This window comes from Scatophagus argus, chromosome 20, assembly GCF_020382885.2.
Source record: "Scatophagus argus isolate fScaArg1 chromosome 20, fScaArg1.pri, whole genome shotgun sequence".
Lineage (NCBI taxonomy): Eukaryota > Metazoa > Chordata > Actinopteri > Scatophagidae > Scatophagus > Scatophagus argus.
In genome coordinates, this window is record NC_058512.1 from 3,732,107 (window position 1) to 4,020,464 (window position 288,358).

General features: G+C 42.0%; 7 protein-coding genes, 1 long non-coding RNA gene and 1 other non-coding gene across 30 annotated transcripts; 3 read left to right on the forward strand and 6 right to left on the reverse strand.

Annotated features, from left to right (window-relative positions):
• The first annotated feature begins 3,420 nt into the window (after positions 1-3,420).
• On the forward strand, positions 3,421-123,767 carry dab2ipb (DAB2 interacting protein b). 16 transcript variants are annotated; one of them, XM_046375945.1, is made up of 19 exons: positions 3,457-3,513; positions 5,045-5,084; positions 6,610-6,734; positions 10,674-10,800; positions 55,355-55,476; positions 61,860-61,978; positions 90,364-90,517; positions 91,958-92,056; positions 94,300-94,854; positions 105,016-105,160; positions 106,485-106,629; positions 107,337-107,573; positions 107,679-107,880; positions 108,784-108,971; positions 110,889-111,771; positions 113,410-113,547; positions 118,149-118,351; positions 118,433-118,520; positions 120,140-123,767. In XM_046375945.1, exons 3-19 carry the CDS (start codon positions 6,636-6,638, stop codon positions 120,305-120,307), a joined length of 3,672 nt encoding a protein of 1,223 aa, XP_046231901.1. In that variant the 5' UTR covers positions 3,457-3,513; positions 5,045-5,084; positions 6,610-6,635; the 3' UTR covers positions 120,308-123,767. The 16 variants fall into 16 exon arrangements, with proteins under 16 accessions (XP_046231902.1, XP_046231915.1, XP_046231904.1 ...); XM_046375944.1 differs by lacking the exon at positions 3,457-3,513 and adding an exon at positions 3,857-3,972; XM_046375946.1 differs by lacking the exon at positions 5,045-5,084 and having other exon boundaries at positions 3,421-3,513.
• Positions 123,768-125,140: 1,373 nt separating this feature from the next.
• On the reverse strand, positions 125,141-142,145 carry ttll11 (tubulin tyrosine ligase-like family, member 11). Of its 3 annotated transcripts, none has more exons than XM_046375984.1 (10): positions 140,937-142,145; positions 136,625-136,724; positions 135,966-136,099; positions 133,946-134,236; positions 133,557-133,841; positions 132,992-133,087; positions 132,779-132,891; positions 128,568-128,810; positions 127,824-127,930; positions 125,141-126,723 (listed from the first exon to the last, which is right to left on the reverse strand). In XM_046375984.1, the coding sequence occupies exons 1-10, from the start codon at positions 141,474-141,476 to the stop codon at positions 126,410-126,412; spliced, it is 2,223 nt and encodes a 740-aa protein (XP_046231940.1). In that variant the 5' UTR covers positions 141,477-142,145; the 3' UTR covers positions 125,141-126,409. The 3 variants fall into 3 exon arrangements, with proteins under 3 accessions (XP_046231940.1, XP_046231941.1, XP_046231942.1); XM_046375985.1 differs by having other exon boundaries at positions 141,968-142,143; XM_046375986.1 differs by having other exon boundaries at positions 141,991-142,142.
• Positions 142,146-142,235: 90 nt separating this feature from the next.
• On the forward strand, positions 142,236-144,689 carry LOC124052079. Its single transcript, XM_046375987.1, has 2 exons — positions 142,236-143,305; positions 143,598-144,689. Exons 1-2 carry the CDS (start codon positions 142,963-142,965, stop codon positions 144,665-144,667), a joined length of 1,413 nt encoding a protein of 470 aa, XP_046231943.1. The 5' UTR covers positions 142,236-142,962; the 3' UTR covers positions 144,668-144,689.
• Positions 144,690-145,222: 533 nt separating this feature from the next.
• On the forward strand, positions 145,223-150,514 carry dipk1b (divergent protein kinase domain 1B). Of its 2 annotated transcripts, XM_046375989.1 has the most exons (5): positions 145,227-145,950; positions 147,030-147,164; positions 147,732-147,839; positions 148,055-148,231; positions 148,399-150,514. In XM_046375989.1, the coding sequence occupies exons 1-5, from the start codon at positions 145,882-145,884 to the stop codon at positions 149,209-149,211; spliced, it is 1,302 nt and encodes a 433-aa protein (XP_046231945.1). In that variant the 5' UTR covers positions 145,227-145,881; the 3' UTR covers positions 149,212-150,514. The 2 variants fall into 2 exon arrangements, with proteins under 2 accessions (XP_046231944.1, XP_046231945.1); XM_046375988.1 differs by having other exon boundaries at positions 145,223-147,164.
• A 133-nt stretch (positions 150,515-150,647) lies between these two features.
• Positions 150,648-151,988, reverse strand: LOC124052082. The gene is made up of 2 exons (XR_006841926.1): positions 151,550-151,988; positions 150,648-151,260 (listed from the first exon to the last, which is right to left on the reverse strand). It is a non-coding gene; the product is annotated as an uncharacterized LOC124052082 (long non-coding RNA).
• Positions 151,353-151,490, reverse strand: LOC124052180. The gene has a single exon (XR_006841958.1). It is a non-coding gene; the product is annotated as a small nucleolar RNA SNORA17 (small nucleolar RNA).
• A 1,910-nt stretch (positions 151,989-153,898) lies between the features above and the next one.
• mrps2 (mitochondrial ribosomal protein S2) lies at positions 153,899-155,800 on the reverse strand. Its single transcript, XM_046375991.1, has 4 exons — positions 155,653-155,800; positions 155,300-155,419; positions 155,098-155,218; positions 153,899-154,841 (listed from the first exon to the last, which is right to left on the reverse strand). The coding sequence occupies exons 1-4, from the start codon at positions 155,675-155,677 to the stop codon at positions 154,295-154,297; spliced, it is 813 nt and encodes a 270-aa protein (XP_046231947.1). The 5' UTR covers positions 155,678-155,800; the 3' UTR covers positions 153,899-154,294.
• A 204-nt stretch (positions 155,801-156,004) lies between these two features.
• On the reverse strand, positions 156,005-165,964 carry ppp1r26 (protein phosphatase 1, regulatory subunit 26). Of its 2 annotated transcripts, XM_046375983.1 has the most exons (6): positions 165,731-165,964; positions 164,749-164,957; positions 158,967-162,270; positions 156,836-156,950; positions 156,547-156,632; positions 156,005-156,425 (listed from the first exon to the last, which is right to left on the reverse strand). In XM_046375983.1, exons 3-6 carry the CDS (start codon positions 162,197-162,199, stop codon positions 156,386-156,388), a joined length of 3,474 nt encoding a protein of 1,157 aa, XP_046231939.1. In that variant the 5' UTR covers positions 162,200-162,270; positions 164,749-164,957; positions 165,731-165,964; the 3' UTR covers positions 156,005-156,385. The 2 variants fall into 2 exon arrangements, with proteins under 2 accessions (XP_046231939.1, XP_046231938.1); XM_046375982.1 differs by lacking the exon at positions 164,749-164,957.
• An 89,892-nt stretch (positions 165,965-255,856) lies between these two features.
• olfm1b (olfactomedin 1b) lies at positions 255,857-273,053 on the reverse strand. Of its 3 annotated transcripts, none has more exons than XM_046375605.1 (6): positions 272,478-273,053; positions 266,027-266,176; positions 265,138-265,293; positions 263,091-263,310; positions 259,388-259,494; positions 255,857-257,342 (listed from the first exon to the last, which is right to left on the reverse strand). In XM_046375605.1, the coding sequence occupies exons 1-6, from the start codon at positions 272,541-272,543 to the stop codon at positions 256,668-256,670; spliced, it is 1,374 nt and encodes a 457-aa protein (XP_046231561.1). In that variant the 5' UTR covers positions 272,544-273,053; the 3' UTR covers positions 255,857-256,667. The 3 variants fall into 3 exon arrangements, with proteins under 3 accessions (XP_046231561.1, XP_046231560.1, XP_046231563.1); XM_046375604.1 differs by lacking the exon at positions 272,478-273,053 and adding an exon at positions 267,509-268,556; XM_046375607.1 differs by lacking the exon at positions 272,478-273,053 and adding an exon at positions 266,391-267,469.
• Positions 273,054-288,358: the final 15,305 nt, after the last annotated feature.

Below are 288,358 nucleotides of genomic sequence, written 5' to 3' on the forward strand. Positions count from 1 at the left end.
TGAAGGTCAGCACGTCTGACTTAACTTGAACACATTCATAAAACACTGATCTTTGATTACTTCCTCACCTGACTGAAGGCTTACAGATTAAATTTTAATCGATGACCGGGAGGTGCAAAACTGCTCAAGCTTCAGCAGCAACTGCAGAGACATGATGTTCTTTTTCCGCCTTGCTCCATTGGTTGCTGTCGACTGGTTGACACAGCATTTCTGGAATCATTCCAGCAGCATTCTCATGCTCCTACAGCATATTTTATATTAATACTCCTGTGTCTTTGAGCGTAAATGAGGGCTGTCAGCAGCAGATTGACTTCCTCTATGGCTAAAAATGCTGATCGTGGAATCATAACTCGGCCCAGTTGGACCAAAGATGTTGTTTATTTGTGCATTTGCATCCTATTTGTCTCTGTGTTACCTGCACCTTAGGTTGCCACTGCATGGTGGCAGTGGACAGCTACAAGTGGCAGGCGAGCTCAAGGCATTGGCTTGCTTACATGTAATTTCCGGAAAGTTTTGAGAGGAAGTTCAATCACTGACCCTGCATGTGTTCTTACCTTGTGGGCTTTGCGGAGTTACTTTGTATGAGCAGAAAACAAGATGAAGCTCCCTATCAGCAGCGAAGCAAATCCAGGGACTCTAAATCTGTCAAAGCTGCTTCAGAGCAGGCTGGTGGAGCCAGCAGCATGTAGACGGGCAGGATTTATAAGTTACTATTTAAAAAAATGCACTGCATCCTAAGTGCATCTTCAGTGGGTTACGATGAGCGTACGCCACTCTGTTACCGTTCCCAATTCACTCTGAGAGTTTACATTTTTTTCTGCAATATTGCTTGTGTCACATGAATCAGAGGCAAATAATTCAACAACCGTGATTTCTTATATTGAGACAAAAAGGGCAGTTGTATGCTGTATTCAAAGTTATTTTGCTGATCAGTTGGCGTATCACCTGTAACCAATGGTACGCACTGAACAAGAACTAGGGAAAGTGAGAATGATGCTTTAGATCTCACAAGATCCAATCAGGTTTTGGACCATGACATCATATTATCCCGAGCTTGGTTTCAAGTCAGCACTCTGTCTATGATGTCCACCCAATCTACTGTAATACACCTTTTGTGGTGTGTAGTAGGAATAGCAAAGGGTACAACTCATAAAATAAATCATGGCTGCAATCCCATTTTTGGTGTCAGAAGCCGTTCCAATTTGCCAGCATGCACAATAGGACGGTCCTGGAACTGATACACTTACATGTAATGTAGCCAAAATTAATGTGATTAGTTTCACCTGAGAAAGGTCTCTTCATCATCTTATGCTTGTGCAAGGTGAAAGTAAATAAAAAGAGATACAGCATCAGCAGGAAGACACAAATCTTATCTGCTTAGGGGGGATTCTCTTCAGTAACTTATACATTATTTTAAACATGACTAAATTCAGGTCACGTGCACAAAATATGTGAATGTTACAAATTTTGATTTGCAATATAAACTGAACCAGCCAGATATTACAGAAAGTGTCACTAAAATTGAATCTTCACTTGATATTCCAAACCTCTAAATAAGAGGTTAGAATCCATATTCCGTGGGAGTCTGAGATGCAGGGACTTCTGTGAAGGCAAGTCAATATTCACCTCAGTATTTTCACAGCATCTTTGTGTTACCCTCTTGTTCAGATTGCGCTCCATAACACAGTCATCCTGATGGATCAATGAGGCAGCCTACATACATCTTCTGTGTTTGAGTTTCAGTCTAAAACAAATGTTGGATCACATCCTCTCTCCCCTTTTGGTTTCTGTCACTCACTACATTGTATCCCACTGCTGGAAAGAGGAAATCTCAAACTAAATTGATCTAATACCTTTAGCTTTTAGCCTCTTTATATTTGCTCTGTCAATACCTGACCGGAGGACTCTGTAGCAGCTGGTGAAAGGTGAGGTTTATTGTCATATTGCGGACCACAGCTATCGATGCAGAGGGAGGAATAAAGTGCTAATATTGTGCACCTATTGATCCTAGCCAGCCACTAATATGTAAAACACACGAGGGAGCCGCACAGCAGGGCTTTATGCAAATACAATGAGGCCAGGATTGTCGTCTGAGTTAGATTAGAGCATCAGATGCTATCTGATGGGAACGCTCCTTATCTTTTACACACTTTCATGGTCACAAACGTCAGTGCACACATACATAAGCCCAATGAATGGATGGTCTATTGTCTCTTTTCCCTGCTATTCATTTGGGCTTGAGTGAAATGTGCTTGATTATATAACTGCCCTACAATTAAAGGTAATAATGCAACGCGAGCAGGCTAATGTGGAACCAAGTAATCAAGCCCTCTTATTTTTTAAAAAGATAAAAGGATTTTGACGATTCAAGATAAAAACACTCAACAAACACAAACATGTGGAGTGCAAAATGAAAGGTTGTATTTACATACATTTAAAGCATGTGCAGTGTTGTAATCGTGATTGTTCACGTTTTTCAACAGAGGTTAATTTCAAAACATTTTCACTTTTGGCAACAACCAGCTCTCTCAGTTTTGAAAAATAATCCTCTCTCACAGCCAAAGATGTTTGTGCACTGAGCAGCAACTTTAAGCATGAACGAGTAGATGGCTTTGCAGGTGACCCGGTAATCCAGCCCTCTGACCCTCTGCAAGCACGTGTTTTAATACCTACTCACAGAGATTATTTGTCCCGTTGGGAATCTTGTCATTCAGTTAAATGACAATGTTGTCTTTTAGCTGGAGCCACCGCCTCTTGAGTGGCTGCCCTGCAGTGCCTTTCTTGTCGGCTTTTTTCTGTAGCTGTCTTAGCATCACAAAAATTCAGCTTCTTTAAATCTGGGCTCGAACATAGCTGCCACAACTTGGCCTGTGCATTAAATCTGCAGATGTTTTAAATAGCACCATTCCTGTGGCTCATTTATGCACACTGTCCTGAGTGGGATCACCATATGGCAGGACACCATTTTGTTTCTGAAATGTTCACAGATGGCTCTGTGGGATGGTCTTAATATTTAATAGCCTCTGTAAGGTAGTCCTCTCTATTCAAAAAGCCTCTGCGACATGTAGTGGCCTCCTTACCACCAGGTGTTGGCCTCAGCCTGGTCCTGTGAAGCAGGTGTCTTGGCCGTTCAAGGCTCCTAACCCATACAGCTCCTCCTAACATATAACAAGCGATTAAATCGGAGTATGATGCAAAAAACTCTCCAGATATACTTTGAGCAATGTTGGAGTGTGAGGAGGAGATGCGATTTTATTTTGGCCCTGCTTATGATTTTAGTGTGTTGCAATTACATGAGAACAGCCTTGCGAATATCAGCATGCTATCTACTGGCTGGAGGTCAGCACCGATGACACCTGAGCGCTGCTCGTGACTGGTTCAGACAGGTGTATGGGCGGGAACTCGAGCCCGCGCCTCAAAAGTATGATCACTACTGCGCAGTCGCGGAAAGCAAACCGGAACTCGCTTATAATGAATTAACTTGGCAATTCTGCCTAAACCCCTGTTTGTACGGTGAGTACAAAGATCTGTCTCAGCCATTAGAAACCCATAGTGGGCGTAGCGTCCATGAAAAACAAGAGACTAATAAGTGTCAGCATAATAAGTGAAAACTATTGTGTCGCTTTACCACTCCGGCTTAGGGAGTTAAACATAATTTGTAATAGAAGTTTAAATTCTACTGTACACGTTTGAATGATGGATGTAACTTTTTGTTTTTACTATACCATAACTTTTGCTGTGGCACCATGAATGTTCAGACATGTTATCGTGTTAGTTTAATTCCTATGAAATAGAAATGAAATACGGTTGAAGGCTCTAATGTAATCTCATTTATGGCCAGTAGATGTCAGTGTCGCTATGAAAGGTCTAACGGGTGCTGTTGCTAAATTGAGGGAAGTGAAGCATGTCTGAACCTGGCTCTGTTACAGCAATGGAGGAAAGTTTTACTTTATCATTTGACTCCGTTTGTGGGTAAGAAGATGTACACAAACCTCCAATAACATTGTTAGTTTTATGTTAACTTACACATGTTACCTATTACACCATTACCTATGTTGGGAAATTGAGGTACTAAGTTAAGCTAACCTATTTAGAAGGTTAGCTTAACTAGTTTTCTGTTAAAGCTCGACACGTTAGCATTGTTGCAAAGTTTTTACTATTGAATGGCCTCCAGGTTTTGTCTTGGTTCTCAGTTCAGAGTGTTCTGTGTTTGGTTGCATATATTCTGTACGTAATTTACTTTCTGTGGTGTGAGACCATGGTTGCATCTTGTACTTTTCGCAGAGGTAATGTCGGTTACAAAGACTGCGTAACGGTCATGTATTAGTGTTTATGTAACAGCAACGTAGGAGCAAACTGCAGCTGTATGAGGGTAAATTTCTAATCACAGCTTCTGTATTAAACAATTGTCCTCCTCTTACGTGAATAGCTATCATCCATGAGTGTCCCAGATTCTCCATGAAGCTCCAGAAAACATTTATTAGCTTGAAATGTTTCTGCTAATCTCTGTTCCATGTGATGCTCGGATGTGGAACAAAAAAAATGTATTTCACAAAAATAATTTTGCTATTTGTTGTACAGAGAACAAATTCTGTGAATGACATATACATTGTAAACATTCAAAAACTGGTTTCCAGAAAGACTAACAAAATAAACGGTATTCCTATTATGTTACACAGTCAAACAGTTGGTTATACTTAAGACTTGTCTTAATTGTGATCATTGAGTTTGTGTTGTTGCCTTACATCTTGGAAAATTACTGCAGTATCTGTCCATGGGATGAACTTTGTATTTTGTGTACTACTTCTGACAGCAGTGCTGCAAAATATTGACTGACATAAGAACATATAAGCTACCTGTCATAAGCCTGATCAATAAATCAGCAAGGCCGTGAGAAAAGAATCGATGAGATATATACCACATCAGCAAGCCGTCCTTGGGTCTGTTAACCGGAGTCGCTGAGAAATGTAATTTATGGCAAAATTTTAGCTGCTTTTTTAAGGCACTGGTGTAGTTACTTTTTCCTTACTTTCTATAGTTGTAGATGCTGTAGAGCTGTTGGTGAAGAGATTTCCATCATGAGGGTAAAAGACACAGAGCTCATCTGCTTCACAGATGAATCTCACCCCCCACTGCTTTATTGATGGAAATGAAGCTAGACATACCAAGCAGAACTGCACCAGTCAAAAGACTTCCACCATTTCTGTCTTTCTTGACTTTCTGTCTCTTGCTGCTTTTGACTCCCCCCCCCCCGTCTCTCGTGATTCTGAAGCTTGTGGATTTCATAATTTAATAATCAGCACAAGGATGAAAAACCTGTCTGTAAAGAAGCTCAGTTGAATGGAGAAGTCTGTGTGCTTGACCTGCTCCTGTCCACAGCATGACTATAAGCTGATCAGACAGATGCTGTATGCAGTAGTGCAGTAGCACAGACTGTGTTTGTGCTTTAATGTGTCTGTGCGCTTGTGACTTGAGTCTGTGATGAGGCTACCTGGAATACGAAGCAGCCAGTCACTAAGACGAAATGATCAAAGAGACAGGATTGTGACAACCTTAAACTTCATGTGCATGTTACATACACTTTGCACACTCATGTCCAGCATGCAGGAGCTCACTATATTATAAATTAAATTGTTAAAAGTATGCAGTGTATGAATTATAGACATCTCATATCAGTGAATATTTGCAGTGAAACAAATGAACAGTCAGTGTACTGAAGCTCCATGACATTTGCATATTCTGTTTTGCAAGATGAGATGAAAACATTCAGTTTTAAAGTTGCTCTCAGAAGCACCAACACATTGGAACAAACTGCATAAAATAAGCAGGAACTTTTCTACGTGAATCATTTTCTAAAATATATCTTTCAGTGCTCTTAGCAGCACTGTACCAGTGAAACAGCGCATTCTGACCCACATACTCATTAGCCTCAAGCTGAGCTACATACAAACAACACATCTCACAAGAACTGAAACATTTATTCTGGTTATTCTTGTTATAGTGGATGATCAGAAATGTATTTTCTCACTGTGAAAAGCGTAAAGAAGAGAGACAGACCCGAGATGTTAGTGGCCTTTAGTTTCATGAAACAGATCTGTAATGAAGCTCTTGGATTATGCTTGGTGTTGATTGATGTAGTGTCTGTGCAACAGTGTGAGAACTGATGGATTGCATTTCCCATGTGAAAATGCATATGTATTGCTTTTCTGAGATTTATGTCACCTCATCTTTGGAGATGCAGGAGAATCCAATTTATACCTGTCTCGGTTGTTTTATATTTATTCTTTCTTCGACACATCCACAGAATAATTGAGGTGAAATGAAGGTGGAGAGTCATTAACTCTCCAGAGGCATTTTTAATTAAGACAGGGTTTTTTTTGCATTTGCTTTAGCAAAAACATTTATGTTATTTGCATGAGTTTAGAAGCAATTCTCTTCACATATTTAAGGTTCCACTTCAACAAAAATCCTCATTGTCCATGCTTTTCTACCTCCTCCTTCCCCAGGATATCCCCATTGAATTGAATTGAATTTCTAGGTTGCCGTTTGTCTTTTCTCTACCTTCATCTTTCTTTGTGTGTGTGTGTTTTGTTTTTTTTCCCTTTCTAGATGTGCGGTGTCCATCAAGACACTGGATGTCACGTGGTCACTCCTGTGAAGAGCGAACTGTGTGGAACCCAAAGTACTTTGTGGCTGCTGACTGTCAGATGCTGCTTCTGAACGAGGAGGAGGTGGTGAGCGCAGACAGCACAGTCTCTTGTCTGTCATGTCCTTCTGTGTCACCATTGTCTTTCTCATCTGTGCATGTTCTGTCCTTGTCAGTTTCATTTTATTTGAGTCTACTGTTCAGTTTTTCTCCATTCACCCATTTTTCCACATAGCTATATATTTTTATAAAGCATAAAGGAATGATCATTAGAGCTAAGCAGAATAGAAGGTCAATATTTTAACTTATTGTGGATCTGGTATCAGTGTATGTTTGTGTGTAAGTAATAAGAAATCACAGATGAGAAATGCTGGAGTAGGTATGAAATAATTACAATAGCAGCAGTGTCAACATTACACAGTTTGTCCACAAGAGAGCACTGACAAGTTTATTTTTACACTGAACAAAGTCCAACCTGGTATGTATTTTGGTCACATTTCTCTACAGAAAACATGTATTTATATATAAGTATCGTGGTCTGATATTTTAAACTCCCAAGTATCTGTTTTAATAAAGACCATAAACATGCAGTATTAGTTGGGCTATGATAATGGATAATAAGGAGAAACACAAACTCCTGAGTGAATCATGTGGTCTCTGAGAATACATTCAGCATTTAAATTCATCCCACAGCGACGACCACCTGTAGTGAGGTTATGTAGGACAAGCTGAGTCTGGCTCTTTGCCTCCATTGTTTTGATTAGTGTCACACTAGATTATGCAAGTTTCTGTGAGACTAGAGGTCTCGTTGTTAAGGACAAATCAGGAGTCAGCGGGGTAATCTAAATTACATTCTTTGCTGTTCAGGAGTACTCTGGCCAAAGCACTGACTTATTGAAATATTTAATACACAAGTCAAACTTGTTCAGTTGGGTAGAATAGAAAGTTTAAAAAAGATTTTTCAATGAATTTGGACAACAGAAATGAGCAGAAATGCAGGACTTACTCTAACTTATTGAATGTGTGTCTGTGGCTGAGTCTGTCCAACTGCATATGTTACATGTTGCAAAAGTCACCTCTTAATGTAAAAACTAATAGTAGAACCATCAGCAACAGATTGATTTATAACTGCCTCGGGGGATTTTTCACGCACTCATCAGCACAGCAACAGGAACACGGGAACCAGCTAAGTTGGTCACACTGGTGCTCAGACATGAATGCACTGTCTCGCAGAAGGAATGGTGACTGGATTTGCTCCAACATTTTTACATGGCTGTTGGGACTGGGGAGAAAAAGACTTCAGTTTTTCTTGATCTCCACATTATTGAGGTTGTGTTTTGCGTTGGCTTTTCATTGGTTGTGTTGTTGTGTAAGGTTAGACAGAGGAAAAAATCGCTGTGCACAGAAAGACTTTAAGAGTCCCCACACAAAGGACCGTGAAGAACCTTTTGCTGTAGAAGTTTTAGTAAACACTCTTTTTCTTTATTCCTTTGTCTCTGCCTTTTTGTTTTGATCCTTTTTGTCTCTTTGAGTCTTACTTTTTGTCAGATGATTTTACTTTCTCCTTCTTCAATCAGTTTTTCTCTTCAGTTTCAGTTCTCTTGTACTCTCTTGTACACTACTTGTAAAATTATGAAAACCATAGCATTGAAGCTCAGTATCAATGTGAGCAGCTGTTGTTTTTTGCAGTAGTGATGTAATATAAAGTATACACTTCATAAATGATTGTCTAGTTTACCCACTGGTAATTAGGCCCTTAGCCATTTGTACAACAAATATGACCTTTTCCTGATTCTAAGACAAACGAGGCTTCCACAAGAAAAGGAGAAAAAAAAGGAGAGTTCAGAGAGTGAATGCCAGACTGTGTGAGAAGGGAAAGCAATTTCAGCATTCAGTGTGAGGCACTTCTTGAGGCCTGCAATATAAAGGTAATAAAACTGAAAGAAAGATTTGATTCCAGAGGGCTTTCTAGAATTTGGACTTTTCTCATTTTCACCTTCAACTTGTTGTGAAGCCTTCGGTTGTTCCTCGGGCCTAAAAGCACACTGTGTCATATGAATGATCAAGATTAGGTAGTCTATTGCTATTCCTCATGCTTATTCTTACTACTTGTTATTCTTTTTCCGTGTGAATTTTCACTCCTCTGCTCCTCCTGCACCACTGCCAGTATATATGCTAAAAAATGCATCAGTCAGGCTGATTGATTGGTATTGAATTGCTATGACTTTTCTCAAAGGTCAGCCAGACTGTATGACTCACAAGTCATGAAGGAATGCATACAGTTTGTACATAAGGAATAATTAGAACTTCACTTTGAGCAAAGCTCGGACCCAACCATCTTTGGTTCTGCATCATCATAATTTGACGTGTAAATAATGAGACCTAGGACTTCATTGCTGTAAAGAGGCCTTTTGATAACTTTGATTTGATAATTTTGACGTCTTTAAATAGACTGAAGTTCCAAGCAACTTGGTCCATTGACTGACTACAAAGTGAGAGCAAAGTTTCTGGACGAAAGCATGAAGTATTATGAAGTACTGCCCTGCTCCAATTTTCACATTTTTGAGAGAAAATGCTCAGATTTCACTTTGTGTGTTCACAAGGGTCTCCTGGTTCTGATGATATGTGTGTTTTGGTGATTTTTGGATTAGTCTCAGAACTGTAAACAATGAAAGCAGTTTGGGAGGTTGATTGTCCTTTGAGTGGACTGATTGCAATGTGGTGCATAGAAATTTTCATAAGAATTTTTTCTAGTTCTCATCTACATTTCTAAAGCTTTGCGTGACTGCCATTAGAGGGGATTCATGATTATGGACAAAGAAGTTTTTTTTGTGCTAATGGCATTGAGGATAGTTGAAGAGGCAACTGACCAGCTTTTAAATTTAGCCTCAATTCAAATGGACTTTGCCATTGCCTTGACTGTTATAATCAAATCAGTGCTTACATCCATGGCAAAAGCAATTACCTTAATTGAATTAGAAGAGTGGCAAGATGCGTCACTGTTTCCTGTTTACTGTATTTGTCCTTTGTTAAGTCTTTCACAGAAAAGTAGAAACTGTATTGCATTGTTTTGTTGACCTCTCGATTAATATGATTAAGTGTCTTAATACAGTAAATGCTCACCCTGCAAACACATTGTGTCTTAGTCACTGAGTATTATGGATAAGTGAGTGAACAAACACATTATGAAATGGTTAATGACTATAAAAAAGCCATAGATTATATTCAAATCCCTGTTCAAGACCAGTGGTCTGGGAAGCCAAGTACCATAGCCCTTAAAACACTATTCTGTATATATCCCAGACAGAATAGGTGCAGTCAGTAGTGGGACTCAAATTACAGCTTGCATTGCTTGGTCATTATGGCTCAGACCACCAGACACTGCCTCTACGTCACAGGTGTTAGTGAGGGCTGTCCTTAAACACAAGTCCCATGAGGCCTGTAAAGAGGTGACTCGCAGAGACAATCAAGACACACAGAGAGATAAACAGACAGACGTGGATAACAGAGGGATAGAGAAAGCAAGACGGACAGGGCGCCGCATTGAGTTGAGAGGTGTGAGGATGTTCGATAAGCCATTATCACCCCACTTGGAGGACATCAGGCCCTTTCACTTATTTCTTTCAGCCACCAGTTTCTCACCACGACCATCCCTTTTCCTTTGTCTCTTTAATCTTTTTGAGCCAAACGTTTGGTATGCAAGCTATAGGGGAGATATGGGCTGACACAGACTGATGCGCTGCTAATATGTACTCGTCTTTATTCAATGGCTCCTCATTTATCAGCAGCTCTACAGCTATTGTGCGCAATTGGCCCAATGCAGTACTAAACACGGTGACCAGAATAACCATAACAACATAGATAAGGAGCTTCTGTGACTATTGTACTCCTAGCAGACACCATTTTTCTTCTCGTTAGCTTTCATTCTTGTCCTGTATGCTGTCCACTCTATGTGCCGGCTTTCTGCCTTTGCCTATCTGTCTTGAACTTCTTCCATGTCTCTATGTCCTTCTTCTCCCTCTTTCAGAGCCGTCCCTTATTTCTGCAAGAGAGGCGCTCTGCGTCATGCAAGGTCCACCTTCTGAGACGTACCATCAGCGTTCCAGTGGAAACACAGTTTCCAGAATTCCACGGCCAGATGTCGCCTGAGAGCGGTGAGTAGCTTGAGGACATAACTCTGCAGTAATCAAGGTGTGCACACACACACAGGCACTGGAAAATACTTTAATTACTCTCTTGAAACGTTTTAATTAAATTATAATGATAACTTAAAATAACCCGTTTTATTATTAAGACACTGGAGATTGTGGAGAAGTTTGTGCTTTTTCTTTTTGGTCAGCTCTGGCCTTTCTACAGTCTTCTATGCCCAGGGCTGCTAGATATCTGCTTAAATTCAATGTTAAGCATTCATGTGCAGATGTCTGCTCAATCCAAAGGTCAAATGGGCTTGGCAACTTAAGAGAAGCACTTCTTTCTGCTCTGCGGTAACATTACCAGTCAGACACGTGCAAGTGAGCCTCACATTGCTCACATGGCTGAGAGCCTTTTTAACTTGCGGATACTCTTCTCTTCTGCCTCATATCCACTAGGTGGAGAGCTTGCTGCTTTGTAGCACTTCAGTGCACTGATTCTTCCAATAAACTGCAGACAGACAGACTCTGAAAAATGTTCTGGACTTGTTCAAACAGCAGGTGTCATGCTGCCTTTTGAACAATGAAATTCTTGTAATGTAATACCATTACTTTCTAGATTTGCTGGTGTATGCATCCATGTCTGTGAACAAGATAGAGCAGCTCAGTGAAAGCAGGTGAAGTATGTGGATGTGTCTGTTTAGAGGAACACAAAGGACGAGACAAAATGAGACACCAGGTGGCACTGAGGTTTGACATTCAAGCATTTGTATCCCACAGTTACTGTTGCTGGGTTGTGAGCTGGCATCCGATCTATTATTAGCCACCTTTAAATCAGCGTGTGCAGTGGTTGTTTAATTGAAGTGCTTTTTCATGATGTAATTACATTATCTTGCTGTCCTGTACAGAACATTAAGTTTAGGGTTTTATTAAGTTTAGTAATTTCCTGACGTGTTCTTGCCCTCTGTGCCTTATTGGGCAGTGTTATTGTATAATTTCCAGCATTACTGTGTTGTGTGAACATTGTTTAACCTTTCATGGTTCTTTTGGACCACTGTGGTTTTAGTGATGCCTTGGGCTGGGATAAAAGTCATACATTAGTCATACACTCACAAATTTATTTCTTTATTGCTCAGTTGACATGATGAAATGTAGACTATATAGACAAAAGTATTGGGACATACCTCTTTATTACTGAATTCAGGTGTGTTATGGGGCTGCTTTGCTCGGCCGCTGACTTCCACTGAAGGGAAATCTTAATGCTTCAGCATACCAAGACATTTTGGACAATGCTATGCTTCCAACTTTGTGGCAACAGTTTATTGAAGGCCCTTTTCTATTCCAGCATGACTGTGTCCCAGTGCACAAAGCAAAGCTCCATAAAGACATGGTTGGATGAGTTTAGGTTGGAAGAACTTGATTGGTCCACACAGAGCCCTGACCTCAACCCCATCCAACACCTTTGGGATGAACTGGAATGGAGATTGTGAGCCAGGCCTTTTGTCAGTGTCTGACCTCTCAAATGCTCCACTGCATGAATGGACAAACATTCCCACAGAAACCCTCCATAATCCTGTGGAAAGCCTTCCCAGAAGAGTGGAAGCGGTTATTTTTGCAAAGCTGTCTGTGTGTAGAATGTGATGTTATTAAAGTCCCTGTTGGTGTAATGGTCAGATGTCCTGATACTTTTGACTCTATAGTGTATTCAGAAGAATATTCTTTCCTCAGGTAAGGTTTTCTTTTAGTTAAAGCCATTAGGTCACTTGTATTTTTCTATCATGGACTGTCTCTCCCAAGGAAGGTCATATTCTTGTTAAGAGTATGATGGAGATGAGATGATGAGACGAGCAGCAGCTTCTGGCTCCTCAGACTTACAACAGTTACTCAGCATTGTCTGCATAGCAGGGACAATTTTTGGTTCTGATTGTTCAGTGCTAAAACACACACACGCAGAGTTGAAATAACAGCATCCAGTTTTGTCACATTCACTGATAGAAGTGATGGAATGATGATGAAAAAAAGAGTGTAAGACGTGTCATTACACTGGATCTGTGATTAGGTTGATTTTGTTTACCAGAGAGGAGACAGGCTAAAATAAAGAAAACACAGTCTGCCAGCTACCTACTAATTACAGGGTACCTTTGTAACTCCGCCAATAACATTTTAAACTTTTCCATGGTGATGGGAGACAAAAGTCAGGCTACACTTTTCTGCATGTTAGCTAGAATACATATTAATATGCATTTAATATTGTGTGTGTAAATATTATAGATGCATAATAATTTTACATTAAGATGTTCTGTTACTGTAATTAAATAACTAAGAGTTATTTAAAGTAAAATAATATTCACAAGGCATGAAACCTTTCAGTTTTATTGCTTAACCTTGGCTGCATTTGGATTTAAGTAGTCACCAGCAGTGAAAAATAACATGTAAGAGCCTTTACAGATCGGAAGCAGCATTGAGTGAACTACTAATTGCATAAAAATGCACAAAAGTGAAGCCAAAATATCACAGATACCATTGCTGTCATGTGCTGGTGACATCGTTTGCAGCCAAAGTCTGTGCAGTGGTGATTGGGTGTTGGCTCCACGGTGTTGATTTCCCATATAGGTGTGCATTATTGTTAGCATTAGTGCCAGAGTAAAATGCTACTGGAGATTCATTAAAACGGCAAAATTTGTTAAGAAAAACAAGTGTTTATTGACGCAAGGGTTGTTGTTAAATCTTTCAAAACCAAACAGTAATGCACGTTCTAGTCCTGTCTTCTCTTCTAACCTTTAAAATTGCATTTGCAAGTGAGTGTGTGTGTGTTTGTTTTTGAATCACGTTCTTCATCACAACACTACAAACACTCACACAGTCTCTGTTTTGCTAAATTATTCATTGGTGTAGGCCCCACCTGCTCTTGTCCTTGTGTGACATGGGCTCCAAATAAGCAGTGCGATGAATAAAAACTACACATAGATGAATAGGAATCCACACCAAATCAGAGAGCGCTCTCATCTCGTCTCATCCTCCGACTGAATAGTGAGTGGCTGCTTCCTCTGTTCTTTTGAACCTGTCGAGGTTTTGGCACAAACGGAGAGAGTGCTGCTACCCTCCCACCCGAACGACGCTTAATTTTACCAAGGTGAAAGTTTTCTTCTTTGGATGCTGCTTTGGGAAATTTGTCATCTCTTGCTTCTTTAAAGACATTGGGGCATGTGCTGCCCTATTTTCCTGTTTTTTGCTTCCATAAATATTTTCACTGAAGCTGTAACACTTCAGATAGGATTAAATCGAACTGGATAACTGACCAAAGGCTGTGGAGTGATTTTTACATGCCTTGTAGCCAAAACACTGCCTCACGTGGATATTAAGTATCTTAACATTCCCTGTGATGTTTAATTTGACAAAGTCCATCTTTCCCCGCTGAGATTATACTCACAATTAGCCATCATTAGGCAGGATAATATTGTATATATCTCTATATATATGCTGTGTATATATATATATAGATATATAGAGATATATAGATATCTATATATATAGAGCGCAGTTTGAAACGTCCAGTTGAAGGCATTCACATTCAGTCGAAAGCGTCAACATTTGTTAGTCAAGTGCAGTTTACCTGAAATATTATACCTCATGTTTTAGGTTGCTGGGTTTAGCACACATTACATGGAGATGTGATTGGGAATGTGTTTTGTCAGTGGAGTCTGAGATGGTGGCAGTCTCAAATGTAAGAAATTCTTCATTTTGTGTTATTGTAGATGAAATTTCTTTGGGTTTGGGGGTATTTTGGACAAAACAAGCAATTTCGAGACACTAGTTTGAGCTCGTAGAAACGGTTAAGAACATTTTTTCCACAGTATTTTACATTTCCTACCCTAAACAGTGCTTAATGAAAATAATCATTAGTTGCAGTCCTGGTGTTCTTGTTGCACAAGCTGTTAATTCAAGATGGCTTAAGCAGCATTTCCTATTTTGTGTGCCAAATTGAAATGAGAGTAAGAAATAAGCCGACACAACCTGGTCAGATTTTTTAGTCCACCCTTTGTTAACATCCAGGCTGGCGTATTGTAAGTTTCTTAATTCTTCTGACATGCTAATGTTTTCCAAAGTGATGTTACTAAGTTCACTTTATGATGAGAAAAAAATATGCTGAGAGTGTAAAATTGATCAAAGTGGAAACATTCAGCAGTGCCACAACTCTCCACCCATATCTCTCTCTCTCCCTCTCTCTCTCTCTCTCTCTCTCCACACCACAATGTGGAAAATGCTCCCCTCTCTCTCCTCCCTCCCGTTCTGTGCTCTCTTATGCTCTCTCACTCTCTCTCCACTCTCCAGAGAGGGGCTCATTCAGACAGATGTAACACAGCGGTAGAAGCCTGAGCTGAGCTGGCAGGCTGCAGGGGCCAGACCAGAGCCAGCAGCTCTGACTGGAGAGAACAGCAGTAATAGAGCAGACGGCAGCAGTAGCAGGAATAAAACAGTAGTTGTTTTAATAGTTTCAGTGGTTAGCATTTCAGTTACAGAGCCAACTTTGCCTCAGGATATGGGTGTGTTGAACTGGGCGCTTTTCACCCTCTGAACGTAACATGGACCCCGACAGCACCAGTACCCATCCAGAGGCTCAGCATGGTGAGTGTGAGATCTGAAGCATTGGGTTGGGAGGAAAAGATGAGATGGGAGCGATACTGTGGAAAGTTGAAGAGCATGTTGGTGAACAAGGGAGTCAAGTCACATGGTTTTCCTGTTAGCCTGCTACTATGACTAGGATCTCCATTTGGCTCTTCAAGTGTTGACTGGGGCCTCTGTGGTCAGATGAATAGGACTTCAGTCTGTTCTGTCGGGTAGGGGGTTAAGGGATAAGGGGTGTTACATAGCAATGTGATGAAATCAGCAGCCTGCTAATGACATTTTGTTCTAATGACTTTTCTCTGATTACTTTAGCAGTATTATAAGGTTTACAGATTTGTTGCCACTAAGAAATTGTGTGCTGAATGATGTCTCTCTGGAATTTGCCTTGTCTTCTGTCCGTCTCGCATCTGGCTTCGTGGAGCAGGAAGCTCTCCTCTCGTCCTGCCGAATGGAATAATTAACTGTGGCACATGTGAGAGCCGTGGGTGTACCATTTCTGCTCAAAAGCAGCAGGATAATTTGATGGTTATGTGAGTCTGTATATTTGTCTGCTGTGTAGTGGCTGCAGCATGTGGGTGTTTGTGTTAGAGACACATGCAGAAAGAATGAAAGTGGGAGAGGGAAAGAGAAGGGGAGAGACAGAAAGAGAAAGAGTTATGTACACAAATAAATCCAGGGGGATCTGGACTGCACTGTAGGCCAATGAGAGTTCTCTCTCTTTTTCTTCTCCCTCATTTTCCGCTGCCTCCTATTTTTTTTCTCCATTGCTCTAAATGTTAGAGCCTAAACTAGGTAGTTAAAAGACAGAAAAAGTGGTGTATTATTAACTGGGTCAGAAAAGATGGTGTTTTGTCTTCATGGCCGATGGGAAGGACTCCGCTGTGCTGCTGATGAAGAATGTGGTTAACAGAATGAGTCAACAGAGAACATATTTCCAAGAGACCATAGTTTCTTTTTGCCAGTGTCTAAGCCACATTGCTTTATGCACTGGGCTTTCTGCCATGATGGAGAGACAAAGAAAAGGGGGAAAGAAAACTGCTAAAGACAAAACTTCACCGCTTTTATCCATCTCTCGAGACGTGAAACTTCTGTTAACAATCTAAACCAAATAAGTGAGAACAGTTGAGCATTATCTCACCTCAGCAGAAAGGTTTCCCAGCATACAAATGTCAGCTTCGTACAGTGATTGACTGTCTCCTCTCAGCGACTCTCAGTGCACACAGCCTCGGAAATCATAAGAGGGAATATAAATAAAAACGTGAGTGTAGAAAGGGCAATAATCTGATATCATCCCATTACTGTCTCACCTCAGTATTGCAGGGGTTCAGCTTCCTAAGGCTCATGGGCATCAATTTACACTCCCTCTGTCACACAAACCTGTGCATGCACACAGACAACGCATGCTGTTGTACCAAATCTGAGTGCAAATCCTTGCTGTGCATTTTTATATGCATTCTTTTTATAATATATATTACACATTGCTTTTTGTATTTTACATATAAATTAGATGCTGATCCTCTGTCTGCATCCAGCTGACTGTTGTAGCACAGGCACTGTAACTGATTAGACCTGTTTCCTGTATATAAGCACAGCAAAGCAAACACAAACAAATGGTTGTACATGCTGCATATCCTTTCCTACTGTACAGTACTTTAGATAATAGAGTGGTATTGCTACCAGACTAAAAGTGGTCACTTGAATAATTCAGACAGTAGTCAGATATATGAACGTGGTCCACATCTTTAGTTTTATTGCACAAGTCTGGAGTTGGGGTTTATCAGGGCATCAAAATGAGCACATCTACTTACAGGAACACACAGAGATGAGAGGAGGTTTTAGGGCAGAGGAAAGTCCTTATCCATGGCCTTCATTGACATGTAAATAGGTCTGCATGTTTCGTCCTAGTTGAAAAAGGTTGAATGCCTGCTCATGTACTGGAGGAGAAAACACAGGGACATTTTTTGTGCAAGTGTGTGTGTGTTTGTACAAAACTTGTATGAGAAGGGGAGATTAAACCAGTTAAGATTTCTTCTCTTTTGCTATGGGCATTTTTGTGGATAACAAGGGCCTTTTCTTTCATTTTCCATTTTGAGGTGAATTAGGGTTTCTGACTACACTTTTAAAATTCCCAGATTTTATCCAGATGAAAGTGTGGTCTTGTGGGTTGAAAGTGCTGCAGGGCTTTGTCTTGAAGAATGTTCAGCTTTCAATAAAAGATTTATTCTTACTTGTGTTGTCATGTGCTAAAATTTAGCCAGACGTTGCAGTTGGGTGGTACCGGGTGTGTAAATTTAGCAACTGGGCTGTCAGCTTGCAAGTTTTAATCTAGCTTTGAGAGAGGAATCACTAGTTTGCATTAGGCCTGACATGGTTAAGTTCGTTTTTTGCTCTATGACACTGCAGCCCTGGCAGAAGAGTGTTGTCTAAAGGGTTTAGGGACTGATAAAAAAAACATGATGTTTAGTTTAGATCTTTTGGGAAGCAAACCTAGATTTTAAACCTATGCTGGAAAGACATTCTACTAAATTGAGGTTGATCGCGCTCCTTCTGTTTTAGGGCTACTTGGTTTTGAAGTTAGAGTTTAGACTGGCCACACACTCCTGAGGAAAATATATGGGTTTTAAACTCGCTAGATGTTTGACTTTCATGACCAGTTGGTCTCTAACTCTGTCTGTCTGCTGTTTGCTTCTGTGTAGGTAGCGTACAGTAGCTACGTCTTTTGCTGCCCAATAGATGTGTGGGCTGTCAAACTATAACACTGAGCTAAAAGAAGATAAAGAAAAATATTGCTGCAGAAGTTGTAAGCCAACAGTTGCTTTTAGAAGTTACAGAGCAACATTATGTTAAATTTGGAGATGTGTTTCTAGCCCACTGGTGAATGTAAGTCCACTGTTCACTTTCTTTGAGTCCATCTTTGTTCTCCATTTTAGCTGCTGAAGGAAATATATGCCTCTTTAGCTGAGCAACACATCCCACCTGCAATAATTGAGTTACAGAAATTTGTTCTAAATTATTATTGTTATGTTGTCATTGACTAATCGTTGTCAACATCTCCACAGTCTGTAAAAACAAAGCATATATGTCAGATTGTGTGTTAACTGTGTGCTAATGTCAGCTCTGATCTATTTGGGGGCAGCCCACCTGTCCGTTTTGAGGTAATAGTCCACATGGTCACTCTTTTCTCTTAGGCTTCTGACCCCACTGCTCTTGTCAAGCTCCTCCAGAGGTCAAGGCAAGTAGTGCAGGATTATTTGGGCCGAAAAAGAACATCAGGAATAATTTTAAATGACAGACTGCGTGGAGGCACAGGCTTTTCTTCTCTAAACAGGCTATAATAGACTTCTGGTATGTGTGTTAATTATTACTTTGAAATGAAAATCAAACATTTACAAACGTTTACTTTTACTTACATTAGGTGGTTCTCCAGCTCTCATCAATATCAGACCACAGGTTTATTAGCGTATCCGCTAATTGTAGTTTGTTACTCTTGGCATCTTGCATGAAAGAATTCAGATTGTGTCTGCAGCATCCTGTTGAAACTGATTGCACTTTCCAGTTAGTTTTAAAATTCTTCTCAGATGCTTCTTCAGTGGCTGCTTGCTTTTTGATTTTACCTCCATCCTTACATTTGACTTTACCTGTGAAGAAAACTGTAAATGTTTCTGAAGACAGAGTGGAAAAGAAAACACAAATCACACACATTTGTGCTTGGCCATGCAGCCACAGGAGAGGATCGTTGTAGTTATTTGCATAAGGAATAGTACAACACACAAAAAACTCGAATGGGAAAGGAAGAATAAAGCTGGAAGCAAAAGCGGCATGAAAATGTAGAGGAACAAAGAGACAGAGAAGACCTCAGTGGTCGGGCTTTGGTATGGTAACCTTGTTTAGCCGTGTATATTTACTACAAACTCGACTAGGTGGTCCTTCAAGGAGTTCAAGGACACATGTGTTGACACTACGCTACATATTTGGTTAAATATGTCCCTGTATCCAAATGTAGATGGAACTATCAGGTCCCCTTGTGTCCTCATTACATTTTGGGATGTCTTCACTCCTGTATTTAGACCTGCCCTAATCGGCGTGTTTGTCAGCTTCTGATAATTTTGTATTAGGATGATGAAACTATTCAGAAAGCATTGTGTGCTCTTATACAGAGTGCCTCTTGTTCATGCTGTCCCAGGAACTGAGGAGCCTCAAGAACTCTACTCACTAAAGTAAATTTTCTTTGGTGCAGTTGTCCTTGTACTTTCCAAAGCAAATCAGATCAATTCCAGATTACAAGTGACTGCTTGGTTTGGGTCATTGTATGATTTATGATTGCGTGATTTTGTGATAGATATTGGAAAAGAGACACACCAAGATGTCTGTCTCCAGAGTGGCAGTCTGCTGAGTGTGATGTTCGGTCTTTGTCTGTTGTAGTATGTAATTTTGTCTGTTTATGCTACTTAATCACAATGAAGCAATTGGCAAAAACAGTAAAAATGGTTATCCCCGTTTCTCTTCACCACAATCTCTTTTAGACTGTCAATAAAAAAATAAAACAAAATTCTATCCCTATTCCTAAAAGAGATACCACAGTGTGTGTGATCTCAACTTCTTTTGCTTGATCAAACAGTGACTTTCATTACAACACAGGCTGTACTTTGATAGTTACTGCCATACTTACCTGAGAAGCAGAAACTGAAACTTGAACTAGCTTCCCCTGATTGGAGTGGAGTAAAAGATCCTGAAAAGATTCCTGCGCTCAATAAAGGCCATTACTGACTAATACTCTCACACGTACTTCCTGACCAACTCTTTTTTTGGATTTACACAGTAGTAAAACAAGTAATAAAAGTGATTTATCCTAAAAGTGCAAAAACATCTCTTCACTTTTGTTTTTCTCAGTTTGAACACGTGAAGTCTTGTCAAGTCATAACAAATTCAGAAACACAAGAAATGCAGAACTTTCTCATTGTGTTGCAATGCTAAACACTGCATTTTTTGCAAAACCAAATGTAAAAAAACAAACATAGTAGATCGCTAGCCAAATTACCCCACAGCTGTGAGGTCCACACAGGAGATGACACATGAAAAGTTCATCAAACACTCAAAACTAGCCGGGTGATGGTGGATATAAATAACACTGTAAGAGCAGAGCTAAGCAATAACCTCAGAGAGCTGACTTGCGGCCAGCAGCAACAGTGGCACGACTCCATTTGGCCCCATTTGTCAGAAAGCCTCCCTGATGAGAGACTGTCAGTCAACGGAGCGCCGCCGAGGAGGGACGGAGGGAGGGACGAAGAACAGAGAAACCAGAGTGGAGTGTACAGACAATGGAGAGCTGAGGAAGATTTGGATGCACGTACAAATGTTAAACTGCTTTTGGTGTTTGTCATGTAGATGTTAAGCGTGTTACTGTGGTTTGTGTGCGTGGGGGATGCTAGTGTGTGCATCTGTGTGGCAGTGTGCATCCGTGGTATGTTTTGCTGTCGAAGTGTGTCTAAGTTGAAGTGACTCCAAGGGGGCAGAAACTGAGCCAAACACAGCCATGAGCTTGTTACACGCTCACAACAAATTTATGTTGGGAATGTGCTTTTCATACGTCTGTAAATCTTATGTGCCGGTCCCACACTGAGCAAAGAGTGCCAGAGAGGGTTAGAGCGGTGTGGGAATGAGCTGAGGAGAGAGAGCTGGAAAATATTGACTGTGTGAGAGGAAGCTGGTAAAGTCAGAGAGAACATGAACATTAGCAGACTTAAGCGCTTTCCTGAGAGATTCTAGTCAAAGTGGGGATGCTTGAGTGGCAGAGTAAAGTGATCTTAATCAGTGTTTTGTTTATCCTACCTCTTTGTTTATGAGGTTTATCCAGTTACAGATCTGTGATGGTTTCAGGTCAGCCACTGGTGGGAAAGTGCAGTAATCTGAGCCTGAAGTGGGAGAACAGGAGAAGCAGCGGGTGTGTTCGTTCTTCTTTGGCTGAAAAGACTGCTTTCTGAGGGGGAGATCTCAAAGAATCTGAGCAGCATATATCCATACGTGATCAGATCCATGTAAAGTGTGTGATAAAGGTTTTGGAGGGAGTTACAAGTAAGCACCAAACAGCAGTTGAATGAATGAATGAATGCTCTGGGTATGAAAAGGCACTCAGAGTTTTACTCTATGTTGGGGGGATTCAGATTTTGCCTTTGACAGTAAAGAGTGATAGAAAACATATGGATAAAGACGTGTGAATGATATGTGATAAAGGTCCTTGTGAATCCTGGTGCCTTTGCAGCTGTGTGGTATGCATGGAAGACTGCAGGGCCCCAGGATGGCCCGGTTTTCACCTTTTGTAAATTGAATTCCCTTTGGAATCCTTTCACAAAAAGCACTCGCTGGCATGGTAGGCATGGCAGCAGCCTGACCCCACGTGCCGCGCACAGACGCATTTGTCTCCAAAATGGCAGTTGTTGGCATTCCTGATTGTCCCAACTCTTCCTACAACTGAAATACACATTTCTTTATTTCTCAGCTTGTACTGGTAAGAGGAAACGAGATGAATCATAAGCTGATTTGATTGTTTGATAGTTAAATGTGTAAATCTTTTTCCAGAGTGCCATGTCATTTTGTTATGCATTAAGTTGTGTCTTAGCATTACCCCAGGCACGTGACAGAGTATGTAATGACTGAATTACCTTTAGAGGCAGATAGTTGCTCTGTTCTTTATGTCTTTATGTTTATGTTTATGTTTCTTTTTTTTTTTTTAACCATTTTTACTGTCAAGCTCCCAAGTACCTGCTCATAGTCTGAACAAACAGCAAGGTTAAATGTCCTTAATTTTTCACGCTTTCTTGGACATGAACACACACAAATCAAGTCAGGAAAATAAACAGAGTGACAGGGCTGTGAGGGATTTAATGCCAGAGAAAGGGAGACAGACGGAGAGGAAGATTAAAGGGAAGGCGTGTCAGAGTCGTCTATAGGAGCGCAGTTCATCGCTTCACTTTTGTGTCCCTGTGTAACTCTATAGCCCACATACCAAAGTACTCGCTCACTGTGTCACTTCAGCCTTTGGGTTTCTGTCATTTTTAGTCTCACTTTTGTCTTTTTCGTTGAAGGTCGAATTAGACTTTAAACAAACATTGTAGTCTTACTGGTTAAATCTCTGTCAACTCTAAAACCACCAGACCACCACATGCTAATACAAACAGCATGTGGTCCGACTAATTACTGCGCGTGTGATGAATAATATGTAACTGTAGGGATAGACGAGAATCAGAAAACTTTAGGATCCACAGGAGCCAAGATGGAGAGTGACTATAACTAGAAGCACATGAGTCTCCTTAAGCGGTTTAAAGCATTAACATTAAAGTGACCTCAAAGGTTAAATGCAACCACAGCTTCTGTAACAAAAGTACAAACTAAAAAAAAATGGTGAAAACAAATAAGCCCTGTGCTTTTATTCAGGTTAACTCTATTGTTAGTGCCACAAACTTGAGCTCTTTTTTTTTTTCTTTCTTTCGTTTTTAGTTTTGGAAAGGTAGTCTGACCCTGGAGATGTAAGGTGTACAGTTTGGTTTCACCCCCGAAGTAAGTTTGGAATATGTGAGTGTTTCTTGGTTTCCTGCAGGCAGCAGGCCTTGCATCCTGTTGGCTCGGGCTCACCATCCAGTCCTAGAAAAGTTCTCTGACATTTCTGCTGAAATCTCCTGATATTTCTGGCACACTAGAAAAAATAACAACAAATAAAATAAATTTCTGAAAGTAGAATTACTCACATAGCTTATATTTACAGTAATAACTCAGTGATAACTACAAAAAAAGAGTATCCTCATGCCAAAATGTGTCAAATGACACTGATCACCAAGCTTCGGTGCACAGCAAACAAAGACAACCTGAAAACACGATGTTTAACTTCAGAGTTTTATGGTTGCGCTGGATGTGTCAGAAGCAAGAAACATATGAAAGTCATAAATCAACATATTTGTCCAATCCTCAGCGATGTCACACTGTCTCTGCATCAGAACAATTTGTATCATTTCGCATTTGCTGGATGTGTGTGGAAACAGGTCTGTTTCCATTTTGGTTTTGGAAGGCAGCACTCGCTAAATGTGGGGAGGAGGAAGCGTGGAGCTGCTGTCATCAGTTTATTCTAACCTGCCGGCTTTCTTAATGCTCTGTTGCTGTAATTGTAATTAGCTTAATTGCGGATATGAAAGATGTTAAATAAAGGAAACATCTTGTCACCGCAATGTTTGTCAGATCAGTCGGTGGAAATTTGTTTACCTTAAACACAAACTTCTCATCAAAGAACTAATTGGTCTATTAGGGGCTAAGTAGTCAAACAGTAGAACCACACGCAGTTTGAAAACAGGATTCTTTCTACTGTTTTTATCTGTGTGTTCACTGTGTTCTGGTGACAGTGTTGCCTACTGAACTCATACCTACAGTGTTTCATGTGAACATTTTTTGCATTTTTCTGCATCATTAGCGACAACATGGACGGTAATGCTGATCTGTTGTTCGCTTTGTTGCCCCCTCCCCTTTGCTCCGGATTGAAATATGTGAACAATTTTTCTTCCTGTGCAACCAGCAAAGTTGACATTTTAGTGGAATGCTTTGATCGAAATTGAGAATTGATAGCAGTGCCTGACATTGGTGATCCCTTCACTTTCCATATAGCACAATTAGGTCAAAATTTAAATTTGCTTGGCCCATTTCAGTTTCAGTTGTTTGATTTAGAACTAAAATCTCTCAAAAATTTCTCATCATATACAGCTCTACTTTGTGTTTGGTGCTAATCAGCACAGAACACTACTATACCTGTTTAACACCAGCATGTTAGCACTGGCACTGTTAGCATGCTAACTTTTTGATGTTAGCATTTTGTGTTGGTATGGCAATGTACAGACTTGCAAAATTGTCCATGTGACAATAAGGAATTCACAAATAATTACACTCAGGAGCAAAAATTAAACAAGTTGTAGTGATGAATAATAACATAATGAGTAAAAACCAACCAACAGTTTAGTAGATTCAAAAGAGATCATCACTTGATATTTTTCTGATTTCACAGCCCCGAGGCTTCAGTGTGAGTGGGACAAGATGTGGTGAGAAGGTGAGAGAAGGAAAGGGAAAAGCTGAAGTAGTCAGAAGTAAACTGGTGTGAACAGCAGGAGGAGGCCTGGGGGGTGGGGGGGGCTGCTGTCTTCTGTGGACAAATGTCTTGCTTGACAAATGTCTGGCCAAGGACAGCAGCCGAAACATGAGAGTACTGTTCTTTGGCAGGAAGGTGGGAGGGACGTGAGAAGACCCAAGGAAACATCACATTACCTTATGGCACAGTGGTGATTAAGTCTGTCGCAAACTAAACCAAAACTAGAAAATTGACTAGTTTATCTCTTAGAGAAAGGAAAAAACAAGTGATGCTTATTTGTTCTGTACAATCTTACTATTTATAGACGTTCTGTACATCAGCCATTTGTGTTTTAAATGTCTTTGGGAGTTTTTGAGTATTTTATGAACTTTGTAACACTTTTAATGCCATTTTGGATTAAATAATTCATACATTTTTAAGGAATGGCATTGTGTAAAAATACAGCAGTGCTTGCCCGTGCTGCAGACTGTAGCCTAAGAACACAGCAAACTTCACCTAATGCTTTAAAGCTGGAGTGTGGTAGTGAGGCCCGGCCTGGCCCCGCGGTTTTGGTCAACCGCAACACAGACTCCGATTGGTTGGATGTGAGGTAGGAATTTGGCTCTCTGAGGTTTGAACCCCGCCTCCTTCTCCTCCTCCTCCTCCTCCCGGCCCCAGGCGCTGAAACAGGACGGTGTTCCCTGTGCACGACCATGTGTATACACACACACACACATACTCAGTCTTGCTTTCTCATGGGCTGTGGAGTTACAGAGATTTGAAGACACGGAGCAAGGAAGTGAGAGAAAGCAACAAAAGACAAAGAGATTACTCTCCTGCCCTCTGTTTGTGTGTGTGAGTGAGCTTCTCTCTCTCTCTCTCTCTCTCTCTCTCTCTCACTCTCTCTCTCTCACTCTCTCACTGTGAAGGGGGAGGACCTGAACCCTGCTAAGAGTCAATATCCCTGCAGGAGTCCACAGGACCATACACACTCACACCCTCACGTGCACGCACACACACACACACATACACACGCATACTTGCTCAGTCCACTGCAGCTACTGCAGCCTGAATGAGTGCAGAAGGAGAAACAGAGCAAGGAAGCAGGAGTGCGAGAGAGGGGAGGAGAAATCACTGGACTTACTACTTGTTGCTCTTGGTTTTCCGTGTGGATTGAGGATGATATTTCTTCTGCTTTCCTTGCAGCGGTGGGATCTTGTCTGAGGTGAGCACTGGCATTCTGCTCCTGTTTTTCTTTTGTTGATTTGCGAGAGGGAAAAAATGGAGGGGGGGTCTTAGTTAGAATTTTTGTGAGCTTTTCTGCGGCATTGCTCTCTTGTTGGAAGGGTGGTGGGGAGGGTTGAAAAGAGAGGAGGAGGAGGTGTGGAGGGAAGCTTTTCACGTGTCAGGGAAGCAACATTATCATGCTGATCTGTCAGAGAAAGAGGCAAAATGTGGGTAGAAAGTGGCAAACTATCTTTTATGGAAGAAATGAGGAGGAAAAAATAGGGTTGCTGAAGAAATGTCAGCCTCAAAGACACAAAGAGCTCTGAACATGTGATTCGGAGCTTTGCTTCTGTAAGTGGGACAGCAGAAGATGAGAAAAGAAAACTCAGTCCAGCTCTCACTCTCTCCAGACTCTTTTCTGATTGGTGCCTCCCTTTCTTCGGTGTTTATATGTGCAGCTTGGGGCTGTTTGTGCTGACACGACCACGCACCATAAATGTGACATTTATTCATAACCTGTTTTCTCTCTCTGCGTGTGTGTGTGTGTGCGTGTCCTCGAGCAGTCGTCCCATTCCAACACACTGTGGCAAAGGCACAAGCTAGTGTTTAACTACTTTAGGAGTGTGTAGCCTTCATTTATCAGCTGCTGCATTATTACAGTGTCGTCTCTGACTCCACCACAGATTGTAGCTCACTTGAGAGTGTAGCCTCGTCATCATTCCTCCACCAACGTGTGTTTACATGTTGCAGTCTGTTACCACACACAGAAGTACTAAACGTCAACAATTTAGAAAGTTGCTGCGTTGGAGTTTGAGGGTAGTAATTGTAGGGACATTAGACATTTACGTTAATTAACCTTTTTGCTTTAAAATGTACCTGGTATAAACTTGTGTGGGAAACCCTTTGAAATATTTCACATTCCATCCACAGAGTTTGTAAGATTTATTCTTTTCACTAGTAATGCTGTGTATCCGGGCGTAAGGCGGGCATTGTTGTCCTATTATTAGAGCAAGTTGGGCCGGCCAGCAGCTGTGGGGAAGGAAGTAGGCTCAGGACAGACGGAGAAGAGGGATTACTGGGAACACTGAGCGGGAATTATGGACTGACTGGGATGAAATTCCTAAGGTGGCAGAGTCACTGGAGGGGAAGATGAGTTAGCCAGAGCTGACTGGGATCAGTGTGGATCACAAGAGAAGACATAGAGGATGGAGGTCACAAGTCATCTGGACTAATGCGCTGTGCTGTAACTGCAGATTACAGCTGTTGTACAGCTGGATAACCTGGTTTTTGATTTATTGACACTCATTTGTTAAGATTTCACAGTGTAATGGTTATAGAATTAAAAACAACAACAGCATTTAGATTACTTCTCTATAAACCTTGCATTCACTGATTCATGCCCATTTCCGAGGGCATGAAATCCCCTGGGAAATCGAAGGCTGACTGACGATCTAGTCGGGTTGGTGACCATTTCTATCTACTCTCATGCATTCATTATAGGGTGATTAAATTAATAAAATCACATTTGTGTTGTTGGTAGCCACTACAGTGAGGTAAGACAGAGCAATCCTGTTGTCTTTGCAACAGCAGTGCCAGCAATAATGCCGCTTAGAAATGCTAGGGTGAGAAAGTTGTATTTTTCCACCTTAAATTAACATGTTGGTTGTTTTCATTGATTGATAAATCTTTCCCTTTACCCAGCGGTAATGAAAATGTCAGTCAGAACTGAAGTTGCTACTCAAGTTGCTTGGTTTTGTTCAGTGAACACTCTAAAACTCAAATGTGCTCAGGTTTCAGTCACATTAAACAAAGAAAAGGAGCAAACTTTCCCATCTGAGACACTGAAACCAGTAAATGGTTTGTATTTTGCTCGACAGATGACTGATTTTGTGATTCAGCAATTATCCAAATAGACCAACATACGTTTTGATCAACCAACTAATCAGCTAATTGCTCTGGCACTTCTTTAAATAAACACCTCACTGTAATAGCCATAATGTGTTACAGACTGCACTATGATTGTAATAGATGATAATTTTAGTTTGAACAGCAGTTGACAAATAAAATGCAACCTAATATAATCTGTCGTTGAGTCTGCTCGCTCATTCTTGGGAGCATCTTTATCTGTGGCAGTCCAGGCAGGGGAAGCTGACCAAATGTTCTCAGGCAGTGAAAGTGGAAGGAGTTCTTTACAGATAGTGAGTGCTTGGTGATTGACTGCCGTGATAAACTGCTGCCACACTGGCTAAAGAGATAATAGCATCCCAGTATTGCTCACATATCTCTGCTATCTCTGCCTCGCTTCCACTGTAAATCTCTGCTGTGTATTCAAGTGAAATACACTTGCTCAATGCCATTAGATAAGTACAGCAACGAGGGCTTTGATTTCAGGAACGTTTGACCTTTTCTTCCACTTCTTATTTAACATGGTTAAATTTAATACATATGGCTGCTGCTGAGGTGTCTGTTTGTTTATAGCTGTCTATCACTTCCTCTACATCTCTAGTTTTTAATGCACGCTGTGATGCGTTTAACATTTTAACATTGAACTTTTTCATGTAAAAACAACCAACATGATGATGCATATGATGATGTGAAATGACTCATCTGAAAAAACAAAAACTGTGTAATTAAGAAAAGACTGAAGATCAACATCTCTTGTCTTGAACGCACATGCTGAGATATTTTTTTTTTATTGATTGTGAAATCAAAGATCACATGCCAGCTGGCTAAAGTGATGATTGAGGCTGTTTGAAGCTTATTTGGTTATAAGCTTGCTGTTTATCAAAATTAGACGTACATATGCAAACACCACATAACGGGAAAAACAGTGCCTTGAACTTTTCTGAATTTTAAACTAAATAGTCCACTTAGAAAGAATATTTAATTCTATAACATCCTTCTCTTTATTTTAATATCAAAGTCTTTTAGTTTGCCCGTGGTATCTCCTCCTCACAGACACCTTCATGTGGCTTACTGACTTTGAGTTACACAGGCCCTGCCATCATTTCCCCCACTCCCTTCCCAGCGTTCCTCTCCCCCTCCCGCCCCAGCTTTCTGAAGAACAGCTATGTAATTAGATAGAGGCACAAATCATAGACAACAGAAGAGATTTTAATACATGTTTGGCAGCTATGTACAGAGGGGGTTTCACTGTGTATGCGGATTTTGGGTTTGGGGAGTGGAAGAGGGTGTGTGTGTGTGTGTGTGTGTGTGTGTGTGTGTGGGGCGGGGGGGGGGGGGTGTTTGTTGGCAAACTGCACAGTTGTGTACATGTGTTTCTCAGGTTGCATTCTGTGCATCTCATCACATGCTCTGTGTGTGATCATAGTGAGATAAGTGATCCGTTTAGTGTTTCTCAATTTCTTTTAGATTGCGTGTTTGGACGTGCAGCCGCAGCCGTAGCCTTTGTCTCTGCACTGGCGCTTTCTGCTCATTAATATCAAAATCAGTTAGCCGTCTCATTGTTTTCTGTCCTGCCAACCACTAATGTGGAAAATGATTCGTTATGTATTTGTTATAGCAATAAAGTGCTTAACATCTGAATGTAGGGCCAAAAGAATGTAGGCTTTTCATGGATCTTCTGGAGATTCTTCATTTTGCTTCCGTAAAACACTCATTAACCAACAAATTACTCCTGCTGCTCAAGAATGTGGGAAGATACACTCACAGAGATGTACAGTAAACATGGAGGTCTGTGTTTCAGATTTCACAGGGAACAAATTAAATTAATAAAATTACAGCATTCAGTGTGTAAGTTCTTCATTGCAATTGTGATATGTTTGAATAAAGAACCTTTTCTGCAAAGGGGTCGAGGTTGTGATCATCTTCATCCATTGCCTCTCCCAGATATCTTCATATCTGATTTGTGCGAGACACAGAGACGAAGACAACTTATTAACATTGGACCTTTTTCCTGATGCCACCATCGATGTTGATATGTTTGTTGTAAACGCGCAGTAATATAGCGCACGTATTAGCTCCCTTTCATGCTATGTGTTTGTGCGTAGGTGTATATGTGAGTGCAGGCCATAAGGTGTAGGAGGCTGCTGCGCACGTCTCATAATGAGATTATAACATATGTGTTAATATACTGACTCATTATTAATCCAGCTAGAGTGTATATAGTTGTTAGTAATTAAATTCTGGGGCCCCTCTCAGCAGTCCTGAATGACTGAACCTTTTTTTAACTTGCGCACCATCCGCTGAAGCTGCCAGATAAACAGATGTATCTGCTCGCCGTGCTTGTATTCATGCCGGCTTAGAATTTGACAAGGCACTTCGCATTGTCAGCATATATGCCACCACACTGCGCACAGATGTAGTTACAGTAGTTGCCTCTACGTTCTCAGTACAATTATGGTGGAACTAAAGCCTCGCTAGGAAAGTCAGTAAATATCAAGATCAGTAAACAGAGAAAAATGTCTACAGTTCGTTTGTAACTGGCAGGCTGTCGTTGACATGATGATCCGGTTTCACGTCAAAGATTCTTTCTTTGACATACTTAATTCAAATTAGTGAAAGAGCATTTATCTCAGTACAACTGCCATGACAACTTCATTCGTTGTCCCAGGAGTCCCACTATTTACTGCCTGCTCAGCAGCTCTGGCATTTTTTCCTTTGGATGACAACATTGCTACTGTCTGTCTCTGGTAACACTTTAAGAGCACAAATTATATACTGAAGTAATGCATGACTCGTTGTGATTTGTTGGTTGAATTAATGCACAACGTACGGTTTTACAAAGTGTTCCTAAACCCATGTAGTAAAATCCTTTATAATCAAAGGGGTGAACGTCACCTGAGCTTTTCAAGAATGCCCCTTTCATACCCGGATAGCTGTGATACCATCACCTGCTTACCTGTGGAATGTTCCAGACAGGTGTTTTCTGAGCATTCCTCAACTTTCCCAGTCTTTCACTGACCCGGTCTCTACTTGTTCTAAACTTGTCTGTGGCTTCAAATTCAGAATAAAAACATATATTTACAGATTGAACAAATCAATTAAGTTGGTGAAGTCAATCATTAAATATACTGTATTTGTACTGTCTTCCTTTAAATATATGCCAAAAATACTAACAAATGATCACATTCTGTTTTTTTCATGTTATACACAGCGTCCTGACCTTTTTGAAGCCGCGGTTTGTTTCATACATCAACATGTGACCCGTTGGCTGGATTTCAGTGACATTAAAGTTTATTTTAAGTAACTGTATTGTATTTATATGTGTTTATGATGTGAATGTCTGCCTTTGACCACCTGTTTGATTGCTTCATATTTCTGTTAACACTGGTGCTGTTCCGCTCTCAGGGAAGCTGAGCGAACGTGGGTCATGGGTCTGAAATAGAGTTTTATGTAAATGAAATCCTGCTAATTGGGTAGTATATCAATTCATGTATGAAGTTAGCTGGGAATTAACATTCTTTAACTGTTGATCGTGTAGGGGTGACCTAATCACATAAAGTTACAGTGACTTAATTATCTGTGAATACTGAGCAATAGGATTTAATGATACACCCTGCATTAATTCAGACATTAAATCATCATGAGTCATGCATATGTTAAGAATAGAATCTGTACTCTAATTATCAAGGGTTACTTTGTCTCGCTTTTAAGTGCTGTTTCCGAAATAATGATGGTATGGTAATGCGGTGACATTTTAGTAAATGATGTATAAATAGATAGCTAAGCCATATCCACTTTCACATTATGTGGGCTTAAACAGCACTGCATGTTGTTGTGCTAGTGTTACTGAAAAGACATCTCTGGGATGTAAATGTCTCACAAGGAGATGATGTTCTATGAGATTGCTTGCATTGATTTGCATCTGTGATGGAAGTGTTTGTGTTGTGTATATGTAAAAGTGTGACAGTGTGTGGTTGTGTGTAGCATATACTGTAACAAAGCCTTGTTGTGTTGATTCACAAGAAGCTAGACCACCCATTGAGTTTTCAATGAGCCAAGAGATACCAGAGCAAGTATTTCAGGTCTTTTGCCTGCAGGTCTCCAGCAGCAGTTCACTGTTTAGTTTAACAGTTTAGTGGCTCTGTTGCACACATTCTCTTCGCATTGAAATTTATTTCAGGTGTTACTATGTGTGTGTGTTTGTTTTTGTGTGTGTACAAATGCCTTGTTTTTGACTGTTTTTTTGTCACCTCAAAGTAATGCAGAGTGGCACAGGAGCAGCAGGTGTCTGTGTTTATATGACCTTTTTCTGAATGACTCACAGCACGGTGCCAAACAGCACTGTAGTGTTTGCATATCCAGAAACACATAAAAGCAAACAAATAGACCTGAAGTACTTGGTGTCAAGTAATGCTGTAGGAAAATGCATGTATATATACTGCATGTATATGTAAAATAGCAGGTTTCTAGCAGAATTCTGGTTTGTTTTTGGAGTACTGGTCATTATTTCTGTGAGTTTTGATATGGAGGAACATAGTCACTTTGTGCAAGTCTGATTGGGCAAGAAAAAGCCAGTTGTAAATAAGCCATTATGTTACATGGTGACACGGTGGTGCAGTGGCCAGCGCTGTCGCATCACAGCAAAGGGGTTTCAGGTTTGAATCCCGGTCTGGGCCCTTGTGTGTGGAGTTTGCATGTTCTCCCTGTGCCTTTATGGATTTTCTCTGAGTACTGGCTGGTTAAGAGTTCAACAGACACTGTTGCCTTCCTGAATCTTAGTAGGTAAATTGATGAATTCAGTGGATGCAATAAAACTGCAATATTCCTCTAGAATGTGTTTCAAATGATGAATCTTTGCCTTCGGGTGTCTTGCTTTTTCATATTTTTTTTTCCTTTTAGAATCTGCCTTGACTTTGATGTACAGATAAACAGTCTTTCATCACAGAGCTCCAGACAGACTGGTAACCAATAAATAAATCTGTGGAGACAAGAGCCCGTCACTGAACCAGGCCTCTGGCTGTCACAACAAAATGAAACTGGAGTGCAGAAAAGAGTATGGCCTCATCCTTCTACTGCGTGCCCTGACAATATGCAGGTTAACCCCTGAGAAACCCAGTGTGGACAGTATATTTACATGTGGCCTGACAAACTTGTTCCTCTACAATACTGTAGTGCACCTTTGACTGTTTTCTAATTCATGAGGCATCACAGATGACAAGCTCCTTGAACTCAAGATTAAAGTTTTGCTAAGTTGTCTCATGTCACTGAGCTTTCAGAGAGGCTGCGAAACGACTATCAGACTTATAAATATTCATTCAAAGCTGGTCGGGCAGTGAGGGTTCATCTGAATGGATGTGAGGCCTGCACTGTTTTCCCAAAGCAATAAAGCAATGAATTATTAAAGAAAGTTGAGGAGATGGGGAATAATGCCGAGTTCACACTGCAGGACTGTAGCCCTGATTTTTCCCTCACAATTGTTTTTGGAAATCGTTGAAGAAAGCCCCAGATCAGAGGCAAATCAATGCTTGCTCCCATGAGCAATGATTGATATGTGGGAGAGTTTACCAGCGTCTGCAGATATCAAAAGATATCAAGCTGCAAGGTAAATATAAGCCCAGTCTCGTTCCCAGTGCGTCAATTACCAATGTCAGGATGAAATGCACTGGGCTTTAACGTACAGTGTACAGACAAAAGTATTGGGATGGGGCTGTTTTTCAGTGAAGGGAAATCTTAATGCTTCAGCATACCAAGACATTTTGGACAATGCTATGCTTCCAACTTTGTGGCAACAGTTTGTTGAAGGCCCTTTTCTATTCCAGCATGACTGTGCCCCAGTGCACAAAGCAAAGCTCCATAAAGACATGGTTGGATGAGTTTGGTGTGGAAGAACTTGACTGGCCCACACTGAGCCCTGACACCTTTGGGATGAACTGGAATGGAAATTGCAGACCTTTTGGTCCAACATCAGTGTCTGACCTCACAAAATGCTGTACTGCGTGAATGGACAAACATTCCCACAGAAACACAAAATTTTGTGGAAACCCTTCCCAGAAGAGTGGAAGCTGTTATAGCCGCAAGGCTGTCTGTGTATTTAGAATCCAGTGTCATTAAAGTCCCTGTTGGAATAATGGTCAGATGTCCTGATACTTTTGTCCATGTAGTATATTTTCAGTGGAAATGCATCCCATCAATATCAGGCAAATAAAGCAACATCACAACGCAGTGTGTCTTCTCAAGAGGGGAGGAGGTTGGAGTTGAGTGGTGGGTCACACACACATCCTTCAGAGACCTGAGCTCATGTCCTGTGTGAAAGCCTCCTTTTATTTATCTGTGAGGCAGGGACATCTGTGATAGCAGCCGGGTTATTTAAGATCCACCCGTGACACTTTTTGAACACACCTTCCATGATGGATTATAGTACTTACAAAGGAAAACATTTAAGTTCTCTGTTTATGAGTTCTCTTTCTCGGTTTATCTTCCAATGTTCTCTCAGTTTATTGCACACACACACACACACACATATAAACCGTGGGAGGGAGAGAACTCATGATGATGTAAGAAGGTGTCTGAACGTGCTGAGACAAAACAGAAAACAGGAAAGAAAATGAGCTGCACTCCCAAAGCTTCCCCACTTCCTGTCACATAACTCTCCACCTCCCACTTTAAACCGTCACACACACACACACATGCAACAAAACCATTTTTAGGACAAATCCCTGACTATTCCACATTTTGTGTTGAAGTTTGTAGGGAGGTATGCAGACCACAGTGTAAAAGGAGAGTAGCTGAAGTTGAACTGAGTTGCTTTTCAGTGACTTTGTAGAACCAACTAGTGGAGACTGCACTGTCCCAGATTGTTGTGCTCCTCCTGTGTCCTGCCCTTGATCTCTCTGAATAGGCAAACATACAGTGGCACTGCGTACATGCACACACACACACACACTCACAAATAGGGCCGGAAGTCGTAGTGACTGGTATGTACCACTTTGAGGAAAAGGTGCAGCTTCTGAGCGTGCGTGAATGTGGAATTCTAAACTTGCTTTTGTTTCCTCCCTCTGCCAGTTACAATCTCATCTGCGGAAGGACACAGACATGTGTGTGTGTGTGTGTGTGTGTGTGTGTAAAGAAACGGTGAGATTGCTGTTTATAGCTCAGATGTGGATTCCCACGCTAGATAAAATGTTGCTGATCAGAGGGATGACTGGCCACCTTCATTTGCAAACAGAATTCACACAAAGTGCCTATTCTGTTGTTTATCATTGCTTCATGTTTGAGTATGTCTGTGTGTGGACTTGTTAGGAGATTTCCGTCGACTGAGTAACCGGACATGTCCCAAGCTGAGAGCACCTGAAATCAGGAGACTTGTTGCCAACTCTATCTTCACATAACAGGCAACTGAATCGTGTAACTTAACTCACCTTTAAAGCTTTAAAGTTTTCTTTAAAGCATCCCTTTGTCTTTCCAGTTCACATGTTCCTCTTCGGAGGTTGCTATTACTGCCAGTTTAACTGAAAGCAGGAATGGTTTTTGGCCGTAACTGGTGTTAGAGTGAGACAAACTTTTATGGTGCAAGGAATTACTTAAGTCTCAGTGGACAAGAGGGATAACAAAGTCAACACTTCCTGCTTTTACTTCACCTTAAATCCCTCCTGCAGTTCTGATATTTCAGTGGAGATGGATGGAAGTGAGTTTGAAGTAAAGCGTTCTAAAAATGACATTTAGAAAATTTAACAGCAACATCGTATGGCACAACACGAGTGTATGCTTGCCTTTGTTTTGAGGGGAGCTCCTCCATAAGATCCGGGCTCTGTGTTTTTGTTCATTTGTGCGTGCATGCATAGCGATGTTTGCAGTGCATTGACTCACTTTAGCCGATACGGTTAGAGAGATGGAAGCGGGTGCTTGTATGCCAGAGTGTGTACATGCAGGTGAGAGCTCAATTAACAGTCAGCACATTTCCACTTACCAGAAGTCAGTGGTTGATGGTTAGAGGAATTTTACAGTAGCATTATTTGCCAGCCTCAGTATTGCCTGTATTGCTGCCAAATCCTTGGTCACCCCTCCTTAACCTCACTCTTTAGGCCACTTAAATTTCACATGGTCATTTAACAAATTGTACCTATTGTTCATGTGACAATGGAGTCTCTGTGGCTGAATGGGAAGTAGCGACCCTTAGTTGGGCTGTGACTGAATGCCATACATTCCAACATAAAGAACTGTTATATTTCTAAATATAAGAGGAAACAAGTGCAGATATTGTTAGATATGCATGCATTTAATTTATTGTCTTTATATAATGCCACGTCAACACATCAGCACAGACGCGGTTTGTTTTTTCCCACGTCGGAGTTTGGCTTTGTGTGTGAGTGTGCAAAGAAGAGAAAGTGAGCAATTCAAGGAAAGAATGGAAAATGGTTATTCTTGGTCACATGTACAAAGAGGAGGGGTATGTTATAAAGAGCAGCAATAAAAAGCTTAGGAATGAACTAAGAGGAGGATAATTGAAGCGCTGCAGTCCCACTTCTGTAATGACATGTTTCGTTACCTATAAACTCGGCTTCCTGCCTCTCTCGGTCCTCTAATTTTTTTTTTTTTCTAACTTTAAAGACTGTCCTGTCAGAGCAAAGACGATCACAGATGCCTTACAAAAGAGAATTTGGATTAATTATGTGTGCGATATTTCGGCATCTTGTATAAACTGTAATAATTTGCTGGGAGTAAACTGCCATGAAGCAGATTTGGTTGACAAAAAAAGCAACCAAAAAGAAAAGTTTTAAGCGCATCATATTGAAACAACAATTAAATTATATTACTGTTCACAATAACAGATGCAAGTTTTATTTTGACTTGCAGCCAAAACCCCCAGTCTTGCAACAACAGACTTTTTGGGGGTTTTGACATCCTGGAAAGTTTCTGAAAAGCCTGCCAACACAGTACTACACTGCTTTTATTCTTCCATCCCTCTCCCACAGCGTGATGTTTGACCCAGGATTTAAAGGGGACTTGCCATGCAGATTAAATAAGAATGGGATTACTGAACGGAGATGGACAGTGAAAACTTGTAGAGAGCTTATGCACGTGTTTGTGTGTGTGTTTGTACACACGTGCATGTATGAATATGTCCGGAGCCTCTTGCTCCCCTGTGGGGATCAGTGAAGCTTCAGTGTGTTTGTCTTATGTCGAGATGAGTGTGCTGACGTAAATGTGGCCCTCCATGCAGTCTGTGATCCTTTCTCCTGTGGGTTGTTTTGTGTTTCCCAGCATGTTTGCAAGCCAGAAAGTCTTTCTTTTTGATCTACAGAGAATTGATTTGACAGATATCCAAGCGCTCCCTTAAATGTCAGCAGCAGAATGTGGGCTGTTCACACTGTAATCCTGACATTGTCCCTGTGAGCATCAATCATGGCCCCACTGTGTACTTCTGTCCCATGTCACTGAGTGTTTGTGTGTGTGTTACTGTGCGAGAGTGTGAGTAATATTTCCTCTGGTTTCTCATCTGTTGTTGAAGTGTAATCAGCTGTCTCCTCTGGGATTCAGAATTGTGGACCTTTTGTAATGTACAGCATCAGGTGACGATCCGTGTTGTTCATTTAAAGAGTTAACACGCAGCTTTTACTTTTCCCTGTCTTGCTGTAACCAGCTGAATCAGAATCAAAATCAGAAATCTAAATGACTGAAGTTTGTTATTATAAGAGATTGATTAATAAGTTTGTGAAGTAGATGGACATGAGTTATAAAGCTCTTCCGTATATTCGCAGTTCAGTTCCCTGAGTGATTATGCAGAAAGTTTTAAGTTCATAACTTTTGTGGTATTTCTGTTTTGTGTAATTGAAATTCCGGCACTGTCTGAGAAAGTGGAAAACATCAGCCAACAAAACCACATCTGCGATTCTGCGGGGAAGGTGATGGCCTCCATTTTCTGGGATGCAAAATGAGTGCTACTAGTGGGCTACTTGGAAGAGGGTCTGGCTGTTACACAGCTGATGATACCTGGAAAAGCTTCAGCTCACAAGTCCACTGTGGTGATGGCTGCCATCCAGAAATGACAATATGAATCCAAAACCATCAATATTCACCTAATTTGGCCCCCGTCAGACTGCTGCCTCTTCCCCAAGATGAGGAAGAAGCTCAGTGGTCGCCACTTTGACAGGGATGATGACATTACTGTTGCTGTGGACCACTCTTTGGAGGAACCAAAACACTGACTTCTTCAAAGAAGGGATCCATATGCTCCATGGACTGAGTGTATAAATACAGAAGCCGACTGAAAAATACATGCTTTAGTTTTGAACTGGACTACCTCAGGCCATGAACTTAAATGAATAAAAGTTTCTTGCGACAGAGCATGATGGTGCGTGCATGTGTGTGTGTACGCCTTTGTGGCACATTTGAAAACAGCATTGGCAGAAGTCTGTCTGTGCCAGTCTCAAGTGGTGGCTTCATTAGCGAGACCTCTCTCATCTCTTCCTCCCTCTCACCCTTCTTATTTGTGCTCTTTATTCCTTTTAATGATTGCAAAAAAGAATTCGCAAAAAGAACGCACCCCCCCCCACTCTGCGAATCTGTTTGTCTCTGGCCAGCAGAGTCACACAGACTCCTCTGTTCTCTGTCTGTCTCCAGTCTTGTATAATGAGTTCTGCTTGGGACAGGACATTCTGCAATTTGGCCTTTACTCTGAGGCCAAGAGGGGAGTAGATGAGGGTGATGAGGCGGCATGGATAGATGGCACCAGTCTGTCACTATAGCAGCAGGAGTATTAGTGTGGTCAGACTTTGTGCTCTCAGAGAAATTTATTTTATGCTGGAGAGCCTTAATGACGGGCTCTCAGGGTTTGGGAGTGGTGGTCTTTAAAAGTAGCTACAGATACAGGCACTGATAACTGACAGATACACTCCGACGTTAATATCTTACCTTGGAGTACAAATGTGAGATGTGAAAATGTACCTTTCAGATATGACAGATATGTTTCATCAAAACCATATTGCAGTCATTGAATGATTTTAAGTGGTTCATCGTGTGACATAATGAGGATATTTCATATTATGACGAACAACAACATGCTACTCTTGATTTTCTTGGTTTAAGGTTTAGTGTTAGTGCAGTATTTTGTCTGAAAAATCAAGCTCATCTCTGCATGCAGTGTGTGTATTTGTTAAATGTCACTTCAGATGGCCAGAGATTTTAGATAGGCTTTGATCTTCTTAACGGGCATCCCTTTAATCCACTCAGACACTTTCTTTGTGATGAAAACATTTGCTCTGAGCAGAGTGAGAGCAGACGCCCTCCTCTTTTATCTGTTATTAGAGAGGGGTCGTTGATTTCTCTGTCCGTCTGTTTGTCCTGTCTGCCAAATTTTTGTGGATTCATTTAGATTAGGAGTTGACTTGACGGTACTACTAAAATGTGAAGATGTTGGAGTGAACATTTATGATATTTTAACGTGAGCCACAGTAATATATGTGCTATAAAACCGTCTGATGTTTGACTTTCTTATTGTGTAGCTGTATAACCACACCAACTACAACAAGAAAACTGAATTCGAGTAAATATCCCAGTGCACTGTAACTGTAGTCATTTTGATTTTATGGAGGACTTACAATGTGGCGCACTATGTTTCAGTAACTTCTCCTCCTAATGTATAACGATCCATAGACATTCCCACTGTGCATTTTATGTGTCTGCATCTGTTAAAGCCATTAAGCTACTTCAAGGCAGTTTGAGAGAGTGAGAGCTGTTGCCATCAGTTGCACATTACAGTGTTCTCCAGAAGGGGTCAGTATTGATTCAGCTTTTATCTGCCATCATTTCATTCCCTGCAGGATTACATGTAATTGTAGATGAGTTCCGTCTAATAAAAGTCCGTTCTTGAGTTATAAAATAACGACTCTGGTACGTTAGGTAAATACTTTGTACTGTCTGTGGCTACAACAGTTTCTTTGTCACCCTGGAAATGGTAGTGGCTATACATACACAGTATAAACTAAATGATTAATTTAGGTAATTAAACTATTAATTATTTGCAGCCCTGTTTATAGTATATCCCATTTGTAACACATACACTTAGTTGCCAGATTATTAGGTAAAACTAGCTGAAACTATTGCACTCTAATACAACAGTCCTGCATTAAATCCTGCCTTCATGAATGTCACAATGTTCAGTTTTTGTCCACACAGCCGTGGTCATTTTGGAGGCAGCAGTTTGCGGTGCTGTTGAATTGTATTGCATTATGCTGACAGACTGACAGTTGTTGTTTGTCCACCCCATTTAATTTGATATCTCTGTATAATTTAGTCCAGTTCAACAGAACCACCAGTTCAGTGTGAGGATGAGCCACAGAGAAAAAGAAAAAAATATTGCTCACTCTCATCGTTTGGCATCTGCAAGGGTTTTCCTTCTGTTTATACCAAAGCAGTGGAGACTTTATTATATGCAATAAAGTCGAGTTGTCTTTTTGAGGGTAAACTATTATCTGCTCAAGGAGATTCAAGCAGTAGTAGCTATCAATTTTGTCTTATCTGCAGCTCGCAGTCCATACTAATGTAGTAGTTTTGTCACTTCCAGATGAACAAGTTTTGCCCAGACTCGCAGCCCTTGAATCTTAAGGGTTTGTTATCACATGCTGGTTTGCCTCTGTCTTTTCACAGCAGTCTAATCCCGGTGACTCCATCCAAGGTGTTTTGCTCTAATGACTGGCTGTATTTCAGTGGTAATAGCCAGTATGTGTCACTTTCTGTGTGAGACCCACTATGCGTTTGGAAAAAATAGTGAGCTTTGTTAAGAATCGATACCTCTCTGAAAGTGGAATTGGTTCCATTACTCCATCAGCTGGATACTTCACTGACATTTCTAGGCAGTGTCTTAGAGCGAAAAAGGTTTGGTGACTTTATTTGTTTTTGGACATTTTCACTCACACTAATATTATTAATTCATTAATTAATTCATTTCATTCTCTTGAGGCTTTCTGTTATCTTAATCGTGTTTTGATTTGAGTGTGATCTGCAGAACTTGTGCTGAGTTTTAGTTTTATGTCTCCTGTGCATTGCAGAAGCTGTACACCTTGAAATTTTCAATCAGCAGTTCTCTTTCAAGTCAGCCTTGGAAACATTTTATGCAGAGAAATGAATACTATAACGCTAACTCTTATTTTTCTGTTTTCGTTCTCGTTTGCTGCCGTGTGGTTTTGATTCTTTGCTCCATTGGTCTTCTCAACAGGTAAGACCTCTCTACTTCACTACAGTTTCTATCTCTGAGGTCTTTCTTGTCTCAAGCAGACATATTCTGTCCTCCCAATTTCTAAAGTTGTTGTTGTGTTTGAGTAGCATAGAATCATTTCTCCCCAAACGTTCCAACTCACCTCAACATTGGACCTTTGTTGTTGAATCATCTGTTTTGTTCATACAAAGGAACAAGAAATAAGGAAGTAGACTGCACACAAGTTCAGTTGCTGCACTTTGTGGGTTGTGCAGATCATAACAATAAAGGTTATTGTATACCTATTGGTGACGCCTGATTTTGGAGTAAGGTCATCAGAGCGTAAGGAAACTTGCAGATTATCATTATTATTATTATTCTCCTCTAGAAACCTGACTTATAACTGTAATGGTGGTCTGATCTCTGACTTGTTCACATTTTAAGCTGCAGTAAGAGCATTTGTCTTCCTCCTCGGTGGCCAGTATTCAGCATTACAGACCAGTGTGGGGAACCATCCATGATGCTCTTCTGGGCCGTGTCCTACACAACAAGTCTTCACATTAAAACAAAAGCCGGTGGTTTATTTCAGCTTTTTTCTTGACTTTTTATTGGTCCTTTCAGCCATCACTGGTGCAGCATACGAACTCTGCACGACCCTGATTCACTGCACTGCCTGTCTAAAGGCCCCTGGCCTGTCTAACAAGAATCCATTGTAGGTACCTATTCCCACAGTGACTATTGCGCAGGCAAGACAAATCAGCCTGCTTTGTAATGAAAAAAGTAGCCTGGCCTCACACGTGTCTCTTTTAGTGTGTGTGTGAATTGGAGTTACTTTTAGCCATATGAGTTCAGTTGTAACCCTAAACTGTGTGAAATTACGTGACATTAAGTCTTAAAACCTAAGCACACTGTTTGTATATCACTGGTTGCTCCATGAGAGTGAGAGGACATGTTAACAGTGTCTTCAGGGTGTTTCATGAGCCCTGTGGCAGCAGTGTGAAGCCTGAAGGCCTTTACATTCCCTCTGCTACCCGGCACGAGGCTCTGGCTCATTCCTGAGTGATATAGACCCACTAATGGTCCAACTAACTACTCTCTGCGGGACCAGGACATACAGAGACACACACACGCACACACACTGCTGCATTCAGTGGTTGTTAGTTTATGGGCTGAGGTAATGACAAAAACTCAATATGGTCCACACTGCTCTCACTAGCAACAAGAAGCATCACATTGAACAGAAGACGAGTCTGATTAGGGGCCATCGGCAGATAATTTCATCTGTCTTGGGACTCGTGGAGATGTTAAAAAGTGGTTGATGTTTGCACTTTTTTCTCAGGCTTTTGTTTGCAACCATACATGTTTGACATTGTTTTGAATATTTTGCTCATGTATCATATCATGTTTTATTCTGTGATTGTGAGTCGTAGTATGACAAAGTGTGTGGGGCTGGCTGACTGTGGACTCAAACGTTACAGCTGTGTAAAGTAGCACATACATTCATCCTTGTAATTGTGTGTGTGTGTGTGTGTGTGTGTGAGAGAGTGAGACAGAGAGTGTCATTATGTCTAGTTGTGGACTATGGTCCATCTGCCTGACCTCTTCCTTTAGAGCACACTCTGATTGGCTGCTCATTTACATCTGCTTCTGATAGGCTGTCACTCCCTGCCATGCCTTTCTTGCCTCGGGAGGCAAATTAAAGTGGATGTGTTGTAAAATCAGGAACATGGCTGAGACCCTACTGGATCAGGAGTCACTAAAAGTTGATATTTTTTTTCTTAGTCAAACTTGTTTACAGCACCAGATGTTGTCTTATCTGTGAGTCTGGAACACATTAGTTTAGTTGATGGGAGGAAGTTAAACATTGTGTTATTGAGCTGCCTTGTTGTCTTGTTAACTCCATTCCACTGAAGGTCTTGTCTATGCTTGTTTTCTGTGCAGCCCAAACTTTTCTCCTGTTGTTCTCAAGCACAAAGCATACCCCCTCTCTCTGTCTGTTTAAACACACTCAGGGCAGAGTTGAAGTTACAGGCTTTGGATGTATATAACTGAGTTATAAGAGACTTTTTTGCCATTTTATAAAACAGAAGGACTGGCTTTCTGACTGCCTATAAAATTCCTTTAGTGCACTCGTGCACTGGCAACAGGAACAGCTTTCCTGTCATTCAGGATACACACTCACACAGTATTCCGGACATCATGCCTCTGGGATCTCGCTGTGGGAAACTTTGAGGGGGAGTGTTCAAAGGTGCAGGAGAAGTCTGAGCCTGTGGGACAGGACACAAGTATTGAACAGAAGTGGATACTGATGGTTTCACAGTGGAGTGGGCTTGATCACGACACACTCCATGAGGACTTAAACTTAAGCAGATGTGAGTGTGTGCTAGAGGACTCTTAAGAGAAGGTGCCAGTGAACACAGCTGAACTCCAAGAGAACTTTGCCGGGAGTTTATCTGCACTGATACCAGCTTCAAGTGGGCTTGCTTTCAGTGCTGCTGAGATATCTTGTTGTCAGAGGGTTTCAGTGTGGAAACCAGCACCATGGCTGGGGTCACCAGGAAGGGCTCTGGGAGACCCTCGTACTACTACAGATTCCTGGGCAAGTCCCGACTGCAGCGTCAGCGAAGCCGGTCCCGCAGCCGCACCAGGCCGGCTGCCAGCAGGGGTAATAAATACAACTACGACTGCTAAAAAAAAAGTTTACCATGCAGCAGTTTTAACCTCGTGTACAACACAGGACTTAAGTGAAGTCTTGTGACTTTGTTTCTACCACACAGTGGACCTGTAGATGACAAAACTCAGGAGAGACACATCAAGTGGCTCAATAATAGAACAATAATCTTTGTGACGTGGTATGTGTCTGTATTAGCAAGTGCATTTGGTTTTTAAAAAGTGTTTACTTTGCACATATAGACAGCATCGTGAAAGCAGCTCAAGGAGACTGTTGACATTTTTAAATGATTTTGTTTTATTGCCTGTATGACAACAACTTTTATGGTCCCATTATTTTTTAGAACCCATGGCAACACATTTTGCTTGCTTGTGTGTGTGTGTGTGTGTGTGTGTGTGTGTGTGTGTGTGTGTGTGTGAAATAGCAGTTTGGCGTCACTATTCACAAGGTGATTCCACTCTCAAATTGTACCACCAACACTTGACGGCTTGCAGCTCAGTGTCAAGCTGTTCCACCCTGTTCAAGCCTGCAAATATTTTTATTCTTAGCAACCCAGAAACAGTTTAAGTCAATTAGCTCGTTTTCTGCTCTGCAGAACTACTTCTTTTCTGCTAGTCCTTGCCCTCAAGCGCTCTGTTACTTCACTTTGCTGCTTTTGTGTCTCTTAGTACTCCTGTACTTTCTGCTGGAGGCAGTGTTTGAACTGCAAGGTTATAGTGATAAGTTTGCCCCCGAGGCTTAACTCGAGTCACCTGAATTGAGAGAAAAGAAGAATCTGAAATCTTTAGCCTGCCGATTTTATTCCAAGTGAACTGCTGTCACTCACCAACCAACATATTATGTGAAAGGCTGTTGTTAATCTGTTGCTGTGGATATGATGCAAACTTTCTGGAGACCAGTAGCTCAGGGACAATAACACCAGGGTCACTTTGTCTAACTTGTGCTGAAACTGAACCTTACTTGATCTCTCTTAAAATGAACTTGTGTCATGAGCAAGTGTAGTTAGTCCTGTATACTAAGAGGCTGACAAAGGCAAGCATAGTCATGAGAGTGGGACAAACAGAGTGTGTAGGAGACTGGTTTGTATGTCTTCACTTTGCTTCACTCAGTGATGAAAGGTGCTTTGAAGTCTGCCCCCCCCTGTCATTCAGTCCTCAAAAGAACACACACACGTGCATTTTACTCTTGCACAAAGACACATGCAAACACACTCTGCCTTGATCTCTGTGGCTATGTGCACGGTCCCCTCACAAAAACCTTTACGCACAACACGTTAACACAGTGACACACAGACAGGGTGGAGGTTGAGGTTGTTCCCAGATGCAGCCAAAAGACCACTAGCAGCTCTTAAGGGCAGTACACACTTTGATTTTTTTTTGTAGCTATGGTAATGAAATAGTTGAAAGAAATTGTGGTTCTGCTTTGCACGACCTTAAACTGGCTACTGTGTGTCAGTGTATTTCAGTGCAATCCAGAGGCTACAATGTGAGTCCTAATCTTAGTAGGCAGAAAGACCTTTTAGAGTTATTTTTTACATATACAAAAAGTAACATTTTATGCCACAAGTGATTCGTTCCAGAGTTGTATTCCTCATCTGCTTTGCCTTCTTAGAACAACAATAATCAATATAATTGTTTTACAAAGAATTATTACACAATGATGCAGTTCCACGGAGCCCTACAGAGCTTCAATAGCATCTTTCAAATAAAAGTTTAGATTTTACAGCCCTTAACTTGGCTGTTTTGGTTGTCTCACTCTCACTGCCCTTATCAGTCTTGTTTCCAGCAGCAAGCAGCTGTCTTCTGCCAGTCCCACCTGTCCTTCTCCAGTCTCCACAGATGTACTCTTTCATGACTATTGCAGTACTGAGTTATATAAACAGTGATATTTTATTAACAACCTTCACAGAATGTGCATGTGTCCTCTAATTCATTGAAATAAAGTTTGTGAGGAGAAAAAGAAATTTCTCAGTAAACAGTTCAGTCTGCCTGGAGCAAGATAATGTGATATTGCTGAAATGTGTCTCATTTGAGAGTCCAGCAGCACAGTATGAAAACGGCATTTTTGTTCACATCGCGGCCATGAATAGCAGTGTGATTTTTATCTTGAGGAAGTTGTCCCTGTTGCCCCTGTGTCACTGGGACCATCACTTCGCTGCTGCATGAGCTCATGTGTTATTGTTTTCACAGCATGTGCACATGCATGTTGGCATGTGATTATCAGTTAATGGAAAATCTTATATCAGTTCGCTTCATGCCGTTTCCCCTTCGTTCTCCCGGGTTGATGACATTTACATACAAAATTAGTGCTTATCTCAAAGGGAGAACAGCAGAGAGACGGGCAGATGAAGATAAAGCGTTATTGTTTGATCTGACTTGCTCATGCTCTGTGTTCTGTTGTGTAAGACATAACAGCTTTGAATAGTTGACATGTTTCCACAGAAAAGTTGTTGGAGCTCTGGTGATCTTGTCTGTCTCATTAGAGAGACTTTGATGGAACAAGTCAGACTTTCTGAAAAAGTGGATGGTTTCATGAAAGTTAAGTTTATGTCCCTTATTTCTTGCCTCCTGCTGGGGAGATTCCCTGCTTGGCACGGTTGAGTTGTTATTGTGTGACATTGTTTTGTATGCTAACAGATAGACTGCCATCAGGAGTCATCTTTCTTTGGTGTCTCACCCAACCTCGCTGGTTTTTCCCTTGCAGAAATAACCTGCCATTCTTCCTTTGTTGCCATTGCTCTCGCTCTGTTTTTGCTGACCCATGTTTTCACAGCCAACATAAACACCAGCTGGCAACTGTCTTACAGATGTGTTAACGTGCACTCAAACACAGACTCTTCTTAAAGTCCGTAGATTTCATTCATTCCCTTTCTCCCATCCCATCTCTCAGTCTTAAACACTGTATGATAGTTAAACTTAACTATTGTAACTCTTACCTAACCCAACTATATTAATTATTCTGTTGTTCATGGAATTGTTCAAGATTTTATATTTATTCCCTTTGTTTAGAGTTAGATGGGAGGATCCCATATCTAAATGTTCTATCTGAAGCTTGAGCCAAAAGCTACTTAATTTAGCTTATCTTAGGTTAGCTTAGCTTAGCATAGCATAAAGACGGCAGACGTGGGTAAGACAGCTAGCCTGACTATATCAGAAGGTTTTTATACAGAACTACAAGGCAGATTAAATGTGCAACATTTCTTCACTATGCTAAAAGACATTTGTCTCCAGCTTATGAAAAGACAAACATCTGAGTCATATTGATCTCTTTGTGTAGCTTTCTTATTAATAAACATATTATACACATAACATATCTGTTTCTTCAAAAGTGCAATTCTCTGCTGCTCAACATTTTTCACATGAATAAAACATCAAAATAAAATGCATGAGGATGAGACGAGCAGCTGCAGCTTGAGGCAGATCAAGTCTAACTATTTGTGGTAGCTTAATATCACACACTGTCTGTCGCAAAAGGATCTGGAGAACCACATTAACAATGGTTGCAATCAAGGAAGAACTAAACAAAACAGAAAGAAGGACAAAAATTTTCAGGAAAGGGAAGGAAAAACTGAAAGAAACTTTAACAGAGGAAGTTTAATGGTGATAGGAACTAGAAAAAGACAATTGCAAAGCAAATATTTCTAACAATTCGAGCACACAGTCCAACACAAGCACTGGTATAGTAAGTCCAGTTCAATATGAATGTAAGTGCATGGAAAGGTTTTTGCTAAAAATTTGTGACAAGTGTGTGAAACCACGAAATGTCACAATGATGAAGAAAGAGTCAGTGCGAGCAGCTTGGAAGAAAGTGTTTGAACTACTCAATAACAACTCAATAATGCATCAGCACTGACAGTTATTACACGTAATCGGATTCTCAGTGGGTCATTACCAAAAATCCACTTTTGATCTGTGCTACTGCATCATGCTTGGATTTTGTCAGGTTGTTTATGATGTAGCCAGATTCCCGTCTGAGTGTGTGTGTCTGCTGATGGGAAGTGAGGCTGATAGATGGAAACATGGCTTAAACAATACAGACGATCGTAATGACTCAGTTTCCAATGGCTAAGTCATATTTATGTATGAACACAGGAAGGCTGGAAACAAGTGTGTATCGGGGACTTGCATCTCCAAGTGTCAGTCTACTTTAAATGTAAAAATTTTGAGCTAAGAGGTGACAGGTCTTAGAACCTTAACTTCAACAGCCAGTTGAATTATTTTGCCTGGTTTCTGTAAAAAGAGATTAGTCCTTTGATCTGTTTTTGCAGTTTGTGGCTGAGCATCCTCACTAAGATTAAGGTCATGTTTTAGTAAAATAAAGGCTTCCCTAATCAACTAAGGCAACCTCGTTCTTTGATCATTCTGTAATAATATCCAGCATACAATCAGACCAAGGACCAGGATAATATATGAGATAAAAGTGTAGTAATTATCTCAGATACCACAACATAAAACTATTTCCCATCTGCTTTGTCAGTTCTATGTTACAGGATGAGAAGTGGAACTGTTATCAATTTGCCTCTGAGATCATATAATGAGAAGTGGCGACACAAGACAGACGGCAGGGTCAGTTAATATAATGATCAAGCAATGAAGTGAAACTGCCAGACCTCTCCACATCATCTCAGTGTTTAACCCTGGATTACTTTGTGATCTTAGTCTCATCCTTGGAGTCTGTCCTTGTCTACCCTCTCTTTCCTCAGCCTGGTGAATCATGGAGATGGGCCAGCTGACGCAGTGCTTCTGAACACCCAAAAGAGTCCAATAACAGGCAGACAGGTGCAGGCTAATCCCCCTTAATCCATAGAAATCAACTTAGATTACAAGACAGAGCCGGTTTTGGGGAAATTGCTTTCGAGCTATAGAGGATCATTTTCATTGCTCAGCCTGAAAACGGCGTGTCAGAGTACGGCAGACAGTATGGCGCAAGTAAGCAGTTAGTTTCTCATGCACTCGTGACGGTTCTCATGCACGGTCAAGGTTAGAACATGAGTTAAGTCTTGATGTTTTATTAACATGTATTTGGGTGGTTTAGCCATTTTCATCCTGGTCTTTTCCAGAGCTCACCAAAATGTCTGCGGTAAGAATTCCAGGATGTGGATGCAATATAACCAGAACATGCAATAGAAAAATAAGGAACGAGAACAAATAATGCACAAACATGATGCATCTCTAGCTTTTCAAACCCAAACCATAACACTAAACTTCAGTAATCATGCAAAGATAGATGATATGTTTGTCAGTCAAGATTTGTAGAATATAAATTTTTCGGAAGGGGGGAATATTTCAAACAGCTGGCATATGTCATTTGATTACCTTATGAACTGACTCTGAGCCTGCACAGGGTGTTTGTTTCATATCTGTGTGTGTCTGCTGGTGGATGTTGTTGAAGTTAGTTGGATCTCGGTTGGCAATCGCAAGAATGTTGCTGCCGTGTCGCCCTCTGCACAAACACAAACTTCCTCCTTCGGCACCCCACTCCTCTCCTGCGACGACCCCTCCTCCTCCCCTTCTCTCCTCTGCCTTCCCATAACACACTGCAGACAAAAGCATGCATGTGCCAAACTAAACATGAAGCAGAGTCCCTCTCTCCCTCTCTCTCTCTGGATATCACTTGAACATGGTTGAATATGGAATTCTTGTGTTTGAGGAAAGAAGTCCTGTTTAAGTGAGTTGTAATGCTGCTTGATGCTTCTATTAAGTGTAGGTTTACACTGTTCATTGGCTGAATAGGATCTTAATACTGAATTCTGGTGTAAATTCAGACTCCTGTGATCTTTGTGGATAAGTGTAAGCAGAAAGTTAAGTGAAGTGTTGACCGTATCTGTGGCTGTTGTGGCTTGGAGTGATTCTCTTTCAATCTCTCGTGTCCACAGAGTCGCTCCAAGGAGACGGAGCAGCACCTCTTTATCACCCCATCATCTCTGCGCTGAGTAAATACTGCATCTCGGAGGTCAAAAGTCCAGCGCTGCACTCACAGTTCAGTGTTAGCACATTATAGTAAACCCACACAAGGAAACACTCTCACCCCCCCCCCCCCCCCCCCCATTCACTCTCATACACCAACCCATGTTTTTAAACTAAGCCATAAAGCTTGACGAGTCAAAGCTGTGCCTGTAGTACAGTATGGGCCTGGGTGGGCCTCCACTGTGACCTCCATTTCATGGTTCACTGTCCAGCTTTAACTAATGAGACTATGCCTTCTAACAAAATAAATTTAAAAAAATCATCTGTCTGGCAGATTGCTCCTTGATTGACATTGATTCACAGTTTATATTCCAGAGACAGACGGGGCTTTTTTACAGCGCCATCAGCCAGTCAAGACAAGCTCTGGCTGTCTTGTAGTTGAGGGTAAAAACAGAAAAGAGATGTATTTGTGAAGAGAGGCAAAACGGACCAAGAGAAGATGGTCCTCCAGGTAGAGAGAACGCCGTAAACACAGTTTGACAGCCTGTGATTTTTGCTGCACATTTCACTGGCCCACAGAGGATGTGTGTGTGTGTGTGTGTGTGTGTGTGTGTGTGTGTGTGTTTGAATTCTCCTCTGCTTTTCCCTCCTGTCATAACACAAGAATGCTGCATTCTCTTTGGAGGCTGTTTTTTAGCCCTGAGGGTGTAGACTTCTTGAAATGTAGACACGTGCTGCTAATGATAACAGGATCCTGTATTCCAACTCTCTGTTCATTAGCTTGGCGAGCACAGTTAGGATTAAATATCTGCTTTGTTCAAATACAGCTGTAATAAATATTTTGATATTCGTAATGGATCAAATCACTACGTGTATGCAAAGTTGGTTGCTTGTTGTGACAAACCCACCAATACTTTTCACCGAAGTCTGCAGTCCCCTTCTGCTCGACAAGCTGATCCTCACTATATATTTGTGTTGATCTGCATCGGCTTTCTTTCAATCCACCTTGCATGGTTTCATATTTTAGTCAGCACTGACTGAAGTATAAAAAAACCCCAAAATGAAACACATAGCTAATGGCAGGTCATATCCCCTGTTGCTAATTAATGTTAAGTCTCATTCTCCTGTTTATTATTTTATTTATGTCGTATCAGTAGGTATAATTTAAGTTTATAGTTGTAATGTTTTGGAATCAGGGCTTCCAGTGTTTAGCTGTACTGTGGTATGTGAACAATGAAAAATGAAGTATGCCAATTTTTAGTGCAGGCAGCTGTTGATATTTTATGTGTCAGACACGTGTTTAATCAATATTTTAAATATTTTTTAAGCATCCGATCAAGCAATATTATTATAATTAACAGGATTATGCCAAGAATGCACGGTTTCATGCTATTCCAGTGATCAAGAGTATTTAGTGATAATTCATCAAAAAAATGTAGCATCACATCCAGAAGCCCAAAAGAAGACTGCCAGCTAGCAAACTCTGGCGTATTGTATTGTACAAATCCCAAACATTTCACGGAGTACCTTTAATTACTTAAGTCAACCACATCGGTCACCACAGGAAGGTTGTAAATGTTTGTCATTTGTTAAAGAAGCAAAAAGAAATAATACACAAAAAACCTTGACACGGTGATTACTTGTGTAACACCAGCAGTGCAGTGTAGATACTGAATGTTCTTTTCAAGTTGCTATCATTTGTGGGCAGATTAAATACCCTGTACGACAACAACTTGCTTACAACAACCTTTGTGAGTTTCCTCTTTCATCACAGAGCCACTTAGCACAGCCAGCTCCTCGAGCGATAAACCATCATAAAGCGCATCCCTCCAGGCAAAAGAACAATGTGTGTGTACAAAGTCAACCATTATTGCTATGTCAGTACAGCGCTTTGTCACAGCAACACCAAGTCTTTATGCAGAATGTTCATCATGTTCATTAATGTTCTCCCCCTTAAATGATTTACTAGATGCTATCAGATGCCAGTCGGTTTTCTAACAGTTTTTGTGACACATTGCCACTGGCCTTCTCACCATGCTGTTTCCCTGCACACCTCAAACATGAATCAGTCATACTATATTCATCCTGTTTGTCTCGCCTTAGTAGCAACACAGAACATTTCAGAATATTGAAAATCACAGTTTGTTTTCAGAGGTAGGAGAGGCTTTTCCTCTCCCACCTTTATCTACAGTCATTTTGCAAGCTGGAATATCCTGTGCTGGTGAGGTCTGAGAGGAAAGGAAGCTTACTGGCACTGGTCATTGGATAGACAACGCCTGGTTGGGAAACACTAAGGAAATATGCAGTCTGACCTGTGTTAATGGGAGAAAGAACTAAGGAAGGAAGGAGAGAGATAGATAGAACTGAATATCAATAGATAGAATGATAGCTAGGTGGATGACAAGATACGTAGTCTTAATAAGTGAGCTTTAGAGGTGCTGCTTGGTGCTTTCTATACTTTTTGACAGTCAAGCCAGCTATTTGCCCCACTTGGACTCTTCATGCTAACCATCTGAGCTTAGTGGTATCAATCTTCTCATGTTACTATGGACAGCAAAATGATTATTTTTATCTCTGTTGGCCAGACCAGCACACACACACATACAGTGTGCAGGTGACTATCATCTAGTCTGTGCAGCCTCAGCACCCCACCCCCCAGGGCTCTCGCTGCCACTTTCAGGGTCTCATTAACCAACTGCAAGGAGGCCAGGAGGTGGGTGGAATCAAGACAGAGAGGTGGCTCTATTTGTGGGTACATGGCGAGGGAGGAGGGAGAGGTGGTGTCTTTGAGGGGATGTGAAAGGATAGAGAATAAAGGGAAGATCGGTGCAGTGAGGAGGTAACAGCGGATGACGAAGATGACGAAGCTGATGTAGAAGATGAAGATGTAATGATGCAGATTGTGATAAGGAAAAGAAAGTGGAGGATAAGGGAAATAAGAAAATGATATTCAGGAATAAATTGGGAGGAAGCTTAGTACATTAAATAGATGGCCTTGAGGACTCCAGACCTCAGTTCAAAAATACCTCACCTTTAGGCACAACAGCTGTTGTCTGTCTGCCCTCTGACCCTTTGCTTGACCTTACAAATAGAGTCTTGCATTCTAGATGCTCCCAAAGACATACACTCATTCACACAAGAAAATATCTTAATCAACAGCTTCTCAACACACGCCTCTAAGCAGGAGTGTTAACTGAAACCGGCCGCCACACGCAGTACGAAACTGCTCTTTGATGATTTACGTCAGTTGGCAAATTGTGTTCTAATTGAAGTTTTATTGAACACAAATGTCTGTTTACTGTTTGCTGCCATTTATGGGCTTAGAGTCAGAAACAGAAGCAGAGTTAAAGCGAGGGGAATTTTCCATGCATTTGTAGAGATACATTACATGCAGATGGCGATAACATGTGGAAGCACACGCTGCAATTTCACACAGCAATTAGTTTGCAACTAAATGATGTTTGTGTGCGGAGCTTTCCTCTGAGCGCTGTAGCAGCCAGCTGTGTACAAGTGGGGAGATTTCCGTTAAGGAATCAACAGGAATAGAGGGGCAAAGTTGAGCACAGGAATAATTTGCAGAATTCACACTTCTGCTTTAATTCACTCCATTGTTCATGATTACCTTATCAGCCCTATTTGCCCATGAATTCTGATGATTCTCTTGACTAATTAGCGTTTTTGTCATGAGGACCGATATTTGAATATTGCTTTTGCCTTTGAAGTGTTCTGTTAGTATACCAGTTTGTATTAATGTTACACAGTGTCAGTGGATTGAGCAGGTTTTTCTCACCTCATTCGTTTCCTCACATCATTGAGATGACAGAGCCGCCACTCACTGGGACAGCTGAAGTCAAGGAGACAAAGTGTCAGGCGTTTGAAAAACTCCAGACAAACATCAGTGATATTTATTTATGCTGGGATAGGACCAGCTCTGTCAACCTGCTGTAAATACAGAAATCACATTTGACATGTGGCCATGGCTTTTTGGACCTACAGCAACAGCTGTAGACTCATAGACTTAAAAAGGAAGACTTGACAGTTGACTTGGATTTGAACTGCTCTAAGATTGAAGCTGTCTGAGACTTGACACCCTAAAGAACACGACTTGATATTCTGGAATACAAAAACCAAGACAGGCTCAGTGTGCACCTTTAATACAGAAACTAAACTAGTTTATACTCAAATCCTCCTGACCTCCACAGAGTGATAGACCACTACTCAGAGGATCCAGATGGTTCCATTCTTCAATTATGGAGATTTAATTTAGCAACAGAGGATGTCTGCTCTGTGTCAGAGCATGTTGTGTTTGTCTGCCGTTTGTTGTTGTGGACTGTGTTTATGTTAATGTTTGTTTGAGAAATATATGAGTCGGGATGTGAGCCAGCGCTCTGCACGGCTGGGCTTCCTCTTCCTCCATTCTTTCTTCAATTACAGCTTGCGCTAATTCAGTCAGCTGGCTTGTTAAACGGCAGACAGCTAATTTAGCACAGCTCAGCTTGACAAGCTAATAGAAAGTGTAACGCTGACAAACACGACAAACTCTGAGTGTCTGTTCTTATATACGTGTGACTTATTAGAGATGCTTCATACGCAAATATTTGGCACAGATCACTTTTTTGCTAATATCGTCGCATGTGATCACTATAGTCCTCATTTAGTTTAGTTGAGTTGATCCATTCCATGCAGTGGAAACACAGCATTATGTACTACAGAGTTGTGTGTGTGTGTGTGTGTATGAGGGAGAGAGGAAGAGGGAGAAGGATTTGCTTCATAACGCAGTTTCATCCGTATTAGAGTCATGACTGCCACGCACACTTAACATTAATTTCATTAGTTTCCAATGTTGCACAGAATCACAGATCCCATTTAAATAATCTAACACGGCCTCAGTGAGTCAATGACGCCATGTGTTTCAAAAGATTGGATCAGCATATCTGACCTAGTTACGCACAATTTCAGTTTTTTGTAAAAATGTCTCCCACTTAAGTCAAAACTGATGTATATAACAGAATGGTCTAAATAACCTTGTCATTTGGGCTTATACAAGTTCAACAGGTGGACCTATGAGTTTGTTCTGCACCTATGCGGTAGCTGTTAGCAGTCATGGCTAGCCGAAATCTGTGGGGACATGCACGCTCAGCATCATTCGCATTCCTCTTGGACATGTCCAGATCTGCTGCTTCCACACACCTGCACAGTCTTTGACTCCAGAACTCTTTCACCACACTTGATCTACTGATACTATGCTGATCTGATACTGTGCTGTACTGTGCGTACAGAATAAGAGAGCAAAGCAAAGAGAGAAAGACATAAGATTTAAAAAAGATAACGCTGAATAGGGAAAGGATTGGGAAATCAAGACTGGAAAACAACAGTATGGATGTCGGTTGGTCGGGTTATTTGGGAATTTTACGAGCGATGAACACACTGACAATCAATCACACGGGATGTGTTTTAGAAGACTGAAAATGCAAGGCCTCACTGACGTTGTGCACAGTGTTTCGACTTGAAGGAGTAGTTTCGACATTTTGGGAAATCCACTAGAGGATTATGAGCAGATTCGATACCTCTCATGTCTGTGTACCAAATATGAAGCTTGAGTCAGCATGCGATTAACTTAGCTTAGCCTACACAAAGATTAGATGCAAGGGGAAAACAGCTAGCCTAGCTTTGTCCACAGCTCAAATATACACCTCTAAAGTTCACTAATCAACACATATTTGTTTGTTTAATCCGGTTTGTTAATTGATGAGGGCCAAACTGTCCCCTTGCTTGACAGTTTTTACATTTAAAACAATCTAGATTAAACTAAGATAGTCAGGTCCAGGCTTTAGTTCCTCATTTAACAGACAGAAGTAGGAGCGGTATTGATCTTCTTCTGAACTCTTTAAACATATAGTTTTTACAATTTATAATAATAATAATAATAATAGATCTCTCTCTGTTTCCAGAGTCTCCTCCAGAGAGGACCGGGCGTCGGCGCAGTATGCCAGGGAGCTCCTCGGACAAGGCTACACCCACCATGGAGGCTACGTCCACTGCTGCCACACCTTTCAGAGTCACCGTGAGTACTGTGAGTTTGTTTTTTCTGTATTGTCTCTTTGTTTGTTTGTTATTTGTTTTAGCCTCTGGCTTTCTCTCAGTCTCCAGCCTAGTTTGCCTTCGGGGGCCTCTTAGTTGTAGATCAACATCTTCATAGGGCTGATCTGGTGTCCAGATGGACCCATGCCAGTCTGAAAATTGTTTACATCAAATGTTGGTACGGGGCCTTTGATGTTTGACATCTACACATCACACATCTACGCATCGTGAGTTTACGGTCAGCACATCATCCTTCACAGCCATTTTACATCGCGTGCAATTTTCCATAGCGTTTTGCTGAATCATTTGAACACAGTTTATGTAAGCCGACACACACACACACACTCCCACACCTGTGTACGCACAACTCAGTCACCCACTCACTTATAAGCAGACTGTCTCCCCTCCTCTCTGTCAAGCACACACACACACACATACACTGAACGGTCTTTTGTCTGTCATCTTGCTCTAATTCAAATCCGTTATGCTTTCTGCCATGTTTAATTCAATAGATAAACAGCCAGTTAATGAAGCAAAAATTCCGCTATGAGTCATCAATTTAAAGCTAATTAGCAATTAGCAGCGCATATTTCCATTGATAAATAATGAGAGGGGAGATGACGACCTGGAGGTGAACTGTAAACAGTAGATGTTAGGACAGCAGGGCCGCAAGCACTCAGCACTCAGTCTCTCATAAACAACCTTTGCTATGCTAACTTTCAGCCTTTGTTAAAGCATAGCAGGCACAATAATGGACCAAGATAATGGCTTAAAGATGTTGTATGCTTTCTGAAAACAGAAAAGATATCTTTTGTTTTCTCATTATTATTATTATTCTCACTTTCAACCATCTTCAGTAGGGTTCAGTCTCTGCAGAAACCACACTGGGATCCCTCTAAGGCTTAGTGAAAGCCTGCACTAAATAAAATAGGCTAGACTCGCTGGTGTTGGACCACCTAGAGGGTGAGAATAAAGTGTTCCATGAACTTTTTAGGAGTTGCACATTTAAAATTACCACAGCTTGATGACCCAGAGATTGCCAATCTGATCCTGTAAAAAACTGCAAATGATGTTTCCAGATTGTGAGTTGTTACCTGCTGCATGCGTTTGTTTCTTTTTCGATTTCACAGAATGTGAATTGAGTCATTGGGAATTGAATCAGTGAGTGGATATTCAGAGATATAAAATGCAAGAATGTAGGAGAGAAGAATTGTAGGAGACAGAAAAGGTCAGTTGGAGAGGCTAAATATTGATTAAGCATCTCTTGAGCAGCTCCTTGTACTCTCCAGGGAAGACAGGGAGAAGATGACTACTGCAGCAAAGTCATCCTGTCTCAATCACATGACCACTTAACTTACTTCTGCAGTCTTATTGCCAAGCAGCAGTGACGTTGTCCTTAGAGAAAGCTTCCCAAGACAATGTTTGACCCTTTTCCTTCACTTTCTCTTATACTGCCCCCTTCTGGCCTTTAACTGTAGCACCGCCACCAAAATTCCATGCTTTTACATCAGCTATTGATGGATGCAAACCAATAAACAAATATAGTTTGACTTGAATTTTGTTCATCATCAGATTTTACTGATATTTCAAATACTAATAGATCAAATGCGTACACTTTCAGTATTGGAAGACACAATACACAGACTTTGTAGACTTATTGACTGGAAACAGGAAGATGTGTAGGCGGGAGGTCATATTCTCCTCCTTCTCTCCTGCATCTCCACCACTTTTAAGCGATGACAAACTACCACTCACTTTTCTCCCTCCTGTGAAAAGAGAGTTGTGGTGACATCTAAAGTACCCCTCCTAGGCCTTGAGCTAAATCTGTCAAAATGTTTTTCTCTCATGTTCTTTGCAGAGACTGGGTTCAATCTCTGCACACACAAATAGATGCCACACTCACACTCACACACACACACAAGCATATCCTCCAGCACTCCTCAAAAACAATTTCTCACCAGTAGGCAGAGGAGAAAAATAAAATCTCCCCAAAGCCTAATCTTTGGCAGTCAATTCAGAAATACTAGAAGACTGCATGCCTTAAATGCAAGTTACAGCTTGGTAGTTTCTCTTATTCAGTGAGTGTTTAAAAAGCAGACAAACAGACCTTATCTAAGTCTGTCACGTCCGTGTCCCGCTGATTGCACTAGCTGGCTGGCTTGATTCACCATTTGTGACTTAGCTCCTTATCCAATCTGTCCCTGACTCCATCCTCCCTACCTCTCCTCTCCTCTCAGATAATAGCAGGGGGTCTAATTGGACAGGTACATCTCTTGTTTTCATCAGGTTGTGCTAGAGGGGGACAGGAGAGGTTGACGTGGAAGCAGGGAACACCCTGCTGATTGTCCAGGCACCGATTCTATCAGCACCCATTAGGGAAGCCTGGAATTGCAGAGCCGAGGGAATAGAATTAACTTGTTACAAGCATTTACTTTAATTTCTTGAAAAAAAAAGAACGAGCAAAAAAATGCAGAGATAAAATTGAGCTGTACTCTTAGTGCTGATTTAATGGGCTTGGACAGGCTGAGATTAGAATCAAGTATGCAAGCTTATTATGCAGTCTCTTTTACACACACACACCCGCACACGCAATAAGGTAAGCGAAGACACATTTGCACTGTAAACAAGGTAATATAGTAAGCATGGACAAACACATTCTTCATCCAATTCCCGCATGAAGCTGGTACAGTAAAGCAGATTGGAAGGTTTGAGTAAACCAGCCTCTCCTCCCCTTCAAGGATGCACGTTGAATCAGATTATTCCATCCTCTCCTCCCAGTAATTAGCTGTCAGCCGTAGAAATGTGGAATAATTAAAGAGCCAATAGAAATTCACGCTAACATGCGACACTGTAATGCCCCCTGTCAGGATACTCTGGCTTTAATGGCCTTATCATGTTTCTGTGTGTAAGTCGGTGTTTGCAAAATGAAACGTAAAGGGCCAGACGGTACAGTAGGGCCAATAATATTCCTGAAATTAATTAATGAAGGGATCTCAACATTATGAATGTCTTATTTTCAGTCTCTTTTTCATTCATGCCTTGATATTTATTCATCAGTCTCCCATGGGATAATTTACGCGTTTCTGTACCACACAATAGAACAATGACATGATGTATGAATCTCATTAGGTGTCACTTTTTGTTGCTTGCGCAGGAGGCACTGAATGTTATGCTTTTACAAACCGAAGCTTTCGACATTCATGTTTTCCAGATGTCAAAAAATGTCAGGCATCAGTTCCCTGATATGTAAGGACTGGAGCCATATGTAAACATATGCAAAGACAAGGGCTGATCAGAATATAAACGACAGGGACTGACATGTTCAGTTCTTCTGTATTTGCCTTTCTTTCAGCTCAAGCTTCAGTCATTCTGTGGTTGATGCTTTGCTCTGCCAGGCCCTGGTCCGCGGCTGGCGACCTTGTCACTCATTTTCTGTACTTTTTTCCTCACTTTACCCCTCATTTAGTTTCATTCTATTGCTTTTTCTATCAACTCATGCTCTGCTTTCCATTGTGCTCTACCTTTTTTTCCATTTATCCTGCACCTACAGCTCCTCCTGTCTAGCAGGCACTCATTGTCATTTTCAACATTTTTTGACCAGTTTCTGTACTTTTTCTTTTATCACCGTGTGCCTCAGCCTCCCTTCCTGTATATTGTTTTTTCTTGTGCTCTTTCGGTCATGTTTTATGAGCAGGGAATTAAATGCTCATTTTTGCAGTGCGACTTGCCTCCTCCGGAGTTTAATCCGGTGTTAATACAGGCATCATCTATCAGTAGGGAAAACAGGTTGTTCGTATCTGCTGACCTTTAACCTGGGGCACGTCCCTGCAAAAGCTTCGACATGCAGACTGGAGCAGTGTTTCTTAATGTCACATTGCTGCAGGCAAGGTTAAAGGCAGAACAAGTGACACAAAATAGAAATTGCAGGTCTGTGAGTCTTCCTGGCTTCTCTCTCTTTTCCGCTCGTTTCTGTGTCTCTTTCTCCCTCTGTTCTTCAGAGTCCATCCATCAGGGGAAGGAGCGAAGTAAAAACAGAACAAGGAGCCGCTAATCAATCCTCGTCGCCTACAGGGACTGGTTTCTATTCACTGACTTTTTTCTGCGGATGGTAAAAAAGGGTAGCATTTTAATTTGTTAGCTGTGAATATGCCAACAGCAGCAGGCGAAGTCGCTCTCAAGGGGCTGCAGGGAAGAGGCATGGAATTACTCCGAATTGGGAGGTGGTTGTGAATGATATCCAGAAATGACAATTTTCTGCCGCACTGCCATCTTTGCCTTGCCGCGTTGTTGAAGAAGCTGCTCTGAGATGCTAAATGCAGTCAAAGAAAACAATATTCCTACTGCACAGAGTCTGACTCATGCTTGTCATTGTTTATAACGGTGCCTATGCTAATCTAAACACATGCCCACACACTCACATACGCATACGGAGTGAATGATCTATTTTTACGGGAAAAACTTGAGACAAGGAGTGAGCGTTTGATTCAGAAAGCATCATAGCAGCAGCAGTGACTCAGCCCTGTTCATTTATCTAATAGCCCCTGAGCGGTTCACTGGTGGCAGGTAGTAATAGCAAGCCATTTTCTGCCCACATAGGCTTGCATATACCATGTCAGATTCGGCTGAATCAAGAGTTACATAACCACAAAGTCTAATCATTATTGGGTATGCACACAGTAGCCATTGCTGAAGATGTTAAATAACAAACGTTTGATTTGCTATGTTTCAAGTGACAATGTGTAAGATTCACGCACAACCTTTAAAAATCTGCGGTATCTGCACATCCATTCTAATGTGTGGTGTATGCTCATTTTCATAGTATGCTGTTTTTGCCAGTAGACATCAATCAAAATGCGACTATGGAATGTAAATTTGACTTCACCGGGAGAAAGCAAACCTTGTTCTAGGACCGTGAAAGCTTGTGTTACAAAGGCGCTATATGTTGTATGAAGTTCCTTTCATGTTGTCTTCACGTTTAAATTGAAGAAGATACAAGACACAAGACTTATTTTACTCAATTAACTACCCCCACCCCCCTACGTAGAAACCCAAAACTTAGGTGTCCCGGCATGAACGAACTAAAAATAAAGTCAGTATGTAGTGTGGATTTTGACAGCTGTTGTTTTTGGCCACATACACCCCTCACTAATGAAACTGAGACACTGCTGTGAATGGCACACTCTTAAATATACTGACATTAGCAAGTCTTTGCTTTTACTCATGTCCGTTAGAATGCTGCAGCTCCTCTGTGATCAGCTGGCGTGCTGTCTGGAAGTCACTCTCTAATTATCCCTATATTGCCCCAGACGACCTTTTCACATGGTAGGTGGTAATTATACAGGTGTGTTAGTGGCCTGACTGGAATGGAGGGTGTTTTAACTCTGCATTTCCTGTCGTGGTCTTGTGAATTCTTGTGAACATGTATGAGAACAACATGAGTACTGGGACTGTGTCTCTGAGGTTATATGAGTTTGGCGTATTATGTGTGGTCGTATTGAAATAAAATGCTACACCTGAGCCTAAACTGATTTAGTGCTTTCTGGAATACTGGCTGACTTGTTAAGTTTTGTCTTCAACACTCTGCCCTCCTAAAGTTGCTCTGTCATCTGTCCTATACACCCTCTAATCACAGTTCTTTTTCATCCTCTTCTTTGTCCTCCCCTTCTTGATCTTCTTCCCTGCAGTGAAATCTAAAAAAAAAAAAAAACAAAAAAAAACATGAAAAAGAAAAGATTTTCTTTTGTCTTTCAAAACTTACAACAGCCTGCCATGTCTGCAGCACATCTCATTTGTTCATATTCTCTCGCCCTTAATGCCAGCTAACAGTTGCCATGGAGACGGCGAGGTGCTTGGGGGAGTGTGATTGCAGATGTTAGAAGAAGTAAACACACAGACTCAGACAAAGGGGAGAAAGAAAAAACTAATAAAGGGGCGTATCCGTTGAATTAGCTTGCGAAGGTGATTAGAAAACGCAAGACGTTTGTACAAACACTCACATAATTACCGCTGTGAGGAAGAATCTAGAATTTTTACATACATATTTCCTACCAGCTTATTATGTCTGCACTCTTTGAGAATCGTATGAATGTGTTGGCCGTTTTATGCCTCTTTGTATTCAGGTAATAGTTTGTCTTTGACCTTGTGTTCACTTTTCCCCGACTGAACAGCCTCTCTCTGATATGAGGATCTCATTTATTACCCTTTAACTATTCATGGTGTTCTGTGACACAGAATTTAGCACTTGGATTGTAAATGTAGATGTCAATATGTTCTGTCCCGCTGACAAACTCGGCTTAATGATTGACATGTCGCAGAATTCCCTCACAAACTAGCGGCGACGCTGCTTTATCGACTTTCTCTGCGTCTCTCCGTCAGGGCTTCCTAAGTCGCCGGCTGAAGGGCTCCATAAAACGCACCAAGAGTCAACCCAAACTTGACCGCAACTCCAGCTTCAGGCATATCCTTCCTGGCTTCAGGAGCGTTGACAATGACAGGTAGGTGTTTTGTTGGTTCTGGTGATTCTTGTGTGTGTTTGTGTATGCTGGATTTGTTGATGTTTATGTTCTGGTGTCTCGCTGCCTGATCGCTGGTTTTTCAGGTCACTGTTGACATTTATGTGTTGTGTTGTCAGTGTATTGTGAAAACTAGTGAATTCCCTGTCTTTCCCTTCCAATATGTCTTGCTCTTGCTCTTTCTCACTGTTATCTATAATGTGTTTGATTTTTAGTTGAGTTGTGGCATTCACAAAAGGCTGTATTTGCCCTGAAATATGTTTTTTTTTTTGTTTTTTTAATCCCCTTTCTCGCCATTAGGGCTGGGCAGTAGGAACACTGATTGAAATAGCATTGTTGTGGGTAAACAAAGACGAAACAAGACGTCAGATACTTTGGCTTCTTGAAGCTCAGTTTTGGATTGTAGGACACTGTCCCGAACAGAACATGGAAGCATGAAGTAAAACGTCAGACAGTCATAAACCTGTGCTGGCAGGGACGGGAAACTGGAAAGTTCATCACCTAAAGTCTCACCACATAATGAAGCACCCAGAGTCCAAGCATAGCAACAAACTGTTATTTTACTGCATACCTACCACCTTTTAGTAGACACAGTGCACATATAATATAATTAATTTCTTGCATCATTCCATTTATGTTTGTAAAAATATGTGGCTACTGTTGTCAGAGTCTAAACTATACGACTGTCAAATCTTCTGTCCACGGTGCCACCCATGTGATGGTGTTTCACTTCAGGCTGTGATAATTGCTGGTTTAACTTTCCTCATAATTTCCTGAGGAGCTCAGCCACTTGGCAAACATTTGCCCTCGCCTAACGATGTCAATTAGGATTCCAGACCAGGCCATGTTGACCTGCAAACGCACTCCTCTGCTCGCTCTGAATTTTTGATGCTCCTTCCATGCATGCATGAGTAACAGCTATAATTCCCAGCACCTATCTTTGCTGTGTCTGGAGAAAAGCCAAGGTGTCCATCTGTGGAGTTTAATTAATGGGGGTGCTGCTTTTGAAGAGATGTTCCACGGCTTTCGGCTTCAAAACTTGGAGCCGAGTTGCCGCTGATCTTCATACTTTTAATGAGGCATTAACATCACTGTCAAACTATCACAAGGGAGCACCACCAATTGTTCAGTGTGGAACATGGTGAACGGACAAATCGAGCTCATACCTCCTCTTCTTGGTCCCACTGTCTTTTCTCATTCTCTTTCCCACTTCTGCCCATTTTTTTTTATTGCGTCTGTCTTTCTGTCCTCTCTCCCTTCTATCTATTTCAAACTCATCGTTCTCCAGTTTCATCCTCGCCCCCTGCACCCCCATCCCCCATCATCCTCTTTCTCTGTTTTTCAAACAGTAGTAAGGTTTCCTAACTTATCAGCATTTATGTGTTTGGCTCTGATAAAGAGCTCAGCGACGAAAGGCAAATATCAGATGGGTAATTGGAGGTGTCTTATCTGGTTTAACACAGAAACACACACATTACATGTACCTCCCCTGCAAATGCACACATTGACTCATATACCATATCATGATAGGTTTCTATATGCTTATCCTGATGTAGCAGAAGAAGAGGAGAGACATGCCCCTCTTTCACTCTTCAAGGATGTTGTGTGGGCAAGGGGTGGATGTAGTAGCACGTGTGTGTGTGTGTGTGTGTGTGTGTTTTGGTGTGTTTGTGTTGAAAAAAGGGGTAGAAAGCATGAAAAAGAGTAATGTGCTGTGAGAGGAGTCAGTGACACTCCCTGTCAGCCTGGGAGCAGCCTCCCCGCAGGGCAGAAAACACTGCAGAAGAAGACAGGCTCGGGAACTGGCAGAGGAGGGAAGGGAGATGATGAGACGGTGGAGAGATGGGGGGAGGAGGAGGGAGGGAATCTGTACCCCGAAAACTCCCTGGTGTGCAGATGTGCAGCCTTGAATGTGAGAGATGCACTGTATGCAGGCAACATTAAGTATTCACTCTGCATCTCAAACATTGTATGTACCACATAAGGTTGCAGAAATCATGTGCTGCATGCAGTTTATCATGTACTGTAAGGTTACTTACGGCAGGCATTTATTTTGCATCTGTGTTTCCACATGTATTTTACAATGATTGTTTTGTGAAACTAAATGCACAGCGTCACACGGACACTAACATTTTCAGTGTGTGTGTGTGTGTGTGTGTGTTAGCTGGGATGACACTGTTAGACCGTACAGCCTGAGGCGGTCTCAGGAGAGTGACCTGCAGATGAGGAGCAGCTGGACCTCTAAAATGAAATATTCATCCGTGTTAATCAGAGGCAACACACAGCGAGCACTCCTGCCTTAAGTGGAGCAGAAACACAGCATATGGGTGTGGGTACATACACAAATTACAAAACAAATTATGGGATTATTGTATTCATATCTACACTTCATTTCACTGAATCCATCTTTAAATTATAGTCGGGTTATTATTCTCAGCTCCACAAGTGTGTCATGTATTGTATCATGTGCAGATGGTGACAGGGTGCACAATTTCCGCTATTATTAAGGCAACAGGAAACCCAGTGAGAGTGACTGTATGATGGTGGTTGAAGTGAATGTTGTCCTCTCCAGACTCACAGTCCTCACATGGATCCCCATCTACATGTACTTTGTCAATCAAATTGATGGCTTAATCTGCACCTTTTCCTGATGATACACCTGTAAGCTTTGTGTTGTTCTCTGCTGCTCTGATCTGCTCTACCTGTTTTGCTTGTATCTGAGAGATTATCTCACCCTTACTGGCCTCTGCTCCACTATCTGATCTACTTTAACCTTGCTTGGACCCTGTAGACTTACTGATGAATATCATAGTGTTTGCAACTCTTTAGTGACAGCTAAGTGTCTTGGTTGAACAGCACTGGAAATGGGTGGGTTGATTGTATCATATTTTATCAATAAGCAAGTGGCAGATGATATTTCACAGTGATTCATCAAATGCAGCAGTTACTCTAAAACGGTGCATGTAGAGCTGCAGCAATTAGTTCTTAAAGTTTGATTTTGACCACCAGTGGTGCTGTAGAGCTGTTTTTAATGATTGTGTCCACATTTTTGATTATTTTTTTTTTTAAATTACGGTGCTTTTTGGCAGTAAACACAGGATGTCATAATGAGTTTTTATGTGTTTACAAGAAACCTTAACAGGGCATCTTTGATGTTCATCCAGTCCTATCTGTCTCTAATTAATAAAAATAATAAACACTATCCATGTCTTTGTTTCCCTCAGTCACATCCCCTCTCTCTGTTGCTGCTTTGCTGCTTGGTGCATCATGCCAGATATCGCTGGTCAGTGTAACTCACTGCCACTTACGTATTGTCTGACTCATTAACCACACAAGCAGCATGCATACATGTTTGCATGCGCACACACATTTTGTTTACTGTAGTGTCTCTCCTCATCTTCCGTAAGTGCACCAGAATCATTGCTGACATCACTGCTGTCAACAGCACCTCCTCCTCCTCCTCCTCCTTTTTCCTATCCTAGTCCTTCTCTCTAAAATGGAAATACTTGTCTGCATGGGTCCTGTGGCCACAATAGTGGTTGGGTGGAACTGACTAATTGTGATTATGTGTTTGTGTCTGTAATTGCATGCATATCTGTGTGTGTGTTTGGGAAACGGCAGTTTCCAGCACTGTGGACTCCAGTGACTCATGCATTTTTGTGGAAAGACTGCCTCTGTAACACAGCGGGAAGGCTTTTGTTGCCATCACCCACAGCTCTGGATATTATGGATGGTTAAAAACATTTTTTTGTTGTTGTTTTTTTTTTTCTAGGGTGAGGGTTAGTATTAGATTTGAGGTTATGTCTATTCTATACTCAGATTATTCAGCCATCTCTATAAACAGATGTCTCCATATGAATGCAGAATTTGTAGGCAAGGGACAAGGTTTTGGCATTGGAAGCATTCTGGTTTGCATTTGCAGTTTGTTTGTAGCCTGAGTAGTATTAACCCACATTTGAGTGGGCTTTGGTTGCATGTAGGTACCACTGTACTGACTGGATCTGACTGTGGTAGCAATTTATCAGTCACATGGTAGAAATGTGCTGTAAAGCATACCCAGCTTTATCTTCTATTTTACTCTAAATTGGAACATAATTTACAAGTGAACCAGCAATTGAGACCACAAGCTCATTAGGAAACTGTTTTAGTGAATGTTTTTCCTCATAAGCTTACATAAAGTCTGATTTCTTTTTTAAACCAATAGAGTTTCCCCCTACTGGCTATTAGAAAGAATGCAGGTTTTACCTCACTTTTCAGATCTGGAATCTGCATCCACCATTTATACAGTCTGTGGTTCAGTATTGCAGTTTCAGTGATGATATAAGGTAACGAAGCAACACTGTTACCGTGTGTGTTGTAGGAAGATTTGGCCTGTTACCCTGAATGGCTGCCTGTAACAGGAGCCCTTGATGCAAACCCCTTATCATTTCCCGTAAAGCCGGGGTGCCATGGGTGCCATGGGTGCCATGGTAATTGCAGGTGGGGGTGTTGGAGCGTATGTATGAGGAAGATGGAAGGAGAGCAGCACAGTGAGGGAGTGAAAGACATCCATCCATAAATCCAATAAAATGATGCCATTTAAAGTTATGAAATTCTGTAAACATTCCCCAGGTGGTTCGACTGTAATATCCAACCTTTCTCTATTGCTCCCTCCCTTCTTCCCTCCTTGCCTCCTCCAGCCACATCTCACTCACTCACTTACTTACTGACATGCACTTTTTTTCTTCCAATCCAATCATCTATAAACCCTTCATGTTACACACCCTGGCCTTGTTTCCCATTTGACTTTCTCCTCTTGTTCTTCCATTTATTTCTTCTGTCTCCCTGCTTTGCTGTCATTTGTCAGTTTGCTGCTCTTATATCTGTCTGCCCCGTCCATGCTAATAGCTGTGTTTGGAGCTGCGGTTCGTTTATGGATTTCTGCCACATTAAACCCAATGCAGCACACTCAGCCTTGTCCGTGGATCCTCTTCTTTGCTCTGTCTGCCTTCTCTTCTTCCTCTCAACAACCTCCTCCTCCCTACATTGTGTTCTTTCTCACTGGAAACCCTGATATCGCTCCTCATTTGTGCAGGAAAATGTCTTGTTCAACAACTCCCCCCCCCACATCGTTCCTTCAGTTCCACTGCCCAGATGTTGAAGGTCACATGCTAGTTGATGACATGTGCACTCAAGCCCCTACAACATGTGCACCCACACAGACACGCTCTCTCAAGTGATCCTCTGTATTATTGATTCATTCTGGCATCATTCATTCCCTACATGATCTTCTCAAATGTTGAGTTTATGGGTGATGATTATGAGCACAGTGTATGTGCACACAGTAAGGGTGTGGGACACTGCCCAAGTATTGCACTTAGGAGGGACAATAACCAAAAATACAGTTACAGCTTTTGGGGAAATTTGGAGGAAAAACAACAGCAGTGCTTTCATTCTCTTTGTTGCAGCAGTATAATTAGGCAGAGGAAGAGAGCATCGTTCTCCCTTTGCCGTCCTTCGCCTCTCACCATCTCATTTGCAATGCATCAGCATGATTTGGTGTGGATGAAACAGAGCTCTCAGGGTAATAATGTGTTGTACCGAGCAGGTTTCACCTACCACTGTGTGTGATTAAGCTCTATCCCATACAGACAGGATGGATTCAGTGAAGCCATCAATATCATCTCGATACTTAATGCCTCTAATTTGGTGATGATTATAAGGCTTCATGGCATTATCTCTTTCTGTTCGAGATTATAATGAGGATTTTGTTAATTCAAGAGTATTGCGGTGTTGTTTAGATACTCAGGCAGAGGTGGATGTTTTGAAAAGGTTGATTTGCCTGGCTTTCATTACCAGAGTGCTCTTCATTTGCTTCAAGGACAGATATGACTATTCAGTTTTCATGTTCTAGCAACCATGCTAAGTGTGTTTATTTTTCTCCAGTTATCTGTGAGTCAAAGTGAAATCCAAGGTTAGGCCTTAAGGTAAAGTACTTTAACTAAATAAACTTCTGTCCATAAAACTGGTAATTGTTTCTGCTTTTTCTGCTTTCTGCTTTTGTTTTCTAGTTGTGTTTCTCTTGCAGGCCCTGTCTGCAGATTTCACTTTATGATGATGTTACAGATTTGAAAATCACTTTTTCTTGGCTTGAGGTAAATTTGAAAAGTATAAAACCTCCATAGGTCAAAAAGAATCATAATAGAAAGAGTCATAATTTTCTTCTTTACAGATGTCTCTTTTATTTTTCTTTTTGGAACGTATTTTTTCATACAAAACCACAACTGGTCATAAGGAAAAATTAGAAGCGCTAGGCTTAACAGCGCTGTCTTATCCAGGTCTAAATACTTCAGACAGGAAGGAGACGTGTGTGAGTGTTTAAGGGGTTTTCAGATGAAAATGTCTGAAAAAACATCTATCTATTTAAATTCTAGGCAAGTGTTGTGAGTGTTGTCTATCTATCTAAAATATTTAATTCAGTAACGATTCTGTGGACACCTGGTGTAGGTGAGAAGTCTGAAGGTCATGCACTGGCAGCTCATTAACATCATTATGCAACTGAAATAAAGTCTTGTTTGTAAACTGATCAAATTAAGTGATGAACAAACTGTACCCTCGAAAATATTTTTTCCAGATTCAGAAAACAGCTGTAACCTCAGTCCCTCAAACAAGTTTTGCAATTTGAGACTCCATTATGATATGATAATGTACAAATAGATGCCTTATTGTCTTGTTTTCACTAATCAGTTTAGTGCTGTTCGTTAGTGCTTTTGCTTGTTACTTGTTTCCCTTAATATGCATGTTATGCATCCCTAAAGGGACATAATATGTGATTTACATTGTATCAAATTGATCAGGGCTAAGGTTCAGTAAATTCTATGGAGCTGTGCTGTATATTGCCTCTCTGATCACTTTACCGTCTGCATAATTTGTTGCAGAATCATCCCTGGAGCAATGGCAATGGTGCTGACACCTGCCCAGCTGGTAGGTTTTGGTGGCTTGGTTGATGTTTAACCCTGCTGGGCCTTCTTTGAGCCCGGGCGAGCGTGGCCAAGGGTCTCCTCTCTTTCATTCTCTCCCCGGGTAATGAGCTGTAATGGATAGGGCCTTGGGCGTGACAGGAATACCGAGGGCCCCATCAAAGCAGCACCCCACGCATCCCTTTAAAGGACCGCTCAGTAGGCATGCAAACACTCATTTACTCATTCATTCCTCTCTTTAAATTACACCTGTCACTGGCTTTTCGGCTATTTATCTCGCACAAGGGTAAACAGTCACCCACCCGTGTTTTCAGTGTGTGGACCATTGATTTGGGTGGTGTCACATGCTGATGGGAACTGACATATCCAACACTTGGCACCAGAACAGTATTGAATAGAAGATTTAACATAATTTTTCATCAAGCTCCACTTTTGAATACTTTGTGCATAAATAGAAAAATAAAAATAGTTTAAAACGTTTCGGCCAGCTGCCCAAATAAATTGTATATATGACTACACGCACACTCACGCACACAAAAGAGTTCAGTGGCACTGACAGTCCAGATGGTACTCAGTGACTCTTACAGACCCACTAAATTACCATGATGATGACTCTAGATGGTTTTTCACCACTTCTCTAACAGGCCTCTCTGCCACTGTGCTGCTCATCCCCCTTTTCGCTTATTTTTGGAGTCCTTGTGTGTGTGTGTGTGGTGTGTAATCTTTGTGACAGGAGTCTGCCAGGGCTTTTATTCTGCCATGTACTAATAAAAGCTCATATATTGCAAAAGTCAGGCTCTTCTGCCTGTGTGCATCTGACATACCGTGAATTTTGCTGCACTTTATTCAACCTAACTTACAGGGAGAGAAAGTGTGAAAAAGCTTCAGTTTCACCATTTAGATCAGTGTCATTACAATTAACTGATGGTAATGAACCATCGCACTATGAAAATATCCACATGGCTTATTATGGCTGACGAGAGGTTTTTGATTTTTAATCTGTTTTGTTTTTTGCTGATAAAAAATCAACGTGTAGCAAAGCAGATGTGATTGAGTGCAGAGGTGGTGATGTCAGACGCTTCCTGAAGGTATTTCAGCTGAGAGGAGGTATATAGTTTCACTCTGATGACTGTGCATGTGATAACAGATGAAATGACGAGTAAGGTGAAATTTGCACTGCGTCTTAACTTACAGAAGTTCAAACACTTGGAGCCGGGAAGTTTTTATTTACATTGCCAGTTACCATCTGTCTTTGCAGTATGTTTGGATGATTTGCAAAAGGCAAACCTGTTTTTAAGTTTCAGCAGTCTGATCAGCATCATCCTCACTTCTGCTTCTGTTTGTGATGCAAGCCAACAGTGATCTGACAAGCTGGCTGTCCATCCACATTTCTGAGGGGTCTGTCTGACTGTGCATGGACTGATTCAAAACGCAGGTGGCTCGCAGCACCGGCAACTAAACCAGAATTCACTGCTCTCTATGTAGTATTGCACAGGGGTTACTTCACAAAAAGGTCTCGGTGGCTTTTGCAGCTGCTGAACCTGCACAGAAGAGACAAAAAGAAAAAGCTGCCAAGCGAATAGCTTCTCTTGTCCTGATTGAAGTGAAGGCTAACGTAAGTTCAGTGAGGAAGACTGTTTCTGTGTTACTTGTTCAGTCTCTTTCCTCCCTCTGTTGCATCAGCTGATGACGTGTGTACTCTTTTGTCACAATCTCTATCTTATCTGTTGCTGTCAGTGTTTGTGTTATTATATGTTGTGCTTGTTACTTTATACATAGATAATTGCACTCAGCCACAAAACTTTATGGCTGTGTTTGCACTGTTATAACATTAGCTCCATATCCTCTGTGAATCGGACCTTGAGACAGGGCTGGTCATCGTTTTATGTGATGCACAACTAACAGTGCTTACAGAGTGTTGAGTAGTCAAATGTGGGTGCAAGATCCACTATATGTAAGCAATACTGCATCACTGGAAGCCTTCAAGACGTAATAATCAATACCTTATGACCCGCCTTCTTATATCATCCTCTGTGGCCATATCTTAACTTCACTGAATCGTACTTTACTGCTGCGATTTCCCTTTTCCATTTTTACAAATTATCTGTTAGATTATTAAGTGTGTTGTGAAACCTTGGTGTGCTGAAACACTTTAACCTTTGATTTGGCGGTGATGAAGCTTCCCTCTCCACCACACTCTCTGCCACCTGTAGACGCTGCCCCATCAAGGCCAGACTGTCATGGTGGACGGCTGCGTCTGTATGAAGGCTCGACCACCGTGACCCACGTCTTTATTGAGTACAAGCACTGATAGAGAGGAGCTGCTGGCAGGGATAAACTAAAGCTCCTGTTTGTCTCTACATTCAATCTGTTACATTTTGGCATTTTATATTCTTTCATTTTGAACGCTTTATTCTTAACTCCGAAGTAAATGTGTCAGCCTGAACTTCTTCTATGTGCGTGAGTGAGAAGATCACACATTTACATGGTAGATCAGCTCACTTTCACTTTCACTGTTATTCATCATTCTTTTTCATACTCGCTTTTATGCTCGGTTAATAAAATACTGTTGCTGTAATATTAATATCATAATGCTCGAACTCGAAGTGAGAAAGAGAAGAGAGAGACTGGAATATGTGGTGTAACAGCAGCATAGCTCAGCTGGTGCAGTCTGACCTAGTTAGGAACAAACACTTAAGGTGCCGAGCCGCCTGTTTACCTCTCCTGCCTGGCCGGCTTTGGGCACAGGGATGGGCAACCGCTAAGTCCAAAGTGCATTGTGTTTCACACCATGCTCTCCGCTCGCCCTCATTTGATTTCACAAGAGCAGCCATTGTAAAATTTAGGGGTATGTTTTTTTGTCCCTAACTGGAATTAATCACAATCTATTAGACTGATTCCTGGAGGCTGATTCTTGCTTTCTTTACTGATGGCTGCCATTGTACTGCATTGCAAGTTTGCTACATGGAGAATTGGAAAATAAAGGGGCAGATGCTGAAGTGGAGGCGCCAGTCTGATCTCAATAACCCTTAAAAAAAGGGGCTTATGTTCTCTGAGTGCTGTCATTGTTGGCTGGATTATGTCTGGATCAGACATTCACCATTTCATTGTGCATTTACAAACCCTCTCAAGTAGCTCCCTGCTCTCAGACTGCACTCTTGTCCTTTCTATGAGAAAATGCAGCCTTTCTTTGAAGTGACATATTCACAGTTTTGAGCATATCATTGTTTTCACAGTCCTGCACGACATATTTTAAGTTGTATAAGTTTTATCGCAGAATTCTCTGTTTAAGGATGCCAAAGGTTTGTTTTGTTTATATCATAATTTCAGCTGTGCAGAATTAGAACGTGATGTCAGACTGCTGTTGTATGTAGTATTACCTTTAAAGGAGTTTGGAAACTAGTGATACTTAATAATTAAAAGGTTTCGCCATTGTCAAAAAACCACTGTGTTTGTATGTAATTTGAGGGCAGCAGCTTAGATATAAGACACCAACAATGAGAGCAAAAGATGTCTAGACAAGTTTTCAAAGTGGGTTTGAAATTTCATAAACATGAACAAATTATATAGTTAATCAACAATAAATCTGCTTCCATCTTGTGTTTATTTTGGGATAATCTCAGCCCAGTCTCCAGAATAAAATGCTGTTTTACGTTTCTGCACACCACGAATACCTTAAATTTATTCATTTCATACATGTCACGTCAACATTTCTACTGTATCATCGCTGTCCAACTGTCCACTTTTTACATTTTTAACATTTTGCATTGTACGGCATGTCCGCGTTCCTCCCTAGCAACTGATGTGTTTGGTATTTTTACGACCATCAGTCAAACTGATGTGTGCACATCAATATCAGATTACTATTTGCCCATGATTTATCTTGATTTCAATATACAATGCAAACCAAAGCTTTTGTTAGCATAATGTGTTAACTGGAAATGTAGAATAGCCTGCAATTAGGTTTGGTGGGACATAAAAATGAGACTGGAGGATCGTAAATAACCGCATGTCATTGGAGCATATAGTAAAAAAAAAAAAATGCTCTTGGAAAAAGTGAATTATGGAGATACATATGCATCATATTACGTTTGCATTGTGTGTGTATATGAGCTGACTTTCATGTCACCAGGAGGATGTGACTCAGCAAGATCACTGGTGGAGGTCACCTCAACACCACACTATGACCAACACTTTTAAAGAGACGTGAGAACATTTAGCAGCTGTGTTTGGAATTTTATTAACTCTAACCAAGCGGTTTTTATGCCTCAACCTAACCAGACCCTAAACACATTGTTTTCACAACGTAAAACTGAAAATTGAAACGTAAAGTACAACATTCGTAAATATTCGTAAGAAATGTATTGCAGAAATGCTGATAGGTTTTATTCTGGCCATTTGTTTGAGTAAGTGAATCAAAGAAAGACCTTCTGACAGAATGCAATGAAAAAGCACAGCAAACTTTGCTATTAAGGACTCAAAGACTCAAGGTAATAATTTGTCCTTTAAGAATGTACCATAGTGTTCAGTCACCCTGTTTGCATTGCACTGGATTCCACCTGACATCACTCTCACTGTAAGAGTAAGTAATTCATCTGTAACTGGCTAAAATCAAGTGTAATTATAAGATGAGATAAACCTTTTTTAGTCCTGCAGTGGGGAAATTCTCAAACAGTTGTCACTCAAAATGTTGAAGACAGAACTGTTTGTCAGCGTCCGGAGGAAACAGGTAGCCAGCAGTGAGCAGCTGAGGTACTTTTCCTGCTCGGATCATTTTGCACCCTGTGACCAGTCCTTTTGTTTCGAATGGGTGTGCACTCAGGGCTCAGCATTTGTACCATCCTCCACACTCTATTGTGTGGTCATTTGTGTGTGTGTGTGTGTGTCCGGTGTTGGGGTGATGTCATGTTTGATGACATCATTGCAGACGTGCAGGGAGTGCAGATTAGCGGACGTGGCTCGTGTGCACCAGCTCTCCACAGCTGTCCTGCCTTATCGGTGTGTCCCACCCCAGCCCTTTATCCCTCTGTGTCAGCTCTGCCAGAGTGTGAGCTCTGGAAATACCCTCAAACTCACCCTTATCTCCTCTGCCAGTCTACCAATAACGGCTCAAATTGAGCATGACAAAACCCTCCCTCCCTCCCACATTCCAGTCTCCCTACTACCAGCCCTTTGGCCGGCCCCATCAACCAAGTCACTTTGCCAAGGTTGAGCTCCAGGCTCACATGTACAGTGTTTTTTTTGTTTGTTTTGTTTTTAGTCTGAGCCCCAGCATGAACCATGGTCCCTTAACTGAAATGAGTCCATGCCAACCTCCCCCAACCCCCCCACCCCCAACATCCAGTCCCACCAACAGCAGCAGCAGCCACAGCAGCAGTGACTGAAAGGGAAGGTAGCACACCACCTCGCAGCAGAGTTGACAGGACAAAGAGCACACACACACACTCCCACTAGAAAGCACACAGGGGGGCAGGGCCAAGCTAGGCTGCGCCACACACATGTACATGTGACACCCCCCCCAGACCCACCCCTGCACACCAAATGCAGGCTCCTCCCTGCGCAAGGCGACAGAAATGGGAGGTGCAGTCAATCACTGACAGTGTGAGGGAGATGGTTTAGCTGGAGTTAGTAAGAGTGGAGAGAGGAGGAAAGGGGGACAAACCTTCATCATTCCCAAATCAGAGTCAAGTGTCAGGGTACCCTTAAATTCATTCATGCGGAGTGAAAGAAAACAAACAGAAGAGAGTGTGTCCCATTTCAGAGACAACACAGGAAGTAGGGCATGCTCTGTACAGGGCGAGCAAGAGACGGTGGGAGAGAGAAAGGAGGCGAGGGAGCAGCAAGAGAGGGAGAGCACTGTGGTACTTATTCTCCACCCCTTGTCTTAAAGCAGCAGCCAGAGGACAGAGAGAGGGAGTGAGGGCGAGAAGGAGGAAGAGAATCACAAGTAAGGAAGCGAAGAGGTGAGCGGCGGTCTGCATCGGCAGCAGGAGGGGGGAAAATGGAGCTTTGAAATCGCCTCTGCCCTCATCCATACCCCGTCTCTCTTTTTTTCCTCCTCCCCCCTCTTGTTCTGGCTCAGCCTCGGTCTCTCTCTCCAACCGCCTTTGATTGTTCTGTGGAATTCTGACAATGCCTGGTGAGTGTTAGCCTGCTTTTCACATGTCACTCCCCTTCCTTTGTGCATTGGTTTGCTTGCGTTCATGCAGTAGGAGATTATTTTGTGTGTGTTAGTGTTTGGCTGTGAATTGAAATGTGGACTTGTAGCGTGTAGAGGATGCTTCACTGAGACTCTTCTGCTCCTCTGTCTCTGTGTGCTGTTTATACTCCAGCTGTGCTGTCCACTGCTTTCCTTGCTTGTCTCTCTCAGTGACAATGCAAGGGAGGCTGTTCTCCTGAGCACACACACACACACACACACACACACGCACTCAACTACATCATGCGTACATCCAGCATACTCTGTCAGAATTATACGATTGCTTTAAACTCCCACCGGGTTTTCATTGAGGGCAGTGCATTCATTCCCAGAGATATCACATACAACACCAGGGATAATAATGCAGAGATGAGGCTTCGGTTGTGAGCGGTGACCACAACCTAAATGTAGCAACATCACACAAAGCTGGCCTGTGTGACGGAGGGCAGCCAGCTAACACAAATCAGATGACTGGGCCACGCTGTGAGGTCAGCCGCCGGTTTTGGCCAGCATTCTCAGTCCGAGTCGTATGTTGGAGGCTATTAGCAGTTGAAAAACAGCTGTGTGTCCCAAGGATGGACAGTTTGGGAGTCCCAAAGAGCAACAGCTCATTTCATTGTGGAAACAAGATGAGTTCAAGGGCTCTTCTTGGTGTTTAGTCATCATTTCATCCTGACATTTGGCACTTTGTAAGCTGTTACACACACTTTCATTATTATAATAATTTTGCAAGATGGAAGTCAGCTGTCCCAGATATATTTACATTTTACTTTTGATTAATTAGACTTTTACACAAATGTGAAAATCCACGGCCCGAGTAGTGCACCATGCAGTTTTACAGCTGCAACAGAAATCACACGGGTGTAAAACAAACAGCAGGACACGCTGCTTACATGGATGGAATGAGTCCACAGCCACACGTCAAGTTTAATCAACTTTTACTAGTCGTTCCAGTCAGTTGAGTTTTTCCATTTTGGTCTGTCTCACTAAGAAGACGGATAAAACACACAAGCTGTCAGTGACTGCTCTACACACCCAAACCTCCCTGCCACATTATGCAGGAAGTGTTTAGTTTCTGGAGAACAACATTCACCCAAACATTTATTTTCCTCCGAGGTGGCTTCACGGGAGGAAGCCATCTTCGGTTTAGTAAACACATAAATGGTAGCTTGATGGGTCTGTCGTTTGCTTACTGCAGTATGCAGATACTTCTCAGTGCGAGAGCCCAGCTGGTGGTCCTCTTGATTGTAGCCTGCTGTTGAGCCCTGCAGAATAAACTGAGCTTGACTTCTACATATTATGCTCTAAGCATTTGTGTCAGTTTGTGTTTGCATGCAGTAACAGCATGACTCTTTTCTTTTTTTTTTTCTCCCAGCCTGGGGTACTGTATCCGCCCGTATGCATAAGCAAATGTTTGTGCACATATTCATACATACCGTATGCAGATATGCATATGTTTTGAGCATGCCTGCCTTGGTGTGTTCCAGCAGTCCTATTTTAGGTCAGAGCTTTCTAACCAGTAACCTAAACTAGAGATGGCAGAGTGAGAAAATAGAGGTGTTAGTCATTTTCACAGTCTTAAATGTGCAGTTGGAGCAAGAGGGAGAGCTGGATAGAGCGAATGTGAAATGAAACAAACAAATAAGATGACTGAAATGAAGACAAAGAAAGCCGACAGTCTGCTGTTGTTAATATTGCGATATTGTCTTATTCTATAACCTGCCGTGGACCTTCCAGGATGTCGTTTTTAACTCCCGTTCACCCTTGCTCAATGTTATGAAATTAAATCCAGCTGAATTATAATAATGTTGTCACATCCTTTATATATCTACGTTGCGGAAAGATAGATGAGAATTAAAAGGGAATAAATGCAGAGATTAGCTTTGTACAGTATCTCCTCGCTTCTCCTTTGCATCATTCTCCGATTGTTCTGTCTCTGTGTAATTAGTCTGTCACAGATCATCTCTGTGCTGTCCATTGATTTACTGAGAGTTGATGAAGTGGAGCAGAGCATTCGATCAGACACGTTCGCAGGGAGGGAGGAGTGGGTCAGTGCCGCACCCAGGGGCCACTCGACTGGGGGTCAAGAGGTCTGAGCTGCCACGGTTTAACACTTAATCAACAACACTTTATCGTGACCGCACAACCATGAACATCTGAGCAAGCACAGGGTGTGCTGAGGACCACTCTCTTCTTTTTTTATAAATAGTTGTTTAATTCAGTCAAACCATATATCTCCAATTTTGTTCATTTTTCAGAAAATTATGGATAAGTTCCTTAATGAATGCAAAAAAAAATCTGATTCTTAGATTGATTGAAGAGAAACTTTTTTTTTTTTTACAGGACATGAACAATATGTAGATTTGAGACAGAATATTCATATCAGTGTTTTACATTTTCAGTAGAAAGCAGTTTCTTGCCAGTGCCCCCTACTTCCTGTTTGTTAATTCATTTATTTTGAGGAGGAGGAAGCTGACGCTGGCATCAAGATGGTCCAACACTTTTTGAAGCCTTTATTCAGTCGCAGCAGTTGCATCCAAGTATACTGGATCCAAACATCTTCAAGGCTTGTCTTAGTTAAAATGATCAATCAGAAAAGCATTTAGAACATGAATGGTAGAGCAAATGACACAGAATCGTCTCACATTCACTTATTTTATTGCTTTGAAATTTGCAATTCACGCCGGCAAATTAGATGTAAGAATATCTGAAGACGACGTCTTTGCCATTGTGAATGAAATACGGTTGGAGCAGGCTGTGCTAAAGACATTCACTAATGCTATTTTGGATCTCCTCAGCCCTGCCTGGGAGAGGATGGAAGAGGAGCATATGCTCATGATGGGGCAGCGTTGTACGCTGTCAATAATTGAATCACTCATTCGGTCTCTCCTGCCCTGAAGGCCACAATGCAGAGTCAATAGGAGCAACATGAGAGGAAGGCTTTCAGGCATCAGTCTTACAGTACAGATTTCTTTCTGCCCTTCCGCTCTCTTCTTTAGGTCTTTTTTTTGTTTTGTTACACAAACAAACCCAGAAAAGGGCTGATGTCACTGCCCCATCTCTGGCTTATCTGTGTGCCTGTCTTTGTACAGTAAGCTGCTTTAGAGAAAAGAAATGGAGGGTAGGCTATAGAGGGATGAGTGAAGGGATGGAGGGAGGGATCTCTAATGCCTCTGTGCCTTTTACCATTTCCTCTAACTTCTCTTCCTGTACCTACTTCTGGAGGAGAAGACAGGGAGATGCTGTGGATGGATTAAGCTGATCTTTCAATTTAACTAGCAGTCCAGATTCAGCGCAGTGGCATTAACAACCCTTTTTCTTGATCTTACTGTCCTCTTTATTCTCCCTGTCTGAGTCACTGGGATGCTGATGTGACTTTGCTCTTTTCTCGGTCTGTTCGACTCTTTCTCCCTCTGCCGTCCTCTTCCCTGCCCTCTATCAACACCTACTTGTCCAACATGCCTCACCTTCTTTCCATCCGCCACCCACCTCTCTGTGATGCAGACTTGTGGAAGCTTGCCTGGAACATACTGTATCCAGCCATCTTTTTTCTTTCCTCTCCTTCCTCTCTTTACCTCTGTGCAGACAGGTGCTGCTCTACTAAACAGGTTAGTGGCAGGGGAGTAACTTCCCATCGGCGAGGGCTCCGAGGGACTGCCTACAGAGAGACAGTTAGCCAAGAGAGGTCTCATCTCTCCCACTCTCTCTCCTGACCCCATCCTATTACAGTCTGCTGGTGTGCGCTTGGCTCATGACCCCACCCACACATTCCTTTGCACGATTAGACAAGGCATTTTGTCCGAAAATCACAAAATACATTTTCTGTTTGTTCACGTGTGTGCACGCACAGGCTAAGGCGCATATGCATATGCAAAGTACAAGAACCCACTTGACTTACTGAGCACAGAAGACTGTTGTTCAGCGTACCTGTTCCTGTGAATAATGAAAATTTTGAGATAGTTTTTTGCATTCCCGTCCTGCTACAGTGATTACAAATAAACTTCCACAGATAGAACAGCCTTGCCCCGTTCTACACTGGGAACAGTCTCACTCTAGACAAACCTATGAGGTATGATATTATCGTGAGCCAGACCAGAAGAATGAGGAAATCCCCCCGAGTGTTTATTCTCCAGGCTTTGCTTTGGCTTTGTAGTTAACCTTTACCCAGCAAAACAGCAAGGCATGCAGGTCTGTTTACTTGTGATAAGAGCAAGCAATTCTAATCCATTGCATCGTGAGGAACAAGTACATTAAACCTCCCCCACTGTCACCTCTCAAATGATACTTAAATCGTTTTGGACCTGGAGAACCGGTCCACCTATAATGGGGTGCAAAGACCTTTTCCGCTGCATAGTTCACAATGAATTTTATTGTTGGGGTAGAAAAATGCTACTGGCTCCTGTAGAGTTTCACTCAAGTTTTTTAACGTGATGACATTTCTGCGGACTGTTGAATGATTGAGCTGAAATTTTCTCCTGTCATTCAGAAAGCTTTTTAATAAGAAATACTGAAACTGGTCCATGCCAAACTGGACCTGTTTCCAAGTAATTATTTCACACGAGATGACTGACGTTTCTGGGGCTTTTGCTTTATTCTGAGCTCAGACATCAGTTTGAATGGAAGCATCTCTTGACAGCATGTCTTAGCTGTGACATCGGTCTTCCCTCACTGGGTCGCCAGCTGTGTGAAAGCAAGCATACAATACATCTGGCAGTGTGTCGCCACCTGGCTGGTCTCATTTTTCTCCTTCCTTCTCTTGCTCTGTCTCTCCCTTTTTTTGTGCCTTTTTTTCTTTTTCTCTCTCTTTTCCTGGAGTCCCCCTCTCCGGGCCAAGGACCCAGCATTTTCCCACAGAGCGTCGTGCTGAAGGCTGAGCCATTGTTTCCTGCTACAGCGAGGGAGGGAGGGAGGAGGGAGGAGGCAGGCTGACTTCCTGGCTGCCAACTTGGGGTCTATGTTAGTGTGAGAAAAAGCAGGGGAGACAGATGTAATGATGACAAAGGAGCTGTGTATCCTAGGGACTGACTTCAGCTAGAAAAATGTAGCTTTTGTCATATTTCTCAGACAGTAGCACCTACATAACCGACTGTCGGCTTTTTCATCCCTTTTTTGGGTTTAATTTGTTGTTTCCCCTCTAATAAGAACAGTGACAGTAAAAGTCAATGCTCACCTTTCCAGCACCCATAGATGTAAATATTTTGGCAATGTTTTGAGCTAAAACGAAGTTGTACATTATTGTTATGGAAATATGTGACCTAAAATTTAACAGTGAACTAATTTGCTATAAGTTACATTGAACAGGATACTTAATCAGCTTTACAATAAAGTAAACACCATTTCCACCCCTTCAACTCTGAACTTTGTGTCCTGAACTCGATGTTTATTGCATTGCTTCATCACAATATAATGTTTCACTAGACTATGGGCAGTCTTGTCCTGAATAGGAACACTGTCTTTTTAAATGGGATGTGGAGAGGGGTGTGTTAGTAGCAACAGACATCCTTTGGGAGCGGTGTGGTGTAACTCAGAGGGCAGAGACTCCAGCCACGTTCCCAGGGACTCAAAAATAGTCGGGAAAACACGGAGACCAGCCGCGAGTGAGGAATGCAACCAAAAGTGAAGTCGTGCGTTTTGTGCATCCAGTTTGGAGAGATTCTGCTGGACAATGTTTCACATATTCAGTAGATCGTAAGTGTCATTTCGTTTTAATACTCGATTCCTGGTTGTGCTTGTAGGTGTGGATGGTTCCAGCACAGCTGCATGCTGTGGTTTTTGGAAACCTCTATCCCTCTCATCCACCCACGGTTCACTCAGGACTGTACGCTGTGGCTTCAGTTCACTATTTTTTGCTGCTGTACTTTATACCATAAAGTACTTTTTGTATTAATTACAGAGGAAAAGAAAGGTCAGTGTAGTTAATAAAAAGGGGGAAAAGCGCTGCACATGAGAATAGTTGGAGAGGAGGGCATTGAGAGAAAAACAAGGACACGTTTAGACTTGAACATGAAAACTATTCAGCGCCGGAGGCAAGTCATGGCTTTAAAGTGCATTGACAGCACTTTACAATTTAAAGCCAATTATGTGCTCAGATTTCTTCACCTGTCTGAATCTAATGTTAATAAGTAATATCACATTAACAATGAAAGCCTAACAAAGTAGGGAAAGTATTGTTTTCATAAGTCATATGCTGGGTATTGTTTTTCCCAACAGAGTTTTGCCAGGTTGTGTGGGAGGAAACTCTCTGCCCTCTTTTTCTCCATGTGAACTTGAGTGTTTGCCTGTTTCTTTGTCCAATGCCACAGGGATGTTTGAATATTCAGGTCAAGAAGTGAACTGCACACTTCCTCATCTCCTCACTACTCCTTTGCACATGGTGTTAGCAGTTCCCCAAGCACTTGGCAGTTATGCAAGAGTTCAAGAGAAAAGAGCTTTTTTGTAACTAATTTATATTTTCCTGGGTTTGTGCTAGAGGATAATTATGCATTTTGGCATGCCGTTTGGTCTGTCTTTGCTTTGAAAACATGCATGAATAAGTGGTAGCATGTATCCCCATACACACAGGAACTTCAGCACATGAGCACAGATGCACACATCATTTCCATGACCTTGGCGTGCCTTTAGTATTTTCAGCCTCCTGGTCCAGGCTGAATCATGCCCACAGTCTTGTCTAACTGTCTTGACCCTAATAGTCTATTATTGTCACAATGGAGGTTTGAGGTTAAAACATAATTATATTTCCACCATTAAATGACAAATCAATAATGGCTAATGAGGAATAAAAAAGAGGCAATGTTAAACTCAAAGAGGGAAACATGTTTTTCTGTGAGTGTTTGTGCCAGCAGAGGCGCTAATTAATAATGACAACAATTTCAGGATCAATAAAGTATTTCTGATTCTGATTTTCTGTACAACCAGTAATGTCATTTTCTGACCTAATACTTGACTGATTCGTGACAGGAATCATCTTTTCTGCTGCTCTTCTCTAGTAAAGTCAGATTATAATATTGAAAGACGGTTTCTCGAACCACACTGACGCCTCACTGCCCTTCAGGGTTCAGCAGTAAGGATTGCTGAATGGCCTGAAACATGATAATATGTCAGTTAATTGGGCAGACATTTGCCCGATTAAGCCAGTGGTTTCCCTATCCCCTGTCTTATTATGGTGATGACTTTATTATCTGTACTCTGTCTTCTGCCAGCACCCCTACTTCTCTCTGTGCTGTGGTATTTTAGTGCAGGATTAATGAATGTGTTAGGTGGAAACTGTGGTCACAGGAGCTTTGTTGTGAACATTGTTTTCTTAGGTTTAAAATAAAGAATCGGCCGTGACCTGTAAAGGTTATTTATTGGCAGTTTCAGGGTGGACTCAGTAAGTTCACAAACACTCAACAGGAACCAGCCATCATCAAGCCCATATTTCATCAGATACCTCATTCATTTAGAGCTGATTCATTTCCTCCTGTTTTAGATGAATGCAAGGATGTACCATAATGCCGGTTATTATATGTTTTTAAAATAATGGTTTTATCACTTAATTCTAAGTACAACAGCATATATAAAATACTACTACAAGAGTGCTGTGACTGCTTGGGAAATACCACATGTCTGTAAATGTGTGTGGGTGATGGCTGACACCAGGCCAAGGACGTGAAGTCATGAGACAGATTCTTCCACAGGCTGTATGACTAAAACAATTGTGTGTATTCAAGTACAGCAATACTCAGTCATGAGCTTTTCCCTCCATGTCCCCTAAAGTGCATTATTTAAATCAATATACCAATCATAGTCAGTTGGTGACTACCCGGAAGGCCATTAGTCATTAGTATGACATTTGACTTTTACCCTTTGACCATCGCTGCTAGTTAAGGAGTCACTCATTAGTGCGACCTTTGACCTCATTATAAACAATCCTTGCGATGTTTTGTCTGTCATTTTTGACTGCCTGCCCCAAACTGCTGTAATTGCTGCGAACAGAGCTATGGACACACACTCACACGTATTTGTTCCTTCTAGCGTAACAAAGTCCTTTGTTCTGTAGAAGCTACATGACATGTTCTGATGACCCTTTGACCTTTGGCTCCTAAAACTCTCCTGGGAAGAGAAATCAGATGACTGAGAAGAGCTCACCACATGTGTCACATCCTGCCAAACTTGGAACAAATGAATGAATTCTCTCATGATCACCACACGTGTTAGGAAAAAAAAACAAAAAAACTAAACAGTCCTCACAGATCATCACAGGTAATAGGCATGCTGTGTGTTTGCAGCTGCTGGTGTGATCTACAGTGTCCAGCAGTTGTACTTCGCAGCCAGCTGTTCTGTTCTCTCATGACCTCAGAGCCAAACTCCTGCCGGAGCAGCTCCTCATCGCTCCATGTTGGTCTTGTGTCCTAGCAGATGTTACACTGAATTACCTCCCAGCCTAGCAGGGAAGCTACGCTCTCACTGTAATCAAGCTGTGTGTGTGTGTGTGTGTGTGTGTGTGTGTGTTATGAGACAGCCTAACTCGGAGGCTGCATTAGCTGTTAGCTCCAGCCACCTCATTTACGAGCCAACCTTTACCACAATGTAGTGTGTGTGCCAGTGCTCTGAGTCAGGCATCCCTGCAGACTCCTAAACATGGGTCTGGAAGAGCTGATCTTTTAGGTGATACTAAATGCTAAAGCTAACTCCCGCCTTTCCTGTGTGAGTGTGCTTAGTGGGAAGGGGCGTGTGTTTGCGTGTGTCTCATTCTTGCCTTTAAAAGCTTCCTTCCTCCCTGTAAATGAAAGGCTGTCTTTGTGCGCAGCTCTCCCTTCTATACTTTTTGATGATGTGCTCTCCCATCTATAGCGCTTAACCGATTCTTCTTCTGTAAAAAAAAAAAAGGTGGTCACAGCATAGCTTCGGTTTTTATTCCCTCTTGTTTGGCGCAGCGATGCCTGGGGCACCGTCTCTCTTCCCTCTCCCCAGCATAATCTCTCTTTTGTCTTGTGTGCATTAGACCACTGGCGGTTTAAGAGCCTAAAGAGCCGGTGCCGTCAAGCAGCACAGGTGCTGCAAAGCGCTAATGCACTGGTTATGGACCAGCACAGACTTCACTGTGCCCACTCATCTGTGTTACCATCTGGTTAAATGTACATTTTTGTATTTTCCTTTTCACCGTCATTGTTATCGTCTTCACAGCCATCTACGAAGCAGACAATCAGGACTCAAAGTGGTCACGGGTGGATGAGCAGGAAGAGTGTTTTTGATTGAGAGCGTCGGACCAAATGTGTGAAAATTTTCCTCTAAGGGTTATTGGCAGAGGGAATTAGAGTGGGGGCTGTCACATTAGCTGCTGCATCTCCAGCTCACTTCACTCGCTCATAACCTCAGTCCCTGTTTCCATCTCCCGAGATCTTTTTTTTTCTTTCCTCTGCAGTCCAACTTTGACAGTGAATGAGCGTTGCTCTGCTGTTCTGTTGACTGGCTCTCCTTGCCAGCCTGATTGGTGTCTGGGCTCCAAGGCGTGTAGCCACATGTCAGTGGTTCAGCTCACACGTCCACCGTTCTGCACCAGCAGCATCTGACAGGACCCTTTTCGTCTCGTTCCCCTTCCTCCTCTTGACTGCTCTTCTTTGTCTCTCTCGCTGTGGGCCAGACGTTTGCATTGTTGTCTTTATTCTCCTGCTACCCATCGCCCAACTGTTCACTCCAGTGGAGATGACAATTGACAGATGGCAGGTTGATGCGCGGCAGCATACATTTTCACAACCACAAATGCTATTGTATTGCTAAAAAAACGACGCAAAACAGAAACATGAATCATCATAAAATTGTGATGCTGACTGGGGCAGGAGTTTAACTCTCTCCCTTTGAACTGCTAGTGCCTCATTATTCCCAGCAAGCACTGAGAGAGACTAACCACATCTGGTTGGATCAAATGAGCGATCAGGCCCGTGACAGAGTACTCTGCAATGTGACAGACATGTAATTGTTTCATCACGGCCTGTGGTCCTTTCCACTGAGCCAGCGCCAAAGCGGTGGGAATAATGGACACTTTATTGTGAGATACTTGATGCAGGAATAATGGCTTATTTGTCCTGTTGTCTGTCTCTGCAGTGCATGTGTTTCATAATCAACCTCGAACAATTACTTTGTGGTAACTGTGATGTTTTTCCGCTTTGATGTTTGGAGTTAGAGTCCGGGTGCTTGCAGAGTGGTCGATGTTGTTGACAGGCTTGAGATTTTTTTTGGTTTGAGCCCCATCTACAAGCCGAGGCTGCTGTGAGAAGCAGCTCATAAATATGATGAAATTTCTGTGTGTAGCAACTTCACCTTAAGGACATTATTACAAACCACTTGTCTAGCCACTGTGCTACTGTTCTTACCAAGCCATCTCATGTGGTTTCACAACTAGAGATGGCCAAAGTCATGCTTATACTGCAGATTTCTACTTTTTCTCCTATTCTGTCATACAACTTTGTGGTTGTACTTCACTTCACCTTCCACAAAGACTGCATCTGGAGTCAGCAGTCATGCCCTGTATGGGAGCATAATCTCTTAAAACTTTGTCCTTTAATTTTACATTATTTTAACTTTTAATTTACACTGATATTTATATAGCTGAGAAGATAAGTTCATCTAACCTGCATAGGACAAAGATGTCGTCCAAAGCTGAGGTTTGCTGTAATTTGTCACTCTGGATGCATTTGTCTGGCTCTGCTTGTTGATATGCATGCCTGCTGGCATGCTGACCTCATGTGTTTGTTTGGTAGAGAGAATTCTTAACAAGTAATTGTTGTGCCAGTCTACAAGTGAAAAGCGTATTGATTGCTGTTAAATGCTGGTTGAACAGCAAAGCAAAATGCTGTGTAAACACCACACAGGGCGGTAACCACAGTAAACACTGTTTGCAAGAAGACTTGGAATCAGAGCGCTTAACGGTAGCATTAAGTGCAGGCCTCTCCTGAGAAAAGTATTTGTTGCTTTAGGTTATGTCAGAAGCATTAGCTTTGCTCTTCGGGGCCATTTTGCATGCTGGTTATTACAGTAACAAGAGTGGAAGCACAAAGAGGGTCTTATTTCCCAGGCGAAGATTAACTTCACATGTGCTATAACGTGCTGTTGTTGCAGTTTATGCAGTTAGAGTAAAACAATGGATAATGTTGTAGCAAGCAGGTAGGATTTTTCAAAGCAGTGTTACTTGGTGTCGCGGCGCGTTAATTCAGCTTATCTTGAGCTATCAGTAAAAAACTAGTCCCTTGTGGTGCAGCCAGCAAGTCAGTGCGTTAGAAGTCTGAGTGCACTGACGTCTATATGGGCCTGAGTTTTCAGACTATATCAGATCCCAGACAGGCTATCAGATGAACTCTTTTTACAGGATGCAGAGACAAAGCACACTGGGTGCAGCCCAGACACACTCAGAGTCCATTACTCTGCTCTCCCCAGTACTTACACTTAACTGAGTTTCTATTGAACCACAGATCTTAGACTGCGCTGATGGGATGTTGGCCTGATGCACTGGAATAAATTCCTAAATAGTGAATGTATATCTACATCACCAGCCAACTTGGTGCTGGAATGATAAAAAATCTGAATGTAACAGATAAGTCAGCCACAACTGATGCACGAGCAAAAATATGCACTTTATCATCGGAGTGTTAACTGATGCCTGGTCATCCCTCCTTTTGCCATTCTTACAGTTAAAGCAGTTTTCAAAACAAATATTTCTGGAAATATCCTAAAGAAGTTTCTACATTTGACTGAGGTAGAAAAGTTGGCACAATGAAAGAAAAGAAAAGCTGCAATGAAGACAACCAGTCAGACCATATGTTTTCGAGCACACCTCGGTGTTGTGGGGCCTGCTTCTTCTGCAGATGAAGCTCTCAAGCCATGTTGCCGCCTGCTGTTTCATGTAGCCAATGGAACAAAAGGCCAAAAAATAAAGAACAACATGGGTGTGTGGAACCACATATCCCCAGGTTGAAGCTAGACAGGGGGCTTTGTTTCATCTCCTCCCTCCTCTCTGTGACTATAGCACCCGATAAAAACACCACAGAGTACATGATGATCAGAAAACACAAATTCATTCATTAAAAAAGCAAGTGCATGTTCAGAGCTGCTGGTGCCTGGTTATTAGTATGATCCCCTCACATCACGTGCCTTGATTCACATTCAATTAAAACTTCCCCTAAACCTGTGCAATGTTTTAATAGACAAGACAAAACAAGGCAACTTTATTTGTGTCACCCAGGACGGGTAGATGTGCAATGGATGTTGTATAGGCAGGAAAGCAGTTAACGACATGAGATATGGGATAGATGGGGAATGTTCAGGCAGGGGAGAGCTGATGGAGGCAATGGCAGCAGTTATACGAGTCGGTGTGTCTCTTGAAGTGCACAGTACAGTACACAATGCTCTCATACAAGAAGTTCATCCAGCTATGTATCCAAACATAAGGTGTCACAGACACACTATGAACTGTGTTCTTTGTAACATCTGCTGTAATTCTGACAAGGTCTTTACAAAGGCAGCTCTTTATGCCTTAACCTTTTCAATTATGTATTTTACTCCAGGGCTTTATATGGTCCTGTCTGTGTGTAGAAGCCACTGGAAGTTTCTGAACTGTCAGGACTACATCCTGTGTATCTCCTGCTTGCTGTCTAAAATATTTAGGTGGCCTGAATGAAACCCAGAAGACGAAGAGAGCTAGACTGATTGGTGGCCAAGAGAGGAGAAGGCAGATAAACCTGATGAGACACATAAACAGAAGAGAGTGGGATGGAAAGATGTGTACCAGAGAGTCTGAAAGTATTCTCCGAACATAAACCATGCTCCACCACCTCAGGTAAACAATGAATGAGGAAAGGCCAGGACAGGAGAGAAATGGAAGCAGTGAAATGAAGGATTGTCAAGGACAAAGAAGGACGTTTGCTGAGAATAGACAGTGTAGGGGGAAGGGAAAGAGTCGAGAAATGAGACGAGGACAGCAGGACTTGCTTTTTATACCAGCTGTTATTTGCAGAGGCTGACGCGAACAGTGTGTCAAACTGGGTGATACAGAAGTCATAAGCAGATTTCACACTCCAGACAGTCTTTCGTTGTCATTATTCCAAAGCGGGTGACAATAGACTGTAAATTACACGTTACAGTACAGTACAACACAGTGCCATACAGACAGGCTGCATTATTATTCATCATTTCATGTACAGTCTTCCACCATTTCCACTGATGCCAAAGCTCTGATCAGATATGCTGAGAGAAAAAGAAAATGTTTCTTTTTGGAGACTGCTTACGTGCCTGTTAGCTGTGGTGTTCTTAAATATGTACATGCTCCCGGTCTGTTAAAATGTTTTATAGTGTTAGGTCTGTTTGTGAGACATAAAAAAAAGAGAAAACATCGCTGTGCAGGTTTTTGGGCCATGGTTCAAACATGAAGTTCCCATCCCTTCCTGTCTCTGAAAGCTCAACCCACTAGAAAATCCTCTTTTCCCCTCCTCTCCACTTACTTGACTCGCTCCGTGTTCTGCCCAGTACCCAGTCAGCCAATCACAAAGCAGAGCTAGGTGCAAACACACACTTCCCCCTGCAGCTGTGCTTTGGAAAAAGCTAGAAGCTCCTAAAACTGGATTTCATATGCAAAGCAATTCTCGAGGTGGATGCACATGTATTTATTTTCTTTTATTTCAAAGGATTAAATTTGCCTGTGTGTGTGTGTGTGTGTGTGTGTTTGTGTGATGGACAAAAAGGAGAGAGAGCCCAGATCATTATCCAATTCACACTGGACAGTGGATTTGACAACAAAGCTGTCTGATCGTACAAAGGACTCCATGCGGCTGCTAATCTGTAATTACGCGTGCTGTGTTTTTCCTGAAATGCTCTTCTTTCAGTCCACAAAAACAGACATGCACACACAGGCCTGCTCACACGTGGGCTTAGCATGTAAGCCGTCCACGGAGGGCACTATTACCAGAGTGCTCTCACTCATTACACCACCAATTGACCCACTGTCTTCATCGTCCTGCCAGTGTCTGAGTGTCAGCGGTTTGTGTAGCTCGTCTGCCGCTGTTTATATCCCCGCTAGCATATTTAGCTTTTCATCCTCTTTCCGCTGTGAGGCTGGCTGTGACATGAATAAGGTTATTAGAAATGCACAAGCACCAAGGCCTGCTGCTGGACTCTGTATATGTGACTTGAAGGTGCTAATATGTAAGAAACCTGTTGAATTTAAACTCCTGTGAGTTCAGCATCGAACTTCATCCTTTTCCTCGTCTATAGCTGCCTTCAGCGGTGGAGAGCAGTCTGTTGACCCTTGTTCTTTTTCTGTCATTTCTTTTCTTAACCACTGATGGTGGTTTCTTGCCAGGAGTGGGTGGTTAGAATGCGCCCTCAGGGTAGCACTACTTCTTCATCCTTATCCCTCATTTGGATTGAGGGCAGACTGGATGTTACTACCACCTCTTGACGTATTCAGATAGCGTTTGTTGAAGCTAGTGTTTTTGCCTGGTAACTTCAGCACTTCAATATAACATGACTGTTTACATGACAACATCAGTTTCTGTAATGTGGATCATATGCGCTCAAATAAACACGGATGGAGACGTATTTGATTTTGACAACAAAGACAACAAACTGCTGTTGTCAGCAGGGTTCTCTGGCTGAACTGTTTCGGTGAGCAGGGCTTCAAGGCTGCCTTTGTCAGAATATTGAACTTGCCAAAGTGCATTGTGAGCCTCTCTCATAAAGCAAAGGAGAAGAGTTGACTGGGTCATGAGTCTGTGTGGTGTGAGTTTGTTAATGGAGCCCCACAAAATGGATATGAAGTGGTTTTTCACTGCAAAGCATTATGTCATCATGGAAATTATCTAAGCCTGACCATTAGCGATAATCAATGATGTGAACTGCTTCCTATTTATAGCGGCCCTACTGCATCGGTTTGCAGCACAGCTTGACTCAGTTCGTTCATGCTTTTTCAGTCATTCACTGATGTTCCTGGTTGTAAATGAGAAGTTGCAAAGCATCCATTAGCAAGTGAGGTCAGAAGTGTGCAAGCTTGTCACGCTGAGGACTTGCTGACTTTGAAGCTAGTGGAGCATCCTCTCGTCGTCATCCTCACACTCTGTTGCTTCACACTCTCCATGGATGCTCACTAATACGTGCCGTGCATATGCTCCCTCTCTCTCCCTCACTTCCTCTGCTCAGACGCAGCGCGGGTGACTCAGTTCTCTCTCTTATTCCACTCTTAGATCTCATCTGATGCCAAGGCTGAAGGAGTCTCGCTCCCATGAGTCATTGCTCAGCCCCAGTAGTGCTGTGGAAGCCTTGGACCTAAGTATGGAGGACGAGGTTGTCATCAAGCCCGTTCACAGCAGCATCCTCGGGCAGGACTACTGCTTTGAGGTGAGGAGGCACACACACATAAAACACAACAATACACAAAGATATACTGTGCGTCACCACAGTTCTACAAAACATTCCCACTGCTGGCCCTGCCTAATTAAACTGTCCTCAGACAGCCATACTTATGGTTTTCCAAAGCAAGAGGAGTTATTTCAGGCATCCAAGGCCTCATAACTAAAGGTCATGTTGTGCATAGACAGCGCTTGGTGAGTGGCATTTGGAGCATTTCCAAATTATCAGTAACTATATTAGAATGTTTTTATATTTTTGTTTTTTTGGCCAAATTATATCATTATTATTATTACTTTTTAGTCAAATGACTATGAGTAATGTGTAAGACATCCTTCATAGTGATGGACCCACAGAGGATTCTCACCACATTCTCATCAGCTCTACAAAGATGTTTAACGTCTTTTAGCTCGATGTTTTGTTTTTACAGTTTTATTGATTTGGTTCACTCTCACGACAAAGCTCTGATAAACCCACCACCAGTCAGTAGACAAACAAGGTTAGCAACTAGCTAGTCAACAAAGTGGAGCATATGAGCCACAAATGAGACGCATGAGGAGAGTGAATATTGGACTTAGATTAATCAGATGACCAGAAACATGACTTCTAATTAATGTTAATGTTGCTCTCTTTGTGCTGGATTTTCTGATTTCAACCTCTGAGTGACCTTTTTCCACAATAACTACTACTTATTATTGCTTATTATTTTTCCACCTAATTCTTTGATCTAAAAAAAATCTCAGAAAATGCTTATTACTGTCGTTAAAAGAAAACTTAAATGTGAACGAACAGCTGGGAACAGTGCTTTTGGAGCCAGCAGCTGCTCTCACTTCACATCTCACATCTTGATTACCTGCTGATAGCCAATTATAGCCAAATATTCAGATACAGGCTGCTCGTCTGTGTGAAGGTTACATCCTTATGATCATTGGTGTACTGGCGTAATTTCCAACAAGCCTCTAATTACTGTGAGATTCACGTCTGTATGATATGTGTCCACAAACGCATGTTTGCAGCTGTAGCCTTTCGTCACAGTGAGAGAAACTAATGAGTACTTTCTGTCCTACAGTGTCTATTGCAGAGACCAGAAGTCTCTACTAATCTTTATTACCCCGCTCATTACATCACTCTCTTCTCCCTCTCTGTCTTTCTGTCCCACTGTGCATTTTCTAATCATCCAGTTATCACCCATCCTGCCAATCTGTCTCCTCCTTCCATTCACACCTTTCAGTCATTCCTCAACACTTGCCGAGTCATCTTGAGTTTCCTCGTGCCCACTAGTTTGTATGTGTGTGTTCCTGAGAGGCTTCTTTGCTGTCAGAGATACGGTGGTATTTATAAACTAAGTTGACTAAAAATGTCTTTGTCATTGTTATGCATGAGGTTTGATCATTAAGGTTTTTCTTCTCTCTCTCTCTCTCTCTGCGGTAGGTCACCACCTCCTCGGGAAGCAAGTGTTTTTCCTGCCGCTCATCAGCCGAGAGAGACAAATGGATGGAGAATCTGAGGAGGGCTGTACAACCCAACAAGGTAGATACACGCACCTACTCAGTAGGTGGGACGAGACTGTGTGGAGTAATCAACACTAATAAGCTGATGTACAAGTGTCGCAATGCCAAACCGCACTTTGCAACATTGATGTTGTTGATTAGTGTAAAGACAGTAAGATACGTGGTGTTGACATTATGTCACATCTGTACACAACTCTGCAACTATGCAGTCTCATATGTGGACACCCTGCTGTGCTCTTCCTGCACTCGCGAGCAGAGGACACAAAGGTCGCAGGGAGGAACACCAGCGGTCCCATCGTGTTTTTGTCTTGATGCCGTCTGGACTCTTGACGAACGCAGCTGTGGCAGAGGGAGAGGAGCAGGCGTATCGAGCCAAGAAAAGAGTCTTAATCTCACAGCGTCTTCAGTCCTTCATCTGTCATTTAGTAAATTACTCACCAATTTAAAAAGTTCCCTAATAGAATTGAAGCCTTCATTCTCCTCAGCTCTTTTGGCAGTGATGTGTAATGTCTGCCTCTTGTTTTTAATTATTCTTTGATTTTGAGGGATTAAATGCGACGCTGGGCTTTTTTTTGGAGAAACACAAAAACTGGAAACAGAAATTCTTTGAAATTGGATCGGCAATTCTCAGGAGTTGTATTCAATAGGATGAACAGATGTCACACAAACTGCTAGCTCTACTACCACCAGTGCCTTTATTACTGCAATACTACTTTTGCTACTCACAGGCTAGACCCATGATTAAGTAACACATTAGTCTGAACAAACACGTATTTATAGCAAAATTTATTGAGCATTTAGGGGACAAACAGAAGCATCAAGTTACATTTTAGTAAATAAAAGAATTGCAGGCTATTAATTTTATTTACTGAAAACATGTTTTGCTCTTAGCTTAATTTAAATCTTGTGGTTTACAGGTCTGTATGTGCACCTGTTAACTCACCCTGAAGTTTATTTTCTGCTGATTGTGTTGATTTTGTCCTACAGTAAAAAACAAGAAATAATAAAGGAAATATAAATACATTCAATCATTTTCAATACCTGTGTGCCAGAGATTAAATGAACTTAAATGAAACAAGATGGTCGATAGTTAAGCCTGCACAGTTCAGCTCCTGTGTGAGAGGTTAATTATGAATAATTATAATAATAGGCAATTTACAGACGCATCTTCTTTGTGAGCTGGTGTTTGATAGAAAATACATTCCTGTGTGCATGGTGAGACTCAACTCGAAGTTTAATTCCTAATTGACAGTGCAGAGCAGGGAGTAATTTTGCTGTGTCAACATGGGGAAATTATAGGGAAATTTGGAAAATTGATAACCCTGCTGACAAGGCATTACTTGACACCAAAACTAAAACCCAAACCCTCAGTGTTGCGGGAAGAGCACATGCTGTACAGGAATCAGTAGAAGTTTTCTCACCGCTGAAAACTCTTTCTGCAAGAAGGTGATGTGTGAGATGAATGAACTCATCTCCCATTATGTTTGAAAGATTGTCCTCTGTGTCGTCTTCTAGTTCCCGCCTAACGCAGATGCACCTTGAATGAACCACAGACACAGAAAGGACGAGAATAAATGTTTTTCAGGGCTCAAAAACACTCGATATTCTGATGAATGTAATGATAAGAGTCATAGAAACTTAAGTCAAATCCAATTTTGTTACACAGAAAAGTGTTATTGTCTGATGCGCAAAAAGCATTCAGCTACCATTTGAACTTTCTTAACCATAGCCACCAGTATTTCAAAAATCCTTGTGATTATGATAGACTCTTTCTGATTACATAATTATTATCTCCTCGCTTTTTCTCTTCATTGTCAGAGGTAGTTTTCAAGGCGATCTGAATAATAGCCCAAAGATAAACCCTGCTCTTGGAAAAATCAGTTGATGACATAAGAATGGGTTAGCACTCTGTGAAATAACTCTGATTTCTTTGCCTTTTTTATAGCAAAGGGGAATTGATTCAAAATTGCCACTGTGAAATGACTGAAGTTCTGTCTGAAATGTTTTTCTCATTCGCTGTGGTGAAAAATCAAGAAAATCAAGGTTTGACGCAGATTCTCATTTGAATGAGATCAGATTACTTGTGCTGTCATTTGAGTTATTTTGTATATTGACGAACTAGATTAGATTTACGTTGGTTACATTCGTCCAGTTCACATCCTCTGACTGAAATCAAGTCATTTCCAGTCTCCAGTAATGATGTCAGTGTACAAGTTGTTCTGAAAGACCTAACCAAGCCACCTCCTTTTATCTGTTCTCCAGGACAACAGTCGTCGGGTGGAGAACATGCTGAAGTTGTGGGTCATCGAGGCAAAGGACCTGCCAGCCAAAAAGAAATACTTCTGCGAGCTTTGTCTGGATGACTCACTGTACGCCCGCACCACCTGCAAACTCAAGACTGACAATGTCTTCTGGGGAGAGCACTTCGAGTTCAACAACCTGCCTCCTGTCAAGAGCATCACGGCCCACCTCTACAAAGACACGGACAAGAAGAAAAAGAAAGACAAAAACAACTTCATTGGATTTGTCAGCATCCCTGTTGTGGCTGTTACTGGACGCCAGTTTATGGAGAAGTGGTATCCCGTCAGCATGCCCAACCCCCCCAAGGGCAAGACATCTGGGCCTATGATTAGAATCAAAGCACGCTATCAGAGTATGAACATCCTTCCCATGGAGATGTACAAGGAGTTTGCAGAGTACACCACCAATAACTACATGCTGCTATGCTCGGTGCTGGAACCCGGGATTAGCGTCAAGAACAAGGAGGAGATGGCCTGTGCACTTGTCCACATTCTACAGAGCACCGGCAAGGCCAAGGTTTGTAGAAGTCATGTGATTTATCTCCATTTGCACTCTCCTTGGAGAAATAATGGATAACAAAAGCAGAATATCAGACCGTTATCTTACTGATGGAGGAGGTTAGCTGTTCCTCTGCTACCTGTTCATCTCATGAACTGTTGACCCCCAGCAGCTGTAATGCAGAGCAGACAAAGACCAGACAGACAGGTGATTTCCTCTTGCTGCACCAGCCTGTCTTACATTTTTAACTCAAGCTAATTCCTTACATGTATCCCCTGCAGTGTTTGACAGCATACCAATGCTGGACAGAAGCACAATATATCCACTGATGTCTGTAGAACTGCAAGCGTTGGGAGATTAGTCTACCACAGAAGGAGCTAAGTCTCCTGTGACAGCAGGCCACTGGACTCTGATAATCTGTCCAACATGGCTGTATTTGACTTTACTCTGAAAGTGAAGTGTTAGTCTTTCCAGCACGGTGAAACAAACGTTGGCATTTGATAACATTTTGCAGCAACATGTTAGTCATTTACGTGATCTAAATGGCAAAAGTTCAAGGCTTCCACCGGCTCAGATATAAAGATTTGCTGCTTTTTGTCTACTGGTCGGACAAATCAAGACATTTAAAGATGTGAGACTGTGTTCAGGGAGATATTTTTCACTATTTTCTGCTATTTTAAAGACCAAATGATTAAAAGTGATTAATTATTTGCAGATTAATAATCAGTATAATAATAATAATCATTACTGTAAGTGTATTAAAGGATTTAACTCAGATCCAGAGCATTTCTAATCAACAAAAGTCTGTTTTGAGTCACAGAAAAAAGCATCTTGTCATCCCTGTAGTGTCTAAAATAACTGTCTTTTTTTAGTGGGATGTTGCTTCAGGCTGCTTTCTTCACTGCAGCATAAACTTTGTTGTCTTTTCTGCCTCGTCAGTTGCCAGTTGACAACTTCTACCTCACTTTCTCAGTTTCTTTGACAGTATCTCATCAGCAGAGCTTTGAAAAACTTTCTTTGACTTTATCACGGCTCAGCGGAATGATGAATGATCAGCGCTTAAGAAGTGATGTCTATCCACACTGTAGCGCCAGTCTGCCGGTTTAGGGGCTGATAGCTGGTGATTGATGGGGGAGAAGGGCTCCACTGGTCCCCGGAGGGACGGTCACGTCCTTAATTACTTTCAATTAATCCCCACCTTCCGAGCAAAGCACTAAAACTTTTACTTCTTTCTCACCTCTCAGTCTTCCTTCCCAGCTGGTTCTCTGCCTGCTTTGGGTGAGCTGCTTGTGATGCGGCACCTGAAATGCTATTTTCAAGGTTGCTCGTCACCACCAGACCCTCAAATGTTTTCCTCGCTAAATCTTTCTTTTCAATTTGATCTTTGTGGGGCTGTTAACACAGAGAAAAGCTGCTGTTGGCTTCAGAAAAACAGAAGCATTTGGAGTGACGTAAAATGGAAGAATTAATGAAAGCCGCAGTTGAAATGTAGAGTGTCAGTGCTGTTCGCTATCGCAGCTTCCTGTCTGAAAAGACTTTCATCATTCAAGACATCGTGATATGGTCTGACATATTTAGGCAGCACACACACTTGCTCTTCAGTGTGTGTTTTTCTTGTTGCCTTGATGGATATAGCAGTCATGTCATGCCAGACATAGCACACAGCAGTACCAACAAACTACTTATCCTAAAATATTCCCAAGGCCTAATTAGGATTTCCTCGGCTGCACTTCTTGGCCAGTGTTGCACGGTTTGTTCCTTTTCAATCCAGTGATGAAGTTTATTTTGCATTTTTTTATGTATTGCCAACTTTGGTGTGGCCTTTGTCAACACTGGTGAGCTACATTTAGGAATGGAACAATTTAGTTAAGCAAAGATAAACTCTGGAAAATCCTGTAAACCTGGTTTCATTGTTTTTCTGCAAATGTTTAATAGAGACTTTGGTTATTTAGCCCTCTGCTTGGTATTATTGTGCTCGTCTTCCAACTATCAAGGCTGAGGTCAAAATCCATGAGTCAGTATCTAATTCTGTCAGCGCCACAGTGGATTTCTACAGTTCAGACAGAGACTGCACGTTGCTCATTCGAGAGTCACAAAGGAGAAACCCCCTCTTGACACCCAGCGGAGGTGAACGAGAGGTGAGCAGTTTTGAGGGTGCAGCAGTAACTCTGAAGTTCTGCTGATGTGCGTCATGTTTTATCAGCTGTGCACAGGTGGGAAACAGCTTCTAATTGCAGCTGGCTGATGGTAAGAAATGCAGATTGCAGGTTGTAATGGGCATTAGCATGCAACACCTCCAGACTTCTGTTTCTTCCCGTGTCACTTTATCACCCTTCACCGAATAATTATGCCCCGAATATTCTGCTCCGTCGCACACTCGCTCCTTCTCTCTCGTTCTCTCCCTACTTTCCGTCTTTGTCTCCCTTCATCTCTCTTTCATGCTTCGTTGCGCCCTGAGGCCAAAGCTCTCTGGAGAGATGTCATTACTGATGCCGTATTGATGTCTGGATGCATTGGTGAACACGACGGCCACGCCCCGCTTCGCTGCACAGATGCTAACTTGACACACACACACCTATGTATAATCACATTGGCAGGTGGTTGCAGGTAATTTATTCGATTTTTCGGCATGAGCAAGTAGGCCTGCACGCGTATTAAGATATATGAGGTTTTCGATAGCACACAATTAGGTCAGAGGAATGCAATGCGACTGTAGGTTGAAGTAGGAATGAATGTCTCAATAGTCTACTCTCATCTGATTGTATTTGAAGTCAGAGCTGTGGATCCGGCTGAAATCAAAAATGAGAAATCCAATTGTAACATTTTCTGCTGAGTCCCCACGCTGTAAGGTCATAGCCCAGTCCGTCTCCTTCCCAGTGGAACATGTCATTATGTCCGTACACCCAAACAGCACTCCTCGAAGCTCCACAGCGACAATAACAAGCCCTCTGCCGAGTAGGAATTGTCTGGAGAAGTTCACCTTTCTTTCATCTGAAAATATCCACTCCTGGCCCGAACCCTCTGCGTTATTGATCTTGTCTTGTCGACAGCTCGGCCCTCAGGAAGATTATGTTCTTATTTTGCTGCTGTTCTTCTCAGCCGAGCCGGCTGCTGGAAGTGACGATAAGGAGGATTTATCCTTGTGATAACTGGCTGGAGGAGGGTGGTGCTCTGGTTATTATGCCATTGCGTTTTTATGTAACACTCCTCAAGGTAAACTAAAAGCCCTGCTTAAGAGGGCGAAATGTGTGAGTATTTCCTCTCTACATCGTCTGTGGTAAATTTTCCATGCACAACTCTACGTTAGGAACAAGCATCTTATTAATGCATTCAGTGCTGCATTCAGTGCTGCCTTCAGTGGGCAGGGATGCTCACCACCACAGCTGGGGCCCACAAGCACAGTTTGTCACACCTACATAATATGGTGTGACAGGGGATGTACTAACATGACATGAAGGGCTCTGATAGTTCTCTGTTCCTCTGGACTTTTTTAAAATGTGGCTTTGAATCAGTCAGTTGTCGCATGAGAAGGCCAGCATGTGATCGTCACACCACACCCCCACCATTAACAGGGAAGTTGTTGGGATTACTTTTGATTTTGTCAGGAACCTGTGAATGTTTTTATGTAGCTGCTTCTCCAATATATGCTTCCATATATTGTGCTGGGTCACAATTGAGCATTGTGACCCTCCTGTGTGTTTGAGGGGGAGAAAGAGGGCACACTGAGCAGTAGATACGAGCTAGCATGGAGCCATAGATCTTCTGTATAGGCCATGCTAGGAACAGGAAATAAACACCAAGCACTCGCTCTCCTCAGACACTCGTGCACCACAAAGGCAGTGCATCATATCCTCAGACTGCTTAATAATTCCGGCGTGATTTTTATTGACCGTCTCCCGACAGCGTGGTGTGATGGAGAAGAAGTGAAAAGATCCAAGCAGAGAGAGGCGAAGATGAAGACGAAGGCACCGCCAACAAGGAGAGGAAAGGAAAAGAAAGGGGTGGAAAAACCAGAGCAATGTAGTTTCAGTTCATGGCAACACAGTTTCTGGCTTCCAAACAGGTTGCACGGAAAACGTTCAGCTCTACAATGATGCTCAACACATCCATCTGGAACATCTGTGTTGGCACTCAGATTACATAGACTCTGTCTCTCCTGTCACCATCAGTCTCTCAACATGCGTGTGCGCAGCAAATAAATAATACCAATATAACAGAATACACAGATTAATAAATCAGTATGCTCTTCACATGAATAAAATACGACCTGTGAATAATAGCTTATGATCAGAAAAGTTTGAAAACCTTAATGGAAGCACAGTTCAATCTACCAGCCTAGTTCACCGCACTAGCTGCATGCTAACACTGTGGGTGAACCACAACTATTGTCATTGAAATTTGTACAGGCATTCATGGTAACCAAAGTTTGAATTTAGCTGACTTTGGTTATCAGCCCACTTTTAGTGCTACGGTGTTGTTAGCATGTAGCTCAGCCAGGCGTGCACAGCCTCACAGAAGTCTATAAGCATATCTTTGAAAAAATTTAGGTGGGATAATGGCACTTTATTCTTAATGTATTCTGCCTTGTTTTACAATATTTATGCTTGTCTGAGTGGGAATATCTCAGCCAGTTGGAAGGCTTTTTTTAAAAACTCATTTAAAGAGCCGATATGAACCTAAATGCCGCATTAAAGTGGGCAGAATTTCTATTTAATAATAAAATATACATTGCAGAGCCTCATGGATTTCGCTTAAGACTTTGAAGAAATGCAAGACAGAAACACACACAGGGAATATAAAGAGTAAATCAGCAAACGTCATGATTGGATGCTGATGACACTTGCTGTAAGACCCCCTCCAGTCAAACCCATCTTCATAATGATCATGTGCACTAGCAGCTAAATCGGGAGAGCTGCAGCCCTTCCTGTTTTTGTGTTGAATGATAAGCCTCCGTGCCTACGGGAGAAACCGCTTCCATTTCCATTCGGCCTCGGGTCGTCTCCGTCAACCCAATGTGACCCTCACAGGAAGAGCTGCAGGCGATAGCACTGTAATACTAGCCTCCAGTCTCCAGGGAGAGAGAGAGAGACCAGGGCCAGGCAGAAGGAGATGGAAAGCTGAGGAGAGCAAAGGATGGAGTGGCTGGAGTGGTTCCTGTTTTCTCTCCCCTGGGTCTCTTCTCGGCCCTTTCCTCGGGCTGGAAAACCAGGCTCATCGATCAGTCAGCTGTTCATGTTATAGGGTTGATATTTTCCCCTCACATGCAGTTCTTTTTTCTTTCCTACGTGTTACAATAGGCCACTGACTGCACAAAACTTTGTCATTTCGTGTTTTCTCCCTTGTGATATAGTCTGTACACAAGCTTTATATCAGTACTTGAAGCATCGACAGGTAATTTCCATTTTGTTTGTTTTCCAATGAATCCCATTATTCCCTCAGTCCATGACGTCTCCAATAATGGTGTTTCACAGCTGCTCACAAGATAAAATACAAAGTAAAACCATTCATGCCAAAATAAAAATCTTTATTCAGGCTGTTGGATATCATTGAAATACAGTACATGCAAAAACAGATTATTTTCTCACACCGACATACTACCTAATAGCAGGACACTCTGAACGAAACTAAGGTATGAATGTGTTTAAATATTTTGTTTTACATCAGACAAGATTGTCTTCATTCAGTCATTATGTACGCTTCATCATTTTTTATGTCAGCCTGAAAAGTGCCTGATTCCCATCCACATTATGCAGAACACAGCTGGGTGAAGTGATCTGTCAGTGATATTTGAACCCACTTGAGTCATCCACATATTCTCCAGGTGGAGGCAGTTTTAAAGAGGCTGAATTTCACAGAAAATGTTCTCTTACGTTACCTCTTTCTTTCTCCTGCTTCAGTATTATCCTTTTAAGGCATTTTATTGCTCTCACACTTGTATTTCTCTTCTTTGTATTACCATAGAAACACTAAAAACAGCAGGTACAATGCAGGAACCTTTATTTTTCTCTCTGCTTTCTTTCCCAGACTCAGTGTTCCAGCTTTATAAGGCACAGCAATTTTGGGAGCATGTAATTTAAAACGCCGCTCTCCTGGTCTGTGTTCAGGTTTGTCTGACAGCGTGTTAGAAACTTTTAGGTCTGATCGTGATCTCGGGTTATAACGTCTCTTCAGTAGGAGCCCTGCGTATTTATATTTCAATTTGAAATCTTGTTTCTGTGGTGGATTATAGCCAAATAGAGGTGTGGGCACTGGTGGTGATTAGATTGTTGTGTGTACAGCAGTGCAATGGACAAGATTTTATGAGTTTTTGCTGGCAAGTAACCCCATCTACAGGGAGCTTCTCATCTTTTTCAACAGGGCTTTGTTCCCTACTATTTATTGGATCTGATCAGCCGTGCTGCTCTGTCTACCCTCCACTCAGACCCTATCTTCATATCATCCTTCTTTCTCTGCGCACTGTGTGTTGGGGCTTTTTTGAGGCATGGTTTGGCTGATGAGATGTGGCAGCGATACAGGGAGCGTTCTACTTCTCCTTATTAGCACTGAAGCACAGGGGAGGAGGGGGCAGGCTGCAGGATTGAGGGCGTCAGAGAAAAGGCTGGGGGATGAAGGAGCTCCACTCTCTTTTTGGGATATGATCGCTCAAACTTTTACAATACTTGATGTTCTTCATGACTTGCAACAAATCACATGTAGTTAAGATTGCAGCCATTGGTCTCTATGAACTTCCCTGCAGTATAAATGCCACCTGAAGAGATTTGAAAGTTATTTGAAAGAGGTAATTCACTCCAGTGAATAACATTCTGGCTTTAGATTTGACATTTGCGTCGAGGCATTTAGCTAACTACAAAGCTAGAAAATACTAGAAAATGTTCTAGAAAATGTGTGTGGGCACACACACACACACACACACACACACAGAATGTATCCTTCACCTTTAAGTTAGTGGGTTCAACAAATGTCTGCTAAGGTGCAACGTTTCATTGTTTCCATTGGTTGGATCCAGTTTTTTCAGGGTACCAGCAGAAATTATCCTGTCTTTCTTTTGATGTCTCCCTCTCAGCTCCCCTCTTCCTCTCTGTCTCTCTCCTCCTCCATTTCATCTGACCATCCTCTCTAATCAGGCCTGGGCTTTCCTCGCCTCAGTGGCCACATAAGGAGTGCAGAGCAGAGAGGAAGGAGGAGAGGAGGGAGGTGCACAGCCACAGAGGGTTAGAGGTTACAGGGACGATCATAACTGAAATGACATTTTCTTCCGATAAAAAAAAAAAATAAATAAAAAACAAGGCCACTGGTCCACTGGTCTAATGATGGGATGGGTGACTACACACCACAAAAGGTCATGTTTCCTCAGTGTTGTGTATGTGCCGTTTTCTGCCTTATTTATAATAACCGCAAACTCCTTGCTGTCCAGTGGGCCCTTGACAAAGTATGACGTGGAAATGACAAGATATAGAATATTTATTGTGATATTTAGATGTACCTTTTTGACACTGATCAAGAGAAAAACACCCTGTAATGTTTTAAGAGAACGAATCCACCTGAATTGCTTTATGCTTGGGAGGGGGTCGTTGTCTTTCTGGAAAACCAAGTCACAGATTTCTTGCAGCCTGCATTGGATTTCTCTCCAGGATTTCCCTGCATATTTCTGCATATATTTCATCTTCTGCTCTCACAAGCCTTCTGGGGCGTTTAGCATGATGCAACCGCCTCCGTGCTTCATGGTGGGAGATGCAATTTTGCTCTCATCAGACCATGTAAACTGGTTCCAGCTGACCTCAGTCTCCCTGTGTTGCTTCTGGGAATCTGCAGCCGAGATGTCATGTGAGGTGGCGAAGCACCTGGCCAAGTCACTTTAAATCCCCTTTGATTTAGTTTCGTGTAACAGTAAAACAGTAAACTTTAACTTTTTATAAGCACTGTGTTATTTGTCTCGTTAACGGTCTGTCTAAACAGCCAACCAGCTACAGACTCACACACAAAAACACACCTCTAAAGCCACATTCTGGATTTGATTAAAGTGTATATTGATATGCGCATTTGTTAAACTTAAGTTTGGATTGTATCCTCTGTAGATTTGTGTGTGTGTGTGTGTGGGGGGGGCTTGTGGATGTGTGGAATGTGCAAATGCAGTAACCAAAAAGGCTGCTTTCGCTGCACATCAGTGGGTGATTGGCTCCCTGTGGTGCATCTTTGATTAGCCGGATAACAGGCTTGTGCTGCAGCTATAGAAACCGTCTGAGTGGCTCTGTCGCTTTCTTTCCGCCTCCTCCTCTGTTCTTTAAAGACCACCGCTCTGTCTCTTCTTCCTCTCCTTCTCGGTTTCTCTCTTTACATCTGTCACTTGCCTCTCTTCTCCCTCGCTGCGATGCTGGTTCCCCTAGTTTAACAAGCTGCCAGGGGACTTGCATGAGAGTACACCCAGAAATTTGTTGAAGGGATCTAAACAAGGGATGATTCATCCCCAGATGGCTTCATTTCTATCTCTCCCTTTCAGACTTTGTATTTTGAGGGCTTTAATGCCTGCCTTCAACTGTTATTTTTCGTCACCTGATGAATGCCATATTGTCCTTATGGAGATCACTGTTAAACTAGTTTTAAAGATAAATAAAAGAGCATTCGATCACAGTAATGCGTGCTGTCAATTAAAAAGAAAGATTTGGATTTGACGTGTCCTTTCAAAGTGATGATGAGTTTGGTGGAAACTTTGTTGGCTATAAACTACCTCCACATTATGTCAGTTTCCTTTATTATTTGCTATTCTCCACTTGTATGAGTGGGAGACGAGCGTTTCTTCTGTTGTCATTGGCTCACTGCACAGTAAAACAGGTGTCGCAGTCGCTCCTTTGAACATGTGAATGAAAGTGAAGAGAATGAGGAGAATAGGAGAATGAGTCCTGTCACGTCTCTTCGGTGAGGTTGTTTCCCTCTGCATGCTGATTTTCAGCTCTGGGTTATGCCACATTCAAAGGATGATATGAACAGAGTTATTTTGTTTCCCTCCGTTTACTGTAACCAGCTTTGTTCAGATTCACTGGTCATAAAAATGTGATAATCTGTCGCACCACAGCAGTGTAGTAAATTGAGAGACAATGTAAGGATAGTTGGACTTTGCCCCCCTGTTGGACTTTCCCTGAGCTTTAGTGTCTTTCAGGGGATTGTTTTGATTTTCTGCCCTGCAGCTTTACTCTTTGCTTTACTCTCTTTGCTCTCATCGATAAGCTCTGCTGCTGGGCAGGTTATGTACACTGGGCTACTGTACATGACCTGTCCAGCAGCAGATGGCGGACAAAGTCTGCAACTAGCTGGTGAATGTATCTTATAATTTAATTGCTAAAACGACAGATAGATCCCTGAGGATTTGGTGGAGGGCAAACCCGAGCTGGAAAGAGAAAATATTGGATTTACATTCATCAGGTGGCCTAAAAAGTCTAAAAATGCTGGTGCTTACTTTTCTATTTACATGGTGGTGTAGTGGTTCGCACTGTCACCTCATAGAAAGAGGGTTCCAGGTTCGAATCCCGGTCTGGGCCCTTCTATGTGGAGTTTGCATGTTCTCCCTGTGACTGTGTGGGTTTTCTCCGGGTACTCCGGCTTCCTCCCACAATACCAAAAACATGCACATTAGGTTAATTAGCTACTCTACATTGCCCCTAGGTGTGAGTGTGAGAGTGTGTGATTGTATGTCTTTGTGTGTCAGCCCTGCGATTGACTGGCGACCAGTCCAGGGTGAACCCCGCCTCTCGCCCGTAGTCGGCTGGGATAGGCTCCACCGACCCTGGTGGATAAGCGGTATAGAAAATGGATGGATGGCTGTATTTGGCTTGTATTAACTTGTTTTCCTCAGGTATGTTTTTGTTAGGTGGGGCAAAGTTGTACACACGTGTGCACATTTAATTGCTATCCTTTTACACAAACCCACAGTGAGACAGAACTAAGGAATCAGGCAATCAGTTGTGGGGGCCAAAGGGAGAATGGTATACGAAATGACAGATAAATATCACAGGTTAAACAGAGGACGTGGAATCTGTCTTATTTTCCACATTGCAAATCTCTCACGTCAAATGCAGCATTCACGCTAAATGGACATCTCCAACAACTAGTTCCTGCATATTGCGTTGTGTGACTTTCAGTCATTAACCCCGGCCTCGTCTTGTCTCGTTTTGTTTTCTCCTGCAGGATTTCCTCACAGACTTGATGATGTCCGAGGTGGATCGCTGCGGGGAGAACGAGCACCTCATCTTCAGAGAGAACACGCTAGCAACAAAGGCCATAGAGGAATACCTCAAGCTGGTGGGACAGAAGTACCTGCAGGACGCGCTGGGTGAGTGCTGTTCGTCCGGGAGAAGGCTGAATAGTGTTGACAGCAAAAAGAAAAGATGCTTGAAGTTCCTCTTTTTCTGTTTTTATCCGTTTGTCCAGTTAGAGCTTTTTTTCCTCTTTTTTTTCAGAGAGACATTCAGTCTCTCTCTGCTGGCTCTTTGTCCTCACATCCACCTCTAAGCTTCTTAAATAACTCAGTCATGGAAAAAGTTAAATGAAATAGAGTGGCTACAGCACAGTTAAACAAAACACAAACGGCATCGTAGAATAAACGCATCTCCTCTCCAAGAATTGTTTCGACAGCGAGGCAACTGAAGCAACGGAGTCGTCACCCCAGTTTTTGTTTTGGTGGCTCGTCGTGGACAACACAGTTCAGACTGTGACAGGAAATGTGTTTCTGTCTGGCTTTGACGGGTGTTGTTGGAATTCTAGACCACTTACGGATCAGCTCTGTAGATTATGGAGGCGACTGTCCCTCTTCTCCCACTTCTCCAGTGTTAGTTAGTCCAAGGTTAGATTGACTGTGTTTGTCTGCAGACTGCAGTCCCAGCAGCCAGCATTTTGTATGCAACGTGTGCTTTTCTCACTCCCTGATTCAGAACTGTTCACAGTAGGAGTTTAATCTACGAATGGCACACATCCTTCCTGGCACTCGTCACATCTTTCTGCGTACGCTGCTAACACTAATGCTGGATGCATGTGTTTGTTCTGTTGTGTCTGTATGAGTCTCCTTTTTGGCTTTGCAGCTACAGACGCTGCCTGTTTCCTAGCGTGTGTCTCTCAGGCTTGTTTCAGAGAAATACTGAGGGGTGGTAAATAAAGCATCACTGTTTATGGTGGAGTTTTTACTGTTTAATGTCTGTCTAAACTGTTGGGATCATTGAAACTGCAACCGGGACGACACAAGGACAGCCATGGGCTCCCTTTACGGGTTTTTGACTCTTTGCGATGGTAGCAGTAATGGTGCGTCTTTTACCCGGATGGAGGCAACAAAAAGGACGTTATTTTTTCCACTATTTTGTGTGTTTAACTTTGTTTGGCTTAGAATAACCCTCTAGGTCTGTCAGTCTTTGTGCTTACCATCACAGGTCAGACTAGAGAGTGATGAAGGACAAAATCAAACTCTGTTCCCTGCAGCTTTGGGGTCATATACTTCCTCTGTGACAGCTCAGCTCAGCACTTTGCAACCACTTCAAATCACAAACAAAAAAGCACTGCCACACATCCTTTTTCCTGCTGTGTTTGTCTCACAGATAGGACAAAGGGTCTGCAGAAGCATGTCTGTCCTCAGTTACTCTCTTCTAATAATGTTCTGTTTTCTTCAGGTGAGTTCATCAAGGCTCTGTACGAATCAGATGAGAACTGTGAGGTGGATCCGTCCAAGTGTTCGTCTGGCGACCTGCCGGAGCACCAGAGTAACCTGAAGATGTGCTGCGAGCTGGCCTTTTGCAAAATCATCAACTCATACTGGTGAATACTGGGACACAGCCTTCATCTGTCTAATGGCACATCCTGTATATATCCAGACTTCACCGTAATTCATGTCCATTCGGTTTTGTTACATGTGATACAATGCAAACAAGAAGGAAGAAATTTCAGCAGCAAGATCTCTTTATTTCATGTTTTGTCTCCTGAAAACAGACTTGCATTCCCAAGGATCTTAATCATAAAAACAAGGCTACTGCAGGGGCTTTTAATTAGGTTGCATACCAGTCAGCAGTCATTTGTAAAAGACATCTGCTTTGAGTTTTTAAAGCAGCTCTGAAAACCAAAAGTGCTTTAAGGAAACTAAAACTTCTCTTAAGTTAATTAACATGTCAAATTAACATGTGAAATATGAATTATAGTGTGTTGGCAGTATATAAATAGGGATTAATATTAAATAAAATTAATAAAAAAATGATGCTGAAATGGAAATAAAATTTGAGTTATCCAGAAGTTTTGAACAATGAGAATTTTACAGTGCAGTGACAAATGAAAACAGTAGATACTGATGGAAAGTGATTGCAATCAGAACTGCACCAGCTTTAGTCTTGTTGTTTGCACCCTTGACAAATGAAAAAACAGAAGGAAAAGCGGTATAACATTCTGCCAGTTGTTCAAATCAAATGCGAATAATACACCAACATGCCACCCTGTTCTGATTTATACATTTTATTATTCATCATCCCTTGCAGTGTCTTTCCACGAGAGCTGAAAGAGGTCTTTGCGTCGTGGCGACAGGAATGCAGCAACCGGGGTCGACCAGACATCAGCGAGCGTTTGATCAGCGCGTCCTTGTTCCTGCGGTTTCTCTGTCCAGCCATCATGTCGCCGTCACTCTTCAATTTGATGCAGGAGTATCCCGATGACCGCACAGCGCGAACGCTCACGCTCATCGCTAAAGTCACCCAAAACCTGGCAAACTTCACAAAGTGAGTGTGTTTTTTCTTTTTTCTTTTTTTTTCTTTTTTACATATCCTTTTGGATCAAACACCTAATTGTGGATTGTTTTCTTATTGGTCTTCCGCGTGACTCAGATTTGGTAACAAGGAAGAGTACATGTCCTTCATGAACCAGTTCCTGGAGCACGAGTGGACCAACATGCAGCGCTTCCTGCTCGAAATCTCAAACCCAGAGACAATCTCCAACACTGCAGGCTTTGAAGGGTACATCGACCTTGGCAGGGAACTCTCCACCCTGCACTCCCTCCTCTCTGAGGTGGTGTCCCAGATGGACCAGGTACAGAAGAGGCATACTGCACTTTTCTCACGCTCAGCTTGTATAGTCGTGTAAATGCAGACCCACTTTATTCTCTTTGATCCACATGCGCTTGAGGAGATGAAGCTGAAAATTTTCATGAAATGTTTTTGCAAGTCACGCTTGCAAACAATATGGATATGAGGAAATAAAGTTATTCTAATATTTTAAATGGCGTTTAGCATTAGATAAGGACACTGATATTAAATTGAAACTTGCTGCAAGAGTGATGGCAACTGACGACACTGCTGGTAAGCTATGAATACTGAACACTGTGTTGAAAATGGTGCTGAAAATTTGATTGCATTTGTTTCTAGCAAAGTTATTTAGAGATGCGTAGATGTTCTGTAGATTTCACAAAGCAGAAGATTCAGTTGTTTACATGAAGGTCTTCACTGCCTCCTCACAAGCTTCAGGATTTGAATCATGTTTGGACTACATTTAGATGTTCATTGTACATCAATCAATAATTTATTGCTGCATTACATAAACAAGAGGAGAACACTGCAAAGCCTCAGAAGCTGGGTGAGGCATATTAATGGATTTACAAGGACATTTACATTAGATCTGGTAGCAGATGGGAAGCTGGTAATAATTAGGTAAAGGGCAGATTCATTAGATTCATGTTTTGTTTTTTTTCCTTTTCTTCCAGCTCTTTAAAACCCTTTCTTTCAATAATTGAGAAATCACACTGAGTCTAGTTGATAGTGCAGTCCATCAGACTGGCCGACCTATTTAATTATTCAGCATGTTGTCTGAATAAGAGAGTTGATTGCATGGCATTGGAAAAATATCTTTAAAAATATGCAAATAGAGATATATTAATCAGAACAGCATGAAAATAAAATCCAGTCGATGCCCTGATTTCTCATTACTTATTCACAGAGTGCAGCCTCCAAGCTGGGTCCCCTGCCCAGGATCCTGCGGGAGGTAAACACCGCTCTGTCTAACCCGTCCAGTGTCCAGATGACACCCGGACAGTCCTCGGAGCACTTGGGCTCACCTCCCGCTGAGGCAGGCTGCAGCATCTCCACCGGCCTGCAAAAGATGGTCATAGACAATGACCTTTCAGGGTAAGAAAGACTAAAGTCCTCATTCGCCTGCACCGACTTTCCTTTATGCAGATGACACTGGTTGTTATATTACTTTTGCATTTGGAAGGAAACCATTGTTTTCTGTTAAGCACATTTTGCTACTGTTAAAGTGAGCAGCAGAGAAAAGGTAACTGACTGTGATCTGACAGCTGACATACATTGGTGCTGCAGCTGCTGTTACACTCCCAACTGCGTATTTAAAAAACGGCTCATTTAAGTTATAAAAGTGCAATAAATATAAATTACTTAATGTAGAAAAAATATCCATTCCATTCCATTGGGGAAAGTAACAGGTCTTAAACAGACCTTTTATCGCTAAACATACATAAAAAATGAGCGTCTATTCACCAAATGAACAGCTCACATCAGTTCCCATAAAATCCCAGTGCCATTGAAAAGGGGTTTTTGCCTCCACAATCTACACAAACGCCTGTGTGTATTTACACATCCACATTGTGCTTTCGTCACTGTTTGTGACTGTTACTTCGTGCCCCAAGCTTTTGCCTTTTCTGCCCACTGCAGCAGGCAGCTCTGGCATATTTGATTACAGGTCGGGCCTGGACGTGATCAAGAGATGAGAGGCTAACTGCAGAACAGGTCGATTGTGAAACCAAAACTGGTCCTACAACCCCGTTGTTGTTCTTCAAAGTCAGCCAGAGTGTGTTCTCAAACCTCCAGTTAAGCTGAGTGTTAATGTTTGTCAGCCGATGCCGTGGCACAGCGATGAGAGCGTCACCTCTCGCTTGTTTACATCAGCCAGATGAAACCTCGTTTACTCTCCTGTGGATGATTACATACTCAGACAACACCTTATCTCGCTTATCTCTTGTGCTCCTGCTCCCTGGCAGAACAAAGGCAAGGTCACACTCAGAAAGATTAACGTAAAATCACAGGGACCAACAGGAGGAGAGATTTATGATTAATAGCCCGACAGACTGTGTCTCATGCACAGCAGTAGACACAACACCAGAGCACAGGAAGGCAGATGAGATCATACTGTATATAACAGGAATCAGAGACAACCGGAGAAACAGGAAGAGAGTCAGACGGATGATATCATTATGCTCACCATGGACTCAAGATCAATAGAACTAATTAGGTGATGTCCCTTTATGACCTGATGCCAGAGCCTGCCCCCTTTACTTCATCACAATAACTGTTTACTCATATATTGATGTATGTGCGTCTGTCCGTCTTTGTGTGTGTGTGTGTGTGTGTGGCGTATTCTCATCAGCAAGCTGTGAGGCTGAAACAGGGTTCGAATGAGCCCGCAGTTCCCACCTAATTGCTCCTCATCCACCAACCGGTGACATGTAAAGTGGGAGAAAGAAAGGGAGACGTTGCCGTGTTTGAGGAAGGGAAGAAATTGAGCAGAATTAAGAGAGAAAGAAAAGAAGTTGGACTGGAAGGGTAATGGAAGAGAAGGAGAAGGACACAGAAAGAGGGAGGAGGAGAGCGTGATGTGAATGATAGAGATTATTGGAAGATAAATCACGTCTGTCAAGGTAATCGTCTTCTGGCAATAAAGCCTCCATCTGCCGGCTGAAGGGAAGGAAGAGAGGGAAGGTGAGGGGACGGGGGATAAAGCGAATGAGAGCAGTGGCCACACGTCCTCAGAAATTTAGCTATTACAGTAGTATTATTACAGTAAACTAAAATTTCCTCTTCACTTGTGCTTCTGTTACAGCACTTTAGTGTTTTAGTTTTGAACAGTTAGTATGAAGTGGCCATTGTTAGACAGTCACAAAGTGAAAACTACGGAATATTTTCCCTTTTTTGTGGGTCCGCTTCTCAAGGTTATCAGTTAATTTCTGACTGATCTTCATTGGCTGAGGTTTTAAATGCCTGCCACACTGACTTTATTATATTTATTTGTTTTTTTGTTTCCTTTTTCAGATTAGTTGACTTCACCAGGTTACCCTCCCCTACCCCAGAAAACAAGGACCTGTTCTTTGTGACAAGGAGCTCAGGGATCCAGCCTTCCCCAGCACGCAGTTCAAGCTACTCTGAGACCAATGAACCTGACCTGGGGATGTCCAATGGCAGCAAGAGTCTGTCCATGGTGGACCTCCAGGACCCTCGCAGTTTGGAAGGTGGCCCAGGTCCCAGCTCCTCAGACGCTATGGGTGAGGGCCCAGCTTCTGGTGTAGGCTGGTCAGCCAGGGCGCCACACAGCAACATCCCGGGAGGTCCCACCATGAGGAGGCAAGGCCAGACACCCACCGCTCTGGGCACAGAAAGCATGCCAGGCCGACCCGCCCAACTGTTAGCCCCCCTGTCCTTCCAGAACCCAGTCTACCAGATGGCGGCCTGCCTGCCCGTGTCGCCTCGCGGAATGACCGACTCAGGCTCAGAGTGCCACAGTTCTGTCAGTTCCCATAGCAACAACGAAGACGGACCTGCAGGAGGGAAGATCACTTTCTTGAACCACAGTGGAGGAGGAGGCGGGGGTGGGGGGAGCAGCGGGGACGAGTACACCAGGCGTTCAGGGGAGTTCAACCGCCGACAGCTGTCCCTCACAGAGACACAGCACCAGCCCACCGTCCCCAGACAAAACAGCGCCGGCCCTCAGCGGAGGATAGACCAACCTCCACCTCAGAATATTACTCGGGGACGCACACCCCCGAATCTGGCCAGTGGACCCTACCCCCGGCCCTCATCTGGCAACATGATGACATCATCACCCGACTGGCCCTGCAGCAGCGCTCGATTACGACAGCAGTCCTCTTCCTCCAAAGGGGACAGTCCTGAGACCAAGCAGAGGGCTCAGCACAAACAGGTACGGAACTTAAACGAAGCCCCCACCATAGCGTGCACATTAACTTACAATAACTGAGGCTGGTATTCATTATGTGAGAGCCAACTATACCTGTATTGGTCTATAATCACCTGAAATTACGGTGATGGATTAGGATCCCATTGCAAAACAGCCATTTGTCTCATAGCATGTCAGAAAAGGTTGCGTGGGTGGACTCAGCACAGACACTCTGCACGTTGTGCCCTAATGAACTACAGCCATTGTGCGTGTAATAACGGTAATTTGCATACGGGCAGCTCATCACTTCACCGCTGTTTTACTGGTCAAGTTTAATGGGCTGAGGACGAGGGTGGTGGAGCCACAATTAGCATCTTATTAATTCGCGACATGCTGTATGTGCTCGCACATGCACGCAAGACAGCAGACCTCGTGGATTCAAACAGATACCAGCATAGTCCTGGCTTTAGTGTGTTCATGCAGCGTGTGTGTCGGCGTGCGGGCTCACGGTGGGAGGTCTCCACTCAAAATCTGCACTATCTTCAGTCCTCGCCGGTAAGTCGATTATTGGCAGGTTAGGACTGTAGGGGGTAAATGAAAACACTGATCAATGGTTGTCCTTGGTGAGTGGCTGAAGGGGGAGGGCATCAGCATATTAACCACAATGCCTTGCTCCTCTGTTGGATGGGATTGCCTTTAAATTGGCCCTTAGCCTAATTAAATTTGCATGACAGGGGAATTCAAGCACACTCATTTATTCTTAGTGGTTAAAGCAGCAAAGCTTCCACTACATGTAGACGCTGAGCTTACATACAATCTTATTTTTTCAAGTTGTGCACACGTCTCACTTATCTAACGTCCTCGTTTGAAGCTTTCATATATAATAATAAAACTTCAACCCAAACTGCCAAGTTTTAAGTTTTCTTCCCATCATGGGTGACATAAAAGATAACATTGTTTATTTTCCGTCAAAACAGCTGGATTTGTATTAAATAAGTAATTTAATATGTTAATCAGCCTGGATTAACTAACAGGTTTGCTAATGAGGCTACTAAAGCCGACAACATAGTAAACTGCATTTTATCTGCAGGCTGGCAGAAAACTTCCTTTCTTCTTTTCTCAGCTTTGCCCAGTTGCCAATATTCACATTCAGATCCTGATTTTTAAAAAGCCCTTAATGCTAGTGAGTGTGTTGGACTATAAAAACATGTTAGCTTTCCTCTCATGGTCAGTAACAGCCCACGGCCACACACACGCACACACACACACACACACACACACACACACACACACACACACACACACACACACACACACACACCATCACTGCGAGTGTCTGCCTGGTATCTATAAGTGTTTATCCTTCTTGCACTGTAAGTGTGCACACTCACACGTGTTTCAATCAGTGTGTTGGAGGTGTGCACTCCGGTGTGTGCGTGAGCTTGAAGGCAGAAGTGTGTCTCCATTCCACCTGCTGCTTTCGATCCAAATGAGTTGGTGCATTTCAAGCTTTATTTCTGTTGTTTCTGTGCTGTTTTATGCAACCTGCCTTCCCGTCCCCTGCCTGTCACTTGCACTCAGCTCATGTGTGTGTGTGTGTGTGTGTGTGTGTGTGTGTGTGTGTTTGTGTGTGTGTGTGTGTTGTTGTGTTGGTTTTACTAGGCCCCCTCCCCAGTGAACCCCAGTGCGCTGGACCGCACAGCAGCCTGGCTATTGAATATGAATGTGCAGTATTTAGACCATGAGGGGATGGAGCTCGAGTCACTGAGAAACAGGGAGGATCTGACTCAGGTGGAGAAGGTAACCTCCCTCCTCATCCAACCTCTGACCTTTACCAACCCCTCCTTTCACAAACCGCCTCGACCTTCAGCCCTGATACTCCCACTTAACTGTCTTTCCTTTCTTTACCTCTCATTAGTTCCCACATTCACCTCCCTTCTTAAACCCCCTTTCTGCACTTAATGATCTGCTGTATTTTATCACTTTGCCCAGGCCTTCCCCCGAAGCCAGAGGTCTCTGAGAAGACCCAAACTGCCACTCATGATGTGTACATTTATAACACAAAACTGCAGAAAATAGGGTATATAGTGCATCAGTCTGGCTCTGCATGTGACCTCGTAATGCTTCAGTCTGTTATTTTCCTAAAATTGACTTTTCAGTGATCTTGAGACAGTTTTTTTTGGGGTTTTTTTCTGCGTTTTTGCCATTTCCGCAGCTGGCCGTGAGCTCAATTATGGTCATCAACTACAGGAAAAGTCATAGCAATAGCAACAGACTGTGGTTATTACAGTCCAGATAACCGAAAGGCTAAATATAGCAAATGAAAATGTCAGTGTGGCAGCCAGCAGGTGCCAGCACTAAAAATCAGAGCGGCAAGGATTATTTTTGTTTTGTGTTAATGTGCGTTGATTAGATTAATTGTCTGGTCTATAAAATGGTGAAAAAAATATTTGTAAATTGTTTCCCGCGACTCAAGAAAATACGCTTAGATATCTTGTTTGACCGCAAGTTCAAATCCCAACAACATTTAGTTAATGTTATATTTGACCTGACAAGCATGAAATGGTCACGTTTGAAAAGCTGGGATCTTGCAGTCTTATCAATAAAGATGCATGCATTTTAACTTTCTGTTGACCAATTAACGGATGAGGTAAATTGCATGTGGTGCTAACCAGAGACCCATAAAAATGAAGAATAACTTCCAGAACAACCAACACAACCTAGACAGTGCTGGATGTTGTAGCTTTAACTTTCTCGTCCTTCCACCAAACTCACAACTTCCCCCCACCTCTTTTTCTTACCGTCTTTGAAATGAACTTAATAGCCCAAAGCAGTGTGTGTGTGTGTGTGTGTGTGTGTGTGTGTGTGTGTGTGTGTGTGTGCGTGTGTGTGTGTGTGTGTGCGTGTGTGTGTGTGTGCACATGCAGTACATGCACTTGTTGGTGCTTGTGTGCGCTTGCATCTCTGTGAAAGACGGAGACAGAAAGATTCTTTCTGCTGCTTCCTCTGCCTACGTTCCCTGCTTTTCTTCTCTGCAACCTTTACAACCATTCACCCTCAGCTTCGCTTCCATGCTTTGATTGGCTGCCACATTCTCCCCCCCTTTTTTTTTTCATCCATAATGAATACAAACCTGTCATCCTAGCATAGCTCATACTTTATGGAAGCCAGCAGCCCAGGCAGGGAGAGCAACCAAAGAAGGCAATAACTTCAGTCTTAACAAAGAAGCCGCAGCCGCCTTAAAATAGCCGAGAAGCAACAAGAGAAGGATTGGAAAGCAGGAGCTTAGACTCAGGCTGCAGCTAATGGTCCATACAGTCTGGAGGCTCTCCGGTAGCCATGTTAAGCTGTCACAGCCATTTGCATACAATATATATATATATATATTCAGTGGTCTAAAACAAATTAGGGTGTTGTAGGGAGGACACCAGGACATAGAACAGAAGTTCTAATACATCAGATAATTTGCTCGTTTAGACGGACACAAATAAGTGCAACAACAAGATGCCATTAACATTTAGTTTTACATAAAAACAGCTGCTGTTTAAAACGTAATTTTCCAGTCGAATACCACTGGATGTGTAAGAGGAAGTGTTTTATTGCAGCATGGCATATGTGAGACAGCAAGGTTTAAATTTTGTGCTGTGCCTTTTGGTAGATGATGAAAGGTAAACATATCGTGCCGATGCCAAAAAGAAGACACTCACTGATTAAATACTTCAGCTGTGTTATGATGAATACGCTGAATGGAATCAATGCAATCCTGTTATGTTATTGAAGCCGTTCTTTATGTTAGCCTCATAATAGTATGTTGAAAAGTATGGGCTAGACGCTGTATAGATAAGTTCAGTTTAATTGATTTGAAGTATTTGTATGATCACATTTGCATCTATTTAACTTAATTTGGGTAGGCTCTGTGTTATTTATGAATATTATTTATTTGACCATAACAACTCCCACCAGTATTTTGAGTTTGTTTTATGGACTGCGTGTTCGTACATTTTCCTAATCCACCAACAGTCCTTCTCACTCTGAATTCCTTTTTGACTCTTTGATGCGCGTTTGCCACAAACATCATCGGACGTAACAGCAGGTGCAGAGATGCTTCTGTTCAGGCAACGTTTGTTTCTCCAACGCTCTTTTGTCTTGCTCTGCGCTGTTCCATGTTCAGATGTGTTCCTGTTAGCCTTCAGTTAATTGAACTTGAAATGGACAAAATCATATGTCTGTCACTGTGACAGCAAGAGCCACACGACAGGAAAACACTCACATCTCCTTTCTTAGAAGATAGGCGAGTATTTATGAAAGGTCAGTGCTGCAAAAGTGTGGGGTTATACTTCAGCAGACCTTTTCTGACACTACTAAATATTGAAAAGAGCCAACAGCCGACATGTTGAGGCTTTTCTCGGGGCTTCGGTGCAGCAGTTAAACAGAATGAGCAGTGAACATCTGATTCATTGTGTGTTTTTTGTTTATTTTGAAGAGAAAAGATTGGACAGCTCCTACAGGAGTTTGATTTCCTGTCAGTTGACCTACGCCCTGTGCTTCAGATAGCTGCAGAGGGTGCAGGGCAGGGGTCAGCAGTAAGGTTAAACCATGGGCCAGCATTGTTCATGTGGAGTGGAAACATGGGCCTGCTTTTTTCTTTTCAATAGTTTGTTCATTTTTTTTTAAAATTTCATATCAGAATAAATATGAGTTATAACTTTAAAACTGTTTCTACGATGTGAGGGCCCTACTTCAGCACCGTGCGCTGGCATAATATTAGGTGTAATGAGCTCACATTGACTGGGATTTTTACATGAGTCTTGTATGTAGATGTTAATGTGTGCTAGATTGTATTTTAAAATAATGTGAAAATTTTAATGCAAACTATAAAAGAGACTTTTGTCGCAGGGCCAAATGCTTCTGTTGGACGGCCGTATTTGGCCCACGGGCCACCACTTGCCTGCCGCTGGCGCAGGGGCACAGAGTAGATGTAGTGTGGGATTGAGGAGCAGGACGAAGGCAGATGCATCCACAGTAGATGTCATTCAATCTCGGGGGATTCGGGGACGAGCGCAGGAGTGGAGAAAGCGGAGAGGAGCCGATAAGATAAATTTATTTGAGGTCACTATTCCACCTGGGAAGAGGAGGACGGCGAGGAGTGGGGGATGATGGGTAAAATGTACCAGCAGTAGACGAGAGGGTGACTTGTGAAAGATAAATGATCCCAGCAGCATCCTCACTGTGTGATCATTCACGGTGCTCTCGTGGCTCCAAAGCGTTCTGTCAGGTATTGTTGAGTAATGAGCTGCATCGTGTTCAGATATAATACACACATTAAATGCTGTGTGAATACTATTGATAAAATGATGATAGTTTTATTTGAAATTCTTTTAGGGAATGTTTTACTTCCAGGCTCAGATTGATAATATCAGCCAGAAAGACCAAGAAACGGGAGGTTGAATTGTACTAAATTAAGCAGTGCTTGAACTTTTCCTTTAGCGCCCTCATCAGGTTAAAATTGGAACTTGTCCAAAACCTTGGCTTATGAATACATGCAAAGCCAACAGCATCCCGTCTGTGTCAGTTTCACTTTGTTTGCTGCCAGTTAGCAAGAGTTCCCACTGTACTTCACTGCTCACACTGTACAGAAAGGCAGAGAAGACGCTGAACAGCAGCATGTTCACGTTGTTATTGTTAGCCTGCTGAAGTACACTCATGGTCTTGTTTTGTTGTCTGTAGTTTCACTCTCACTGGTCTTCCAGTGACACGCTGATGATTGACCTCAGCGTCCCTCACTGTTATCCACAGGAGGAGGAAATCTGATTCCTCCATTCGTTTTCCCTCCCTCGCTGAAGAAATCTCTCTCAAAAGCCTCTCCGAGGTCCAGCGAGAGGTCAGGGAGAGCTTTGCAGGACTTAAAATCTCTTACACTTTACTGCTAGCATCCCATCCCGTTCTCGCCTCCTCTTTGTCTTCATCTGTCCTAAACTTCCCTTATTTTCTCTTTGTCTCTTTGTGCCAGTTTAACCTCTCAGCAGGTTACTGGAAGAAAACAGCTGAATTCTGATTTGTTTATGAAGGCTTCTCCGTCTTAGTAGGGGTGTTTGATTGGAAAGAAAATGATCATTTGATTTAAAGGTGAAAAGATTTGTATGGAAACTTTTGCGAGGCAGCTGTACAGGTGTAGTATGACAGTGGAATAATAAAAATGTAAATGAAGTCTCACCTTTTCTTGACATAAATTAACACCACGATATGATCTCAGGCCTCACTGAGAGATTTCTGTTCTGTCCTTGTCGTGTGAGGTAATGAAGAAGGGGGCCCCGCTGATAGGGTTGACGATGATGATTAGCATGGTGACAATGGCGACGAGAAAACCTCCTCACATCTCATCTCTGTGCTTCTTTGTTCAGTACCAGCAGGAGATTGCGGTGCTACAGGAGAAGCTGCGGGCGTCGGTGCAGAAGCTGGAAGAGTACGAGGCCCGTCTGAAGGGTCAGGACGAACAGGCCCAGAAGGTGCTGATGGAGTACCAGGCCAGGCTGGAGGAGTCGGAGGAGCGCCTGCGCCGACAGCAGGACGACAAGGACCTCCAGATGAAGGGCATCATCAGCAGGTAGAGAGGAGGATGAAGGCCAGGTTCAGCCTTACGCATGCCTTCTGATCTCGTCTTTACTCAGATGCGTCCTCTCTCCAGGTTAATGTCGGTGGAGGAGGAGCTGAAGAAGGACCACTCAGACATGCAGGCGGTGGTCGACTCCAAACAGAAGATCATCGACGCGCAGGTCAGTTTGCGGTTTTACACCTCGCTGACCTACTGGGAATATCCAACGGCCACAGCTCGGGGTTGCACACGGTTCTGTAGGTCCCTTCTGTCGCCGGGTTTAAAATGTGTACGTGCCGTCACTTGTGTCGTGTGCTCGGGGAAACAAATGGTCAGTGAAATACGACGAGATGTTTAATTCATAGCCGTCTCGGCTCCAACATTGACAAGCTTGAATGGCCGAGCAGAATTTCACAGCTCCCTCCCACTCTCTCTTATAAAACATACATTTACACGTCTTATCTAGTTTTCTGTCAACATGGAGCTCGTCTATAATCCTTGTAGCTCTTATTCATATAAAACTGTGTTTAAAATCTGTCTTGGCTGCAAGGAATTTAGTGTGTTGATTGGAATATAATTATAAATAAAGTAGAGAATGACTGCGTGGGCATAGCTGTTGCCGGAAAGGATAAAACACTTTGTCATAGTCCCGTGTGGACGGCACGTCTTCCATACACTGGAGAAAGTGTACAATATTTGCATGCACAAACACACAATACAAACACAAATGCTCATCTTCGGAGACTTTTGTCAGTGATTCTTACGACAGACTGTGGGGCAGATGCTGCAACGTGACATTTACACAAAGTCAGACACAGACATGCATTGGTGATTAATCTCCTCCGCGCTGAAAGTAATGAGAGTTTGCATCTGCAAGCAATCACGTAGTCACAGTATGGCAATGAACTGTCTGCCTCCGCAAACAGGCAGACAGAATGAAATTAGGGGGAAAAAAGGGGAGGGAAGTTTGCTTTTGTGGCTCAGCCCGGCACACACAGTGAGCTAACGAAAATCTGTGAAACGTGCCGTGTACAAAACGTAAAGCATAAAACACTAAAGCATAGTCGTCTGAATTCATTTGGAGCCTAAATGTGTTACACAAGTCAGTTAAAAGAAATCGAACCAGTTTACTATGTTTCTGTTCTTGCACAGTAAGAACGGTTCGTTTTGCAGGGAGCAGATTTCCTTTGCAAGTTAAGCATTGTGGGTGGTGTTTATTAATTATCCGCTCCAGCTTTTCCGTTTTTGCTGTACACAGATATGACAAAACAATGTTGGTCGAAGACGCAAAAGTTTTATGGATGAGGAAACCCAAAAACCCAGCCAAACGTGCACCAGAGTGTCCAGCTGAGTGCACCGTCACCTCCTCAGCACTGTGCTGTAGATGCCTCTTTGGCTTTTAACATCTTCCTTCTCTCTTTATATTTGTTTATGGCATCTGTAACATTTTCTCCGGGTTCAGGTCCCCTAATACCGAACAAACACTCCAAAATCAGTTACGTTTTCTTACATTGATTTCCTTAAGCGGGATTTGAAGTTCAATTCTTCTTTTTTTTTTATTTTTGTGAACGAAACTCGGAAATGGAGCCAAACTGGCAATTTGAAGTTTCACATAACCGGAGAGGAGTTCCGGTTGAGACGAGCCGTGTCAGTTTAGTTTATGTTACTTGTAAGGCTCACAGAAAAATAAAAAAGTAAAGAGAGGATCGAGCTGAGGAGGAACAGAACACTGTGGCTTGTCTGTCAGCACAGACGTTTCTCTAACTGTGTGTGTGTGTGTGTGTGTGTGTGTGCGTGCAGGAGAAGCGCATAGCGTCGCTGGATGCAGCCAACGCCCGCCTGATGAGCGCTCTGACCCAGCTGAAGGAGCGCTACAGCATGCAGACCCGCAACGGCATCTCCCCCACCAACCCCACCAAACTGCAGATTACAGAAAACGGGGAGTTCAGGAACAGCAGCAACTGCTAGACGGACGGAGCGAGTGTGTACAGATATCCAATGAGAGGTGGTCTACATGCATGCACGGACGCACGCCCGTTGGGAGAGACTGGGCGCACGTGTGTTTTTTAAAAGCCGACACAGTACTTCTGGAAAACATTTTTGGACCCCGGTGTAGGAGTGAGGTCATCACTCCGGGCCTGGAAGAGGCGGGACTTTGGAAAGATCACCAAGGAAACGAGATCACCAGATGGCCTTCGTTGAGAGGTTGACGGCCAGAGGAGGTGAGGCAGAGCTTGTACATATGGAACTCAAAGCTGTCCACGAGTCAAACACTTCATCAAACATCTGCGGTCTGTGGGACAATTCACGGCCCTGCCGAAGCCTGGGACGAACCACTATTTAACCACACACACACACACACACACACACAGTGACGACCGGCAGACACGGTCAGCCTGCTGTAGCAACCCTCCTCTCCTCCTCCCTCTCTCTCTCTCTCTCTCATCCTCCTCCCTCTTGACAACCACACGGACGCATCGAGGATCATCACTTTAGTTGTCTCGAGGGGATTACTTTCCAGCGCTTTATTTTAAAGTCGTTTATAAAGAACCAAATAGGAGCTAAATAGAAAACGATATTTTTAAGTCCAAAACAGTCTTCTCTGTGTCCCCTTTCCACTCCTTGGGTGTGTTCCTGAACGTCCCGCAGACCCCCGGCCTCCCCCACCACCACCTCCCCTGTAGTGCACTTTGTGAAAAGCTATTGGTACATGAAACGCCTTAAGTGTGGAACACACCTCGACTTTATCCCTCAGCTCCCCTATTTCTGCAAAAAAAAGAGAAAAAAAAACAAAAAGTAAAGGCACAACTTATACTGTGGATTTGTAAAGGAGACAAAAAAAATTGTACACACTTAAATGTATTATGAACACTAAAGTAAATGAATTCTATGTGATTCTATATTAATGAAATTTAATAGAGATGTATGCATTTCTTTTTTTCTTCTATAGAGTATACACACATATCTATATCTATATTTGATAATCTCAAATATAAAAGCAGCCCTTTATTTAGGAGTGAGATGGAGGTTTTATTTTTCTTCTCCTACGATGAAAGACTGTAGTGTGTAGCTTGCTTTAGCGCCCTGGAGGAGGAGGCCACACGGAGCGGCGAGCGACGCCGCCGCCTCACAGCTCCATGACGGTCCAACCTTTTGCGCCACATTCGAGGGAAAATGTTCTCCTCCAGCGTAGCGATTCTTCTTCTTCTTCTTCTTCTTCTGGTGCGCAGATCAGCTAAACCCAGATTTCGGTTCTGGTTTGATCTTGCGGTCGCACGTTGTGGTCTTCTCACTTGGGCAGCACAAGAGCTTTTGAGAGACATGTGTTCAGACACGCTCGCTCATACTATACACTGGACTGGTGAGCCATTGGGGTAATGGCCTCCTTGGGACATTTTCCTCTCTACCTGCTTTGTGTTTGTCAGTGGTGATGAAGTATGCTGCATCCAAACTGTGACTCTGTTAATCCTAGTGGCATCACCTCTCTCTACTCTTCTCTTACTCCTACTCCTCGCCCTCCTTCATCCCTTGTTCTTCTGAATGTGAAGATGCTAACAGGCGGTGGGTGTTGACGCGGGATCCGGTCCTTATAATCTCCCCTGGCACTGCTCTCATCGCTCCATAACAACCTTGGCATCTGTATTTTGTATATTTTTGTATTTTTATTTTATTTTTTTTATCCGTAACAGACTGCATACATCCAAGCGTGGGGCTCTGCATGCTTCATCAAGGGTAGGGTCAGTATCACCATTTGTTTTCTTTTGTTGCCAGTTGGAAGGTGGTGGTGGTGGTGATGAACGGCTCGCTGCAGACATATACAGTGAATATATGATAACTGAGTGTATCAAGAGGCTGGATAGCCTGGGAAAGTGTAAATAAAATGCTCATATTATTTTTACCTAATGTTAACAGAGCTTTTTGTAAATGTATCTCGTGCTCAAACTCTGCTGTATCATTTATGGATATTGTAAATACAGAATAGCTCAGTCGGTCATCTATCCTCAGTGGGTAGAGCTATACGATTAAATTAACCTGTCAGTGTTCTCCCTCTTAAAGCTATTGTTTTGTTTTTGTTTTAGAGTATAATATCATTAGCCAAAAAAAACTGATTAGGTAGGAGTTCGACTCTCGGGAAGTCGCGGGTTTCAGGCCAAGCTGAGTCCAGTCTCGATGAGATTCACAAGCACAATCCTGTATTTCTCATCAGTCCAGCTCTATGCACTTTTACGGTCAATGGTTGGTGTTTAGAATTAGCTTCTTTTTTTTTTTAGCACGGCACCTGTTTTAGGTGTTCAAAAATGTGGCAAAGTTCAAAGCCGAAGAAAGGGATTTTTGGTATCGCTCATTCACAAAGCATCATATCAGATAAACTGAAGTATTCGGTTTGTTCGAATAAAACATCTCAGAAGAATCCTGTGTTAGCAAAACACCTGAGATCTTCCTCGCCGTCATATTTTTAGCATTCAGTCACTAGAAGCGAAACTACGTTACTTTTCACCAACTTGTTAGTCAGAGTTAGCTCATGCTAGCCAGTTTTAGGCTATCATGAGCTATCATGAGCTCGTTTCTGATTCGGTTCACCGGCTCGTGCTGTTGCAGCAGCTCAGCATTTTAGCTAAATGCTAAACGCGTGGCGTCATTCAGCCAAACTGTGAACAACGAGTTTAGCATTTAGCTAAAACGAGTTTAGCATTTAGCTAAAACGAGTTTGGCATTTAGCTAAAACGAGTTCGGCATTTAGCTAAAACGAGTTTAGCATTTAGCTAAAACGAGTTTGGCATTTAGCTAAAACGAGTTTAGCATTTAGCTAAAACGAGTTTAGCATTTAGCTAAAACGAGTTCGGCATTTAGCTAAAACGAGTTCGGCATTTAGCTAAAACGAGTTTAGCATTTGGCTAAAACGAGTTTAGCATAACAGTAGTTTAGCAATTAGCAGCGGCAGTTGTTTCGGTAAAAATCACCACGGTCTCGCTTTAAACAGCAGAGTTCGAGAATAAAAACGAACTTATATAAAGCCGTCACGTCTGCCGTATCAGTACAACTAAAGATAAAAGAAAGAAGGAGAGAAAAGAGCGGAGAAAACGCGCTCTGTTTGGTGTCTGATTCGACTTCTCAGCTTATCAATTCACTTATTCCATCCTGTTCCCCAACTCTTTTCACGCCATTCAGACAGTCTGACAGAAGATCAATCAAAATATAAAGCTATAAATAAAGTAAAAGATGTTGTATGTTTTCTATTATCTTGTAGAAAATACTTTTGTAAGTATGTTGAAAGTATAAAGTATTTGCTGGATTTCTGCTTCCTTTGACGACAGTGACAAAACAATAATGTACAGAGAAAATTTGTGTTGACGAAACGTGGCTGTGCAATTTATGTACATTTGCAACTAGACCTATTAAAGTTTTATTTAGCTATTTTAAAATCTCACACTCTTGTGTCCGCCCCTCTTGTGTTCGTGTCGCCTTCAGTGACTCTTTTTGTCGCGATGAAATGTAAATAAAGCTTAACTCGAGTGCGCGCGAGAACAATCACGTGCTCATTAAATACTCAAGCAGCTAGCGAGAACATATGCTCTGAGTCCGGCTCCAAAGGCAGAGTGGAGGGGGGTGATGGAGGGACGTGGCAGACTGGTTTCCGTGAGCCTGACCTACATACTGGATGACTGTTAGTCCCCATAGTGGGTTGAGGAAACCTGAAATGGGCTCAACAACAAATACGAGGGGGGATTTTGTCGCAGTTTGCGTCTCTCTCTCTAATAGCTGTAAATGAAGCTTACTGGTATAAAAATGCTTCACATTTTCTTTCCAAGTACAACTCAAAGGCAGACAAGCTGCAAAACTTTTTGTAAATCTAAATGTATTATCATTATCATTATCATTATAAGCATACAGTAGGCCTGTGTGACCGACTGGGGAAAGTGGACCTCGTTAACAGCAGATCCTCATTAGGTGTTTTAAAGGAAAGCTCCCCGTGTTGTTAATTGCTCCCTGTGAGGCAGGCTTACTTCTCAGGCCAAACAGAACAGGCTCCCCCGGGGGCAAAGGCTTGCATTTAGGACATCAGACTAATAAAAACAAGCCACTACTCTTATCTTTCTCCAGTGCCTCCACACAACTCGAAAAGCGTTAAAGGATAGGAAAGGGCCACATATGAAGCCACTTGTTGACTTCAATTCACGTTTGTCTATTTTATACATAAACGTTTTATCAAATCAAACTCATCTCTTAAAAGCCGTCCCAGACATGCCTGCCTATAAAAAAATGTATGATTTAAAAACAAAAAAAAATGGGAGGGAACTGTGGAACAAATGCATGCAAAGGTGGTTCATTGGTTCAGACTTTCTAAACCCTACTGGTCCCAGTGGTTTCTGTGCGTTCGGGGCTTCAAGGTAGCAACACACACAGAAAAAAGGCTCTAAGACTGAAGACACCAAAGCTACAGCGTGAACTGACAGCCTGCACAACAGAAGGTCGAGGACCCGCTGGCAGATGGTTGTGCTGTGAAACATATCTAAGGTCTTAAAACATAAAGGAAGAGGAGCTATTTCAGGACGCAGATGTAAATAGTACAAAGTGTGAACAGCGCTGCCATTATGTGACATATCATCCCCTAATGATGTGACAAATAGTGCTCTTTAATGAGGCCGTAGGGGAAGATCACCGCGATGAAGGACAGTAATGATGCAATGGCGAGTTGTACAGAATGTTAGCCTTTGCATATAAAAACACATAAGATATTTAAAAAAAAAAAAAATTGTCACATCATCAGTGGCCACATGAACACACACACACATCTTCAGCTGAAAGAACAAACTGAATTTTATTTTTTGCAGCGCTATCAGTTCATTTCATCCGCACGACCGGTCACTGTTGATGACCTCAGCAAGCTACTTCAAGTCACCAGACGCACAGTCAGTAAATAAGTGAATCCTACAGTGTGTGCACAAGAAATCGTTCATTTGTTCAGTTCAGTCTATGTGCTAAACAGCTGCCAACGTTGCACAAGTTTAATAAGTTAGTGTTCTTCTGTGTAACATGTCATACTTAATTGCTGCACGTGACAAAACAGATTATCAAGTTATTAAATAATGTTAATGTAACATAAAAACAATAACAACAAACAATATGGTCAGTAGACAATAATCTGAAGTGACAGCGACGATCTACAACCTTCCTGACTGGCGTCCACCGGTGCACACTGGTCACACATTGGTGAAGGTTTTCTTACAAAGGCTGTCTATTTTACGCCACGCTATTGCTGCTGAAACTATTAATTCCCAATAGCATTTGCGTTCCTATGAAGTAATCAGGCTAAAAACACGCTCGCTGAGGGTCTGAGGCCCCCTCAGTCAAACAGCAGCTGAACTGAGAGAGGATAAGTGGCGGCTTGGCCTTTTCCTTTTGAATACTTATTCACTTAACTCATCGCTAATGGGCTCACGGAGTTAGGATGCACAGCTGAGCCACTGGCTCTAAATAGGCTTTCACCACCGAGCTGAACACAAATAAATACAGCATAGCGCGCACACACACACACACACACACACACTGACATCCACATGATGCCCACACAAATGCTCAGCCAATCCTCCCAAATCCATTTCTGTGCAAATATAATAGTTAAGAAAGAGTTGTTGTGCAAATTCAAGAATGTAACACACATACTAAGGACACTCCCTCACACCCATTTCTTTATGTGTAACGTTACGTGTGAATGCACTGAATGTGACGCTGGATCATCTAATGTTATCCCTGAAAAGGCAGTTTGTTTCGCTGTACGTGCTGCCAGACACAGGTGAAGGCAAGCAAATAGCTGCCCTGTATGATCAGTGAGTCCTCCTGACTGGACCACACTGTTCATCATGTGATCACATCAGGAGGTGGAGGAGGAAATGCACCACAGACATCCTCCGCCTCTGGGGGGGGGTCCTCCTGCGAGCCAGCCAGCAGGGGTCAAGCTAGTCCTTCTCTCAGCTCCCCCTCAGAGAGGAGATGGATACCTAATTCTCCCGTGGAGAAGGCTAACGGCAGTGTTTGGGACTTGGAGGAGTGCTTGATGCCCTCGTCTCATCAGTTCTCCACGTTGGCCCTGAGTGTGCGAGGTTTGAGTCTCTGATGCAGCCGGTAGTCCTGGCTGGCCGCCCTTCGCAGGGGGGCCGGCGAGCTGAGCTGAGGGTTGGCGAGGCCCGGCGTCTGAGTCTTGCCAGCCCGCGGCAGCGCCCTGCTGCAGCTCACCGAACGTCTGTCTTCGGTGCTCGACTGGGACTGCAGCTGGGCCTCGCACAGCTCCAGCAGGGACGCGACCTGCTCCCTCATCACCAGGGATTTGAACCTTCGACCCGCCAGGTAGAAAAATGCCTCCACAAAGGCTTGTAATCCCATACCTGAAATACAGAAAGTTTGGCTGAGTTAAAGCTGTTTGGAAGCTAAATATGAAGATGAAAAACAACTCTGGCCCTCTATGTCAACAGACTCAGACTTCTACCAGTTCACAAAAGGAAAAGTTTTTCCACTTCCTGTGTGAAAGGCCTGTAGGTGTGAACAGAAACACCAAGTTGTCTCACGGCTAAACAACTCGTACAGCAACTATATCTAAATAATAACTTACAATAACTTTGTACTCCAGTCTCTCATGAAATGTAAGGCTCTTTATACACCACAAATGTAACCACTGAAGTGCGGTAAAGTCAGATCATGTCATCAGATTTCTTTAACAATTTTTCAGACAGGAGCAGGAGGCCAAATTCAGAGCACATGAAGGTCAGAGAAGGAGTGACAAAACAATTAACAGTTCAGAAAAACACGAGCAGAACAAGCGATGATTTTTTACGCCTCATATTTCCCAGTGCCGCCTCTACTATCCACCCAGAAGACGAAGACGGAGGAGTAAAAAAAAAACCAACAAATCCGTGGAGTGAAAAAAACAAAAGGTTCCAACTCACACCTGACTAACACAGAGTTGGTAGATCATTTGCTGTGAAATTATTGAAAGTCTTGTGCTGAATGTGTACTGTGAAAACTTTACATCATATCCCAAACAAAACTGCCAAACAGTAAAATACGAGCCTTTCTTCAGTTCCCAACAAATCCTCCAATGCGCGCACACACACACACACACACACAGAAAGAACAGACTGACTTCCTTCTCCCCGCATACGTATGAGCTCATTCTAAATTCAGCCCACAGTCTCCTCTGTACAGGCCTTTCCATCCTGGTCCATGTGATCTCCATCCACCCGCTTCGCCTCGCAAACATTCCTCACACGGTGCAACGTCTGAATAATTCATGTCGGATACTCTCCTCGCTGTCACATTGTGATCTCAGCTCATTTCAATTACGGCAGCACAGTGTCAGAGGGAATCTGACAAAGAATGACACGCAATTATCTCCGAGCACATTATTTGCTCCGAGTCTCAAGGATACCCTGCTCGCTGTCCTCGACTTTGTGGGAGTTTTGTTTTCATATGTGTGTGAGTGTGTTACCTGCTTCTCTCGAGTCGGGCACGGCTCCTGACCAACGACGTGTGATGTCTATGTAGAGGATGTCCACTGAAGCCATGGTGAAATTACTGTTGCTCAGCTTGCAGGTCCTAAAAACAATCAAATCAAAACAATGTTATGACGGTTCACGTTTAGTTGTTTCTTTTTGCAGTTTTTCCTTTTTAATTCCTGAAGACACAGCAGCATCTAAACGGACCGACGTGTCATTTGCAGGTAAGCTGCTTTGCTGTCTAACACGCTGAAGCTGATCAGCTATCCAGCCTGCGAACTGCTCAAAGTTAGCAGCAACTTCAGTTCAGTTTGATTCTGAGTCTGAGTATTGTTCAGTCACATGCTCAGCTGCTTATGGAAAAGATCATGATGAACCCAATTAGCCCAAAATTATTAAAATTAGCCCTGTTGTTCATGTTTCATTCTGCAGTTACTCATAAACTTCAAACTGTCCTTTTAAACCACACAGCTGTGCAGATGTTCTTCTTGCAGAGCGTATGACTGAACAGGCACGTTTCTATCTGATGCCGTCCGAGATTTCCGCATGCTCGAGTGTGGCTGTGCTGTCGTTAGCATTAGCCGTTATTTGTCTGTGCTTGTTTTACGGGCTCTTACAGGTTTTTGAATCCGCGCACTGTTCAGGCAAACTTAGCACATACGCTTGGACGATTAGCAACAGCTTTGGCAGAAGCTAATGCAGATTCTGTGCAATGAACAAACAAATGAAATTCGTACCTGATGAAGGTTCGGAAGGCTGTGGGGCCCAGACGCATGTTGCCCTTGACCCCCAGGAAGCGTATGAACAGAGCTGCGATTCGCTCCACCAGCCGCAGGTAGTTGAACTGTTTGGCGTACTTGGGGTAGACCTGCTTCAGACACAGCGAGGGCAGAGATGCTTCATCCGGGCTCCTGTCTTGTATGTCCGCCTCCACGGGAACTTCCTCCCCGCGTTCACACCCACCAGTCTTTGGATGGGAACTGACAGGACGCAAAGAAAGAAAAGAGATCATTATAAACACATTTTAATGCATTGTATTTCAATTAATTTTTTAAAATTAATTAGCAAGTTCACCAGGCATTTAACCATCAGCTCTGGATGTTTAAACACAACAAAGGTCCCTACAGTAATCAGTACAGTAAGCCGGCTGAAGCAGAAGACCATGAGAACCCAGAGAGCTTTAGCCAACCACCTGCGGAGGATAAACGCACCGACCTTTTCACTGGAGGGAAAATGGGAAGAATAATGTTGAACGAAGGACAAATAACTCTCGCCTCACAGCCTCCATACAGCATTTTTTGCTGTCTGTGCTTCCATCAACAACCCTGAACTGAATCAGAAGCAAGATGCATCCACATGCATTCAGACTTTCAAAATCCGCTTTGAATTCTCATGAAGAGAAGGTCGATACTTCTCACGATGTCTGGATACTTTAAAACAAAGGGGCATAAATGAAGGGGACTTTTGATGGGAAGCAGCACAGTGACTCAAAAGACTGTACACCCTGACTTGAAAAACCGCTGACGATCTGTGCAGTCATTTTATTCTCTGCAGAACATTAGTCAATGAAAGCCTGCTCTTGAACAAAAAGCCATGCTGCCAATTCCATGGCAACGGCTGACAGTCGATGGAATAGTTGTGTTTGAGAGGTAAATTACTCACATTGCATTTGTTGCTTTGAATGCTGATGAGGGAGCATAAACATGCTTGTCAGTTTACCTCCGTTAGCCAAAAGAAGTCCAGTGTGATTTCCCAAGTATTTTGTTTGTTTTGTTTTTGGTTTATTAACAGTTAACATCCCACAGGATACCTTAAAGGACTGCAGGTCTGCTGGGCCAAAATGACTTTTCCCACCATTTGCAATCATTACAAAAGGAATAGCCATGAAAAGGGTGACTAAATTTTTCTGAAACACCCTGAAGGGAGTTTTGGTAATGTCAAAACTTGGTCCATTTGATCCAACAGAAATAAAAATTACCCTCACAAGTTTTCCTGCAAAGTCCTGCTTAGATCACCGAAACACACTGTGTCTATGGTCACAGCATTACAAATGTGTCGCAAATATTTTCTTCTTCCTAAAACATTTGCAAAGCCATTTAAAAGAAAAAAAATGAACTCTAATTGTTCATCTTTGCTTGCTAGTTTGCAGCCTTTGACTTCCCTGCATTTTTTCTGGCATGTTGTTTCTCAGCACTACTGCCACCTGTCGATGAGGTGAACAGTGTAAAACCGAAAGCGCACGTCTTACCTGTACAACAGGTAAAAACAAGTCTCAGACTGTTTTATCAAAACCCAAGTCAACCCAAAAGCAGTTTCCTGCTGTTTCCACTGTTGAAGCCGTTTCAGCCAACATCGGCACAGATCTGCACAGGATCCCTGACTGCGCTGTTATTTCAGTAATAAAATAATGATGTGAAAATGACATTTATTCACAGTAAATAAACGAAGGGTGTCAGTACATTCGGGTCCTCGCTCATGTGTTGGCTGTTTCTGGCCACCAGCCAGCCAACTGTGCTTTTCCTGAGGAGGCTGCTGCCTTTCTGATAGGAAATAAATAAAAGTCAGGCACACTGTGTTTTTTTACGCTCGTGAATGTGTGCACACTCCGCTTTATCGACGTCTCCCTCCCCCTCCTGTTAGCTATGCCGCCCCGTTGCTGTGGCTCAGCACCAATCCCGACTTTTATCGTTCTTATTAGTTCACGGAGTCCGTTGACCTCAAATAATTCCCAACGTAGCAACATGAGGATGAGGTCTCATCAGCCAGACGGAGTGAAAACACCTGTGTGGGTGTGAAGGGCCTTTAAGGACACCTCCTGTGGCCAACACTTGTCCATGCAAACAAACACAAGCAACAAAGAGAAGCACACAAAGGCATAAGGGGATACAGTAGTGCTGACTTTAATGAGGCGGTTTCTTCCTCCATGAATTAGTAAACAGTGTGAATGGCACTGAGAGAGCGCTGCTGAATGTTTAATGGAATCAATCATCCCTCAGCAGCCAGAGGGACACCACCCACGTCTATTTAGACAGGACAGTCTCGGCTAAAAATGGACACTCCTTCAAGAGAAGCTGACAGCCGGGCAGACAGTGAAGGGAACGTCTCCAAGCATTCCCACCAGACGGAGAAAGAAAATGATGGCGGCGAAGCGAGAGGGTAAAAGGTTAAGAATCGCAAGTTATTAAAAAGACATCCAGGAGGCCCGGTGCCAAATGTTAGCTGAGTGTATGTGTGTGTCATTACCCCGCATAAATGCTATTTCTGGCCTCCTGGTGAATAAATCTACAGAGCTTTTCCACGCTGTCCAAAGTCTTAAAAGGTGCCAGATGTGTTAACAAAAAGAAAGCAAGAGTGACACAAACACACACAGAGTAATCTCCCACAGGTGGCGACAAAGCTTTTGTGTGTGTAATTGATTTAACCTCCTACCCCCTTTCTCACTCGGTTTCTCTGCAACCACAAGAATTAACTATAATCAATATTTTGGGAGCAGACAGAGACCGTAGGAATCTGTAGGCAGTTACAGCTCATCACTGCAATTTGACTGTCTTGGATCACTCGTAGTGCCATTATGAAGAGAAAGATATTTTCCTGAGGAGATGGCAGCCAAACTATGACTTAGATTCATCAGGTGGCCATCATCTGGAGTCTGTATGAATGTAAGTGCCAAGAATTTTGCCATGTCTTCTTCAAGGTGTCCATTAGCTGCCCCCAAGTGGCCAGTGTCTCTTGCACCCTATTTTAAGGTATATGTGCCCATGACTTTCAGGCTTTTCTTCTCACCCACACTCATCTCTCATAGTGGCTCAGCCTTAGAAAAATCATACACAGGATTAATAACACCCTCCTCCTCATAATTTCCCATGTATCTCCTCTCCCTTTCTCTCCAACATGTCATTCATCCCCCTCTTTTCTGCCATTTTACATTTACTTATCTCTCTCTTACATAAGCTCCCACTCCATCTCTGTTAAACAGCAACACCATTTTAGGACTCTGCTGTATGTTTGCATTGTATGCCTGGTCAGCTCTCAGCTCCCTTTCACTGCATCTTGACAAGTCAAATTCATACAGGAGGGGGTGACTTCAGTCTAAACTGTGTGCTCTGACTGACTGAATCTCATCCAACCCACTGCTGAACAGCTGTCAGCGACCACAACACAAGTATTTTTACTTGCTGGTAGACCATCTGTGTCATCAAAGCATTACTTAACCTCCTGTAATGATGTTGGGAACATTTTGTTCGTGCTGCCAAAGACTGTGTGTTAATGGTTTTGAAAGTTTGCAGAGGAAAAAGAAATTAAACCAATCCCTCCCCATTAAAATAAAACTGTGGATCTAAGAAAATCTAAATCTGTGCATGTGACTGTTATACAGCTGGATAAGAATATGAAAACGAAGGAGACACAAAAACTACTGGCACTATATCAACATGTTACTGGTCATGGTTATGATAGGAGGGAAAGACTCTCACTTGTAGAAAAAAGCAGATGAAATATCTGATATAGAAGATAACCTGGGCAGAGCGAGAGAAGGAGGGGAAAAGAGGGAGAGAAAGTGGGAGAGAGGCAAGAAATAGAGATGCTGGTAGAATAGAAACAGTAAATCTTCTTGTCACAGAAGAAAAACAGATTGAGACGGGGAGGGAAACACAAACCCTAATGGTGGAGGAGATTTATTGCCAGGCACCACGCAGGGCCAGTCAGCCAGAGGGACTGAGCCACCAGACTTACAGCAATGTGTGAATTTCCAGCCGGCCTCAGCCCAATGTCATTTTTCCATTTAACAGGCTTATGGGGAGCTGTTGAGGTTTGGGCAGAGTAAGATATCACGCCTTCAGAAGTGGACTTTGAAGACCGGCAGGGAAACGAGCAGAGAATGTAAGAACTACCAACTTCAAACTGTGTGTTCAATGTGCATATACATGTGTGCAAGTGTGTGTGTATTTACATGGAGGGCTTCTTGTGGCCAGGGTCCATAAGGCGCAGAGTGTCCCTGATCACGCCCACTTTGACCTCTTTGTCGACTGGACTGGGGACATATTCAAAAACTCCTGGTGCCACCTGAAACAGGCAACAGCAAAGTGAAAAATAATGATTTACAAAAACAAACAAACAAAAAAAAAAACAACAACACAATAACAGTGATGAGATTCCCTCCCACCTCTTGTTCATGTTCTATTCTCATGCTGGGGTTGGAATTGACCTCCAGTAACACTGGCTTCAGGTTCTTCATCAGCAGGATGTCAAACCCTAATATCTGAGACACAAACACATCCGTAAAGACATTCTTTGTACTTGATTCATACCAGGAGTTATATGCTTGATCAAACAATAACACACGAGTTGCATTTGAACCCCACCTTCAAAACAAGAAATAATGCGACCCTAAACTGAGTCTGTAACCGTTATTGGTCCGGGCAGGGATCGATAGAACACGAGGTTGCTCATCGGGTCATTTTTCTTTTTTTAAAAAGCCAGTTACAAATGCATCAGGAGAATACTTTTGTGTTGGTTTTAAACTCTGGGTTGTTTGTTTACATTCTAGCAAATCTACATCAAATTTTGCTGCATTGGCTACAATCACCCCATAAAAAAAAATACTGATTCTGATTATTATGAGAGAAGATCTGAAGTCACAAGGAGCACTTTATGAGTTTTTATCTTCAAGGGTCTTCACAGATCCCAATGCCACCACAAAGAGAGCCTTAACAGTACACTCCACCCACCTGGAAGCAAGTGGGTCCTGGTTTGCCAGGCGGTATATCAGCGTGATAGTACACTTTAAGTTCAGGCACCACGGCGATGACAGTTTTGATGACGAGAGCGATGATGTCCGACCACACCTTCTTGATGTCTACGCCTTTAGCTGCCAGCCTGTACAGGACGCTGGACAGAGTGCGCTTGCTGCCGGTGCTCTGGCTGTCTGAGTGCACAAAGTTTCCGCTGTGGACGTTGAGGGAGTAGTTTGTCAGATGCATGAAGACATGGCTGAGATTCTTCTGGCTTGGTTCCTGCACATTCGAAAAGAGTGACCTAAATCATCTGCATATAAAGCATGTGATACCAAAGCACATCAGCAGCTTCAAAGTAGCATCAGTAGCACCGTCAAGGCTACCTGGTAGGGCTCCGTGCAAAAACGTGTCAGGCCTTCCTTGGCAATGTAGATCTCCATTGGCTCCAGGGACTTAATTAGAACGTAGAGGCGGATATCAAACTTGAGCTTGTCAATGAGTAACGGCTTATGGATGTACTCCTGGACTACGGCCTGTTTGGCCTGTGACCCCGCCATGAGCTTTAGGTCACTGGGGTCACGGATGAGGTAGATGCCGTCCCCCTGAGAGCCCCCATCTGGCTTCACAATGAAGGTGAGGTTCAATGTGGTATCGTTCTCCTTCACCAAGCGAATCTACAGCAGAGGTGAGAAAGGAGAAGGTGAATAAAAATATATTTAAATTTAAAAAAGTAACATCCTTATAATGCAGTTCACTGCTGATTTATAGAACATAAATGATTCAACATTCAAATAAAGTCACTGTTCTTGTTCTGAACTTAGAAATTATAGTTACTGAGTACTGCATCAACTCAAACCGATTAGAAATCGATTATGAAAACAGGAAGTTGGGCTTTATTTCTTCCCACAAAATAAAGCCCCACCCATTTTTCCATTATTTCTTTGAGTCAACTGTTATTTTTTTGGTCAAAACCTGAGATTTGTTTAAAACTCTTTACAGAGGGAAGTGATTTTGTCAGCTCTAAACTGCACTGAAATAAAAATAGTGATGTTCTAGTGCCCCCTGCTGGAAATAATGCATTGTTGCTACATATCATTTCACTGAACTAGAACTGTTGACCCATCATCAAATGTAACCCATCTTCATCAATGTTACTACTGATAACAAGAAGTGAAATTTAACTGGCACCTGCCAAAATCAGGTGGAAACTGAATTTCTCTGAGTATAAGTGAGTGTTGCAAAAGAAGTACCCGCCAATGACTAATACAGATCCTTTTCCACTTGCCACAAAATTTTAATTTTAAACAATTTTGCCCTTGTCTCATCAACTTTTCTCCTACACTGAATAACATAAATACGCAAAGCTGGACAAATGTTGTCAGTGTCAGTTCAATTATGGCTGGTTGGATGAGTGGCACACTTGGCAACTGGTTGTGACAGCCTTGAACACTGTAGTAAACCAGAGAAAAGCAGCTGATGGATCACTCATTCTACCCCTACAGTCTTCACAGCTCTTTACTCCCTGTCGTGTGTGCCTTCAACCACTCAATACCACATCTCCTTCACAGGACAGTCGTACTGGATTAAACCAGGTGTTAAGATGTGTCAGACGACCATAAAGGCTAATATTCCTAACTGTGTTACAGTCTGCCCACCCTCAAGGAAAGTGAGCAGTGGTGGGCGAGCGCATGATGAGAATTAAACAGGTCACGTTATTAAAAGCACTACTGTTATAGAGTCACACAGATCACATTCACATGGCAACCATTTCCCTCTGACGTCAAGTTGTATAAACATGGGGAATCTGCAAAATCGTAGTTATTTCTCTGCTTCCTCATGGATCATGTCACATCAGAATGTCTGGTTTAAATTAAGGAAATTAAATTCAAGTATTTGATATCTCTGGCTGAATTCTACACTATGGTATATTCTATGTGAAACGGCTCTGTTGCACATTGTGTCCATCTGAGCTTAGTCCTCTTAGTATTAACTAAGAACTTGTTTACTGTTGTTCTGGTAGGCTGCCATATTGGCAAGTCTTCCCTTATTAAAGAGATTGTCGACCTCAGTTTATCAGAGGTCTTTATGTTTGATTAGTCTTACGATTCCTAACAATGAGTTTACATTCACAGAGATGCTGGACATAAACAAATAAACACACTTTTAATTGGTAATTCCTATCAAACTGTTCATAAAGTTCATGCACATTTCACCACAGGCTTACAGATGCACATCCCAAACTGCAGCAAGTCATAATTTATTTGAAAGTATTTTTTCATTCTTGTACTGCAGAATACAGTATCCACGTTTTCACGGCACAGAATTGCAACATTTGTTCCTGTTCATCCAAAGAAAATCACATCCAGCATGTTAACGTCTTGGTTTGACGTCAAGCGATTTTACCTGCGTGGAAAACTGCTGGTACTCGTCAGGCAGGATCCAGGAGCGGGGATAGAAGTCGTACTCTTCTGGAAACAACTCCTGCATAGTCCTCACTGCACGACTCATGTTGATCTTCCTCAGCATTTCAATCATTCCTGCAATGCACAAAACACTTTACAGGTGTACAACAGAAACTGGCATGCAAAACATCAATAAACATACATGTGGAAAGCAGCCTTGAAAAGAAATGATCAGCAAATCTACAGAAGTTTGCATAGACTTCTCAGCATCAAGAAAGAGTTTCCTCGTTGAAACGACATGTACTTAAGACTTGTAAGCAGATGTAACTCAATAAGACATAAGTATCATACAGTGTAAGATAAATGCAAGCCAGGAGTCTCCAGTGATGTACTTGTGCATGTACACATTTCTTACCAATACAATCATCTCTTGAGTCTCTAAAGTAATGACTTTTGCCATGGCATGAAAAGGTTAGGGGATCAGTAAGGTTTTAAGTAAATCCCTCCTCCTGTGATTACAGAATACTGACTACAGATGAGGGAAAGCGAGCTGATACGAAGCCGTCACTCCACCGACAGGCAGTGCAGGAGTCTTACTGCATGGTGCTTCGACACCAGCTTAAAGTCAGAGGAGAGGAGAGCGGCAGCACAGCAAAGTACCTGGGAACTTGTTCACCTGCCCTGAGACGATATTTTCATTGTCATGGAAGGAAACGCCGTGCCAGTAGATATCACAGGCTGCTCGTCTTCCCAGAGGAAACTGAACAAAGGGAGAGAGAGCAGACGATGGACAGAAACAATGAGTGATAACGTTATTGAGAGTAAAAATCATCTGTACATGAGAAAGGTTTAATCTGTTGGCATGACTCAGGACATTGGTGAGGTGGTTGTCCTTCTGGTGAACCCAGGGATAATCTTGCCTAAAGATGGAAGGTAATGCGTGTTCTGTTGTGATGAGCTGGGAAAGAAGAGGAGGAGTGATGCTATAAAAGGATTTAGCGAGCTAGTAAATCCTACTGGCACAAAGCACAGCTTTTGTCTTCTACTCCTGCCCACACACTCCAAACCACATATAATACACCAAAAAGTGTTGTTACAATGAAGTCAAAAGGATATAACACTGATGTATAGATGACCAAACTGCACAAAGATTCGTCCTTTAAGTTTCCATTTAATTTCCGCTTCACATATCAAAAGAAAACAGAATTATCTCATCAACAACTCAAGAACTGTGGAGACTCTTAGATCGACACCAAACATTTGGGTTTCATTTAAATCCCATGCTTTGTTGATGTGTCAGAAAATCCTCTCTGAGTGAACGTGGTCGTTATACGGGTCCTTAGCATGGGAAGATTAACCCTTTTCCAATATGGAAGCTTTGTTTCCTGTGATTACATGTGGCAAAGAAAATCAACCAACAAAACAGCTTGTGACTGATTGTGTTTGCCCCTAAAATCACATGGGAGCACTACAGTCTGCGGGCTTCTAATCAGCTGAAACTGATCTGACTAATGTATTTTAAAGACACATTCCCTGATTTCCATCCAGCTGGTGGTCAAGGCAACTTCACACAGCTCACTTCATAAACATTGAGCTGGGAAGAATTTTGTCATGGAGTCTATCTTTAGTGTTTTATCATCAGGACTCTTTGAGCTGTACTTGAAGGTCAGCAACGTATCGTCACCACTCCTAAATTCTACTCTCACATGACCCACCCCGTTGTGCAGCTCCAGAACAGATCTCTGAGTGGCATCTCATTAATGAGTTAGCATGTGAGCGTGTGAAACAGGGAAACCCTGCTGGACAGCCAAGGCCTGCTATAAATACCACCACAGTGAAGTCAACGTACAACAAAGGAGGTGAAGTTAATCTGAGAACTTTCTAGGGATCAGACTCAAAAAAAGCTATGCTGTACATGTACGGTTTGATAAACACAGGACTGAGGTTATCGAAGGTATCGACTATCCAATACTTTTTTGATAACGTGTGTTTAAAACAACAAGATATTTGCATTTGATAGTATCAAAGGTAGCCAAGCTATAAAAAACACAACTGCAGTCAGATTCTCAACCCAAGGCTACACAGGTATTAACATCACTGCAAATGTGTTGGTATGCGTGCAATGATTCTTCTCTTCTAGGATTATTGTATTGTTTTCTTCTTGCCATAGTATCCAAAGAGGTGCTGAGCATCATTTTTTTATACTAATATTAAATCAAAGTTTAATTATGGTACCTTGACAGCCTTACATAGGCTCATCCAATGGCTGGCCAAGTTTTCTGGACCATTTTGTGAACAAAAATGTGTTGTAAAAGGACCCCCTCAAAACAAAGTACAATGTTTTCCATTTTAGCTATAAAATGCAGCCATACACAGGACAGCTTATTTGCCATGCATCCAGGAATAGCACACGATTGCCTCTCAGTTGGAGGCTTTGTGAAATGAACATGCTTTAATTCTGTAGGATCCTAATCAAAATACCAAGCCCATGATTAAATACAAGGCTATTAGTCTCATTTTCTGAAGATCCTCAGGCTTGCCATTCTCCCTCTCTCTCTCTCTCTCTCTCCCTCCCTCTCTCTGCCTCAAAGAGGACTAACTGCCTATTGGATTAGAGGAGCTTTAGACTAATCATTTCCCACCGTTTAAGAGAATGCCATATGCTGAAAATCAGTTGACAGCTGTCTCTCAGGCCAGGACATACTGCAGATGCAGAGAAGTGGTACTCTGGATGTTAAATGAGCCTTGAAGCCAAATGCCAAAGCCAAACTCATCTAAAATATGTAGTATAACCAACTAAATCGCTATCTCCGTTAAAACTTAATAAAGGGATTTTCACCAATCAACATTCATTTCATAACTGACAAACCAACAGAGCAAAGCTACTGGAGTTTGAGCTCCTTCAAAGAAGCTGACACATGCTGTCAAAATGGCACAGGACCCACAGCGCCTTTGACTTTGCTGGGGGTGGGCTGTGAGGACAAAGAGAGGTAATGAATAGGCCTTCTGTCTACTGTTTCAGCCACCAGACCTGGCAGGGTTTAAATGCCACTGGGTGGTTACCGGTGATAAGCAGAGTCTTGACTTCACCTGTCTCATGGTACTGCCCTCCGTTACTCCTCATGCATAATGGAGACCACGGTAATAATAGCCGATTGTGGGTATTAATTGCATCACATTCAAGCAGTCGTGGATCAGCGGTTAGGGTGTCGGACCCGTAACCGGTGGATCGCTGGTTCGATTCCCCGTCCCGGTGTCCATGGCTGAGGTACCCTTGAGCAAGGTACCTAACCCCCACTGCTCCCCGGGCGCTGCACGCGGTCGCCCACTGCCCCGGGTTTGCTGTGTGTGTGTGCACGTCACTTGGGTGGGTTAAATGCAGAGCACGAATTTCGTTGGAGTGAGTTCCCTCCAATGACAAAATATGTCACTTTCTTTCTTTCTTTCTTCTTCTTTTTCTAACCAGATGGTATGCGTGGCTTGGAGTACGAAAGGTTGGATCAATTAGCCCTCTCATAAATCTTTTAAAGTTGTTGCTTTTCATTTAGGACGACTTTCATCCACATCCATCCTCTGTAATCTTATACATTAGAGGCATGCAAACTGACATTGTCAGGCTGTAGCTGGGTCAAAGTCATTGATGTGCCAGGTTTTTGATCAATGACTTCCCAAAAATCTGATAGGGATGTTGGAAATTATAATCAATATGAAAGGAAAAGAGTACACATATTCCACATCCCTGATTCCAAAAAAATCAATTCTCTAAGTAGAACACCATTTGTGAACATATGCAGGATATGTTCATATTAATAGAACAGTTCTGGCACATGAAGTCACAACACTTAGATGAAGCCTTAATGTGCTAATGATTAGCTTGACTTTTCGCTTGCCAAATGACTGACCAACTTCTCTGTTCCTACGTCCTTAACAAAAATTCAAAAGTAATAATGTGAAAATGGTGCCAGCTCTTACTTTATGGTTATTAAATCTCTTTCAATACTAGACTATATATGAAAGGGATGGCTTTTAAAGGGCTGTCTAAATTTTTAATTATAAAAATCTTTATGTTTATGTATGTTTCTTTAACCTATTTTCATAGATGATATGGATAAAAAATTAACTTAAACACATGGATCTTTTAAGTAAACTAAAACTGAACTTACAACATCTTAAAATGTAGCTTTGTGATTCACACTGAGTCAGAGACACTGTCTCTCCTAAAATTAAATTGGGGAAGAAACACACAGATACACTATTACATAATTAGTTTAAAGGTTAGTTAATGTAATTATTACCATACGTATTTACTTAATTGTCCATTACAGTAATGTTTATATAATGCATTTTACATGACAGCAGTGCAACGCAGGCTGTTATGCCTGAAAACTGCAGGAGATGTGCACTGCTGGCTTTTCCTTCTAGTTCCCTCTAAGCACAGAGAGACTCAAGGCAGCCTTTCTTATGCATGAACTCTACAAACCAAATTCAGATCATCACACCCACTTGTCTGCCTCAACATCTAGAAGACACATAGGAAGACAAAGCAAGAAAATTTGCATCAGTCAAAAGAAGACAGCCATGTGAAGAGCAATAATGTCTACAGTAGCTTACAGCCGACATACATGAAGCTTGGCCACATCACAGGAAGGACTGTGCCATCGAGAACATATGTAGGTTTTCATTCCACTGAAAAGGCCCGCAAGCAATGTGCTTTGTAATAACACACGTAGAACAGCAAGACAGAGGTTTTCATCCATGCGCATTCGTGACCAACAGCTAAGCGGGTTGTCATCCGAATGAAACACTGGTGCACTAAGCAGCAGATGTCAGGGATCCTCTCTGGATCAAGCTGTGAGCTGCTGCATAGATAAACCAGATTTCACAGGAATGAAACCCGCACAGCAAATGGGTGAACAGCATTGCTCCAAAACAAACAGCGAAAGAGCAGTTGAGAAACTCTCATGTGGCACACCTCTTTCCATTTCAGCTGCTTAATGCTTAACTTCAATGCCTCCAATGAGGTTTTCGCTTTTGCAGTATCCACCGTCACTGGTCTTCTCTTCCTGGCAAGTTTGAATCCTTCCTCGTGGCGTGCTTCTTGAGTGTTTTTGGTTGGATGGATGGTTACATAGTTCCCATTAGTCTCCGACTTGCCTTGCAGGATCTTTCCAGTCCCTTTCACATGAAGTGTCTGCTCATGGTCCAGTCTGTTCAGGTTTCTCCCAACATGAGCAGAAACCACAGACCCATGTACTAACACATCTGAGTCGCCACAAGAGTTCTTGCCATCTTTCCCCAGCTTGCTACGACTTTTACCCCTGTGTTTAAAGGGGGTGGAGGTGTTGACCGCATCACCGCCAGCTATGGTGATGCTGGAAGGGTCCGGTGAAGCACCAGGAGAGGACACTGGACCCTGCTCTTCTTCATTGTCCACACCCTCCTTCTCGGCATCCTCACCAAAGGCTTTCATTTGCTCGAGCTGAACCTTAACTTTTACATAATGATCACTCATTATGCGAAATGCTACGAGTGACGCTGCTGGGTAGGGCACTATCGCACCACAGAGTGCAATAATCAGACGCCAGCAAGCTAACGTTGTTCTGAAATAATGTAGTGCGCATCGCTGTCTTCAATGGCTAATTACATACCATTATGCTTCTGTCAGGATGTTTCCCAAACAGACTGAGGGAACAGACCGCGGGGGTATCCCCACAGCCTTCAGCGTTATCTAGCCACTAGCCTGTGGGCAGTTAGGGCTAAAGAAATAACGCTAGCTAACGACGTTTGCCAGCCGGCCGCATTAAATGAACAACTTCAGAAGGCTAGCGGCTCTGACAAGCTTCTGCTCACTTAACCCGTGCTAGCTGCTAGTAACCGCTCCCACAGGCTAGCTACTTGAAGGTAGCTAACCCGATGCTAGCACGCCAAACTTCAATTAGCTAACCTAACATATGGTTCTGTGCCTCTGGGCGAAATCACCCTTTAACTCATGACACATTTTACCTTGATGGCTAACCGTTATCTACCTCCCTAGTCGTCAGTGACAGGCGCTGTGTTGATCCCCGCGGTGATCTGCTCTGCGTGCTATCGTCCCTCTGTTATTAAGAAGCATAGCTCAGCAACAGCAGAAGGCAGACCAGCCCGTTGTCCAGCCTCCACCTGGTTTGCGCCCAGCTGATGTTGCCTTTTGAGCTCCTCGTAACCTCCAACTTTCGGGAGGCATTTAGCGGCTACATGACTTAATGCCCATTAACTATGAATAGAATTATTGTTATTATTATTGTTGTTGTTCCGTTTAGCGGACGTAAACGTAAATCACAGTTTGATTTTTCTACGCCAGTGTGTTTTCAATCGTGTGCTTTTATTGCAGAAAACAAAAACTGCAGTAGTCGTGTCATAAATTGAAATAACCACCGCGATACCACATGAACGTGTAAATGTTTATCTCTTGGCTTTAGAATTGGATTATGACAGTGGAAATCACGCGATTCTCTATAATTTGCCTTTTTAACTGAGATCTAATTATAAGTAGTACTTATTTCCGACAGCACCTGAAGGCAATAAGGGGATGCTATGCTTCAGTGTTCCCCTGTTGGAGACAAAAATAATTTGACATCCTCACCAAATGTTCACCTTAATGAGAGCTATAGGGCTATCAAGGGCTGCTCTGTGTACACGATGAAAACAAATAATTTATATTCACTGGGTAAACGTGTTTTTAATGTCCTTTTTGAATGTTTCCCACTTGAATTAGCCTAGCAGTGCTTTCAACAGGCTAAGTCTGGGACCCACACATCATTAGACAAGAAAGAAGTCATTCATCAAGAGATGAATTACAGTCTGTAATGACATTTATTCATTATATGGAATATGTGTGCTCTAGCACTTCAAGGTAATTCATACACCTGCAGAAAAGGAGGAAACAGATGCAAAATTAATTGGCTGGTGTCAGCCAATCAGAGAGGTCAGAGTATTTAGTATTTAGGTAATTGTGAAAAATGTGTGTGTGTGTGTGTGTGTGTGCTTGTGTGTGGAATGCTGACCGTTATGACATCACTGCGTTCCTGCTTGAGGTAAAAGCAGACATTCCACACACACTTCCATTCCAGATTTCCACAAGGAGTCTTCTGGGGAGGACGTTTTCATGTCGATCAGAGATGAGTAATTCAACGCCATATGGAGTTAAAAGCTTACTGGAGTGCATGTCCAGGGCAACACTCCTGGCACAGCCAGATGACGTCCCGAAATTTCTGTCCACACACGTGGACGAAATGATACATTTCAGGGATGAGGAATCAAGAGATACCAAGGAGGTTGCCTTTCAGTTTCAAGACCAATGGGGTGAGTCAGAGTGCTGTTCATACATTTTAACGCATCTATCCATTGTAAAGTACTTTGTTGTTGTTAGTATTAATTGAGCTATGCATTGATATATAGAAAACAAGTCGTTTCTCACCTTTATAAGGACTCTTAAATTGAAATTAACTAGAGTCAGCAGTTATCTCTTATGGTTTGAACTGAGGATCAGCTGCCAGATCAAAGATTATCTGTGTTCAAATCCATTTTCTGAAATACATGTCTCACATCCAGCTTTGATTCTTTTTTCTCAATTGACCCTTCTTGACTTTTACAGAGAACAAGTTTTTTGGTAAAGAGAAAAAAAGGACAAAGACCCCCAAAACAGCCCCAGAGGATTCTCCTTCGCCTACACCCAGTGTGTCCAGTACATCCTCTGGGTCTTTTGTGGTGTCACCTCCCTGTGAAGTGAGACAAAGGTCACGTAGAGTGTCTTCAGTCAGGGTTCCCGGTCAAGACGAAAGTGTGGGTCTAACTGCTGTAGGCAAATCTACAGCTAGTAGACTAAGACCAGTACCACCAACCTTTAAGTGGAGCATTGAGGCACGTCAAGCATCATCAGCTCGGGTTCCCAGTCGACACAACAGTATTGGTCTTTCTGTTGTAAAGACATGTCCCTCTACTACACCAAGACCAGTACTAGCACCATGTAAGGAGCAAGTGAAGACTCGCCCTGGACTGTCAGTCAAAGATCCCAGTGAAAAAGAAACAAAATGGGCTCTTCCATCTGCACAGGCAGAACTGCCGCCTATCCCGCAGAAAGCCTCTCCACAACAGGTCCAGGGACGAAAATCAACCAAGAAGCGTGGCAGCCGTACATTTATCTGCCGTCTGAATGACTGCCCTTACCACAAGAAACCCCAAGAAGAGGGTGCAGTTGACAGAGATCTGGAGACAGCTGAGATCAGCACAAAGCCCACAGCTAAAAGCGAAGCGGGCCAGCAAAAGTCGCTGGCTGTGTCTAAAACATTTGATCTACAGCTTCCGTACAGACCCAAAGGAGGGTTTATCATAGATCCAGAACTAGCACCAAAGCCAACCAAACGGGTGACACACAAGACAACTGGTGCAGAGAGCTCCTTGTCAAAGGACACCAACAGCACAGATCTGTCACAAGTGTCCCTTGAGTGTTACATGCATGCTTCCCATACAAGCACGTCTAATGTGGCACGTTCTGTGCACACCATGAGATACAGGTGTGGGTATGCACAGGGCGGCGAACTTCAGCCTCACTCTGTTGGGTTTTGTGACATCACCTTGCAAGCTGAGTCCCAGCATCAGTACCCAGCAAAGAACAGCGCAGCCGGTGATCCCATAACAAAGTCTTCAGCTATGGGCTCAAATTAATTATTCTGTTCTTTTGCACTAATAAAGTGCTTAAAATGGATGACACAGCTGTTATCATATTTCATTCTCCTCACAGATACTCCTCAAAACAGACTGAACTCTCAACTGGCAGAGTTTTGCTTGAACTTCAGACAAATGCACAAATGTCCACTTAAGATTAGTAGCATTAGGATTAATCAGCACCAACAAATAAAATGTATTTTTTTTAAACACACTTTATGCTGCGTGTGCGAAGGATCCACCTTTTACAATTTGAAGAATGAACTTTGTCGTCCAAGCATGTGAGCCCACATTCTACAGGAACTTGAGTGTTTTTTCCTTTCAGTGAACTTACACACTGACAGACACACAGCAGCAGTCCACTACATGTGCACGGCTTGTGCTGATATTGGTGAGCATATTAAACGTGTAATTACACTGGGATTTCACCATCATTGATGTAATAAAAACATAAAAACAGGATGATGTTCTACTGCATCGCACTATGAGTTGAAGTCTTAACAGGTTATTAAGTTATTAGGCTGCTTATATGATTGTATAAGAAATGTTTTGTGTGTGTAAATATTCTCTGTACTGTTTAGGCCTCCATTCACTGGTGATAAATATGCAGGGTGTTTGCCGATGACCTGATTTTATTTCCCCGCAAGGAGAAAAGGACAGGAAGCGCGGATGAGATTTATGTCGGCGGAATAAAAACATCTCGCGGCTGAGATCCCCGCATCTTCCCCTTTAACGAAGCGCAGTGATGAGACGCTGGGCAGCAGCGGCTGTGTGCTCATCGGGTGATCTGTGTCACAATGTTGTCCAGCCTCGTCTGATGAGATAACGAAGATGCTTCTTTTACATTAATCGGATTTGCTGTTGACTCCGCGGAGGAGGATAAGGAGGAGGAAGAGGAGGAGGAGGAGGAGATCTTTCATTCTGGGCAGATTTTCTGGCCCACATGCAGCCGAAATCTGAAATTGTTCATTTTCAAGGACGCGCTCGTCATCATTTTTCTTTTCCACCGGCGAATGATTTGTGCTGGAAAATTAGATCACGAAAGCTTTTGTCTCAGTTGTGCTGAGAAGCTGAAGAAAATGACCGCATATGCTGCGATTAATAATTAGACGCTGGTTGTGGGTATTTGCGACGCATGGCGTAGGTTTTGCTTTAAGGATGTGACCAGACAGGAAACACTGGTTCCTCGCTCCGCTGCCTCCCAACAGTCGCTCATGATGCCAAGGGCTTTGCGGAGACTGGTTCACTTGGTGCTGTTCTGCCCTCTGTCCAAAGGTCTGCAGGTATGCGTGGACAGCGTCATGTCAGTCTGCTGTCCTGTGTTGCTATGACAGGGTCCTCTCGGTCCTCTAATTACCTGCATGCATGTCAAACTATCAGGGCAGCATCTGCGTGGAAGGCATCTGAGTCCAGCTCACATGGATCCAAAATAATGTCGTGAATCTGAAAAAAAAAAAAGAAAAATGATAAACTAGTCGGTATCTTAGCTGTCCTGTCAGGTTCCTCAGGCCTCCCTGGTTCAAAGTTTCATTTTATTCACGTACAGATATTTAAGTGCAATTTGGCTTCATTCAAGTACCGTATTTCACTTACTACATTAGGCCCTACTTTCACTTCTTCACGTCCAAATAGACATATTATTGATTACCATTCACCACACAACATTTATTTAACAGCTTTATGAGTTGCTTGTCACATTTTTAAAGATTTTCAGAAATTCTCATTCAAAAAACGATAAGGAATTGGAATTTTAATTTGTGGTTGCCAACCTTATTCTCGTTTGTCTTGGCTTATGGCCCTTTATTTAAGAGTCTAGTTTTAAAATGAACACAACTTTGTGCAGCTGAACTTTGTTGTGTTTTTTTACTTGTGTCCTCCTCTCATTAATAATCACACGAGCCTTCAGATTTTTGTTTGTATGTTGTGCCCCCCTCGTTTGGAACCAGCAGTCTAACTGTGTACAAAGTGATTAAAACCAGTTCCACTGTGACCAGCTGTAAAATGCTGTTTATGCATCATCACTAACAATCTTAATTAATGTTATATGTAATGATATGTCAGACACGTCAGCCATTTTTCGCCTCCTGTAGTCTACTTTTACCTTTAATACTTTAAAATATATTTTGCTTTTAATCTTGAGTATTTTTACTTAAGTGGGGTTTTGAAAGGAAAAGGAAGGCATCGATTTTTAATATGACATCACATTAATGCATTGATTTCATCACTGCATTTCATCCTGGTTTTATCCTGAGTTCAAATGAGCAGCTGTTCTTTCAGTCACTGTGGTTTAGTTTTATTTTTTACCGTCGGTTCTCACGTCTCTTTGGTTTACTGTGTTTTCTTTTCTCTCACCCTCCTAAAGACTCGGCTCCCGGCCATTAAGGTGAAGTACCTTCTGCTGGCGTGGCTGGGCATCCTCATCGCCAGCTGGGTCATCTACATGCAGTATGCTTCTTACTCTGAACTCTGCCGCGGCCACGTCTGCCATATGGTCATTGTGAGTATATTTTCTAAATACTGTCACGGTTTCATGACTTCATCTATGTGACGGGGGTTAGGAGTGCTGCTGGTCCTAACCAACGATGAAAGACTTTTTAGAATTTCTGGGTAAAAAGAAATGTAATTTGTGTAAGATGGGACAGGGATACAGTGCAAATCAATGCAGACTGGATTTGTGTTGAACCAGGAAAAAAGAAGGTGCAATGCCAAACATTTTACGAGTCACTGGGTGAAAAATAAATCCGTTTGGGTCAGCGTTCTTGAACATTTACTGATAATTTTCACCGTGTTTGAATTGACCGAGACGATCCTGTTGCAGGTGCTGCACTGAAGATGCTTATCATATAACATGCAAGATTTCAAAACAACAAAGAACATAGCAGGAAAAGTGAATGAGAGGACTGTGTTTGAGGAAGAGGATTGACTGTTGGGGATCGCTTGAGTTGGCCTCCTCATTCATGCATGAGCTTTTGATTTTGGGTTAAGATAGAGAAACCTGTTTGTCAGTCCCTCCTTCTTAAAGGACGGGACATTTAGGCAATCTGTTTCCTGTTTTCTTTTGCAGTGTGATCACTATAGAAGGGGCATAATATCAGGCTCATCCTGCAAAGCATTGTGCGATCAGAGGACTCTTACGCTGCAGCGCTGCATGTCCACCTCCTCCACACATCAGGTAAGATAAACACACACGCAGTATTACTTTCAAACCATCCACACTCACGCACACTGAAAGATTCTAATGGTCTAACCAGGAAAAGGTTTTTTTCTTTTCATTTATAGAAAGTTAACGGTTCCGCGCACTTTCTCAGCTTGTATTAAATTGAAGCCTGACAGGCATTCACGCATTTTCTCTCGTGTCTAACTGCTCTCACATCTCTGGACATGCAGGTTTACAGTGGACTGTGGAAGGAGAGACCTGTTGTGATCAAGTGCGGTATCGAGGATCCAGTCAGGACTGATGGGGCTCCAGATTCTGTACTGCGACAGGAGATGAGCTTATTTGACAAACCCACTCGTGGAACCTCCATGGATGAATTTAAAGAGATGCTGCACAGTTTCCTCAAGGTCATTTTCTCTCTGCATTTACACCATCTAAGATATACTGTATAGAGAACAGAACTTATCAACTCAAAAACTTTGTTTTAACCACATTTAAATATTCCTTGTGCAACCTGTTTTTATACCAAATTTCATTATGTAATGACCAGACTGTTTCAACCTCTTTCTTGTAGGCTAACCTTGGGGAGCAGTCATCTTTGAGCACCTTGGTGGATCGGGTCATCAACCTGGCTGATGTCAACCAGGATGGCAAAGTGTCTCTGGCAGAGGCCAAGTCCATCTGGGCTCTTCTCCAGATCAATGAGTTCCTCCTGATGGTGGCGCTGCAGGAGAAGGAGCACACCCCCAAGCTGCTGGGCTTCTGTGGAGACCTGTATGTGACAGAACGTGTAGGCCACAGCTCCCTCTACAGGCTAGAGGTGCCTCACTACCTGCAGGCTCTGGTCCCAGAGGCCCTGAGCTCCAGCCTGAACCACTGGCTCGCACCAGCCTGGCCCCGCAGGGCTCGCATCACCATCGGCCTGCTAGAGTTTGTGGAAGAAGTCTTCCACGGGTCCTATGGGAGTTTCCTAATATGTGATGCCAGCCCTCGCCATGTGGGCTACAATGCAAAGTACGACTGTAAGATGGCCAACCTGCGCAGTGTGGCCTCTGAGGCAGTTGTCCGAGGATTTTTGAGGGGGCGGCGATGTGAGACAAATGCAGACTGTACTTATGGCCGGGACTGCACAGCCACCTGTGATCGACTGGTGAAGCAGTGTAACACTGAGGTTGTACAGCCCAATCTTGCAAAGGTGTGTGTGCTGTTGCAGGATTTTCTGCTTTTTGGAGCACCCTCAGACCTCCGGGGGGATCTTGAAAAGCAGCTACGGACCTGCGTGACACTCAGCGGTCTGGCAAGCCAGATGGAGGTGCATCACTCACTAGTCCTTAACAATCTGAAGACATTACTGTGGAAGAAAATTTCTAACACTCAGTACTCTTGAAAACAGAAAGATTATCTAACTTGTACCTCTACACAATGAGTGAATTATTACATGAATATTAGTAGTTTCTGCTTATGAAGATTCGCCAAACGTTGTAGAGGCCGGTGGTTAATAATAAACACTTAACGCTTTTGCCTCTCAGTCCTGGGTTCAGTTCCTGGCTTGTGCAGGGCCTCTCTGTGCGCAGTTTGCATGTTCTTCCCAAGTCTGCGTGGGTCTCCTACGGGTGCTTTGGTTTCACCCACCATCAAAAACGTGTATGTTAGTTCAATTCTCCAGTCAGTGCCTTGGTCAAGGGCACTGACTGGAGTTGGTTCGCACGCCTTGTACAATGACTGCCTTCTTCTCCTAATCCTTAGGATGGGTTAAATGTAGAGGTTCAATTTCACTATACATTGTACTGTGTATGATTGTGTATGTGACATAAACCTGGCCTTGGCCATTTTCCCTCTGCGCTGACTGTGAAGAGCAGAAAACTGTGAAATGATAGCTGGACAGCAGGAAACAGCAGCTGATTCAGACTTACTTTTATAAAACCTCACACAAGCCCCACCGTGCTTTTATTTTACAGAGCATTATTTGTTCCATCGGTTCACAGCTGGGACACACTGGCTGCCTGAGTCGCAGGTCCTGCCTATTTATCCCGCACCATGCATACTCCTAGCAAAAATAGACCTGAAAATGATTCGCGGACATCACGCCGGCGTTACAGCAACAGACGTGACAAAATCATCAGGTGACAGCCAATATTTTTCCGTTGTGCTCACTCTCTCTGAAGGACAGTTAACAGAAATGTCATCAGCATCATTACCGATCCTTATTAAAATCAGACTTTGTGTAGAAAGATCAACCGTTGCAACGCTGCAGCGAAAACGCTTTGCAGCAGTTCAGTGACGCCGCCGTCACGCTCTGCTCGCACAGCCTGCGTGGCCCGGGCAGACATTATCCTCAGGGCACTGCCAGTGACTATATCTGTAAAATCTGTGAGTAAATAATCAGGTTTTTTTTAAATAGTTTAATAGAATATTTGTCCCTAGTAGAGGCAGGAAGTTTGACATGCTGTGATAGTTTATGTGCAAATGTAAACAGTATTGGAACATGTCTTGTGTAAAAATGCATTTCCATCTGAAGCAGTGATAAGATACGAATAATAGAAGGAATAATGCATACATAGAGTAGCACTGAAACGTCACTCCCAGTATTGATCTGATATTGATAACGTATTGAGATTGACCTGAACATACTGGACTTGTAAAGGACAATCAGACGCAATTAAACTTGAATGAACTTTTAATTCATGAATAAGATGGTTCAAGACGACTGATTTTCAACATATTGTGACTTAAATTGCATTCATCCACACTTGGTAAGCTGGTATCAGAGCAAAAAGAAGTGAAAAGTTGGAGAAGTCAGCCAGATTTTCTCATACAATTCCATCATCTTGATGTGTTTATTCATTTTACTTGTAAAATGTACAATATTAAACATTAAATGCTACAGTCTGATGTAGCCTATCTACCATTTAAGCCCACTAGTTGCCAAAGTGTATGGTTGTATTTTCTGCTCATGAATAAGTTTCTAAATGTTATAGACAGTTTATATATTTTAACTGCCTTCCTGAGGACATGGTGAAGACAAAGGCTCCCAAGATCAGATCATTTTCATATAATAATAATAATAATAATGTTTATTTTTTGAAAGTCTCTGGAATCACCCAAATAACAAAAGTAGTTAAGTGAATGTGCAGCTTTTGTGTATGGAATCCAAGCAGCAACTGAATGACTCCAAATGCCTTGTAAGCAATTATGTCTGTGACCCTCTTGGCAGGATTGCTCATTTTTAATGCTGATTTAATTTAATGATGGCTCATATAAATCAAGGGATGTCAGCATGTCGGTGTTCAAAGGCAAAGTTCACAAAGTTTTACTCTCTTGAATGTGGTGACGCATTTGTTTCAAGGTGTAGGGATGAAAAACGCTCACTTTCCAGCATTTCTTCAAAGCTTACGTACCTGCAGATGTCTTCAAATGTCAAGCCTGGGGTGCTTAACTGTGAAGACAAACCAGAATGAAGACATCTGGTTAACGTTAGAGTCCAAATTCAACAATCATTCAGTCTTTTACAAACTTTCACTAAAGTGATCTGTAGGTAAACTACCATCACTTCAAATCCCCACTTGCTGGAGGTAATGAACGCACATGATAACATAGACCTTTTATTCTCTGCCACCTTATGACAGCCTCGACACAATATCGGACCGCAACGCCTCAAGGGGCATGTTGGACGAGAGCAAAGGAAACACAGGAGTGAAAAGTGTCAAGTCAGTATGGATGCTCACCTTCGCCGGGCTACTCTGCTGCTGCACAGGTTCACCTGCTCCATCAAAGGTAGATCGCAGACGTCTATGTGATGAAGACCTTCATTAGCAGAGAAGAATCAGATGCTCAGTGTTTACTTCTAATTAACTGCATTGTCGTCCTCCCTCCTGTCTCACTTAATGATGTATTACACACTAGAATAATAGCACATGTTTGAAAATGACGATTCAAATGACATAAATGGCAGCAGTTTGCCAAATTTGGGCAAACTGAGTCCAAGTATCTGGCCCGGTTCCATACCCAAAGCCCACTAAACAGTGGCAACTGAGCTATCGTGAGCCAGTTACTTACTGTCTGCCCACTCATTGCACAACAGAGACAATGCAGTCAGAGTTGCGTCTCAAAGGGCAATTTTTAATACTCATGAATATACTTAGAGAGTACGCTTTGAACAAGACCAGTTACCATGCCCTGATCAACCAGGATCAGCCGTCCTCGTGAGGGCAAAGCCGTGCATCTTCTCGCTGTGCGCTGACCTGCATGACCAAGAGCAATCCATGAGGAGACAGGGGAGACAAGCATCCCAACGCAACATCATGAACACGGAAATATTTTTACATCCATAACATCACTACATTTGGTATCCACGAGGCACAGCTGATGGACACATGTATAAATCAGAAATGAATTCAGCCACATTACAGCCATACGCCGTGGAAACGGACCTGCTCCTTCAATTTTCTTATACTTTCATGATAATTTTGTTTGAAAATATTTGAGTTTTGAACCATTGAGAAAATAAAACAATATTCAACACTATGGGCTTTGGTTTTAACTAGTTACTCATTTTTTATTGACCAAATAACTGAATGACAAAGGATGTCTTCACCAGATGGAACAAATAGTTATATTTTTAATTTAGTTTGAAATAGTGTATGTATTTAACTGTCCCTGTTATGTAAGTTACTGCTGTGTCCCAATCATAGATTCGTAATTCAGTATATTATAGGTTACACTCATATGTCCCAGTGCCTGCAGGTAATTTTGTTTTTCCCCCATTGCTGGAAACCCCATCAAAAGTTGGCAAGAAGAATTTATTTTACTAAAACTGCAGACACGTTTAAGCAACAGTCAAAAGACCGGACTGTCAGGCTTTAAAATGCACGACAAGCCGCCCCACCAGAAAGTCTGCTAAAAGTCGGCAGGTTTGCTCAGGGTTAAGTCCGTGGTAAGATATAAAAATTAAAGAAAGTTGAAGTGAAAATTGTGATGTCATCAGCGTGAATTTGATTATACTCCAAAAGTTAAAATAGCCTGTTGCTCACCACGTGACGGGCAGCCCAACCAGACGAAAGAGTAACGTTAAATTATTTACCAAACACGGTACACAACACCTGGTATGAGGATTTATCTGTAAATAAGCAGACCGTGAAAAACACTAACAATAATACTCTAAACGTGAAGTTATCTGAACGGAAATTTCCGCGTTTATGCAGCTAAATCATGAAACGCGCGAAACTGCTGTTTCACGAGTGCCGTGACGCTCCCACAGTAACACACGACGGTTATGCACTTATGCAGTTTACAGTCACACACTCCTGCTCACCATTTTGTCCTCGCAGCAGGTTCCCTGGTGCTCAGGAGAAGATCGAGGCCGAGACGGGAAAACCTGTTGCACAACTACGGAACCCGAGAGTGGCCAAAACTCTTATGCTTCGCCAACAGCCCGAAGTGGAGTATTGGGCTTTATACCGCAGCATTTTTTAGTAGAATCACATAATATATATAACAAAAATATGTCCTTAATGAAAATTAACTAAACGTTTCATATTATATCAAATCAAGACACCAACAACTGTTTACATAACAGAAAATGACGCGAATTCCTACGACCAGCAACAGCAGCTTGAGCTAAATCGTTTGCCAGATGAACAGAAATGACTACATTGAGTCAGAATGCATATTTTGAGTCCATACTTGATTCACATAAACTGCAATACTCACATTACAGCTGCAACAATCAGTCAATTAATCCCCTGATAGAAAATCCATCAGCATCTATTTTTTTTTAAGTTGACTAACTGGTTTCAATCATCTGCTGGTCAGATGAATCAGGCAATTTGAAGATGTCACTCTGGGCTTTCATTAATTTGGTCAGATTATTACATACACTTTTTTCACAACTGTCATGTGACATGCTGCAGCACATTCAGCAATCAAACAGATGAACACTGAACTGCTGTGTCTGAATCTACTCCCACGTACTGCCATGAGCAGCGTTTTGTTAAATCTGTATCAACCACAAGGGTGCAGCATGATGGGAAGACATCAAAACAATTGGATTTAGAGTTAAAAATGTGACACAGTGATTGTATTTGAGGGGCTTTAGTTATTATGTTCTACAAACAAGTGAGCATGAATGTGAATACAAGAGTAACAAGTGCTGACAGAGAATCCATATAAATGACTGTTATATCAGTGGTGCACAACAGTTAAACTTGGATGAACCTGCTGCAACAGATTCATCTTTGACGATCTACTGTAAAAAAACAAACAAACAAAACAAAAAAAATTTAAATTAAAACCAGGCAGTTATAAGTCATAGAAACAAGATTCATTCTTAAGTCGTAACACACATACACTGTACTGTGGCGTATTTAACTCAGTCCCAAACACAAGCTTCAGAGCTTTTCCAAATGCAGATGCATGACGAAGGGGAGCAGCAGACTGTCTATTTATCAATGCATTTTTCAGAATATCTTAAGTCATGAGCTTGGGGTGGAGGGTGCTGATAGGCTGTACATTAGCTCCATCTGTCTCCTTTTGTCCTTGGCACGGTTGATAGTCATCTTGAATAAGCGACAGTAAAGCTCCACGGCAGCTGGAGTGTCATCGTTCCCGGGCACAGGGTACGTCACCAGGCTGGGGTTGCAGTTTGAGTCCACCACACCCACAGTGGGAATGTTCATCTTTGCCGCATCTCTGATTGCTACGTGCTGTTGAAACGCGTTGTTGAGAGTGGAAAGGAAGACGATGAGGTCTGGTAAGCGGACTCCTGGGCTGTACTGGATGTTGGCATTGGTAAGCAGGCCACCTTGCCAATACCGCGTGTGGGCATACTCCCCACAATCCTTCGCAGTCTTCTCCACCAGATGGCAAAACTGACGCCGGCGACTGATAAACAGTATGATGCCACCACGATATGCTATATGGGCAGTGAAATTCAGAGCAAGCTGAAGATGCTCCACAGTCTGGTCGAGATCAATTATATCATGATCCAAACGGCAGCCGTAGAGGTAAGGCTCCATAAGCCTAAGAGAAGGAGGATTAAAAACGTTAGGGTAAACAAAGTCATAAATTAAAACGAGAAATGTATTGTACATATCTGTGAGTGGGATGTTTATTTTATCCTATGCGATCACAGCAGCCTACTTCATCCCTTGTGCTGAATATTGCTTTAACGATTTGTGAACAGTTATTCAAGTGTCTAATTGTTAAGAGGCATGTAAAGAGTATGTGACCGACCTAACAATTCCCTTACAGTGGAAATTGCTTAGAAATTACCAACCTGTGCCTGCAACCCTTTTTATGGCCAAGATGGACTCTGGCGTCGAACAGATCTTTCAGTGAGAAGAGCTCCGACACACGGAAAAAGTCCGGCTTCTCGAGAGGCACGTTTAATATTTTTTCTGCAAAATGCAAAGAAAATCAGTACTGACTAAGGTGGTCTCTGATACACATGCTAGTCTTGTGTTAGTCAATTAGCTCACCTGTAAAATCCTGAACTTGGGGCAGAGGTGGTTTGACGGACTCTGCAGTAGCATAATGATGTCCACCAACACAGGAGTATCCGATTGTAACAGCCCGTGAGTGTCGTAGCCCCAGAAGGCCTGCGCATAACACACAGCTAACGGTCAAAACCTCAGACATAAACTCATCACAAGCGAGTACTGCTAGCTAACTTCTGACGTTAGCTGTAAGCTAAGTTGCTCGTTTGCCTGTTAAAATTACAAACATTAAATAAAACACTGCCACGAATATTCTACAGAGCTTTAAGATTATAACACACTGAAAATATTCTGAGTCTAACGTTACGCTACAGATGAAAAATAATTGCAGATACCTTTCATCAGCGCCCGGTTTGCCATGCTTGCTCGAGAACCACGGAAGGTCAGCCGACTGCGTCTGCGCTCGCAGTTCACGGCATGCCGTAAAGCCGTCTGTCGTAAATGTTTTCTATAAGCCTACAATACCCAGAGTATGCCCTCCCCCAATAACTTTTCATTTCCTTTGACATTTTGACTGTCATGATACTTGGCGTTTGGTATAATAAACGAAAAGAACATCAACCCACATTAATGTTATGTGTAATGTTATATGGAACAAATGTTTGGCAATAAATAGATGAAACTGGCAAAAGTCATCACTTCACCTATCTGGTCCAGGACCCTGGGTTTTAATGGATGGCAACCAACTAACGCTTTGAACAGTTAGCTTTATTCACTAGTAACACTGGGGAGAAAAATCAATAGGAAAATGTAGCAAAGTCAAATAACAGGATAACTGAGAGTTCCCAGGGTTTAGGATTTACTTCTTGGTCCAAGTCTGAAAAATGAAAAAAATGCATATAACTCTTATATGTTTTAGAGGATCTCCTTAAAAAATTAACTTAAAAAATTACAAAGGTTATTTTTTTTTTCAAATTCCAACTCAAAAAATTAAAGCCTAAACAGAAAACTGTCACCAGCTTGCATAAACAAAACAGCAAACCTGATGTAAACAAGCACTCAAAGTGCAGAGAATTATTCAGACATTCAACATTATCTACATGCATGTTTCATATCCAGAATGAAGTTTTATTCTGTTGTGTTATGGTTGATGGGTGCTTCATTTCTCCTGAAAAAACAAACAAACAACAAAAAAAACAAAACTAAAAACATTAAAGATGAACAGTGTTTTACTTTACTTGTATCATCTCTCAATGTGGAGGCAAAACCATTTGGGTCCAATCACATACCTGCTGACGGGAATGAACTGAAGCTTTCTTTTGACATGTTGCACAGACTTGTTCCGCACAGGAACACAACTGAGAGAAGGTAAATCCTGCAAGCAATGTGCAATACATATTTAATACCCTCGTGATCTGGACAACCATTCACAGACAGAAAAATATATATTCTTAGCTTTCCCTGTCATTGATGGGGTGAGAGAGATTAGCTAAAATACTACTTAATATCTGGTTTCATCTTAAATGATTCCAAATAACGAGGCAAAGCCCAACATTTCACATTTCTACATAACAGTACCTTTGGGCATTTTTTTATCTGGTACCTCCTGCTGAACATTGTGCTTCTCTCCTCTGTGGTAAGAGCTATGCAAGGTCTGAAGGTGATGCCTGGGTCAATGGCACTGGACAAAGACCTGGACAAGGCAGAGCAGGGCAGACATCAGACCAAGTCCCAGGAATTAACACCCTAAGAATTAATCCCAAAATCCATCTTCAAACCGGTCAACCTGTAAAGTGGCATGCTAGGTATTCATCCATAGGGAGGGTTACCATGATGCAAATTACTATACATTAATAAGAAAGACCCACTGTTGCCCGGATTCCACTCTTTATTACACAGACGAACTTAAAAGACACAGCAAAAGTTTTGTTTTTTTTTCTTAAAGAGTAAAAGAAAAAAAAGAAACACTTCTTACAAAATATTTACAAAACCTGGCAATGCACAGCATGTTCAGTAACCTTTTTTTGATAAACAAAAATAAATAGCCTTTTTTCAACATATGAAATTCAAGAAAACTTTTAACGTGACAAAGAAATAAACACACTAAATATCAAGATTAGCAAGACAGACGGGAGTAACTACGCGACTTCTGTGGAATATGTCATAGAGGTAATAAATCCAAGACTGTTAATAGTGGCTGTCATCAACAAATGAACTTTAACTTCCCATCTATGAGTTGAAACTGTTGAAAGCATTAAGGACACTGTGTCTGAAAAACCAATGTTACTGAGAAGATGAAGTATAATATCTCTAAGGTAGCTGAGAACAGATTGTTCCAGTACCGGCTGGCGGTTAAAATTGCTGCGAAAAAGGTGCTTATTAAGGGTCAAGCGTATAACCTGTTTTCAAAATGCCCCCTGGCTATTTCTCTTCAAGTGCAGAATTTAGGCTATGCTCAATCTGTGTGTGATAATTTTCTGGAATTATAATTATTACAAGTGTTCAGATTTGGAGCTTCAGCAACATGACATGATGGTATGAAGAGGTAAGGTAGGGAGGCACAAGGTGAGGAAGGAAATGATTGACATGTCAGTGGTAGAAATTCAGGCAGGTTTAATCCCAGAAAACAGTCTTTCGCTCAGAGTTATAGCATGATATCCAACTGCTTTTTCTGAATGTTATCACATGATTACTCAGTTCTGCATGACATTTTGATAAAAACAGTCTTATGTGTATTTTCATTATTGATTAATCAGCCCATTTTTCTCCCTTGATTTTACTCTGCCAGGAGTAAAAAAAAGAAAGAAAGAAAAACATCCATCAGCACTTCTCATATCCCAAGGTGATGTCTTCAAATGTCTTTACTATCCTATGTGATAAAGAAAAGCAGCAAATATTCCCTTCTGAGAAACTGGACCCAGCAGAAGTTTGGCATTTTTGCTTAAAAAAAATAACTAAAACAACTGATTATCAAAATAATTGCTGATTTATATTCTGTGGATTAATCAATCATTGCAGGTCTAATGGTGTTTTCAAGCACAAGTCTCTTTTATGTTTCACCAACCACTCCAGTAATGGTTCAAGTCGTGTAAAATGTGTCATTTTGATTTACTAAATGACAATAGCATTGACAATAAAGACTTTTGAGATTTTTGCTCTTTGACTTTAAGTAAATTATGGTAAAATTATGCAAAAACATGTATTTTTAACTCTCTGATTGACACTGCTAATTTGTGTTATCTAACTGGTTTATTAAAATGAAACAACCAAATTTTAAGCCTTTGAAGTTAACCATAAATCTTTATTTTGCCAGGTAGCTTTTTTTTTCTTGGTCATTCCTTGTGACATAAAATGCGAAATGTATTTAGGATGTATTTATGTCATTTTCTGCAAGAAAGTCTTCTACTCATGCAGTCTGCCTCTTGTACTAGTACTGTATTGCTTTTCAACAGTTTGATGATTTGAATCAGAGCACAAAACAAAGTTTTCGTGATGGTGCCATTATGTTACATAGCTGTATAAATGTACAAACACATTAAAAAAAATGCCTGTTTTGTTTTATTGTATCAACAAACATTCCCTTAGAGCCTATAAATGGATGAGCTTGATCGTAACCTACTTATTTATTAGTGGGGTACAATCAAGAAATTAAGTCACATTAAATTGGATTATGTTTCTATGGGACATTGTGACCAAAGGAACTACTTACAGTGTGGAAAAGCCCTGCTTCTTCTCTGGATTTTTCCTGTCGCCTGACTCATCATCTGTCTCATCTATACATTCTTCCTCTGTTCTTTCTAGATGTACATCTTTAGCTTCTATCTTCATGCTCTCGCCTTTTCTTTTTCTCTCACTTATCAAGTCCACCCTCTCCTTTCCCTCACTCCAATCCCTGCTTCGAACCTGGACATGGTTGGTCCTGTTAGATTCCAGCTCGACAAACACACTCTTGTCCTTGGGCATATGCACCATACTCTCTGTCTCTCCTTCTACAGGGCACTGTGGCCTGTGGCCAGGCGCAGGGCTTTGTGTAAAGGACAACCTTGGATGCTGCCTGGCAGTAGATGAAAGATTTAAAACAGGGGATCTGAAAGCAGTATTTACAGCTGTCTCTGCAGAGCAGGGGAAATGAGCTCTGCTGGTCCTCGCAGAGGACCAAACAGAGACTGGAGTCTGTGATTTGGGGGCGATGACCGCACTTTGAAATGGTTGAGTTGCTGATGCAGTCTTGCTGATTTTAGAAGAGGTGATATGAAATGGAGTTCGACTGAGAGTTCTCGTGTCAGTCGTGGGGAGTCCAAGGCTCTGGCGCCACTTAATTGACTCTGAGAGGGAGTGAGCACTATCAGCACTCAAAACTGGCCGAACTCTCTCCATCTGTGGGGTGGCATCCTGGACATCTCCTTTCCCAGCAACGGGCCTCCTTTGTTCAGTTCTAGCAGCCCCTGCCCCGTCTGCTGGCTCCAAAAGACTGGGGCTACTGGACTGGACTGAGGTCAGGAGTGACTGTGCACCGACAGCAGAGATGTCCGGCTGCGAGCTCTGTGGCACTGGAAGAGGCTGTCTAGTCAGAGGAGACTGTCCAGAGAGAGGACTGAAACTTTTTCTCGGAATTTCAGCATGTTTAATGTCTTCATCTTCAAGTGGGGTACAAACGGCGGCAGTGCCATTCTTTGATACATCTCCATCTTTACTTTTCTCTGCAGTGGAAACTTTGGCCTTTTCAGCCAGGAACCTTCTGATCTCTTGCTCGATGCTATCATCACTGTCTACTGAACTGCTGTCTTCATTTATCTGAACAGCATTCTCAGTACTGCACAACAACTGGGCAACTTGACCCTCAGCTGCTTTCAGTTTCTCCGTTTCATTTTCAGGTACATCATGCTCTTCACTCTTATTACTTTGTTTATGTTGTAAAACACTCATTTTAGTAAACCCAGACTTGTCTTTCATGTCATCCTTACTCTTTTTTACTTTTTTCAAAGCACTACGTTTGGAAATGAGATCAGGTTTGAACTTTTTGGTTGGCGAAGCATTTACCAGCATTGGTTCTTCATTCTTAAGTTGCTTCCTTGATTTCCTCTTTAAGTTCCTCGTTTTTTTCTTTGACTTCTTTTTTGTCTGGAGCAGGTCTTTTATAGCGCTGTCTAGGTCCTCGTCACTGTCAAGCGAGCTGCTTTTGTCTCCACCTTGCTCCCCCTTGTGTAATCCAGCCACTGAGTGCGTTTGACTTCTATGGGAAGACACCAATGGGCTCGAGTCTTTTCCATGCTCAGGTAAAGATTCCTTTATATTGTTTTCTGTTTTTGACATGTTGGAAACGCTACAGTTTTCTGCCCTGTGTTTTCTCCTCTGTGTCAAAGACAATCTTGGAAGTTTCTTTTGGGTTGCTTTCACTTCCTCCAGCTCATTTACACTGGGAGGCTCGTGAGTCGTAGTAGAGCTGGGCGGCTGTTTGTGCATTTGGGCCTTCTGCTCAAGAAACTTCCTGATTTCCTGTTCTATCCCATCTTCACTATCAATAGAGCTGCCATCACTTTCTTCAGCTGGGCAGCTGTCAGGAAGCAATGAAGATTCAGTGGGGACAGAACTGCTGAGGCCGACATTTTGATGAAAGGCTCCAGGCATAACAGTTTTTGAAATGTCCAGTATTGCCTCAGCACACATGAGCTCTGCTGTGGTATTTACCTTTGGTGGGGCAGGAGTAGGGGCAGGTTGCTCCTTGACGTTCTCTACTTTAAACAAAAGCAATCCATTTCCTTTACCCTTCGAGCTGTCTGAAAGCATGTCCTTGGATATGAAAACAGAAGAGGGAGATTTAACAGATTTCACTTCTTTCACTGTTCTGATCTTCTTCTTTCTCAGTTTGTGTTTCTTAGTGTTTTCTGCGCTTGAACTTCCAACAGCGTGCATTAATGACTTACTAAAGGGTTTCTGCTTGTGCATGAATGCTTTCAAGGCACTCTTCTCCTTGAGTTGCTCAAGCTGGTAGCTGCGAATAGCTTCTTCGATCCCGTCATCACTAGTAGAGTCAGACTCCTCATTGAATGCATGTGGAATGAAAGCATCCCTTTTGTTCTGCTGCTCTTTTTTCTCTAACTGGTATCTTTGAATTGCCTCCTCGATGCCATCATCACTACTGGAATCATCCGTGTCTTCCTCAACCTTAAATGTGAGTGGACACTTTACTTTGTTCAAGAGACTGATTGTTTTGGAGGGGCTAGTTGCCTGGTCTTTGTATAAGACTAAATTCTTGGTTGTACTCTTATCTGAATCCAATTTTCTAATTCTATTGTCATTTAGAGAGTCTTTGTGTTTGATCAACTTCTTTAGCGGTACAATAGCTGGCGCTGTGGGAGTCTCAGCTTTGACACTTTTGGGAAACTGGTTACTAGCAATCAAAAATGTATTGCTGTCAGTGTTCTGTTTGGAAATCTCAGGAACAGGTGGGTTTTTCCTTGGAATTTTAGATGATTGGAAAAAGGTGAAACATGGTTCCACCTTGCGTTTGTGATCATCCTTTTCCTTCAGATATTCCAGTATTGCCTCCTCAATTCCTCTGTCCACAGAATCATCGCTGTCAGAGTCACTGCTCTCGTGTTTGACGGGATAGGAAACTTTTCCCTGTTGGTTTTCGGTGGGACCTTTAGTTTTGGACTTGGCTCCCATGTAAGAACCTACTCCGACCTTGCAGGCTTGCCCATGACCTTGCTGTCCTGACAGCACGTTTCCCTCAATCTCATCGCCCATCTCGAATGAGGACTGGGAGCTCCTAAGGCTCTCTATGATCATCTGGACCTTGTCTGAGATAGGTGTGCCTCTGGTGGACAACTCAGCATCAGAGTCATTGAAGCCAATCGGAAGGCTATAGCCTCCTGGCGGGCCACATGCTCTCCATTCTGTAGGCGTCGCTGCGACAGGAGGTACATTCATCAAGTACATTCTAGTGAAGTAAGGGGAGGTCCTCGACCATTGGAGTGCAGCTGCCTCCGATCACGATCACATCGTTCAATCTGAAAAGAAAACAGAAACAAAGAAACAGTGACAGGCAAGTCAAACTACACTGATGATTAAAGGTGTAAAATGTTTATGCAACTCATCAAAGTATTCTGATGCCATTGATTAGTGAACTATTATTCTGTTTTCACACACCAGATTCTTTTGTAAGAGCTGTGAATGAAATAAATTATGTCCCTGAAATACTGCAAATTGATTCATCCAAAAAAAAAAAAATGTACAAACACATTCAAATTCACATTTTGTCCAACCATATACAGATGTCTTGATTTTGAATTGAATTCATTCTAGGGACATTTGAAGGATGTTTCAGGCTTTGAGTACTACTACTGACAAACACCAACACGGAGCCAGCAGGAAAATGTTAACATATAGCCATTCCTGGTTTATCTGCCCCCGTTGTCCTCTTCTCCTGACTTTAAAATTCCATTTCATTTTGCCAGTTGCCTATAATTTATTTCAACCATCAGGACCAATGAGATGATATTTCCCCTCAATGCACATCAACTTAGAAATATGATCCTCTTGCACCAAATCTGTGACTGTCTCCTCCCCTTCACTGACCCTACAGTCAGTCAGGATGGGTCAGTACTGACAGAGTCTTCCAATCAGAATACACATCTTTGCACACATCAACACATTCTGAATATAGTGCAGAAAAGACATTGTCAGTGCTCTGCTACCCTCCTGTGGTAGAACTCCATGTGACCACTCTGCAGTGCTTGTCGCAGGCTTTAAGTTAACATGTAAGATAAAATGGTGCTACATGGCACTGGGAGATTTTCTGCAGGAGTTAGTGCTTATTTATGGGGAAATTCGTGAACTTCTGGAAGACTTGAGATGATGGTGTGTACAGAATGTCCAATGAATGGCCAGCTGCTTACCCACAATAAAAGCTCAGTCTCCAACCCGTTTTGGTCCCACGTATCAGAAAAAAATAACAATTCAAGTGAGTCAACTGCATAAAAGTGACTTATCAGTCATACACTGGGCCACCAAACTTCTGGGAATCTAATAAAAAGGAAAGCAGTTAGTGATGCTGGAAGGCGTTTACTATGAAACCACAGAAGGAGGTGTCCAGTGTCACATTTAGAGAAAGAATGGCCTTCATGACAGCTCTCACAAATTATGGTAAATAACCTTAGGTCTTTCCGCTAGAGCCAAAACTATGAAGCACGCCACAGAGGCCTCCCTATGGCAAGGTTAGCCTGCTAGTGGGCCCTTGGGCAAAAACAGTCTGTGGGAAGCAGTTCTAGAGTTATAAGTTGATAAAAAGTACATTTATTTTCTTTAAATCTTGCGCTAAGTCAGAAAAATGGCAGCTGAAACTATTCCAAGTTGAGTTACCTTTTTATCATGGTGCGTATTAAATTTGAAATTAATCAAATTACCGCAAAGTAATTGCCACACAGTGGGGTTTTCTGTGCCTCTGAGGGTCTGTGGCCCTTTGGCAGAAGTCCAGTTAGTAATCCAGCCTTGGGGCTGTCCTGACTGTGAACTTAAGAATTAAATGAATTTATTCCTGCACAGATGATAAAAGAATATTCCGCTCCATCCTGACACATGGTGATATTGCACATGCTATTATCACAATTTACTTTTAAAGAATGTTGTTGACCTCTTGCACTCAGTATAAAGTACAGGCAATTTCTTGTGATACAGCTTTCTTAATAACCTTCCAGTGACTCATACTCATCAACAACCGCGACTCATACCCAAATAACAGAACTCAAACATTTCTAAATAAACCACTTTTTATTGTAGGGGTAAGAGCTTAAGTTACAGGTTGTTGTGGCAAGTCAGTCAACTGGGCTTTAATACAAATTCCCCTTCTAATTACTATATCAATTACTTCAAGTTAATTATCATGTTTATCCAATTGGATCATGTTCCATCAACATGCCATTCAGTTTCAACTCTATATTGGATGTTGTCAAAGCTCTCCTTGATGGACAGTGTGCACACATCCCACTGAGTAATGCAACACAGACTAAATATTGAACATTGTCACAACATAACTGGGCTGGGCCACTGGAGTTCAACAACTGCTGGGAAAAGTAGAGCCCTGCAAATCCAGAATTTAAAATGTAAACTTTTTTTTTTAAACTAAAGTAAAAATACATATCAGCAAAATGTGCATCATCAAAAGTAAGCTACTCCTTGTGCATAAAGAATGGCATATTTCATATTCTCATACATTTTAAGATCTTTTTACTGAAAATACTTGAAGTACAACTAACCTAAACTGGAGTTCTACAACTTGACCAAATGTAATATGTAACTTTCCGTATCATTGGGGTTGATACAAATAAGTTAAGTTTTGGACTTTGGGTGGATAGATTTCAAGTTTTGCCCTTTAAACACATAGTTCTGCTGTTTATAGATACCCGTTAAATAATTAATCTAGATTGCAGGTAGTTTGTGCTGTTACATGGAGGAAGCATAAAATCGAAAACGTTACTCCTGGTACTTACCAGACCCCGTAGATCCTGGATGGCAAATGTGGCACCTGAACCCTGTCTAAGCCTGTCCCGTGTGTAGCCCAATGTCCACAGTTAAACCCCACGACAGCCGGTACTGCGCCTCCGTGAAGAAAACAAGCCCCAGTTTGAGGAGTCGCTAAGCAGGAACCTCTGTTAGCCTCCATACCTCTAATGTAAATCCCTCCAGCCCAGCATGAAACCTGCGGGGGGAAAATGAGCAACCCGGCTATAGTCTGACATCGACAGCCAATATGCTCCGCACTTAACCACTCTCCTGGAGGATTACAACTCGGAGAACCTGATAGAAAAGTGCGAAGAAGCTACAGGAAACGAGGACGGGTCACCAACGACGCTCCGCTGAAAATGCCAAGAGGCACATAAACCGAGCAAAGAGAATATAACGTAGTCGTATGCATGCCAACTTTGTTTGACATATCATGTGTACAAAGAAAGTTTCACCGCTCACGCCAACATTAGCATTTTCTCTATTACATAACTAAGCGGGTGGTTGCGTGTATTTTCCCTTCCAGACGCTTATCTGGTTGGAAAAGAGCTAACCCCGGCTGTCCCCGTAAGCCTCTAGCGGCACGGACTGCACTGATGGCCGGCGTGCAGAGTAGGAGACTCCGCAGAGCAACCATGTTTCTCGGCGCCGGCCGTGGATGTCAGAGCCCGCCGTATTCGGTCAATAACACCGCCAAACGTTAGGTAATATACGTCAATGGCTCGATGTAAAGCATTACGGTTAGATTGGTGGTCCAAACGGACGAAATGAGGTCGAAACGGTCAAAGGATAACCGCTGCTGGTCGGCGACTTGAAAGGCACAGGCGGGCCTCCGGGCTGCTGCAGCCCCGGCATTTTCTCCGGCAAAGAAAGCCTTTGTATTGAGCCACAGCGAAACCCTCCTAGCCTCGTCTGTTTTCACACAGTTACAGCGGCCCCAACAAGACACAGCGGGCAAGTTTAACTCACCTGGATATGCCACGAAACGACCGTTATGGTAACACCGTGCTCATCGCTGCGTTGTTTGAAGGTACCAGGAGAAGCCGTCGTGGAGATATTTCGGTGTCCGTCAGCAGCTCGCACACAGCCGCCTGAAGCTCGCGCCGTCGAGTCCCCCTCCGCTCCGACTGCCGGGCGGACCAGCTTCCTTAAACCCAGAGTCCGGCCGAGCACGGACCCTTTCAAATATGGCATCAGCTTTTTTTTTCTAACCCGGAAAATATCTGTGCTCACATTTCAAATGACCAGACAATATATACAAAACACAACCGCTTGTTTATTTTATATCTATTAATGGTGCATGGATACTTTAAAACAGCTTTTTTTCCCGGGAATATATTTAAGCATTCAATAACCTCCAGAGACACTTTTTAAATAAAATGCCACAGAATTTAGCGGCAGTGTTGCCTTCTTATGAGAAAGTTTTATCTCCCACACGGTACAGTAGTTTAGTTAGATAACTCAGAAATGTGTTTTGTCTGATTAAAATCCGACACATTGTTGTGCTACAACAGCTCAAAATGGTAATTAGTTCAGGTTGGGCTTGATATTAGCTTTGCATTTAAACTTGTTCTGATATATCTGTATTATCCTTCTAAAACCAGATATGCTTATGGGTCACAGATGAGATGATAAGTCTACAATTTTTTGTGTGTATATTCAATTTGGTTCCAGGCACTGAGATTTTTCATTTCTTCAGTTAGTGTGACTCAATCTAAATTAATATCTAAATTGATTAATAATTATGAAACTTTAGAAATGTAGGTTTAAGTCTGATGCTTATCTCTCCTGCAGATACATGTCATTTAAAATTATTCTTCACATGACTCTTCAAGAAATGTCAACGGAAGAGATGCATGATTGTCACAGTAAAGGTACAATATGTAAGGATAAAACACTGATAAATTTTAGGTTAAAAAATTAAAATATTGAAATCACCAATAATTTTGTAAAGCATTCTGTTTACAAAGATAGTTACTGATGTTAAAATGCCAAACAAGTCCATTCTGTCTCAAAAAACCTCTTTGTATCTCAAGAGATGACAGTCACGATCAGATGGATTTTGATTCATCCCTGACTTCCCTCACACTCCTCTCCCCCTTCACGACCCCTCTTCCCACTTGAACCCACCACGTCTTCATAATCCCTGAAGTCAGAATCCTGGTTGGAGACACTGTAAATCCCCTTCACACTGTATTTGCTGTTTTCCAACTGGCCTCTGCTGGCCTGTGTTTGATCAGTCTTGGTCTGGCTGTGTTCACTGGGAAGCTGCCGGTTTCCTTGCCCACTTGCAGAGTTCCAGTTCTGGTGCCCATACCCGAGCCACTCCCTGCCAGCATTCCCACTGGGTCCCCAACAGCCCAGGCCTGTAAACCCCCTCCCCCTGGTGGTCCCAAGCTCCTGTGCTTGCAGTGTAAATACCAACACTCCAACAGTGCTCCAAAGTCCCATTCCAGGCACACTCGAGTCAGCTTATGGGACCACTAGCTGCATGACTGTGCTAACTAGCCAACAGCAGTTAGCAGTTTCTCTGGTGAAATGCTGCCCCCAATTGGTTTAGAGTATGAATTTTGACAGGTGGCATATTGCACCTTTGAGACAATACAACTAATGCATCTCTTTTTTGAAGGTAATATTTGTTTTTTGTCTATCCGTTTTGCTCCTGTTTATTGGGGGATTACTTTGTCAGAGGCATTTGATATAAATGTTCAGCCAGATATGTCTGAACGGCTCTATTGTAGTTCAAGAGGAAGCAACACATCAATACAAGGATATTATAGCTTGTTAATCATTAGTCAATCTGGGATACATTTAAGAAAACTTCTTTATGTTTTCAGTATTTGTTGTAATGTACAGAGTGGGCATCCTTGAAGAAAGCAGAATACCAGAAAAATGTCCTGATAAGTCGCTATAAGTTGCAGAAAATATAAACATTCTTAGTTTTTATTCATTTATAGGGATACAGAGCAGATGTGTAAGCTCTGATGCATTTCACTGTGATGCACCTGGATTGTTGTCATGGTGTCACATTGCAAACCATCGTTTCACGTGAGCCATGTTCTGTTGTCTCAGGTGGGATTTGTCCATATTCTGATGGGTTTCTTTCCAGAGTTGTTTCGGTATTCCAGTACTTCTCAAGAGGCAGTTAATTCAGCAGCATTGACAGCTTTTCCTTGTGTTTGGCCTGGATTTGCTGTTGGCCCGTCAGTGGAGTTTAGCATATCTTAGTTCATACCAGTATATTCTGTTATCTTTTGTGATATTTATGTACGCTTGTATTTTTTTTAGCATTGAGGCTGTTCCTGTTGCAGCTAATGATTACTTCATAATAATTTTGACAGAATTAGCTCCCATTATTTTTGATAACAGTCTATATGTGATGTAATATGTAATGCTGAGAGTTGTAATGTGTCAATGTGTCGAGTTCATGTAATAATTTGTGGCACCCAATATAAAGTCTCTTCACCACACCTAGTGAAAAAATACTTTACCTGACGTTATCAATGCGTTTCATGAAATCGCATTGCTCATTTGTTAAACATAAGTGACTGCAAATGAACTGTACATAAGGAAAACACACACTCACACTGTAACCTTTGTCATGATGTGCAGTGATCCACGCCATAAGAAACCAGATTCTCAGGCTGGAAGCTGCCGCAGCTCACCTTTGACATTTCACTATACCTTTTTCAGGCTGGAATTCAACTTTTCACCATCCATCATCTTCACATCCTTCATGCTTTCCTGCTTTCCTCATCTTGTGTCTTCACAATGTGACCATTCCCATGCATTTCTATTTCTCTGGCACTCATGTTTGAAATAATAAAATACATCCTTTCTCCTAAAGGTAAAAGTTGGTTCAAAATAAGATCCTAGCAGTAACATTTAAACTGCAGTACAAACTCTGGAAGGTCACTGATTGTTTAGACTTGATTCTGCAGATGTGTGTGTGTCAGTTTTTACAGATCAGTGATACTGCAAATATTTGCCATGATTCTCGTGAGCCTGTGATCACTGTGTGCTTTGTGTCTGTTTGTTGTGTTTTGATATGTTTTTTTTGTCGTTGTTGTTGTGGTTGTTTTGTGAATTTATCTGCCAATCTACTTTTATACGAAAGCCTTTTATTTTTATCTTCTGTCGCCTTGACCGGGACTCTCAGAAGAGATATTGTCTCTCAAAGGGGACCTTTCTAATGAATATAAATAAATAAGCAGATAAATAAATGATTCAAAGTCAGTTAGTTTTCTTACCCTGTGTTGCAGTGAAAATATTCCAGTTTTGTCAATGTTGCCTGGATAAACATTCCTAATAATTACCAGAGCGCAAACAGATGTAGACTATGCTACACTGCTGCTGAGTGGATCCGTATGATTAATTTTGGATCACACTTTATTTAAATAACGTTCTGACATTTAACTCATAGAACTACTGAGTGAGTATTAAAAATCACTATAATACATAATGTGTACAGAATCCCATATTATTGAGCTGTTCATAACCCTGTGAAAACAGTCTGTGGACTTTTAGTTTGTTTGTCACTGACCAAACTTTTAACTTCCTGCACAGCTGGAAAGTCGAATGAGAATGGACACTAAAATTGTAGCAGGAATCACTAAAAAAAAGGCCTGTGGAAAGTGCAGTTGGTGGTTAATGGTCCTTATATGGCATCTTACCATTTGCTGCCATTAGACATATTAATGAGTGGGACGTCTCATGAGAAGATACATTTTCATGTTGATTTGGTCCTGGTTTAACTCATCTATAGTCCATAAAAAAAGAAAAATATCCGGTGCTTTGAACACAATGAGCCAATTTATACTTTAAATTTGCTACTCTGAATAGATACTGTTTGTACTCCTCTATTCTGAGAGCAAAATTCCACATCGAAGATGCAGCTGCTTTTGCACTAATATTCTCTGCAAGAAATGAAGTGATCTGAGTTGCACCAACGGTGATGTGACCGAACAAAATTGCCCTTATTTCCTTGCGGCATGAAAGACTGGCACAAGCAGCATTACAACATAATGGTATGTGCCTGACCTTGAAATGCACTTCGGTCATTTGGTGTTTTCATTTGCATGCAAATGAGGAAGTGGTGGGCCGGTTCTTGGTACTTGGTGATAATTGAGTCTGATGATTCTCCGAAAATAGATGCCAGACAAGCACGTAATTCATTTGCTAATAAAACAAAAGGCATGATGGAAATACAAAGCAGCCTGTCTGTCTGTCTGTCTGTCTGTCTGTCTCTCCTTTTCCAAAAGCAACACTGTTGTGGGAGTTCAGCCATGGAGGCAGAAAAAAGAAAGATTTCCAAAGTGAAAAAAGAGGTTCAGCACCATGGACAGCAACTCCGCTCCCTCCAGCCTCGGTGGGGAGGTAGTATGGAAACATCCGAGAAGTTAATTCAACTTTCTTCCATCAAAACACATCATTGTGTATCCTTAAGGGCTCACAAACACTTTGTTTGTATTTTCTCAACTTTACAAAACATTTGCAAAGCCTTACAAATGTTTGGCACATGATAGAAACATTTCTCTAAAGCACCAACAATCTTTAGAAGTTCTACAGGATGCTGTTCATCTTTCCTGTCCTGTGCAGAAAGATATATAGATAAATACTGATGTTGGCAACAGTAAAATATTGCTCAGGAATGTATAAACAAGACTAGATTGTGTAGTAAATTGAAAGGATGATGCTGAAGGTTTTTTTGAAGGTTTGATTTTCTGAGTTTTTCTGTCTTTTTTGGATGCTAACAGAAGCTTGATTTCTTACAGAACAAAGCATGACCCCAAAACAGAGGAAAGAGGCTGAACAACCATGGGAGACTGCGAATCTCAATCTGCACTATAGAAGAATTATCAGTCGTCTATTTATGTAGTTAGACTATTTTTAAAAAACAAAACAGTAGCAGTAACTAGAAGCAGTTTCCTGGACAGGCCATGAATTAAAACACAATGTTAGTGTTAATCTAAAACAGCTAATGCTGCCTTAATAAGTGACTGTCTGACATTTTATGAGGATAATTAGTTACTGAGTGGGGATTCCAGGAAAAAATGAAACTGCATAAATTTGTACCATCTCTTTGTGTACTTGTTCAGAAATGAGCCTGAGAGTTCTCATAAAAACTGGAATGGATCACATGAAGTCCATCATTTGGAACAGCTGGAGGAGTTAAAACAGACAGTGACAGCCCAGATATAAAAACAATGATTGCTGGTTTTCCTGGCATATACCACCAGATGGCAGTGTAGACATGTATAAAAGAGACACAATCTACTTTGTCAATCATTTGGTTTTATTAACAGCCATACAGGACAAGCACAGTCTTAGATGTTCTCAGTGTGAGGATGGATCAAATGAAAGTGATGAAAAAAATATATCAAATGTTTTATGGTGTTAATGTAACTCACAAAACCACAGAATAAATATATTAATGAAGATGCTCTCAGTATAAGTCAGTGGGTAGGGGTGTGTGTGTGTGTGTGTGTGTGAAAGGATTCTTTCATTGGTTTTTCTTGGCTCCACATTTCATTTTCACATTCTGTCTGGAGGAAGAACAGAAAGCTCCTCTCGCATGCTTCGTTTGTAGCTCAGTGTGGGTCAGTCATAATAAATTGGGTTGAACTACAGCAGACTGACTCCTTTTCTGCTATCTATAACACACTTTATGCACTCTATGTGAGACAAGACCCAGTGCGTGTAACCACATGGTACACTGAACTAAGCTCTAAACCAGTCAGCTATTCGTGTTCAACAGAGTTACAGCACCAAGATGCACCGTCAGCCCCTGCAGTCTGTGACATCTTTTAATACATGAAAACTTTTCCATCTTCAGTGTATTTCTTTCTGTAAAACCTCCAATAAGAAGTTGAATTTCTCAAAGGAGACATTTAGTGTTATAGTAGTCATAATTCATGTCGCGTTGCTACTACAGGGGGCAGCAGAGACCCACTATGGAGCTTCAGTTTCTTTCTTTGCAGTGCTTGTAGTATTCAAATGAGAGAAACTCAGCATGGTAACAGCTTTAATTACAACACAAAGTTCGGTCTTAATTTGTCTCTTCTCATTCTGCATCATCTCCTTAGATGAGCTTTGACAACCTCACATGATGGCTGATGCCTATTAACCAGAATGAAACTGATCCAGAGCTTGAAATGTCAACTGGCAGGGCCATTACTTTTGTTAATGCGCCTGTCAGGAACCAAAAGTGCACACGTCTTGGTAGCATGCGGTCTGGGAAAGGAAGATCCTGCAAGTTCAAATGGAGGCGAGCAAGCATTTCCTGGCCAGGTTAAGCATACAGATGAAGGTGCAGGGAGTCCACACTGAATCTTGTTAGTAGCCCTGTCATTTTCTGCTGCTTCCTTCCTGGGGTTCAGCTGAACCAGCGTCATGGGCAATAAACATACAGAAGCTAATCTACATGTGAGATGAACAACATCCAGCAGACAATAGTAGGAGAAGATAAGGAAAAAAAAGCACTGATCATGGAGCAGGCTTGAGGCCAAGATAAGAGATGCTGTAGAGCGGAGGCTTCACAATGATGAGATGTAAAAAAAGGCTTGAAGATGGTTTTCAGAGAGAAAGCCAAGACCCCAGCAGTGCCCCTGCTCCCACTCAGCACACGTATACACATATGCAGGTCCGCCCACACAGATACACAGTGGGCCTGTGTTAAAAACCATAGAAGCATATTTACTGTAAGCCAACCAGATACACCAGAAATCATTCTTACAATACATTGATAGTGTATAAAAGCCAGAACCATTAAATTCAATGTCAGTGGAAAGCCATTTTAAGTATGGAATTATACAACAACCGCAAATGGGAATGTTTACATTAGGACATCCATCAATCCATTTTCTATACCGCTTCTCCGTACATTATGACGCTATGTTCAATATAGTTTGCAATTCAAGCCAAAGGAAATCTTGAAAGTTAGTTATATTTCTCCAGTTAACTGATGTATGACCATCACCCTCTGAGTGAATTCAATTAACGCAGGTACTTCATTACATATCAAAGATAAACTTGACTCTGTTCTTTCTGTTCCCAAAGCTTCAGCCATAAAGCATAATATTCCCCTTTTGATGCATTTACATCAATGGCAACTTCCCAAGTGTTTCTATGTAAGCCTCTCAGAAAGAAAACAATGTTTTTGCCTGTCAGGTTTGACACGTAGGATGATTCGGCGAGTCTCTGATCTCTGACATCCGTCTCTGGCGAATGCTTCCGAACATGCACAGCTCGAGTGAAGCCTCATGGCAGAGCTGTGGCATCATGTTTGGGATAAAGAGGCAAACTGTCACCTCATGGAATTAAACTTGTTTTTTTCAGTTTCCACTCCGTATTTTGGGATTGTCTCTGCAACAACAGCAAATGCATTTGTCAAAATTCCAGCATATTCAGGGAGAGGAATCTGCTTAATTCAGCTCCAAGTTTGTGACATGTGGAATTTGTTCTCGTTTCCCACTCAGGGGAAAGTACTGTTTGTCAGCATGTCTGCTGCTGACCAACAAGTGAACATGAGCGTTTGTCCTTCTGCATCCGGCTGTCCTGCTACTGCAGTATTCTCCAGCTTTCACTGAATGCTTATTTGTCATTACAAGTGTATGTCCTTGCTTTTTCACAGCGGGGCTCTGCGACGCTCTGCAATGTCACATAGAGGCCATGTTGCATTACCACTTCTCATTGTCGGCCTCAGAGACAATTAAATGTATTTCTCAATGATATTATTGCATCTGTTTTTGGGTCAGGCTTAATTTTAAGTGTATTTTCTGGTGCTGGTAGTCACCTAATGGCATGTGACGTATGGGCCTGTGATGTTTAAGTGCACCATGGTTGAAAATGTGTGGGAGGAGATGACTGCTGTTGCTGTTTACCATAGTGTTTCCAATGGAATAACCTGACATTTTAGATATATACGCAGACTGGATGAAAAAGGAGTAGCATAAAAAGACAGACAAATGACGACAGGGGCACCAAAGGTGAACTTTTGTTTCCTTATTATATACTTGATTAAAATGAATTCCATCTGGGGACGAACTATGGATCTATTAGCTCATGAAAATTATAACTTTCACGACTTAATTTCTCGTAGGTTACACAGAGACCAATGGGATAAAGGCCAGTTTAGCGAGTATATAATGCTTTTTAGCCAAGGTTTGTAGTTGCAGGGTGTGTGATGACCCTCGGAGCTCTGAGGACGATGTCATGTCACATAAACACTCTATTTCTAACCCCAACAGCCCTCCATCATCTCCACACAGTGGGGTATTGATTGGTGAAGAAAGTACATTTAATTTCTGTCTCAGCAGGTTGGCTGTGCCCAGCTGTCCTTCAGACTCCTTTTTTCTCTGCTTAATGGAATATTCCAGATAGGGAGAGACACAAACAGCCACAGAAAGAGTGGGTAGATGTGTGCTTTCAACACCTACACTCCATAGGGAATGCTGATTTGATGAGCTCCTGTCATGAACATCACATGGCAGTGATGCACCTTGGGGAGTTCTCACCGCTTGTTCATTCTGTCATTTGAATATGATAAATCTTTCATGTAGGGTGGCGCATGGAGTAGATCATCTGCAATTCTGCACATAACAACAAGTGTTTTCTTGCCCCCCCTCATAACAAGAATCACATCAAATTCTCCACAAAACATGCCATTAAAAAACAAATTCAAAATGCTCCCTAACAAAAATATTTATTTGAAATCTCCATCAAAACGGAGTGAAATGCACAATCTCAGATGTTGAAATCAGACATCTGGTATTTACAATAACATGAAGTGTGTATATTGTGGTAGGACACCAAAACTGACATATCTATGAGCATTTACAAATGAAAGGAGATATGTGAATAAATGAGCAGGGAAATATGCAGTAACAAATGCAAATTCCCAGTGAGCCACTGAGTGGTTTGATGAATATGAAAAAGATGTGAATCATATGCTGTGGTCATCCAGATCTTTATCCAGTTAAACTCGTGGGAGATTTCTGATCATGAAACATCTTTTTGAGCCTTGAGCAGGTATTTCAGTGGAACCAAGTGTGAAGTTTAGAGTTGAAATCACTCACTGTAACCTACTTATTGACATGTGAACCAAGACAAGTTGGGACCCCAAATAAACACTACTTTACTGTGAAGGGAACAAGAGCCAAAAAGGTTTGGAACCACCTGGTTTAATTTTAACAGCAAATTATATAAACTTATGATATGCTTTTTTTTTTAAACATAACACATAAAAAGGTACTAGTGATTATCTGTCAAAAGTAGTGGAGTACAAAGTTCAAATGTAGTATCAGTACCTCAAAACTGCATTTAGGTATTGAACTTGAGTATTTAAAGATAATGTTCAAAGCAAGAGAAAAAAGTGACTTTTTATTACCTTTATGCTTTTATCCTTAAAGTGAAAACTGAGTTTTACATTTCCTGACATCTAAAGTGCCTTTGGGAGTGTTTGTGAATTTCAAAGTACAATATGTCTCCCATAGGGACTGTATGCACATGTGTCCCGTCCCCCCTCCGGGACTTTTACAACTACATTCAACCTCATTATAAGTAAGGATGACATCATGTACTGTACCTCTTGTCTCCCTGAAGGCCCAGTGTGGAAAAGTGTTGCTAAGATCACCTAGAAACACGGGGGAGTTGGTCCTATAGGTCAACCTACACACACGTACTTCTGTTTTGATGAAAAACTGCAGTGCGTAACTCCGCTGAGGCGTCTCATCTGTTCTAATAAATCAAAGAATTTAATAAGAATTTATTAATAGTAATTTTATCATCACTTAAAAGTTGGCCGTGCGATGGCATAAAAAAGACAAATGCACAAATTATATTTACTCTGTCTAAAGCAATATAAATCAAAATATACAGACTTTGCCTCTAATATTAAAACTACTATTAAAAATTCTGATCTACATTCATGGCACTGTTGTTGTATATATTATATATGGCCGTACTGTATCAAACTCTTCCATACGTCCTGAAACAGCAAGATTAACACGGATTGAAGTTACTATAAATCCTGCTGAGTTCTTGGCAGATGGGAAGAAAATGTTTGCAGAGTCGATGTGACTTTTAACCAGAATGCCCCCTCGGGTTCAGGAGTGGGATTGGAGTGAAAGGTTGTCTATAAAATATGCATGTCACACCAGGGGCTAGTGGTGGAGTAAGTGTGTGTGTGTGTATGTGTTTGTGTTTTTTTTTTGCTGTATGTGTCTGAGTGATGGGCAGTGTGCTAATGGATTACTTTTAGCACCATAGAGGTGTGGAGGTGTAATTTAAAATACAGTCACATTCTGTGAGTAGATTTAAGCTGTGACTGTATGGAATCATAATGCAGCCATAATTCAACTGAGAATGCAAACTGACATGGCAATTTCAGTGCACAATAGCACATGCTGTGAAAGCCCTCGTTGCGCTTTCATGTTCAAATGTACATTGTCCGCTAATATTACAGTAGAAATGTAAAAGTCAACTTCACGTGTAATATTCTTATTGTCTATCTGTAACAGAAATACAACTTTAGCTGTAGAGGTAAAATATTTCATCCAGAGACTCCAACCTGATGCCACACAAGACAAAGGTCGGGTTCATCCCTGACTTCCAGTGAAGGGAAATCTTAATGCTTCAGCATAAGGGCCAGAACCGCCTCTATTTTCTGAGGCGGCTGAGGTCCTTCAACATCTGCAGGATGATGCTGAGGATGTTCTATGAGTCGGTGGTGTCCAGTGCCATCACATACGCTGTTGCCTGCTGGGGCAGCTGCCTGAGGGTGAGGGACACTAACAGACTCAATAGAATCATTAAAAAGGCCAGCCATGCTGTGGGAGAGGAACTGGACTCTCTGACAGTGGTGTCTGAGAGGAGGATGTTGTCCAAAATAAGAACTATACTGGACTTTCCCTCTCACCCTCTCCACAATGTGCTGATCAGCCACAGGAGCTCCTTCAGCAACAGACTGTTACTCCCACGATGCACCACAGAGCGACACAGGAAATCATTCCTGCCTGTCGCCATCAAACTGTTAAACTCAGCACTGTGACGGACACACACGCTTTTATATATACAATGTATATATGTTACACATGTAAATACCTGTGTTTTTAGATTTTACTACACATGTAAATACCTGTATATTTTTAGATTTATACTTATCTTGTTGTTTATCCTGTTTTTATATCTTTCGCTTTCTTTCTTGGTTGGGAAAACTGCAAGTGCAATGTCTGTACAAAAAAGAATTTCCCCTCGGGAATGAATAAAGGAATTCTGATTCTGATTCTGATTCTGATAGCAAGACATTTTGGACAATGCTATGCTTCCAACTTTGTGGCAACAGCTTGTGGAAGGCCCCTGTCCATCCCAGCACCAAGACAAGGCTGGATGAGTCTGGCTCAGAAGAACCCAACTGACCTGCACAGAGTCCTGAACTCAACCCCATCCAACACCTTTGGGATGAACTGGTACGGAGATTGTGAGCCAGGTCTTTTGGTCCAACATCAGTGTCTGACTTCACAAATGCTCTACTGCATGAATGGGCAAACATTCCTACAGAAACCCTCCAAAATCCTGTGGAAAGCCTTCACAGAAGAGTGGAACCTGCTATAGCTGCAAAGGGAGGACCAACTCACCAAAGTGGTGTATTGTCATGTGGCCCAATACCTTTATCTGTATTTGGTCTTGTTGTGTATATTTGTTGTGGCAAATAGTAAGTGATAGTAAAAGTGATTCAGATTTTTCTACTGTTATGCACTTTAGGTATTCAAGAAGAAATGACGACCTTGCTGAAAGGAGAGAATCCATTTATAACTGTTATCTTTAGCGGACAGTAGCTTAACACATAAGCTATAATGCATAGCTTTTTATTTTTTATTTATTTGTTTGTATTTTTTTTTTTCATGTTTGAGAAAAAAAAAACCCCTGCAGCAGCTTGGTATGTATGGCATGTTCTGTTATTTAACAGTTTTTATTCTCCTATATGACTGATCCTGTGGCACTTACGCCAAACTAAACAAACCAAAAAAAATAAAATAAAATAAAAAAAAAGGCCAAAAAATGTTCCCCTGTGGTATCCAGCCACATACTCTTTTCAATAAAACATGGACATGGAAGTACTGCACTATACAGACGGAATTACTGGATGATGGTTTGGGATAATGTCACCTCTCGCTGCACTGCCAACCCTTTTTGTTGGTTGCTAGGAGACAACACTGTAGTGCCTAAAGGTTTTCACTGATAGTGTAATGTTCCAGAGCCCTACTTTCTCAGCTAAACATGCTTGCAAAGATGGAGGAATTTTAATGTTTCAGAAAAAAAGTTGCCCGCCAGCGTGTGAAAATGTTAAGTGCAGGTTTTCGGCTAAGCGCATGTCGTTCAGCTTAAGGTGGGACGTGTTATAGTAGTGTAAAAAACAACTTTCTGTGTCATATCACAGAAAGTTGTTATAGAGTGTTATAGATTTTTACTCTAAAGACAATGCAATGATTACACAACCTGCTAGGGATTAAAAAGGTTTTCAAGTTTCTATTTGTCTTTTGTTATTTGATCATAAGTAACTTCTCTACCAATAGGGGGCAGTAAAGGTCTATATCAGGTTGACACTCATTCCTTGGTAACTTTATTGCTTTTTTCCTCTTGCCTTTGCCTCTCATTATGTTTCAGTTTTCTGTCTATCCACACAGACTATGTTCCCACAACAGGAGCGTGGAGATACACACCTGGCAATCAGTTGGAGAAGACTTATTCCAAACACCCATTTGTCCAAAGGGGAATTTCCCAGGGGGCCTTTACGTGTTTGTGAAATCTCCACCCCCAGCCATGTCACAGCAACCCCCTCACTTTCCCCCCCAAAAATTATATATGGACATATTAAGACTGTTCACATTACAGGGAAGTCTCTCTCTCCAGTGCAGGTTACTTTATCTGGTTTTAGTTTTGGACCGCAGGTGTCAAAACACTCCATCACTCCATCACAACCATTTGTTCAGTGACACTAGAAGCAAAGAATTAGCAATAGTTTAGATTAGAGAATGTAGAGAATGTGGACAGCACCATCTTTGTTTATAACTTTGAGCAACAAGGAACATAAATGTGATTACATTTGGGGGTCTTCTCTTCAATAGTAAATGAAATTATTTAACTGGAATGAATGAAACTGCATTGATTTGCACAATACAGCGTCTATCTTTTGGAAATGAAATGATTTGACTCACCTTGGTGTCAATCTTTGTCAAAGCTACCCTAACGTTCCCTTGAAACGCTAAGCTACCGCTATGAAACATACTTTGACTTCATATGAGCTACATCCAGCAGTGACGGTTGCAGGGTAATGGGAATGATTTAAGGCACCTTGTGCACAAGAAAAACATTATTTATGCATCTGTGTTTCCCCACAACGCATGGATCACAGGCGTTGCCCTGCTGTTCTTGTTCATCATATCTTCTTTCCAGTGGTTACACAGCCTCAGAAACTAAAAGATGTCTGGAAGAAAGATGCAGTGTGAACCATTAGAAGAACAATTTAATATCAGCTCTGTAAACTGACAAACTTGTCTGGAAGGAAGAGGAGGAGGAGTGAACCAGCACTGTTAGCACTGTGGTTTTATACCAGCTTCTGAGACTGTGTGAAAAACTGGACTGAGTGCCGAAACACAGTGAAGGGTTAGATGCACCAATTATCCTGGCACTTGGTATATTCACAGTACATGTAGACACAGTTGTCAATCTGTATGCTTAGTCCTTTGGCCAGCTAAAAAATATATATTTTTACCAGCAAGGGTATTTTGGTTTCTGAATGATGTGGAAGTCTAGAGGCATTAACTATACCAGACCAGAACATCTTCAGCCTCGTCCCTAAATTACACACACTCATCATCTTTGAACTTCAACACCCTTGGCTGATGCCTTGCCTTTGTACACACAAGATGTGGTATTTCCAGGAGTCAACCCTCCTTAGTGGAAATATTGTTTAAATTTATCTCGGGTTGGTTCAATTTTTCCTTATCTTCACTGGTAAGAATTGGTGTCAGCATAAGAAAGAAAAGAAGAAAAAATGTCAGGGCTGCCATTCACCTCCAAAAATGTTACGAAAACCCACTACATTTGAAACCTGTTCTTTTCTCGGCTGCTGGCTGTCATTTTGTTTGAAGAGTACCTCTTCTCTTCTGTCTCTGCTTCTACCTTTCTCATTTCTCAGGTGAACAGGAAAAAGAGAGACATGCCTGCAGCCACAATGAATGGCAAGATTGAGTTTGGTTCAATTTAACAAGACATTTTGGACTAACATGCGTCTTTTGTAAGTTCACTTATAAGTGATCCCGGTTACCTCGAGATGTAATTCAGATTAATTCACATGCATACTGCTATCTGAATGAAAAATATAAAAATGAGTGTACAGCCATGCTAGCTGCTATGTGAGGTTGCACTCAAGTATTTGTTTGAGCTAAATGCTAAAATCTGCAGCCTCACACTGCCAATAAAATGCTGATGTTCAACGGGTATAATATTGCTCACCATCTTCGTGTAGCATGCTACCATGCTAACGTGCTAATGTGCTAATTAGCATTAAAGTACAACTGAGGCTGGAGGAAATGTCATTAATTTTTCATGTATTTGGTCATAAATCAACATATTAGACAAACCGAAAATTAGATCTCACAGTGGTGCAAGGTGAAAAGTTTATTGATCACTAACGTATTAGAATTAATTCAGAGGGGGCGCATAAATCTCTGTCCATACTGTATGGAAATCCATGCATTAGCAGTTGAGATATTTCAATAAACATTGCAATCTACGCTGGTTGTAGCGTTAGAGGAACATTTATAGTATTATCAAACCCAGTTGGATCCATCCTCTGGTGACCATGAATGTCTGTATAAGATTTTATTTTTATAAGACTCTCCTAATGTTGTTGAGATAGGACAAAATGGTGGACCAATTAACAGCCCTACAGATGATCCACTAAACTTGGAAGAACCCTTGATGCACTCTAAAAGGGTGAACTGATGGGATGCTCAAGTAAATGAGTGCTTGGTGATGAAAGTTCAATAACTACCAAGCCAGCAAGATCCAGATATTTATTCTCAGAAGTTGGTGGACCAAGCCAAAGCTAAGTCAGTGGATTCTGGCCTTTTTTTTGACAGCTATGTAGAAAATGGATTACATCTGGATCCCATGTGTGAGTATCATTAAGGATGTGTTTGCTGATGTGATAGAAGATAGAAGGGAGAACTTTGGTTCCAATTTTGGTTTTCTCCTCTATAGATCCTGAGTTCCACACAACAATGCAGAATGTGTCAAAGCTGCCACTTCAGCAAATGAAACAAATTTCAAAATAAGACATCCAACATGAGGCAATATCTTCGCATGGCGCAAAATCATAGCCCTGTCTGTTAGGATTGATTTGTTTGTGTATCCTTTTTTATTTCAAGGTTTAGTATCAGTCTTGAATGTGTTGTTCGTGGAGCTGACAGATACACGCTGTTGATGGCATTAGATTTTTTTTTATTCATTGTTTATATTGCAGAATGCTTGAACTGGCACTGCGATATGATTAAATTGAGAAACCTGTCTGAAAATGTAGAGATGAGACTGTGTGCAAAACAGATTTTGGGAAGGAAAACTGCCAAGGCTATTTGCTCTAATTTGTGATATGATGGTCGACAAATATCAGGGAGGAAAATAAACCCTTTTTCTTGTTGGTATTTCTTTTGTGTTCTCTTGGAGTACAGGGTATGTTTTTCTTTCAGTTGTGCAACACTCTGTGCTCCTTCTGATGTGATCTTCATCTTCTGGGACTCGAAGTAGAGCACTACCTTAAGTCTCTTGGCGTGCCTGGAGGCCTGTGTACCTGAGGTGATTTGGGATTTGTTTCGGGAGACTTTGCAGTAATGGCACAGAATGGGAGGTGAGGAATATGCACTGAGCTAATGGCCCATTCATTTTCATTGACAGGTTGCTGGTGAATCTGGACTTTGGCCATGTGCTGAGGCTTTGTGTGGTTTCGTCAAGAGGCACACTTCCTGGAAGCACGCTTTATTCCTCGGTGGAATGAAAACTTATTTGTTGAAAATGAGCAATTTGTTTAGTGGTCTGCTGACTCTCCAGGGGAAACCCAACAGCTGAAAAACAGAGTAATGGAAGGCTGCACTCTGAATAAAAGGGAGAGGAGGTAAACTACAGAAGTGACAGGTGGCAGGATTGTTAATAAGGAATAAGTTGCAAAAGACTGTTGCATATTCAAGACACGTGATTAAAAATTTCTACAATGAAGACACCACTATTCTGGGTATATTAAGTATATCAGTTCGCAGATTTTTTGTGTTTTTGTGATAAGTTTGACATAAATGAAGAACATACATGATTGGAAGTAACAAAATGCCATGAAGTGGAAGAGGCAGTGACATCACATTACAATGGAAAGGAGATTTTGTGCTTATTATCTGTTAAATCTTAAATGTCACTGAAACTTGTGCTTTATTGAAGGAATGGCTGTCAGATTTTATATACATTTACATTGTTTTCCACATAGTTTTCTATTGTTTGAGGTTCTTTTAATTCCATCATCTTGTTGTTGACTGAATAGTTTGATTTCCAATGTCTAAAACAACATATATGACGGCTGAAAGTTACCAGTGGCAGACGTACTGGACCTTTAGCATGCCTTGTTGTATTGGAATTTCTCTGCTATGTGGTCACAGTTTGGTCAGATTTGGGCACCAAAACTACTTGTTTAGGTTTAGGTAAAGATCAGGGTTTGGGATAAAATAAGTGCTGCTTTATATGCTATAAGCTAGTAATTTGACTTTTGGTTTCAGTTGTGACACAAGCAGCAGTCTGCTGGGTGAAAGTCTGTTTGTACTGCTCTTTATGCAGAGTTTGTCTCTTTTTATACTGCATCACCTGCCTTCCTCCTTTACATAAACATATGGGTCATACTAAGCTGCTTGTACAGATGACCTATAAGGCTGGTGAGAACAGACTGTTTGTTCTGGCTCTTTCCATGAATTTAGTTGCAGTTGTTGAGTTTGTAGAGGCAAAAAAATATCTCAAGAAACAGAGACACAAAGACAATCTTAATTAATTATAGCACCTTAAACCTTTGGCATTTCTACATGAAATCAGAATTAATGAAGTTTAGATTAGGGGCCATTTATAACTGAGCATTCATTATGAAGTATGGAATACAAACATGCATCAAGCATAAGCAATGAAAACCCTCAGCTTTTCTGCCATTTACATTTTCAAGTTATAATCCTTATGACTGCCTGAATTTGAGTCTTTGGAGTTGAAAATTGAAAATGGACGCCTCAGAGGGTTTTGAGTGGGAGACGAGACGACCTTCCATTGGCAGCAGCCAGATGTACCGTACAGCACGCAACTGAACAAAACTGCAGTTGAATTATTAATGTACATTTGTAAGCTTGGATAGACAGCATTGCCTTGCTGTGATCAAACCTTATGCATGTCAGTTTGAATGTCTTCAACATGCACCAGCTAGTTCATGAGCTATCCTTAACCAATTACTTGACCTTGTGCGTATGTAATCGCTGTATATTTGTACTGTCAGCCTTGTACGTGTTTTCACTGGGGGTACAGTGACTGCACAAAGCGAAGCTGGTTTTCATGGCAGAGTGCTGATGAAGGTGGTCAGGTGGAGGCCAAGCTGTCAAACACAGAAAACACTTTACCAGGCTGCATCTGTCACGGTTGTGTCAGAGCACTCAATTCAAGGCAGGCGAGAGGGAAATAAGGGCGAGAAGCCATTTTACAGCACAATGCCCAGCTGTTTATACACCACTCAGAGGCTGTTCAACTGGAAGGCCATGCTGGATTGTGTCAAAGATATTGAGGGCCAAAGACTACAACTCGGCACATTTATTACAACCTCCGTTCCCAACAATGCCAACAGCCAGTGAGCTGAAAGGGAGAACAATACATCAGAGGCGAGCTGAGTTGAGTTAGCCAAGTCAACCCATCACATATGTCAGATGTAACTGGATACGTATCATAGAACTACTGTAGTGAGCAGTGGAGAGGATGACTGTCGGTAGCTTTCACTTTAATTTCAGTCAAACTGAGGTTGTAATGTGGAAATCTTTTTACAAAAGCTATAAAAATATATATTTGTGAGTTGTGATTTTTATGTGCAGTAGGAACCAGTTAGCTTGGGGATGAAAACTACAGATGGGGTAGAGACGTCAGAAAACTGAACTAATACTTTTGTCTTCTCATTGAATTTAGTCGGTGTTAACAAACATATCAAAGCCACCAGGCTTTTCCTGTAATGTGTAAAAAAAAAAATCTACGTCTGCTTGCATTTTGTCTTAAATAATTACAGCCACTTTAATAGATATTTCAGACTACAATATATTGTACGTCCTAATTTAGCACTCCACGAGGCTCCAACATGTCCTCGTCCCAGTTCGTCACGCACTGAGCACAAGGTACCCTTTTCTGACTGTGGCCAGTGCAAAAAGGCCTCCCTTTAGCGTCTGTCCGACGTGTAAAGCCTTGACTCGAGCCTAATCCAGGTACATTTTGGTATGTGAGGTCGATGCACAAAGCCTTTGCATGTGCTTCATATGAAAAGACACTTTAGTTAAGTTCAGGCACAATATCCAAGTAGTCAGGTTTAGGAAATGCAATGTGATCTCTGGTCTCCTAAGTGAAAGTCAAGGTTTTTTTTGCCTTTAACTACTTTGCATTGTGCTGAAAGGTATTTTGGGAAGTGCCATAAAGGTGGTATTTGGCGCCTTGGAAATGAGACTGGGCTCAAACCATACAACAACACACTCACAAACTAACATAAGCTCGAGTCTCTGTGATTCAGTTTTTTTTCCTTTATTTCTCTTTGTTCTTTAAAATATATCTTATAATGTTTTGTTCTAGATCCACTGACACACTGTTAAAATCTTATTATGTTTTTATTCCCGGTACGCTGAATTCATATGAAACTTTAATCACGTCTCTATAGAAACAGGGTCATTGCAGCAACTGTGAATACAATATACAATAAAGCAGAGAGGACTGAGAATAGTACAAACTCAACCATATTGAAAACAGTATGTTCAAATGGAAGCAGATGTACAAGTGCACATTCAGCATGATGGAGGACTTTTCTACTTTCCTGTATTTTCTATATTTAACTTCACTGTACAGTCAGAGTCTGACATATTTGCAGTTTTTCTCTCATCGGTTTCCTTGTTGATTGTTAAGTAATTATTGTAAACAGTGGTGAAAAATCTAAAATCAGGGCCCGGGTCTAATCATTATCTGCCAATTCTGACATCCCTAATTTTCACAGTCTCTTTTCCACACTAAAATCTTCTCCATCTCTGCATCTGCTGTCAGTCCACCCACATGTTCTGCTGGGCTCTCCATCTCTCTGTTTTGCTTCGTTACTTCTCTTCTTTTTCCATTTTGCTCATCTCTTTCCCTCTGGGGAACTCAGTCCTGGAGGCCCTTCTGTTCCGCAGATGGACTCAGCTCCACCCCAGGGAAAACAAAAAGAGGGGGTCTCTCTTCTGGGGTTAAAAGAATCGTAACACGCAGAACAGTTTGTGCCCTGCAGCCTGTCTGTGACGTCCAAATCTGTGGTGGACAGTCAAAATGAGTGTGACTGCCTGAGTGGATTTCCACAATTAACATACATTCAGTTCATGTGCACATGGAGTGAACAGATTGGATGGGACGTGCTTTGAATGCAGTGAATGTCCTGGTACAACAATAATGCCAATAACACAGAAGGAAAAATGATTATTTCCTGCTTATACCGTATCGTGATCTCGCTCTTCTGGTTGAACCATCCTAAAACAGAGCTGTCAAATCTATTCAAGTGTGTTTTCATTCCGTTCAGCCCTAAAATTTGTTATAACTATGGAATTTGTTTACTTTTTTATGCAAATGCTGAGCCAGGAGTAAAAGCAGGCGAGGAAGAGAAATTTTTACTGATTGCTCTCCAATCTTGAGAGAATAGAGAATAGCACCGCCTGCTACACAGTATTATTAAAACTGTTCTTTCCAGAGGAGACATAACGTTATAGCGCTCTGTCACAGTCACTTCACACACATGAGCTTGATGTCTCTCCTCTCCTGCCTCACTCTTACCTGCAACTTACCTCATCTCCTTATTTTCTGTTCAGTTCAGATCATCTCCTGTGCTCTCTCCAACAATTAAATTTGCATGCTTGCCATTGAGAAGGTATTTATCTTTTGCTGATGTTGTTGTTAATAGTGCTGGTAGCTACACAAATAAGAACCGATGCTCTTTAGCTCAAGTCTCATTATCTGCAGTGTAATGCTGGTGCATTCATTCCTTTTTCTATTAATATCAACTCACTGACAAACAAAAATTACAAGGTGATGATGTGATACATGCAGGGCAACAAATGCCGTCGTGTTGTCAGCCTGGATGAGATGCAGGAGCTGCCCTTTAGCATCCGGATGAGACGCACTGGACTTTAAACCAGCTCCAATATAAACCCATCATATCAGACGATCAGAGCAACTGCACAACGTGATGTAGTTTACAAGGTGAGAAAGTGGGGAGGGAGGCGGGGTGGAGGTCAGGGCTGAGAGGTGCTTCACCCAGGAGACTGAGGCCCGTGTCTTGTCTGAAACTGAATGTCACTGGTCTTTTCCTAAATCTAACCAAGCAGTTTTAATGCCTGCAGTGATCGAAACAGTGAAGGTCACCCACCAAAAGTCACCTGACTTTGTCCTTCCCTGCATGTCTAAAACATATAAAATGTGTTGTAAAATGATGTGCGAAAAGGTTCAAATGTGCGTAACGACAAGCCAAATGTCCTTAAAAGTGGCTTGCTATTCATATGCCACTTTCAGTAACTTTTATTGGAGTCTAAAACTATAAAAAAATCAATCTGATAAGTAAATTATTAAAAAACAATTTTTTAAAATTTTATGATATTCATTCAGTGCATCTCTGGCATGCTTTATAGCAGTTAAGTATAGCTCTAACACATCTTGTGATATCCTTTTCTGGGCCAGTGTTATGTGTCTTTCTCCTTATCGCTGTGAGGGAGTGAATAACAACACCTCATCTCCTCATTTTGTCTCTAGGCAGCTTTATTTAGGTTTTAAAATCCCAGAGGGAGGTTCCTCCTCTTTTGTGAGCTCAGACTGGGCTACATGTGTCCTCTCATCTCTATAGTGCATCCAGCTTCTGCTGTTGTACAGTAGTAATGGAAACATACTGGTATAGGTACTCCAGTCGGTCCCCACTGGCTGCAGGCCTCATTAAAGCTGTGCAGGGCTCAATGGCCTGTCACACCACATCTCTCTGCCCATTTATCTGGGGGTGACCGCTGTTGCATGGTTGTGTGCGTGCACTAGTGAGTCAGTGTGTGAGAGACCCAGGATGTGTGCTAGGGTATCACTAGGTCACTGTGTTAGAGATGTTCGCAGTCTGTGTCTATTTACTGCTTTCATTTAGGAATCTTGTATCAGATACTGTGGAGAGTTTGGCCTGCTCGTAATCAATAAGCACATCTGAACAACACAACATGGGAAGAGCTTAATTATCCCACAGGCAGACAATATAGATGATAGAGATTATAATAAGTGTAATTTAATCAGTGTGTGGCACATTTTCCACAAACACAGAGGCAGCCCGTGGAAGCGGGTAGTTCGTGCTGTGGATAAATTGTTGCCTTTTTATTTTTGCATGTTTCCTTTGCAGCGTGTCTGAAGGTCTTTTTGCATTTTTCAGCTCATTAGAATTCCCTCCAGGCATAATCCAAGGACGCCCCGGTTCTGCAGGTGGATCATTTCAGCTGTCGGGCAGCGCTTGTGCAGGAAACACTGTAAACAACATGTGAGGAGAGTGACAGAGAAGAATCACCTCCATGACATTCAGCGGAAGGATGAAGGAGGTCCTGATTGATGTAGTAAACCCAAAAAGCATCAGGGACACATGCAGTGAGTTAGGTAAGATGCACATGACACATTTTATCCATATGTATGCTAAACTATACTGATTAGTCTGGAGCTGCGCCAGACTCTCATGGACTCTGAAAATGGAGGGCTTGAACAAGAGGAGGACCAGTCCACTGGGCTACACTCTTATTTCTGGTGAAGCCCAAAATCTTCCTGACCTCCACGTTGCCCACATAACCTCCAGCCTGATCCTTCATCTAAACCAGGATTCATATTGTATACACGCAAGTGATTTATGTGCATCCGAAGCTGGAAACACAGTTCACAATCTAAAGGCTGATTTTCAACTTAATGTGACCCCAATAACTAACTGACAAAGCAGATTTGTATGAGAACACTTGATCGTACATTTTCCATAATGTAGCCAATGGTAAGCGACCCTCTGACAAACACCTGCACTCCTGTCTCTTAAACTCTTAGAGTGTAACATTGGCTTCTGTCAAAGCTCTGTGGTCTAGAGCAGGTCAAGATGACATTATCAGAGTTTATTTTAGCTTTTCTCAGACTTCACAGAGCTCCCTCAGAACCACAGAGGACATTATATCACTGTCTGGGGCGAGTTGATCTCACCATGACTAATAAACTGACTCTTATGTAAAATAGGAGGATTTTAACAACTAACAGCTCTGAACGCCCCCCCACACACACACCCAGTTCATCCAATTCATTTCTCATTTACTGGAGGAGATTTGAAAAATGACCCAACAAGCTGTTATAGACTTAATTTCATGATGTTGATGACTTTCCTTTAATGACAAAACAGAGCATTGACAGCAACCTTTAAAAGTGTACTCCACCCCTCCTCTTGAGTTGTTCCTGTGTCACACAAAAACACCCACAGGTGCCGTATAATCTTGTCTGAAGCGTTTCATTTATTTCTAAAAGGGGGAATTAGGTTTAAACTCTGGTGGTGTTGGGAAGCAAATGACACCTAATGTTTCATGTGCTTTTAGAAATCCTTTTCATGTCCTTATGAATAAGGAGAGACTGTGAAGGAAATCATGCGTGCACTGCTTGGAAAACACAGTAGGTGGGAAGGAAAGAAACAGCGATAGTAAACAAACAGGAAAGCTGATCCTGATATTTTGGGTGAGGTGATGCAGATACAGAGAAAATCTAAGAAGTGAATTACTTTTCTAATAGCTCTGCAGCAAGCAAAAACACTGTTCTGGTGACTATCGAATTGTAAAGTAAAAATAAAGAAAGAATTGCTCTGGGAACTCGGGGGTTTGACTTGGGAAATTAGATAAATACCTCGAGACAGACGTGTAATGTGAACTAAAACACCTGTAATAGGCCACATCTGCTGCCCAGAAGATAATTACAAACTTGGACCGAATTGCCATGGACAATATAAAAGCACTGAAGCTGAAAAAAAGATTGTGTTGTCAAAACTCCTGGCTGTGTTTTCCCAGCAGCGAGTGCAAATTCCATATTGATCCTATAAATTGGAATTTCTCTCCTACCTAATAAAGAGAGTCTGATGATATTGTAGGATTTGTTTGTTTTTGTTTCACTGTTGCGAAACTGATGCTGTCTCATTCCAAGAGCCATGAAAGCGCAAGTTTGAAAATGAAGAAAATTTGATGGTCTGGAACTGAACTTTTGGTGGTTGAATTGCATTGTGGGTAAACAACCTTTTAACGTGGAAAAAGACAGGATGGAAATGCTGGTCCTTTTCTTTTCAAACTGTCCATTGTGAGTTTGACGATGTTACAGAATTGTGCTGTTCAGTTGATAGACATCAATGCACAGAGCCGCTATTGGTCACGAGAACGCCGGCGCTGCAGACGTGTGTGCAAACAAAGCGATGAAAAAATACATTTAAATATTTAAAAGACTGTCGAGTGAACATGAAGATAAACATCACAGACACACGAATGACGCTGAGCGAAGGCGCAGCAGCCACACAGATGCAGATGTTTTCTGAGTGAGTGTTGCCAATCACAAACAACACATCCCACTGTGGCTTTTCTCTCACCTGTGAAATGAAAGGACTTTGACCTTTTCCACAGTAATATACTTATCACAGATCCAACTGCACAACGTTCTGATCTGATTTCACCAGGTACAGTCAGGTTGGTTAGATGTCAAGATTCCTCCTCTTTTCTTCTGGCACAAATCCTGCCTCTTATATAATTTCAGTATCACAAAATCCTAATTCTCGTGGTTTTATTGTGACTAATCAGTTTGATGGCGATGATGCAGAAATGCATGGGAGGCAAACTATTCAAGAAATGCTTATGATCAATAGTTTAAGCTGTCTTGTGTAATACCAGGGGTAAGCACATGTCTTCCTAATGTGATATCTTTACAGCAAAGATTATTTTCGATTATTTCTACCCGTGTGTTGAATGTGCATTGCTGCAGGTAGATACTGCACAGAATAACTCTGGGTATTGATGAGTCCTCTTTTTGATCCCTTTTCACGGCTGTGCACGGCTATTTCCACCCACATTTTGTCTTTCTAGTTTGGGAGTGATTCCCTCGGATACAATGAATAAGTAATGGCAAATCTGAGTTTCAGAGAGAAAAGCGCAAGCTAAAAGGGAGGCAAGTCAATCTGGATACACACATTTCTCTACGAGCAAGAAATGTTACCTCAGGAAAAAAAAGACACAAGATCAAGTAAACAAAATCTGATTTTCAAACAAATTCTGGAAATTCTTCTGACCCAAGACACAATTTAGGCAGGTTATTTGCAGGTAATTTGGTATAAGGCAAAAAAAATTAAGATGAAAAGAAGGGGATCGTCAGAGTTGCTGCAGGGGACGTTTTGCACTAATCCATGAAGGAGATGTTGTGATATCTTACAGTATAAGAGAAAACCTGAAGTGCTGGTGGCTGTAGATGAGGTCAGAGGATAACTACTGAGCACCAGGACTGTGTGTCCATTTCCAACGCAATCCATCCAACGGCTTTTATTTCAGTCTAGACCAAAATGGTGGACCGACTGACGGAGTGAGCTTACAGCATGAGTACAATCACTGAGCTGCAGCTAGCAAAAAGAAAAGTGTCTGACAGTATACCATCAGACTGAAGGGTGGGTTGCAGAGAGACTGGCATTTGCAGTTTGGCTATGTGACCTGCCCACATTTAGAAAAAGGAAGCTTACTTCTGAAGTTACCACAGGGCTTTGGACATGTAGCCAGAAATGATAAATAATATACTTTAGGGAAACAAATTACTGTATAAAGAAAAAAAACTATAAAATGGATGGCATAGATTAGCATTACACTATGTGCACATTACTCTCCTCAGACTTCAGACCACAATGCCTCTGGATATCAAAGCTTCCTATTAGTTTTTAATAAGCACCTTCCTGTCCATGGTGGGTCATTAGTACCCCAACAATAATAACAGCAGGGACCAAAGAGTCGATCTGCAGCCTGAGCTGAAGAGAAAGACAGAGATGGAGGAGAGGTGAGAAAATTTCATTCGGTGCTGAAATGCAGTGAGGAATGAAAGGCTGTATACATAACTAACAGAACATGCTTCCCTGAAGCATGACTACTTTGAACGGAAACCTAAATTTGGAGAGCGACTGAGCAGCCTCGATAAACACAGAAAGAAAACAGTGATGGGTTTTGCAAGCATAGAATAAAGAGCAGATCATTACAGCATACAGTGGGGAATAGAGCAGATTCCACACAATACAGAACAAAATCTCTCAAGTTACCTTCTAACTGTCTCAGGTTGAGTGCATCGAGCAGCGATGGGCCCTGAAGCACACATGAATCTGAATCTAGTTGACCTCAGCAGAGACCTCCTGTGAGAGAGGCCACTGTGGTCGAAATACCCGCAGAGCTGCTGTGCTGGCTAGGCCTCTTCCAGCGATTGTCCTGACACCTCCTGGCTGTGTGACCTCTGAGCTGTGAAGAGCCCTTCCAGCACACTGATCACCCTTTCCATAAATTGCTTTCTGACGTATGGGAGACGACTTGGCCCATGAGTCCCAGGATGCTTAATCATGCATGCATTTTTATGATAACCTCCACGCACAGATGAAATGTCTCATCATCTATTAAGTTTCTGTGATAGCACCAACTTATCCAATGCCTCAAAGCTTATTTTGACTGTGATCAGGAGGGCTCCTGATGGAAATGAAAATAAGATAAGATATAATCCTGCAGATTTCAGTCATAGTACATTTTGTCACACTTCTGGTAACAGCAAGTTAACTCTGTAGAAGCTACCATTACAGCAGCAGGTGTATCTGTTTAAGGGGCAACCAAACAAACTCATGTTGTTTCAGTAAAAGATGCCAGTCATAATAACAATAATTGCAAATGCAATCTGAAAAGTAGTTCTCCAGCAGAACAGCAGGACACAGGAAAGTCATCTAACAGTCCACTGCGGCTGCTCCTTTCTGTTCTATTATTAACCAATCATGATGGGCCCTCGTGTCTCGCCATTTGAAAGCTTTTAATATCAAGCTGTGGCAGTAGGATGTTTCCTGCATTAACAGTGGCTAAATACAATCCTAACATGGTGTGAAGAGTGTGACCAGTGAAGAATAATGCTGGATTATGTGCACAAATTGTTTTACTATGAATGGCTCTTACTTGAGAAGGAGATCTGCGTCCTTTTGTGGGAATGACTCCAACACCACCAATAAAAGCTATTATATAGACAGATAATTTTATAATTTCTAGATATATATACATCGACCGGCTAATTAAAAAATGCTGGCCATGATCAAAAATGGGTTTTGATTTCATAAAAATATCCCAAATTAGAATTTTAAAGAAGTAATTAGACATTTTGAGAAATATGAATGTTTTTCTTTCATACCAAAAGTTAGATAAAAAGATAAACACATGTTTATATGGTAAATATGAGGCTACAGATGGCAGCTGGTTAGCTTAGCTTAGCAGAGGAGAAAGCTAGTCTGGCCCTGTCCAAAGATAACAAAAGCTCCCTATTTAACATCTTATATTTTGTTTGTGAAACCTGTGCAAAAGGTTTTAAATTGTCATTTTGGATTTTTTTTGCATTCGGACACAGCCAGGCAAATGTATTAATCTCCTGATCTAAGTCTCAGTAAGGAGGTTAAGGCACAACTCTCAAAATATCAAACTATTCCTTTAATAAGCTTTCTTTTAAATCCCTTTCTGTAATGATGTGACCTGTGATTCATCCTCTCACTGCTTACCAAAAATCTCCCTGTGTTCCTTCCCCTTCTGCCCATGACTCTTTATAACCTCCCCGTTTTCCTTTTTTCCTCACTTCGGTCATCCCTCTGCCTTTTTCTGTTCTGAATTGGAAACTGAATTAGTGTATAATTATAGTTGCTGGCTCTTGGCTGTGTAGCTCTAATGGAGCAGAGCCTCTCCATATACCTCGGTAATAGTCTGACTGAATCCAAATGAAAGCAGCTCACGCTCCCAAACGCTGACTTGATTCTCTGCAAATACCACATGCCGATAGCTCACACCATCCCAGGCTGGAATTGGAACAAACGAGATACGAAGAAATCATGTCTGATAGCTGTGACATTTCTACTGATTGTTGTTGTTGCAGCAACGGCAGCTAATGTTGTCGCATTCATTTCTACTGTAATGTTTGCGTTTGAGTGCACCGCGCCCTCTACTGTATATGATTTGTGGTTTGAATAATGGACTATTTAAGGAAGCTCATGATGAATTTTTGCTGTCAGCGGAGTGAAATTTTGTCTTGGGTCATTAGAAGTACAGTAAATATTCATAAATAACACCACTCACACTCACGCAAGCGCACACACACACACATACGCACACACACGCACACACACACACTGTGATGCTCATTATCTCCTCGGAGTTGTCCCCATTTTCATTCCTCCAGCAGCACAGAAGAGGTTTGTGAAATCTCTCCTGGAAAAGCACAGCACCACAGAGGCCAATCATGACCCAGATTCATTTCCTCATTGTTTAAAAGGTAAGCTTCAGAGCTGAAGCTGCAGGTGCACCTTAGGTATACAAAACATTTCCTCTTCTTAAATATGCACTGCCGTCTATCTTTTGCACACATTTTCTCAGCTGGAACGGAAGTGTCACAGTTACATAAGCCGTTTAAAAAGAAAAAAAAAAAGTGGCATCACTGCAAACTGTGGTAATTTTCTCTGGAAGTGGTGAGGATCAAGCCAAGCAAGCTGAGCAACGGTAATGAAGGTAACAGGGAGGGAGGCAGGAGTCGCGCTGGCTAAGGTTCAGAGCAGAACAAGACAGAGGCGGGGAGTGATGGAACAAGGGGGGTCGGGGAAAAAATCGAGAGGGTGGTTCAGGTCGGACTGTGCGATAAACTTGAACTGAGCAACATGAATGAGCAGCCGAAGTGAAGAGGAGACTTGTTGTGGTGCCAGTTACACACTGGGATGTTCCAACAAAACATCCTGCTGTTATCCCCAGGCAGCCAAATCCCAAGTCACTTTAGTAGCACTGCAAAAAAAAAAGAAAAAAGCTCTAATGGTGGCTATATAATTGCCCTTCTCCTATAGTTTTTACCACCGAGGAAAGAAAGGGAGAGAAAGCAAGAGAGAAACAGCCAGCATGTTGGGGGTGACAAAAGAAAAGCATTTAAAGAAAATGAAACACAAGAACAAGCCCGGAAAGAAATCTCAACGTACACCTTAATAACATCCCATTCATGGATAATTAAAATTGTTTTGATTCACCATATGGCTCTTTGTATCTCCTAAGAGCTGTCCACACTGGGGCTGTAAACCCTGCACCGTGTTACAGATGAAGTGTTAGTCTGCTTGTTCCCAGCAGTATGGCAACCAGAGCAGCTTCTGATGGAATATTTAATGTAGGAGACTCTAAGAATGGATTGCTGCAACATTTCTCACATCCACTCACTACACATTGCTCTCTGCAGTTTGCCTTCTCGGTCTCTGCCCTCCTTCTCGCTTCACACGCCGACATGAGAGCCAACACAAAATGCATACAAGTGTACTTACTTGGGAGTATTTCATTTCAAGTGTAACATTTACTTTGTGGATTTTGCTGTTCATTTATCTATAACTGCAGTGGCCTGTGAAAATAAACCCCCAAGATGGAGAGAGGAACGATGATGCTTTGACTTTCTCCTCCAGGTGCAGGAGAACCAGAGGGGAGGTGTCTTACACGAGAGTGAGCCACGGCACGATAAATTATGCACTGCTGAAATGATTCCAATTCCCATTGTTCTCTCCAAAGAGCCACAGCTCTATGCAGGTGACAGCCCCTCACTCTCCATCAGTGCATGAAAGATGCAAAGGCAATGAGAAGGAGAGGGAAAGATGGAGGGATTCAGGGAGGCAAACAGAAGGTAATCAGAGAGGGAGATGGGCTCGGTATGTCCATGAGCCGGAACGACATGTGTAAATATGTAAAATATAATTTTAATTAGTATCTGTGCAGGGGCTGTGAGATGCGGAGGATGAAGAATGGCAAGATGAAAGGGGGCACGAGGCATGGGGAGGAATGAAAGGCAGAGAAGGCTGGAAGGTTTTACTGGAACCATGTGAGAGATGGATGACTGTAGTAAAGTTCTGTACAAGTTTAAGGTGTCTGTTATCTCAATTATGTCTCCTACAAAATGTTTACGAACATCTGATTGCTGCCTGATTATGTTTACCGGCAATGTTTTCACCAATCCAGGACGCGTGCCATCCTATCATTGTCATACGGGGGTCAGGTTGGATCATCAAAGTAAGTATGTTTTGAGAGACATGTCGTGACATCTCATTTTTATTTTCAGTGACAATGCATTTCATTCATTTTTCCAGCAATCTCTCCTGTTGAAGTGAAATATCTGTTTCGACTAAAGCATAGTTTTATGTTTGCGTTTTGGCCGGGCAGGTTATGAGTCCTTATTAGCTTATTTGACAAAACAAGATGATGATGACACCTCCAACTTGAACTTGTTAAGCAAAGTTCCTGTTTTGATTATACGTACATTCGACCCTCATTCACTGACGTGGGAATCTGGATCCTTCATGCCCGTTTGCACACATATCAGACAGGTATGATGCCTTAATGAGAAGCTCGTCCTGATCAGAAACTAAATGGTCTGATTTATATTGTATCATTCAGCCGTTCAAAGAGATGTTTGCTCACCGGGAGTTATCGATGTATCCTGCAGTGAAACACCAGGAAGTGGGCAGACTTCTGTTTCAATCAGCTATTGAAGCTCTTTGTTTCCTTGTTACTGAGACACCTGTGAAGAATGCAGCTAAATTATCATTGGGAAGGTTGTGCTTCTGAAGACGCATCTGCACAGAAAATTTCTTGTCCTGCTGAGATTGTATTGGATTTGCAGATTTGCATAATAATGTCTGGTTTCAGATTGTTTTGCTTTGTGTTGGATATACACAATGAGTTTTGTGTCATTGGGGGGGAGTTGGGTGGAGGGGGGGGGGGTTGGGTGGAGGGGGGGGCTTGCTGGTTTGATCTAAACAAACACTAAAAGTATCAGTGCATTGTTATCATTTCCTACCATTAGTTGGTTTTCCTTTCACTGTCTTGTTGGGTAGTTTTTAATTTGCTGGACGCCTGTGGTCCACATTATTTCTCCCATTTTGATGCAAGCAGGTTTGATCTGTGTTTCTCTGATAGTTCTCTTTTTGTCTCGCACAGTCAGACGAGAACGTGCAAACGATTCAACAGATGCCTGCTGTTGGTCGCTGCTGTCAGTACGGGACTCATCACAAGCACTTATTTCCAGAGTTTGCCACCATTTTAAGCCTTTAGCAGCCTGACTTTTTTGTTTGCAGGGTTTCACAAGATTATCTGCAAATATTTCAAACGACGTTTTGGAGCATCGGCTCTGTGAGCTAAAATATTTAGGATTTTTGTCTTGCAGATGTAGGTTGCTCGGCATACTTGCAGGACAGGTTGGAGTGCAGCATCTTATCCTTGAGACTCAGGCAGCACCAGAAATCTTTACTTGCTGGTGTTAATCTTTTATTTGTGGGGCTATAAAATATGTAGTTAATAAGTCTAGGAGTGGATGTACGACATTTGAAAGCTTCGAATATTATATCTGTGCTATAAACACTTCTGATATACACTTCTAATATTCCAATCGGGAACCAGACCTGCTCCTTTAAATGAATGAATTTCATTATTATTTATATATTATATAATTATTATTATTAATAAATGAATACTTGAAGCTCCTTTGCGGGTTACAGATTTTTTGCAGGTACCTTCTTCTTGCTGTTGACCTCCTAATGTTGCTAACCGCGCTGCCAGAATTTAAGTGAACTACCGTAACACCCAGGTGATCTCAGCACATACACATCCGTCTCTTTCTCCATGCCTCCGTGAGGATGTTTTCTTCAATAGCATTTAGAATAATAAGCTAAAACTTAAGCTGATAATCTTGTGTGATGTGAACAGGTGATCCCATTGCATGCAAGGTCATTTTTGTACAAGTATTTTGCCGAGCCCTCGCTTGTGCCTTGAGAGGCTGAATGTTTACATTTGGAGTTTACAAATGAAAAGGATGATAAAATTCCAAGTTTCACCTTTTTCTTATGTTCCTTAAATCAAAAACAAAATGCCTCCTGAGCCGTGTTAGTCTTCGGCACTCCAGGGTTGGGAACCACTTTACGGTTATGGGGTGAATGAGACAGAACGAAGAGGGAGAGCAGGATTCAGAGCTGGAAGCGGGCTTTCAATTTCTTTGATAAGTGCTTTCAGAACAGCAAAACTGGCAATGCACTCTGGTGCCATTTTTGGAAGAAGGGTGTGTGATCTCTGCTCTCGCTCGCTCCCTCCCTCAATCTCTTCACCTCCTCTGTTCTTTCGCTCACACAACACCGAGGAGCTTCCATTTTTATGACTCCACATAGTCAGATGCTATCACAAGAAGCAGTGTGAGCACACGTCACATTAATGCGCAGCACCAACATCAGTCAGACGGCACAAAATAAAATATTAATGCAGAGCTTTTCCCAAAACCTATTCCTCCTTCACAGCTTTGATCTCAGTTAACTTTAAATTGAACAATATTTAGTAAGGATGAACTGGAACAGAAATGAACGTTGTATCGTTCTTAAAAACACTGCATAAGTTAAGACTCCTCTGTAACTACCTGTTTGTGGCTCTACCACACACCCAAAATGATGGAGACTGGAGGACCTGCTGGGCATGAATTGAATTGAATGCTTTGCAGTGACTCTTTTTAAAACAAATGTTCAATAAAGAACCTTGAATTGATGCTGTTTATGCTTCAAACTCTTGTCCTTGCATTGAGAATGTGGTGCCCTCAGCAGCTGTGCTCTTGGGTCGATGCAGAACTGTAAAACAATGTTTGACTTTTATATTCTTTGGAAAGTAGGCGACATGCATTCGATGCTGGCAGAGCTGATGGTGGCACTGAGCCAAAAGTAAAAACACATCCAGCATTCCCACTGCTTTAACTGGAAAGGCAGATACAACAGTATCTGATGTACAGTATTTACCCACCAAGAGCTTTGTTTTCTCTGAGCTTCAGTCATAAATCATATGGCTATAAAGAGATGTGGTGCAGCGATTATAAAGCAGCCCAGCTAAAAGAATAATCTAAGAATATCTTTGGGCAATTCGGAGTGGATCTGAAAATACCACCTCCCAGAATCCTGCACGGCATGATCATAGGAAATGCATTACCTCAAGGCTCTGCTATGTGATGTATTCATCTGGCACACAAGCAGTCCATAAGCCCATGTGTTATGTTATCCACAACACAAACCCGTGGCTGATGGATTCGACTTGGATTCCTGTTGACAGGGATGCCAAAAAGCAGGACTCCTTTTTCAGGACATCAGATCTGAAAATCATAAAAATAATCTACACTGAACAAAAAATGAGGGGAGAGAGATATCAAGACAGATAACTGTTGGCAGGTATTTCAGATACTTCCCCCCTGTTATGAAGAAATGTTTGCCTAACGTTTCTCTACCTCGCTCTTGCAAAGGGTACTCAAAGACAGAAGACATTGTGGTAATAGTCATGGCTGAGAATATGCAATTATCACTTGCTTTATTCCCACTTTTTTCTTTAACGGTTGTCTTGAAGGACGGCCAGCACACCTAAGGCTACAAAATGTGATCCAGAGAGAGAGAGAGAGGGGGCCAATGATGACCAGACTATTAGGATCTCCGTTGTAATGGGTGAGGGAGCAGGACTATGGCCATGTCCACCCAGGGCTATGGGTAGCAAGGTGGTCAGGCTATGTGACCATGTGGGTAGTTGAGTCACGTGAATAAACGAGGTTTCATTTGCAGCATAAGAGTGCAATGGTTCCAGGAAGACGCGGGCTGAGTGCTGATGGAAGCTGTGGTCATCTGAGTAGACCTGGAGGAGGTGAGCTGTGATGGTGCATTTTATGTGTAGTGGTTTACAAGCTGCACATTCCCAGAACCCACCCATCACTGGGATTATAAAGACTGAGAGATCTATACTGGAACACTAATATAAGAGTCAGAGATTCTTCTACAAACACAGATCTAACCTGAAATTGATACGGCTGTCAAAAAACGATCTCCACGATCTCTTTATGCTCTACTGTGGCTCTCTTGCTAGCTCGCAAAATTTTCACACTGAAGGAGATGACACTAAACTCTGTACCTTGAATCAGCTGTTTTCAAAACACACAATTGTGCAACAATACAAGCTGGCAAACGTTCTTGTTATTTAAGCAGGTTTGCCAACATAAGTTCCCGCCAACAAACCATTTGTACAATTAAAGATTGCAAATCAATCAAGGTGCTTAGTTTTTAGTTTTTCTCCCTTGGAAGTTTGGTGCAGTTTTTTGAACTGAAGAGCACCTGATTTGGGTGCGTATTGGTGGAAGATGCTCAGAGAAATCCGATTCAGTAAGTGAGGCTAGCAACAGCTTGTGATTTCCTGTCTGAGACCATGTGCAGTTTCATTTTCAAGGCTTTAATGAAAGTACTAAATTCTAAAATACAATACTCGCCCAGGAACTGAGCTGCACACTTGTACTCACACCTTTATTATTAAAAAATGTAAAAATATAACCTTTTGATCACAGCTGAATCGAAGAGGCTTTGACTCTCAGTGTATTGTACTCCCCGTATTGTGTTTGAACTTATTTGTGGAATGTGTCATTTGAACTGTCTGAAATGCTGCTTCTTAATGAATAAATGTGAATTTAACATCAAGGATTATCTTTGCTTTTAGAGAAATCAAAATCAGAATCAGAATTCCTTTATTAATCCCTGGAGGGAAATTCTTGTTTCTACAGACAATTGCACATGCAGTCAAATCAACTGATTTCTCCAAACTGCACCACACAATCCATAGGAGCTACAGCATGCATCTTTCTCCTTATGTAACCAAGTTGTGCAGCAGTGTATATAAATAATATTGATTCATACGACCACTGAAAAACACTCACTGAACCCACTCACCTTAGCATTGGCCACATGAGTTTTGTGTTCCTCTAGTTAACAAAAGGAACACAACCACAACAGCTGCATTGCTTTTACTTGAAACCTTTTCCTCCCTCAAAATGTTCCTGCAAACTGCTGGAGATAAATCAGTGTTTTACTGCAGGTAACTGAGTACTCAGAGCATGCAAATCCCATCTTCGGTACGCTGGTTTACTGTGTGTGAGGTGCATTTGCTACCTGCAGAGACAAGACAAACAGTCACTAACCACAGCTTTATTTTGTCAATTTGTTATCTTATTACTGAGTTATTATTCGTATTAAATTTTAATTAGAATGCACTGCAGCTAATTTAGACCTGGTGTTGGAAGCGGTGGCAAATCTTGTTTGTTTTTTTCCCATTCATAACAAAGTAGCTTTTACAAATATGTTAATTAGAGAAAAGCAAGTTGCACCTCCAGCTCTCTCGCTGTTTCTCCTTCCTTTGCAGGTTTGTACTTTTCACTGGAAGATCCAATCCAGTTTTTCTAGTTGGACACTATATTGCCCCAAAATGCATAAGCTTCAAGGAGCTTTCAGAAAAATCTGAGTTTCATAAATAGGAACTAGATGTTGATGTGGTTGTTATTTAAAAGTCTGTATTTACTGTGATATGAAGGGAATGTGGCATTAGCATCAACGGAAGTTTAGAACATCTGTAAATCAATACTTAAGTTGTTTACTGTGGCAAACACTCGTCAAACTTGTTTCAAATATTTTAGTCTCTAATGTTATCCTGAAGTTGCAGAGAGCTTTGTCAAAAAAAGTTGACCAGCTGCTGTCCAACTGCGTGCTGGATCCTCTGCGCTGGGACAATAAATGGGCCGCTTGCAGTCATCCCTAATCTGATGTGCCATATTGTGAGTGACATGTCGTGCAGTGGTGACCAACCACACAGGACACACCCGGAAAGTATAGTGTGTGTGCCAGTCAGTACAGATAAATCAGAAGCTCCAGGCGATAGCCAAAGCTGTGGCTGCATGCCTCAGACAGGAGGCACAAGAGCATCTGGCAGAATGAGGCAAGACGGACCAACGGTTGCACCAAAACTTGCTTCATTTTGCTTGAAATGAAGCAGTAAGAGACACTAAAAATTTTCTACTCCTTGGAAAAACTGTGAAGGTGACCATTGCTGAAGAAAATAAATGTTTTCTTTTTTCTAATATGCATAAAACGAGAACAGAGGTTAAATAATCACGGTACATAAATATACAGGAGCTAATGGTTTATATTTGCATTTTTCAAGCTGATTAACTTCCTTCCCTTCCTGTACACATGTGATAATCATTACTAAAGCATGTCTGTGCAGGCAAGCGTCACGTACATTTGCACACAGATCATTCTGACAATACTGAGGCACCATTCAAATGACTTCCTACATGTGTTTCTTGGCACACGTGGAGAGTAAATTGTCTGATTTCTCTTTGGTTCTTTTCCTCTCGCTGACTTTCACTCTCTCTCCTACACACACTCTCACACACTCTCCTCCATCTTTGTCTGTCTCACTCTCATTCTCTTTTGCTCTTTCTCTCCCTCATGTTTATTTCATAGGGCCCTCCAGCATCTCAGAATAAATAAATTATACATTTCATTATACACTCATTCCAAAGCTCCTTTCAGGAAAGGTACTAAGCTCATTTGTTCCTGAGCTTCTGTTTATCCTAAATGACTGCATCAGACACGATCATGAGCGTCTGGGATCCCTGACTGTCCGGGCTCGTTTGTCATGTACCAGACCTAATTCCCATAAATTCCACATTCCTCTTCCTGATGCCACAGCCTGACACTGATCCCAGGATTAGATACAGCAAGTAGACAGAGAACACATGTGGCAGCACAAACCAAAGGAGCGCTCTGATAAATTGTATTATGGTAGGTGCTTGTCAGGCTGATGCTCATACCTGAATCTGACAGATTTCATGTTTTTTTTTAAAAGCATCACAGTAAAATACTGTCAGACATGTTACTAATACTTGTATTTTTCTTTAAGTGTAGACACACGCAGTATTCTTTTTTTCTTCTGTTCTTCTGTGCCTTCCTACACTGGTCCTACTGGGTCACGCTCTATGTGCTTCTGCTTCGTGCTTTTGTGTTTGTATATGCTGTCCTGCCATGTTGGTGGGCCATGTGTGGTGGTGTACCGCTGCTGGCCGACTGACGTTAGCAGTGTCGTGTACTTGGCCCTTCTCCTGCAGACGAGCCGATCACGCTGAGGGTCAGTTTGACCCATGGAGGCGGTAATGTTAGGGCCAGAGAACTGTCCAAAAAGTAGTGTATTCCCTTCACACACACACACACACACAATGAGATACTTTTCTGTATGCAATGCACAAGATACACAATCCATAGGTGCGTGTATGGCACGCTAAATCACGCAGATTCACACACGCACGCGTTCATGTAGATAGACAATGCCAGTTCGAAGGCTTGGACACACTCCCCACCCCATATGGACCCTCACGGCCATCTGTCCCACTGTCTACGTGCCAGGAGCTGCTCGTTGAATCTCCTCCTCCTATTTCTCTATTCAACCACAGTGCTGCCCCACTGCAGTAGGCCTCAGCATTTTAGCCCTTTTTACATGAACTGTAGTAACCCAACATGAACACTATCTACACTTCAACGAACAGCATCCCACAGGAGCAACTCCCGAGGGCTGCCGAGTTTTAAGCCTTTTCCACTACAGTGATATTGCAACAGTAAATATGGAATTTTCTCTTGGCATATAGACAGACACGCTGTAAGCTGGCACTGTGCAATATGGTTGAAATCAATACTGAAATATTAATAAGAAAACATTTGCGACAGGGACATACCAAGTTAATCAGACTGAGGCTCAAAATGCAATGAAAGGTGTGTCACTGTTACGCATGATATCAGAAAGAACTTTGAACACATGTAAAACAAGTTACTCCCTATTTTATGGAAGCCATTATTTTGGACAGCACAATCTGGCAAAACAAAATGCGGTCATATTATCACAACACAGTGGTAGAGACATTACTACTCACAAAATACAAAGATACAAAAATACTTTGTTTTAGTCAAAAACACAGCCCAGATGTTGTACTTGTGAAAACTTGTATCAGCTGTATTATAATTATGATACCGGAAATTCACTGAACAGCCTTAAATTGCTGCAACATACGCAATCGGAAAAACGGTTTGCTTTTATATACACTGTAGCAACATTCTCAAATCTAGTCAAGCTAGGCAACTACGGTGGCCAAGAAGGACAACAAGCTGCAAAACACGCAAATAGACAAAATACAAGCAAATTAAGAAAATATCTTCATCAATTTGATGACGAGGAAACAGCCTGCGAATGCACACAAATACCAGCCCTTCATGTTGGCAGCCCACTGACCCAAAATTTTGGTATCTGACAATCTGGGAATGAGACTCACGAATCAATTATCTTTCTCCAGAATCTCTTACTGCACCTTTGAATTGTGTATTTACAACCATAAGCTGACAAATCCTGTACATGATGCCTTTATGTTTCCTCCTTCTGATACCTCGTATGTTTGTGTTACAGGCTTTATTCCTCTTTCTAAATATGTACCTGGTCCCATTCCAGCCGAGCCAGAGTCTTCTGGGTGCTGCAACAGTGATATCTCTGAAAGAGCATGACTCACACTCCCAACCCTGAGACTGTGGAGCACAAACCCCCCAGGGAGCCGGTCTGTTAGGAAGGCTGTTCCAAGGAGCTGATAGGCTCACCTTAAAGGTGTGATGCTATCCTCAGACATGTCACTTCATCCAAAAAAAGCAACCTTTTCACTGTCTGGTAGTGCCTTTTCAGGTAGAAACAAGTGAGAAAACCCAGGGTTATTTTTGAGTTATTTGTTCTCTGCCTCCCCTTTGATCACACATCTCTTTCTTGTGTAAATTACAAACAGACAAGAGTCCTCTTGGAATAGAACCACAGTGGCAGGATATTGAATGAAAGATGCGCATTTACTGTGACCTCACTGACCATTTAAAAAAGATGTATGTATGTATGTATACAACATATATATATATATATATATATATAGTTTGGCATAACATTGGATAAATAGGGTGGTGTGGGCATTGTTTTTGGTTCATATGCTAATCAAGTTTTCAGACAGACATGAGATTGCTACATAAAGACAAAAGACACATACAACGATCAGCCACAGCATTAACACCACTGACAGGTGAATGACATTAAGCATCCGTTTACAATGCAATGTTCTGCAGGGAAACCTTGGGTTCTAGCAACCATCGTGGAGAGAAAATCGTGGAGGACTCTGTGGTGCACAAGGCTAGCAGGATACTTTTCAAAACAAAACCCCCCTAATGGTTGTAAATTGTTCTTCAGTTTCTTCCGTCTTGGTGGTGTTAGGCTACTTGATTTATGTAGCTAGTTTGTTGCACCCCAAGTATAATTGACAATCAGTTGCAGTGCCTGTCTATAGAAAGGGAATTTATTGTTGTTATGATGTTATTCAGTTGGTTCAGACCAACAGAAGTAATTCTATGGTCATATTTTCTTGTAGGGGAAAGCCAGTCATGATGAAAAAGCAGCCTACAGTAAAACATAATGGAAATATTCATCTGTGATAAAACTTTGCGTAACTGACTCACAGGGGATCAGCTACATGTTTGACAAAGGCAAGTTTCCTGTCCTCTGTGGAGGAATACTAACACTTGCGTCTTGAAGCCGAGCGGCAGGATTTTTCTCCCAGCACGGCAATGACCTCAGACATGCATCAAAGTTAAGCCAGGACTGTTTGAAGTCCAAGAAACAGCAAGCTGCACTGCCTTGGAGGCTTTTCCTCCATGGTCACTATACAACCCACCCTCTCTCTCTCTTTCTCTCTCTCTCTCTGTTTCTCACATATCCTAGTGTGTCATTCAGAAGAAACTTCAAAGATTATTAAATGAGAATCTGAAGATATGGGCGAGATTCATAAATGATGCCATCTAGTTTGCTGCGTGACCCTTGAGACATCCCTTAGATCAGTGCAGTGATATTTTTTTACCTTCTTCATGATAAACAGAAGTCTGGCATTGATGACCTCACTCTCACTCATCAGCAACACTCGATACGTGAACCCGTCCACTTGGCACGGCCTTTACCAAGAAGAATCAGCCCGCTGTGTTCCCATGGCCTTAAAGATGCTGACCCTCACTGCTTCTCACTTGGCAAGCCTAGAAGGCAGGCCAGAGGTTACAGCCAGATGAGGCCGGCAGAGCTATATGATCATCATCAAAGAGCAGAGACACAATCCTGAAGCCAAGCTGGACGCAATCACACACTGCTATGTTCAGCAACTACACTTTTACCTGCTACTTTAAGCAAAATCATTTGATAAGACAAAGCTGACCAAGCTTTTCTAAGTCACGGTCATTGGATTAAAATCAATTTGCCTGACATGAACTCCCATTTAGACATGTGGTGTGTTGATTTTAACTCATTGAACAGGCTGAAAAGAAAGGCACAAAAATCCAGAGATGTCTCTCCTGAAATCCAAGATGTTACCGAACCTCAGACAAAGACAGTATGAAACTGAGCCCACCAGAAGTTTGCCAAATCCCACTCCAACTAAGGAGTACAAAGGAAATGACTATCTGTTAAGATGCGACCAAATGTTATGTAACTCTTCTTCATGTGGCGAAAAGCAGAAACTAACCCATCACTACAAAGAGGGATGGATTTTAGTGCTGTATGAGCACGAATGCACCTGTCAGCAGTGCAGAGAATGAGACTGGTGGGGATGAAGGGAACAGTGGATGAGGCCAGATTGGCAGATTCATTTGAAGACCTGTTCCAGAGCTTACAAGCCCAGACAATGCTGGAATGACTTCAGAAAAAAATAAATAATAAAAAAAGAAAATCCACGAACATCCTTGAGTGTCCAGCCAAAGCTTGGACTTAAATCTGTGATCCCGGTGAAAATGAGAGTTCATTGATTAGTCTAATCCAATCTGTGAGGGAAAAAGCTGGCAAAAAAGGGGTCAAAATTCCCCAAAATGGCTGCTGATATTTTTCACTCTCTGTGTTGAAGTACTGTATCATTGTTTACTTGTGCTGTGCTAAATGTATGTTAGCTTTTAGCTTGTAGGCTTTGAATTTTTTCTGTTTTCACTTCCTTTACTGAGTTACACAAACACTGTGGCGGGGTACAAAGGTACAAGCCAGACATGTTCTGAATTCAAACAGTGACACATCAGCAAATCCCAGACCCACTTACTGACTTGAATCAGACACGTTTCCTATATAGTCATGTTCAGACAAGGTACTCCGCTCTGATACCTGTCATAGCTCTGCACATCACAGAAGGCAGGGAGGTACGTAGGAACCAGAGCAGGAAGGGAAAAAAAGTGAGGATGAAAAGAGAGAAGGAAAAGAGAGATTTTATCGGCAGTCTCTGGAATCACTTCATTGATGTTGCTCCAGCTAATCGGAGCTAAGTGGACAAATCTGGCAGCAGCTGTCGTGAGTTTGCTTTGGCGGAAAGGTGAGAGGGCAGGAACACTGATACTGAAACGTTTCTTCATGAAACGCCACATGAAATAAAACGTAGCATGAGGTAAATATTTAACTTATGATTTTGTGTTTACTTTTATAGTTTCAGTTTCAGACTCATTTGCGAAAAGACCACAAAAACTTGTCCACTTAATGTTCAGATGCCAAAAATCCAGATGGAAGAAGCTCTGAGAGTTAAAATGTTCATAAAAATGTTAAAATGCTCGTCTGAGTCATCGGTTACTCCCATGTGCTCACCTTTACAGTACACGCAGTAATGAGTGAGGGGAACTCAAGACAACACTCACGTCCAACAGAACTTCTGCACATTTGCTTACATAAAAAAAAACAGATGTTTTCGTTTGCAGACACTTATTAAAGGTTGGTTGTTGAATGGTTATTATGCTTTTCATAATACTTGATACTTATAATACTTATATGCAAGCAAAACCTCTGAAACCCACCCAATGCTCTTGTTGTCTGTCCATTATTTTACATGTTGTAAATTACAGTCAGAACAATCCATCCATTGTAAGTAAAAAGTGCAACGATGCCCCAGTAGATCAAAGGTTTACTGCACAGAAGTACAATATATTTTATTTAATCTTGTATCTCTTATATAAATCTTTGCGAAGAGCAATGAAATATGAAAGATTTGGGGTCTACAACATGCACGCAAGCACAAGCAAAACAAATGAAGTCTCTGACGTCGTCTATGCTACTTCCTCCCTGCAGCTCCAGCCACGCAGGATGAATTTTTTATAAGTTCTCTCCAAAAAAGGACGGATAAAGTAAATAAATATAGAACTGAGGAAATGTCTACAAATCAGGTTTTACTGTAGGCCATGCCGATAACTTAAACAGCTCAGGCAACGTTGGCTTTGATGTAAGAATAGACTTATCAGGCTACAATTGCTTATTTGGCTGCGCTGGTGTTTGTAGCCCAACCGCAGAGAGGGAGATGAATATTAAACCGACGGGTCAAGAGGTTGAGTCTTCGACCGAATGTGGAAAATTGAGTTTTGTCAGGTTGCAACCTTGTGGCCACATGTCAATTCTGTGAAGCCTGACTTGCTTAGTCTTTCTATCTTAAATTCTATCGCTGCTCAGGCAATAGTTGAGCCTCAGGGGGGACTGTCTAATTACCTCGTATTGACTCCGTGATACACCCAAGTTACCTAATTTGTCAGTCTTAACTTGACCAGCATTTATTTATTTAGTTGACACATTTATATGCTGCTGGATTGACAGGGAGAAGCAAACATTAAATATTTAACGTTTTAGCTGTCCTGCTCTGTCTCCTGTCTGTCTAATCGAGCGCGTGAGCCAAGCACATTAAGGTGTTGGCATATGGTTGATCAGAAATTTCACATCCCTTTGTTGTTGGCGGGGGCTCATTTGTACTAAACGAGGCCTTCATCAGAATGACACAAATGCCACCTCCTCAAGACACTTTGAGACCTCGGGTGCAAAGTGTCATAATTCATATTAAGTTTTTAAGTGTCTTAATCGCCTTTCAGCCCGCACGCTCTCCTAGGAAAGTGTTCTTTACAGTCTGAAAACCTCTGCTTTGTATGCTGTTTTCCCCAGTTATGAGGAAACGCTCCATGTTCTTCCTTGTGGGATGATGGTGTCAATAAAAATAACAATGAAAGTGTTTTTATGGCGTGCATAATTTTGTCCTTTTTCCAAACTACATACTGCATTCTCGAGAACTGCTGAGTATTTAGTATGTTGTATGGATTTGTTATGGTTTGTTGCATATGGATAAGTGTTTCTAAGATTTGTCTCCATCATTTTCAACATACAACTTCAATTTTACTTGTAAGTGATAGGACGAAGTAAATAAGCAGCAGGGATTTTCTATAAGAATTCAAAAAAACCTTCAAAAGTGAAAAATATTTTCAGAGAAAAATAAAAATATTTACATTGCACATACATTCTATTCTATTCTTGCTTTATGTTTATTGTACCATATGAACATCGTCACAAATCAAACACACGTGTTTGCATAGAAGAAGAGCAAACCCTGCAATGTGAAACTGATACCAATAAGCCACGTTCACTTGCAGGTTCTTGAAAAATTAAACTGAGATTTCAGAGTCTCATCTAATTGCTGCTCTCTCCTTCGTCATGTGCCACTGATTTCCACCCAGGGAGAACCACATTCTCAAACACAATCGCAACATTCAATTTGTAGGAGCAAAAAATCACCAAAAGAGACAAATATTTGCCCTCTGAGGCGCTGAAACATTGATTGGTATTTGTCTTTCTTCTCCTCTGTTACTTGAAATGATGCACGCCGGACTGCCGGTGTGATTTCCAATTTCATGAAGCTGTGTGGGGTGGGATTGCTTTGACATTACAGGGCAGTTCCTGCTGTCATAAAGAGCAGGACTCCACACAGGATTAATAACCAGCACTCCATATAGTCCTGTTTTGTATTCAGTAACATAAATAAGTAACTCATTTTTTGACACATATTCCACAACACATAAATTGAGAATAAGATTATTTCAAGAAAATCTACAGTGTTGTTTAATGGATGGGAGAGGCTCCAGCCGCCCGCGACCCTGACGGATAAGCAGTATAGAAAATGGATGGATGGATGGATGGATGGATGGATGGATGGATGTTTAATGGATCACCACTTACAGAATGAGACAGTAGCAGGATGTTACACACTGAATGTGCTATGTGGTCAGTTTGGTTGGATGGATAACAAAACAGACCTTTTCTCCTGCACATTGCAGGTTCAATTCCCACATGTGGCAAAAATCGACTTATTTTTAACGTGCATCACATAAATTAAGTTACATAAGTAATGTGACTCAACTTGTGTGAGTAAAATACGTATTTTAACCCAAAGCGTGATCTTTTACTGAACCTAAACAAGCAGCTTTGGTGCATAAATCTAACCAAAACCCTCCTATGGCTCCTTTTGTTTTCTTCTCTGTCTCCTTTGCAGAGACTGATCCGACTATGGACACATATTCTAACAACTCAGGGAGAAACTCACATTTTTACACATCTCTACCAGTCGCAGCTAACAGTCGAAGTGTCAGATTTTGTTTTATTTTTTGCATCTTTTTCAAGTGTGAGAGCTGGCCTCGGTGTAAGTTCCCACTACTGTGTGAGGCAGAAGAAGTGTGTGTTTCCAAAAAACACACGCTGATGAAAATAAGAGCACGTGACACAGTCAAGCAAGAAAACAATCTTATTTATTTATGTTTTTACAGAGGATTTCTTTCTGTTATTTAGCTTCCGGATGCGGCTGTAGGTTCAAAGCGCCCTCATTTGAAGCATTTCTCTTTTCAACTCTTCTTCTGAACGCTTCCTTCATGGCAGTCACACAGAAATGCATTAAGTTTTCTCATTTGTGCCTTTATCAGTTGAAGAGGCGGACGTGCTGATGACACTGAATAAACACAGTAAGAAAATGTTTGAAAGAATGTGCTTCATTGACCAGAACCAAAATGCAAATGTGGCGCATTCACAGCACTGAGGGCGAAAAATGACAAGGGTTTACTGGCAGATTTTATATTTTATATATTATTTTTCAATAACAAAGTATCCTACAGTTTCCTCTGCTTGTACATTCAGCTTGCTTTCTGACCTTGCTCTATCCCAAACAAATTGATCTTTCTTAATCTACTGCTGTGAATGAGTTGAATGAGAAAGACCTTGAAAAAAAAAGATGCTAATAAAGTGAAACTTTGCATTTGTTTGACCCGAAAGCTCTTTCACTTGTGGCTGTGCGAATGCGTAGATGCTTCATTGTCATTCCCAGCATGTCAAATACCGCCGTAGACGCACAAATGTCAAATATGCGAGGACAGCATGTTGATATTAAGCCATTTGATACACCAGAGTAATGTTCACATGGTGACTTGACAGAACACACTTTTAGGTCCTTTAGTCATTAACGATACAGAGGAGAACAATAGAAATAACAAGAAAATGACACCCCGTCCCTTTCCTGTTTCCCCCGTGTTAAGTCGAAGCACTAATCATCCCCGGGTCTTGTGTTCGCAGCAGCATTTACTAATGAGGATGTTTTCGCTGCCTATCGACGTTATGCTCCAGATATCTGAAAGCATCTTGGGTGTTTGTGATGACAACACACAAGTTCAAGGTCTTCTCCAGCAGCACCGAAAATAAGAGGCTGATCATCCTGATTACTGAGAGATAAGAGAGTTCAGAGGGAAACTGACCATCTGGCCTACGGGGACTTTCACAGCTGGTTGTAAGTCTTGTTAGCTGGCAATGAGTCCAGCAACATAGATGCAGTAAGATGAAAAGCTTCAGGCTATTTGGCTGGTTTGGAGGAATGAGGAATTGAGGTAAATACATCCCAGTAAAGTAAATGAAATCCACCAAGGAGGATCACCAGAAAGCCCCTCTGGACAGATGTGGTCCTCCAGTAATTGATGAGGGTATTGTTGTAGCATTTTCAAATGTGAGTGGAGAATTGTGAATCTGTAGCTCAGTTTAGGTTTGCAAGTGTCCTAATATTTGTGAATGTGTACAAATCTGTGCATTAGGTTTGCATCAGTGGTTTTCACATGCAAGTTTCCTGCCGATGAGGTTTGCGAATGCGTGTGGAGATTTGCCTGTAACGTCAGCTTTTCTTTGCCCTGAGCTGAGGCTCACAGGTTGACCCCAGCTCTAAAAAAACTTCCCCCGCCACAGGGGATCGACAAAAACAACAATGATACCTGACAAAGCGCCATCCAATAATAGATCAAAAGACGTGTGTATTTCCACATCGTGTCCAGCGTCAAACAGATTTTACTGTTACGTCAAGGTGAACATAAAGATCAACGAAGTGCGACAGTGGCCAATAAATGTTTACTGCATGGCTGTGAATAGTCCAACAATGTACCCTTCATCGCAGAACAGGGAACTACGGCTGACCTCACATGACTCTGACTAAATACATCACAACAGAGGACCATATCGGATTACTCAGTGTGTGTGTGTGCGTGTGTGTGTGCACGCACGTCTGGACGGCTTGTGTCCTCTCCACTACCACACTGTGATAAAGGCTGAAATTGGGTGGCACGGGGTGTGTTGAGGGCTGTGTGTGTGTGTGTGTGTGTGTGTGTGTGTCTCTTGTGGGCAGCTTATGGGTTTACCAAGAGTAGTACATGAGTGAATCTGTACCTCCGCCCGGCCTCTGCACCTACAGCCACCCTCAGACAACCTCCAGCATATCTCTGTGCGACAGCAGCTTCCCTGGCGCCATCCCAGAGTCTCACATGAATCCACAGAGCTGCGCTACTGGGAAAAACAAGAGGAAAAAATGAAAGAGAGAGACAGACATTCCCTTGGAGCGAATGTGAAGTTCATAATGGAGTGGAGTTCATGTGTTGTGGAGTTCATATGTTACAAAATAGCTACCTAAATTTCACAAGCAGCCTTTAATAGTCAACATTTTTTGGGAAAGGCGCTTGCTTCATGTGAGTTAGACGAGTGCCACTCTTACATCTGTGATGCTAAATATTATAGCATCAGACAGTTAGCTTAGCGTTAAGAGTCTCTGTCCAGAGAAGACAGAAAACATCCAACTACTGGCATTCATGAAGCTATCTAATTACACTTTGGACAGAGACTGGTTAGGCGTTTGCGATTGCTTCCCTTGCTCTCCATGTTTATGCTAATGCAGCACACCACACGGCCCCTAATGTCACTGGTGGTGGACGTGAAGCACCACAACACTCTAACTGCAAAGCTCAATGCATACCTTGCTAGCTGCAGGCCTGTATTCACTCAGTAAATGCCTGAGAACAAAAACAAAAAAAAAGCTGACATTTGCAAAAACCTGTCATAGTCAAACCCTTATTCCATTTAAAATGACTGCACTTTAGACCTGCTCTGCGTGCGAATGATAGTGAGTGAGATGATAAAGTGAATCCATCATAACCATTCAGCTCGTAGCCTCAAGCTGGCTTTTTGGTATATCACTGATCTCCATTTGGACCATAATCCACCAGTCGGTCACTTCGCTGCCCGGTCACTGACTCTCTGATGGAGGGCGGTCTACGAGACAAACTATTATGTCGCTCAGCTTCTAGTGAAATGGGGTTGGATGAGTGATGGCAGACACATCAAGGAAATAAGTGTGTAACAGGCTTTGATACCACACTCCCTACAGACAATCAGCCTGTGATCTGAAAGTCCAGGCTCTTTACAGCTAGTCATTTGATGTAACATCCTTGAAATATACTTTGTCCACTGTCCTCAATTCAGACTTTAAAGAATAATTCTGATTTATTCCAACTTCAGTTTTTGGTTTGGGCTATCTAAAATAACAGCATTACATTACACTCACCAAGTTAATTGCTTATATCTGAGGACACTGCTAAAAAAGGATGCCTAATGGTGCAGCAAACAAGCAGTCAGACAATTATAAAAGTTTTAAACAAATCCCCAGGTTAGACAAACTTACTGCGAAGAGAAAACAAAGAAAACAACAAAGAAGCTCACTACAGATTATTACAGACATTTTGACAGCTGCCATGAGGGAAATCTGATTGTGGAGCTACTTAAACTGCAAGACAGCCACACAGTTTTGACAAACATGCAATAAGTTCCTCTAATCATCGAATAACGAGATCAGTCCTCTAAAATTAGTCAGGGTGACCAATTCGGGTTTAAAACAGGCCTTTCTTAGTTCCTACAGCATCTGCTTGGCGTCAGGGATGTTGTCTGTTTCCAGACCACAGCAATTATTTTGATATAACTGATAAAAATAATGACGAAAGCTTTGAAAATAAGACCCAGGTTTTCAAGAAACCGCAACTGTCCTCATTCTCACTCCACCAATAAGAAGTAGACGAGACTACCAGTCTAGGAAACTTATTTGTTCATTTGTAGTTGTAGCCACGAGCTAATGTTATCACGCTATAACTTGTATTACTTGTATTTCCCTGCAAGGCAATAGATGACTGAACACATTTTTTTTGCCTTGAGCTAATGAGGTCCCACCAGAGTCAGTGTGATCAACATTAAGACATAAGGCAGCTGCATTAGAATGCTCTCTCAGGAGGTGTTATCTCTCCTCTCCATCCTCGCTCTCTTGTTCTCCTCACTTCAGCTCACCACTGGCACTTCCTCCTCCCTCCCTCCCTACCTCTGTTTCCTTGTGTCCTACTTATTTTTTTGTTGTTGGATCTTGATCAGCAAGCCCTGTTTAGCTCCCCTTGTCACCGTTACACTCTGTCTTTGTCATGGGATCCATTTGATGTAGTTAGGCACAATGAGATTCCACTACATCTGGGTCAATTTTCTGTCTGATGATTAATTTTACATGAACCATTTTCTAGGGCTTTCCAACACCCTCGTACACACATGCAAGTTGCACAGACACCTATTCATCACAAAACCAATCCGACCATCCCCCTATCGAGTAAAAATAACAACAACAAGATGAGTGTGTGTGGGGAGCCACATACGTAGACACACACAAAGAGGACATCCTTATTTTGCTGTTTTACCATGCAGGCAAGCAAAGAGACGAAAGGCATCATGGTTATTATCCTTCAGGAACAGAATAATCTGCTGAGAAGGGGGAAGCGGACGATTTGGATGTGAAGATAATTAAATCCTGGCCTGTGAGAGGACTAATGATGAGATTTTCTCAAAGCTGCTCCACCTTATCGTTTTCATCTCAGCCATGAAAACAGCACTGACTGTGAATCATGCTTGTGCTTTTATTCACCACTCAGCAGTTCACTCCCCAAGAGGAACTCTTCTGAGACCAGAGGAAGTCTAGATCTAACCCAGGATGAACCTGATGCTCTCTCCCAGAGCCAAAGATAAAGGCAGACTGGCTAGAATCGCCCAACTCAAATCGTATTCCAGGTCTAATGATGTGAGCACATGGCTCGTAGGCACATTTGACAGATTCCTTCAGACTGTGGACTTAGCAGGGCACAGTAAGCAGTTGGTTCTTATCATCTGCATGTAGTTTGTATTCAGGAAGAGGAAATTAAGAATCTGCATCCTCAAAAAATACGTAATGAAAATGTTCTTTTGTCTTCCCTTCTGGAGTTTGCTTTCGCTCAAGTCGCTCTTTGCATTCCAGATGCAAAGGATTTCACCCAAAACTTCTCAAACTACTTGGATCTTTAAAGGCATTTTTGTTCAAGGTTTCCCAGCTACCAAAGCATCTTACATTTTTTACATGAATGACTTCTCAATTATGTAACTTAAGGAAAGATTAAAAAAGCTCCACTACTTTTCCTTTGAAAGAACCTTATTAGTAGATTAAATCAGATGAATCGGCTACACGCCTGATGTTTCTTTTACAACATCAGAGGATCCAATGCCTCTCACAGATAGGCTGCTCCAAGAGTGTTGTCTTTTTGCAGCTCACTGGAGGATTAGGTTTCATTTCCCTTTACTTCAGCTACAGGGATTACTTTGTTGCTATTTTCTCATAATATTTTCAGATTGTGTTCAGTTTCAGAGTGCGATAGTTTGGGCTGTCTTTATCAAGTTCTGCAGTGCTATTGATCCGCAGCTCTGCGAGAGTAGAGGCATGGAAGAGTGGTAATCTCTGACTCTGAGAAATTGTTTGTGGTCTTCTGCCTGTCCTAGTTTTCTAGCCATTAGAACATAAGTGGTGGTGTGTGTGCTTTGTAAACTATGTGGCACTGTGCACTTAAAGCCCGGTGGGTCCCAGCGAGACACTAAAGGGTGCGTTCGGATGAACTGCCGGAGTAAAGTGTCTTTAAAGTGAGAGCAGCAGCTCCAAAGTCACTATAGGCTTCAGCCTCTGGGGACCATGAATGAAGAGTTCACGGCAATCCATTCAATAGATATTTCAGTTTGGACCAAGGAGACACAACAGACAGAGCAACATTAACATTCATAGAGCTACTCCATTAAAACAGAGACAAATAATGAACAAATAATGAATTTTAAAAAACTGAATAATTATGTCCACATTTGATCAGTTTTTAATTCATTTCAAGGACTAACACCAATTAGGTTTGTGTCAATAAATCACATTGCATGAGTGGTGGAGTTAACAAATGAGAAAACACTCAATGAGTGAGGGAATGAAAAAATAATTGTTTAACAGAGACATTTGCTGAGCAAAGTGAAGTTCATTAACCCTAAGCCTGCAACATCTGTGATTTTGATAAATGAATGAATCCAGCTTGAATGAAGACTAAATATCTTCACCTTGTGGTTGACCTATGAAATGATGCTGGGGATGAAGCTAATGGGTTATGAATCTCTTTGAAAAAGCAACATCATGCATTACTGGCGGGTTGCTTTACTGTTTATTTATCAGTCACAAGAAATGGAAAAACAAAATTCTGGGTAACTGCACACAGGATGGGTTTTTGCAAAGTGATAAAAAAACTCATGTGGAAAATGCCTCTTGAAACAGGAGCTCAGTATGCAAAGTGGGAAGGTATAAACTCCACAGTGGAAAATTATTTATTGCATTCAAAACTCCCTGCTCTTGTCTGCATGACTATAATTTAGGCCATTTACTGGTGCTCTGCTCCTCTGCTGTGAAAGATGAGTCCTCTGCTGCCTGGTGAAATAAGCACACAGGGTACAGCGTTAAACCTGGTGACAATTGGCCTTTCAGACATAATTGTGACAGACAATGCTCAGGCTAATGGCTGTGAATCCTGCACGTCTCTTAATATGAAATAATCACCCGCTCCTCAACACTGATTAACATGAAAGGACTAGTCTGAGCCGCCAGAAACAGACTGCAGAAAATCTGGATTTAATCTAATTATTATCGATAAGGCTTCTATGATTTGACACTGCAGCATATTCATCTTCACATCTTTCCTGTTTCAAAATGAGCTTTCTTTTGAAAACCTGTAAATTTTGTTGTTGTTTTGATGTGCAGATGGTCAAAAGTAATTGCGTAGTTTGTGATTCAGTACAGATCAGTAAATACAGCAGCATTCAGACCGACAGTTTCAAATGTCACTCATTTATCTCCTCATGATTGCATGGTACACATTACATATGATGTAATGAAGTGGGAATGCACAGACAATTTATTTATATGAAGTATAAAATGTTTTCTGTCTGTGCAAAATATGCAGTTCGTACTAATTCCACACATACACAAAGGAGAGGTTGGACATTTAGGGAAACACACTGAGTGTCAAGATTGGGTAGGCGTCGCTGACGCAGAAATTTACTGAACCCCGATGCAGAGTCAAAAGGAGCAAACAAAAGTGACTGGGAAGACAAGGACTAAATAGACATGACAACGAGACACAGGTGACACACATCAGGAAGGAGAAAGCAATCAGCAAAACCAAAGCAAAGCTGCAAGAAAACAGGACACACAGGGGAAGTGACACTTTTCAAAATAAAACAGGACATGACAAAAACCTTGAAGATAATACATGGAAGCACAAGACAAACATGGAACATGGCACATGGACAGAAATCAAACGACAAAGCATAACAAAAAACACCAGGCATGACACTGAGTATTTTTCACCTGTCAATACCCCCACGCACTGGATTAGCTTAGCATAGTATAGATAAGTTCCTTCTCCCCAAAACTCCTCCTGATTGTCAGTTTTACATTCTTATGTCTGTACACATAAAATAAAGCTATGACATAGTAAGTAGCACAATTAAAAGGATTTGATTTTTAGAAACTTTGGACAGAGCCAGTCTAGCTGTTTTCCCCTGCGTTCAGTCTTTATGCTAAGCTAAGCTAAGTTAAGCTAAGCTATTGGTAATCATCTCCAGGCTGTAGTCAGCCTGCAGACATGAGAGTGGTGTTAATCTACTTATTTAACTTTGGGCAAGAAATCAAATAAGCACGTTTCCCAACATGAGCTGTTCTTTTAAAACGGATTCTATCCCTGCTGTGTTTTATATTGTTTTTTCATACTTTATAATAAGTTTAATGTCATTTTCCACCAATATGCTATTTACATTAATTGAATTAGTTGCAGAAAACTGTATGCCTTTGGCAATTATGCTGAACAAATCAGTTTGAAACTCTGTTGATGGGGAAATTAATGACAAGTTTTTAGAAAAATATAATTAAGTTGCATTTGAGGAAAGTAGTGAAGCGAGGGCATGAATTCACCTAAACCAGACTGGGTTCACCTTCAAATTGGCAAATTCTAACCTCCACAATTTGTTTTCCTGGCTGGTATCCACCTGACTGTATGAATAAGGGGATCGATAGAAAAAATTGTCTCTTGTCTGTGAGGAAACAGAAATGCCGGCTGAGATTCTGATTGCTTACAAATTGGCAGGTTGACATAAGGTTGAAACAGAGGAAGGTTTGTGATTTCATCACACACACATTCCTTTCAGAAATAACCTTCACACAGGGTGAGCCTCCACTATTACACTAATTACTGCCCAGACGCTGTCAGTTGGGATATTCATTATGTCTTCTGCAGAGAAAGGGGGTGTGCGGGGTGGACGATGAAAAATAAACAGAGGGACTAAGGTGGTTGCAGCATGTGCAATGAGAAACCTCACAACTCAATAGCTGTATCACTGTCATGAAGAGAAACAAAAGGGCTGACAAATGTCTAACATGCTCTGGTCATCTGCTACAGCTGAGGTTTGCTCTGTGGGGCCGGCTTGGACATCCATCAATGACACCATTAGCATGGAAAGGCTGATTGTGGATAATGTCACTGGTGCTGGCACTAAGAGTGTGATACTGCATATTATTACAGTTACTTTGTCAGAGAGGTCTCGTCCCAGATTTCATCCTCATATATATTTCTCCTTAATCTATCTTATTAAAACGAAACGAGAATTAATTTGGGACTGGAAGGAGGATCACGGCAGTGCATGCAGACGCTGGGTTAGGTGGCTAGAAGGAAAGGGTGAATATTGTGTGTGAGATGAGGTAGAACTGGCTTAAGAAGAAGTCGACACCATTTGGAAGACAAATGACAGAAGGGACAGAAATGAGAGGGAAAGCTGATAGGGGTGAATGTATGCAGAGAGAAGAGGAAGTGAAGGAGTAGGAGAAGAGGATTAGAAACCGGTTGGCTGCGTGATTCGTTCCAGCTGCACTTTGATCGATCCGTTCCAATAGGCAGTCGTCTGTGTGCAAACCGGCATGTTTAACCACTGTATAGGACCCTCTTGTTGCTGTCTCTGCAAAGCCGTGAGAAGTGGAAATGTCAAAACAGCGCTGTGTCTCTGCCCTCACGTCTGTACAAGCTACAGCTTTGCCCCGAAGCCTCAGATGGAGTCACTTTGAGCTTTGCCTCCAAGTGTCCCGCCTTCCTTCAGAGTGCTGGTCGTGTGCATCCAGATATTCGTGTTTTGTGTCCCCCGAGAGTCAACTCAGCACATAGAAGATATGAAGAAGTCATCCACCTGAACATGTTTTCCTCTCAACAAGTTGGGTGCCATTGATAAAAGAATATGGTATTTGATTTGTGTCTTTACAATGTGATATAATTCTTACTTGAGCTCATCAAGCATGGATCCAAAATACTGGACTGTGCTTGAGGCAAACAGGCTTTAATAACAGATAAAGAAGACCAACACCAGAGCAGCATGAAGAGCTAACACTTAACAGCTGCAGTCGAGAGGAGCAGCAGCAAAACTTAGTCACACGTAGATCTAGAAATAATTTGTTTGTATGCCTTTGAGACTACTTTACTGAAATAATAGAAAGTTATATTTTCTCATCAACATTCTGTAGCCAAGTTGGTGATTAAATAAACACAAGACACAACCTATTTTAACAAACACGAAACAAATCCCAAAAAGACAATACCTCTTAACGGCTTACATATTTCTCATGCTATGATTATGACCCACATTGTTGAAGCACAGAGCCGAGACCTGTGGCCAAGTCAACCAAATCTGACGCGGGTCAAGTCAGTGCAGTGTCATGCACATTAATAAAGGATGAATCCAAAAATTAAACACCTTTCTATTTGTTGGTTATTGTCAGAGTGTAGCTGGCATTTTTCAAATGTGGGACACGGTGTTGTTTCTGCTGGTAGACAGATGTAAATAAAACTGTGTAGTCAACATGAAATGTGTGAGAAGTGACAGGTGGATGGGGGGGGGGGGGGGGTGTGCTTGCGCTTCGGGAAAGATTTGCCATGGCCTGCAGGCTCTGCAGACCCCCCGGGGGAGCTGATAAGAGCCAGGAAGGAGGGAAGTGGTGAAGATGTGGTCATGCTTGTGAATTTCAGTTAAATTACCTCCATTTAACGTATCCACTGTCTCCTTAATGCGTCTGTGTCCATTCCAGCAAACATGCACGCCCACGTGTATCAAACAAGGTGCTCTGCGGCTCGATTTAGTGCCACTATCGACCATTTTTAGAGGTTTTATTTTCACTCCTTCAGCATTAAGATTTTGAGTGTGATTTGTTTATCCTCCAAACGCTGTTTTCATTAGAGCTTTCCAGAGCACAATAAAACACAGTTTGACTTCCATGTATAGTAATTGACCCTACAGTGGGTCCCAGTTGGTAATAAGTGTTTGGATTGTGGCTTTGTACTTTCTTGCCAGCGATTGTAAACACATTACTAAAGATTTTGCCCAGGAGCCAGCTCTGCAGAAATTGTTGTTCTGCTGTCTTTGAGAGGCGAATGGAGATGAGAGCACACACTGTACGCTGTGTCAGTCTTTGATAATATGCCACAGGCACAGTGGCATTTCCTTCAAATGAAATATATGTTGACTCATCAGATTTATGGCATGATTGTGTTTTTTGGACAGGTAATATAGATGAAAAGCAGTTTTCCTGCTATGACATTCGCCTCATACTGTGTTCGCATCAGGTTTCCTGTCAGCTTTTTCACGCCTGCAGTGGCTATTTGCAGAATTAAAACATGCCAAAAACACTCTATTTCAATAAGTAATTAAAGCCAACTCATTTATCAGCTGCATAAACAAGCAGGTATTTCAGACTGGAGATTCATCATAATTACAATAAAGTAATGTGCCTGCGGCTGTTGCAGGCTGATACTCCATCAGTTCTCAGCAGCCCTCAATATTTTTAGCCATCAGCACTCACATTAGGCCTCTGAGGTGTAGATATGGGTGATTGTTGCCAGAGCAGATCTCAGACTTGATGTATTGAATGAGTGATGTTTTTGCACACCTGCATGTCAAGAGACTTTTGGTGAGTAGCAAGAAGAAAAGCTGATGCACAACGTCTGCATTTTTCTGAAAACAAGGATATTCAGTCATTCGGAGCTGAAGTTCCCCATGTTTCATTTTTGATTCCCTACCAACAACAACAGCACATCTCTCATATACTGTAGCAACAAATGAAAATGTAATACACGGGATTTACAGCCTATTGGGGTTTTTCTGTGAAAAGGTTTTGTCTGATCAGCTTTTTTTTTTTTTTTCTGGACCAATAAGAATAAAGGAAACCACAATCACACGCACGCACAGTCATCTCCTGAGCCCAGGATTTATGTTAATCAGGTTCCTTGCTTATATCATAACAGCTTCTCTTCACTTTAAAATCCTCTGTAGATTTATGGATAACAGCCCTTCTTAACCTCCTGACCCGTCCAACATGCAGTCCTCCAGCAGGAGAGGGTGCAGTCGTGAAGGGGTGGAGGGTGAGGTGTGGGGGCTGGAGGGTGGGATGAAAGCCGTATCGGTGGGGGCGGGGCTGAAGAGATACAGCTGGACTATTACATTGCCAACAGCACTCTCTGCATCGATCAGAGAACGGCTATAATAACCTTTCAAAAGCGTCCTGGCAAGAGAGAGTTTGTGGGAAAAAAACACCTGCCCGAGTCTGTCAGTAGGCACCTAAATTATGTTGTAGCAGCTACGAATGAACACACAGCTTAAGGTTTGTTTATTAGTTGGGTTTCAGACAGTTTTAGCAGAGAGAGGAGTTGAGCCTCTAACCCGTGTGGGTGCAAAACAAGTAACCGGCTAGCAAAGAGAAGAACCAAAATTAAAACTTGACACTGACATTGAGATGAATTAACAAAACCTATATGGCAACAGAGCACATGGTGGGAAATTGTAAAACAACAAGATGCGTTAAAATGACAAGGGCAATAGATTCCGATATCGTTCCCATGCAGCGGCTGATTTATAAGTTCATTATGGAGGGCTATGTTTCACATCCATCTTTGCTGCTTCTATATGCACGAACCGTTGCTCGCCTCGTCGTGCGCTTTCAATCAAGGCTCGCCGCTCCAGTATGTGGCTCGTCAGGATGTTTACAGATGGTGTCAAAGCGGGGAAACGATAGCAGGAGAGGAACAAGAAGAGAGATGATGAGAGAGATGCAAAACACAAAGATGGAGTTAGAGGAACAAAGAGGATTTGAACCAAACGCAAATGTATCAAGTGAAAGGAAAACGGAATAAAAAGCAGTTTTTGGCCTGCACACATCATTACAGAGATTAAAAAAAGGCAGCTTGGGGAGCCTAAGTACTGGTGTGAACTATGAAACGTTAAAGAAACTGCCTTTTCCCTCCTGTAATGGTACTACGTCAGTATGTAAACAGAGCGTGAAGCACTGGCAGAAATGGTCAAAGTGTTGGGCAGATTCCAGGAAGAACCATTATTTTCCATTTAGTTGAGACTAATGGTCAACTGCTCATTTACTAATGGACCCTGCCAACACACAAACTTAAAGGAGGGTGGGGGAGCACATTCTCACTTGTTTCAGTGCTTTTCCACTGGCCAACCAACCCTGTTTGAAGACACACAAGGGCCGTCTGAGCTCCCACCAGTGGAGAAATAACCCGATGTTGCATGTGCAGTTTTGGTTTCCAGGCCATAAAGGAACACTTCTCTGGGTAGATATAAATATCACAGTATGGAGAAGGCAGCGTGAACATCGTGAGGCTTCGCACAGCTCTCGGCCAAAGCTCACATGAGACACAATGCACGCCAGAAATAAGAAAAAAAAAAAAAAAAGAGGGAGAAATGAGGCATCAAATTTCATTACAGGGAATAAATTTCTCTTAACGTCAGCAGATCTCTCTTTCCACCTCTCCCTCTCGCTTGTGTAGTGTCAAAACAGCCAATTTTCTAATCAAAGCAGTTTGCCTTGTGATTAAATATGAAAGATTAAGATGCTGCTGAGAAAATGATGTGTTTGTGAGCTGATGCCTGCACTCTCACCCAGCATGTGCAAGTGCAAGTTTTCATCAGCACCTCTCCTCACTGGGAAGATGATTGAGCAGATCAATAACCAATTGTGGCTTTGTATGTGTGTGTGTGTGTGTGTGTGTGTGTGTGTGTGTGTGTGTGTGTGTGTGTGTGTGTGTGTGTGCGTGTGTGCGTGTGTGTGGTGGTGGGGGGTAAGAACTGCTTAGGGTCATGGCTGTGGGCAGCAGCAACCCACTTACCTTCTGTTGTCGTGTGTTCATAAATCCCGAGGCTGCGTATCTGAATGCGACAGTGGCGACGACCAGAAGGTGAAGCCGAGTCATCGCACTGAGTCGCTGCATGTGCCACAGTGTGGATGACCAGTGTTGATGGGGCTTGAGCAGCGACGTTAAAATTTGACACTGAAATCAAAACTTGAACAGAAAAAGAAAGCACTGGAATTGATAAAAGTTGTACTGGCACTGAAAGAAGTTTTGGAAAGAGTTCATAGAGAAGTAGAAACACTTTTTTGTGTTATTCCTGACAATCTTCTGATCTTTTTTTCATCTCTGTTTTTTTTTTCCATTTTTTCATTTTTTTTTTGAAATGCATAATCATTTTTTCAGTCTGTTTCTGTCTGCTGTTGTTTTTTTGTTGTCATGCTGATCTGGCGCACACTTCCCGCTCTCTTGATCCACGTTCAGTGATACAAAATGTGATTGATTTGATTTGATTTCTGATAGACACAGACAGTGGAGTTGGTGGCTGAGGCCCCGGTTGTGTTCTGCATCTCCTCGAAACATGAGTCGTCTTGTTGTCCAGCAGGCGGTCAGCTGGTATGGGGGGGGGGGGGGGGGGGGCTACTGAGGACTAATGATCGCTGACAGACTGGCACCTCCAGATGGAAGTGACATCTCACAGTCCTCACTTGATCTGCTTTCATCTCCCACATTTTTCTTCTTTCTCTCTCCCAGCATCTCCCTGACTCGAACATCACCAGTGCTGTCTGCCTATGTTCAACTATTCCTTTGAATACTATTATATTTATTAATTGTTTGGCCACTTTGGAATCATACACCTGAGGCCAAAATTTTTGGTTCTTTATTTTTGATCTTTGGTCACTAATTCCTGTCAGGATCTGATTATTAAATAGCCAACTATTACGGAGAGTTTGTTGAGAGCTGCACAGTGGGGTGATAAGTCTGTGCAGGGTCATCGCTGTAAACTTCTTTTTCACATTACACATTCTGTTCTTAATAGAAAAATATTGATTAGGGCAGCTTCTACATTATTGTCTTTTTTTAAATTTGGATCAATTCAGGATAACAGTCAGTGTAACAGACTGTAACAGACACACATCTGCTGAAGACGACATAATCACACTTAAGGCAGGAATCAGATCGAGTTTGAGGCAACAGTGCAAAAATCTGAAGCACAAGGCAATCTTTAAAAGAGTAAACAGGTTGGGAATATCAAGTAGTTTGTACAGTATGTCCTCCTCGCCATTTTAATATGAGCCATTAATCCCACAGCTTTCCTTCAAACCTTGCAGCTTCATACAGGTTTCAGCACTATTCACTCTCCTCTTCCTCACCCTTTCTCCCCTTCTTGTCCCTTGTGACCCCGCTACCAAAAAGAAAAGAAGGGGGGGAAAAAAATCACTATTTTTATTCCCCTCCAGTGGCGTTTCTACACTCCCCACTCTAGGGACCGCATATTAAACCTCGCCTCACGATCGATCTCAGATAAACACATTATGTTCCATCTCGAGCACAAAATGCAATTCTGATCCTGCCATAATGACACCGCACACAGGGACAAAGCAAAATAACCACAGATAACGCGTCTGTTATATCCAGAAGGTTACCATTCAGGTCACAGTTGTTAACGTTTTGGTGTTTTGCTTGCAGGATCAAAATATCCTGCAATGATGAGATGCTCGTGTTGATGCCAGTCTGCGTTTCATATCATTTATCCCCCCCCCCCCCCAACACCTAAGGTGACGTGATGTGCTTCATGCTAATTACTGTGTATGTGGTTTTAAAGGTTGGCCAAGAGGAGGGAGACCTCCATCCTCAAAGCCAGCTGGAACCTTGGAGTCACATCAAACGCTTTCTGGATGCAGGCGGTGGAAACATGGCCTTGGCCTGCCAGCATTAAAACATTCCCAAATACATACAAACATGCAATATGTGCTTGACTGCATAATGTGCATGCGTTGTTGTGCATTCCCTCAGCTGAATATGACCATTTGACAGCTCAGTGAATATCCTACAATGATCTTGAGATATAGAATTCACTTTCATCAGAGCTTGAGTGTTTGGAGGCGTGTGTGTGTGTGTGTGTGTGTGTGTGTCTCCTGTCTGCATGTTTGCAGGCACGTGTGCATGTTGTTTGGTCGGTTGTGCTGGAAGGCTGCATCCCTGTTTCCACAGTCTGCTGTGTTTGATCTCAATCCATCGATGTGGGCTTCACTGCTGGCCGTGAGGATGAAGATCTCTGCGTCCCCAGACCCTTTCATTCATGGACACACACACACACACACACACACACAATCTGACAGGTTCTGCGCAGATCACAGCTGTTGATTCAAAATTTTAATATTGTTTTTTGCTGTATACTCTACAAACGTATTGCACGTGACTAGTTAGGTGGATGGTATCAGCCAAGGAAGACTTTATGAATTAAATTTCAAGTCCTCAGAACCCTCATGACGATCAATATTTCGCGCCCTTGCTGAAGGAGCCAAAGCAGAGGTGGAAAAAGAGAGGGGACAGATTTAGAAAGACACAGAGACGATGAAATATGAGGTGGACTGAGCCAGAATCAAAAGTTCTGAAATACTACTGATGCTTACCTTGTCCCTCTTCCTCATGCTGAACAGAGGCAACAACGGTGATGCTTATGTACTTTGGTTACATAAGTTAACGTTCTTGTTTTAACCCAAAGCATGATCTGTTCCTGAAAATAAACCTAAACAAAGTCTGATTGTTTCACAGCGGTCCAAAAGTGTACATGAAATGTTTGTCCTGCAGTACTGAGAGGCAAATTAAAGCAGAGCTGGATTTAGCAGGATTTGTTTAAAGTACTACACACCTCAGTTTGCAAGGGTGGACGAGCAATCAGGGTGTCATCAATAATGCATCAAATGACAGCTTATGGTAATTTATAGGCTCAGCTAATGAACCAAGTACATTTACTCAAGTGCAATTATGGGTATGTCCATTATTTTCCTGATCCTTTATTCTTCTCAATATTTCAGAGGCAAATACTTTTACTCTACTATGTTTAAAATTACTAACATTAGAATTGCACGATGAAATAAGAGCATTTTCAGATTATTTCATTACTTCCTCTAAAATAATCTGAATACTTCTTCCACCTTCTTCTTCTGCCAGCTCCTAATTGCCTGCACTCTCTCACACAATAACATGGCTTGTTTACCACCAGCTGATACAAAGAGGCCACAAGGTGACCCTGCTGAGACAGCTCTTTACCTCCCGTTTCCGTCTTCGGGGACTTCATGGCAGTAATGCCACAGAGGCTTAATGTAAAGACCAGAGTGAGAGAGATGGTGCTACCTCACAATTTCCAGCAGCTCTTATTTGTTGTAGATTGAACCAAGGCCGGCTGCAAGAGGAAGGAGGTAATTTAAGCACCTGTGGTGGATTGAGGACCTCTTGTTTCTCCTCCATCACTCTCTCCCACCCCTCTTGTGTTATTGCTCTCTCCTTCTCCCTCTCTCTGTTCTATTTCCCCTGCAGTGGTTATTCCTGTCCGCCTCTCCTGCAGCAATCCCCCGTCTCATGAGCTGAAATGATATGTACCCTCATGTATAGCAGAGCATAAGTAAATAGAAACTCACTTGGAATACGGAGAAATGCCACAAGCGTACAGCAGACAGATCTTCTGCTGTTGTCCACGGGGAGGAAGGGAATAGGAAATGTTAGAGATAACATCCTTAGCCTTTTGCTGACTGGATTTAATCTCCAGCTCCAGAACTTTGCTTTCTGCTTCACTGTCTGTGTGTCAGACGAAGGAAAGAAAAGTGTGAGTAGCTGTGAGAGGCTTAAGTGACTGACACAGGGAGAGTGCTGCAGAGTGCTAACACTTTGAGGGTGATATTGAGAATGTGGGAGTATGAAAGCTAGATTAAAGGCGACGGGAGTATTAGAGAAGCAGGCTGACAGAGGAAGAAAGAGCAAGAAATAATTAGTCTGTCTCTCTTGTAATATTTGCCTTCACTGTGTTTTCACGTGTATGTGCTTGAGCATTCACAGTATGCATTTGTGTGCCTGAGACTGCATCTGCGCATCCTTGTTTGTGTGATAATGCATGCAAGCTGGCACATGATTAATGATGAATGCAGTCTGCATTTACAGAGCAACTTCTTTTAAATATAATATTCCTGAAGATAAATGAGTTATTCTCTTCTACCGTGTACAAATCCTTTCTAGAAAGGAACCTAAAAATATGGATTAAAAATTTAAAGCCAATACGAAGACACATTAGGCTTTATGGTCAATGCACAAAAGAAAACGAGGTAACAGATTATATTGCATGCATGGGAAATTAGAGTTTTATTACATTTTATAAGCATGTGCTATATTTTAGTCCCCCTTTTAAGCACGCGCATAATTCATATTCAGGCCAGAAGTTAGAGAAATAAATGATTAGGCCTATGCGTCATCTCATGCCAGACAGCACCCATCTGTGCTTCGATGGGTAGCATTACATTAGTGAGTGTGTGTTAGTGTAGGCTGGTGTGTCTGTATTTGTGCAAGGGGGAGAAAGAAAGAAAGAAAAAGGAAAAGAAAGGGAACATACTGCCAGAGTGCATGCACAGCTTGAGTATATTTTTACAGGCTCCCCATAACAGGAGAGACAGTCTGGATGCTGCTGGGTGTAAGCCGTGTCATTAAAAGTTTCACAGGCACACTGGATAGCTGTCAGAGCCCATGCCAATTAGTGCCACTTTAGGTGTCAGTCTGGTAGGCAGCAGAGACGAAAGGCGAGGAGGCTGAGAGGAGCACCAGGAGAACCCTGCTGACTGAGCCTTCCCGCTCAGCTGAGCATCCTACAAAACATCTACTGAACTCGATACAAATAGAGGCAGGAGCCTTTGTTTCAGCCAAATGGTACATTCCATTTTCATGCACTCAGGCTAAATCTGTACATGTGAGAGGAGAGAATACCCAATTACGTCATCTCTAAATCCCCTGCTCTATTCTCTACCTGGTAAGCAGTCAGTAAATTGAGCTTGTGCAAAAGCATCACTAACAGTCTCCAAGAGTCAAGACAGACAGACAAGTGCTGTGCTTCTGATCTACTGGCCCATATTACTGTAGCTTGGACAGCCTTTTTCAGTTTTCTTCATCTGTTAATGGCGCCCTGTGGAGTTCTTGACCTGGAGCTGGACTGTACAGTGATGTGCTTGATGAGCTGGTGCCTTTACTCGTACGTGCACGTGCATGTCACAAGCACGATGGTGATGTAACGAAGAACAGTCTGTTGGTTGTGCTGTAAAAACTAGCAATGCATCCACAAAAGAGGAGAGAAAGAGTGGAGTGAAGCAGTGTGGGTTTTAAAATATTCAGGAAAGGGCTTTGGAAATGTTTTATTGGATATTCAGCGGAAACTAAATGTGTTTTGGTGAGAAACAAGTGTACTCAAAACTTTCTTTGTTTACAGTGAAAACTCTACATGGTAGCTCTAAATCTGTCCTAATCTGTTAAATGGACAGATGAGAGTCTCTCACACACACAGAATTATACCAGTCATAAAAACAAGGGAATTAAGCATGTGTCTTTTATTTGAGCTGCCAGTATGGACTCAAAAAATGTCCCTACAAAAAGCAAATATTAATCCAAAAATCCAATGCTGCTGCTTTTTATTCAGGACACTTCACAACAAAACACCAAGTAATCATTATATCATTGGCAAGCACTCAGCCAAACTGTCTCACAGTAACAAACAGCGGTTATTAAAGCAGCTACAGCACTGCACTTTGCAAAGGAAGGACAGACTGACTGTTAACTGCAGTTCTACATAATACTGCAGTTCTCATGAATTAGGTTTTTGAAAGCACAACTGCAAGCAGCAGAGTGAACTGTGGTTCCACTGTATTTTACTCCTTGTGGAAACACTGCAGAACAAAAGTACAGCCAGGGTCATGGAGACTTGAGGGCAAACGTCGTTGAACAGTACGGGCAGACAAGAACACCAGCCGCAGGGCAATTCAGAGCCAAGCCATAAAACGCTATAGTGGAACCCGACTGTGCACTACATCCATTATGTACACCTTACCTATTCATATAGTGGGTGGCGGTGGGGGAGCCTGGGCTGACACATATTCTACCATGCACTGGGCTAAAGGCAAGAAATCTTTGAAGGGGCTGAAACTGATTTAATATTTTCCCACTGGACTTTCAGCTGGACAAATTTTGTTTCACTGAAACATAATGGTGTAACATAAAGAAAGGTGTATGTGTAATAGGCCAATAAGCAATGGTATTCATACAGAGTCCAAAAGCTGCATCCAAATAGTGAATTCTATTCATTATAGTTGTTTCTATGCACTTTTGGCAACACTGGCAGCATGGAGCTACAGAGACTGCAATGTCCGCCACTTTGGTACAGACAGAAATATTAGTGGATGGATTGTAAGAAATTCTTCTGCCGATATTAATGGTCCCCAGCGGATGAATCCTATTGATAATTAATATTAATTAATATTCTCCCGACCGTTCATTTAGTGTTATAGAGCCGCTTGGCTGTAGACTTTTTTATCCTTTGTATGAAAAAACGAATGCATCATTTCAGACAATGTCAAGGAACAGGAAAACAAACTACATTTTAAAAATGTTACTACATATGAAAGATAGTACAGGAATTTGTTTTGGTGGTTTTTACCAGATAAAACAGATTCTAAGAGATTCCTTAAAAAGTGTGTGTTTGTGTGTGTTTATATCATCTGACCCATATTCCAAAAACAGAAAACTGTATGTTTTCTACAGTACGGTGATTTGTGTTGGAGCTTCAGAGAAATGGCTGTGGAAAAAAAAAATCACTGAAACTGAGAAAGAACCTGCATCAACAGATGCTATTACAGAACAATCAGATGCTCACAAGTTTCTCCCAGAGTATTGAGGAGAAACTGTCTCCAGTCGATGAAAAGGTTACACAACTGAGACATTACTGCAATCAATTTAGCATTTTCTTTCTCTCTCCAATTATGTGGAGCCTTCTGGAGGTGTCACACAGATTTGTCCACAGGCTATGTTAGTTAATTTGTGCTGTATAGTATGTGATATCATAGGAGACAAAGTGAAACTGTGAGCGGTCTCATTAATTAAACTGCCTTCCAGCTGTCAGCTTCTCTAAGAAAAGTTTATGTCTTTAATATCTTGCAAGAGCTCAGCAATTTAACTCAAAACACAAGGTGATCTTCTGTTGCTTGTGCAGTTTTGTATATCTTTGTTTCATAAATTGTCACAGTTTTCTTTGGGGGGATTTTAATCTTGACAGGTTAGCAGACATTTGCTTTCAAAATGTGAAATCACATTCTTGTCAAAAGAAACAAAAATTGACGAAGATGAATCCTGACAAAGAACCATAAATTGGCTCTGACTTTTTCTCTAGCACCACCAACAGGTCAAAGAGTTTGCTTAAGCTGTAAATCTATATCTAAATTTATAAATTTATATCTAATTATCTATGAGGTGGACTGGCCCAAAATGTGTACACTAATTGAACCTAAACAGTGAATTTTTTTTCCTCTAGAGCCACCATGAGATTGGTTGCATGAAGTGTGCTGCGGACATTAATGTTGCCCTCAGGACGTAAAATCCTGAAATGTAATAACTTTTCATTTCTTGATCTTTGTCATCTAGCGCCACCAATTCAAAATTGTAAATTGTCAATATGATCCAAGACAAAATAGCTGCAAAACTAATGACATTCCTGTCAGCCCCTGCTTACCTAATTAGCAAATGTTAGCGTTAAAAATGCTAAGGGTTAACATGGTAGACAGTACACCTGCTTAACATCAGTGTGTTAGCATGATGAAAATAGCAATTAAAGGTATAATATGCAGAAATTTTCAAAAAATAAATAAAATAAATAATTGACAAAGTAAACTCTGTGAATCATAACAGACATATTAGAAGTGTGTGGTGGTGTCAGAGACCCTGACCCCTGTCTGCATTTCCTTATTTTCTTAGTGCTTTGCAGTGCTGGGACATTTCTGAAAGTCAGCTTTGTACAGCTCAACCAATCACAGTGCAAAGTCAGGACTAAGGTAACTAAGTCACAGGTACTAAGGTTTTATTTCTCCGATCCAAACAGCGGTCAATATCATGCCTTAACTCAAAAGCTCTGCTGTCCAGGAGTACAGACTCAGAGCTGCCAACATGGCTGTAAACTTATCAGCTATCCTCATTAGAAGCTTTTTTCCCCATTTAATAAAGCAATTACATTATGTCAGTAAAGTCGCTCAAAGGACAGCCCTGGACCTCTGTTTAAAAAAACTAAATGACACTGAATTATACATAACCCCAAGTTCATTACCATAAATATTGCTAAAAGTAATTATCTCCAGGCTGCTCAAGATAGAATTTAGTTTTTTTAAATGCTCTTTTTCTCTAATACCCTGTTCATCATTTGTAAATCTGAAAATTACCAGGGTGCAAACATGAAAATGGAAATTGACAACATCCCTCATCCAACCATAATTAAGTAACTTCTTATATCTATCTTCATAATTCCAACATCAGCACACTGGCTCTGATGTATGTATCCCTTGTGGATGCTCTTGCAGAAATCAAGTTTACATTTTAGAAGCAAAATGAAAACAGCTATTTGGAGTTAAGAAGTGAGAGCAACACAGACGATAGATACTGTTCGTATACATACTTGCAAGCAACCCTGACCTAATCCTTCTTAGCATTATAAATAAATCATTGAGAGATCCCTCATTCTGCTTTAAAGGCATTAAAGATCATAAATATGCAAAAATGACTTTGTGACTATGAGAAAGCATTGAATGAGGTTTGTGATTTTAATTCAGCTCAAAGATAGCTAGCTTGCTGACAACATATGACCTCAACTAAGAAAAGGCTGAGTCATTACTCGTGCAAAGCTGAAGGTGATCACACATAATGACTAGTATGTACAGTCATTTTCTTGTCAAGACTTAAATGAGCAAATCAACTCCACTCTCATGTCTGTACTCTAAATATGAAGCTGGAATCAGCAGGTGGTTAGCTAAACTTAGCATACAGACTAAAAATATGAGTAAAGCCAGCCTTGCTTTCCACCAACACCTCTAACACTCACTTATTCACTTTTGTTTAATCCATAGTAATGTGGAAATCTATGACAAGCTATGTCTTTTACTGGGAGCTACGTGCTGGACTGTTTCTGGACTGATAGCATCGGCTTCCTGGACTCTTCTCATCAATGTGAGGCTGCCAGCTCACCAGTCACAGTCTCTGTTCTCAAACAACAGTCAGGAGGTTCATATATAGCATTTTTTGTTTTCATGTAACTCTCAGCAAACTTTATATTTTTCATACAGACATGAAAGACAAAATGTTAAGAAGTTCTTCATAGCAGTACTGAAGTGAAATCCTTTACAAGAAAGGGAGAAGAACAGAAATTTGAGAGCAAGCCAAAGTCTTGAGATTGTATTGCAAAGTGCAGACATATTGGCACTGGAGACATATAAATCAATTATATCAAAACTAGTTCACAGTGTTATTGAAGCGGTTTGCTGAGGGCTATGACAGCAGAGGCTATCACTCCCCTGTTGAAATGAACTTTGTAATAGATCAAGGATATCTGCAGCTGGAAGAGAGAGGATGATGAAACAAGGGTTGAGGGGGCACTCAGGGTCAAACTTAAAATATATCAACCTGCAAGAAAACAAATGTACTTGGCTAATGCTCATACTCATCATTTGGGACTGACAAACATATTTACTTTTGGAATATATTACAGCACAGCAGACATTAATGAGCACTGTTTGTATACACAGTGACTTCCTTTGTCACAGTGATGAATGACACCTTTCTTCATTTTTACTTGGCTTTATTTGATATTCATTTCAGGGTTGACGTTCCCACCCACAACCTTTTGAGTTCCCACTGCATCGCAATGAAGCACAAGCCAAAAAAAAGTTTGCGTACTCCTTTATTGTGCTGCTGCCATGGCAGAGATGGAGACAGTCTTTGTAACCTTAAGACATTTTAAGACATAGCTTGCGCCATCTATTGTCAGATAAAGAAAATGAATGTTTTTGATTCACTGTGACAGAATGAAATGCGCACCAGGAGGAGGGATTAAGCTGATCCTCACCAACAAGAAAATGTAATGATCACGGGCATGAAAATCAAATACAGAACAGAAATCCCTTCTTTCCCTGAGGCAAATCACACACACGCACACACACACACACACACAAAATTACTGGCTTATTGGTTACAACTATTATGGACCACAATGCACCTGAAGCTAGATTTGCTATACTCTAAAAGGAACAGCAGCCTGTCAAAGGAGGCCATTTTGCTGCAGCCTGCAGGTCGTATTTTTTAGTTTCAGCCCATCCTCCCCCGGACACCGTAGTCTTAATAACCTCTTAGATGCTATGTAACAGCTCCTCCCGTGAGAAATGGCTGCCAGTTGGACTCGTGGGTGTGGGGGAGAGGGGAAAGGCCAGTGAATGTGTTCAGAGCAGAGATGCAGTCCTTTTTCTTTTCGATCTTTTTATGTATCTACCAGTCTTCCTTTCTTTCTCTGTCCACATACTCACACTCATGGTATCCAATTCAGTGTAACATAAAAATTGAATTAGTAAATGATAGTTATTGTAAGCCGTCCTGTTTTTAGATACACATTGATCACAACGATAGAGAGATGCCATACTCCAACTAATGCATGTGCTTCACCACCACTTCTGACTTCAAAGAGAGCAGCTTCACACCCCCTGCAACCTCTCAATAATGGACCAGGGCCCCTTAAGTGATCTCTAATGGAAGCTCTTATGGGAGGAGGCACTCATTCATATTCCATATTTCATCCTGCAATACCACAACTGCTGCAAATGGGTCAAAGAAAATGCCGTTGCACACAGGCTTTGGACTCTCCAGGGAATTGCCATGGCCAGAGGGGATGAGGCTGCTGGTAATCCAGATTATATTGGGTCCCCCCCCTCTTCCTAATCTGCATTAATCCAAAGCAAGCAGTGTGTGGCGTAAAAACATGCCAGGGCATATGTGATAGTGCTGACAAAAATAGTTTACGCATCATGCCCAGACAGGCTGAGAAAATCTTCATAGTTTGACATTTGGAAATATTTTTCAATCGTACCTCATGTTCATTCATAGCCAGTCGCCCTGCCAACTTGAATCCATTCATCTGGGTGACTCAAAAAGAGCTCTACGATTTGTGTATTATGCAAATGCTTTCCTTGCAACCTCCGCTGTAATTTCTGATGAAATTAATCAACACTGTTAGGGTGTAGTTAAAAGGAACTCACTGCGAATTATGACATGCTGGAATGAGGGATCGGGGGTGAAAAAAAAGAGCACACCTTGCTAATTAGCCACCTGCAAACAGACACACCAATCATCACGCTAACGTTTGCACAATGTTGTGACTTGTTTTCTCCATTAACCAGCGAGCAGAACACGGCTCCAAGCTAATGCTTCATAACAGACAAAACCACAACGGCTGTTAGGCCAACATGAATGCCGTCGCCAATGTCACCGGAATACAAAACATCAGAAAGAGAGACAGAGAGTGCATCAAATATTGATGTGCTTTACAACAACATCTGCTGTGTGCCATTTATGAAATATTGAGGGATACACACAGAGAAAGGGAGATACATGGTGGTTTGTCATGATCTGTGCTCCATATTTTACAGTATATATGCTGAGCTGTGAAACAGAGCACGACAACAGAGCTACTGGACTAGGACAAGAAGAATGGGGAGGGGGGCGAGCGTAAGGAAAATCCTCCGATGACACAGTGAACGCCTGGTTTGAGAGTAGAGCAGCAACAGCCGCATTAACAGTAAACTCTCGGAGGTAATTTCAGCCAAGAGTGGCGGCATTTCATCTGCACTTTAATGTGGACTTGGCTAATGACAGTGCTATAACAGTAAAGCCAGTACACTAATATTCACCATTTCCCCCTCCCCCTCCACCCCTGATACTGCAGTTGTTTTATAGCCTGCCAAACAGCCCAGTAAATACTGGAGAAGGGTGCTACAAGAGACAAGAGAGGATCATGGAATACTGCATCATGATCTTCACCCACCCAACACCTCATCTCCTCAGCTATCCATCTAGCCATCTATCACCTATCTCTCCTCAGACTCTATTCATCTGTATCCCCCCCCCCATCCATCCACTTTCCAGTCCCTCGTGCCCCCACTCCCTCTCCTCGCCTCGCCCCCCCCCCCTCCAAGGCTTGTGTCTTCCTGTGTCTCCTTTCTCCTCTCGTCCCCTCCGAGTGTGTTCAGGGACCCGCTAATTCAAAGACCAAGCGGCACCTCATATCTGCGATCAGTCGGGTTTAACCAAACTCCCTTAGCCTGTCGACACATCCCAAGTTCAAAGAAGACAAAAGGAAGAGTGGCTGCGGGAAGAATCAGCCCCTCTCCACTTCAACTCCCATAAATCTTTTAATCATGACACTGACAGAAACTATTTTTTTCCTTCTTTCTCCCTTGATATGCGAGTATTTTCTGTTCTCCTTCTCTTTCTTCTCATCTATTTAACATCCCCCTTGTTCTATCTCATTCCCCTCTTCTCACGGCAGTCTTACCAAATAGCCGTTCCTTCTTCTTCTCTCCCTCTCCATTTGACAGCGCTTTCCCTCCCCCCACCCTCGTTGTCTGCCTACTGTAGAGCTTTAATGAGTACACTGGCAAGGTCTGTAAATTATTCAATAACTGGGAGAAGAATCTCTTACGCCCCCCCCCCCCCCCCCCCCCCCCGTTATTCCAAAAATAGACTTTCTTATGTTGGGAGTGAATCATTCACAGCTATTAGAAATTTAGACGCTCATTGTTCCATCCCGATGCAGAGCTGAGAGGCGGATTTGACACCATATGGTGAAATGTTGGGAGAATTATGATAATTACTTTGCATTTGATGACTTTGCTATGTAATATAAAGATGCATTTTGGCTTAAAACTAATTCTTCATGCTGTAATATAATGATACAGTATAGACAAAGCTGACATCCCCCGGCAAGTTAATAATCACCGGAAAATGAATTGATTGTGCAGTGGCATAAAAAGCCAAGGCTTATACTAAAACTATATTTGTGATTGAAATAAAAATTCACAATGGAAACCATGAAATGAAGACTAGACTATTTTTAGTGCAAAAATATAAGCAACATTAGAATTGTCTGTTTGCATGTCACTCTACTAGGATTGGGAAAACATTATCTTCAGCACATTTTCATTCCCAGTTTGTCACATACTGACATTTTTTCACAACCTTCTGAGTCTCATACTGATGCCCAAGGTGCCTTTCTGCATTTGCATATGACTGTCGAAAAGCCTTTCTGACATGTGGTTAACACTGAGAAACAGTTGCAGTTTCCACCAAAACTTCTTGGACAGGTTTAGGAAAAGGTTTTGGTTTAAAATAAGGACATTAAGAAGTGAAGCTGCGTACGTGATGTTGTGTTGACTTTTGGTTTCACACACACAGGACAGTTTACAGGTGAAAGTCTTGTCCCTGCCCATCCATTCTGACTTTAAGTCTCATTTAAACAAAAATCCAATCAACACAAAGAACTGGTAGGATTATACTGATGAAAAATGCTGTCGAGCTGCATCATGGAAAATGTATGATGGTATCATACTGGGACTAAACTGGAGATTGACTCGTACCAGGTAATGAAAGTCAGGATATCTTGTCCTCTGCTTCCTCATGTAGACCATATTTCAAAAATCTGTGCTTGAAAGTCCACCTACTTTATGGAATGGAGATTATAAATCAGCGCATTACTCCTTTAAGGAAATGTATGTGTCAGTAAACATGCAGGTAAGTAAGATTGTCGGTGAGAGGGTGAAATGATCATACCTCACTGCTATATGGTTCCTCAAGATGCATGTCTCCACACATAATGAGTTACAAGCTTTATCTAAAAGCTCTGTACTATAAGTTGGGCTAAATCTATTTATTACTCTAAAAGTAATCAATAAAAACCTTTTAACTCAATGGGACGCCAGTGCGAGGCAGAGAAAGTGGGAGATATCTGATCCCTGCATTTCGTTATAGATAAAAGCCAAGCTGTTGAAAAAATAAAATTGCAAGGAGCAAGACTCAAAATAATTAACACAGAATGAAGTAAACGTGTGAGTGGCTTTTCCATCCTTTGCTTTAGTGCTTCTACTTTAATAATTGTGTAAAAAGTAAATTATGTTTTAACAAAGGTGGAATTAAATTACACCTTCTGTATTCGGCACCCTCCTGCAATAAACGGCAATAAACACATGGAATTGCTTTTTGCTGCATTGCAAAGATAACTTTCTCCTTTCTCATATTAAAAACTTTGTTAAAGGGTGAAAAGCTTCATAGGACCAGAGAGAACCTGAACTATAACATATTAGTTATTATTCAAAAGTTCTAATGCTGTGATTCTACCCTAATTTTGTAAGAGTTTTCAACTATTTTATACAAACGTCATTGACAGTAAAACACAGTAAAATACAACATTGGTGCTTACAAACCTGCTAATCTTTGTATTGTTCATTTCATAACATGTTCAATTAATCTTATATGGCCTCAAGCCATCAATGAAAAATATTTTGCCTTTATAGAAAATGGAGGGGAAAAAACACAGTGCCTTGCAACTGATTTTTAAGACTTTTTTTGTTTTTAAAGAAAACAAGTAAGCGAACAGTACTTGAAAAACGTTGTTCATAAAGACATGCAGTGCAGACCTATGACTCTTATGACTGAACTTGACTCTGCGGTTATACCAACACAGTGACAGTTTTAGGAAAATAGAAAAGAGAGTGAAATGCATTTATATGTAAGGTACACCAACTGTGGCTGCCGTCCTGCATAGCTAATAGAGGTGAAACCTGAGGACTCAACTGTACAAGCAGGCTGCGCCAGTCAAGGTTTGCATGGAAAAGCACCTGCGATTTGGCCAAGGATAATTGGACTCTTTGGAGGGTTCTTGTCTCATTTTGGAAAATTCACATGACAAATCCTGATATCCAGACCTCTGCACAGTTCTGCTAATTGGGATTTATCCTGTGGCCATTTGCCCCAGTCTATTTCTATCTATATTTATTCATACAACACAATATTGTGGACCTCCAATCCTACTCTCTTTTCATTTCTCCACACTTTTTGGAGGTCAAAATTTAATTTTCTTTTAATAATTGATTTCATCTAAATTAGACAGTGCTCAGCTTATATTCTTAGCTCCAACAACATGGCATTAATTCTTTCCAGTTTGAAATGATGGCTGAAGACAACAAACAACAGCAACATCTACTTGTTTGGTATGAGAGCAACTGCTATAAGTCTTAATGCTGCAGGCAAACAAACGGTTGTTGTAATAAAGAAGTCAAGCAATAATTGGCCTTTTTTCATCATTCCGTGATCAGACTTTATGCTGCTCACTGCATGAGTTTTGCAATCTTCAGGGCGCAGTGAAAGGAGATGGTTAAACCACTGAGAAGTTAAAGGTGACCAGCCTGTCGCCTGCAGCTCTTCATCTAACAGCTCACTGTGGCTGCTCCCTCTTGTTACATTTCAAACTGATCCACTGTCCACTTCAAAAAACATACAGAACATGGCTGTTGTCTTGTTGTTTTGATGACAAACGGTCAGTGCTAAACTCACAAACAGGCATATGGCATTTCCAGTCACTATTTCAGAATAAAATCTTCTCATGTTTCCCCAGTTGCATGCTTTTAATGTGAGGCAGCAGCAGCAGGGGGATATGTTTGGTTTCCACTAGCATTAACTTATGCTACAGAGACAGTGACAGTAAAAAAAAAATTAAGCTGATATTAATGAGTTAATTAACTGTAATGATGGATTACATACATGCATTGCTTGTGTATCTCAAGGCAATCTGATTTCAGTGCAGGAATGGCGGACTCTGCCACTACGGCTATATGGAGTGAATTATACCTACAGATTGAATAAGCTATAACCATAATAACAATAACAACTAAGTTTAACTTAACTGTAACTTTTCCGTAATTGTAACATAGTGTTGTCTTCCAGCGGAAATCTAGTGGACAAATTCCTTTATATGCAGAAAAAATTCATCACACTACCATGAGACAGAAACGCCTCCCAGAAACCATAGCATTACAGATCACCAAAGGAACTGGCATTTGTATGGGCTCAGCATTATCATTTCAACCATCCACCATCATTGTACAGACACACACACACACACACACACACACACACACACCTCCCCCAGATCCAACACTCCATCATATGAGGTGTCAGAAGAGGATCAAGAGCTGATGAAACAGCTTCATGTGCTGTATAAGACACTGTGCTTTTGATCAGATCCCCAGCCCCCACCTACTCTTTCTCTCCTGCTGCTTCTCTCCTATTTCCCAGCTGATGTGGGGAGGAAATGTGCCTCCTTGAAAATGAAACAGAACAAACAAATGAGATTGGGTGTGTTGACCTCACTTTGTAATCCCCTACAAAATAAGACTTCTGATGCAGGCATAGTGTTAAAGTAGATATGCCCCGAGCACACACAACAGAATGTCTCCCTGTGTGCTTGGCTTGTGAAAGGAGCTTTTTTTGATGTAAGAGAGGAAATAAAGAAATTCTGAATTCATGATTCTTGGATAAAATGTATGACCCGATTAATTAGCTGATACGGTGAGAGGGGAGGAGAAGAAGGCAGAGAAATAGTGGGAAGAAGAGAACAAAGAACATGTTGAGATGTAGGTGAAAGAGTATTTACTGTTTGTACCATTCCAATTTATTTTACATGTATATTTGCATATTTATGAGCTCATATGTGCATCCAAGAAACATCAGCCCCTTCCTGTAAACACAGTAATTAATGACCTCTTTCTATTTTGCCACTTTCTATCAATGAATCTGCACCCTTGTCTGTTATGGTTGATGATGGTTTTGAGTTCTCAAACTATAAGTTACGCTGGAGGATTTTGCAGTCTCGTTCTGAAAGCACAGCCAAGTCGTTCGCCAGAGGCAACAGTATCAGACTCAAGATGGACAGTTTAAAAAAGGTCAAAACCTCTGCAGCAGAACCACAGATTGTGAGGTTAGTCCTGTTTGTGATTTTAAGGGGAAGTTCATGCTAATTACAAGAGATCTTTTTATAAATGTAACTCCACTTGAAATTTGCAAACAGGTCTGAGGTGTGTGGAGAGTTTATGATGGGATCAGTGTTTCTGGAGAGACAGGAAAGACAGTTTTCAGACTGTTCAAATTTTTTAGATGTTATTTTTCAGTTCCACCACAGATTAAATTTTATTCGCCTCCTCTGGGGTGCAGAAATCTCAGAGACAATATCTCAAAGTCTGAGATATAAAACCAAAAAAAAAATCTAAATGGATTTTGTTGTAAGTGCCTTAAAAAATTATTTTCTCAATCAGTTTCTGTCTACAACTTATGGGATTTTCTCCCAAAGTTGGAAAAGTTTTTAGCTATTTGGAAATGTGTTGTCAGAATTTAGCCACATCAAACTCTAATGGGAATTGAGGGGTTATTGCCAGGCCACTGTCAATCGGGTGTGATCAAACAACACCCACACCACCCATAGACTTTGATAAATGTTACCTGCAGATGTTTTTGTTTTGTTTTGTTTTTTTGTTTTTTTTTTTTTAAAAAAAAACTTTTTTCTTATTTAGACATGAATATTTAAGACTTAAGATGTGAAACCAAGTGTTGTTGCTCTATGGATACTCAACCTGTTTCATGGGTTTACTGCGACCATCCACTTTGATCAGCTTCACTCTTCCAACCCAAATTTGACATTTATAAGTGATTAATTTCACCGTAAAATGGACTGCTCAGCTCTGCTGTGTTCCAGGCCACAGTCTCCCAGATGAGACAGACAATCAGTAGAACAGCCAATGTCCAGGACTCTGTGGAAAGACACAGAGACGTCCTATTTCCGGACAGAAAACATGACCTTGTCTTGCCATCACTCTTTATTTGTCAAGCTGCTATGTGTATATATCATTATGTCGTTCCGGGCCCCTGGCTCAGAAATCCATACCCCGGTGCTGTGGCTGACAGCAATATGACTCCACGGAGAGTAAAAGACTAGTGAGGCTTCATTTATGTCATTCTGAAAATTTGTCACTATACTTGTATTTGTTCTGGAAGAGAAACACTATTTCCAGTAAGCAGGGCAGAGATGAAACAGGAACTTTTCGCATCTGCTGCTCCGTTTCAGAATCTCAGTAGCGACCCCCACACCATCATGTGAGAGATCTCAAAATAAATGGACAATTTAGATTAACCAAAGCTCTTTGTTACGAATTTGCATACGGGAGCAGTGCTGGCGACTGTTAATGGGAAGATGAAATGTGGAAAGCGGGATTTCTGCACTGCTGATAAAAGAGAACGAAATGAAAAGAAGAAATGGAGCAAAAAGAGAAATTTATAATTGTTCGTCTCTCCATAAGCCTGATTGTGGCTCCAGAAAGCCTATTGTGCCCATTCTGCTTTGCTAGACTTTGAGTAGTGCTAAGAGGAAGTTAACAGATGCTACAAGAATAATGCATGTGTATCTGTGGGGTTGACAAAGTCACCGAGTTCCTGTGTTTGCAGAGACAGTTTGTACTTTTTTTGCAGGTATGTTGGATGTGAGCTACATTATCCTGTGGTAGAAATCTGTTTCAATTAAATGCACTGGCTGCTTTATAACTTTTTTTTTTTTTCTGAGAATGTCCTGAGTATATTGCCTCTGGATTAAAGCCTGGTCTAAATGAGGCCATAAAAAGGTGCTGCCAATTTCCTGTCTGGGGTCATAGGAGGTTTCAGTAGAGACATTGGCTCCAAGCTATGTTGCACATTAATGTGCTTCTTTCTTTGAGATGAGACCAGCTTCCCCGGGTCCCTACAGAGCAGAAGAGCAGGGCAAGCGTACGGTAGATACTGATTAAAGATGAGGGGCTGAAAAGTGGGAAAATACTGAGATTAAAAAAAATACAAACAAACTACCAAATAACACCCACGGTCTGGTGCCCATGAAAACCTAAACTCATTGCTCTTCTGCAATTACATTTCCACCACAGCATTCATGGAAAGTGGGGAGTAATCGAAAAGCAGCCAAACGTTATAGTACATCCCGTCAGCCCATTTCCTGTGTGAGTCCTCTGTGAGTCGTCTCACATGTCGGTCTGCAGATCTTCACACTCACTGGTGCTTCATTTTCTTCCTGTTGTTACTGTGCCATGTTGTTAACAGGAACATATTATAAGAATGGATTCTTCAAAATCTTTGTAAATTTTTAATTTGAGGCTGCCGTACAGTCGAATGCTTAAATAATGTATTCTATTAGAAATGTGCTGCATTCATTTCTAGCCACACTGTGTATACAGCAGTGGGTTTCCACATCGCCATTGCATCAGTGTATGTCTTTACCTTAGCTTAACCTGTTTTTTTTTTCAGTGTTGTTGATTTCATCTTCTTTCATTTCTCAACTCTTCACTTTGTGATTGTCCAATAGCTGTTTCTCACTTGGTGGTGATAATAAAGAAGATTCTGAAAAGCAAATAAAAAGGATGGAGAGCTGCCAATTGTTCCAACTGCCCATTTTTCCTTAAGCCCAAAAGTCTGAACAATGTCCCTTCGGACTGAGGAACCATTTGTCCAACAGTCTCATATCGCGAAAACAAAAGGTCACTTTTCTGAAGGCCCAGATATACACACTCTCCTTGGACTTTTTTTTGCTTTCAGGGTTAGTGTCATAGTATGTCATTTTGTTTAAGGCCAGAAAGACAGCCTACTGATGGCAAAACACCCACAGATTCAGCGCTGCGGAAATACTCGGCAGTCACTGAACTCACAGCTGCAGGGAGAGGTTGTATTTTCAGAGCAGTGGGCCTCCGGAGCAATGGCCGTTTGTTTTCGTCGTTACGGGCTGTCAGACAAACAGGCTTTTGTCCATTGAGGCATTTTTTTTTGGACTCCTTACATTTCGCAGTAATGATCAGTCGGAACAATGGCATGACACCAAAGGATGCGCCATATCACCAAAATGCACACAACCAAGTCTTTGGTTGTACAGCTGTCTTGAGATGTCTGCTCACAGGAACACTTGTATAAATAATCTTTAACCCATACTTGCCAAGAACAAGGACAGCATTAGTGGTATGAACAGCGCACGTTTATTTATCCACTGACAGATCAGCTAGTGGCTGGTTTCTTTGAACTGTGACTGTGTTCCTTGAACTTGAATTCCTGGTTATTAATGTAGACATGACAACAAAAGATGCCCTAATCTTAAACAATTCATTTTTGTGGCTAAACCTAATGGAACCTTAACCATAGCTGTACAAGATCAGAAGGTTGTTTTATTTTTGGAGCATGTATATATTCTTCACAATTTTGGAAAGCTCTGTCCCGATGATACAGGCCACAGATATGAAAATGCTCAGTCAAGTCATGCAGTTTTGGATGATTCAATCCTGTTTCCCCCAAGGCTAGGTAAACAGGATGCATTCCCCAAGGACAAACAGGAACAACATCATGTCACACGCACAACAGGCAAGGTTACGCTGCAGTTAGACCATGTATTCAGTTGTTTGCCACATAACAAAGGTACTTTCTGATGGTGGCACAAGGTACATGTTGATCATACAACTGGATAACTATGTGGTGCATTTCTGTTCATTTTTAATTGGCCCTGCTTGTTTGCCAACTGCAGTTAGTGGCTTTGCTTTGCTTTGGCTCAAATTGTAGTTTTTCAAGAAAAATCCCAGGCACACCAGGACAGTGGGGTTTCAACCTTGAATTTTTTAATGTTTGGGAAAAAAATAACTGAACCCTTGTGCTACCCAGCTAATTAAAACGAACCTACCACCCCTTTTGCCAGCCTTTTCCGCCTTATACAGAGAGGTCGACAGCAGTGGCAGCTCTCAGCCCAGGGAGCAGTGGGGGGTGTCCCTTAACTTGCCTTAATTAAATGAGGATAAAAGAGCATCCAAGAAGAGGGAGTGTGGAACAGGAAGTTAAAGTTTCATTTACAGTTAATGGGAAAGAAATGGTTCCTCTGTTTTGGTTATTAATTTGTGTAAGGTTTGTATGACAAACAGCAAAACTGTAACTGTCTCGTTAACATGTTGTGTGGATGTAATTGATGGCCCATTGTGATGTAGTGTTTGTTTAGCTGGTGGCGTCTGCATTGATTCATCCCATAAAGAACATGAGCAATCAGATGGCGGGGGAGCTGGAAATCCTCCCCTCATAATCTCAAGCCAAGAACTGCAAGCTGAAATCATTTCAGACCAATGGGACATTTGGGATTAACTAAACACAAAGGACTGTTTTTTTTTCTCCTGTCTTACAGCCATAGTTGGTTTGTATGTGCCAGCTATTGCAGAGCTGCATGCCAGATCAGTCTTCACAGGCCAATGGAGGCACAACTCAGCAGTTCACCCCAGTGAATACTGGGGCAAAACAAGTCCCTCCTGCTGCTGTCTGGGAGTGGTGCCTTACAAAAGACAAGTCCCCAGAGGCTCACAGGGTGACGCTTTTTCTCAGTGGCAGTAAAGACACGTTCAGTCTTTTACAGCTGGCTATTTACAGTAAAGTCACACATTTGGATCTACTGACACTTGCTATAAATGTTTATATCCCATTTGCCATTTGAACAGCTGATCACTTTGAGTAACTTACTTCATCCTTAGCTTGTCAGTTTAATGTATCCCCTTCTACATACTGGTGTTTACAGAAACTCACAGATCCAGTGGAGTCAAGGTTAATTTATAACACATTTTTTTTTTATAGAAATAGGCTTTCCTTTCACTTTGACTGCTTTATTTTATCACCACTGAGCAGCAAGGAAATGACTATTAAACTGTGCTCAAACATTCAGGAAATTAATTAAAGGCAAAGCCTTGTCTCTCTGGGAAAGTACCTGGCACTCAACAGAAGACCAGCACGCCATAGCTGCTGTTCAAAAACAAAAGGACAGCTTTGTCATGTGTATTACACACTCAAATGTTGCTGAGTCCACCCACCCTTCCAGCTGAAGGCCGAATTGTGAAACGTGACCGTAACGGCTCAGAGGAATGGCAGGTGTGAAACCAGAAGCAGGACACACAGACAATCAGGTTCAGACAAAAGTTCTCATTTATTTGAGTCAAAAGGCAAGCAGGGGTCAACCACGTTACCAGTCAGAATAGGTAAATTTGTACAGGTAGCAGTCAGGCAGAGAATCATCAATCAGGAGGAAGGCAAAAGGTCAGGCAGGCGGCAAACAAAGGCTGGAACGCAGATTCGAACCAGACAGAGCAAGTAGTATTGTGTCATTCGCGAATGATTTATTCAGAAGAACGATCTGTTTGTTTTTCGAACATGCAGGGATACACGCACTCGCTGACTCAGATCAATCGTTTGCAGGAATAATGGGGTGCGTTGGAACCTGCAAATACAAAGTGTTTTTGAATTGCTAACATTTAGCTGCAGTGATTCAAAAACAGAAAAGCAAAACAGTCTACTGGGAATGGAAAAAGTCGTTTGAGTCATTTTTAGCTGGTTTGCCCATGTTTAAATAACATGCATATATACCCTAATTTAAGCAAAGACGGTGTCACAAGCCCTGTAGCCAATTACGCTCCTGACTGTTCAAAAGCTGTTTGTTTTACTGAGCCAAGAAAGACTAAAGAGCCCAGGTCAACCCTTCACCATTACTGAGAGCAAAAAATGCTTGTCATTCATTGCTGCAAATGTGTCACCTTGACCCCGACTTGGGTTTAGCAGCTTCTGTTTGGCCAGCAGGACATGAGGATACATCCTTAAACAACATGCTTTAATGAAGCTGCTACAAGGGAGATAAAGTTCTTGTTCTGAGCTGTGAAAGAACGATGAAACAAGAAGACGGAAACATTTCTTGAATACTGGGACACACTCAGGGCAATAAAACAAAACAAACAAAAAAAACAAAAAAAACTTTTTGATTGCATTTTGCAATCCTTTCAGTGGTGAAATAGGATTTGGGGTTTCACACAATGCAGACAGGGATCACTTAAGTGTAAACTAATAGAAAAAGGCAATTTCATTTTGAAAGAGTAAATGGGTGTGTTTGTAAAATAAAATTGCTGCTTTCGTTATAAGTTAGTTGGGTTTCTTTATTCTTATTATTTATTTAAGCTCAGATGTATTAAAAAAAAAAAGTTTTGCCAGGCCTAAATGTGATTGGATTGGTTTGCTATTACTAAATGGGTGCATGCTGGACAACGATAATAAATATATGGTAATGCAGCACGTTGCAGAGGGCTACATCTGGCTGTATTTTTATTTCAACTGAAAAGTAAAATGTCCTCAGTTTACTCACGTTAAACAGCCTAAATAACCGATCGCAGCTGTGTTGCAGCGTCGATGCATGTCTTCCTCTCTTCATTAACAAGCCAAAAACATAGATTCTTCACAGTGTTAAAATTTAATGTTCACTGGTTCTGTACCAGGATGAAAGAAAAGCCTTTTCTATACATGCTGATTTGATGAGCCCTCACAAAATCTCTGAGTGCACTTTCCTGTAGCTGGCAGAGTTCTCCCTGCAGCTCCGGACTAATGAAGCCTTTGCTTGCCTCCGCACATTTTACACATCTTTCAATTTGGCCGAGTGATCATTCCAACTGGTTTGATTTCTCTAGCAAACCCCAATTCTCTTCTTTCTTATTTGTATGCATATGTACCTTTCTTAAGTGGTCTTCTGTCTCCTGCTTTGTGGCTTTTCCTGAGCAAACAGAGCCTTAACAAATCTGGAAGTCTCCTTGTAGCACAGCACGTGTAACAAAATAAGAACAAAAATGAAATCCTGTGCTGAAGTGGAGGGTGTATCACCTGGCAGTCAACAGCATCTCTTGCTAACACTTGTGGGTTTAATTAAAACAGCTCCTCTGCTACAGTATGTTTACAGCACAAACTAAACTGATGAAATGCTGCTGAGGAAAGTTAAATCAATACCAATAAAAAACCTGCCAATCTAACATTAATAACAGACTTTACATGAGTAGATACGTTTGGTCTAAACATTCACAGGGATGATTGAAGACTTTATTGAATTTCTACTAAAGCCAAATGGATAATCAAGTGATACCTCCAGCCAATTTTCCAGGCTTGCTCAGCATTTCAGAGACAATATTGAACTTAATGAAACCGACAGATATTACATTTGCTGCCATATTTTCTGGATCATGGCCATGACGGTCTAGTCACACACCAGAGACCTGAGACTTCTCAGATTTCTGCAATGTGTAGAAAAACCTCCAGGTCCAAAAAGTGTTAACTTTAAGGATGAGCCATGATTTGAAGTTTGGCAGTAAGTAATCAACTGATCATCGGATACACATGGTTAAACGATTCTTATTGTGTGCTTACAGTGACAACGCAGCAGGTGTTTCAGCCTTGTTATTCTGTCGTTCATCTCACGCCTGCCTGATAGAACAGATGTGCTCTCAATCAATTCGCTTGTCTACACAGGCTGTGGAACGGCTTGATATTCCCACACGCTGTATGTGTCTAACTCAGACCCGAAGTTTATTTTTATGCTTCAGGACTATTAGGTTTTACATGCGACAGTCACTCTGTTGGACCAGCTGCCAAAAAGCGGGTAACCGACACTCAGTACTGTCTAAACTCATCCAGAACAGACACAGTCAGAAGCTGAAGCTGCTGCTGAACTAACATGTTGCTGTCCTTATGTGGGCTCTGTACTCATGGTGTTAGTCATTTTTCTGCAGCCAAAGCAGAGTGGGGCCAGTCCTATTTACACAAAAGTCTGTCTCAGGTCAAGTGTTGGGAGTTTCCCCATTGGCTGTTTCAAAATGAATAGTTGCAAAAAGTCCACATTTATGTCCATGTGAGCTTTTGATCTGTGCAAAGCATGGATAATTACGTCAATTAAGCATTTGTTGATCATAAAAGGGACTTTTAACATAATGTGTAAACCTGCAGACTATTTGAAGTCGCTTGATGATAGTTTACACTGCAGCAAAAAAACAAGATCAAACACACTTGATGAGCTATGACTGGGCCATCGCTGCTCAGGGGGAGGAGCTAAGTGACCTGTCAGTTGGAGAAAACAATTGTGCATTTTTCAGATGAAGTTCTGTGCTGGCTGACACTGCACATACAGCTTCTCTGCATACAGCAGCTGCATATAAGAGGTCAGACAGCATCAGATGCAAAGGTAAAAGGCAAATCAAGCCACCGAAGGCTGTATTTCAGGTATTATTGTTTAACTTCTGAAGCCAGAAAAAAATGCTGCACAATGAAGAAAAGAGGAGCTGAGGATGAAAAAGATAACAGTTGTAATTTGTAGGTGGTCCGTGAGAATTTTTCCTAAACCAGGTGTCCTTAAGATGATATAATTGCTGTACTATTACAGCACTTTCAGACCACTCAAATACACATTTTAGAAACTGTTAATCACAAAAGCATATGTCCTTTAAAGGCCAACAGGTCACCTTGTTAGCTGCCTGGGAATTGTACCACTGCATTAGAATGAGGAATACCCTGACTAGCCTGTCACAGAGGCCACTGAGGAGCATGGGGAGCAGTGGTGGCCCCGCAGAACGGGGCAAAGAGATGTAGATGGAGAAAAAGACAAGGTGATGAGAGAAAGCGAGACGGTAGCTGCAGTGTAGCAGGGATATGTGTGAGAAAAGTGGGAAAGGGAAGGTGAGAGAACAGGTGAGAGAGCCAGCAAAAAAGTGAGAGACAGTGTGTGGGACCGAGCGAGAGAGAGAGAGAGAGAGAGAGAGAGAGACATCCTGGAGTAAACGATTGGAGCTGTGCTCCCCTGTTGTATGCACCAGATGGTGTTCATTGATTATTCATTGCATGCGATGGATGTCACTGTCACCGCACACGACTCAGCTCCATTCTGCTCTCTGCCTCAGTGCACCTGGGGGCAAAGATGGGGGTGGAGAGAGAGCTCTATAGGGCTGCGTTAAGCAGTATGTGGATGTTGCGGAGGGGTTTTTGAAACTGCGTCGCAGTGTGTCTAAATGCAGCACACGCAGAAGTTCATGTGCATGTCCCTATTTATGCATGTGCATTTGCACAGATGTATGTACAGGGATCAGAAGGATTTAGATGTGAAACTGGTCTAGGATTAGTCCGATGGTCAATGCTGATTGGTACTCAGGCATGACTATAAGTATTAACCTACTCAGCTCTGTCTATCAGATTTCAAGTTGATTTATTGCGGGTTACGTATCATCATGTTAGAGTAAGGGTTGATGCTTGTCATGATTTGGTGGCTAATCTGAAATTTTAGAGACATGGCTCACATCACAAAACATGCCCACAAAATGACACTCAATCACAGATGCCAAAGAGTTCAATCACTAACACTCTGCTGACTCTCCGGTAGATCTTGACCGAGCCGTTCCGCTCCATCTCTCTGATGGAATTCACGATTGCCCTGTCACTTCCAATTTGCATTGTTGATGACTGATTCAGAGACGACGAGAGATAAAAACGGGTTGGGGAGCCGGCGGCGGAGACGAGCAACGCGATTACAATCCTACGAAGGATGAGAAAGAGTAAAGCGAGGTGTTTATGTGTGTGATGTTACCTTTACAGTGCAGGTCATAGCCTGCACATGTGATTGAGGTGGAGAGGTTGAGCACATAATTATACGTTGATGGTACAAAAGGGGGAAATTGGCTGGGGGTATTGATCTGGTAACATCTAATGCAGTTCTCACCACTCCTGCCAAGACTTGAGGTGTCAGGTGAAACAGAGTAATCAGGCTGCACTGACAGGACTCCTGCAGAACAGCAGCAGAGTAAAATGGATGAACACAGCCTTGGATTAGTTTCTAAATTGAATGTATTTGACAAAACCTAGGTATTCCATGTGAGCAAGCCCTCACGGTATTAAAGTAATTGTGATATTGACATGGTGGACTCGCCAGACAGTCACATATCAGGGAAGACACAAAAAACTGCTCTGCTCTAATAAGTCTCTCTGCAGGTGAGGGATTTGTGTGGCTCCATTTATCAGAGGCAGGTAGTGATTTTAAAAGATATTTGATTCTCTGCCATTGGCTCTGAAACAAGTAAGGAATGGGGATTTCTTCTCTTTGTCAACACCACTCCTTAATTTCAATCACCCACATCATTTTGATTTCGGCCCTTGGTTTCATTCCAGGTGAACAGCTGATGCTGAATAATTCATCGTCCTGTCGCAGCCTGTCCTCAAATCATCTGGAAGCAGGGATTAGGAATGCTTGTACTGAATCAGAACCATGACTCACCACTCGCAGGCTACTCTACTGGATCACACCTCAGTGAAGACTAATTCAAAGTCATTGAAGATCCTAATCTCAGACTTTGAGTCACTGCTCACAGATTTTGCTACAAAAGACGCATCCGAATGAGTTACCTTATCTGCTTACACAAGACTTTGATACACTTCACTCGCACACCAAAAGAGAGAATCTACATTTCCTAAGACAGAAAAACAACTATTGCTTAGCTAATAGAACACGTTCAAGATGGACAAATTAACAAGTCCAATGGACAAATCTAACCCAAACAAGCATCAAGCACAAATAACACTTTCTCCCCATGTGGACTGGAGACCATATAGTATTGAAAATCAGTGTGGCTAACATGTGACTGGCTAACAGGCTGGAGCTTGTTGCTCTTTGCTTCCCTGTGATGATTGGCCAGTGTCCCTGATGAGAATACTGGCACAACTCAAACACGAACAAGAATGTGAAATCTCCCGTGCGCACAGATGGCGTGCGTTTTGTCACCACAGCTTGTTAGAAATACATACCAACACACAAGCGCACGTGCATGTGCGAGTACATGGACACACACGCTCGTGCACGTAAGGCCTGACCCTTAGGCAAAAGACCACCCATATTGTATGGGAAAAATACTGCATGTGGCAGAACTGTCATCCCTGCGTGTGGCCACTTAAGTGTGAAAACAAGTGTACTGTATGCTTGATAGAGCACAGTTATGGTTAGTTACAGACCAGAATACATGAGCATGAGACAACATTTGTATACACAACTTATGCACCCATAAATACACAAACACACATTGCCCAAAGCCTTTTGACTTGAGCTATAGAAATAAAGCTAAACTGTGCTTTGCTCATTAGTCCTCAGTAAGACCCCAGGCAGTCAGGGGTTTAAAGGTCCAAAGCAGACTCGTTTCTGGGTCTGAAGGAGTTACATGTTAAAATAAAAACTGATGTGTAATTGAGTAGTTTCTGTTCATGTGCTGAGCATTAATTAAAGAGTGTCATTTTATTTGATTGGTTATACTTTAAGTAACCGTCAGTAAGGATCGTCAACGTTGCTTCCTGATAAATTATATTAAAATAACAACAAATTACATTCACATTCCTCTAATTAGCAACTTTGCTTAGTAAGAAATACAATGCTGTGCAGATCACATTATGTTATCACATGACATAATGAAAAAATATTTCACACTGAACACCTCTGTGAAATTCGCTTTGAATGCAGCTCATTATTTTCGTTCAGTCTCACCAGTCACTTTCAGCTGTGGCAGGCAACCATTTTCAGCTATGTGTGATAACCCTCCATTTTGTCCTGGGAGACTCCCCTTTTCTTTGTTGCCTTCTCTCTGAGTCCTCACGGGGTCAAAATTCTATCAAATTTTTCCAGATTAATGACACTTTTTTTCTCCTTTTCATTATTTTCAAACCCATTTCTGGTGTGTGTAAGCCCTGCACCTCTAAAGGTTTTCACCTGCACAACAAGACAGCTATGCCAAACATGGGGATTGTAGCCATCATCACATGTACCTTTACCATGTTAAATATGCATCTTCTACCATATAAACTTGAGTGCAAGCCGTAGCAGTGCATTTATAAGCTTATTTTCATTCATGAAATGTCACCAGTATGCAGAAACAAATTCTCTGAAACTTGTTACCCCACACTTTCTGTGCTGAACAAACACGGCGCCACAGAAAATAATCAGTTTCCATTCAAAAGGATTTTTTAAAGCAAAGTAGTCAGTGTGTTTAGCAGAAAACAGGGTTGTGATCATATTCCGTACACAATGCGATGATTGAGTTTGGCTTTGGTGTGGTACGAGGTACACACAGCTGTGGTGTTTGCATGCATGCACTCTTGTGAGAACAGCGCATAAAAGAAAATGCTAATTGAGGAGACATTTTGTTACATAGCAGGTGTTTGAATTGCTGACAAGAACACAATTGTAAACGAAACCAGTGCACTGAGAATTGCGGCGGGGACATCCGAGTTTTTTTTTGCTTTGCCTTTTTATTACGCCATAATTAAAATGAATTGTCTTCATTGCTGTTGGTTTTTTCCCCCCTCTCACTCCTATTCTTTATGGTTCTATTGATTTATTATTGGCTGTTATTCCAACCCACACTGGGCTTGTAATAGTTTTAGCTCGGAGATTGCTCCCAGCTATAGCGAAAACGTGAGACCTCTGCTTTATTTCTGTTTTGTCCCCCTGCCTGTGTGTGATGAATCTGAATAGAAAATTTCATAACTGAACAGTAACAAAAGGAGTGTGTTTGAGAAACTGTCAGCATGTGCCATCTTGCATTAAAGTCGAAAGGGCTCACAGTAATTGCTTGTGTGTGGGGCAGATCCAAGGCTGTGGAAATGTTATTACTGCTTTGGTTCTCTTGACTGTTGGGTATTAATCAGGTTTTTATATCTTCAGTGAAACCTTAACCATTTGGGGGGGATTAAAATCAAATTTGTTTGCAACTTCTGACCATACATGACAGAAACGAAATGAAACTGCACTTTGCATTAATCAATACTTTGGGATATTTTTAATGTTGCAGAAAAATATATGTATTTTTGAAATTTTAAGCACAACAAATTGATCTGAGCATTTCTTTTCTACCTGGTTACCTGGCTCAAACTCTGATTTTTCTTGAATTGAATCTCAGTTTAATCTGACCTGGGAAAAACAAGTCAATATCAGCAAGAGGGTCTGGTAAAGTTCCAAGGGGTTGATATTTTTGAGATTGAGGTATTGATTCAATCCGATGGTCATTTTTTTGGGGGGGCATCGAGGCAGATTTGTTGATACAACTAATGTAAAGATACCTAAATGTACATACATACAGAATATGTGTGTGTGGGTGTGTGTGTTTGCTTGACAGTATCACAAGTGTCATGTTGTACTTATATGTACTTATATTTATATCTTGTTTTTTCTTTTTGTAAATACTTTATTTATTTATTTATTATTTTGTATTTTCTATGGTGCACAGGAAAGAGAAAAATCCAGAGGCAAATTCCTTGCATGGTCACACATACTTGCCAAATAAAGCTGATTCTGATTCAGATTCTGATTATGCAGCCTGATAGCCAAGCAGCTGAATGAGCCACTGATGGTGAAGCGCGAACGAAGCTGTCAGCTAATGCAAGCACATCTTCACTGCTCTGCTTGATATGTTGTCAGCAAAATATCCTGTCAAGTGTATTTCCGATCACTCTTCCTGTTTTTGGTGACTGTTGTCGTGTTTTTTGTCGTGATGCCCTCGACACATAATTCTCTCACTTGTTAAGAACAAAGGCAGCCGCACAAATCAGTCATATTAAGTTGAATATCTATTAGCAGTGGCGACCCGACGGTCAGTTTTCAAAGCTACGTAACTCGACCTTCAAATGTACAAAGAGGTCAAGGAGACGTGCCTGAGAGTCAGCTACATAGGTAAATTATGTAATATGGTGTGTGTGTGTGTGTGTGCAGCAATACAAAGTGCAAACTGCAGCGCTAGACAGCATTTTTTGTAAGCCTCCTGCTGGCACACACACACACACTTGCTTTCTATCACTGATAAGTGGTTTTGTCCTTGGGGGAATGATGCACCTTACAGCTGGTCCAAGCAAGGTCAAACCTCTCACTGTGTGTCTGTCCTTTAATCCCAGACGTGCTGCTGCCGTAGTCGTGGCATTTAGAGGGCAAAGTATGCACAAGGTAATTAGCCTGCACCTTAAGATTGGAGTAAACAAGACATTGGAGCAGAAATGAAAAGGGAGAGCTGATGTGCAAAATGATGAAATGAATTGCAACTGTCAGGTTCACAGGCACATGTGTGTGTGTGTTCGGAGGTGGGGAAACTGGGACTAGAGGGAGTGCCGCTGTGTCTCTTGATGCGCCAATCACTGCTTAAAGATGCAAATATATTCAGCTGCTGACTGACAGCTCACCGTGTCATATGCTGCGAGACTTTCCGCCAAACATGTTTCTCCCTCTCTCTGGTTTTTTTGTCTGTCTGTCTCCCAAATCCCAAACTCTTTCTGGGGAGCAAAGCAGCTTGTGTGTTGGCCAAGTACTCAGAGTGAAAATAGAAGCAATCATTTATTCATCGATTGAAACATCAGAGGACTAAGAGGCAGTGAGGGAGTGGGAGCAACAAAGAACGAGAAAGATAGAGTGGCTGGTGGAGCAGGGAGAGAAAAAAGGGTGGTGGTGGTGAGGGTAAGTGAAATGAACTGCAGAACAAAGAAGAGAAAATTGTTGATTGAACAAAAAAGTGGACCATTTTGCCTTAAAAGATGACAGCAACAACAACAACAACATAAGTGCCAAATGATGGAAAAGAGACACAAAGAGGGGTTGTTGCAGTTAAAAGACTTTCAGTTGGTGACAGATAAAAAGTTTGTAATTTGAAATTTTTAACAACTCAAATTCTTTTGATACGTATTGATCAGTATCAGATGTTGCCACAGTGAGGGAGGAGAGAAAAGCAAAGTGAAAATTTAACTGTTACAGCTTGTGAATGGCAGTTCAGACGCTTTATGTACTGTCAAAACCTGAAAGGGAGCCTCTGCAGCCATTTTATCTTCAACTGAACAGAGGCCACTGTAGCCTAAGGGGCCAAGCTAACATTAGCACGCTAGCATTAGCCACTGTGAGCTCGCGGTTGTGCCAGAGCAAATAGGGCTGTAGCAGCAAACTGAGCAACAGTGGATTTAATTGCTTATTGATCCAACTTTTCAGAAAATGTCTTCATTTAAAATGTGCATAGCCTCCCTTTAAGATGAAATGTGTGAAATGAAATGAAATACTAAATGCTTTATTCCCCGCAGCTGAACAAAGGAAGAGTGTCTGCACTGTGAAACCTTAATAACTGATGGACCAAAACGCAGGAAATGAGAGCATTAGTTCCATCTCCATATGAACAGTCATGCACTAGCTGTGAGATGGCAGCTTGCAGCTTCTTAAGGCAACAACCAGAGCATCAGATTTCTCTGTTTTATTGACACGAATCATTAACTATCTCATCTCAGATACAACACATGTCCAGCAAAGCGCAAAAAGAGTGAAAAGCTTTTGTCCTCGGCAAGGGTATACATTTAAACAGCATTATCCTTCACTAGCAGAGTGTGTGTGTGTGCGTGTGTGTGTGGAGGGGGGGCATGACATGAGACAGGATTATCCTCTAAAAGAAAAACTCTCCCTACTACAGGCGCATGATGTGAATCGAAGATAGGAGGACCAGGTTCCCAGGATACAATACTTGATACAATCTGTTGTTGTTTTTTTTCTTCTTCAGAGAGATGTGAGCTAGAGAGATTCCTCCCACACAGTCCAAACAAACACATACAGAAAGGCAAAACCAGTGCCAACAGTGATACAAGAATATTTGAAAAATAATTGCAAAGCAAAAGAAATAAAACTAAATGCTAACAAAATACAAAAAAGCAGGGAAAATAAATATCATTGCAAATCCTCAAATCCCAAAAAGTATTTTTTCCACCTTCCCCCCTTCCCTCCCTCCTATTTTTTATCATATCATATAGCAAAAGACATTCAGAAGAGCAGACCGGAGTGATAGAAAACACTCATGCAAAGAAAGCCTTTTTTCACACATAGTCACTAACACAGGAAAATCACCTCAAACAACAGCGCTGTCAACAGTCAGTGCCTTCAGGTCTTTTAGTGGATGTTTTTATTGTTGTTTGCAGTTTCTCTACAGACTTTTGATTTGCTACTGTACTTGATAAAAACGATATGACAGACTGCACCCATTAGGCTATCAAGTCTTCTGACAAGACTGACCCTCCCACTTTTCTGTCTGTCCATTGGACCTGGGGGTCCAACAGTTTATTACCAACAGTCTTCGTTTCAGGACCCCCACTGACCAAAAGAAAAGTTCGGCTGGGAGGATTTCTGCAGAAGAACCGGAGCCACAAGAATGAGCTTAGGTTGATATTCCATTACATAAAAAAAAGGCGTGATGTTTTCTTTTTTTGGCATCTGTTCTTATTCATGTAAATTGTACACATTAGTCTACTTTTACAATCATCTTCTACGCGGCAAACAATTAAAGAGTTTCAATCCAAAATAAAATACCTCTAACAAAAAGATGGCAGCTATTAAAATAAAGTCTACTATGGGTAACTATTAAAGTTAGAAGTCATATTAAGACCTTTATTTACAAAATAGTTTGGGTTTTTTTTATGACAGTCCACTGCGATTTTGTGATAGTAACTGATAGACCTTTTTTTCCTATAACAAATATCACATTTTGGAATGAAACCCTTTAATTTTAGTATTTTTTCAGTCTTGTGTATATGCACATTCAATCCATTTTGCATTCACTGTTGATGCAGTCTCTCAGTAAAACTTATTATAAATAGAATGATCTTGCCATAGAGTCTTTTTCTTTCGCAGATATATTTTTGTATATAGGGAGATCTCTACACAGACAATACGTATTTATGCGAGTAATCCATTTTCTGTGGTTACAGTTCTTCCGAGCGGATAACATGGAACAGTGTGACATTGTAGAGGACCTGGTGGCCGTTATTCCAGGCATAGAGGGCGCGGTCACGTGGATTGTAGTCCAGCATAGAGATATGAGAGTACTTATTCTGGAAGGCAATGTCGATGTACTCGTAAGTAGAGGAGTTGGTGGAGTAGGCGTAGTAGACCTTGGTGCCTCCTGAGTAGCCGTTAGTGACATAGAGCGTGCCGCAGATCATAAAAGACTCGCCGGCACTCCTTTTGGGGTGGTTGGTGGTCCAGCTCTTGATGATCTGTAGCGTGTTGGGGTTCAGCTTGCTGATAACAATATTGCCGGCGTTCTGGTTGGTGGCATAGACAGCCCACAGCCCTCCTTCGTCCACCATCAGGTCAATGTCAGAATGGCCGCCCCAGGCGTAGTGATACGCATTATTGAAGCCAGCGTAGTCCAGCTGCCGGGACTTGCTGATGGAGGATGTGCGGAAGTCGAACTTGATGATGACGTGGCTCTGGAACTTGTTGAAGTAGATGGAGCCGTTGTAGACCACCTGACCTGTTCCTGACCATGGGTGAGGCAGTCGGTGGGACGTGAAGTTGTCAGACGTCATGAAGTCCTGCATCGACTTGTACTCTCGCACGAAGCGGTTGTTATGGTAGCCATCCATGTACCAGACCTACACATCATGACAAGAGGGAGACAGAAGAATTAGCATCAAACACAGAAGTACAACAGACCTGGAAATCACAACCGTCATCATTCGTCAGTGTGCTGTGAGTAACAGATCACGAACAGAATGGATGAAATCACACCGTCAACAAGCATCCCAATTAAGCTCAGTGCTGAGACTATCGCAAGGAGCTGAGATCCAGCAGCTTCTGAACGCAAACAATCAGAATGACAGCCGCAGGGTGTGATGAGCCGGGCCCCGCAGGGATGATGCCCATCATTCCACATAAAAGGCCCGTCTCAGCTGCTTGGACCCAGCTTCCTGCTGACCCCTGCCGCGGTGGGCAGAGAGCTCTTATTCCGGAGCTGCTAGAGGCTCAAACACTTCCTTAGTCTCAGCGGGACTGAGACACCTGAAGCCCTTCCCCTACCTGCTTCCGTGAGCTTCTGTGATTGACTTAAAAAATGATTCATATCAGGGAAGAAGGTCTCCACAGGCCCGGGAAAAAAAAAAAAAAAAAAAAAAAACCAACATAAGGAAACCAAGAGATAAAAGAAGTGGAGCAGACCTGTCTGCTCCCGTCAATTACACTCATTCTTCTTTTTCTGTCCTTTGATAACACAGCACATCTTTCATGTGTTAGGTTCAAAATGTATTAGTTTCTACAAAAAAAGTAGCCTTTATAGTATGCTAAATATAGTCTTAGTCAGCAGTAAACTTCACCGTTGCTGCTGTGAATCTAAAATATACACATTATACAGCTTCTGTTGTCATGACAATTAGCCTTCAGGAAGAAAACTTACACGGCTAACTCCACTGTATGAGGATGGCTCCTCTCAAGTTTTTATTCCTCTTCCTTCCATGTGACTTTGAGAACTTTGTCTCTTGTTTATGTGTCTCATAAAGCCAGTGCACGAACAGCACGTTCATGCTGACATAGCCGACAAATAAAATTTTCTTTATTCCCAGCTCCCTCTATTGTTTGTCCGCCGGGCAGCTTCTTGTTAAAAACCACGCAGATTTGTCCCTGGCGTTTGATTTTTACTGTGTTTTAGTAATGAAAGCAGAGCCATTTATCGAGGCAACAGAAGCCCTTCTCTGCAAGGGGAAATCAGATGCAATCAGTTGATAAAAGGACAGTGAGCAATTAACACAAACTGTTATCAAATTTCATAACAAAGGCTGACCTTCACCTACAACAAAGGATGAGTCTTACTTCAGAGTTGGGTAAACAAACAAGGGGAAAGGGGGAAGGGGTGTCATCAGCACTGAAAGCGTGCATCCTGTGCGACTGCATTAATGTTTTCCCCCAGTGTGTCTATGTCAAATATCGTTGGACTGCAGCTAACTCTTATTTTCAGTGAGGATTAATCCACAGATTATCGGCATAAAGTTGACATAATCAGATTGCTGTGTTGTTTGACCAACAGTTTAAAGCTGAAATCATATTCAGCGTGGTGTCAAAATGTAGAACAAATTTACATTTTTGCTTTAAGTTTTAATCAATCAAAATGTGATCATATAAAATGTAATAAAAATCTGAATATTTTTCAGAACACTCAAAACTGGTCTCCTGAAGGAAATAACTGGGATAACTGGGTCTGCTGCTTGGTGTAAGGCTGGTAGTGTTGGTCGTAAAATCAACATAATGAGCTGAAAGACAATTAAATGCTGGGGGGGCTGAGGTGAACCAAGTCTCTGTGGGTTTGTCACTGTGGGCAACACCATTAGATCCACTGCTAGGATAAAAACACTGATTACAGCTGTTTTCAGAACGGGACTGGGTATTGTTTGACATTTTCCAAAAGTGACATTAATATGACACCTGTGGATCAGAAGGCTGAAAGGATTGTTTCGACACCTTACTTCGAGAAAATGTTTTCTCCACAAAACCTTTATTAACAGAAACAAAACCTTGAATGTTTTATGCCTAAACTTGAGGAGTCATTCGAGAACTTTGAAGCCTGCATGAATTCACTGCAGTGGTACAGACGGTTATTCTATATGGAGACATATTTAAATGCTGTGTGACTGTATGCAGCCATACATACTCGTGTGTCTCCTTCAGGTGCCAGAGGGTCCGTCATCCAGGAGCCGAACCTGGATCCGGACGTCTTGATGGTGATGGGATCGCTGATGCCCGTCAGTTTGCCGCATGCTGCAAGGAAAGAAGCGAGACGGGAACATCTAGAGCAACACCTGTTTGAGTATTTGGACTAATTCAACATCCATTACAAGGGATTCACTTTTGTTTACTTCAAATGCCTGAAGGATGAAGGAGTTGATGTCCACACTGTTGCTACGTCTCTGCCTTTTGCTTTGCGTGATGTACTGTGCAAGAGGTGCTCGTTATTCAGTTCACACATGCTAATGCTTGTTTTACTCTCTCTGTGTGGATGTGTGAAAAAAGAGGGAGGAAGAGGGAATTGGGAAAAGGAGAACCTTCGAATATCCTGCTCCCGTGTGCTGCTTGTAAGCTGCTGCAGTGTTAATTAGTATTGACTGAGGTGTTAATGTGAATTTGACAAAAAGTATCACTGGGCTCTGCGGCCCTCGTGACTGAGAGCTGGTTGGACGAGTGGATCCTCTCTAATGATTTTATAACAGTAACATGACCACAGCACAGCCATTCATTAAGACACTGGCCGTTTTCCTGGCTATGTTTCGGCAAGACAAATGTTAATTAGACGTAAGCCGTGCTGAAATGCTAATTTAAAGAGTGGCTCATTTGAAGTTTTCGTTTGCATCTCATTAACCCCTCGCTGCTACACTCATCATCCCTCTTTTTCTTTAACCCCATCATCTCTCCAGCTCTACATCGGCGTGAAGCGGACTTGATTTTCGTTTCTTCTGCCACTCTCATTCCGGCTCGCGCCACCTTCCCAGCTGCTCAAATTTCGTTTGTATGAAAACTGTAGGCTGCTTATGTGCTTGCGTGTCTCTATGTCCAACATATGTTGTGCTTGTGAGTATGCGTGGGCATCACACCTCAGCTGCGGCTGAGAGACAAACACATGGTCACATTTACTATTGCCAGTGGGGACTGAGTCCCTTACGTAACCCACTGTGGGATTAGAGGCCGCAGTAATACACTGGCCATTGATTTATTTATTTCTTTTCTCTAATCATGTCTCTGTTTTTAGATGACACTACTATTGCAGGCTGTTGGGGAGCCCGCTGTTGGATCTGCGGTCTGGAGATGCACACAGGGTCTAATCCCCTTTTGGCCTGAATTTGCTTGGGCCAAAGCAGAGGGCAGAGCAAATGGAAAACCTAATGGGAACTGGAGCTGATATTATAAAAGCACCAACAGCCTTTACCCCGAAATATAAGGATTTAGACTTAAAATGAACAGAGGAAAAAGAATATTGCTTTTTAAAGGAGAATTTCAAGATGGGCCTTATTTTAGCTCTTGGCAGTGTGGGACTTCTTTTTAGTTATGTCTCCATGTTGCTGTAATAAACCAATTACTCATTAGTAAACATCAGGGAAAGGGAAAACTGAAAGAGGTATGTTCAGGTTGCTTGTTAAGAGAGAAATACTGATTCTGTGGCATGTGCTCCTTACTATAACACCACACCTTGTAATTCTATTCTCAACAGATGAAATCCAAGGTGAGAAAAATGGCTGCAGAGCAGGCAGCGGAGGGGTTTATGTGCTGGTATGACTTTCCTGCTCCATTCATCAGCATTTCGTTGTAAAGGGGTTGGATTTGCCTCGAGCTCCTTGTGCCGCCACACCGCTGGGGCACGACACGGGGTGATTTATTTATTTGATTATTGCCCAGCAAGCTGGCATGTCCTCTTGATCGATGGCCATTGTGTCCCAGAAGCCGCCAGGCTGTTAGTCTCTCCGGCACAAAACAGCTTGAAGGACAGCTCTGCGGGGACCCTAGTTACTCTCCTTCACTTTTCCTGCTTGCCTTCACTTTATCACTCTCCTCCCTTCGCCCTTACCACCTTCTATCAATTTCTGTCATTGCCGTGTCTGTAACTCAATACTCAGATTTGTCCTACCCTCTCTATTCTTCTGTTTCCTCCCCCTGTTGTTGATCTGCTGATGCAAATTTGGCGAGCGACCTTCGCAAGTTTAATCTCAACAACAGGAGTATAGTGGAGTGTGTATTTGTGTGCACTATGCATGAGTGCCCCTGCAATCATGTGAAGATGAAAGGAGTAGCCACCCTCTGTTCTGCCTGAGCCAGTCCCTCGCTGGGTGACCTCGCCTTTATCTCGTCCGATTTCGCACACACACACACACACACACACTGGAGTGCCTCCCACCGTTTCCTGCTCTCCTAACCACACATGCGAGGAGCACCATGTGCATGAAACAGAGAGAGAAAACAGGGGCAAGGCTCCTGCTCCAGTCCAGCAGGTAGTGACAGAAAAGGTGCCTGGTTCAGGAAATAATAACCACCGTGTGTGTAAAGATAAAAGAGAAATGCCGACAGAACGAGTGACTTGGGAACTGAGTTCACGTCTGCTTTTTGTATTTACCCAATTTGAATCCAATCGCTGCCTTGACTGGCTCTCCAAAAAGAAACATCAACCATTGTAACCAAATGCTTTTCTTTCTGTCATCTTGCACTGTGAATAATTCGAAGCAGGGACACAACATACCCGTGATGCGCAGGCCTGTGAGTGTCTCTGCTCTTGTAATATATCTTAGTCACTGTGGTGTGGGTGTGCATCCATTAGCACTGTGGGCTGTGAGAGGTGTGAAGAGACGGAGGCTAAAAGCAAAAGAATAGGCTGTGACGGGAACTTGCAAAGATGAGGATGCAGTCAGTGGCTCCCTTTCTCTGTATGCTATCCGTTTGTGAGCGTTTGTACGAGTGTGTCTGTGGAGCCATGTAGAAAGCACCTAATCAGGTATGTTAACCTCTCATCTAGGACGCCAGCTACGATAAGATTCATGCAGAATTCTACATTCAAATTAATTTGAGTCCATGGGTAGGATTGCCACTAATTATTATTATCATTATCAGTTAGTCTTTTGCTTAATAATTTGTTCTGTAAAATCTCATAAAATAGAGAAAAGTCTTCAAATTATTTGTTTCATCCAATAAACGGTTAATATTCAGTTTGCAGTGACAGAAAAGCAGAACATTCTCAGATTTGAGGGACTGGAATCCAGAAAATATTCGGCTTTTTGATTAAAAAAAAAAACCTAACATTTGTCATTTTGATAACAAATCAAGAGTCTTTGGGTTTTGGACTGTTGGTTGGACCAAAGAAGAAATCTGAACACATCACCTCGGGCTCTGGGAAATTTTAACAAACATTTTATCCAATTTTAATTTTTTAAATATTTTATAGACTAAACAATACATTTTGAAAATAATAGGCAAATTAATTAATAATGAAAGTTATTGTTAGTTGTCACCCTACTTCTTTGCAGGAAAAAAAAGAGAAACGTTACCGAGATGTAGCTGCAGTTTCATGTATAGCCCTCTAATGGATTCATTATCAGTTTAACAATTGACAGTCAAAGATTACGCTGGTAAAAGAAATCCATTAAGAGGGCAAGCACATGTGAAATTGAAACCACGAAGTGTAAATGACAAGTGTGTTGTAGGACATGTGTAATATGCATCTGACTGGAAGTATCACAGCCACACACAATGTTCCTGTCATGTTCTGAATCATGTGAATATGCCTGAGCATCTCTCTCCGGTCAGTCACATCACACTGGACGTCAGTGGGAGTGTTTGTGCATGCAAGGTGTGTGCCAACAACTTTCTGTGCCTACCTAATTTTTGCATGCATGCTCGGAGTCTCTCCTCAAGATTTGACACTCTGTTGTGGAGCTCCTCGTAGTCATAGGCCCCCATCTCCTCCTGAAGTTCGCTTAGAACTGACGTCAGATTCTGGACCTCCTCCTTAAACTGCAATACCAATTTGGCATCGGCCTTGTACTCCTCCAACACTGGTATCAACGGTCTAAGCTCCTCCATTTTCGCTTTTATGGCCTGAAAGGATTAGAATAAGCTCGGTTGAGTGTCAAGCGCGACAAAAGGAGACTGTCCATAAAAGAAAAGGGGGGAGGGGGGGAGAAAATAAAAACACCTGTCTGAACCTGACTACTCTGACTCTACCCTGCCTCTTCACTGACACGAAGACCCCCTGTTCGTGTCCATGTTCAGTGTTGGCGTGTGAACAGCTGTGTCTTGTCTGTGCAGGTGTGTGTCTGAGCAAACAAACCCGGAGCAAAGCTCTCCACCCGCTGGACGAGCAGAGCAGGTGGCTCCGTCCCCCGGCAGTGAGCAGCCGTTAAAAAGCAAGCCCTCAGTACACCGACAACAATTGGGAAAGCTCTTTATTGGTCATCGTTTAAAATGCAACATCGTATTAAGGGTTACATGCTTTTACATGTCACACACAACAAAGTGTCTCGAATTTTACGTCTATAGTTTTACGTATAGATTTGTTGAGTAACCAAATATGCATAGACAAAAGCCAAAGGAAAATAAAATGAATAACAGCAATAATTAATTAAAAAGAATAATATTAATAATAATAATAATAATAATTTATTTACGCTTGAAAAAAGCTTTTAGATGGAGAACTTTGACAGCAGTAACATGCAGGAAGAGATCAGTGGTGGGTTGGTTTGGGAGAGGAGTGGGGTTTCTTAGTCTTAATGGTGCTAAAGGTAAATTAACTGTTTGACGCCCAAATGCTCTCAGTACTGTGGCCCAGTTCAGGGGAATCTGGAATTGACCTGCCTCTTCTTCCCTGTGGCTCTCTTTACATGTCTTAAAGTTAGCCCTGCAAGCAAGAAAATGACAAACTGTTGACAGGGGCTGGAGCTTGCTAACCTATCTAACAGACACACAAACACAGACACACACTCACACTTAGTACATATGCACGGCACAGAAAATGACACAAGTGCTGGGTACGTGAGGTTTGTGAGCATGCAGAGGTGACAGGATCACACCAATGTGTTGCTGCAGGTAAGATGATGAAAACACTGAAGCCGAGGCAACACATCTGGGTGAGTAACTGCAAACACAGCTGGATGTCAAACCCCAAAACTTTTGTTACCATCTAAACTCCCTTTATAGCACAGGGCGACAAGAAGTCTGAGGTACTCAAAGCTGGCATTGAATGTTTCATCTTGTTTTGTTACTCTTTCTTTGCGTGGCTGCTTGTGTTTTGCCAACGTTTAGCATTTGAACGATCAGCTCTGCACTTTTATTAAGTGAAGAGTTGAAATGATTGGTCAAGCAGCAAAATAATCTCCATTGTGGACACTTTGTCAAATAAATTTCTTTCTTGGACTTTAAGAAATTATGATTACACGACATCTGATCACTGAAATCAGACAGCATCTGCATATTAATCCATAATGTAAATATGTTATTTACGTTCCTGGTTAGATGGAAGAAAAGATTCCATGAATAAAGAGCACAATTTCAAGCACGTGTCAACTCTCAAATCAGATGAGCTCAAAGATGTGCAGATATCTCGGTCTTTGCTCTTCGCTTCACTGAGTGTGAACGTTCACCATTATGAGCCCATTGTGATGAACATGAAAGCTGCATTAAAATCTCTCTCGAGTTGAGTCAGGCTTCCAGCACATGGTCTGAAGTGAGTTTGAACTGTGGGTGTGAAATCTTTTTATTTTTAACCTCTGTGATTCTGCATGCAGTATGGGTCTCTGGGTGTGTGGTAAACTGCACAGTGGAAACACACAAACACAGAATGGGTAAAGCTGTGTGTGATGGGCTACAGAGCAGCTATGACAGAATGCTATGGTAGCTGGGTCAGTGGCTCGAGGTCCAACTCTGTACCTTGTATTGCTTGGCGATGTTCTGCTTGTGGCTCTCCTCCACCTGCCTGAACTTGGTCTCCAGGCCACGGAGCTGGACCTCCATCTTCTCCACGTACTGCAGGTCCCTCTGGGTTCGCTGGTCCAGCACCTGGATGGACTGGGTCATGTTCTGGACCTGAGGTGACATACGGACACATTGGACTGAGCGATGAAACACATGTCTTTTTCTAATGGTCTAATTAGAGCAACGTGTGTGTGTGTGTGTGTGGGGAAAAAATGCAACAGACTTTCAATATGTTGTTTTGGCTTGGCTTTCTTCTTGCAGTGATTCACCAACTCTGACATCAGGCCCGCTAGTCAGGGGCCTCAGACACATGGTGGAAGTGTAGAATACATACTGTTAAGACATTTGTTTTCTCCAAAACTGTTGTGCTCCAGAAACTCCATAAAGCTGGCAGATATTCTACTTATTCTATCTGTTGATATCTACGGGTTTTCCCAGTTTATGCCAATCAGCAAACTACTCTACGTTATCTGGTGATTATCTCCATCTATGGATTAAAAAAAAATACTTGTTCATAAATGTGTCCAGTCTATGGATATTGAGCCGGGTTGCATCATTACATGTACTGATGTGGATGTGTGCAGCACAATAGTGAGTGCAGAGCTGCCTCCCATGACGTCTGCCGGGTTTCCAGGGAGCTCATTAGAGCATGATTCCTATTCTTGTCCAACGGGCAGAGAGGTGATTTGAAGACCACAAACATGCATGGGCCTATACGAGTGTGTGCACGTCTTTGTGCGTGAAACACTTGTAGGTAAAAAAAAGAAGCAAAGCTGGTCGCTGTGGTCACATTAGAGGACACTGATTGTGAAGTGCGCGGAGGGGCGAAGCCGCATGTATTTACCTTCTCTAACAGCTGCCTCAGTTGTTTGGTGCGGGCATCCCGTGAACACATGGACTGCTGGGGCGCCACCACAGTGCAGACACACCTTCCCTCGCTATCCTGGGCTGAACTGTACACCTGCCACGATTCCTCTGGGTTTGCTGGCAACACCTGAGGGCAAAGGAGTCGTTAAGTGGAGACAAAAAAAAGGAGGCGAAGCTGGAGGAGAGAGGAGCAAAGACAAACAGAAACAGGAGGGGAGGACACTTCACCCCAAAAACACATCGTTACGTTTGTCTGTGATAAGACAAATGAGGAGGTTCGGTTGCCATTGACCGGTTAGTGCGTTGTGCATGTTTTGATGTTAAAGCCGTATTGCATTCACCACCATCTGGACACCACAGACCACCAGGCTCCACCCGTGTTGCACCATCACATTTTATAGCCACACAAAGGGAAGATGCAGCCAATCAACGCAGCTGAAGCTGCTCCCGTTATTCAGTGGGGTTGGGTGTGTGAAAGCTCGGAGTGTAAAATGTGACGTCAGATAGAGAAAGAGAGAAGACTCCAGTGACTAACCTGCTGATCAGATAAAACAGAGAGAACGACTTTGAGGAAAGAAATTCAATTAGAGAAGGTGCGAGTTCACAAAATCAAAAAAGAGCAGTCAGCTGCTTTCCACTGAAGGATGAGCTGAAAGAAATAAAGGAAAAAATCACTATCAAGCAACCTCAGTGCTCCTCTGTACTCCTCAGTCAATGCCGTTACGGATCACTGACAAGAATGATCAAATTAAACCTCATAAGTTAAGTGAAGATGTTCAAAATCACAACATAAGATGGTGCACTTTCAGGACAGCCGACTGAATATCGGCCTCAGCTGCTATTTATTTATGTTTGCCTTCAACATCCATTGTTCTAAAATTTCAGCGCAAACATCCACTTGACAGAGCGCTCACAATGTCATCCTGGCACAGAAGCGGCACCGAATGTGCCAGCAGCCTGACAGAGAAACAAAGAAACGCTTCATCTCCACTCTATAACAGCATCTTGGCTCTGAGCGCCTCTCCCTCTCATTCACACACACGGTGAAAGGCAAGAATGAGGACTCCCGCCGTTTCAGAAGCGTAAGACTGCCTTGAAATTTCTCATGCAAATCGCCTGATCTCACACCGAGGATCGCTTGTTTGTATCAGCACCAGAGGAAAAGAAGCAACTTTCCACTCAGTTCAAAGCTGCTCGTGTCGGCAGACACAGCAACCCAGTGGTTGTTGGAGCGACATCAAACGCAGAGGGGAAACATCACTGATGCCTCTCCAAGTCTTTTTTACTTTTGCATGCGCCTTGCAAGCGCATCACAAATTTTTTCTTAATTATGAACCAATCAGAGACGCATATGTTGCCTATCTTTGGATTATAGCCTGTTTAACTGAAGCAGTCGATTCATTCATTCAGAGGAAAAAAACGACCAGCCTCAGGAAATATGCTTAACTTGTGCACTTACTCCGGTGCTCCGGTCTGGGTACCCTCCTTGTGCCGCCGTGAGCTTGGTAGTATTGAGCCCCACCAGAGAGGGGAGGGTCTGCGACATCCAGTTGGTGATCATCGCCATGGTGCTGAGCACGACGCCGATCTTCAGCAAAGGCACCGACATCTTTGCGCTTTGCTTGGACTTTAATTAAGCCGTCTTCATTCTACAGACTCCGGTGCGAAACAAGGGAGGCGAGTCATGTTGCCCAGAGCGGCTTGCTGTTTCACCCGGGACTCCGGCTCGGCTGGTCTTTTTTTGGACATCTCCAACGAAGCACTTGGCGGCGAACGATTCGGACGCGAGTGAGACGACCGAAACGAGAGGGTCGGGACGGAGGTGAAACTGCAACACTTGATCCAGTGGAAGAGGAGGAGGATGATGAGGAGGGACACCCGAGCGCGGCAGCTGGAAGCGTTCTCTGGATTGCTCCTCTTCCTGCGCTGTCCCGCACACTGCTGCCTCTCCGGTTCACCGTTACTATTTCGTTCACGCCCGACGGTCCGCCTCCTGCCTTGGTGCGCTCTGTGATTAAGTGCCACTGACTTCACGCACACAGGCTGCTCCAAATGGATGAGAGGAGGAAGGAGGAGGTACTACGGATCTATCTATATAGCCAGACGCAATGATGTCAGCCAGGTTGGGGTCCGTTCATGGTGATATCTGGGATTGCGCCCGATTCGCCCATAGCTGCCCGGCACAAGCTGTCCCCAGGGGGAATGACAATGAGCAGTGCGGCTGAGGTCGGCCGACACGGATGCTGTGGGATTATATTAATGCGGACAGTGACATTTCTTTCTGCACTACCCCAAAAAGGACAGAAGACTGTCATTCATGGAGGATCATGAATGGTAAAGCTGGCCTTTCAACACTTAAACAACCACTAATGTATGACTGCGCAGCACACATGTCATAATGAACACACTCGTGCAGAATGTCGCATTTCAATGAGAGCAGGGCGTTAGGAAATACTGAGAGGTTGCTGGATGCCTGGAGCTCAAACTGAGGATGAGCTTTTGATTCGCGTTACTCTGGCGCCATCGTGTAGCCGACTGAGGCGTTGCTGAAATCAAAAGGGGGAGGGTTATTAACAATGCAAAGCAGCAGCACCAAATATGTAAAAGCAAAAGATATCCTGTTTTTTTTACATCTTAAGAAAATGCTCAGTATAGAAAAAGCACTCGTCCATTTTTACATTTCATGCCTATGCGCTTGATATATGGTTGTCAGACTTTTAAAAACGTGCAGTGAAGTGGTGCATATTTTTGTTTGGAATTCTCTCAGGCTCTGACATGAATTATTTGTCATTTCAAAGTCATTTAATACTGCAGCCTATGGGCTAGATTGCAGCACTGCATCATGCATGAGGTCCCCAGAATAGCAAGAGTGGCTCTGCGTCCACGGCTATTCCTGTCAGCTCCATAATGCATTTTTCTGGTCAACTGAAAGATTGAAGTGGGTGAAGTTTGCACTCACTCAACCTCCATATTCCTCTACCTCCCCTCGTCTCTCTTATCTCTCTGTCTTCTTTCTGAGCTTTCTGGCGAGAGCTCATGGCTCCACAGATTACTGTGAAAGTGTCGCCAGGGGTCAGCTCGCCACTGAGCACTGATGTCCAGACTCCAGTCTGTGGTCTTGTGTGTTGCAGTTCGGTGCGGCACAGTGGGGTCTAATGACACAGTCCTCTCATGGACACAGTTAGGTTTTTTTTGTTGTTGGAATCCAGTCCAACTCACATTAAACAGCGTTAATATATGAATATAAAGTCCTTAGCACCAGGAGGAGCTCCACACATGTGCTGATTAGTCGACCGACATCTTGGTCGTCGGTGAGACTATCAAGACTAACTTACAGACAGATTTGTAAATTAACATCTTTCATTAGACCCATGGGACTACACTTACTATAGAGGGATGGATTTCTAATTCTGTATGTAAGATCCCGAATGTGCAAACACGATGACAGCAACGCTTGCGTATTGATCAGTCATGGAGTCTGATGTCGTAGCCCTGCATAAACACGATTGTTTAAAAGAGCTTCTGATCAGATTAGGTGGTATTCTGGATGCAGCCTGTGCTCTTGTGTTGTGTACTGTAGGTGAAGGGTGTAAATGAGTATGGAGAGACAAAGCTGGCACATATGGCAAAAATAATACGATAGTAACACAGCACAACAAAGAACAGCCTCAGAAATGTGGGATAAACGTAGGAAAGGAACACTAAAGCCTAATGAAAGCAGTATTTCTGACTGGGCTGTTGTGCTGTGTTGCTTTACGGCGAACAGGTGTTTGGACTGTGGGCGAATCACGCTGACACACTCAATATCCACTGTAGTAAATGCTCATAAAGTAGCAAAAGCCCACAAGTAAACTACAAAATGCACCGTATCTCCACCTACTCCTCTTCTGCTAGCTTTCTCTCTCTCTTTCCTCCCTCCTCCTCCATCACCCAACCAACCATACTGAATAATAAATAGCTTCAACCCCAGCTGCCAATCACACCACGCAGATTGCAATTCAGCTCAACTCCGTCTTCAGTTTCTCACATAAAACCGCACTGATATCTTCTCTTTTTTAGGTTTCATACGTTGAAAAACTGTTGTTTCAAAAGGCTCCCCTGCTGGAGGCCTCGTGGACAAGTTGGCATAGTGTATTTAGTTGTTTCATGTGAATTAAAATTCACACATTAATATAAAATATATACATATATTCTTTAAAAACCTTAATATAAAACCTGAACATGTGCAGGTGTTTTCCAGCAATTCCTTGTGTGATGGTTGTTTATAGGATGGGAACTATGGTATGTAGGTTGCCTGGTGTGAAAGGGGTGCCATCTGTTCTGTCAGGTGTCTGTGAGATGCTTTAGGATGTGGGCCCAAAGCCACGGGGGGAGCCGCGAGGTGAGGACCAGATGCCGCTCTGGCTGCTTACTATTCTTCTCTGTGTGAATGTCAGGCAGGAGCCAAATCCTTCAGCGGAGGGGGATAGAGGTGAATAAATGCGAGCGGAATCGATGAGGAGAGCGTGCTACTAATCAGGTGTCTCCCCGCTCCCTCGGCCAGATGTTGAGAAAAGCTGCCCCACGCCGCCTGAACCTGTGCGAGACTTCTGAAGCAACGTGGTTAATGTGGTCATTAAGAGAGAGCCATCAAAGCCAAGCTGCCTGGGTGGCTTTTCTTCTCTCACGAGTAATCTGGCAATAAGAAATCCATCTCTGGGTACGCCTCTCACTTTTTATATTCGTGTTCGAACAGGGATGAGGTGTGGGGAGGCCTCTCCTTCCTACGGTGAAATTGGCCGTAGGTTTCTATAACAAGGGCGGCAAAAAAAAAGGGCCTGTCGGTGTATCTTGTGTTTCTGCTCTCCTGGAGGGCAGCAAGGCTGTGGACTAGTATCGACTTACCTTCAAACAGAGAACACACACACACACACACACACTCTCAGACCATCAGAAAGATGAGTGTCACTGTAACATCGGGCCCTGACCTGCACAGGACCGACTGTCATGAAACCCGAAGTGAAACACGCTCTCTTTCCCCTCCCTCCACTGACTGATGGCTTCCATCAATCAGTGCAAAAAGCCTCATTGTTTGATTGTGTCAGCATTTTTGTGTGTGTGTGTGTGTGTGTGTGCACTGTTGCTGCACTGTGCATCCAGTTCACATTATATGCTGCAACATTTGACGCTTCAAAGTCTGGGAATAAAAAACAAACTGTCATAACTGTGTGTAAGGTTACAGCTTTGATCAAATTACTGATTCCACGTGAAGCTGTGGCTCCATGAATAAAAAATGTTCCACTCACAGCACACTGACATTCCTCATAAATTTGCGGAAATCAATTGCTGGCATATTTCTGCCGAAGCGATATCACATCAATATTGTTCTAACAGATTGGTTATCGGGGCCAGCAGGGGTTGCAGCATCCTGCTTCCAACACATTTTATTGAGTTTGTCACTCTGAGTATATTACAGACAGACTGGGTACACAGATTAATTTATTGATAGTACCTCGGTGGCACATTTGATTTTTCTTCTTCTTTAGTCTCCAATTACCAACCACAATTGGATTCACACGAAAGTGAAGCCCATGAAAAACAACTCTCTGTTCATGCAAGGGCAATTAAATCATCAAATTCTTTATTCCACTGGTGACAGGGCCTTGGGAATAAAACGCTCCCGACCCCCCAACCGTGAGTGTTTGCAGGCTTTTATAAAGGCAACAGTTTAATGCAACAGTAACTATTACACATACTGTGGCAAACAACCCTTAAAGAGCAGGAAGTAGTTACACAACAATTACAATCACAGAGATGCGTTTTATTGACCAGTAACTGTTTACTACTCCTGAGGTGGGTAGCTTCAGCTTACAGTCGGACACACACACACACACACACACACACACACACACACACACACACACACACACACACACACAGCCAACAGCAAGTCACACTGTGGTCATTGAGCATGCTCAAAAACACCTTCTTTGAGACACTGCATTTTTGATTGTGGAGCCGTGGTTGGAACAGTGGCCTTTTCTTTTCTTTTCTACAGAAAGCTACAGGCAACATATTGCATTAGAGCAGCCGTGCAGTTGCTTCATGTGGCCATTTGCTGCTGAGGAAACTGGCGGATCATGTCATGTATCCCCCCACTCTATCTGGCCCGCTTCTCAGCCTCGGCGGTGGAGTCACTGAATAAGGGGGCTCTGCTGAATCTGTCCGCGCCCGTCAAGCACAATGTATTCACATCATGTAATCCCACCCGTTAATCTGTTTAAGCTGGGGTAGAAGGCTAATTCACCGGGGCTCTTTATGCGAGGTAACCGGGTAATCTCTGAGCGGATCTCAAGCCAATTAACCGCGGGTTCTAGCTTTTTCTTTTTCTTTCTTTCTTAAAAAAAATACAGGAGGTGGAAAATGGCGTTAAAAAAATAAAAACCTACTTGGGTGAGTTCTGTGCCCATGAAGATGAGGAGAATCAGAGTCAGGAGCTTGCTCGCAGGCTGCATCTCTCGCCTCCGGTGTGTGTGGACCAGCGGTCTCACATGCAGATCGAGTCCCTTTGCGTCCCCCCGCACAGCAGTCCTTTCCTCCCGGCTCTCTCTTTTTCTCCCCCGTTGGAACTCGCTCGATTCTGTTCTTTTTTGGATTAGTTTTATTATCAGCCTGTATTACTTGATCCCTCAGCAACCCAGCAGCAGAAAGACGTGTTTCACGGAATCGTCTCCGTGCATATTCAGTTCATATCGGGAGCCTGTCCTCGGCGCCTCTCCCCTTCGCTCTTCGTGGCCGCACTTATTTAATCGCTGCGACTGGCTGTGCCGAACATTGGGCTAAAAGACGCGCAAACACTGTCGTATGCACAGCTACAGACCTTCACTCTGATATTGCCAAAAGTTTACCTCTCCCCGCCTCAAGCTGCCGTATAAGCTCTCGATGAAAAAATGAGAGTGACGGCGCTGTACATGGTGCTGAAAACGGAAGTTGCATCGCCGAGAGAGGGAGATTTAAAGTGGCAAACATAAAGGAGGGAAAACGCCTTTCCAGCGTGAAAACCTGTCGCCTCATCAACATTTCATCTTGGTTTGAGTTTGTTTTGCATGGCAGGTTCATCAGAAAAATCCGACAGTCTTGGCTTGGGAAAAACACATGTGGACAGACAAAGAACAAGCAGAGCAAGAAAGAGTTTGCAAGTAGCACAGGTGAGAAGACAAAAAGGTGAGGCCACAGTGTTTTAAGTGCAGCCACACATCACTTGTTCTTGAAGTATTTTTCTTTCTTTGTCTCACTAGACGTGCATGCATGTGGAGGCTTGATTTTCTGGGTAAAGAATGATTTAATCTGTGGGTGGTAAAAAAAAAAGAAATCCTTTTCCCTCAAGCCTTCAAAAAGACGTCTTTGTGCTCATCAGTGGCAGATGCGAAATTTCTGCAGGGCTGGGGCCAAACAAAATAAACAGACTATGGGGGGGATGCAGAGACAATGTGATGCATTTACAGTGAAATGGTTCTAAACTCAAGTTAAGACTGAAATTGTTTTATTATGCACTTCAGGTGAAAATATAACTAGTGCATTTCTGCACTCAAAAAAAAAACAAAAAACCATGAACTATTTAACCATCAGAGGCCCACAAACTTTATAGTATTCAGACGGTCTCTATGGCCCTGCATCGCACTCTCGTGTCGGACTGTTAAAAGAACAATATTCCTGTCTGGAATGTGCAGTAGAAGTATGAAGAAGCATAAAATGAAAATAATCAAATGGAGTGAAAATGTTTCAAAAATGTTCTGGTACTCTAGTGTTACTTTCCACCTGTGAAGCTCAGACATCAGACTTCGGCCCAGGAGTTATCAGCATGAGGGTTTCAGTCCTCCTCGGGTCTGCATGTGCATGTGTTTGACCGACATCTCCCCCGACCCGCCCTGTTAAGCTCTGTTGCACCTGTGAGGGCGGGACAAATCACATCTTCATGCTTCTTATTGGGGTCCTGTGACCTCGTGTAATTCCTATTATAGCTCGAGTTCCACAACTTCAGCGTGAGCAAAAGTGCGAACGCCTGTGGAGGTGTGCAGGGAAAATAGCTGAATATAAATTATTGGTCCGCTCAGGGTGCGTGTGACAGTTTATCGGTATGCTTTATGCTAAGAGCCATGCATACATATGAATACTACTTTTATACTCAGGCATTCTGTTTCTGTGTGGGCAGTGCAGTACTTATACCATTGTGAATGTCAACAATAGGCACTTAATTGGGTGGTCATGTGGTTCTGAAGCTGCTCTGCCTCTGCCTGCCCGCGACTGTCTGAACCACATTAGAGACTAATAACTCAGTGTCCTGTAGATAGACTCTCGGCTGAAATGAATTCTCTTTCGGTGGCATTAGGTTACATAAATCACCTTGGTAATGGCATCAGAGAGAGCTCATATCTGTATTCTCCAACGAGGTCTCTCATCCGTTTGATTCTGGCTGCTCTGTGCACCTGAACGAAGCAATGCAAGGTCAAAATGAGAAGAGGTTTAAGTTCTAACAGTCGGATAATGCTTTTCAGGATAGCAAGTTAAGGTGTACGGCACCTTTCTGTTCCTCTGAATTTGGAGCTTAGGCTTTCAGATTTGAATGTTGAGCGTGTGCTGGCTATTGACTGTGCCATCTACGGTACAGGCGTGCACAAATGCATGCTTTTTGTGATCTACTAGCAGTGCTGCTAACTGAGTTTAAGCTCACTCAGTGAGGATTTGATTATGGGGCAGGGGGAATGAGTTCTTCATGAGTAATGAAAGTGGAATGCTCCAGACAGAAAGAGGAACATTTGTTTGGCGGCAGGAGCCTTCCCTGCGTGGTGGTACACAGCCCACACACTGGACAGCAGGGGACACATCTCACCGGCCAATATTAAAGTTGGTCTCGGGAAGCATGAAGCCACAGCAGATACGTCTAAGCACAGTGGATCCTTTAATCATGCCTGAAGAAATGTTCTGTTATTAAGAGTTGCAAAGGAGAACAAGCACTGTGGATTTTTTCTCTGGATGTTTACTGTAGGTTTTTTGTGTGAGAGAAGAAGATCTACAGCTCCATTGAGATTAATTAACACACAGCAGTTTCCAGCATATTTTTACCTTGCAGATTTGGAAAAATAAAAATCCAATTATGGTGACAGGTTTGATTATTCTGTGCACATTAGGCGATGTGAGGACAAGATAATATGTAGTCTGCTGGTGTGAGTTGAAAGAGGATTGTGACAAGGGCAATGGTGAACAAATGATGAATGCGGAAGCAAAGACTCAGGAAACAGGAGATGGAGCACCACTGTGATTTGGAAGAAATGGATGGAAAAGCTGTTCAAACAGAGTAAAGCTTGATGTGGAAGTTGATTTAATGTGGCTGCTTGTATGGATATCACTCAAGATTTATTTCCTGCCCACTGAGTTCAGAATGCAAATTGCTGGATTGTCTTGTTTGCATGCAGATATACAATATGTAAAATGTCTCCATTTCAGGTGCACTGGAGGGGAAGTCACTGACGAAAATGTGCACACTGTTTCTCTCCTTTTCAGGACCTTTACATGATTGCAGAATTAACTAAAAAGCTAAGATTTGGCATCCAAGCTTTTCGGAAAAAAAAAAAAAAAGCTTCCAAAATGTGTCCTAATTTGAGAAAGGCCCAATTCCTTCACCAGTTGAGCTCTTTTCTTCTTCCCGGTTGGGTTTTGTGAGAAGAGCACATGCAAGCGAGTGGGAGCGAGAGACAAAGTGAGTAAAAGAGCCCCAGTTTAAATTTAGGTTCTAATACAATTTGTGTCTTTCCTCTCAGGCACGCAGCCATTACTTCCCCCTTTCATCACTTTCTCTCCCTGTGCTCTCTGCTGGGCGTTTCAGGGCAAATTAGGGTTCAGTAATGCTGCGTTCATTTAGTGTGCTGCGAACCTGGTCTGAATGGGTCCAGGACCCTGACCAGTTCTGTGCTTACAGGAAACGATCCCTAAAGATATGATTTAACAATCTCCTGTGTGTTGATCTTGAGTCAGTACTAATGCATTTGCTGATCACCCTATCAGCAGTCAGTCTTCAGACCTTGGGAGGATAAGGGAGAAAGTGCTGCACAGAGAATGAGAAAGAAAGGAAGAAATGAGAAAAGGCAAGAGAGTGTATGATGATGAACTGAAGTCAGGAGAATGGAGACAGAAAAATCTGTTTGTTAGTTTTAGAAGAGGTCTGACAAGTTAAGATTACCTTTGAATAGAACCAATGCCTCTATGCCTCTAGAAGCTTTCACAAAGCTGCAATTTGCAGCAAGGCTGCTTTTCAGAAACTGGAGATATTCAAGCCCACTGGACTTAGATGAAGAGCAGAAATTTTGGATATCTTGTCTGATGAATCATTTTCCAAAGAAGAAGAAGAAAAAGAACCAAGGTTTTTGGGAAGCCACTATTTTTGTATGTACAAAAAATGTACAGTTTGATGCATCCATGCCATATTGATATTTACTGAGACTGGGGGATGTTGACTATAGGTTAATATCTTCATGTCAACACACAAAGATAAAAGCAGCGTAATTTGTCTGTTCTACAGATTTGTGTACTCTTTGCATTCTGTTGCCTGATTGATTTAAACTCCCCTGAACCTTGGCTTAAGAAATCCTCCTTTCAATTTTATACCAGCTCAGGGATTTTAGATTGTGTTTACAACATCAGGTTGTGTGACAATGAGGCAAATACCTGTTCCTCATGGTGCTCCCATATTGCAGACTGCTACAGTAAAACACATTATACAACGTCTCCAATCACCACATCCAAAAATCATAAGAGCTTAGTAGAAAGCTTGGAATCTACATCTAACCTCCAGGACCAAATGTCATTCAAAGAATTAGAGGTTTAACATCTTTAAGGATAAGCCTGTGAATATTCTCATTCATCCAGGTCATGGTTATCTCAAGGAAATTCAATCGAACGCAACTGGACTTAGTTATTTGTCTTTGAAGACGTTTCACCTCTCATCCAAGAGGCTTCATCAGTTCATGCTCGCTTGACTAGGCTGCGACTAGTTCATCTTTAAGGATGAACTTATATCTCAAAATACATCTGAGGACTTTTACAGAACAATCGTATGGTTTTAGACTTTTTTTTCTGTTGACAAATTGCTGTGTCCCTCCCCCGAGCGAATTGTAGCAGCTTCTGTGTAAAGGAATGGATTAAACAGAAAGTTTGTCTTCTCCAGTGACGTCCACAAACTTGGCATACTAACTAAGTCAGTTAGTTTTCAGCTACCTGCCTTTTGTAGGTTTGCATCAGAAAAAGTCTAATTAATCTTTAGCATGATTGGTTAGCTTGTTCCGAAGCAAGAATTGCTAACACAAAATTGTGAGCAAGGTAATCAGCAGGGTCTTGCTACTAGGATAATATACAAGCGACAGTTGCAATTTGGCTAGCAAAATTGGCAGCTGCAAACCAAATGAAAAGTGTGTTTTTTACAATTGCTTGCAAAATCAAGGATCCACTGTTTCAAGAATTGCTAGGGGTTGGGACATTTATATGAGCCGATTGTTCTGTAGGTGGGTTAGGATGCTGCGAATGTTGCTGAACCCAAACAGTTTGCAACAATAAACACAAGCAACACTAGGCCCTGGGGGTGGAGAAGCCTACAGGCCAGCCCTTAGGCCCTGCCTTTGATTCACTGACTAAGCACTGTGATTTCACTAATGCAGACATTTACACCAACAGCACAAAATCCTAAACTGAAAAACATTATTCATCCCATGTGTACACCTTCTCCCATCAATGCGGCCATTTCAAAAAGATCCAGAAGCATTCACTTTGCAATACGCTGTATGTATAAATACTCTTATTTGACATTTTGTTTATACACTGATGGTATGTGCTGCTCACAGCCACACAGTCAAACATCTTTACAGTTGAGTGACTATATGGGTTAAGAAAGTGGTTCAGGGTGTCTAATATTATCTTATTTGTTTTTAGAGAACTCTAATTTAATTAGCCGCTTCAACCCCTTATTAACACTAAGGTTAGTGTATTTCTCCTTCATCTCTTAATTATTCATTCTATTTATTTATTCATTCATTTCATCCACTGTCTGTGCTGAGATATTATCATCCCCACTCAGACTGTGCAGTTCTTTCTCCTGGCCTGAATAGGCTGCAGTGCTGTTCGTGTGTGCTGTTGCTGGGGGGGGGGGCTTATGTTGGCCACGGCTCTGATTTATGCTCGAGTGTGAGCGTGTGTGTGTGCGTGCACGTATTTTGAGTGACAAGGCGCTGCTCACAGCCCCTGGGGGGACCTCTCTGCCTTACAGATCCATGCATCATAACACACCCTCTATATACAAAATTGATGACCAGAGGTTATGTAGGTCAGGCTGGAATGATGCAGCAGACACGCACGCTGGGACACTGACAGACAATGAGAGACAGGAAAAGGCTGAACAGACTGGAGGCCATAATGTAAAAACAGAAAAATAGCCAAGCGAAATGCAGCAGGAGACGAACTGACGGACGAGCAATACAGGACTGTGGAGAGAGTGGAGAAGGATGGGGAGAGCTGTTGATGTTAGTATTTCTGTCAGAAGGTACCATCCTTTGTTTGCTCATCACACACAGCATCTCTGTGTGGTTCTTGTATTCATGTCAGAGCTAATTACAGGACGATGCTGCCAGTTGCCAGATCAGTAGTTAGAGGACGGAGCTGCATCTCAGCAATGTGCTTTCCATCCTACTGAGTTGCCAGATCTGTGAATGTCTTAATTATGCATTGTAACCTCGGAGCAATGCCTCACCTTCTGCATGTCCTTGAATAGCATTGCTGGGCTCCAGATTTCTTCACCCTGTTTGCCTTTAAAAAAGGTCAACGCAGCATATTTTAGCATTCATATTAATGTTGAATAAAGCTTTTAGAGGGTGCGCTATTTTGTTGAACCGTTTTCCAAGTAAAATTTGTGGCCTCGAAGTGAAACGAAAAGGAAAAATGAAACTTTTTGTCATTGATTTCTGTTAGTACTTTGCATATCCTTAGTGCAGTGGTTCTCCGACTACTTTTTAAAACTTGTAAATCAGTATTGTTACACTAACAATGGCTGCAATGACAGCATATACTCTATGTGAAAGGTGTCATCTTAAAAACTAATCACTCCAAGGCTAATTACCCACACACCCTGCACTTAACCTTAAGCGTCTTAGCATGTTTACTTCATTGTCGAACAGCAATGAGCAACCTTATTGTTTTTGTTCACTGTGTTTGCTAACATGTTAGCCAAAGCGAAAGATGGCAATGCATCATTTCTGCATTCACAGCTCATTTCCACTGTTCCCAACTGGCCTACAAATCAGGTAGTACAGATTTAAGCAAAACAGCTTGTTAACCACTAAATCACTTGTGACAAATACCGAGTTATTTCCACCGCAGCACAGGGTATACGAGGTGTGTGCCTTTGTTGGAATCTCAACCAGCACACAAGGTTGATCTCGCTCAGCAAATTATATCTCACTATTACGCAATGTTATTATTGTCTGCAAATTGAACTTGCGAGTCTGACACTGTACAACTGTTTCATGCATAAATTGTTCAATTCTGCATCACAAGTGAAATTGGTTGTACAGCAGAGTGAATGGTGTAAAGTAAAGTAAAGTGACTTAGTATTCAAAGTTGGTCCACGTAAGCTTTCCAGAGCTGCTTGCATTGATTTATGAGGAAGAATACGTGTGATTTGTTCTTGAGAACAGAAACTGCCCTCTCGGTTTAATAGTGATTTCAATGCGGCTCAGGACTCTGACATGAACATTATGCACTAGCACCGTGGAGTTCAGTTAAGCACTATTTCAAAGCCCATCAAAGGGAGCATTTGGATTATAGTGATGTATTTGCTACTCTGAGACATCGCAGTGTGAGTGTTACAACTTCAAAGTGGCGAGAGCAAGTTCCATTGGCTTGAGCACTGGGGTGCCATAGAAACAAAAAGAAAAAAAAGGCTCCCTCTGTGTAGAAATGAAGACAACCCATAAATCAGACAGGGCTGAACATCCTCAGCGTGTTGTATGAGGATAATCTTTCAAACATCCAAAAGAGGTCTGGCTTTCGTCTGCGCACTCTTTCCTGCTCATGGGCTGCTTTTGACAAGTTGTCAGTCGTTCCTGTAGGGGTGACAATCGCACAGCCACCTGTGCAACCTGAACACACCACTGTGAAGCTTGTAATGTGTGGCTTTTGTTAGAGGCTGTCAGAGAGATGTTAATGTGGCCCTGCTTTAGTTTGTGGCACCACTGTTTGTGCTGTTTTAATTGATTGCAGTGTATTATAAACTACACTTTTGCGCACTTTTCCACCTCTGTTAAAACTCAGACACTGTGCAGAAACCCTGGTATTTTCCCTCTCTTTATACTGATGTCTCCCGTCTCTCTCTTCCTCTGTGTGTGACATAGTTTTCATCTTTTGTGCTGTATCTGGAGGGTACCCAGGCAGAGGAATTCATCATCCTAATACACCGTGTATAAGCACTTGTTAAAAACACCACACTGCATTTTTTCGATATTCATCATGGTTGTAATATTTCAGCTTTGGGCGCCTGAGGCAACTTCTGCAGCCGGTCAAAGAGCATCACTGAAGTGAGTGAAATCAAACAGTATCTGGTGGAACTCCCAGATATGAAAGAGATGGCTATTCAGGAAAACTGTTTTGGCTGGAAGAGATTTCCAACACACATCATAACTAGCATACTACTACTACTACTACTACTGCTGGTGCTGCTGCTATTTTACCATTTTGCAAGCACATCAATCATTAATGCATGCATATTACAACTAAAGTCACTGCGCAGTAAAAGGAATCTCGTGTTTGCACATGTGTCTACTGTCAGGAAAGGCAATCGCATTGTAAATTTCGTCAAGGCACCATATCTTGTGCATCACTCACATGCATTCAAAAGTACATTATGTGCAAGCCACAAACATGTTCTTCATCAAAACAAAGGACTATGGCTGCATTTACACACACAAAGTCACATAAAAGCCAGCCTGAATCTAATTCCCTTTGCTTCCCTTTATTTATTTTTTTTTTTGCCTTTGTGTGACACACAAACAGAGATGCAGCTTTATACATTAAAAATTAAATGAGCTCGCCTGGCTCTATGGATGATAATTATTCTGTTTAACTGTTTGCTTTGCTGGACCCCCCCAGGCAATGCAGTCCCCCGGGTTTGTGTGAATACCATTAAAGTCAAGTAAATGTCATTTAGGGGGACAAATCAGCTTTGGTTCCAAATAGCTGCCTGACTGTATTTTTGCTTCATAAATGCGTTAGAAATATAATCAAGAAACAGATGTCAAAATGTACATGTCATGACTTGGGACTGACCGCTTTTTTCTACATATTGTCGGTAATCTGCACTGTTTTGCAGTAAATGAATTAAGTGTGGCTGTCAAGCAGTGCTTTGCTGAGTGCCTTCTCCTGGCACATCATTATTTTGTATGTAAATCACAACACAGTCAGTAATCAAATGATGGAGATGGACAGACACTGAATGGGTGGCACTGAAATTCAGAATTTAAAAAGAACCCGATTATCCCTGGCTATATCCTGTCCAATTTTATCTCAGTCTTTGAATTGCATTGTACACAGAGTACATCAATACATAATGCCAACACAATTCCATAGATTTCAGCAGTTATGAACATCTCATTTAGGGTTGCATCTGCTCTAAGTGAAAACCTATCAAAAGGAATAGCTGAGCCCTTGTTAGCCAGTCCACTGGGCAGCACCACAGATTAATGTTGATCACACGTGTCCAAAGACTCATCACCAGTTTGAGGGTAAAATCAATAGGAGTGGAGTATCCCTACTTAAATATCCGGGCCCCACAGGGGAAGAGATCAATGACCACACCAGAGGCAGGTGCATGATCCAATTACACCTGTTTAGCAGCAAGCATCCATCTTGCTAGTTGGCACGCACACAGGAACGTTAACCCGCACACAAAATCTCACACTAACACTAACGGGGAGGAGAGAGACCCGAGTGCTCCAGTACAACTGAGACAATCAGTCTCCTCTGCCCTTCCCCCACCGCTGTAAGCTAACACAAACACACAGCTGATCTCTCTACAGATTTATAAAGATTCTAGCTGGCACACGAGTGGTTGTTTAGTGTTGTACGTTAAATCAAGACCACAGTACAACTGTTTTTTTTTTTTATTTTATTTTCAGTATATGCAAACCAGACCACGCACTTGCATCAGTGTGCATGTAAATAATTTATTTTCCATCATGTCACTGATACAATTTCTGCATTGTGCAAGCAGCCTTGTGCAGTTTCCAGTCACTGTTGTAATAATATTAGCAATGAAGTATCTAGGAATCTCTGACAATTTATGAATACAAAAATTATGGGACACATGAAAAGGAACAAGTAACGCAACCCCTGAGGCTTCAAAAACCTTAATTAGATGGATTTCTGGAGATGGATTGCTATGACATTACTAATGGAATAAAATATGCTTTCATTGTCATAACTTCACTGAGGGCGGGTGATCCTTCTTGTATGTTGCCCCCCTCGTTTTCTTTAATTGTATTCATTGATTTATTTTTTTAACAGAGTTAAGAAACTGAAAGCACCTTGTTAACATGTGTGATGATTATCTTGATAATGTGGTCAGTAATGAGTATTGACCATACGGTTTGTAATGAATACTTTGATAATATGTCTGATGAATATAATCTGTAACATGCATTTGATAACAAATGTTATGTTATGACTGCTGAAATAAAATGGATTGTAATGAGCATCTTGATAATCAGACAAAATTGCACAAATGCATAGGATCATAAGAAAGAAGGCAGTTTTGTTTGTTTGTTTTTGAGTTCTGTATGGTGGATTGATTCGTTAAGATATCGTTTTGATTTTTTGCGTACATCCTACACAATTATACACCAGCCACGGTGTGATTAACTCAATCAATTGATTGCACAAAGCTTTCTCAGTTAATCCTCCTTCGCTAGCAGGTTATTAAAGCTTTGTATATTTATTAAGAAAAAAAACCAGCTCTTGATTGAGCATTAATGCAGCATGCCAGCAGATCCTCTCTCATCTTGCTCGAGGCATCAAACTGTTGAGATCACTCTGCAAAGTCACCGCTTCGCCATTATTTCAGGAGGCTGCGGAATGAACAGAGTAAATCAACATAACCCGGCAGAGCCGCCTTTTGACAAGACTTTTTTTTTCTCCCTATTTTACAGGAGGAAGTAGTGGGTCTCTTCCTGACAACTTCATATATCAGAGCTGTCTGTGAACTGCCTGCCTGAGTCAGATTTGTGTTGACAGATCCACGTCATGTAAGAGTGTGCTGATGTGCAGCTGGCACAGAGCAGATAGATGTTTAATATATTTTCCTCTATCTGGACGCACAGCAGATGAATCCCACTTTATCTTGTCAAAAACATCTTACAATTCTTTTTTTGTGTGCAATTGTTTATTTGATGTGTACGCGAGCCAGGCTGTGCAGAATTGATTTTGAAGGCACAGTTTTCATGTGCGTACGCAGCCAAACTCAACGTGCTGCTCAAAGCATGTAATATTAAACTGCACCAACACTTCCCTGAATGAATCTGACACCATACACTCAGCTGCTTCAGCTGCCTCAAAAAGGCAGGGGAGGTAAATTGTCAGCATGATGATGAGCTCGCCGGGCAGTGCAGACTGCTCATTTCGAAGTAGAATTTCTAATGTCATTTAAACAAGCATCTGCAGGCTTCAACGGGATTCCTTTCTGTGTTTGATTTAGTTGCAATGGCAAAAAAATAAAGATATTGTATTTGCAAATGAATTTGGGCCCTAATGTAGAACAGAGATTCCATCCAAACATCATTAGGTCTGCCTTTTCCACCCATCTATTCTAGGCGAAGCCAGGCCGCAGCTATGAATGAGTAATTTGCATCACATTGGGCATCATTAGCAGCCTTTACGGATCTTTAGACAGTGAGTGTTGCTGCTTTTTTTGATGAGACAAAAAGTGCCTTTCCCCTCAAACTCAGAGGAGGAAGATGCAATAACTTCTGTGAGAACCAAGATCTCTTTTCCTTTTTTCTAAGATCAGTCAGATTTCAGTCTGAATAATTAATTCTAATAGACACTAATGTTAAAGCGACACCGACTGACCCTGGGCTGCTGTTGCTATGCCCGTTTAAACTTTCCACTCTACCATCTATCTAGTTTACAATGGCCAAATGAACACTCAAAGCAGTAGTACAAGCAGTTTGAATATGCAGTATATGCTCTTTACTGCTACATGTGAAGAGCCGGCTGAAGCTACATTCCAGGCAAAAAAACATCAGCATGCAAGTGAACTATATAAAAAGGCATGGGAATAGAGGAGCAGTGTGTTCTTGTATTGCAGGGGAGCTGGTTAGCTCGCATTTGATAAGGGAAGAATGTCAGTGTGTTTGGACTTGGCCTGTTTGGATTCTTCTTCTAGAAAAACACATTTTACTTGGACGAGCAACACAATAGGTTACATTTACAGTGAGGGAGTTTGGCTAACATGACACAACCACCCAAACTCTTTCACATGCTGTGTGCCTTCATCATGTCAAGATATCCAGAGCTTGACAAGCCTGCGATACCTCGTTATGGTCTGTGACTGGACAGTCACTGTTCGAGAGAGGGGTTTCGCAAATGGTCAATTGCATGTGATTAAGTATCCAGACAAAGACTCCACTGTTAATATGCCTCTTAAGAATACAAATATTTCACCATGTTTGATGTATTTCTTCAACTTCATTCAAAGCCATCGTTAATAACCCTTTTACCATCGCACATACACTTACAGAAAGAGAAGAGAGATGTGCAAAGACGTCAACATTTTGCTTTAGCCAGACTATGGGGCGTTCGGTGAGGGGAGGGGATGATCTTTGCCTGCAGTGAGAGTGGACAGGCTCCTCTCAGATTCCCCTCTGCTGTAGAAGGGAAGCTTTGTTTCCCCACAGGAGGATACACTGCCTTCATTAAGCTAGATTGTCTCCTAATGCTGCTCTCAGCTGGCTAATGCAGGCATGTTACATTACACTGCCAAGGAGTTCACACAGAATGCCAGCCTGAAGAGGTATAGCGTTTTGTGTATAAAACATGAAGCCTTCCTCTTTTCTGTCTGGCTTTCTTACCAACGTCATCAACAGCAGAAAAGAAACAAATGGTGAGTTGTGGATTTGGTAGAGGATAGCCAGCATATGGGAAAAAGATCAACAGTCATGATACAAAAATACATATTTTGGTTTATTGGATGCAGCCCTGAAAGCACCTCCTCGCCTGCCATATTATCTTTTGACATCTCTGATCTGTTTCCTTTTGTTGTCCATAAGTTATAAAAGTCAATGGGAGTGCTTTTACTGCAAGGCACGCTGAGCCAATTGGAGATCATTTTCGTTATAGCTCTCTGAAACCTTTATCACTCCTGATGCCGAGTGTCAGCCAGGGTTTGAGAAGGTTTTATCCAAGAAAATGTGCTTCAGTTTGTCCCTTGGAAAGAGGATTCATGCTCAGAAAGAAAGAGATGCAACACCTCAAAAACCCTTCACTAGGCCATCTACGATCCCCCGTTCTCCTGGCTCAGCAAAGCATCTTCACAACATCAGCAGCTTGCACAAGCGAACTTGTGAAACTCACAGAAGTAGCTTGTTTTTGAAATGCAGCAGCCACATTTTTCCAGGCCATAAAAATGTAATTTATTTTATTTTAACACAGCTCATCCATTTATTTAAAATGTACATAATTTGTCCACTCCAGCTCATGTGGCATTTTGCATCTTAATTAATGTCAGATATTGAGAAAAATGCAATGCCTCTTCCTTTTCTATCCCTTTTAAGCAAACAGTGCGGGGACTTATTAAAGCAGCATTAACATCTTGGCCACCTGAGACATAATAAAAACCTCCTTCTGCTCACTCGTGAGCATAAATGGAGAAGAACGGACAACAATGGTGTTGAGCCACACACATAGAGGAGAGAGGAGAAGCGGCAAACACTGTCAGTGTGTGGAATATTAAAGAGGGGTGAGAGAAAATTGGTGGTCAGAGTTAAAAAAAAAAAATTACAGAAAGGGAAAGTAAACAAAGAGTCTGAGGGTAGTGGAGAATATGCAGTGCAAGAGGACAGAGGGGAGTTTTAGATTCAGCCGAGCAATAAATGTTCACTGAAAGACAAAATGGGAGAGAAAGTGGAGGGGGAGGGAAAGGCTGTGCGAAGATAATGGGGAGGAGAGGTGAGTGACAGGAGGAGATGGTGTCACCGGGACCGTCTTTCTCTCCTCTCTCCAAAAGTGACAGATATGTGCACACACACACACATGCACACACACACACCCACACACACACGCACATAGATGATGCCATCTTTGTGCCAAAGTCGATATACAGACTGATGAAATCAAGAGACAAATAAAGTAAAACCAGAAAACAGCCTTCTCCTCATAACTCGGTTTATACAACACCAATAATAATTGACATATTAGGTTTTTCTGTCAGATCTTTCGGCTGACCACTATGGCTGGTGGCAACGCTGTTAGAAGCGGAGGTTGCATGCTGGAAAATCAAAACAACGAGCTTAAAAGAGGCTGCAAAAGTACAATTTTAACAAGGAGACTTTTCAAAGCATTCACAACTGATAAGACACTGGACCTCTTAACCAAAAAAGTATTAACATCAAAGTTCATTGTGATGGATTACCTATTACAAGCCATTTTTAATTTTCTCTCCAAGTTAATGACGTTTCTGGAAGAGCTGAAATGAAACCAGTCGCTGAAAACAAATGGCTGCCTGGAAGGAATGAAATAAATCTAAAAAAACTTCTGGTAAGCTTTGGAAAGCAGTTGACAGCAATGCTAAGCTTGTGATGTGTACTTAATGGTCTCATACATACAAATCCTCCAGTATGGTCTTTTAATTGACTGGTTCACACAACAACAAAAAAACTTGTGTGCCTGGCGCTTCTTTCATTTTACCATGTTTTGTTGTTTTTTCTTGGTCTAAGTCAGCATCTCTAATTAGAGGGGGGATTAGATGGTGAGGATAATGTGTTATCACCAGCTTCTGTCTGCCCATGCTTTTATTAGCTCTGTTCATCATCTGGGACCATGGAAGAGTGGGGAAAACAGATCTAAGTTCTGATGGATTAACACTGCCCCTGAGAAACCAGGCAGCTTAAGCAGGGTACAGTTAATACCAGTGCACACATTTTTGGCATGATGAGGAAGCCTTTATGATCCTCAAACTACAGTAACCAGCTAAGAGGCGTCAGCCGCGTGGATGTCATCAGCACAGGAAGTCCAACAACTCAGACATCCGTGACGTTTTAGGTGGGGGAGGATTTGGAACATGGTGGGCAAAGCGTGATGGTCACTGAATTGAAAATCTCCTTCACATCGTCACATCATGGCAAAATAAACGGCTTTGTGGACGGAAACTGTGACTCACTGCCGGTGCCGTGACCAGCCCCCCGACAGCTGTTTTGGCAGTGTCTCATGATCCAGTGTCTCATGTTCAGTCACAGGTTTCATACAGAGACTTTAATCCTTCTGAAACATTGAGTTTGTTGGCCACACGCCTAAGGGAACACTGAGACTGAGTGCATGTGGTGCTCTGCCTCTCCCGCTTCCTCTCCATCTTCATGCATGTTTGTGCCATCGTGCTGCAGCTCTGCCATCTGTCCTAGCTGAGAATCAGGTGCTGAATGCTTTGTGACTTGGCTTCTGGCTAATTCCATGTTCCCCAGCTTCATTCTCTCTCTGAGGCCAGTTTATGCCTAAATGAGCCCAATTGAAATTACAAGGATTCTGGCACTGAGCTGCACAGGTCCAATTTGCATCCTGGAACTAAGGAGTGTGTCAGAATGATAACACTGCAAACTTCAGTTGTTTTTAGTGAACCAAAATCTTTTGTATTTGCATTTGCTCCCACCTTTTATTATAACATACATTTTTTTCCTCATCTTCTGAAACAAGACAACAACTGAAATGAATGCAAGGCGGTGCTCAGTGGGGGCTCAAACAGCTGTTCAGTTATTAAATAATTAACACAGTAATATCAGTATTAAGCTGCCATCGTAAAAGATCTGGTTGCCTGAGCCTCTCGGTGCCAAATACAGTATTTTTCCTTTGTGTCCCATCCCTTCCTGTACTGGACACTTGCAGTGTTATCACAGCACAACATCATTAATAATGCATTGAGCGAGACAGAGCCATGTGTGCCACAGCACAAAAGCTATTTTTGTGTCAAAGCAAATACACTGATTTGACTTATTTACAGCAAAATGGGGACCGCACAGCCGTTATCAGCCTT

Excerpts from the sequence above, each read along its gene's own strand:
- dab2ipb (XM_046375946.1), top strand. The coding sequence starts at position 6,636 with ATGTCACGTGGTCACTCCTGTGAAGAGCGAACTGTGTGGAACCCAAAG. Across the intron at positions 105,161-106,484 it reads GTACCTGCAGGACGCGCTGG|GTGAGTTCATCAAGGCTCTG; the intron begins GTGAGTGCTGTT and ends TGTTTTCTTCAG. Across the intron at positions 107,881-108,783 it reads TGGTGTCCCAGATGGACCAG|AGTGCAGCCTCCAAGCTGGG; the intron begins GTACAGAAGAGG and ends ACTTATTCACAG.
- ttll11 (XM_046375984.1), bottom strand. The coding sequence starts at position 141,476 with ATGAGTGATCATTATGTAAAAGTTAAGGTTCAGCTCGAGCAAATGAAA. Across the intron at positions 133,088-133,556 it reads CAGGACCCACTTGCTTCCAG|ATATTAGGGTTTGACATCCT; the intron begins GTGGGTGGAGTG and ends TTTGTGTCTCAG. Across the intron at positions 127,931-128,567 it reads GCCTTCCGAACCTTCATCAG|GACCTGCAAGCTGAGCAACA; the intron begins GTACGAATTTCA and ends GATTGTTTTTAG.
- LOC124052079 (XM_046375987.1), top strand. The coding sequence starts at position 142,963 with ATGTGTGTGTGTGTGTGTGTGTGTGCTTGTGTGTGGAATGCTGACCGT. Across the intron at positions 143,306-143,597 it reads TCAGTTTCAAGACCAATGGG|AGAACAAGTTTTTTGGTAAA; the intron begins GTGAGTCAGAGT and ends TGACTTTTACAG.
- dipk1b (XM_046375988.1), top strand. The coding sequence starts at position 146,925 with ATGAGCAGCTGTTCTTTCAGTCACTGTGGTTTAGTTTTATTTTTTACC. Across the intron at positions 147,840-148,054 it reads CCACCTCCTCCACACATCAG|GTTTACAGTGGACTGTGGAA; the intron begins GTAAGATAAACA and ends CTGGACATGCAG. Across the intron at positions 148,232-148,398 it reads TGCTGCACAGTTTCCTCAAG|GCTAACCTTGGGGAGCAGTC; the intron begins GTCATTTTCTCT and ends TCTTTCTTGTAG.
- mrps2 (XM_046375991.1), bottom strand. The coding sequence starts at position 155,677 with ATGGCAAACCGGGCGCTGATGAAAG. Across the intron at positions 155,420-155,652 it reads AAACCGGGCGCTGATGAAAG|GCCTTCTGGGGCTACGACAC; the intron begins GTATCTGCAATT and ends TGTTATGCGCAG. Across the intron at positions 154,842-155,097 it reads AAAAAGGGTTGCAGGCACAG|GCTTATGGAGCCTTACCTCT; the intron begins GTTGGTAATTTC and ends TCCTTCTCTTAG.
- ppp1r26 (XM_046375982.1), bottom strand. The coding sequence starts at position 162,199 with ATGTACTTGATGAATGTACCTCCTGTCGCAGCGACGCCTACAGAATGG. Across the intron at positions 156,633-156,835 it reads AGATAAAAAAATGCCCAAAG|GATTTACCTTCTCTCAGTTG; the intron begins GTACTGTTATGT and ends CATTGCTTGCAG. Across the intron at positions 156,426-156,546 it reads CAGTTCATTCCCGTCAGCAG|GAGAAATGAAGCACCCATCA; the intron begins GTATGTGATTGG and ends TTGTTTTTTCAG.
- olfm1b (XM_046375604.1), bottom strand. The coding sequence starts at position 267,658 with ATGTCGGTGCCTTTGCTGAAGATCGGCGTCGTGCTCAGCACCATGGCG. Across the intron at positions 266,177-267,508 it reads ACCCAGACCGGAGCACCGGA|GTGTTGCCAGCAAACCCAGA; the intron begins GTAAGTGCACAA and ends CTTTGCCCTCAG. Across the intron at positions 259,495-263,090 it reads AGCATGCATGCAAAAATTAG|CATGCGGCAAACTGACGGGC; the intron begins GTAGGCACAGAA and ends CTTTCCTTGCAG.